This window comes from Musa acuminata, chromosome BXJ3-3 (assembly GCF_036884655.1).
Source record: "Musa acuminata AAA Group cultivar baxijiao chromosome BXJ3-3, Cavendish_Baxijiao_AAA, whole genome shotgun sequence".
Lineage (NCBI taxonomy): Eukaryota > Viridiplantae > Streptophyta > Magnoliopsida > Zingiberales > Musaceae > Musa > Musa acuminata.
Genome location: NC_088351.1, coordinates 3,281,704 through 3,498,359, shown reverse-complemented (window position 1 = coordinate 3,498,359; position 216,656 = coordinate 3,281,704). Strand labels below are relative to the sequence as shown.

Sequence of the window (216,656 nt, the reverse complement as noted above, 5' to 3'; positions counted from 1 at the left end):
ACCGGACTGACCCCGCGGGCTCGAGGCACGCCTCGATGAGATCCCCGACATTCGGACCCGAACCGAGCCGCATCGGCCCCGAGGCCACGGCTCTCAAAGTTGTTTCCCACAACATACTGGCGCTAGAGGAAGGGCCCGGAATGTCGGGTGATCACCCGAGCGGCTCAGATGAGCCCACGGCTGAGAGGTCACACCCGATCGAAGCCTCGGGGGAACATCCCCCGCACGGAGACTATCGTGACGAACACCCCGCCACGACCTCCGAACGATATTGGCGAATATTCAATGACCCGGGCTTATCGCCGCCCGATGGCGCCTTAGCTGACTCAACGCCCGTGTCACCCGAGGCCTTTCAGGACCTCGCCCGTCAAGTCCGAGCTCTGATGGAAATGGTGCAAACCATTATCCCGCTCGTTTCTCATCCGGCGCACCCGCCCGCGATCGAACCACTGCGACAACGCAAGGCGCCCGTTCGGGCCCACTTGACACCACCGAAACCCCCCACTTCGCCTCGGGTCCGACCGGCCTCGCTAGGGGATCCAGTGAAGACAAACCCGAGCGGCCGCCCGGAACCCGAGGTGCTCTCTTCGGACTCCCTACGAGCCCAGTTGCGCTTCGTCAGCCAGCGACTCGACAAGGTGCAGGAAGAGGTTTGCAGGTCCAAGGGAGAGCCCGGGGAGAACGCACACCAAGGGTCTCCCTTCTCACCCGAGATATGGGACCTGACAGTCCCCCCGGACTTCCAGCTCCCCCCTCTGGATGCTTACCATGGCTCCACTGACCCAGCGGACCATGTAGTTGCTTTTCGCGCCCAAATGGCGCTATACGGAACCTCTGATGCCCTGATGTGCAGAGCGTTTCCTACCACTCTGAGAGGGCCAACCCACGCGTGGTATGGTGGCTTAGAGATCGGAACGATCGCTTCCTTCGGCCAGCTCGCCAATGACTTTGAGCTCCACTTCGTAGCCTATGCACGGCCAAAGCCCTCCGCGGCACTGCTCCTCAGACTCAAACAAAGGGAGGATGAGCCCCTCTCACACTTTGTGGATCCCTTTGCCACGCAAATCCGGGGCTTGCCAGACACTCACCCCTCTCTGTTAGTGCAGGTGTTTGTAATAGGCCTGCGACCTTCCAGATTCCTCTGGTCCCTCGCGGAGCGACCTCCCACTACGGTGCCAGAGATGCTCCAACGGGCTAACCGGTACATCGCAGCCGAGGCCTGGTCGACCGTGAGGAGAAGGGACGACCTCCGACCACGGGCTCCATAAGAGAGGCCAAGCACCTGTGGTGGCTACCCGATGTAGTCCTCATGAAAAGAAATCTAAGCTCCGCCTCAGTCTCTTCTGAGCGAAGGTTCAGTATCTACTTGACCACCTCTCGGCTCGCGGTTGGCCCCAGCTTAAACCCCTCTGACTCTACACGGCTCGGCCATGACTACTTGAGTCTACCTCAGCACGGCCTGCCCGCCTGAGTTGTGTCCCTCGGTCCTAGCCACTTCCCTCGGCCATGGACTACCCGAGTCCACCTCAGTGCGGCCTGCCCGCCTGAGTTGTCTCCCTCAGCCCGAGCCACTTGCCTCAACCGTAGACTGTCGAGCCCCCCTCAGGGCGACCTTCCCGTCCGAACCTCATCACTCGGTCGCATGACGCTCGAGACCACGCCTGCGCGGCTAGTCCGCCTGCGTCGTGCTACTCGGCCGCATGACGCTCGAGACCACACCTGCGCGGTCTGCCCGCCTGCGTCGTGCTCCTCGGTCGCATGACACTCGAGACCACACCTACGCGGTCTGCCCGCCTGCGTTATGCTCCTCGGCCGCATGATGCCCGAGACCACACTTGCGCGGCCTGCGTCGTGCTCCTCGGCCCCATGCTCCCCGAGACACACTTGTGCGGCCTGCCCGCCTGCGTCGTGCTCCTCGGCCCCATGCCTCCCGAGACACACCTGCGCGGCCAGCCAGCCAGTGTCGTGCTCCTCGGCCCCATGCCTCCCGAGACACACCTGCATAGCCAGCCCGCTTGCGTCGTGCTCCTCGACTCCATGTTCCCGAGACACACCTGCGCGGCCAGCCCGCTTGCGTCGTGCTCCTCGGCGTCATTTTCCCCGAGACCATGCCTTCGCGGCCAGCCTGTCTAAAAGCTTAAGCCATGCCTCGAACTTCCGTTACAACGTCCGACGCATAGCTTCTTTCCGGGGGGGAATATGATGAGGATAGTAATTATGATAAGACTCGGCTGACGTCAGCCGACGTCTCATGCCTCAATCGACGCGACTGCACTCGGTCAACCGAACCGGAACACCGATCGAGGCGCATTAACACCTGCTCAGGCGCTGTTCTTCACGCCACGCCAGCACCCATGTCAGACGCTATCAGCCTGCCTCCTGCAGGCGGGCACATTAAACAGCAATAAGCTTCCCTATAAATACCCTCTCGTTCATCAGAGAAGGGGGGGGGGGTCACACATACAAACACTTCTTCTTCTTTTGAAACCCCCTCCACATCTTCTGCTAACTTGATCGTCGGAGGGGTTGGGTCGAGCATCCCGACCTGACCTTTGTGCAGGTGCGAAGCCGAGGGTCTCGGACGATGAGCCCCTGCCCGGAGGTGACAGTGACCCCGTCCCGATTGGACCATCACACCGGACCGACCTCGCGGGCTCGAGGTACGCCCCGATGAGATCCCCGACGTCCGGACCCGAACCGAGTCGCGTCGGCCCCGAGGCCACGGCTTTCAAAGTTGTTTCCGACAACAACTCTTGCTTTGTAATTGGATTTGCCGGGCTACCAGTTGAAGTGAATTTGATGCATAAATGTGCTTATCTTCCCGGAACAAGAAATAGTATTATTAATCTATGTTATTATAATATTTTAAAGTTTCTTTTTTTTTTAAATCTGAATTAATCAAATTCGATTGAGACTAGATTAGACCGTCGATGGGACTTGGTCAGATCTAGCCAATTGACGCCCAGCATAGAGCCTAGCCGATGGAGCGAGGTAATTATATATTATTCTATGTAGTTAGTTATGTCTAATATCTCGGTTCTTTTATTTTAAAAAATTATATTAATATTCTTATATTTATATAAGTAAAATATTTAATTTTATTTTTCCTTACGTCGTCGACTCTACTGATAAAAGATACCACACGTGTTGTAGCGTACAGAAATAATGCTAAAAAAAAGGGATAAAAAGTAATTTTGATCCTCACCCATCCTTTTGCGAAGCCAGAGACTTTAGGTTGGATAGCAAAGCAAGAGAAATGGGACAATGCAGAAGATGAGGATCCTTATCAATGTTGCGATTGGGTAGACTATCCGAAATAATAGTGAAGTCGAAGGGGAGGATAACAAAGCAGAAGAAATGAGACAGTGTAGAAGATAAGGATCGCCATTGATGCCACCATTGGGTAAGCCGTTCGAGAGGATAACGAATCAAGATAAATAGGATAGTAGGATCGCCATTGACACTATTATTGCATAGGTTATCCAAGAGGATAATAAAGCTAGAGGGAAGGACGAAACTAAAAAGAGGATAACAAAGCTTTCATACAAGTTAGAAATTAATATCTTTAGATGTGGAGAATGAAAATTATTATTTTAATTTTTTTTAGTATCATGTGATATATTCCTAGAACCGATCTATACCTGCAACTCAGCCTCGCATGACGTAGAACCTCCGGCTTGCCTCAATGGCCCAATGACTCCCACGTGCGACGGAGCCCTCGGCTAGGCTCAAATATAGAGTAAGTGCGGCCCTTCGCGAGTTAACGCGAGCCCACAAAACCTGATTTGTTGTCCGAAGAGAGGCCCAATAGTAGCCCAGGACTCAGGTTTGCCAACAACCACGTGCATGGAACATGCGGCCCATGTGGGCCAACGGTCGAGCGCCTTGCACGTGGGCTGAGCCTGGTCAGACATATTGCAGCCAGCCCTTCACACAACGAGGAACGTGCAGCGCACATGACTCAAGGTGGTCTTGTGACTTGGTCAATGGCTGACCCGAGCCTTTTAAGCCCTGTTACAATGCGCCCCATGTACTTACACCCTTTGGCCCGGTCTGAGCTTTGGAGATCAACCAAACCGGCTTCATTGGATCAAGTCAAGGAGATCTCCGATGGATCTTGATTGGTTCAAACTTATTTGACCTAGCAAAAAAGATATGACATGTTATTGATGCATTATTCTTATTTGGGTAACATATTGTTTTCACTCGCTAACATTTGATCGACAATCTATTTTTACTTAACTAACACATCAAGACAAACGTAAGAGGGTATCGACGAGGACATCAACTTAGCATTATCGAGTCGATTATATAGTTGTAACAACAAAGTAGACTTGACAAAATGTTACTATGTACTATCTGATATATGATTTCATGATTAAACATTCCTAATAATTACCATAACATTAATGATTATTTTTTATATTATAAAAATACTTTCCAAATGCATTCTTACTTGATTGAATATAATTACTTTGATGATCTTCGAATTATTACTAACTTAAACATCATAGGTTTGAAATTATTACTAACCTTCTGACACGAATTTGAAAGTAGATATGACAACTTAGAATCTTTCATAACAGATATAAATTTGACTTATACAAGTTCAAATTAGATGAATTTAAAATGATTTAAGATAGGTTGAATTAGGTTCTACATGAGTTCGATTCTAAATTGGATCGATTCAACTATGATTCATGTCGATTTAGGATTGAGTAGGGCTGATCGTTGCATCACAAACCCGATCATTAACACGAGATAATGCTGAAGACTTAGTTCACAAACGTCTTGTACTGTTCAGTCTTTACCACAAGTTCAAAGAACTTAATCGTTCAGTACGAACTTTGGCACATTGCAACCACAGCAAGCTGCGTCTGTATTCAGAAACCAGCAGTGAAAATGATATTATATTCATCACAATTTGGCAAATTGAAAGAATGATCTCTTTAGGTCGATAAAGATAAATGTCACATTAGGAAGGATTACATGATTAAGACTTGGCATGTTGTAAATACATTTTATATGCTGTGAACGATGGAAGCATATTATTTAGATCGAGTGCATGTACCTATGTACTTTTAGTAAGATTCAATTAATGATGATCATTAGGTGAATTATCAAGAAAACCCTCACCTGCTGAACATTATTAGGACGAATCTCTTTTTCATATTTCCTAAAATTTACACCTATTTGTCTCATAATCTGACAAGATAGGATCGATTCTCTGATTGTCTTGTGGTGAGATGTTTCAGAGAGTATGATAAATAGAGAATAATCTTTGGAAACTAAGAAAAAGTCTAAAATGAGGGGTTTTCGGGAATTCGCCTCTAATCATTCTCCTAACTATATTTTTTGTTCATTCACCAAAACGCTTATATAGAAGCATTGGCAACACAATGAGGAAGACAACAGGCATCGTCATGGCGAAGTTGTTGGGCATCGTCACCCTTGTGGCAGTCGCCTCTGCTTATGCAGCCAAGTCCTTCTTCCCCGACCTGTCGCCCTTCTTCCTCTCCTTTCCTCTTCTCCTCCTCCTGCTGCCGTTCGTGTTGGTCTCTGTGCCCGGCTCTAACACCCCTCCTGGCCCCGTCTCTTTCCCCATCTTCGGCAACTGGCTCCAGGTCGGCAACGACCTCAACCACCGGAACCTGGTGAACATGGCCAAGAAGTACGGAAATGTATTCCTGCTGCGGCTGGGCGTGCGCAACCTGGTGGTGGTGTCCGACCCGAAGCTAGCAGCCGAGGTGCTCCACACTCAGGGGGTCGAGTTCGGCTCCCGGCCGCGCAACGTGGTGTGGGACATCTTCACCGACAACGGCAAGGACATGGTGTTCACGGAGTACGGCGACCACTGGCGCAAGATGCGTCGGGTCATGACGCTCCCCTTCTTCACCAACAAGGTGGTGCAGCAGTACCGGGAGATGTGGGAGGAGGAGATGGACATGGTGGTGCGCGACCTCCGGGGGGACCGAGTGGCACAAACGGAGGGGGTGGTCGTCCGCCGCCGCCTGCAGCTGATGCTCTACAACGTCATGTATCGGATGATGTTCGACGCCCGGTTCGAGTCGATGTCCGACCCACTGTTCCAGCAGGCGACGTGGTTCAACTCCGAGAGGAGCCGCTTGGCTCAGAGCTTCGAGTACAACTACGGCGACTTCATCCCCATCCTGCGGCCCTTCCTGAGAGGCTACTTGAACAAGTGCAGGGACTTACAGAGACGAAGGCTCGCCTTCTACAATGACAACTACGTAGAGAAACGAAGGTAGACATAGCTACACATCATTTTCTTGGATCACCATCGCACACCAATGTCTAATTCCCGCGGGTCTCATCCGCCTACAGAATACTGATGGCCGCAAGAGACGGGAAAAGGCTGAGGTGCGCCATGGACTACATACTGGAGGCCGAGATGAACGGAGAAATCACCTCAGACAACGTGATCTACATCGTGGAGAACATCAACGTTGCGGGTAAACGATGACTCTGCAATCATTTGCATCGAGACTTGATAGGCATAACGAGAGGCTAATGTTGCGCATGCTACAGCCATAGAGACGACCTTGTGGTCGATGGAGTGGGCGATCGCAGAACTGGTGAACCATCCCAACGTCCAGCAAAGGCTCAGAAAGGAGCTGTGGGATGTGCTCGGAGATGAACCCTTGATGGAAACCAACCTACAGAGACTACCGTACCTGCAAGCAGTCGCCAAGGAGACACTCCGGCTGCACTCGCCCATACCCCTCCTCGTCCCCCACATGAACCTCGAGGAAGCCAAGCTCGGGGGATACGACATCCCCAAGAGAACCAAGGTGATAGTGAACGCGTGGTGGCTGGGGAACAACCCGGAATGGTGGCACAAGCCCGAGGAGTTCCGGCCGGAGAGGTTCTTGGACGAGGAAAAGGAGGTGGAGGCACTGGTGGGCGGCAAGGTGGACTTCAGGTTCCTCCCCTTCGGCGTCGGCCGGCGAAGCTGCCCCGGGATCATAGTGGCGCTGCCGCTGCTCTCGCTCATCGTCGGGAAGCTGGTGAAGGACTTCGAGATGGTGCCGCCGCCGGGGGTGGACAAGATCGACGTGACAGAGAAGGGAGGGCAGTTCAGCTTACAGATCGTCAACCACTCCACCATCGCCTTCCATCCGATCGCACCATGAGAGACGAAGTCGTAGGAATTGTTGAGACTTGAGATCAATTGGCCTAAGCAATAAAGTACATACTGTAGTGGTTCGGTTAGTAGTTAAAATTGAAATCGATGCATGAATGTACTGTAAATGATGTAGAAAGGCCTTTCTTTTTATATTCTTTTTTCTCTTTTACAAGGACAAGAAACTCTATACCAATTCAAACGTATACCGACAGTGAATATTAAATCCGTTAATTCAGGAAGAAATTCCTCTTATCAAAACAACTATTTCTCCAAGGATATTTTTATTAGCAACCTATTTTTATTATTTATAACCTCATTTTATTTTTTTTAATATTTTAAAAATACCTTACGAACTGTCACGAACAAACTTCTAAACAGGATGTTTGATGTAATGCTTATGTATGTCCGTGTCTTTTGGTATGTTCATGCTTTGTACAACACGTAGAGGGACGGTTGAAGGCTTAATAGTCGCATTTTAGTTAAGTTGGTGGCCGCTTTAGGCTTGTAAATAAAGGTTGTGTCATTTATACACTTGTGAGAGATTTTCGGTTTGTAATGGACCATTTTGACCCTTTGTTGTGCAATTGTTCAGAGCTTGTAAAGTCTGTTTGTAATTTGCATTGTCTATGAAGTGTTTCCGGAAATGTTTGCTTGTGGATCCTGAATGAGGCATTTTCTCTAATTCGTTCTCTCTTTTGTGGGTCCTAAGGGACCATAGGAGGCTTCGGGGAGGCTGACCTTTGTGAACGGACACGCAAGGGTGCTGCACGACTTAGGCAAAACCAGCTAAGTCTATGAGAGATGATATCAGAGCGGGACAAGCACTCATATAAACACTTAGCATGCAAACGTGGGGGACCTAGTGGGGCTGCGTTGAGGGCAGTCATCACACGCGCGACTGTTTGAGGGAAAACGAATATGGAGATGTAGGGAAAAGAGTCGCTCGGAGGAGCAAGCATCTAAGATTGGCATTCAGAGGAATGACCAACCCTTCGCGCAAGAGGCACCACGAGAACAGGCAAGCTTGGAAGAATGTGGAGTGCACAAAGGGTGGGATGGCTGAGTTCGAGCTACGGCTCAACGTTGACAATTATACTTGATGATGCTTAAGGCAAGCGAGACGCTTGATAAAGGATGAGACCATGCAAGGTGGAATGAGTTGCTTAGCAACTGAAAGAGTTATGCAAAGCTCACAGAGGTGAGGGGAATTGCCAACTCAAAGAATTCGGTACTCATACATGAGCTTGTATGCAGACGATGGAATGTTCGCGGCCATCCCAAGGCGACCGAAACTCGGCGCCATGGAGCATTGAAACTTTCTCTTCGGAATGTGAAGGATACGCCCGTAGGAGACTGAAGTGTGTAACGAGTTCCGCATGTTGCTAGGCCTTGAATGGTGTAGCGGGGGTTGTATTGACATGGAGTCGCAATCTAGCAAGAGCGTTTGCAGGAGGTAGAACAATGTGCAGTTTATTCAGCAAATCAGAGTAGTCCAAAGGGATGGTGGTGTCCGAAACGAAGAGAGATATTGCTCCAATGGGACAGTTATCCAGGAGGGATAAGTCCCGGCTCTCCAGAGGGAGAATCAAGCGGGACAGACCGTACATGATGAGGAGGAGTACCTCAACAAACAACAACTCCACAAAGCTCAATGGACCGAGCAAGCGGCGAGGAGTCGTCGCATGATCTCGCTTGAGAGAATGCATTGGTGGATGCATTGTGAGATAAAGTGGGGGAGCGACCCAAAGCAACATAAATGAAGGCACGCTTGGAGTCGATATGGAGATCAGACTCAAGAGAGGGCTGACCCGTGGAATGGTAGGCGCGAGGGCCACTATCAACTCAATGTAAAAACGAGGAGCGCAGCAACTTGGGTATAATTTGGCGAGGTACCCAAGCCCTATGAAGGGAGCCAGCATATAAGATGGAACATGGAGTAGAGGCATAGTGCTTTCCTTGGACAGAGGTCAAGGACATGAACTCTTGCAAATGCAAGAGCAGGATCATGTTGTTCTATGGGTCCTTCATTCTGATGAAGCGGACTCATCTTGCATGGTGCCAAAGACGAATGGAGCTTCTGGGTACATGCACCTTATCTCGGAGAAGCATTTGACGGAGGAACTAAGGCGACTCAACTTGCGAAGGTGAAGTTGGGTTCAGAAGGCCTTGGCATGGGGCAAGAGGACGCGGAGGCAGATACTCTTGAAGAATATGCCACAATGTTACCAGTCAAGTTGCTAGGCAGGAAGTGGTGTGCAGCGGAGATTGTGCTGGTAGGGGCAAAAGCCTAGGATTCAGATAATGGTGCACCATTTTCAGCGAAGTCGGTGGACTTTGAGCTACTAGGCGACAGACTGTCCTAGAGCGATGCTTTATCTAGGTGTGACCCAAAAGTGAGTGGATGAAGATCGATTGCCAAAGGAACGAACAAAATCGAAGGTGGAAGAGACCCTGCGATGTATTGGCAAAGGCCACACATGAAGGGATCACAATTCGAGTTCATCTCACAAGGATTATAATGCAATGGAGATGTCACTATGAGGCAACATGGTGCAGCTGATCGTGGTGGAACAGTTCGTGGCAATACGATACACATGAATGCGTCCCGTGAGGGACTAGATCATACGGAAGTATGATTGGGAGCTATTGGAATCTCCACTTCGGTGAACAACACGACGACGAGAAGGGCTATGGATTCAATGAGTGAAGGCCATGGTACCGCAGAGGCGGGTCTTCCGTGCGTGCATCGAATTTTACATCGGAGGAAAGCCTTGGTCATCAGCATATGGGGGCTGTGTTCCACTAGGGGAAATGTTCGAATGCAAGTACTAGTGAGTCCCATGAGAGGGACTTGATCATGCAGAGGTATGATCGAAGCAGCTGGAGAGTTGGATTGCTCCAGAGCCCATATTCGCTTAAGGGAGCCCAGCAAGTTAGAGGACAAGGTTGAGTAAGCGAACGTTGCTACCAAGGAAGCTAAGGAGAACATAATCGGTGCAAACCCTATAATGCGATAGCAGAGGCCATGCATGGGAGTTGCAGTCTATCTTTCTATCGACCAAAGGGAGCTGCTTGCAGAACACAGAGGTGTTAAAGCATGGGGTCGAAAGGAGCGAGGAAGCGACGACGAGTCTAGAGGGACTTAGCTACCCAAAATCAAGCATCAGTTAGAATGGAGGTGGACTCAGAGGAGTGCCACAGAGACATATCTACTGATTGTGAAAAGAAGGGATGCAGATGTGAGGCGACGGATAGTAGGGCCATGGGCATGGCAACGCGATGGTATCGCAGAGGCAGGGCTTCCGTAAAAGTCATTGATCCCTTGCTCTCACGGAGGGAGAGTGCTTGGTCGTGAAAGGGGCCGAGGAGGTGAAGCATGCGAAGACAAACTCCAACTACCAAGACAAGGCTAAAGGGCAGAGGCTAAAGAACTTCGTAAGACTAGTGTTAACAAGCTTCTCATCAAGATAGCCGAAAGTGAAGGACTTTGATTCATGCAAGGGTGCACAACCAAGGAACGAAGTAGGCAGTACGTGGTGCTGTACCTTTGCTACTCAGAGGAGTAAGTGGTAGGGTTGATGGAGAAGACGGTACAATTCTAGAGGCGATCAAATCTATTAGAGAATTACTCCAAGTTGGGGTGAAAACTTCTTGCATTCCAGAAGTTCGATGGCATTGAGAAGGTGAATCACAGTAGCTAACTCAACGCAAGGAGTGCAAACACTTCAAGTACTTCAGAAGTGTAAGCAAAGAGTAGGCGAAGGCCAGTAACCAGCTCGATGCATGGAGTACAACCTCGAGGAGGCTGGCGAAGTCAAGTAACCTTTGCCTTCTCAACCCTTAAGAGAATGGGCGAAACCGAGTACCCCAATTCTCTTATCTATCCAGTAGAGAAGCTCTGCATAGGTTCAAAGATCCTTCGAGGATAATGGAAGACAATAGTTGTCAAATCCTCACCAACGGTGATCGGTACTATTGAGAGTAGATTGTCCGCTTCATTTCCCAACGAAATGCCAATCGAAAGCGGAAGTGATGCAAACCTACTTGGAAGTGACAATTAAGTGAAAGAAGAGTCAATGGGCAAATTTTATGGAGGAAGGACCCAAAACTTCAGAAGTTTGCGAGACGATGCTCGTTAAAGCTCCAACAAGCATCCACCCAATTCAAGCAGCATGAGGCATTTGAGAGACTGGCGTAGTAAGGATGGTCTTTTCCTTCATCTGGAGGATCCGCAGGAACTAACAGGGATCAACATAACTCAGCCAACCCCACACTAGAGTCAGAGTCATTGGCGAGTTGAAGTAGCATGGGGGATCAAAGGTTCGACTACTAAAAAACAGTAGCGGAGAGCAGTTGGGAACCAGGAGGCGCAATACAGCTGGAGCAGAAGATTGAAGACTCAGCAAAGGTAAGGAGTTGTAGTGTCGACAAAAGCTTCGATGAGGATGTCGAAGGAATAAGTGGGGGAGAATGTCACGGACAAACTTCTAAACAAGATGTTTGATGTAATGCTTATATATGTATGTGTCATTTGGTATGTTCATACTTTGCACAGCATATAGAAGGATGATCGAAGGCTTAATAGTCTCATTTTAGTTAGGTTGGTGGCCGCTTTAGGCTTGTAAATAAAGGTTGTGTCATGTGGATACTTGTGAGAGATTTTCGGTCTATAATGGACTATTTTGACCATTTATTGTGCAACTGTTCAGAGCTTGTAAAGTTTGTTTGTAATTTGCATTGTCTATGAAGTGTTTCCGGAAATGTTTGCTTGTGGATCCCAAATGAGGCGTTTTCTCTAACCCGTTCTCTCTTTTGTGGGTCCTAAGGGACCATGGGAGGCTTCGGGGAGGTTACATTTTCGAATGGACACGCAAGGGTGTCGTACGACTTAGGCAAAACCAGCTAAATCCGTGACAGAACAGATGTAAAGACCTTTTTTTTTTTTTTCCTTATTCCCCTTTGAGTGGTAAGGTATAGGCGATGAGTAATGTTATGGGCGACAAGCAATGTTTTCCTCTTCGGTGTCCATCATTAAGTGTGAATGACATGATGAGATGAACTATGGTATCAAGCGACATCGAACATTATAACAGTGTTGACCAACATTAATGGGATTGCTAATATTCACTCTAGCAAAAAACAACTACTCAATTTACATGCTCTATTTTACATATTGAAAAAAAACCTAATAAATTTGAGATTGACTTTTAGGTTGAGTTCTCTAGCTCAAATTTTTTATCAGGTATTTTAGACCAATTTAGAAGCTCAAATGTTAAAAAATATTACATAGATCTAAGATATTCATGCGGAAACATGAAAAAATTGGTCAAAAATAAAAAAAATGACACAATTCATAATTAAATAATTCATAAAAATATCAAAAGAATTTTCTAAAATAGAAAACCAATGGCGTATGTTCGTCGGAGTCCAATTCAAACTTTTTCTAAAAATTTTAGTTCATTTACATAGTCGTTCAATGCGATGTATTATCTCTTTGGATTTTATGCAAGAACAATGCATCTTATATTATTAAATATTTTCTATAGCTCAAATTTTTATCAAATATTTTGGACTAATTTAGAAGCTCAAATGTCAAAATATATTGCATGGATCTATGATATTTCTACGAAAATGGAAAAAAGTTGGCCAAAAATTAAACTTAATATATATATTACATTAATCATTTGTATAATTTTAAGATATCAAAATTTTTTGGAGAATCATATGGATAATTTTGATCAGATACATATAACTCTTATGAAGTGGGTTATTTACAAAAGTATTTGTCATTCAAAATTGATCCTGCAATTTACAATGGAAGCCTCTTCATTTCCCTCTAGAAGAATGATATAGAAAATCCAAACAGTAAATGCTCAATACACTTCATAACAAATACTAAATAATCATTCTTGGAAAATGTAAAAATCGTTAATTGGTTAATTAATCAATGATAGAATATTTATAATATTTCATAATTTTTATAGTAACTTAATAATTGGTTAATTAATCAATGTGCGATGTACTATTTTTTATTTTCTCTCAAAAATAGTGCATCACCTATTAGAATTTTTTTTCTAGACTAAATTTTTTACATATATTGTCGATCAATTTAAAAGATCAAATAAAAAAAATTATATGGATGCATTATAATTTATTAAAAAATATAAAAATGACAAAAATAAAAAAATGACACCCTGTTTTAATACTAAAAAATGCATAAAACTTACACACTATTTTTTTTAGTTTTCCTCAAAAATAGTCAATCTCCTATTAGAAAATTATTTTCTAGATCGAAATTTCTACATATATTGTTGACCTATTTAGAAACTCAAATGTGAAAAAATGTTACATGGATGTATTATAATTTGCTAGAAATACAAAAGAGGAGAAAAAAAAAGAAAAATGACATACTATTTAGATGTTCAAAAATTCATAAAATTATCAAAAAAATCTAAAATAGAAAATCACCAATGGAAAATTTTTTCTAGACCAAATTCTTTACATATATTGTTGACCTATTTAGAAGCTCAATTGTTAAAAAATATTGAATAGATGCCTTATAATTTTTCAGAAATAAAAAATAATGAGAAAAATAGAAAAATAACACACTGTTTGAATGCTGAAAAAATTCTAAAAATATCAAAAAAAACTCTGAAATGAAAAACAAGTGACATATGTCCATAAGTATCATATTGAATGTTTTCCTAAAAAATTAAGTTCATTTTGAATACTGCATCTATGTGATGCGCTATTTTAAAATTTTTCTTAATAATAGGAAATTCTTTTGAATAGTGCATCTATGTGATGCACTATTGTTGACCTATTTAGAAGCTCAATTATGAAAAAATATTGCATTGATGCATTATATTTTTCATAAATTATAGAAGAAGAAAATAGAAAATTGATACCTTGTTCAAATGCTAAAAAATCTATAAAAATTTCAAAAAAAGTCTCTCAATTGGAAAACCAATGACACATATCCACAAGTGTCACATGTAAAGTTTTCTAAGAATTTAAGATCATTTTAAATAGTGTATCCATGTGATATACTATTTTTAAAATTTTCTCAATAATAGTGCATCACCTATTAGGAAAATTTTTCTTTAGACCAAATTTTATACATATATTGTAGGCCTCTTTGGAAGCTCAAATATGAAAAAAAAAATATTACATAAATAAATTATAATTATTATTTTAAAAAAAATAAGGCAAAAATAGAATAATGTTCAAGATTTTTTTTTGTTTTTTTAAAGAATACTTAAAATATTGATAGTAAAACAATAAGTTTTCATAATACTGTTTAAAATAATAAACATCAATACGACTTTAGAAACCTAGTTACATAATAAACCAAAATTTTAAATTTCCTAACAAATATTTTTACAGAAATTGAGATATACTTGAAATAAAATATCAAAACTTTGTCGCAAATAATGTTGGTTACCGTTATAGTTTTGGAACCCTAGCAAAAAATGTTCAAACTCTAGAACTCTCATTATAACAATAATAAAATAGAAGCTCAATAGACCCGGTGCCATGAACAATATGAATCAACACTCGTAAGTATAATGAAATCAAAATACTTTTAAGACTATAGAGTATATTGCGACAACAACGCAATAGCCAGAGATAAAAGATCATATAGGTCACATCAATTAGTAAATGTAAAATAGAGATATACAGTATTCGATAACAAATTGATTCTAGTTAAACTAGTTTTTTAATTTGATTTAATCATATGTGAACACAAATAATTTTAAAAAATTATCATTATTTTTTAAAAAAGTAGACATGCTGTCAAGGTAATTTTTAAAGTAGGAGGTGCTTTGTGAGAAAAAGATAAATTATAAATTTTTGAATATATATATATATATGTATATGTATATATATATATATATATACATATACATATACACATACATATATACATATACATATATATACATATATATATATATATATATGTGGACAAAATAAGTTTTCTTTGGACTTATAAACCCTATACCGAAAGTCTCGATGCTCGTTATCGCACGTGATCCTTTTCCATCGTGATTCACGCCTGCCTCGTGATACGTAAATCTCGAGTGAAAATTGAAAGGGGCGAGTATGTCATTTCACGTGACCATGTGCATGCATGCGTTTCGTTCATCCGAAGGGCCCCGCTCCCCCGGGGGAGATTCATCGAACCTGCCCGGGAACTCATCCCAGTGCATAGACAACGGGCATGCGGTCGCCAAAGCGGGAAGTGTCATCGAAACCGAAACCGAGACTTGCCTACATCCTCGGGCCCACGACGAATCGAACACTTTGTCGTGTTCAACGAACGTAGACGCGTCCTCACCCGATTCGGACAGTCTTCAATTTTCGTGCCCGTCGTCAAGCACGAAAAAATCAGCGTCCTGCTCACTGCTACGGACAGTCGTCGTCTTGCGCCGCACGTGACTCCTGCACCGGTATATCTTTTGCAGACTGAACGCTTCTTGGCGTCACGTGGACGCTGATCTCGCCGCCGTTTATGAACTCCTAAATTGATCCCACGGGACCACATCGTTTGTTTCCTATCACAAGCGCCGATCTCAGATCAAACTTGTCCGATCCCAATCGACTCATCCATTGGTTGTTCATGACATCGATATGACGGGTCGTTATTTGCTCTGTAACGGATCTGATAAAACGTGAGTCGCAATGAGGCCATTTTAGTCATTTGAGTGGCCAGCGAGCACGATTCCGTAAGTCAAGCATGGGATGGATGTCTTATCATGTCACATGATTTCCATCCCCCTTCGTTTGTGTCCATCCGCTTATAAATACCAACGCACCGTCGTCCTCCTTGGAACCCAAAGAAACGGCGAGAACGAAGAAGGGGGAGCGGAGAGAGAGAGAGGGAGAGAGCCAATAACCCACTTGGAGAGCAAAATCTAGGGTTTCAATCCGCCAGAACCCGTAGGCTCTCGAAACCTCGCCTCGCCTCCAATCCTCATCCTACGAGCCCTCCTGAGGCGCCCCTGTTCCTCTCCGTGTGGTTTCAGCACGCGTCGGGATACCGTCTGTGGTGAGAAGCTGCACCAATCTTGGGTCATTTTCTCTTTCCGAATCGATTCTTGGTGTTCCAAGAAGCTGTTCGCCATTTTCTTTTCCAGGAAAGTTTCGATTTCTATCTTTCTTTTCGGTGGTAAAGATAGATAGATAGATAGAGAGAGAGAGAGAGAGAGAGAGAGAGAGAGAGAGAGAGAGAGAGATGAGTGTAGAAGAGGCAGATGAACTAAATCTAAATCTTCTATTCAATCTTCTCCCCTGTCTGTCTACTGCCATCGGAGAAGGTTTTGTCTTCCATGGCGGAGACCATCCAATATTCCTACTCTTAATCAAATTCCATACTAGAAGAAGACCAATTTCACTCTTGGCTTTAGTTTCAGCTTTAACATTTATTTCTTAGATGAGTTTCTTGATCTGCTGCCTTGCTTATTTTATAACCCAAATGTATCTTGATTTTTTTTCCCGACGTGAATTATGTAGCTAATTTGGAAATACATTTCCATGAGTTTCTTGGTCTCCCCTTAGAATCCATTGCTTCCTTGTTCGTAATCAATTGCGATTTGAGTTTCTTGGTCTCCCCTTTTTTTCTTCTTCATCTTGTCAACTGTAAATTATTAATATGGAGCAACTACTTGATAGATTTCTAATATTTCTGTATGTATTATGGTCACAGTATAATTGATGCAGATCTATGCTCCTCAATTTTTCTTATGGATAGTGTATTAATGGCTGTCGTTTCTCTTCGTAGGTAAGAGAAGATGGTGCTCTGGGTGTTTGGATATGGGTCATTGATCTGGAACCCTGGATTTGACTTTGATGAGAAAATTATAGGCTTCATCAAGGACTATAGGCGTGTGTTTGATCTTGGTAAGCTCTTCTTCTTTTGAATGGAATAACCAGATTGGAATCTGTGGAAGACTAAGAGAATTGATTCATTTGCTGCAGCTTGCATAGATCATAGAGGAACACCAGAAAATCCAGCTAGAACTTGCACATTGGAGGCCAAGAAAGGAACAATCTGCGTAAGTCGATCATGTACCTTCTCTCAAACGATTTTTGTTATTATAAACACAGAAATTATTAGACGAGCATTTGTTTCTTTCGACAAACAGAGGATATAAACGAAACTGAAAAGAAAAGAAGAGTTTCAGATGATTACCTGTGCATCTTTGATGCTAAATGAAACCCCTCCTCGCATAATCGGCATAATCCTTCCTGCTTTACTTCTCTGTCTCCTCATTTCCAACAAGATCTTGGATTTGAACAGTGGGGCGCTGCATATTGCGTTAAAGGAGGCGCAGAAAAGGAAAGAGAAGCAATGAAGGTTAGATTAGATTCTGGTGCTAGCATTCTGAATGAAGGTTCAATACTCTGTAACTGAGCTGCGTGAGCATCTTGTTGCACATTTCATTTCAGTATTTGGAGAGAAGAGAATGCGAGTACGACACTAAAGCATCCGTGGACTTTTTCAAGGTGAAGTCTCTTGGTTTTTTTGTCTGTCTTGGCTCTTTCCCATCTCTTCATCCCTGTCGTTTGCCTCAACTGGATTTGTGTCACATGTATGATTCAGGAGGGCGGGGGTCCTCATCAGCCAACTGTTACAGGAGTACTTGTGTAAGCAGCTCACTCACCGTCCTCTTCTTCTTTGAAACCTACTCTGAGGTCCGTCCAGTCTTTTGATCTTTTCCTACCGATTGCGCTGCAGTTTCGTATCGACTCCTGACAAAGAAGCCAACAGCTACTATCTAGGTCCAGCTCCTCTCCAGGAAATGGCTAGGTGAGAGACCGAGGATGTGCTAATGCAATCTCGATCTTCTTTTTCTCCATATTTATTATTAACCTGGTCTTCTTAGAGACTGCAGGCAGATTGCTACTGCACGTGGTCCTTGTGGCAACAACAGAGACTACCTGTTCCGACTGGAGAAGGCATTGTTCGACATAGGTATGTTTCGGTTTTCATTGCTCTTCTTGCTAGGTGATGTGGTTGCTGATGGTGAGGGAGATTGTAATGCATGCAGGCCACGAAGATGACATGGTGATCGAGTTGGCAGATGAGGTGAGGAAGGTGCTTGTTCTGCTGCAAGAGAAGGCAGCTGCTCCGCCAGTATCCCCGCTCCCTCTCGTGTACCTCTCGCCCCTCAAAGAGACCGCGGTCGTGGATTCGAGATGAAATGGCACCTCTCTCTCTCTCTCTCTTCTCTCGTCAATCACTCGCCAACTCCCCCATCAGAGACTAATTGCTTTATTTTCATTCGAATGTAGCCTTTAGCAACTACTTGTAGGGAGAGGGGCATGAGATATTTAACAACATTCTTAAACAATTCTCATTATGCAAAAAAAGGATGACGGTATATTTAATCTGCTTAATTCGATTTGGTTGAATTTGGTGGAATGATGTCTGACATGCCAAATGAATTTGGTTAAATAAATATTTTAATTAATTTGTTCTCCCTAAAGAAATAAAATGCCACAGTATGTTTTCAGTTGAATATAACAAAATGGAAGAGGAAGTCCATTCGCACACAAGAGGCTTTGGATAGAAAAAGATTAGATTCAAAAGGTATATGTCAGAAATTAGTTTATAAACCCAACCACCACCACTCCCCTCCCAGAAAAAAAAAAAAAAATCATGTTTGTCAAATCTCCATTTGGATGGTGTACAAAAACAAATTAAGGGGGGGAGAGGCCAGGCGGGCTATACGGTAGGAAAGACTACAACTATTTAATTGATGGTAGACACGCCTTACATGATACAGATTCCAATTCTCACAAGTACAAGGAGTTGGCGAACATTATACCTCGTCGTAGGCTCTCACTTCCCGCTTCAAACTTCTTTTCTAGATCAACCTCTCCAACAGCATGAGCAGCAGCACGCAACTGGAACGACCATAAGTGCAGGAAATTAGCGAAGCATAATCGGGTAGCAGCAATTCTCTGGCCAAAATAATGCACCAGAGGAATCAACTTAAGACAATACAGGTCGCTAAATTATAAGGAATTCAGACGGCACTTCGAACCTGCAGCAGCTTTCATTGTTCTACTCAAAGAACGAGATGAAGCTGCAACGAACAAGTTGTGAAACTATATATCCTCGTATGTGTCATGTTGTGAAACTGTCTAAAAGCGTCTCTATGTTGAGATTGAAAAGCTTAGACAAACATGTACAGGCATATGCTGACGTACATGCCAGTTATCATGCCCATTCAACTCCTTTTGACATCACAAGGCCTTAACCAGCTATTGCTTGCGTAAGATAAATCTATTCTATATGCTAATTCTAAGATTCTAAATTTCTTGGCAGATCTTAGGCTCAGATGACAGCTAAGCCACAATAGTCCTCATGCATTTGATTAAACAACCACCCCAGATTTGGTCAAAACTTGGTCCATACTCCACATCCTTGTGAGACATCTTGCAAAAGAAATCATGCCATTGCAAGATGTGGGCCACGTCTATCCTCATTTAATAATTAGTGTTCCACTTGGTCGGTCGCTAAGTGCAATGTTTGATATTGCAGGCCTCATTTAGAACTCCCTCTAGTCTAAACACAGGGCCAAAAAAAAAGAAAAAAAGAACATCTTACAACTCACTTAGCCTCATAAGAAGACCAAAGAAAAATCCCATATCTCAAGAAGGAAGGAGAAAAATAACAAAAACATTACAAGAAGCATCATAAACCAAAAGAAAAGGTAGATGCATCCAATTTTACCTGATTCAAAAATTCATCCAATCGTCTGGCAAGCCGTATTATGCTCCCTTCAAAAATATCAGTCATCTCAATTACCTCAGCAAATGATGCACCCTGCATGGAAAACAAACTATGAACAGAAAGCTATTGAACTCGTTATACTCAAGCAAATAAGCAACAATCTATCAAGGAAAAGCAAGATACGGTTAACATGTGCCTTTCTGCAAAAAGCTTCCTATCCTTTGAACAATTTTTCTTCAAGATGACAATTTGATATTTATCATTATTCATGCAAACCAAAGCTAGATTGAACAAGAGACCATGGTACACTAAACACATATTTGATCAGACAAAAGATGGAAAAAGAAAACTGACATTAATAAGAAATGAGTACACTAACCTTTGACCAACAATATATTACATCCATCAAATATGGCCGAGAAGTTGATTCCACATACTCCTCCACATTTATGTCCAATTTGCACTCTCGTTGTATCTGCAATTGCATCATGCATTTCATTAATGCAAAACATCTAGTTTTCTATTTATATAGATGGGAAAGCAAAAGGTTCACAAACCTGTGCAATTCTTCGAGCACTATCCTGAAGTTGCTGTAGAGGCTTTGTCAGTTCATTCCTTAAATGTATTTGTTCATTGGATTTATCACAAGGAATGAAACAACTTGCGAGGGCAGCTACTTGGTGGTGATCAAGATCATTAAATGTACCTATTCAAACACTCCGTAGGGTAAGACAGTTTCAATGAAAGAGTAATCAAACTTACTAACCGAAGGCGCACCATTAAACATCAACTCAGTGACCAGAAGTTCATCCCCAGTGTCTATCAAACAGGCAGCACGCCCTTTTAATTGGAGGACACCATCAGCATCAATATGACCAAGCATCTTCAGAACTCGAGAACGATTTTTCAGCTCATCACGAAATTTTTGCAACTAATATCAATGTTAAAAAAAAAGAATCTTAGATATATACTTTGGCCAATAATCTCATTACTATAACAGACACTAATTATTAGAAAGGTCACTTGATCCTACAAAGACCTTGTTCAGAAGAAAAAATTGCTGCTACAACAAGAAAGCAAAGTCACTATAATTGCACGAGGTGTTCAACGAGATCACAGCACAAGATTCAAGACTTCGACAATTGTGGAAAATAAGGTTTGTTGAAGTTTGGACAGAAACCCAGCTGCAATTAGAACAGGGCTAAATTTTGCTGCTGTTGAGATTTTTGACACTTGATTAGAGAACACATAAGAAAAATGTGGGACATTTGGCATTCCTCATCAGCTGCCAAACTAGTCTTCTGATGACTAACTACATTTTCAAGTTTAATTTAAAAGAGTTACAGACTAAGCCACAAGGTAAAAGTGATTTCTTACTGGAATTATATCCTGAAATCAAATAGGACTGGTTCCCTCTCATTTCTTGAGACTTTGTTTAGTAGGGTATTGTGTTCTATTTTAGGTAATGGTTTGCTTCTAAAGAGACTATTATAGTAGGCTGCTTTCAGTTTATTAGGATTGTGAACGTAAAATTATTTAATGTGCTCCATACAGGAGTATTTGGATTTCTGATTTACCCTTCTTTGGAAAATCTTTGAGCAAGATATTTGTTTCTCATGTATAACTCCAAGAAAGTGCAAGGCTTCCAAACCTGGGCATTAGGTCAATATCGACTTACTTTTCTTTTGCTTTTTCCAAATAATTCATAAGACTGGCCTACTAGATCATTTTTGCAATCACAGTCTTCTACTTGACATCCATATTTACCTTGCTCAAATGTTTTCTGCCAAACATACCTGTGCTTCTCCCTCAGCTTCTTAAATTAAAACTAATTTTTTTTAATTATCAAAATACCACAAATGTAGCACATCAGTGAAAGCCCTAAACTCTACCACCTGTCTCTTCTCTCCTGGCCAACTTAATACTTGCCTAAAGAAAAATAAGGCTAAGACTAACCAAGTAAATTTTATCATCTCATTGGATGTGACATGAGAAAAACCATGATTGTGCTCAAGTAATATAAATGCACCCAAACATGGACATAAGATCACCCAGAGAAAATATTACATTACAAAGTGTACATCAGCCCAAGAATTTCTTACTTGCGAGTCACGCATTTTTGACTTAATGTGCTGGATTTCATGATTCACCTCAGCTTTTCTTTGGTACCACTTGAACTGCTGCTCACTTTGACCAGACTGTAACCAAATAACAGAACATGAATTCACATTCAGATAAATCCCACAAAACTGAGACAAAATGTTGAAACAGAAGGAAGTAAAATAATACCTTATGCAGCGGATGAGCAAATATTTTCTGCTCAATTTCTTCAATTTGATTAACCAAGTTAACAAATTCAGGATCCTTGATGCCCATATCCTGCCAAAATTGCCAAAGAAACAAAACAGAAGGACTCACAGGAATCAGCGATGTAAAGATCAAGGATACTTGTTTATAAGCATTATTAAATAGTAAATCAGAAAGACAAAAGGCAGTGCAGAAGGACAAGAACTGTCAATTCCTAGCACTATATAAAGGAAAATGATGTATCCCAAAGCTCTGTCCAACACTTTATCATTTATGCGGTGTCTCAAACCTCCATTTGAGTCTTTCTCTTATGATGTGGTTCTCTCATGAATTTTATCTGTGAACCCCACAAGTCAGGTGTGAGACAGACGCATAGGATGAGTTTTCAGAAGAATTTTGATACATGGATCTAGGCTCAGATATAAAGGGAAAAAATTCTTTCCCTTTTAACCTTCTTCCAAAGATGCTCCCTCGCAATTCCATTGCCCAGCACTAAAATACACATGTTTTTTTAGTCCCATTCTCAGCCACAAAAACCTAATAAATTAATATATATGAACCTTCACATAGGTTATATTACCAATTTCTTTCTTTTAAAGTTGTATTCCAACTTTTTTTTTCTTTTTTAAATAACAAATTGAGTGTGATTTAGATGATTCTTCTACATATATTTATTATATCACTTGGCCTAAAATTAGGTTAATTACATATTACCCCCTATAATTAGTTACCTTTAGTATATCAGTCTCTACACTTTCAAAAATTATATTGAGATCCTTATATTTACGAAAATAAAACATTTAACCTTGTTTATACTCATGCCGACAACTCTACTGACGAAACTACCGCACGTTCTTAGTGATAAATCGAAGTGAGGCAGAGTCAGTACGTGCTCAGTAGTAAACCCTATGATATTTCCATCAACAAAGTCGACAACATGAGGAAAAACGAGATTAAATATTTCACTTTTATAAATATAGGGATCGGGATGCTAAAGATAATTAATTACAGGGGATAATATGTAATTAGCCCCTAAAATTGGCACACAAGTACAGCAGCACTTTCCAACAAAATTGAACTCTAGGTGTGTCTACTATTCTTTTTCCACCTGTCAAATGCACTGATCCAATATAAAATATTGTCTATTAAAATATTGTACATACACCACTTTGAACCTCAAAAAGAGATCTACTCTTTGTTTAACACAATTAGCAGATGTTGTGTTGACAGCCCTTTTATTTATCTCCATAACAAAACCTTTCAAGGAATATAAAAATTTGCAATACTTAATATGAGATGAACTTTAAATACATGAGCTGTGTGTGACAATTTATGACTGAACATCATTTTTACTAACATATCTTTCTTTAATTAAGAATTATTGTATGATGTCTCCATATGATAAGTATGTCTCTCCTTAAAGATAAATATGATTTATAATTGACAATGTTTACATAGCCAACACTTATTGAAAATTTCTAATATATTTTGGCAAAAGACTACCTACAAATTGGCCTTGCATGCTGAACAGAAATATCATACCTATAGCCAATCTTTAAGAAATTAAAATAGGAGATGCTTAAGCATGGACAAGAATAATGACAGGAGAAAAATAAAAAATTGAAAATATACTTTCACTGGATGCAGCTTTGGTAGTCCTTGTGGATATCGATTTCCTAGCTCTTGAACAGCAAGAAGCACATTTTGCCTTGCTTCTGCTGGTCGGAGGTCAGAAGGAATTGCAATTCTGATACTACTGAGACCAGAGATCAGAGGCAATGGTACAGGAACCTACAGATAGTTTGCAATATCATCAGCCAAACCATGGATTTTAAGTATCTTCAACTTCATGAATTACTTGAGCTACCAAGCTAAGAATATGAACAGGCACCAATAAAATTGTTATCCCACGAGCTTCAACTCACCACGTGCATCTCACCCTTTTCCCCTGGACGTGGTGGACATGGCTTTGGACGCGAGCCATTTTCACTTAAACCAGGAGAGCAGTGCAGCAAAGTGTCCACAATATAAGCACTACTACCACGAGCAGACACCAAAGCGGGAGGCAAAGTGCTTGACGCTGTGGGAGGTTTTTTCACCACATTTACCACCACTCCCCAACCCCAATCCGTCCCACCATCTCGTACTTTAACCTGCAGGAAAAGACAAATTGAAGTTTCAACTAACTGCCTAAGAATACTACTTCAAAGTGATATACTTCTTTTAAAATCCAAAAGAAGGCAATAAACATCTGGTAGAATAAAAAAAAAATGGCTAGAGTTTGGTTAACATGAGAGAAACTGCAACTTACCAGCCTACCAGGTACCAAGTACATCAGAACCTTTTCAGGTCTGGTAATCTCAGACATAATTTTCTTTTCAAGTTGAGCTACCTCAAGTCCCAGCTTGTGATACTCAGCAAGTTCAGCCTAATGATGCAAAAAATAATAATAAATAGTAACTTTACATGGAGAAGAAAATGACAATGTTTTCCCTTGTGCTAAATTACCTCTCCAGAAGAATCTAGCAAAGCAGCTTCCTGTTCCAATTTTGAGATCTTTTGTCCCATATCTGGTAATGCCTGAATCAAGTAACCAAATTACTCAACCAAAATGATAGTGCAAGATAAAATACAATATGCATGAAATTATAAAGGGTTAACCTTCTCATACTGAAACTGGTGGAATGAATTTTTAATGACATGCTCAGCAGTAAATTGACCTTCCGCACGGCTCATTAAATTCAGAATTGAATAATAGCTCAATCTGAAAGTACTGACCAATGGAGCAGGTTTACCTAAAACCATGTCCTTGAGTATGTTCATTTCCATCTGAAGAAAAACAAAAGTGTGTATCAAAATGCTTAAGAGAACTCCAATTTTTTTTTTTTAAAGCACTAAAATGAATCATCAGGATGCCTAAGGACGCTTATTGGAAGTAGTGATTGTTTATAGTCTACCCACAACAGAAAAGCATTCAACAGTTAAAAGTCAAAAAAATTTTAACAAGTGACCAACATTTATAAAAATGGCATAAGGCATTGAACATCATATTCAACCTCATCCATTTGCTTACCACCTGTAATCCTGTTAGATGTTATTAAGTAAATTTACAATAAGTTGTTCATAATGCAAAGATCACAATTTCTTGCAGATGAAAGCAATGGTTATGTGTTGCATTGCTATTCAGTATTCACTATGCTCTATAAAACAGTAGACTGGGATTAAAAAATTGGTAAATGCATTTAACTCTTTGCAGGATAAAAATACCAGATGAATTTTTATCATCTGACATGATTGATACAAAAACTATTCAGATGTCAATCTGGTATTGTACTTGTGAATTCAGACTTCCACTAAGTGCTTTTAAGCAGAGTTTTTATGAGACCACTTGTCTAACAAAAATTATGTTTAATCACTTTTATTTATCTTTCAGTTTCTCCAGCTATAATTTAAATTATTATAGGATAATATCTGATGAAGTTGCTTAAAACATCTTTACCTTTTCATCAATCATTATCACACATATACCACGTTCATCTTTGCCGCGACGTCCAGCTCTTCCACTCATCTTCCGAAGCAAAAAAAAGAACATAAAGAAATAATCAATAATTCCACAATAGAAATTCTAGCAATAAGATAATGAATTACAATGACACCCTTCATGATGTTGAGAATATTTTAACTTCTTTTTCCAGGCATTTATGCTTCTTATTCCTTTTTAATTTGGTTCCATATAAAACATGAATGTGAAAGTTTTGTTACCTGTATATACTCGCCAGATCCAATGTACCGATTACTATCACCATCCCATTTCTTAACAGATGTAAAGACAACTGTTTTTGCTGGCATATTCAATCCCATGGCAAACTGTGAAGTAAAAATAAGCACATAAGATAAACCAAAAACTAACTTCAACATAATAAAAAATAAAAGATACAGCTTTTATATGAAACTACATCTCTAAGCAAGGTGAAACAGAACTCTACACCAAATGGGATTTTTTAAAAATAGTAATATATATGTGGGACCTATCTTTACAGATTAAAATCTGAACCTCTACTCCTTAAAAGTGTCCATTTAAAAAGAAAAAATTAACAAAATTAAAAGAAATATGAAATGTTGACATAAAACATACTGTTTCAGTAGCAAAAAGGGCTTTCACAAGTCCTTCCTGAAAGAGAAGCTCCACCAATTCCTTGATTATCGGAAGAAGGCCAGAATGATGCACTGCTATACCTCGTTTAAGAAGTGGCAACATCAGTTCTATAGCAGGCAATGTTCTATCTTCTTCATTCAAACAGAGGACTGCATTGCGGAAAACCTGTTCAACAGCATCTTTTTCCTCTTGGCTGTTGAAATCTAGCTTTGACATGGACATAGCATGCTGCTCGCACTCCCTTCTACTAAAGCTGAAAATAATCACTGGTTGAAACTTTCTCTCCATAATCATCTGCAGATGAAACAACATGTTAATACTAATAATTGTGAATGCACTGATAGACCATTAAATACCTCAGCATGTGATCTTTGGATGCCAAGAAGTATGAAAAGAATCATGGTTAACTTTTCGGTTGTAGGAATGCATTTTCAGAAAGAATCAGGGAGATGCTTTATGGCCTTTCAAATTAAGTTTGCTCTAAGTATGACACAGCTCCCAACATTTGCTGGATATTATGGTAGACTGACACGTGTCAAAAGCATCCATCGGGTGGGGCAGAAAAAGGTTGTGACATAAGCAGAACAATGAGTGAAACCATAAAAGATATGTGGAAGAAAATAGGGGTATAAGCACTACACTGCATGTTGCAAATCTATATGTGATATTGTGTATTCACTAAATAGTATAGTCAGCAGAATAGTAGGCTACACTATGGGAGAACAACAGCTGTGCCAATCAGTTAACGACCTCAAAATAAGTGGACTAAGCTAAAGATTGATATGCCAATTCACATGTTTTCTACAACCTGAAACTGATCATACCATAATGGTGTCAACATATGCCATGTTGACCCATGCCGAAGGTGCAACATACAGATAGCCCAATTTAAGGACCCCCCAATATGAAATTGTGAGTAGAAGTATTGGCATGATCCCATGACACAACATGACAATCCTTGCAGTAAACATGTGTAAAATGTGGAAAGAAAATAGTTTCAACATCTAATATGCCTTAGCTTCTTGCAAGCCAAATCGGCTAGCTTGGGCAACATACTCTGTGAATTTCTTCAATGCTAGTTTGTGCATGATAAGGATTTCTCAAAGAATTAGTCAACCAGTTCTACTATAGCAAGCTTATGATAAGTGATGAGTTATAACAGCAGAGGAAAGAATGATTAAGCTATTGCTTATCAAAACAATTAAACATATTTTGTAACACTTAATGAGCAAAACAGCAGCAAAAGGACTTCAATCTGGATAAGCTGATTTAGAATCTTCGATATAAAACAACATATAACTAACAGCATGGCCAAAAGTCAGAAATTTGATGTTCTTTTTTATATTGCCCTAAAAAAGTCACCTCACCAAGAATTGCCATTTGATGGTGAGAGCATCCCCATACCATTATGGCATGGTCCACTTCCATTCTGTGCAAATCAGCATGCCCTGTGTCAATCAGAACATGCCAAATGTTGGTCTAGAGAACACTGCCAATACCATCTTGGTACAGGATATTTTGACCTGTACCATACACATTTGATAGGCACAGAAATCCTAGTATCTAGCTGGCTATATCAGTGAGTGAATGCTCAATACTCTACCAGCAGCAATGAGATGATATGAAATTTAGTTAAACAGTTCAATGTCAGAGTTCAAAATCTGGACTTCAAGTCTCCAACTGTAGTGCAGCAGAAGCAACATCAAGCATAATATACATAAGATGCTCTAATCTTCTGTTAGTCTGACCACAGCTGTTGGCAGAGTCCTGCTAGTGAGCAATCTCACAATTGAATCAGCATGTCTTACCATGCAAAAGAATCAGAATACTTTCCAACCTAACGGTTAAAAGAAAAAAAGTATCAAACATACAGTCTAATCTTACATCAGCCCGATTAGCAGTGAACCACCTGATTCATGTGAATGTTTGACAAAAAATTTTAGCTACAAGAGTCAATATCCAAATTAAGAGTACAACACCACAAGCTGGTTGATTTTGCATTGTACATGTGGCCATCGCATGACATTTCCAAACTAATCAAACATTCAAGCCTTAATACCTAAGTCATTAACTGTTCCTCCAAATTTTAGGAAAGGTACCTTCACAATCTTGTAGATGTCAGAACCTGCAGAACCAGTCCCTCCCTTTGCAATCCTACCACTCACTTTTCCACCGCTCTTGTTTCCATCTGCCTGAGCCTTTTGCTTTGTGAAAGTCTCCTGAAGCTTCATAAAATTATCCTCTTTAAACTGCTCATTCTCATCTACAACAAGATACAAACCTGAGCCACCTATAGGAAACACATAATGTTGCAGCGGAGTCGGTCGGAAGTCAGTGTACACAACATGACACGGCTGCTTGTGCAAGTTGCATATCCACTCAGCAAACTCTGTGGCATTAGACATGGTTGCTGAAAGAAAAACCATCTTAATGGCTGGGGGCAAAAATATTATACTCTCTTCCCACACAACCCCTCTTTCCCTATCTTTCATGTAGTGAATTTCATCAAAGATAACCCAAGCTACCTCCTTTATCACTTCAGAGCCTCTGTACAGCATCCCTCTCAGAATTTCTGTCGTCATGACCAAGCAACTTGCATTTGGTGCAATTGTGACATCACCGGTCATCAACCCAACATCAGAAAACTCCTGACTCAGCTCTCTGTACTTCTGGTTGCTCAGAGCCTTTAGTGGTGAGGTGTAGATGACCCTTTGCTTATCTCTGAAGGACATCGCAATGGCATACTCAGCCACTGCGGTCTTACCTGCAGAAGTGTGTGCTGAGACTAACACAGACTCATTCCTTTCCAAGCAAGCAACTGAAACTCTTTGGAAAGGATCTAATTCAAATGGATAGGTCTTGGCCATCTGACCACCGTACACAGGGTTTGAAAGACTTCCAAAGGTGGCTTCATCCTTGGAAGAAGAATAGCCATTTGGGACAGCAACCTCATGAACACATGTACGTGACAGGTTCCTCCGCTTTGGAATGGGTTCAGCCTTCGTAGTTTCATCGGCCAACACAGAATTGTTATTGGAATCTTGCTCTGGTAGCTTCCTCTTTCCTGGAAGTACAGTTTCCTCCATCTACCGACTAGAGAATTCTAACCTACTACACCTAGCTTGCGTTAGATATCTGATGGTATTCCTCAACCAACAACCAAGAAAACCAAGAACTGCATCCCAAAAGAGGCAAAATTAATATACGAAGATTATGGTGCCCAAACCATGTTGGGACTGGAATGGAGAAAAAAAAGACTAGCAAAAACAAGTTTCTTTCCGTTCAAGAATAGTTCTGCAAACAATTATCAAGGGGCAAAAATAATAGTATCAGGAAGAACAACTTCTAAATACAATCCTATAGTCGATAAGATACAATAACATAAGCTCAAGAGTGAAGCGCGGCTGACAGTACCCCGATTCAAGAAACCTGACCTGGAGAAACGTTCGACCGAGATATTTCTCGGGGAGGGATAAAGAGGGAACAGAGATGAGGGAGATACAGCGCAAACCTGAAAGAATGATGGGCCGGTGAAGACGCTGCGGTGGCGGAAATGGAGAGGGGCGCAGTGGCGGTACAAATTTAGGGATTCGAAAACAGAAAAGAGGGGGAGCGTAGCGAGCCGGCAACGCGGGACTGATAGAGGGAGAGAGAGAGAGAGAGAGAGGGAATTAGATTTAGGGTTGGACACAATCGACTTTAATTAAATATTTATTTATTTATTTATTACGAGATTTAATGGGCTTATAGACATAGTAATGGGCTGAGCTCATTAAATTATATTGGGCCTCAAATTGGGCCAAAACTGCTACCCGATGAGATGGGTGAGATTGTCATTTCAGCCATCTCCTAATTTGTATCAACTAAAAGATAAATATAATTAAAGAGATTTGATTGCATTCAGTTCGAGTTTAATTAGATCGAATCAGTGTAAAATATTTTGATGAAGCAAATTAATTCGGTCTGACTGACAAACCTAATTGCTCGAATATGATGTAATTTAGAAAAAGAAAAACATCAATTTAGAACCTAAGTAACGAGTCTAAGAAAATTGAATTGAATTGTGGTGATGAGACAACCAAAAGCAAAAGAAAACTAAGAGGTTAGAATCGGCTCAATGATGATCCATGTTTCAAAGGATACTCACGTCGATAAATATGATACGATACGAATCTATTTGAGATATTGTATTCTTTAAGTTAAATATCAATCCTTTTATCATTTTAGACATATATATATATATATAATATTTTAATGATTGAATGATTTGTGTATGATAAGAATGTCATCTAGTATGTATTAAGTATTTCTTTTTGATATAAACAACTCACCTTTTGATTTGGTTCACATATAACTTGAAAGAATACGGTGACACATAGATGTATGTAAATAATAGAAGGGTTAAACTTTTGATAATTTATTACAAGATCCTATGAATTCTATCCTCTCTTTGTTATTTATTCTTTAAAAAATAAAAAAATGGCATATATATATATATAGATAGCCTTTGGCATGCATTCTCCCCTTCTCCCTCCCAAGACAACTCAACTTCATGCCTCTAAAGGATATTATTGATGCAGCAAGAAGATGAGAATACAACTCATATCAACTAGACGTTTGTTCATGTACCCACAGCAGTGTTGTATTTGGTTGGCAGGAAATATCAAAGACATTTGCTAGGAACCATAATTTATTTGCTTTACCTGGATATGATATCACAAGAACACATTATCCCTCTCATTGGACTGAGCTGAAGCCTAGCAGTTCAGATCATCTAGCCTATCAAACTGTTCTCTCTGTGGATCTTGCAGTTTGTCCAAATTATATCACAAGAACTTGGCTTTTTGGTGCAAACACTACTTCAAGATTGAAAACTGAATGATTCCTATGTTTCCAACAGTGTGAAGCAGCACCAAGTCATGCAACATTAAGATCTTACCAGTTTCTCACCTGGAATGAGCAACAGATGGTTGTCTTCTTTCTGCCAAGCCACAGGATAAAGCTTAACAAGCATAAAGTTCAGATCACAACAGGGTAAAATAAGCTACAATTACATTAAAGACATTCATGGCGGTATGCGTGCTCTACAAAACCACCAAGTAGATCAGCTCATTTCTCCAGTTTTCTTTTGTGATATTACACATGTACATAGTAGAAAAATCTGGAGGCTATTCACTACCAGAAGAGTGGAACTGAAATTAACCAAGTACAAAACCTACAACAACAAAAGCCTGCAGCTCCTGACAGGATCCTACCAGTTCCCTCGATTTGGATATTTCATGACTACAATTCCCATCTTCATTAGCAAATCGTGGAACTTTCATCCTTGTGGAGCTGCACATAATTTTACATATTGGTGTTCCATGGTCAGTTGTGCAGTTTGGAGGTTTGAGACTTCTGGTCCTCACATCACTTGGTACACAACCTTCATCAGGAAAAGGCAGGTAAGTAAAAAGAAATGGCCTTGGCTAATGAAGGCTGAAAGGCCAAAACCACTTTCACTGCATGACCAGCTACATCATTCAAAATGATCATATGATCCTGCAGAGGGGTTGCCTGAGTTCTGATCACAATGGCCCCTCCAGACATTTCCACCATCTGAGCTGCTACAAGCCTGATTTGGGAGGTTGTTATTTCCCAGATCAACATCCAAGCTCATTTGTTGGACTTCTTGCGGGGACAGTATTTTGATGCACCGAACACAGTTAACAAACTCCCTGCACATTAGGAGTGATCATGCTTTGTTAGAACATAGACAATCTTTCTGCTATGATGGCTTAGTAATTAACCTATTGCATTGCAAATGTGAAAGACATGAACAAAATCGCATAAGAACCAAGTCTTCATAACATCGGTACTTAGTAGTCTTTTTGCTTATCCTCCTGTTTGCTATCATTAAATTTTTCTCATGCATTTCTTTACTTGAATCATTATCTCAATTGTAAATAACAAAATATCTTTTTGGGTGCAGCACTTGGATCACTAAGAGGACTTTGTCTATTTGGAACCTCGTATACTTTGCTTATTATTACACAAAGTCAGGAAAACACAAATATCTAATCATCCTGGAAAGACTTGGAATTTTTCTTAATTGTTTTCAGAAGTCCTGTAATATGTTGTCATTTTTCTTTGAGGAGATATGATAAATACTTCAATTATGGTAGTGCCTACATGGGTTGTGTTATCATCCATGTTCCTTTCAGAAGAATAAAGTGGGAAAACATAAATATCATCCTAGATAGTGACTCCACAACAAATGACAACAGAAGTTTCTGGATCCTTTACGCACTAATAAGCATGTTTGTCATCTTCAGTATTCCTAAAGAATATTGGCAATTTTTTCTTTAATCCAAAAAATTAAGACTTCTTAAAATGATTAAATTCATGCTGTAACTTACTCCCATGGGTCATCCCCAACAAGTAGAACATCATTCTCATGATCTACATAAACTAGCTTCCAGCCAATTCTCTGACGATCTTCCAGTTGTCCCTCTATGCTGAACATCCGTGCAAGATCATGTTTCAGTTCATCATAGCCTGAATAACGTGCAATATCTATAGATCTGCCAACTGCTCCACGCTTGTACACCTATAAGAAATATCATAAATTAGGACACGAGAGAGGAAGATTGAAAACAGCAAGCTTTAATATTATCAAGAAGCATACATTAAGAAATAAGAAAAATATCTATGCTATTTCATAAACTTGCCCGTCTTGCTTAACATGGTGGATCCTGTTTTAATCTTATGGTACTGCAAAAAAATGGGATTATTTCTACATCCATTACTAGCTAACTTATCCCATGAGTTCCAACACTTATTTCTAAGCTCATGGAACTTACCCTATGCATGATAATTTTCATGCCTACAGTGTAGTCAATGAGATAAATAAGCTTATGCATTTGGATCATGTTATATTGATGCAATATATATTTCAATATGTGTAGCTATGAAATTGATTAGTATTTGGAAATTATTGCAGCAAGCTATACTTTTCAAGGATAATTCACAATATGATGGTATTATTTGCTTCACTTTTTATGCTATATATTACAAGATGCTTTAGGTTGGGCTTACTAAGCATTTCTTCTGCAGGTAATATAAATCACTTTACTCTTGGGTGATAAAGCAAAAACAACAAAGTTGATTAAAGATTTCCCTATATTTAGCAGAGAAATTAATTTGGCACATGATAATGCTGGACAAAACAAATATCATAGCTTCAAGTTGAGACCACGAACCTTGGTGTAAGTGCGCATACGTTGAAGGGGTGGCGGCGGTGCCGGTGCAAAGGAATTCCTATTTAATAAAGCACTATCATTAATTGTTGAGTCAATAGAATTAAATGCCATGTCCGGAACTCCAAATGATTGTGAAACCATGGATGATGATAGCTCTTGCTGAGCATCTTTTGAGGTATTGTAATTGGCAACTAAATCTCCAGGGATATGATTCTGATACTTTCCTGAATCAATGTTATTAACCAGCAAAGTATCAGTAGCCAAAGGTATCCCCATCGAACCCTCTATGTTAACTCCAAAAAGGACATTATTTCTTGGGTCTGCTCCTGGTACATCACCATCTGGAGGTGCATCTCGGAGAAGTGATGGCTGATTGAATGAAGAGAGAGGGAAGTTTTGATTTAAAGCTCCATCAGTCTGAGATAGGCACACAGAAGTTGCTGAGGAGATTGTGTCCAAGTAATCCATTTGAGCTGTGTTGCTTACATATGTCTGAGGGGCAACAATACCCTGATTTTGCATCTTGGAAATTGGGATTGAAGGCTTCACATTATGTACAACTTTTGGAAGCTCCTTCGGGATGCCAGGATTTGCTGCAACTGCTTCGAATGAGTTGGGGCCAAGCATTGTAATGACTGACTTAGATGTCTTTTCTGTTGACATTGGATTACGATGTTCATTTCTATTTAAGATTGCATGGGGAAGAATCGTTCCGTTGTTTGCTGAAGGTGATGTGGAGCAAGACGGGATGTCATCTGTAACTCCTGACTGTGCCCCTCCAGCAGCTAGTAAAGGGTTGCCACTAGCTGTGATAATGGTTGCTGGTGTGGCAGGAAAGAGTGCTCCAGGCAGATCACTGATTAGAACTTGCGGCTGCTGAGGCTTTTGCTGTGACTGGTTCTGCAAGGGCTGTGGCAGCCTCACAGACTGTGAAGTAGGCTTTGCACATTGTTGAGGGATCACTGATTGCTGAAGTAGTGAATGTGAGTTTGATAACTGCTGTGGTACATCTGGGAGAGTTCTCTGGTATTCCTGAACTTGGGGAAGTTGAGGTTGTTGTGTTCTCGGCTGTGAAAACAATGATTGCTGCTGTTGTTGCTGCTGCTGGAGTTTTTGTAGCAACTGCAACTGAATCTGTTGGTCAGATAACTGTTGATTCACTTGACCAGGAAGCTTAACTGGCATCCTACTTTGTGCTTGCTGATATTGTTGCTGAAATTGCTGCTGCGGCTGCTGTTGAAGTTGCTGCTGCTGAAGCTGCTGCTGATGTTGCAGAAGCAGTTGCTGAGGATGTTGTTGTTGATTCTGTTGGATGCTAGTTTGTAATAGCTGATTGTTCTGAATCATTGGCGGCTGCTGCTGCTGTTGCTGCTGTGGCTGCACTTGAGTCTGGACTAAAGCTTGAGGCTGTATGATATTGTTCTGTGTCTGATTCACTGGTAATGCTTGGTTGACCAATTGCTGCTTCTGCTGCATAGATGGATCTTGCATTTGTTGTGGGGCTCTACTAACAGCACTTACTTGATTCAGCGGAACCGACACCTTAGCATGTTCATCAACTTGTTGGCCTTGTTGAGGCAGTCTACCGGTGTTGAACTGTATATTATTCTGCTGCAACATTTGAGCTTGCAAACCCAACTGCCTTGAAATATCAGTTGGGCCAAGGTTTTGCATAACAGGTCCTGTAAGAGAGCGCAAATATTCTGTCTGCAGGGTTTGGTTAGCAAGTGATGGATTCTGTTGCATGTTCATCCACTGCACTAAACTTAAACCTGGCATTATAGTATTCTGGGTTTGAGAATCCTTTATGCAGATCTCCTCCCCAAGCCAAGGCATTGCCCTCTTAAAAAGATTTTCCATTTCTGATGATTCATCATCTGCAACATCAACTGCCAATTCAGCATACTAAAACATTTTACAACTAAAACTATAAAATATCAAAATCTAGCTCAATATCCTAGTTCCAAGTTCCGCAAATCAAGATTCATCTGCAATCATCACCAAGATTCTCCCCACTATCTAGAGCCCTGGGTTTCTGCTCAGTTCTTTGCCAGCTTTTTCCAAATCATGAATTTTTGTTATTTATGTTACAGTTTTAGCCACTCCCTTTTCATGCCAAGCACTTCAATATTTTGTAGAAAAAGCTTGTGAGGATATGCTGCATCTTGTTTCAAATTTACTAGGAAAAGTAGCTTCCGACAAGAATGTTCTGCAATGATCTAAATCATTTAGAAGGAGATATTGCTGTTCATGTACTATGCATCAGATTGTACCTGGCATTCCTGGTTGTCTGGGTCGCTTCCTGAAAAATGGCGGAGGGCAGATGAAGAAAGGAGCTACCACAGGCTCAATTTCCCATATAGAGACCCTGTTACGCCTCTCACCAGCTGCAGACTCATCCCAACCAACCTGTCAGGCATGCTAAATACTATTAATAGGAAAGAAATTGTAAAAGAGATAATAAAAAATACTAAACAATGCAAATCATTAACTGGACTAAAAGCTTAAGATTCAATCGTTTGGAAAATCCATAGCATGCATATCACTGATATTCAAAGACCAACCTGCAAATTTCGCCATTGTGAGTTTTTCCATCTTACAGGATCTAAGTCGCTGATACCGGTAATCGTACCCATGTACCTGCAAAATTTCAAAGCAACTTTACGTTTTTGATCTAGTGAGAATTTTTCTGGGGATGTGGCACAAATCAAGGGTTTAAGTTGAATGAGAAAGTATGTCATTTTAGAAACAGGAAACTTTAGTACTTCGGTGGAAAAGCAAAACCAGAAGGGTACTGTGAAATTTGTTGCCTAACTGAATAGTGGTTAGTCACATACTCAAGGTGTTTGCACATGTGAAATTTAAAGAGCAGTTTACTGTAATGAAGAAAGCATATAATCGTGAACCAACTCCTAGAAAAATCAAGCAGTTTCCTCCAAGAACTCATCACATACATCCTTGTTTCCTATGTGAGTTGGGGCATTTAACAGTCATATTCACTACAACAGTAACCCTATGCCGCTTTATTTTCCCATCCTCTTCTTCAATTTCTTTTCCTTAATTTCTTCATTTATAATTCGTTACTCTATTCCCTACTTGTTATCTTTTCTACTTTATTCTTTTACTCTTTTAGTCCACCTAAATTGTATTTCTTCCTTTCAAATATCACCGTCATTTGCCACTTCATCATCAGCATCTTGAATTCTTGATTACTAGAGAAGTGCAACTTTTGTTCCTTTTATTCTTAAAGAAGAATGATTTGATGCTGTTTGAGTGTCTTTGGGAGAAATTAATCTTAAACTAGACCACTTATACTCTCAAAGTCTCACACTTGAATGCCTAAAAATTGTGAACTCAGCAGATGGCCTTTTCTAACCAGACCACCTTGACACCCTTGCTACAAAGAAGCATTGATACAATCAGACATCCCATTTTGATGTGGTTAACTTAATGAACAAGTTCTTTACCTTCTAGTTCCTAGTTCTTCAGTTTCGAACATCATTCGGAAGCGCATACCCAGGGATATTTGATTGCTATATACTGCTTTCTGGTACTTCGCAAAAGGAATAACAAACTCCGAAGGACTAGCCCTGCAGAAAGATGTCAATTAATCACTATAATATAGAACAAATCTTATGTAAAATTAACAACTAATTTCTCCAAAACTGTGGATCATTGAGGAATGGAAAATAACGTACCTAGGGTTGTAAAATATGGTGAATGGACTATGATTGGCAGCAGCATGGGCAGCAGCAGCAAGAATGCCTATATGCATACTATCAGTTGACAGGACCGATGATTGTATGTTAGTAGGTTGCCTGTTAGCACGCCTAATACCTAAAAGAAGCTGCTGTTTTTGATCCCTGCACATGAGGTAGTGAATGAGAAATACATAAGCTTTGACTAAGATCTTGATCTTTTGTCTAAGCATCCACCATCAGTTACATACAGATAGAAAAATTAATGAAGGAAAAATGTGGCAATTGGTATTATGTTGTGAAAAAACTTGAAAGGAACAACCATAAGATTTTAACTAAAACACTTCTGAAACCGTTGACTGAGTTTTTCCTTATAATGTCTTCATAACTTCCATTCTGGAAACAAGAAAACATGATAAAGGTATCGGTGCACATTTTAGAGATTAAATTGGCATTACCTAATAAATAAGACAGAATCACCAGCAAACAACCTCTTTCCACTCACAAATAAGCTCCAACCAGTTGTGAGCAAATGCCTTTTTGGTTGGCCTAGATTTCACAGAAAGAAGATCATGACCTTTCAGGAATATAAGTTTAATAATAAATGCAAAAGCTGAGCATATGTTCAGTAAGCCATGATATTTAGCCTCTTAACTAAGTTTCCTTAATGGATTGTCAAAAAGAACCTCTAACACAAAATTGCTATTACCTTAATAGTAACAATATATCAACTCTTATCAAAAAGTTGGACATGAATATTAAACTATAAAAGACCTGTAAAAATCATGTGTCTTACCTCGATAAATATGACGGAAGGTCCATAAATTGTCATGCAAATCTCTGGCCTCTAATTCTTGAGCAGGTGGCTGCATTGAAAAATCCTACACAAGAAAAACAAGGTTTGCACTATGGACCATTAGTGAACTATTAAAAGCCTATATCACATGCAAAGGTAACAGATGACTACAGAATTTACTTACAAGAGGAGGAAAAATTTTCTCTGCAGCACGACGAGGCACAGAGAACCCTCCATGAGTGCTTGTATCACTTGCAGTAAGTGTTTTACAAAAGAATTCCGTTTGTGGCCTGGTTTGTTTTAATGCAAGCTCTGATGCCTGCAGTGCCTCCTTGTCATACTGCATTAAAAAAAATAAAGTAAAGTACATACTCATGGTAGGCTTGACATAATTTTGGAGGGAGAACTAATGCATACAGCAGGACTAAAATGCTTAAAATTATGAGGGAGAGTCAACTGTTAGTAGTATCTTTCCTCAAAAAAAGCGAAGGAAATGTCCTGTAACATGCATGATATATAAAGTGCATTAGCCATACAACCTTTGAGGCTAAAAACGAAAAACCATATATTTATGAGTAAAGCGGTAAAGCATTTTTCGTGATAAAGCTCTTTGTCAGTATCAAGAGATTGGAAGCTCTTATGCAACATCACACGTACCATGGAGAAATACCATAGGTCTAAAGGTACCATGACACTTTTGTAGCAATCAGTCTTGTCCTTTTCTAGTTTTGGTTAATGTCTATTTGCTGATGGATAGAATACAAAGCAAATGGAATAACTTGGGTACTGAGCAACTCCAACTCAAATTACTAGCTGATTAGCCACATCGTTTTAGCCATTTTAAAATCTATGTGATAAAAAAGACAAGATGACTCACTGAGTTGACTGGCTGAAGAGTCATCTGAGCATAAACTTCATCTGTCTCTGGATCCGCCTAAAACATTACAAAGCCAAACTTGAAAGTTAAAGCCCACTGTAGAATGCAATCATAATTTTCATGTATAAAAGGAATGAATATCAATAAATGGTGGCATACATGCAGAGTAACATTGTGAAGAAGACATATCAACTTTGATGGAAGATTTGGGTAGTTTGGAATATGAGCATCAATATCTCTTTGCATAGAAGCTGCAACCTGAAAAAACAAATATGAGTTAAAAATTTAAGCTATGTAAGTGAAAGCATACAATCAATCTTCACAACCAATATTTTTGAGTTTTAATGGCAATCAACACTATAATTAAGAGATCATAGAGGATTATCAATATTGTTTAGTTTTAATGACAATCAACACCATAATTAAACCAATTTCACCCAAATTTACCCAAGTTGAGTGAGGACTTTCGTCTAACAGGTAAAATGTTCCAAAATTCAAAGAATATAAATCTGTTCTCTTATTGTAGAAATTTTGCCTACTTAGGATAATAAGAAGATGGCACATCATAGTGCTCAAAATAGATGCCAAGTAGCTCATCCATTGACCAAGTCACAACAAGCCAGCAGTGAAATCCCATTTACACACATAGCCTAGATCTTTTAGAAAAAAAGGAAACCTCAAGCTAATTGACAAATTTGGATCCAGTGTTCATTGTAACTGCCAATCCCAATCCACATCAAACTTCAGCCAAGTTTTAAACAAAGACCAGAACCTAAAATTGAACAAAAAAATAGAAGAAAATTCAGAAGCAAGGTTTATTTCAAATGTTTATGCAAGGACCTACATCAGATCTTCAGCTTAGTTTATGAACGTCACTGGCATACTTGTCATTTGATTTTTAAAATTTATTAATAAGAACCAACACTGTCGATTTATTTACATGATCCAACATTATCAAACATGTAGAGTGGTCTTGTGAAGAAAAAAGGCAAGAATGAGAATTAGATTCAAACAAGAAGTAGAACTGGTGATCAGAAATAAATGGAAATATATATACTTTGTTTGATATAAATCGAGAATGGATACATGGCTTTCTGGCATATATAAATTGCCTTGTTGTCACTCTCTAGCACTCACACAAAGGCCACCAAACATTCATACACAGGTTTTCTATTACCATATATAATTTGGATTTGATGCACATCCAATATAGGTAATGCACAAAATATGGGCACTGACACTCCATAGTCCATCCTATTTGGAAACAGTATCTATGTGTATCAGGTTGCCTTCCAGCGACGAAACTGCATGAAACAAGGGTCATCAATCGTCAAAGTCGAACTTGGCCCATCCAAACAGAAGGTTCTGAGGATGATATACATGATCTGTTTTTCCTGATTTCACATGCAAGTCACAATAATTATAAGAAAGAAACTGTTTCAACTGTGTTCTGTACCAAAGGATAAAGTTTCCAAAATCTACTTTCCTCTTTCACAAATTCAGACATTGGTTATTATGTTTTAAGCTACTAATATGTTGCAGAAAGAAAAAGACTAGCACTATGTGCCAACAATCGCAAAGAGAACTTGCATATATTACTCATTTTACTAGTTTTTTCATCTTTCCAAACACAAGTTACAGAGTAAACTGAAGGCAAAAAATGGAGCAATGAAGATCTGAGGATTATGCAGAAAAATAACAACAGCGAAGGAAGATTTTAAAAAAAGGAACTTTTTTACTTGATAAGAAACAAAAACTACCAAGAAGCAACCTAAGTGATTCTTATTTGCAATTGGCCTTAAATTAAGCAAATAATATTTCCAAATTTCTTGAATCGAGCACCACACTAAAGTTCCTGCTGTCCGCAAATCTCCCGAGTATGGAGAATAACAGTTCCCACTAATAGAAGCCACAGAGCCCATATAAGTAAAATAAATCAAATCCGTTCAAAAGGTGAAGAATGGTCTGCAGGCCAGAAAACAAGAAGAAGTGTACACAAAAGGATGGTTTCGCTAACCACCATAAAAAGTGGAGGTATTTTCCGCATCCACAGGACTGGTCGCTCGTAAGCAACGCAGGAGCCAATTGCCACACTCATGCACAGCACATCCTAGGAGAGGTCACGGTGGCAAATTAATAGCCTCGTCTCTTTACCTGCTCGCTGTGCCCTTGGGGGAAGTAGACGACGAGGCTCCCTACCGGCGGCACCGTCACCAGAGGCCCCGCGCAGGCATACCACAGCTCCGGGTTTATCGTCTTCCTCTCCCCTGCCACCACCAGCACCACAACCGTCAACCCCCTTCCCCGCCATCAACGGTCAAAGCAGCAAAAACCAGCTGGAAACCACACTCACCTTCGCAAGGATTCGGAGCCGCAGCTCCATGAGCCGCCGCCTTCATCTTCCAGACTCCGTCTAGCACACCACCAACCGTCTCCGGCGCTCACCCGCGGGCCGCCGGCGCCGGGGAGCTCTCCATGAGTACCAGATCGGGGGGCAGGCCGATAGCCCGGTCTCCGCGAATCGAGCTGCGCCGGTTCGAAGGCAGGGGCCCCGGGTTCCGGCGATTCTGTCCGGTGATCAGGCGGCCGGGTGGCGGGGACCGAGGAGGGGAGGATCCCTGCGCGGGGAGCGGAACCGCGAGGGTTTCGGCCCTTTGAGGGGTTCGTCTCCCGACAAGCGAGGGACCAAAGAAGCAGAAGTCGCAGCGACGAAGACGAGAGAAGGGGCGTCGATAAAATAAGCAGTATTCCCCCTCGGTCAGACGGTCGTCTCCTCCGTTTCCTCGTTCCACTAGCAGATAATAAGCAGTTTAGCCCCTGCTTTTGTCCTCGTTTTCGTCTTGAACCCCCGGGTAACAGTCTTAACCGCGTCCCGTTGCGGTCACATCGCCTGAAAAGTACAGCACGGTCCGGTCGGAGGACCCCTGGCGCAATTTTGTCGGTTGGGAAGGGGCTCGTCGACAATTGAACCACGGCCCGACCCGACCTGGCCCTTTTACGTATTACTCCGACCACTTAAATGCACCACGACTCCACCCCTTTCCGGGGCCCGCCCAACATCCTATGACAAGAATGGTAACCGTGAGACCGGAAATAACGGGTTGGGGAAAGAGATTTTGTTTGCGAAAGTGACCTATCATCGGAGATTTTTTTTGTGGACACGTGTCGACAAAGGAGTGGGGGTTCTTTTTTATGCGTGTTAGCCCTCGTCATTACAACTACCATGCCATGTTTGGTGACAGCAGTAACATATGTGCAGTTCTTCCTTAATTGCTCACCTCCAACTCCTCCAAAAACCCGAATCATTGAGGCTTTAAATCTGGCAACTCTTTTTTGTGGCATGTTAAGATACGTCAAAGATCAATGCACGAGAACTGCTTAACGGGGGAGTTCTAAATCGTAGCCTGCGATTCGCTGCTTCCGCTTGCCGAGGGAACACATTTCATACGTGTAACGAGAGGATTGCGGTGGCAAGATTGTGAATAAGTGCGAGAGCGAGGGTGATCGTGCGCGAGGAATAAAGCGGCCGCCACCACGCCGACGTCGAACGCGGCCACCATCACGTGCCGTAAATAAAATATACTATGCGGTCTGATTAGGTTTAATCCTCGAATTGGCCATCGTTAATTAATTAGGTCCCTCGGTGACGTGGCGCGTATTATTCGGCGCGTCCTCGTGTGACGGCGATGGGACTGCCGACCGAATATGAAAATACTTCTTCTACTGGTAACAGTTACCCGACGAATCTACCTGCAATTCCATTGGTGGGGTATGCCTTTTGCCAATCAAAAGAAGGTAATATGGTGGGGACAAGTACGTGTAAAAAAAAAGGTTGCTTATGTTACATTCCCCCTTTTATGCGGAAAGAGAGAAAAAGAGAAACAATAATTTAATCTTTAATTCGCTGTATTTAAGGCGCGAGAGTGGGGAAAGGTGGGCCCGGGCGCACTCATTTCCCGGGAAGGTGCGTCGTGGGCTGGAGGCCGAACCTGGCCCACGCGGGACCCAGCTCGGTCGGTCCTTTTCTGGACCGCCGGGACGGCCGGCTCGTCCGGTATCGGGATCAGGCCGGACCGGCTCGTACAACCCGAATCGCGCAAAGCGAGACGAGACGGTTGATGCCGCCGAGGAGAAGGAAGCAAGAAGCCCTGCTCCTCTGTTTTGTCTCTGCTGCGGTGGGGTCCGTGGAGCCCAGAGTGAGGTGTTCCCTTGTGACCGCGAGAGGACGGCCATGCTTGTCCGCATGGCTGTGGGGGTCATGACCAGTGCCAGCAAACAGTGGTTGTCTCTGTTCCGTCTCAAGCTCGGAGGGGAAGCACGGAGAGAAAATAAAGATAAGTGTCGCCTAACATGTCTGCTGTGTATCAGATGTCATGTGCCGGTGAATACGTCACCGAAGACAAAAGCTTGGATGCGATAATATTAATGCTATTTTATGTTGTGCAGAAGAAGAAGAAGCAAGTAGGCAGAACAACAAGTACGGAGAGGTTGATGCTTCCACATCCATCGCAGTTTGTTCCTTGATGGTGCGTTTGGTATTTAAGCTTAAAAAACATCAGATATGATTCTAACTTGTTGGCCCTAAAAATGGTCTTTTTACCTTTTTTTTTCTTGAAGGACATGTTTGGTTCTCACACAATCAGAGAAGAAATAGTAAACGCATCTAATAGAAATGGGAGAAGACCTCCTCGGTTGCAAGAAAGAATTTTTAGCAATGAGAATTGCAACTCCAAGATTCACTTGTATGTATAACCTTTCCTATGCTACAACATATATGGATATATAATGTGTTCTAAAATATCCATCTACGTCAGCCATAAAATGATATTGGCACCAATCTAGAACAATGATAAAGATGCTTTGGAGATTCCAAACTCATGTGCAAGTAGCTAATAATATCACTCACAGGCATGCTTGGGATTGAGAAGAAGAAGAAGAAGAGTATAAAAAAAGGTGCTAGTGATTATAATATCATCAAATTTATGGTCCACGCTTTAATGGTTGTATCATAAAATAAAATAAAAAATGCATGCCATGGTAGTACAGATTTGGGATCCTTGGTGAACTTTAAAATGCAGTTGATAATAATGCCATTAAAGTGTTTACATTTGTATGCACCCTTCATTTTAGAAACATAAACAAGAAAAGAGAGTACCACATAATTCAATTATTTTAATAGAAAGTTACATATAGCTTAACTAGGAGGGTTGATGCATGAACTTCTTGGAACTTCACCAGGAAGCTTCCTCTAAGCACCTTCTTAACAGCATTAAGTATGAAGCCTTTGATTCTTGTGCATGAATGGTTGATAAATATATATTAGAGAGGCCATATCCCCTTTAGGATCTTCAAGGAATCTTAATCAGAGAGGTGTACAGCTAGTTTGATGCTGGAAGAATGTGAACCACCTAAATCTCTTAATGTTAGCTTTTGCTTGCATTATTCTACTGCACCTCATAGATTATAGGTTCAGATCATCCCAATACATTATGTTGGTGCTCATACTAAAACCTTCTTTAAGTTTCTTTTTCATCTCACAAGTAATTTCTCAAACTAAAAGACATATTGCTGAAATTAGGGATGGATCTTACAAGCAAGGACAATTGCTGTTACCAATAGTAAGGTGTAGAGAGTCCCTTGGCATGACAACTTAGTCGATAAATGCTTCGCATCCTCTGAACATGCCCTTGTTAACATCTAATGTCGAGCATCAATGGCTTACTATCCACCAAAAAATGTTTCTTTGATGTGATGTTTTAGCTAATGCCACGGATATGTATGAGTTTACAACCACAAATTGCAGTACTTTTGCTGGTACAAAGTATCGAACATGTCACATGGAGTTCAGTGCTCTGTTGCAGACATAAGGTAGGTATGTGCAGTGAGTTGATCTACATGGTTGGGTGTTGATAAGGTCAATCAGTGGCTTCTTGACCTGTACCAGCTGTTTTGATCGCAACGTTTCTACCCCATCTATCAAACACACTCTGTTGCTGCAGTCCATTTTGGCAGTATTATTTACTCATTTTTTCTCTGTTTTTGCTCATATATTTATCTGTTCTGTAGTTTTAACTCTACCCCACAAGCCTCCCACATTTCCATGAGCATTTTTTCTATCTGCCACTTGTACAATTCATTTTGATTTCTTTAAAGGCATCCGTTCTGTCAAGAACATGGTTTTGGTGCAACAGTGGCTACAAGAACAAGAAAAAGGAAAAAAGAATTCACAACCAACATCAGATGCCTAAAAGATTATTACATATTCTTTGGACAGATACATTACCACAAAGCAGATGCCATGTGAGTTTGACCATCCACTGTTCTTGCCTCTGGGGACACCATCGCCATCACCTGCAGCATGGGTGGCTTCACAGAATTCAACAACCTCTTTAGTGTACAATTGTAGAGTGGGGAGGAAGAAATGATTGATTGGATGGTGATTGAACTGGCCACCTTCCAAAGGCTTCAAGGGCCGACATCTTTTTACAGTTGGTTTAGCTTTCGGTAGACAGTAATATTCTGCATGAAGTCAGCGGACATGCAGTAAGATTACTCTTGGAAGATGATCTTACTGTCTCAGTTCCCTGTCTGCCATGGTTTCTGCTTATCTGAAATATATATTTTTTTAATTTTAACTGTAAACATTTGAAAATCATAACCAATCATAAATTAGATAAACCTCTACTTTCAGTGTCATGTACTTATTCTTGAATCTTCTGTTCTTTGCAGATTAAATGTGAGAAATGAAAGTACTGTTGGATCAACTTATGCTTATGAATACAAGAAATTGTAAGTTGATTGGGTTCCTTGGATTTTGTTATGGTGAATGAGTGGCTCAGAAGACACCACAAGGCATAGTTTCAGTCCATCCTTATCCTGTGCAATTCAGTTCCCAAATTTGTGTGTTGATGCAGTATGAACCTTCTACTAGTTAAAGAAGCTTGGCAATCTACACCCATATGTGAACCCTTCCCTACCATTTTCTTATGTTCAAGACAACTGTGAAAACAAATTCTTCCTTTTTACTTTTTGGGAAAAAATTGTTCATATATCTCTCATGATGCCATTAAATATCTACACATCAAAATTTTTGTTTAGTTAGTCAACATGTAGGTGGACATATGTGTGAGAATAAACCTCAGAGTATAATACCAAAAAAAGAAAAACTCAGCTTCCAATATCCAAAGCAAAAGAACAGGGTTTTTATGTTGTCTGCAAAATAATATCTACATGTGGATTTGCTGTTTTGCAAAATTTGTGAAGACTAACTCCTTAACTATATGAAATCCTTGGAAATTCAAATGATTTCTTTAACTATATGATGCTATGTTACTCTTTAAAAAAACTTGATAATTTGACATATAATGCTACGTTGAGAATAAAATGATCATGTTGGTATGTTAAGCTTCGGTGTCATAGTATAAAATTTGGTCCACATCAATGTATAAAATCTTGATCTTATACATTGATCTTGTGTGTTAGGTACTTTGTTAATACAGAATAAAATCTTTGATAAATCAGCATACTTTTCGATACTTGTCAAGGCTTTTCATTGATAATATTTTTCTTCATTGTCTTGATAAACCATTAGTCAAAATGCTGAAATATGTGTCATTTTCAATTTTTCATTATGATGTTTTTATTTTTATTTTCCTCCAGTGACCTTTCTAGTTGTTGAAATGGTTGGGAATGACTAACACAGCTTTGACATGGATGATTAAGAAAACAAAATTTTTCAGATGACCAAACCAGAATAAATACAATCTCTATTAATTGACCAAATGAATCATGTCAGAATGAAGTCAACAATTTGCTTTTCTGTAGACACAAATTTCCATATTGAGAGACTGGATGCAACTAATGGCCGCAGTGGTCAACACAAACCCCTCCTACTTCCTTGCAATTTGATCAAACCATAAAGTAATGTAGGAAATGTTGGATTTGGTATATATAAAGCAGAATACAACTGTTAATACAACATTTACCTTTAGCTCAACTCAATTAGAAGCTTTAGATAATGAATATAATCACACACTTCTTCAAGAAGGTAAATGATGCTTGGAAGCAAAATACACTGACAACAAAAACTAATAAGAGTGTCTTCCAAGCTTAAGCAAAACATTTAAGTTAACAGAGGCAGACACAAAAAAAATAGCTGTTGGCAAATTGTTTACTGATTTGGAATCAAGTTGGTCTACATGAATACCAACAGGAAGAAAGAAAAGAAAAGAATACCAACAAGCTTAATCCTCAGCTGCTACCATTTGACCTACACTTAAGTTCCTAGAATGAGATTAAACAACAGTGCTGTATGTTGTATCACCAGCAGCTAAGTTATATAATTTCCCTTTGATTACAGTTATCCTTTGTCTGCCCCTCCTTTGGCTGCCCCTCAAGGGGACACTTCAATGTATCATGTCTCCTGAAGTGAGACCTAATTGTTACCAGTCTTCAGGTGGTACCACAAACCCTTGAGCATGAAACAAGCTGACTAAATGCAGAGAGGATGACTTTTGGAACTATTATTGTGAAATCAGAGAGGAAGAGTTGGAAAACCTAATCTTCATAAGTTCATATTATGTACCAAAGCTGGTCAGAGTTAGTGCACATGGTATCTCAGTCAAAGTCCTTTGTTTTGTTGCTTTAAGGTTTGGGAACTGATGCTAAACTTGTGTTTATAGCTTTGTAGTTAACCTAACTTGAACATGCATGACTGGATCATATAAAGATAGAGACAAGCATTGTAAGATCTTGAGATAAGTATAGTGAGATCATCAGTATTAAAGAGGAAATGTAATGAGATGATGGGGGATCATTGGAGTAAATCAAGTGCTGTCAATTGCAAATTAGGTGGCCGACATGATTGTGGACCCAAGGAGATGTGAAGAAAGATTCTCTTTCATGATCCATTATCATCACAATCATAAAGGAGTAGACCTTTGGACCACCTTGTGCATAAGGGACTGACCTCTTCTGTGCCATATCATCAAAAGGGATTGAAGGAGTCTGTCGTGGTGCTGAAGTAAAATTCTTTACACAGGGAGAATTATTTTCATGAGTAAAAGGACACCTATCCATTTGTCTTTTTGAGTATAAACAGCCTCCTAACTGTTGCTTTGGTACATTAACCAATTCTTGCTTGATGAAGTAGATCTACTATATGATAAAGTAGTTCTTTTTCTTTTAGTCAATGGTGGTATATGGGGGCCTCCGAACCTGTGTTAATTGATGATTTGATTTTTTTTGTTTCTGCAGCTGGTTGAAGATGATTGAGGTGGTTGTGGTTGGAGAACATTCCTTGTAAAGGCAAGGATCAAGCTTCCATGATTACAGCAGAAAACAAACTTCTGCAGGATGATTAGAGCTGAAAGAGTTGCCGAAGTTTAATCTAGTCATGAGCTTCATAGATTAATGCTCAACTTACTCGAGAGGTCAAATTCATCAGCCTTGATACTTGTTGAACTAAAATGCAGAGGAAACAGAAAAGGATATGAGTTTTTAGTCAACAGATGCATCTCAACTCCAATGTATGGACTCCCTTGAATTCATGTCTTCAAAAAGAATCATTGAGGCTGTACTTGAGATCTTTCCCTTTGTACTGGTTTCTTGCAAATATAGAATTCATATGTATTTCCCCTACCACTCTGTAACTAAGTTTGATCAAGAACCAAAAATACTCACTATCCCATAGGTATTGTGTATGCTTGCATTCCATGTAACCCTTCCATCATCATTGTAAGTCCTTTGGACTTCATCCAGTGCAAGGATCAGAGCACATAGGAAGTCGACTGTCATTGTTAATCCTACAGATGACAACAGTGGCAAAACTTTGATGTTTCAGACATATGCTTAAAGAAAGATACAGACAGATAAATCCAAGGAGCATTTAGTGTGAGATGTAAGCACGACCAACTCTCATGCATCCCCCCAGCTGCAAGAGATCCAGCTCATTTGATTCAGACCACAACACCACCACATCACCTCAAGGCTGGTTCTGGAGTCCATCTCTTCCCCAACTGTTTGAAGTGGACATTTCAAGTTCAGACAATGTGGAACAGTGCCTGAGCAGCAAGAAGACACAGCAGGATCTGTCCCACCTGTTTGATTGATTCTTATCTCCAGCAATCACTGCAGCAGGGGATCAACTGGACTAGATTAACTATGGTAAAAATCATTTTCTTTAACATGATAATAGGGTTTAGGGCTTATCCAAGTCTAGATGTTGACCTTGAATGGTGGCTCTATGCTGCTGCAAATGGACAAGGGATGCTCAATCAAGAATTTATTCTTGTATGAAAATAATAATATTATAAATTCTAATTATTTGGGATCGATTTCATGAATCTTGTGAAAGAATTTATTCATGTAACGGGGTAAAATTTAAGAGCTTTAGCACAATCTAACCTTCTTTTTTTCCTCTCACTATTAGAGAGAGAGAGAGAGAGAGAGAGAGAGAGAGAGAGAGAGAGAGAGAGGCTCAAGATAGGCCCTGAAACCCATAACTGGCATTTATTTGTAGTGGGAATCTCTTTGGCAAGAAACATGCATCACAGTTGGGTGATGAAAACCCAACATCTGCACAAAGCAAGCACAACTAAGATTAGACATCACAAAGAGTGTGACAAGCCATAACCAAGTCATGAATGCCTAACACCACCAGCAACCAACCACAATAACAACAACAACAACATTCTTCAACCCTTGTAAAATCTTACACAATTCATAAGTATTTTTTGAAAAATTAGGATCACTCCTTCATAATAGAAGTCATTCATATTTGTAATTTAACATATTTCTCAAAGAAATTTGTACAAATTTATTCTCTCTTGTTACAAACCTGAAGAATAAGACAGATTTGATGACCAAGGATGATTTAAGATGTGTGGAATATTATGGTTCATATCCAAAATTTCCTTGGCCCAAAATAAGGAAAAAAAAGAACATAAGAGAACACATTGCAACTTGGATAAGATGCATGTCTCCCATGACTGTAGCTAATGGTGTTGGATGACTCAGACCATGTCAACATCGGTTTGGACACAGAATGATGCATGGTTGGAGATACATCCAAATCCCACATATTCTCCTCCTTGTGGCTAAAAGATCAGATTGGATGGTGGATATCAACTGAGCTCATGAAACTGGGCATGGAAAGTGGGTGGGTGGAGTGGATGTTGGCAAATTCTATCCAAAAAGAGCTTCCAGCATCTACTTTTTTGCTGGCCTTTTCAATGGATTAGAATCTATCTGAAGATATGAAGATTTATCATGTGCCCTGGTGAGAGTGCCTTTAGGCTCAAGTGACACACTTTTGGTTCCATTCCTCATGCCCTCTCATTGTGGCTTTGAATGGTGGGGAAAAAAGGGTTGAAGAAGGCCTCAGGATTTGACACCAATATGTGATGTCCACTTTAGCACCACACCATGCAACTCTGAAATTTTTTTTTCTTTTTGAAGCAAAAGACCTCTCTGAATTGATAGGGCTGAATAGATTCCAGTGGAAAACAAAAGTTGTGGGTCCCAGTGCAAGTGGGATGAGAGACTACAAGCAACCTAAGCCACATTCATCTTTTACTCTAATCCCTGTGACATGAAACACAATGACAGATTGGGCTTTGGAAACAATGCTATAGTTCACCTCAAAACTCAAACAACATCATATCAACTTGTTGCTATTTGTTTTCCAAACTCTGTATCATTCAGATTCACAGAAAACATATTGTACTGATGTATTTTTTTCCCATAGCAGTAATAAAATCTTTATACTTTCAACTTGAAGAAAACCTGTATTAATTTGTGAAATGAGCACACAGCATAAACCAAGGGATTCTGAACACAAAAAGGATGGTGCAACTGAGGAAAACCTCCACTCCACAATTTACAGGACATGAACAATGAGATTGTTAACAGTGATGACATTAACATCATTCAGGCAGTGCCTTAGATCTATGGCGTACATACCTCCCTCCTTCGATATTCTTTGTATATTACTGGAGTTATTAGTTGAGTTTGAGGGTTGGTAGTCTTTTTGTGCTGCTGCAATGAAGAATCTTTATTAACACTAGAATACGGGGAGAAAATAATATCTTAATAGCCTCTGAACTCATGGTGAAATATCAAATTTTCCAGATCATTTGAACCAACTTTATTATCAATATATTACACCAGAGCATGAAAAAGAACTTGTTGTCTTGAATATAAACATAGATAGAACTAACAATATAATGGCTAGTGAGAAGCAGCAGAGGACACTTTATTCGATATGGAATTATTGCATCGTGATCGAGTTTTCAATATAACCAGAAATGTTATATATGGATCATCTCAAGATTGATGGGTTTCACCGACCCGTTCGTACACTAACATTCTATAAAGCCCTAGGCTTGATTCATGATGACAATTAGTCGGTTCCTCCGAAGGTCAGCAACCTCAGATATTGGTGGGTGCCACTGAAAACAACAAAACAATATCATCAGCATAACATTAAAGTCTACTATTTATTACACCAGAAAAATCAATGGCGCCAAGAAACATTTGTCTTATTTTCTCAGAAGAGCACCTGCTGAGGATGGCCGCCGACGTATTTTCAAGTATCCAAATTTTCCAGCACCCATTGATGAGCCTTCAAAAATGAAGGGTAGGTAGCCCGTTGCAGATTTATACCTCTGCTGAATCTGAAGATTCCCAACATCTTGCATAAGTATCAAATTGGCATGCATGAACTACAACTATTCTCCAAGAGGATGAATAGCATTTTGAACTATTCATAATACCAAACGAGTTAAAGGTTGCCACAAGGACAAAATAGTTATGGTAATAATTATGGTAACAACAAAGATAAAGCAAAGTTACTAACAGCAGCACTATAATAATATTTCTTTCCCAACAGTATGAATAACCTATTGACTTCTTTTTTTTGTCAATAACATTCTTCTGATCTGAATCTCAAGTGCTGATAAACTATGATTTTTTAAGCACTTGAAACTTAAAATGGATTCAGATACTGCAGCAAATAATGGTGACCTAAAAGCAGGTTGTGGAACTTAATAGCAAGCAATTCGCTAGGCGAAGAATTATTTCTTAAGAAACTTATCAATACACAGTGGTAGGTTGAACCACCACAGATGGACCCAAATGCAGAAACTATTTCAATTACTTTCCAGAAGGGTTTGCATACCAATGTGATAGGTCTGATGAGTAATGACAAAAAAAAATTCACCAACATGGCCATGAGTTCTGAAGAATGAGCAAAGTTTGAAAAATGTTATATTAACATTATTCCCAAAAGTTGATGAGACTCAAAATGCAAGAGAAACTTTAAATAAAATATAGACGCAAGTTAGCAAAAGTTTTTAGTGAAAAGCAGTTAGTTATTTCCATCCACTTGATCAGAAACACAATCAGGACAGCATTGTTAAACACAACAAAATCATTTAAAATAAATCATATTACAGCCTTGCAATTTTATATTGAAGAATTATAATTTATGCATCCTCTAAGAATTATAATTTATGCTTAATGACTGTGCTAGGTGATGGTTGGTCTAAGTTGCAACCATATTCTAGCTCTTGCCTTTTATTAGCCACTTTGAGATGGAATCTTCTTTCCTATACAGATTCAAATAATTTCAAATATTCCTAAAACCTAGTAGTTATTACCTCAAGAATTTCTTCACTACTTTGAATGCAGTTCCTTCCAATAACACAAACAGAACCACCAGAGCCTCCACCAGTGATTTTGGCACCAAATAAGCTAGTACTCCCATCATGAGATGATTTACGGTGCTGCATCTCTTGCACTAGGTTGACAAGTCTATCTGTCCCATCTGAGCCAAGCCCACACTCGTTGTAGCTGTAATGGCACTGCAGCAAGACAAAATAAAAAAGTATTTATTTTAACATCATATCATAATTAGAAACTCAGCAACATTTTTAATTGGTGAATCCTGCATACAACCATATAATGGAAACTGACCTTAAGTGATAAATTAAAAAATATATATAACATTTGCATCATTAATAGGGAAAAAAGTTCCTAAAAGAATATCATAGAGAAATCAGTGATTTAAAAAACGTTAGGCGTCAAGGTCCAAAAACGTCAAAGCGAAGCAAGGCGCTAAAATATAAAAATATATAATTAATAAATATAATTATTTCAATAAAAAATGTTATTAAATTTAAAAATCAGGTACAAAATCCCAATAAATAAATAAATCATAATAGTATATTTTTATTTTTTAAATAAAAATATACTATTAAATAAATAAAAAATTAATTGTGTTAAAATCAAAATAATATATTATTAATCTAATAAATAAAAATTACTATTATTAGTATACAGTTAGCAGTATACTATTAATATATTGTTAACAGTATAGTGAGAAGAGTGTGAGAAGACCGAGGCTGTTGAGGCAATGGTAGTGGTAGCAGGCGACAGTGAGAGTGGGAGCTGCGAGCGGCAACGGGAGCGGCGACAGCAACGGCGAGCGACGACAGCAATAGCGAGTGACGACAGTGGTAGCGGTAACAGAGAGCAGGGACAGCGGAGAAGAAATCTCGACAGCAAAATCGCGAGTGTTAGGGTTGAGAAAGTCAGGGAAATCGCGAGAGGGAGCCTAATATCGATGATTTAGTTGGTTTGATTGAACCAACTAAAGCATCGGAGACCAACCAGACCTAAAAATCTGGTTCGGTCGCCTGGTTTAACCCAGGCGCTTGCCCGAAGCGCCCGGCGCCTGGGCTCGGATGAGCGCCTAGGCGACGCCTCTTTGAAGCGAGGTGCTCGGGCCTCGCCTCGCCTCGCCCGAGCACCTAGGCGAGCGCCCGAGCGCCTATTGAAATCACTGAGAGAAATTACTAATGACAATTACACACTGCAAAAATAAATTCCCTTGGCTGCAGTGCAACATTTCATAGCCTCTTCTAGCTCCATGAGTAGGGATTGAAGTGTATCATCCATTATTTACAAAAACCAGAATATGAAGCTGAAGGAGTGCATAAATGTACCTGATACATAAGCTCTCCAAGGGAAGAAAGTTGCTCATCTGTTTTCGCTGCTGTTAACAAGGATTTGAAGGCCTTGATACATCAAGGTACCATGAAAAGCAAACAGTAATCAGTTTAACCTTTAAATAAATATTAAATTACTTGGTAAAGAACACCATCCTAAAAATGTTCAGAATGGGGACTATGCAGGCACATTTGTTAAACACCTTCACTATTACATTTGCAATGATAGACAAAATGAGAACCTGAGTTTCATAAATTTCATTGGCCTACTAAGAGAAGACTCATGCTTATGGAATGAAATCAGTTTGAACATTAAAATATAAATTAAAGCTTTCACCAACCATGCAACCATAACATGCTTTTCTCTATTATTTTCAGCACACACAGATGGAATCAGTCTGAAAATTATGGAAAACTTCTGCACAATCATCTCACTGAAACTTATATTTCCCACTTCCGTTCTAAAAATTATCTTCTTCCTGTTCAAGTGTTATTATAGCTTGCGTTAGAACATTACGAGAATACCATCATTTAGACTCGATGGACAATATAGGCTTTACATCTTTCTAAAGCTTTAGTGTATAAGAAAATAGCCCCGATCAAACTGTAGTTCCCATCTAACATGCTTTCTTTCATCCACATGGTCATTGCATTATCATCTAGTTGTCAAACTGCATAGCAATCATGCATGAAGAGCCAGCATCTACCAGTACATGCTAATAAGCAGAAAAGGTTTAAAACAGCACCAGTAAAAACACACATAATGGACCGATTAGCATGGGCCTACCTCTACACGGAAATTTTCATAAATGGGATGTTTAGTAGAAGCCTTGACTCCATAGGTGCAGTTCGGATCAATCACAGTTACTGTATCATTGTGATCATCATATTTCTTTAGGAATGTCTCGCCATTTATGCATTCTGGAAGCCTCTTTGCATACAAAGCTTCATATCTGAAATAGAAAAATGAAACAGACACATTATTCATTCTCAAAGCAATTACAATTTACAAGATACACATTTTTCCCTAACTTTGATGTATAACTATTCACAATTAGGGCTCGGGAAAGATGAGCACAGTTTTCTTCATAGGCCAGGAAAAGTAGTATAAGGCATCTAGTTGTGATACATAAAAAGGAGATGCAATCCAGAAATTATTACTCAAAATGAAAATCTCATCTACATGAAGCCTACCTGTGTGTTGATAGATTGCACAAATAATCCAATGAAGCTTCAGCTTTAAGCAGCTCAATGCCATGCTCTTCATAGTCATCAGAATTCATTCTGTCAACATTGTGGGAAACATTCACATTGGCCAGGGAGTTTGATAACAAAGAAGTGGCTTCAGACTTTATCATCCTGCGTCCCATAAAGGCACCGATCCTCACAGATCCATAATCAGTCCCGCCAACACTGCATGTACAAGCACCTGTTAGAAAGTCATCAACCTCATACTTCCCATTCCATTCCAGCCCATTAGAAAAAAGAACTATAATAAAGTTAATAAAACTCTAGGAATCAGTTAATATAGCAAAAATAAACCAATGAAGCATTTAGACTAATTCAGCTTGGTACTATTTGAGAATTTCAACTCTCTATATTTGGCTGGTGAAGAATCTTCAAAGAAAGATAGATAAGCTGCATACCTGTGTCGAATTCCAGAGTCCAGACCCCAGAATCGGATGTGAGTAGGAATTGCGACAAGCTCCTTTACCTCTGCAGGCTGCATGAGATAAATATGCTAAGTGATATACAAGAACAAACTCCAAATAAATAGCTAGAGACCTGGAATACAAATGATGCAAACCTGGCAAACCATTGCAAGCAGTTTGTTAGCTTCCCCACAAGCAGATGTCATTTGGTCCATCACTCCACAAGGAGCTCCGACAATGTGATTCTCAACCTGCTTAGTATTAATTTATTAGTAACAAGAAGGTGCAGCTTATCAAATTCAATGCACTATAATGATAATTTCAACATCGTATTATATTGGAGTGGCTGTCAACATGGTCGTACCTTTTGACAAAGCAATGCAAGATCCCTTGGATCAATTTTCAATCCTACAAATAGCAAAATATTTTCAGGCATAAGGTTCAAATATCCAGGACATGAGAACTGCAGAATAGGGCTTCATTTTAAACATGTATCTAGAATGTCTAGTGTTCGGCAGGTAGTATTTTAGGCCAGATAAACAAGCCAACTGCAGATTGAGACTGATAAAAAATACATGGTGACAACCATATCAGGAAATAAGTTTAGGTTCCAAAAAATTATAGCTCAAAAACCCCAAGTAATTCATACATTGATCCATATAAGGGTAAGAATATGATTGTCTAAATCAAGTGCATTTTCATTGAATGTTGATGGACATGTCATTTTCTGACAGAATGCATGCTATGCATGGTAACCCCAATGAATCATCATATAGACTAAGAGCAATTTGACAGATAAAATAAAAATACGATTTAACATTGCTACAAATGATGCTTAAAGAAGATTATTTTCAAAAGCAATAATCTTAGATTCTTGATCTACATCCATGATCCAACTATCTATTTCACAGACAAAATACTGACGAACTTACAATTATTGAAGTGAAGAAGCATGATAGGCATTCAAATTTCAAGAAACAAATTAGTTGGTTTTCACAAAATGACGAGAAAGGACAACCATATATGGTTTAGAAAAATAACTATGAGCTAATAAAGTAGTTGGCTTTCAGAAAGAGTCAGAAATAAAGAATAAACAAGAAAACTAACCATGAGCGGCTGCAACCGCAGACATGGTAGCCACTTCGATTGATGCAGAAGAAGAGACACCTTTGCCTTCTGGAACAGCAGAAGAAACCTAACATAAAAATTAAATCAGAAAATAAATTAGGCCTTCAGAGAGGAACATCTATCATTTTATATGTAAAAAAAGCAATGTGCTTATTATCATGTGAACTTATAGATATTCAAGCCTATAATATACCATTGAAGATCATTCAGGTTGTAAAAAAGCCTTTTTCAGTTTTTCTACATCCAAAAGTTAGCATAAACTATAAAGAATGATAGACAAGCTCATTTCACAATTACACTTCGGCAAACAATACAATTTACTGTCTGACTGCAATGCAAGTTTACTGGCATAGGTAGATAGCAATACATCTACAACAACAACAAAGCCATAACCCATTAAACTGTTAACCCTACTGTGCACTGTTAGAACTGTTAACACTATTAATCCTTTAAAACTTATATTAATCCTTAGAACTGTTAACCCTAATTATAACTACTAATCCATATTTAACATTGTTAATCATTATTAAGAAATATTATTAATCTCTATTTAGCACTGTTAATCTCTATTTATTTAGAACTATTATTAGGGTTTCAGAAATAATGACAAATGTACAAAGTAACTTGAAAGATTCATGAAAAAACTCAAGTATCTTAGTTGGAAATACAATTATCTAAAGAATGATGATTATAATACTGATTGAATTTGATGTAAAACTTTATTATTTTGAGTCTTTCAACATTTTTGTTATTAGGAGATGGACTATGTGATTTGGTACTTTATAGCTTTTCAATTTAATGTCATATTTTATTTTTATAATAATATTTATCAATCATAGTATATGTTTTTTATATATTTATATTCCAAAACATCTCGCTTCGTTCAGGCAAGTGCCTAGGTGAGAACCTAACGCCTCGGGCATTTTGGGACATTGGCGCTTGGCGCTTTTAAAAACACTAACACCAAGTCTTTCTCTCTGTGCTAAGGAATAGAGTGAAAATAGACATAAAGGAAAATGAGGAAAAAGTCCTCGAAAGCAAGAAAAACCATATTTAAGGATCTTAATAATCAAAGCAAGAGATCTTGAAAGATATGTATGATGCATTGCTATCTTAAGGAATAACAACGTAGAATGGTCATCAATCATATCATTAACAAAAAGGACACTTCCTAAATCTTTGTTTGACACCAAGTACCTCCTCAAAGTCTGATGCATCTAAATTCTAAAATAATGCATACATGATCACTTAGTTCAAGAGAACATTGTCCTCATGCCCACAAATATTACAATAGCTTCCTAAACATTTTCACCAAGTCTTTGAAAATTGGGTTAATATCATAAGCAACATTCTACATTCTTGATGATTCCTAGCAATAATCACCACAGCTATTCTGATCCATGTGGACATAGTATTGCGGAGATGTTGTAAGAGAATGAAAAATATAAAATTAGACTCCACCACAGATACCATGCCAAATATGTACAGTCAATATGGGACATGCCATTAGGTAAACCCAAATTTTTCCCTTTTCTGATATGGCGGTTATTGACAATCTGAAAAGTTTGTTCTCTTATTTGTGAATGAAAAGTAGGAGGAGAAAACAGAAGAGCTACTGTCATATTCACTAACCCTATTATGCATATGAATCATAAACAGTTCTTCAACACCACAAAACATGCCAAAGCACTTGTTTTATTTAATATTTTCGATCAAACGACACATGGAAGATTTTCCTTTCCAAACACTTACCAGTATGCTTATACTTTGACCAAATCTTACACCAAGCTCAGTCATTAAAACAAGAACTGTTCCAGCAACATATGCTGCCCACCTGAAATGACAAAATATATTAGTGAAACAGAGAATGACTAGAAAATCAAAGTCACTCATAAGGATAAATTTATCACACTTCTGAGAAGGATCTTGTGAAAAAAACTTGCAAGCATTTTCATATGACATTGGTCGCTCGCCATCCATCAAATCTGTGAGGTCCATGTCGAAAGTTGGTGCACGGTTACTTAACTCAGACCCAAATGATACCTAAATCAAACAGAAGCAAAGAACAGAATTACTTGATATTTTCAATCTGAAATGACAGGAACATGCAATCAATATTTAATAAATAAAAAAACAAACCCAAGAAAAGTAAATATTTATTCACAACCAAAAAATATGCTAAATAATATGAATACAATCATAAGGCAAGGTTTTAATGATACTTCAGTAAGCTACATGTATAATAGAAGTATTTTGTAGTCAAAGTTTATCCAGCCTTCTTTGTGCTGTAAGTTCAAGTAAACAAAAATCTTTTACCAAAAAGTTTAGTTAAGTGACTTACAATTTGCAGGACTGGAATAGCTCCGTGTGCTTTTGCCTGCTGCCTTGCTTGAGCATGTTTCCAGAGCTTTTGCTTACTAGGATGGTTCTTCTGAACAGAAACATGGCAGGCCTCTCTAATAGGCATCTAAGACAAAGGGAATCATAAAATTTTACACAAGAGTGAAAATGGTGTGACATGCAATGGGCATTTATCTACTCAATAATAAATCCTTGACCATTATGAATGACTAAATTAATAACGAAGTGCTCATTTTCTAATACTAGCTTGACCATTATGAATGACTAAATAAATCCTTGCTCATATATATTCTGCACATTTTCTATTAATTTCATTCTATTTTTTTCTGGAGAAGTCTTAGGCTTAGTCATTTAGAAGGAAATTATGAAGATGATGATACACTCAAGAAAAATTAAAAAACAACCACCAAAATGTATAAAGAAAACATACTGGAATCATGGAAATTGATTTAGGAAATAAAAATATAACCATGTGTTTTAGGAAATATAAATAAATCAGAAGTTGCATATGTATGTTCTCAGCATTTCATAGTCTCCAAAATACACTGAAATTGGACTCTTTCCCAATAGTTAACCCACTCTTCTGAAAAATGAATCTGAGTTCTCAAAGGTGCTACAGTAATGGATCTATTGTAATCAGTTCAGCATGGGTGAGAACACAAAAGTATGTTGCATTAGTAGCCATCATTTTCACCTGCAATACAAGGCTTCCTGAATAATCCGCTATTCCTCCCATTACATCCAACCTTCCAGGCGCTCTTGCCACATAAATGTCCTCCTACAATCATCAAAAGATAGGAAAAAAATCAATAATCAGCAACTGAATGGCACTTCAGTCATCTCATCTTATTTTTTTCCTACATAGCCACTCGAAAATCCATTTCTAACAACTCTTCCATATTCACATTAACACAGGAATATGCATGCATGAGGTTGTGCATGAATATATAACCATTGATAACTATGAGATGTGGCATCAAGGTCTGCCATACCGAAGCGTACCGCCCGTACCCGGCGGTACGTACCGGTCCGACAGGTTACCGATACGTGGACCGCCCAGTACCGCTACAGTACTACAGTATTATACCGTAGCACTGCTACAGTGCTATAGTACTATACTGTAGCGCTGTTACAGTTATACAGTACTATACTGTAGCACTGCTACAGTATGAAAAATATAAAATTATTCGGTACACCCTGATGTACCGCCCGATACATCGATACCGTACCATACCGAGCCTGAGTCGAAATGCTGGTACGGTACGGTACGACGAACCTTGTGTGGCATACACATGCACAAGGATGTGCATGTATATACAACTTTTCATAAGATACCCATATGCATCTATAAGATGTGGGTTAAACTTAATTACTTAAGCATGCCTATTATATACAAGGTCTGGTATATACAGTGTCATTTAACCAATGCCAACATTGCACTTTTTAAAACTCAAGCTTAAGATAGGCAATTTGATATTTTAAAATATAAAAAATAATTATAAAAAAAAACTCTATAATGTGGATGCATAAGAATTAACAAGTAGTTTATAAACCAATATCATTAGAAGAAATGTACCTGCACCTGGTTAACAAAAATTAGAGATGCAGGCTTGTTTACAAGGGTTGCAGAACAATTAATGCGATTATAGTTGATCAAAGAAATTTTGAAATTGAACAAATAGGAAAGGTGTCTGCAGCTCTAAGTGTTTATAAAATATGCAAAGAGAACAACTAGGCTTAAAACACCAAAAGACAGTCAAAAGAACAGAAAAAACTTTAAGAATGAAACTTGAAAACCATGTTTCTGACTTATGCAAACACAATTACATTCTCCTTTGGCAGTGTGTTTTGTACAGCAAAAAACACTCGAGATGATAAATATTAGGAATTATTGGTCATCAACTCCAAACTTCCAATTGAGAACTAGGTGCTGCATCTTATGCAGCAGAGACAAGTAAACGGCATAACTCAAGAACCTTAAGATTGTAGCTGTTGCTAATGCTAAAAAAGAGAATGATTTCAAATAACAAAAAAGGAGCAAGGAGTAAGCCAGCTGAAAACCTCCCAGTCAAATAGTGCAGCAGCAGCATTGCGCTCTCGCATTTGGCGCTTCTCAGGATTCTTCGAGTCAGTTATACTATCAAGTCCTGATAAGCTCTTTAGAAAAGCCATCGTATCAGGTAGGCCATGCAATTCCCCATGAAGTATATCAAAGTCCTCAAAGCATCTTCCAACAGTACAAGATCAACCAAATCTAGTCAACATTATTAGAAAGCATGAATTCATTTACAAAAGCATAGAACTCACGATTCCACAAGAAAATTTTCATCATTCGTCTCAGTCATAGGTGATGCAGCACGAAGACCAATTTCATTTTCAGCCAAAGAATACCAATCGGGTACACCTATATCTCTGCCTGGAGCTCTTTGTAGTTGATAACCAAGCACTATGGCATCACGCAATCGCCTTGCTCCACTCAACTTCATTTGCAGATGTATTAAGAAAAACAAATCAGGATGTTTCATAAATCACAGGGTCTGGTATAACTAGAAAAGAAGGAAGCACCAAAAAGAAAGCTTGATGTGAATATTTTAAATTAATCCTAGAATCAGCAACCAATGGAAGTAGGATGCTCCAGTGATTACAAAGGCCTACATAGTTAAATAAATGATTTTAAAAACATAATCTCTATAATTGAAGCCTTGAAGGTATGTGTCAAGCTACAATTTACTTGATTAAAATGCCTTGAATCTAGGGTGATCTTATGAACTAGAGAAAAGCATGAAAATGCTTGCACTGCAAGTGTAGCCAAGAAACTTTGACACCATCACATCTGGACAAATGAAAAGAACAAACTTTGAGTTAAATGAGTTAGAATCTAAAATTGTAGTTGCAATGGAAAATCCAAAGAAACAACCTCCACAGAAAGCTAATGCATAGCTACACCACTTAAAATTTCATTTGAAAATCCTACTTTATTACAGAATCTTCATTCCAGTAGAACCCACACCCTTCAGATTTGTTGACTACAAGCATTGTTATTAGTCAACATTTCTGAACAACATCAAAACTAATTAGAGCAATAAAATTTATAATTATATTTTAGTCAATATTCTTTAAAAATAAAATGTATACCTTATTTGAAACATAATGTTTCCCATTAGCAGTATCCTGCAGTATGCGAGCTACCACCTGAATTTAAAGCATGAATTAGTTTTAACTTGAAGTGGAACATAGAAAATCAAAATGACAAAGCAATTATTCAGTAAAGAAGATATGTCTTAATGAACCAAATTTAGTCTTAAGCAGCTGATAGTCTGATGCATTTGGAAGAATTCCCTTCAGGAACATCCATATAAACTCATGTTTTGTTTCTTGTGGCAAAATTAATTATAAACTTTATCATTACATATCACTGTTATTCTCATCCAACGCAATGTATATCCACACATCAAGCTGCTCTCCTTAATCAGCTTCCCTCATTCACTTTTGCTAGAACCAATTCTTTTATAATAAGTATGACGATAGAATAGGACAACAAATGGCATTTTAAATCTGCTGTGATCAATTATATATAAAAGCGTACCTCGCCACCGTTAATGTCTGCCTCATAGCATGGTTTAAGAGTAAGTGCACGCTCAAGATAAGGTGTCCAGCTTCCAGTGAGCAAATCCCTCCTGATCATCTCCACACCACCCTGATAATACTGCTTACAACAAGAAAAAGATATAGATGCATTGATAAAGAGATATACTGTTGTAAAACTCTCAAATAGTTCTACAGGAACTTGTTCAACCTCGAGCATATTGCGCAAGAATGGTTCTTCATTGAAATAATCTCTGCGTACAAAAATAAACGGCAAATTGTATGCCAAGGATTCGCTGACAGTACCATATCCAATTTTCCCTACAAATAAATAAATAAATAGTGAAAATTTACAAAATTGCAATGTTCTACCAGATATTCAATATTACATGAATATTCATAATACCAAGCATGCAGTCAGAAGCAGCAATGTAATCAGGTGTATATGCATCTTTTGCAAGCTTTACATAGTTTGGAGGTAGTTCTTGTTTGTCAGATGCACCACAGACCTTCACAAACATAGAACATCATATGAAATACAACTTAAACTAAAGCGTAAAGCTACCTTAATAACTCAAACATGAGCATACCAGACATAACCAACCAGCTGGTAACCATTCTTGCTTAAGCTTCCATCCTGCTGGCTGGAAGAGAACAATAAGAACCACCACAGTGTCAAAGAAAATAACTTCTGATATTTTAAGCATAAAGATAATTCTTACAAAGTATCATAAGTACAGGAATGATCTGACCAGAAAATTCAATTTCCAAGTTTCTAATAAAACTTCCAGTAATTATGCAACTAAGAGAGTGTAAAAATAATTAATTACTGGTATTTAGGAGAAAATATTATGGGAGATACAAAAAACAACTATGTCATTTTCCTTTTAAAAATTAAAAAATAATTCCAAAAATCTTAACAAGTTGGTCCTAACAACAAGAAGACAAAACAGTAGGTGAGTTTTGCTAAACTAACCTGTCCCCCAAAGTTATATATAACTACTTTCACATCATCGCCAATTCCAAGTTCTTTTCTCACCTGACAGAAAAAAAACAATGTCAAAGAACTAGAAGATGAGCTAATGTTATGAAAGATCATTATACATCACTTATTGCCCAACCTCAGATCTTGATCTGCGTAAACTCCTAACAACTAAAGGTACATCAATAACATCCCTGAAAGCAGGCACTGCAGGTAACAAAAGCAAATTCACAGTAATAAACAAAGCAATGTGAAAGTGCTGAAAAGAAACTACGAAATTTATGGCAATTCATTTTACATACTAGGGCAATATCCAGGAAGTCGGAGTAAAAATTCGCAGTGAGAATAATCTTCAGCTATCTGCATAAATTTTGAAGTCATACTTTGTGATGTTGAGATATAATATTACAGCAAGATGAGATTGAAAGAATACATAGCTACTCCCATAGGCAGAGAAAACTATTTACTTTGGACTGATGTAAGATACAGTCATATCCTATTGTTTTAGTATAAAACAAAATGCATTGCTAAGATATTAAGAAATAAGAAGCATATGTGGTCTAATTAAGCAGTAGAATGTCACATATTATCGGCATTTTGTAAAAGCAGTAAACTTTGACACCAGAAAATTTGAATGTATAGAAGTTGCAGGTGAAGCAGTAAGTCATGACATAAGTAGCCCATATAGGACTTGTACAAATCATGACATAACTTGCAATATCACATATTGGACTAGTTCAACAAATTCATTACTATTTTGGTCAACACATACGAATAAGTATATTGTCTGACTCCGACATTAGTTATTAAATAGCCCAAAATTTTCCTTTGTGAATAAATGGCCCAAAGGGATAGAACAAAGTATAATGGTTTTAGACTTTTAGTCATGTATTCATGTTAATTGTTTTTCTGAGCCATCCTGTTCTTCAGTATCATTGAAATCCTCCTTTCTGTAGACATTTTTTACAAGCAAAATAAGGTGTGAAGTATCAACCTTGAATCATCCTTGCATCATGTTTTTAATAAAAAAAAATGCTGTCAAGTTTTGCATTTTTTTATAATCAAGTCTGCAAATGACAAAAATTGAACAGAAATGAAACAGCATCAAGGATTAGCGCATAAAAGGTTCTGCTTAAAGATGATTATAAATGTGCAAACCTGTCAGTTACAAATGTAAAAGAAAGTTGTTAAAAGATTCTGCATCTCAAACCAACTACATTGTTCATGTTAATTTCTTCCTTCTTCAACGCATTTTAGGCATTGAAGGCATCGAGGGACAACCACAAAAATGAACCAACACAAGTGAGAAGAACAAGTGACAATTATAACTTACCTATTGAGTCTAATCATATCTGAAACTAAATAGTTAAAGAAAAGATCACTGTATAAATATGTGTAATCACTATCTATTACACGAAAAAGATTGATACACTAAATTTCTCCATAAAAATTTCTTTTTGCTCTTCGCTTTCTGTAATTTTATAGATTAATTTCATCAAATCCCCACACAAACAAGTAGCGGATTGACACAGAAGAATGAAGTTGCAGACATGGTTTATGCAGTCCATCAAATGACATAAGAAAATCATGATAAAAGAAAAGACACAATATATAAAGTGAAAATAGAAAATATTTTTAATCCCAAGTTCTTTGGACAACAAAGTCCTTTGGAAAAACAAAGAAAATAAGGAGATTCAGCATATTCTAAAAGCAAGAAATCAGAAACTAAAGAATCAACATAACATTGGAGATCCAGAAATCCAGATACTATAAAATTGAAATTCTGCTTAATCTGACAAATAAAGAAAAAAAGACCTAATGAGCACCTGCCAGACAATAGATCGATGATGGTGCCCAGCAGCCATGACATATTCTGCGTATATAAAATCCCAACTGCAAAATCAAACATAGATAATAAGAGAAGAAAACCCTACACTTCTCAAGGTAAATCAAAATAAAAAAATGTACCAAACCTTTGTTTTTCTATTGTCAAAATTTCTTAGGTTGTGCCTCTCCTTATTCACTAATATTGCCAAATAATTTTGGATTTGGCAACACAAGAAAGTGCCAGGACTTAATTCTCAAAGGCTAAATTTGCTACTAAAGGCAGATGTAATATATTAAATCAGCACAAAGAGGGGATATGACATGAATTTATGTACTTGGCCATACTGATCATATTGATAGTACATACCAATCCAATGGGATAATGGAATGCCAATGAAAGAACCATACCAATCGATGCTAAAATTTTGTATACTTCTTTTTCAGTGATTGAAAAAGGCGCTCGGGCGCTTGCCTAGGCGCTCGGGCGAGGCGAGGCGAGGCCCGAGCGCCTCGCTAATCTCCTAGGCGGCGCGCTTCAAACAGGCGCCGCCTGGGCGCTCGCCCGAGCCCAGGCGCTGGGCGCTTCGGGCGAGTGCCTGGGTAAACCAAGGCGACCGAATCAAGATTTTAGGTCTGGTTCGGTCCTGGTTCGGTTGGTTAGTTGGTTCAATCGAACCAACTAAATCGATATAACCCTTACCCAACCCTAACCCGCTGCCGCTGCCACTCCCGATCCCGATCTCGCTGCTCGCAAACGCTGTCGTTGTCGCCGCTCGCCGCTGTCGTTGCTCGCAAACGCTGCCTCTGTCACCGCTCGCCGCTGTCACTACTCGCAAACGCTGCCTCTGTCGCCACTCGCGCCTCCCGCTGCTCGTCGCTCCTGCTCCCGCTGCCGCTGCTCGCCGTTGTCGCAGCTCGCAAACGCTGCCTCTGTCGCCGCTCGCGCCTCCCGCTGTCGCTGCTCGCAAACGCTGTCGCCGCTCGCGCCTCCCGCTGCTCGTCGCTCCCGCTCCCTTTCCCGCTGCCGCCGTTACTACCGCTGCCTTGCTCGCCCCTGCTTCCTTGTTTCTCAGTCAGTAGGCTCAGTATACAGTATACTGTTAATATTAAGTTTATTTGAAATGATTAATTTTCAATACTATTAATAGATTTTCTTAATTTAATAGCATATTTTTATTTAAAATTTTAAATAATTATATTTATTAATTATATTATATATTTTTATATTTTAGCGCCTCGCTTTGCTCGAGCGAGTGCCTAGCGCCTCGAGCGTTTTTGGACCTTGGCGCCTTTTGACGTCTAGCGCTTTTTAAATCACTGTTCTTTTTCAAGGATGTACTGAAGTATGCCATACCACTGGTGCCGTAACCAAATGGAACCTTATCATATCAGTACACCTTGGTACATCAAGAAAATACTAAGAATTGTTTAATATATTTGTATGGGATGATACAATGAATACATGGATTACTAGCATGCCATTAAATCAGTTTGGTGTCAAAACCATGTTGGTCATTCATAACAGTCTGACATGATTATGGTACAGCTACCAGGATGATACCTAGTGAATGGATACTTAAAATGTTTTTCTTTGTCCACTTTCTGCTTTACCTCATCCCACTTTATTTAACATTTTAAATCCGTATTAAAATTCTTCTTGACTAAAATCACAATAAACATTCTATAAAAAGCAACAAGACAATGCGCAAATAAACACCTATAGTTAAAATTGTAATCATTTGAGAAAAAACAAATTCACCTACCTGAAGTTAGTAACACAAACAGAGCGAATCCCGGCATCTACAGCTGCTCGACATGCTACAGGCACAACATCTGAGACCTGAATCCACAGGAAATAGCAATGTAAAATAATAAACTTAAGAGGACAAAGAAAACGTTCCTCTTAAAGAAATACGATCATATCAAAAAGCAGCAATTAGTTTATCAGAACTGAAATTTTGGAAAATTATATTTGCTGTAGCCAAGATATACATAGCACAAAACAGCAAAACACCATGGTTTATATTGATCATCATGTGCAAAAAGACAGCTGCAATTACCACTAAATCAGCCTTGATGGATTTCAACCATTCAACTTCTGCTGCCAGTATGGAAGCTCGAGGGACCACAGCTGTCTGATGATACTGAATCAAGAAAGATGGAAAAAAAATCATTTAAACATTTACTATCATACACTAACAATTTACTCACCTCTCTGTAATGAATCAATAAATTATCAGAAATCAAACTAACGAAGCAGTAAACTAAAATGGCAGCTATGCTATCAGTATAAAATCCATAGAGTTCCTCTAAACACAAAATCTCTTCCCCAACTGATCAGAAACCAATTGAATTTTTTGCTTGCTGAGAGACTAATTAGTTGCAAACTAGGGCGGGAAAATTTCTAAAAGGGAACATATGCAATCCTTTGTCAGAGTGCTCTATATTTACCTTCTCCAAAGATGCAAGCCGGTCCACTGTTAAGGCATCAGCTTGTACAGCACCACAGTCTAACAAAACCTACAAATCAATTGGTTCATAGCAACATACTTGCAACAAACTCACGTCAAAGACAATAAATTAAGAACAAATTCATCCTTGTATCCAGATTCCAGACTAACCTTACGTAGGTAGAGATTGGGAGATTGTATGTTGCTGGTAAATACACTATCTGGAGCACCCGTTACGACATGAACATCATGGCCAGCAGCAATGAGATGCCACACAACCTGCAAGGAAAGAGCTAGCATTTTATTTTTCTTTCTCGCTACCTGTCATGCTACCCCAGGAGACAATCAAACATATTTCAATGGTTCACCGAGGCATATCTGTGTCATGAGTCATATTACAGTTTATGCAATATCATTGGTATCAGTAATCCTCCACATTTTACCCAAGTTATAGTAGTTAGATTATTTTGTCATAAAGATAAATTCCATCAGTTACTTTACCACAGAAGTTCCAAGTCCAAAAAGAGCATAATTTTTGCATCAACCGTGCCAATCGTTACCTCTAGGTTCGATCATGATCGTGTCGAGGGTGGCATCTTTAGCTATATCTTACTAACATTAGACGAACAAGAAAAATGACCGCTACGAACGTCCATTACAAGTAATAGAGCCAGAATGTTACAATATCAGATAACAAGAACTATGATGGCTCACCTCGACGACGCGGGTAGCGTGACCAAACCCATGACCCGTCACGTAATAAGCAAAGACAAGATGCTCCCGAGAGGCGGAGACTCCACCACCACCATCGGCGATTCCCATAGCTCAATGTTTCGACCAAAAAAACCAGCCTTCACGTTTTCAAGACAAAAAATGGGCAAGATAGAGGAAAAATAAATGAAAACGAAATGGATCTGCAAGATTCAGAACCCTATAAAGTGGAGAAAGACTGGCATACAATGGGCCCGCCGGCTCTAGCAAATCTCTTTAGACCCACAAAACGGAATGGAGAAAAGAAGAATAATTAGGCGAAACAACCGACTTCAAAAGAATCAAATGTTGATGCTGATTCCAACATCACAGAAAATATTGGCCTTTTCTTGACGATCAGCCATTCTAATACCTCTACGTTTCAACCAAAAAAAACCAATCTTCACGTTTTCAGAACGAAGAAAGCGGCAAGATCGAGGAAAATAAAAGGCAAACTGAAAGGAAACAGATCTGCAAGACTCGGAACCCTAAAAAGAGGAGGAAGAGCGACAGGCAATGGGCTAGCCGACTCTCCCAAATCTCCTTTAAACCCACAAAATGGATTGGAGAAAGAAGAACGATTAGGGGAAATGGGGAAGTCAAGAAACAACCGACCTCGCGAACGATGGATTTGAGAAGAGTTTTTGGATAAAGTGGGACACCAAAAGGATCGAATGTTGATATCGATTCCAAAATTTTAGGAAAGATGGCGCTTTCGGCAAGGTTTTAGTTGACTTCCCAGTACGGTCGTCGGCCGAAAATGTCAACGAAAGTCCGGTCTTAATTAGGTTAACTCAATGATTAGGATAATATATCATGCACCAATAATTTTATGCATAAATTCCTTAAAAAATCTTAAATTTTTACTTTTTTTTTCCGTATAATACCTTTTTATTTTTATTCTCATATAATATTTTTTATTTTTTAAAAAATAATATTATTCTTAATCTCCGCCGATTACCATGTGTCATTTCCTCGTCTTACCTTGTTAGTCGTTAAGATCATCGTCTATCATTACACCCTCTCATTTATTACCTACACCTTTCTCTCTATCTCTATTATAATCCATATGTTATTGTTATTTCCCTCCTTGCCTCCGCTTCGAACTTGAACAAGTGTGTGCTTGGCCTTCCTCTTGGATTCTAAACCCCACATTGAAGGAGTGTGCTCTTGAGTTTTTTCATCCTCACAATAACTCAATTAGGGGAGCATAAGAGCTTAGAACAAATATATTGAGTGATGCTTGATGCAGTTGCTTATGGAAGAGAGGAAGGAGAAAAAGCTTCACTGTGATTGGCTCCTTTTCCTTCATCGAAATTAACGATAGTGATACGTGGAAAAGGTCCAACTATCAACATAGCGAAGGCCATGATCAACGAGGCAGAAGCTGATTGGGAACGTTTCCACGTCAATTGAAAAGCGACACATGGCAACCACTCAAAAGCTGATGTGGAGTGATTCGACACGTGACCAAGGGGGAGAGAGGCTGACCTGGCAGATGGCGGACAATCGACCCCTGCATTGCCTGGATCGTACAGGTTAACACTGCACATTGTAAGTGTGCATGAGCCAACTCGCACGGTTAACAATGTATGGGTCAATCGTTTGTATGGTCACGTCGAACAAGGATAACGATGAGTATTAACAACCCGCATACTTTTGGGTCGACTCTATAAGTATAAAAGCTAGCCCCCCATTCTAGAGAACAGGATCGAACCTTTTACACCACAAAACTATTTGCTAACTTAAGTATTGAAGGGGTCAAGTTGGGAATTCCTTCCCTCTCGACATCGACCTATCATGCAAGAATGCGACACAAGCAAAATGACTCATAGTCCCACCTTGGATCAGCCATGAAGATGCAACAGAGGCTCAAAAGCCTTATTCCTCCGATCTCCTTGCCCAAGAATCCACATGGAAGACCTTACGCTTTTGTGACATAACCAAGCTGTACCGATCCCCAAGCCACGATATAAAAGCACTTAACATTTTTTGTGCTAGAAAGAGGACCCGATATCACAAGAATGTCCACTAACAATGAGCACCCCAAGAAGGCCCTGCCCACTCACAGAGCCTTCGGGTAGGGAGAACAGTTTCCTGCCCTCCCCTAGATGGATGGATCCACCTTAGCCTAGACTCTTGGATGCTACTAGTGCCTTTTTAATGACCTTGGACTCTCGCCCCTTAGGGTCAGTGTAGGGCAGTTGGTCATCCCCGTCGAGACGTTCCTCAACCTTAGTCACTAAGTCCAAACCCTCACAAGAATGATGCAGGCCATCATGCCTTTCATACACTAGCTAGCCTAGTAGGCATCCCTTTCTCCACCATCATGACTAGCGAACCAACCCAAGCTCACTCCCCCACCTCTTGGTGCCACCTCAATCAACTAGCCATCATCGCTCCCGAACACCTCCTCACCTATTGGGGAATAGCTGAGGGACCTGAGACCTCTAGTGGCAGGGTGCAGTGCCCCTCCACCCTATCGCACCATCTCGACCTTCCCTAAGGTAGATATCTTATTGTCAGACTCGATGGATGACTTATTCCGGGCCTAACTATAGTTGGTGAATCGACATATAGATAAGGTCCAAGGGGAATTTCATAAGTCCAAAGGAGAACTCAAAGAAACCACCTCAGCCAAATCCTCTTTCACTCAGGAGATTCGGGGCATGCATGTTCCATCCAACTTCCACCTCATGATGTTGGAGGCTTATGATGGTGGCTTCAACTCAAGGGAGCATTGCTAGTCATAAGTATCCTTCAAGTCACTCACATAAGTGATAGCATGTGTGACATGATACGTATTATTTTTTCTTATTATTTATTTAATTTTTCTCACTTTATATTACCTATTAGTGATGTCCATGGATCTATGCAATATGAATCAGATCGTGATAAGATCATGATAATGAGATCGATTCGCCTTTAAACACAGACCTTAAATAATCCTGGTCATAAGTCACTCGAGAGGGACATCAAGATGACCGGATAGACTTGTGTGCTGTATATATATCCATATGATGGAGGTGACTGGTCTCATAGCTACTCGTGTGGGGACACTAGGGACACCACCAATGCTCATTAGAGAATAAGTTCATTGATTGATCCGCTCATAGAATATTGAATAGTTGATGATATCTCATTGTTATACAGTGATTCCGTCATCCCACTAGTATATATGATCCTTAGACTTGAGATACCAAGGAAGTCTTGTATGAGTACTCCACTCTTTGATACTGGACTTATAGGCCTAGAAGTTCTAGATCTAGCACGTTTGGTTATCGAGAGTGGCAACCAATCTTACGAGGGCTATTGAGTATCAATAGAGGATCATTCTCTTTTTGTGTTATAAGAGAAATATCTCATGTGTTCTTACTCAGGCAAATCCTTAGCCAGAGTCATTTAAATTGAGAGAGAAATAGTTATTCAGAAGAATCCGATTAGAGCGAGGCTCGAGTAGAAACCGTATGAGTCTAACATCACTATGACTGGAATACTATTTCTAGGATATTAAATAGATGAGATACTATAAATATATGATAACTGAGAATAGATAAGTCCAATAGATTGGATTACCTTGTATCGTTTGGGGATTACTGCATAGTGACATAGTACGTTCGTAGTCTATCAGGTTAAGTGAATTAATATGAAGATAATAATTCACCGAGCCAAATTGAGTTATAATAGGTATGACTCACGGCTAGCTCGATATTGGCCTAGAGGATCACATACATATGGTAGGTATTGTGATGAGTAAATATTTATATATGATATATTAGAGCTCATATCTTACTAGATATCCAATAAGCCCCTGAATTATTGGATCCTATGCATGAGATTCAATAAGAGCCAATGAGAGATTATTGGGTAAAGACTCGCTAATCTAAGAGGCTTGGGTAGTTGGATGAAGATCCATTACCCAATAGAGTATGATCCATTAAAGTTAAGTTGACAATGGGCTTTATAAATATGAGGGAACCAAAGGGTTATAGGCTAATCTCTTTTAGTTGTCATCTCCTATTCTCCTCTCTCCCTCTTTTCCTTAACCAACATCTCTTATTTGAGGCATGTGGATACTGAGAATGGTTGGCCTTTTCTTGATCGCATGATACGCGCATTGAAGAGATTTGAGGAGCATCTTCACAGCCCCTTCCGTATGGATCACCGCTAGAGGGGAGGATAGTTGACATTTTTCATCCTCTCCCATAGATCTATAGGTTTTCAGGGATATACGACTTCCCTAAGTAATATATCTTTCATATACACAAAGTTTTTCGATTTTATGTTTTTTGCGCACCAATCTTCGCATGATGATGAAACCTTCTTTCCTTGTGAGAAATTTTGAGATTTTATTTTTTTATTTTTCCGCTGCACATGTGATGCTACCCCAAATTTTCCAATAGTTCCAAGAGAGGAGATGGAATCCCTAGTGAACCCGATGCTGGTCGAGGTCATATGGGATAGATCCTTCTCAATCAATCTGAGTCTTTGGAAAGCATCAATGTATAGCATATCGACAGAGTTCCCAATGCCCACTATTACTCTTTTTACCTGAGCATTGGCCAGATTAATCGAGATCACTAAAGCATCATCGTTATTGGGGTACTTGGCTTCCCCCGCCTCAAAAGTGATCTCAGTGCCATCTTCGTGCAATAGGCATTTCTCCACCAAGGCTCACGCGTAGGCCCTCCATCCGGATATACTATCTCCCTCGAAGCCCGGCTTGCCGATAATCACGTTTATCTGCTTTTTGATGGGGCCATGAGGGTGAGGGGAGGGCTCCTAGGGTTTACAAAAATATCGCCTGAGGTGCCCTCTACTAATGAGCTCTTGGATATGATATTTCATATCTCAACACTCTTCGGTGTTGTGACCATAGTCACGATAGAACTTGCACTACTTTACTCGGTCTTTGAACTCGGGCATGGTTTCATCAGCATGGGCTCCTCCAAAACCCTTTCTCCCTTATTTGGAGAAAGATCTCCATCCTAGACGTGTTGAGGGGTAGAGGGGAAGGCCTTGGAAATGAGGGCTTGGGTTGGCCGAGCCTCCTTTTGGATGGCATCGAGGATTGGCCTTGGGGCTGCTCCAAGTGAGATCTTTGGGAATATCTACATGCCAACCAGAAAGCGACACATGACAACCACTCGAAAGTTGATGTGGAGCAACCAGACACGTGGCCAATGGGGGAGAGTGGTTGACTTGGCAAACGATGGATGATCGACCCCTACGCCATTCGAACTGTACGGGTCGACATCGCACAGTCAAAGTCCACACGAGCTGACTCGCGTCATCGAGAACATATAAGTCAATCGTTTTCATGGTCACGTCGAACGAGGACAACAACAAGCATTAATGACCCACGCACTTTCGGGTCAACTTTGTAGGTATAAAAGCTAGCCCCTCATCCTAAAGAAAAGGACCGAACCTTTTATACTATAAAATCATCTACTAACTTAAGTATCGGAGGTCGAGTCGAGAACCCCTCCTCCCAGCATCGACTTATCATGCGAGAACACGACACAGGTAGACAACTTAGTCCGATCTCGGGTCGACCGTAATCATGTAGCAAAGGTTTGAGAGCCAACCACCCGATCCAAGCTATCTCTTCGTTCAAGAATCCATATGAATAACCTTACGCTTTCGGAGAAACCACAAGGCAATAAAGCAAAAGAGGGTGGCGGAAAAGTGAAAACTTAGACTTTTTGATAATTTGATCTAATGGTAATTATTAAATTATTGTGCTCTTAATTGGAGAAATTTAATGATAGTGGAGTTGTTCGTATGTCAATTAATGCCAGATAAAAAAAATATATGCCCATTTCGTAAATCTCCATTAATTGAGAACAGTTTGACCAAAAAGGTTTACTAGAATAAGACTTTTTCAAAGTTTTATGTCATTTTATATATTTAATTATTTTAGTTCCGATTAGTTTCTAATAATCTTGGTTTGTATTGCGTAATGTTTATTGGATTTAATACTTGGAGGATGTATATATGTTATATTATAACTGATAGGACAAATATGATATTCTTAATTTTTAAAATTCATAACTGGTTTTAATTTTTAAGTTTCATAAGAATACTTTTATTTTTTTATAAATGATAAGTGCTACTCTTTTTCTGTTTGTATAAATGATAAATGATGAAAACAGAAAGATTGATTTAATAGATCTTTAGCTAAAACATTCAATCTTTGATCAGAATAAATTCTCTAAGATGGATGTATAATAATTGTGATATCGAATTAACTAAACAAGAAAATCAATCTTATCTAATCAAAAGTGATCCAATTAAAGAACACATATATACTAATTTCACATTTTGTAAATAGCTATATTAAAATTCATGATACAAAAACCTCTTTGTCTGCTAAAACTTACAAAGATCATGAAGAAACATCCACAACCCATATAAGGTTACAAATTTAACATCTTTTTTCTGGGAAACATCACTCATCACCAGGATAATTGTTCAAGACTGTCATGTGATCTAATCTTAATATGTTCATATATCATAATACATGTTGATGTTGGTATTTGTTCCCAAAACCTTGTGCTGCATCTGTGTATTGTCATGTAATGTGCTTCTTCATTCCCCTTAACATTGAACCGAGAAAGAAATCAGAATAACAATTAGAACGAAGTATCACAACTCAAAAGAAGATGCATTTCTTGAATGATCAGCATCTTCTAGCTTCATCTTTGGCTGATCACAGGCGGAACCTCCACACACTTGTTCTGATGAAGACATAGCGCCAGCCGGTGTTGGTTCCTTTTGAGGAGAATACACTGGATCTTTCTCAGAAGGACTTGATGAGGCTTGTCCACCAATTAAAACCTCTTTAAGAGGAGCTGCCCAAGATAGGGGATTCACTGCAGCAAGGAACAGATCTGTGAAGCATGATAACCTAGAGGGCGAGTCTTGGTACAACGATAAGGTTGTTCCTTTGCGACCTAGGAGACCAGGGTTTGAGTCATGAAAATAACATTTCTAAAAATTTAAAGGTAATACTTCATACATTGACCCTCTCCAAACCCCGCATTGGCGGGAGCCTCATGCACTGGGTACGTCCTTTTACTCTTAAGAACTCTTATAGTAGAATCGTTACCACAAAACATTTTGAAAGAAATTAATACTTGATAAACAAGAAAGTAACATCAAGATAAATAATGAAGAAACTTCATTTTTTGCCCCACAGGCTTAGGAATTTAGCTAGAAGCAAAAAAGCAAGCTTTTCTTTCATTTCATCAAGATATTAGTACTGCTAGTCACAATTCTCGGGTTGATGTTTTTTGTTAGAACTCCTCCATAGGTTTATATCCTTTTCTCATAATCCTGTTACTATGTTTTTTACACCTGCATTTTCCCGCCAGAGGTGAGGAGCCAAAAGTATCTTGAACTTGATTAATATCTAACTACAGGTGCAGCATAGAACCGATAGGATCAATTTTTTTTTTAATATCCAGTGTGTTTGGAGATGAAAATGTAGAGATACTTCGAATATTCTAGGTTTAATATCCATATGAATTTTATCAGCTAATTCACTAAAGCGCAACTTGAAGTTTCAATCAGTGCCACACTGAGCCGGTCGAAGGCAACCCTCTTGTGGCAGATACTGTAGTTTTCCACTTGGATAATACAAGCCAACAAATAGTCAACTAACTAATTTTAAAAAAGGCCATCATAGAGGATTTGCATATTAAATCATCACAGAAGGTAGCTTCCAAGGTAGTTCTAAAATTAAGTTCCACTATTTTCACACACCTTCTTCAGGTTCAAGAGTCCTTGGCAGTATCATATCACCATCACAAGGGTTTGTCACACGTGGAGGGCGTTTCCTGACATAGTTCTCTTGCAGAGACCTAGGAGACTGAAATGAAAACTTAGAAAGAGTTACCCCCTGTCTGGCATACTCTGGGTGTTCGAGCAAATACCTGCAAGATTCCTTGACAAAAGTAATTTTAAAATCCAATACACCAATCAAACATGAAACAACAAATGTAACTTTCTTCCATATCAGAAAGCACAATACTAAGTGTTTGAGGCAAGTTTTCCACAGTAATCTTCTGGTAAACCTCGAGCATTTGCATGCACGACACTCAGTGAAAGAAGAATGTGAAAAAAGAACATAGACCGTACCTTTGAATCTCAACCATCGACCGCAATCTTTTCCCAGATGGAGCAGTATAATACCTGAAAAGGAAAATGATTGACATCAACAATGTGGCACCTTAAATTTGTTCAAATACATAACCTGGATGTCTATATCTGAAGCAGAAAATCAAGAATGCATGAGCAATTTTGGTTTTAAAATTGTTAGATACAGATATATAATGAAAATGAAAAAACACGAAATGCAAAAGAGAAGGACTATGAAAAAGAGATTTTCGAGAAGTTGACATCACATAGGTTGAACTCTTCTTTCTAAATGCTAATGTACTTCCACCAAATTGGAAAACTTGATTGCAACAGCCAAGCTGATTATGGGACTTTCGAGGAAAGACTATTTGATGTAAGAAAGGAGTTAGCATATATCTTGGAACTTTCAAGGCAAGATCATTGGTGAACTTCTGCTCAAGTTATCATCAATTCCAACACTTCACAACATGATAAAGGATCCCATATCATCAAAGAGGAGGTTCACTATGGCTATCATGGTATTTCTGAACTTCCTTGATAACCTTACAAGGTCTCTCAAGATCTTGTTAATTATCCAAAGAATAAACAGCATAAATTTATGCCTGAATGTTTAAAACAGAATATAGTCTTGCTTTGTGGGTTATGCACTTAAGGTCCAGTTTAATCCTCCCTGATCAACTGCTACAATAGGAAAAAGCAAAACTTATGTGATTGACTTCCATTGGAAAAACTTCCCGCAAATTCCTACTAACAGACACTTATGTTTCTAAAACCAGATTTCTAGTTATTTTATGATTTTTCCAAAATATGAATTTGAAACAACATGCATATGATCACTCAAATAATGAGGGAGAATACCTCATTGTGATAATTCTCTCTATATCATTTGGGTTGCCTTCTAATTTGATTTCCGCATGGAAAAAACAAAAAGAGATAATCCCGTCAAGGCATGTCAAGATAACCCCAGGTAAGATGAAGCCATTAACATGAAGAAATAAACACCTCATAAGCAAAAAGTGATTAAATCAAGTGCAAGAGTCCTAACTAGGGAAGAACACTAAACTGGATGTAACTAATAAAAGAAAAACCTCTATAGAAATAAATGTGAAAAAATTATGCAAGAAAAATGGTATTACTCATCACCTATATCTCACGTTCCTTAATTCTTTAAACTAACCTATAGTTGCTACTTGATCAGTATTAGATCTGAATATCTATTTAGAATGTTCAGCAAGAAGTTCCACAAACTAGCTGGTTCAAAACAAATAAACAATCATTTTCATTTCTGAGCAGTTTACTTGGGGGAATAAAAAAAGGCCAAAAGCAGAGAAATAAAAAACATACACATCTGCAAATTTTGTGCCTCCTTCAGCTCTGATTCTAAGCAATCTTTCCCACCCAGGAGGTGGTTGAGCAATGTTTGGTTTATCAATTGCCCAGAGTCTACTGCCATCCTGAGAGATGTCTTCGGGGTCTTCACATAAAATATCAGGACGCCACTCACGAGCATGTTCACATACAAAAGGATCTTCCAAGATGTTTTCACGTATTTGTTCATATTTCTCTTTTGTTGGAATGATCCTCCATTTGAAGCATGAAGCACACTGGACGGTGAATGTTCCAATAGATGGAAAAGTACGGCCAGAATAATTTGATGCCAAGAAGTTTCTGAAGGTTGGAGTATGATTCTCCATGACATCAGTAAGTGCAAGAGAATCATGACCTGTATCGCTTGTACCAGGGTCATAAAGCACCAAATGATTTGAAATATTTTCAGTAGATTGCTTGCCATCATCCTTTGCATCACGATCAGAAACATCAAATGACCTTTTCCTACTTTTTTTTGAAGTTCTAGGGGAGCTATGAATGAGGGGAGCATCTTCTGTGTATGACTGCATTTTAGTTGACACCTGAATAACCTGCAGTACAATAATACTGATTAAAGATCACAGAGACCTAATGAAGAGGTCCAGAAAATTGGTACTTTCAGAAAATTATGGCTCTGACAAATGAAGTGGTCTAGAATATGGTAGTACACCTAATTCAACAATTGTTTGACTCAGAGTAGGATGCTTTGGGAAAATATAAGGAAGCACAAAACACAATTGTTTGATTGAGAACACAATGGTTTGGGAAAATATAAAGAAGCAGAAAACTTATCTAGATTTTTAGGTCTGGGAAAATATCATCGTCTTAGGTAGCCTTAGCAAGCATCTGTGTCATATTCTTTACAATCTCACACTTTCTTGGTATATTGGAATTTCATCTAGATTTTTACTGTAATTGAAGTCCATTACAGGCCTTAAAAAATGCGCATGAAGAAGACAAATATGGTCTTTTTTCTTTATTCAAGAACCATCACTTAAATCGATTGCTAAAATCCAGGCAATGTCGTCACCGGTTCAACTTTGTCCAAAAGATTAGGACACTATCAAGCGCATGATAAAATGCAGAATCCCCCTAGTTATTTTCCTAATCCGTGGTAACTACTTGATCTGTTGAATTCTCGTAATACGAATTTCATGAGCTCACTGAGTTCAAACCAGAAGTCTCAAACTTTATCAGTATCCTAAGCATCATTTTTAGGAATTCCACTAAAACTTGACAGCAAAGTAATGAACATAGGACACACCAAAAAATATGAAAGTTACCCACCTTTGGCTTCCCTAAATGTCAAGGAAGCTTCAAGTTCAGCTAAAAGGGAGAATTTTTGAATAACTAAGTCATTCGATTGACAATAAAGGTAAGCTTTCGGCTCCCAATTAGATCCGACAGGAATATTCCCAAAAAAAGTGGCATTCTTCCAAGATAGAAACTAAACAACACAAATAAAGAAACTATCCACTAATTTCCACACAAAATTCCAGCTTTAGAATCAAAGAATCAGCAGGTATTCGTATAAATCGTAGTCACCTCAGCTGATCGCCCACGGGATTAATAGCGGCGGACGAATCTACGGTGAGCTGGGGCTGAGAAACCGGGCGGCGGTCCAGCTGACCCACGGATCCGAAGGGAGAGAAAAGATTGGGGGCGATTTCTCTCGCGGAGACGCCCGGTCGCAAAAGGCGAAATGGCGACGTTTCCTGTCGGATGGGAAGCTTCGGATTCCAAAGGCGGTTTTGATGGTTTTGCGTCGGCTTCTCCGGTGTTCCGTGTCCGGTCCTCACGAAACGTTTTACGTACCATTCGGTCTACCTGCCCAATGATTGGAGATATAGATGGGCACAAATCGGGTCCCACATTTGGTCATCGCTTCAGCCACTCAAAAGACGGGTACGTCATAAAGGAGTGGGCAAAGAATGTGGGTAAATTGAGAACCAGTAGAATTTGATCCGACGCTGTCGGAGCTGAGTTGGATACGGGTCGAGTTCTTTATGTTGTGATCGCCTCCTGTGTAAAATGATCCGATCCAATAACCCGATAAATATAATTTGAGTTTGGTCAACTCCATTTACGCCGAAAATAATTTCATCATTGCATAATTTGATTTTTTTTAGCTAATAATGATAAGTATGGATGCAAATAAAAAAAGCATCGAATTCTTATGGTATTATGAGAAATTTAAATAATTTTATTTTTCTTCCAAATTTCAAAGGAGAGTATATTAAGTATCAAATAAGGAAAAAAAAAGAAAATATGCTTCAAAATAAAGAATCAAAAAAATATTAGCCCAAAACAAGACAATTTAAGAGGAATGAGTAACTGATAGAACTAGCACTAAAATATACCACAGAGGAATCATAGAATTAGCTTCTTGCCAGTAGAAACAGAGGAAGAAGATGCCAGGTGTTTTCCAGAAAGAACAATTATAAGATATTACAGAGCTGGATTGCTGGAAATGGTGACCAGTTTCCTGCTGACATGCCCAGAATCTCATCTGAGCCTCAAATCATGCTCTCTGGATGTCTTGTCGTGGCTTTAATATTCTAATGTTCAAGAGATCGATCATAATATTTATCCAGCTCAGTTTCCATACCAGCAACCAAACAGCAGCAGAGGAATCCAGGAGACAGGAACAAAGATGAGACGATGCGGCATAGTTACACAGATAAATCTTGTCCTTGATCGAAGGAGAGAAAAAAAGATGGCCTTTTGACTGGAACAACAGCTGAAACTTCCAAGTTCCATCAGGCAATCTCTTCCCCAGCTTAGTCTGTTAAAACAGGAAGCCTTCGTTTAGGATACTGTTCGATCAGCCTTGTCATACCTGCCCAAGAGGGTTAAATTAACATGAGAAAAGATGCTTAAGTAATCCTCTTTCATCTCAGTCACAAACTCAAATGATCCTTCCTTCCTTCCTTCAGCAACCAAATAAAACATAGATTCAGCAAAGTATACTTTGAAATCTACTGCAAGTTTTATGCTTTTTCCTTGAAGCATTTAGGTCTTATGCTAATCTGGTTTCCTACCAAGAGTCATAAAAATAATGGTCCAAATCTTGTTTTTACCTTGAGAAATGTTTTGGGGTTCAATCAGAAGAACCTTTTTATTCTCTCTTCTCCGAAGCTATAGGATGGCTTTCTGGTGAAGCTATAGTATGGTGGTAATTTCTTTGGTAATATCATCGAGCAAGATACTCCTTTTAACATTAGTTGCCAATTCTGCCTGCCCATAGTAATGGCCAATTAATTCAGATATCATGTGCCAAGATCTCATGCTGAATATTTAACTCATTTAAACCAGAATAAAATGAAATCAGAATCGTCATCTGAATCTTTTTCTCACCTTCGCTTGCCTGCTGAATGAACCAGTATAAAATGTCACAGGCGCCTACCTCCACGGCTTATGGCGAGGAAGAAGGTGAAGCTGGAGTGGATCGTCAACGACACCGCAAGAAAGGCCACGTTCAAGAAGAGGAAGAAGGGTCTGATGAAGAAGGTGAGCGAGCTGAGCACGCTGTGCGACGTCAAGGCGTGCATGATCATCTACGGGCCCGACGAGCCACATGCGGACGTGTGGCCGTCGGTGCCGGACGCCATGCGCGTGCTTGCGAGGCTGAAACGGCTGCCGGAGATGGAGCAGAGCAAGAAGATGATGAACCAGGAGGCCCTGATGCGCCAGCGGATCAGGAAGCTGCAGGAGCAGCTCCAGAAGCAGGACAAGGAGAACCGGGAGCTGGAGACGGCGCTCCTGATGCACCAGTGCTTGTCAGGAAGGAGCTTGCACGACGTCGCCATCGAGGATGTGACGGCCCTGGCGTGGATGACTGAGATGAACATGAGGAAGGTGAGAGAGAGGATAGAAGATGCAGCATTAAAAAGTGCGGAGAAAGTCAAGGAGGAGAAACCGGTGGCGAACGACAAGGGGAAGACGCCGATGTCGGCGGCGGCCACGGAGGAACTCCCACGGCAGGATTGGTTTGCAGGGGCGATGGACCTCAGCGAGCTGATGATAAGCAGAAATGATGACCACAAGAACACTTGGCTGAATACTTACTACCCTATGGATTAACACCATTCCGCTTCTGGCTTTCTAGATTTAGCTTTCTTTCATGTGTTGGATCATCATAGCCTCTCAATAATACTTGTAAATTTCCTCGGCCATTGTTTTCAGTTTCCTGCAATGAAAACGGTCAGCAGTGTTCTAACCAAGAACTGGAATGTGTGCTCTGCTAAATGTTTCATGACTTGTTCAGCCTTTGGGAATTCAGAGACTTGTGCAATCTGTGGATACTAAAACAAGCAACATCTTTGTGCTGAAATAAATCCTTGAAGAATTATGTTCCTGTTAGGAATTGCTTGGTTCTGGACAACCCAAAATATCTGATTCCACACAATCAAGTTGTAACACAGACATACTGGATAGAATTGAGATGGGAAGATTTTGTTTCAGCATCTTATTTACTGATATACTGTGATGAAAAGAACAAAAGAACAGAGACAATGTCGTAAGTTTAAAAGACAATTACCTTTAACCCACAATTAATTCTGCTAGTATCCACAGCATGTCCAGCATAGAGAAACATCAAGATGCACTCAGCAAGAAGAAAAAGGATCCAAGTTATAACATCACCCGTACTCAGAGACATCAAGACAGGCACTTACTACTTGCTAGTGAAGAGAGAGCTGCATGCATCCTGAGCAGGGATGGTCAAGGAAGCAGTTAAAACAGTTAGCAATGGTTGTAAGTATTTGACCCTGTAAGGCACAATATCTGTTGAACCAGATGCAGCCCCTAATCGAGGTTGCTACAGCTTAAATGCAATTAAAAATATAGGATCTGCTCATTGAGGAGCAGCTATATACTGTGACATGCAAACATTGAAGGCATTCGAGTACATAACACGAAAAGGCAAGGTACTTCTTTGATCACAAGCTCCTGTTGGAGATGATGACAGTTGACAAAATAAGCTTTAGAGTCACAACAGCATATTGTAGCACAGAACAATCAGCTCTTCTATAATGACGAATAGAAGAATGGCCAGAAAATAAACTTTCTTTGTAAAGCAGAAAAAATATACACATGTAGCAAGGACAATGATTCCTGATCCTCCATACTACTACAACTCCTCTGATGAAATAAATCATCAGTCGTACATGAGGATATGCAAAAGAAGCCAAAACACATGCAGCATCTGTGGCCTTTCATTAGACAAAGCATGGCACATCTTTCACTGGAGATGATCGGGATCACTAACCTATCACAATGACCACATTATAGGACTGGATGCGCCGGGAAGATACTGGGGGTTCAGGCAGTGCTGTTGCCGCTGCTGAAAGCCTTCACTGTCTAGTCCATAAGTAGTTGCTTGCTCTGTTACTTCTTCAACTTCCATGGATGCAACTTCAGTTTCCTCAGCCTCCATTGGCTCCTGGGACAACTTGCTTTCTGATTCAGATCCTCCAAACCCATTGGTGGCAGTCGCTGCATGCGGTGGCACCCATGGAATCACAGCTAAGCAGCTATTGCTAACACCTGTTTGTTGATCCTTCTTGTCAAAACTTCGATTCCCTGGATTGAAAATGTGATCTGCAATAGTTCGACAATGGTTAAGTAATGTAAGCAAATGGGAAAAGAATCAAAGGTGGCATGCAGTTTCAATCAAAAGCTTTCCTTCTTTGAGAAGGACAGATGAGAAAATCTTACGGTAGAGAACTTTACTACTTCACATGACTAAGAATAAATTTTCCCAATGTTTTTCTCTGTTGTTATTGAGTTGGAGCGGACAGTAAATCGATAGCTTTTCTCGATATTACTAGCATCAACAAAATGAGAATAACAGAAGGAGACTCTTGAAGAAATCCTAATTATTGCCAACACATTGTACATTGCAAACCATAAGATAAATGCATGCTAAAATGCGGGCAATGGAAGGTTTCAAGAACTTACGTCTGATTCCATCAATGAAGTCCAAGCTGACTCTTAGAGAAACATTATCAGGACCAGGGGACAAGATTAGTGGTGTCTCCACAGGTTTGTAGAGCACAATTGCTCTCTCCTCATTATCCAAAGGGTATCCAGACATAGCCTCACTCACTACAGATCCTGAAGTCTGCATATCACTAGAACTAATGTTCCCTTGCGGCAATTGCTGATTATATACCAAAGTTGATGTCGGTTCACCCTCTTCCATAATTGGTGGCAGCTCGGCATCCTTCGGCAAAAAGAAGCTAACAGATAAGAGAAACAGCGCTACTAACACTTACATATGTAGATTAAACCAAGAAAATACTGAAAATATGAGCAAAGTAAATGGCTTTATATGAAGACAGCCGCTCTTATATGATTATCGATGATCTAAAACCACAAATCGAAGTTCATCTAAGTGAAAGAAACTCCACAAGCTCAAGCCATTATTTGGAGAGGCAGCACACATCAAACAGCTTGGGGACAAAATCATGTTTTGCTGACAGCAAAGATCGATTTTTTCCAGTGAAAAAGTAACGCAAACACTTAAAAGAGAAATTCCCACGGAAAGCCACAGTGCTTTAAGCATAAATACGAACGGATCCGCCACGATCAAATCAACAGAACACAGAAGCCACCGGGAAGGAGTTCCAAGAAGCGCACGCTTACCAGTCTCCTGATCTTTCGCGCGGGGGACGAAAGCGAGAACTCCGCGAAATCATCGTACACCTCCTCCAGATCCTTCCGCTTCAACTTCCCGTGCCAAAACCCCGTCATGTCGCCGGTGCTGTCTCCAAACCCTAATCCTTCAAACAGCAGAAGAATCCCTCAAGCTTGGGGCGTCCCACTGCGAGAGACTCCAGCAATTGGCCTCGACGTTAGGATTCCGACTCGGCTCCTTCCCAATCTACGGGACCGGAGAGAACTCGCACGCCATGGATGTAGCGACAGGAGATGGGGCGGAGAGGGAACCGAGTCGGGCCTTTGGGGACGCTTCCAAGTCACTCTCGATCTCTCCAGAAGCACATAGGAACCGAACTCGTTTTCTAGCGATGACGTGGTCGCCGCACGAGCGCTGGTTCCGTTGCCGAATCAAGCTACGACTTGGGCAACGGAGCCACACGCTTTCTGTTTGCCAGCCGCGTCTTCTTCTTGTCGTGGCTCCATTCGTTGCGCATGCTAATTTCGCCAATTTGGCATTGCATTGTCCATTTATTTGGGATTTATGGCTACAATATTGGATTGGTCCAAATAGTAGCTTTGATCCATTGATGAATATTGTTTAGTTTCTTTAGTGAATTGTTTAGTATCCATTGATGAATACTGTTTAGTATCTTTAGTGAATTATTGGTCCAAATAGTAGCTCTCATGGTAGATTGAAAGAGGATCCATCATTGGAACTTTCATTAAGGGAGAGACTTGTTTTTGTCATCCATCATATTTTTATGCAGTTTCCAAGAGATTGCATGAGGTTATAGAAACTACTTTTGACAAAATTAACTAAGCATAATTTAGAATCAAGACAATCACATACTTTTTTTTTTTGACTTTGTGGCCTTGTTAGGTGCTCTAAGAATATAATTTCATGGACTATATATAGTTCACAACTAGAGATGACAATAGGTCATATTATCCAAATATATAGGGGTGTAGTCTTTTTGAACTCTTGTTTCTGATTAGATTTGGAACATGCAACCTCTGATCCAAATTAAATCAAATGTAAAGGAGAAAGAAGAAGAAGAAGAAGAAGAAGACATAATAGTCTTCAACAGCTAAGACAGGAGATGTGTCTTCCTACACATTGGTGTTTGTGCTGGATGTAGGCAGAGCAGGTCTCAGCTTTTCTTGTACACATCCTTCAGCATTCTGCTCTGCCTTCCTTCAGTTACATAGAGAAGGAAAGAAGGAAGCACTCCATTTTATTTTCTCTCTCCACCCTCACAAGCTTTGAAGAGCCAACAAAAGATGGCAGGCCTTCTTCTCAATCCTAAGTTCAAGATAGATCAGGCTGATGATCCTATCCTCTTTCCCTGACATATAACACAGATCCTAAGAAGATGCTGATGATTCCTGTACTGATTGGTACACATCCACAACTTCTTTTCTTCTCATTGTGGGAGCCAAAAAAAATGAGATAGGGCAAGTCCACACCATGTTCATGTTCATCTACCACTTCTTGCAAGTTGTAGCAGACTCTCAAAGGTCCATGCAACGAGGAAGAAGTTGACATCATTGCAGAGGAGGAGGGGTCATGTTCATGCATCCTATCTCTTTCTAAGTTGCCATGCACAAAGAACACAACGAGACACAAGATTTGAGATGCAGAGAAAACATGCAGCTTCAACTTCCATTGATTCCAGATTATGAATCCAAAAGAACCTTACAACCCCATGATCAAGACTAAAAAGGAAAGGAGTTGGTTGGATTCAGGGTTCTTTTGGAGAGGAGGAGATGAGGAAGAAGAAAGCTAACATCGCTTCTGAGGATCCACGGATGAAGCTCTTGGAGAACTCCACCTTCTTCTGATCGACTGCCGTTTCATCTGTACAATTTAGAAGGAGAAGAGAGGATCATCGAGCCTTGGTCTTGGGGAGGAGAGGGGAGAAGCCGTTGTAAGAGAGGGGTTCGCGGCAGGGAGAGGTGGCGCCGCCGAGGTCGGCGAAGAGGGCGAGGAAGGCGTCGAGGCCGAGGGCGCCGAACCGGGGCTCGTCCCGGTGTAGCGCGTCGAGGACGTAGCGGAAGAAGGTGGGGTCGCAGGGGAGGGCCAGGCCGCCGGCGGGGGGGAACCCGTACTCCTCCTCCGCCCGCTGCAGCAGGGCGGCGAACACCGGCAGGTTCAGGAACCGGGTCGGGATCACGAACCGCCGGCGCTCCTGCCCGACGTACACCGCCACGGACCCCGGCCGCACCGCGCCCCCCGAGCCGTCCTCTTCGCCGCGGCGCCGGAGGCTGAGGGCCCTCCACCGCCGCATCACCTGCTTCAGTTGCACGACCTGCCGGATCTTCTCCACTTTCTTCATGGCCATCCTTCCCCTCCAAGCCAATGGGAACGCTTCTGATGCACTTACTCGATAAATACTTCAACTCTGAGACGGAAAACAAGCGGAGGAGGAGAAAGGCACGGCGGTTGATGACATCTTATAGGAGGAAGAGGAGGAGGAGGAGCATCGAAGACAGGAGGCTTTAACCTAACGCAGTCTCTATATTAAACATGAGAGAGAGAGAGAGATTTTTAGGGTGAAGGAGGGTTCCCAAAAAAAATATAAGGGGAATATACTGTTGTTGTAGAACAACATCAAGGAGAGATTTAGGGGAGGATTTGCTTGTGCCAAATACACCTCTATTCAAATCTAAATTTGCTATTATTTAGATAAGAGGAAAGTTAAGATCTGAATCTTCAAGATAAGCTTGTTGATGGATAATGGGGAGAATCAATGTAGATAGTATTAACTTTATATATATAAAGAGATTCTTTACGAGATTCTAAAAATCATAATGTTCAATAATTTGATGACTGAACTAAATACCCTCGAATGTCAACTAAATTACGATCACGCCACTAACGGTGAAATGTTCCTTGAAGCACTATTAGGATAATTTCGTGAATAAAAGAAATCCTGGGGGTGTTCTAAGGCTTGGGACGCCGATTAGCGAGCCGGGGTTGTCGAACCGGCTGTTGGACCCGGTCCGCGAATTCTGGTTCGAGTTGGGCACAACCGAAGGGCAAATTTTACGGGGAGGTCCGACGACGCCGATAACTCGTTCGACCGAATTCCCGGCTCGTGCGGTCTCACGATGCAAATATGGCGTAGAGACGAAGGTCACGACGAGCTTGACGACCAGTGACTTGATGGAAGCGTTTTAACGAACGGTCAACTTGGTGGGACAAGATCTCCATCCCACCAAAGCTAATCGAGTTAAGTATGGGGATGGATTGCAAAGTAGGGGACTGTGCCTCGCGAGTCACAAGCATTGAACATAGTCTTCCTCTGATTCCCAAGCGTTTTGGGTATGTTGGAGAAGATGCTGCAATGCAACAGGGAAGCAGTACATTTGGCAGAGGCTTGGGGGTGCATCAAAAGAAGCCTCTTCTTCTTGCTCTTTAATGCTGAATCCATGCAACTAGCTTGAAGCAGGACGGCAATTGATCAAGAAGGTCAGGAAGGAAAAAAGTGTTCCTCATTCCCAAGTGCACTGAATCTTGACAAAATAAAAATTATTTATTATGTAGGTCTTGATGTCATTTCGAAGCTCTACTTCACATGTATTAGTTCTTTCCAGGTTTTGCATAGGCAGGTTCTATACAATGTGTCCTCGAATTTTGAAATAAGTATGATCATGATTCAAGTCATAAAAATGAAGCAGGTAGAGAGACCTTAGTGTAGATCATACTTGAGGGAGCAAAAGGTTGCAAGTGAGTCCTACAAGTGAGTGTGATCCAGGGGAACACTGGAGTGATGAACAAGAGGTATATGGATCATGAATATTGGGAGGCTACTGCAGGAAGTACTGATGCTTTTACCCATATATTTCATACATGGAAAGGCAGATAAAGTGTCTGATAGTTATACTAGAGGCAGAGGGGAGAAAAGTAGTGCACCATCAACAAGGGAAGAGGAGGGGAGTACCAACTCTGTGGAGCTTGTTGTCCGAGAGGTCGAGCTTGCTCATCTTTTCTTCGCACCATAACAGCTGCTCCTTGGTGAGCCGTTCCATCCTCAGAACTCTTGATATGACTTTGATGTCGATGAGTGCGAAGAGCAATTCCACTTCCCCTATGGTTGCTGGCCAGGTTTTCTTCTTCCATCCTTTCGTCTTTTTGAACAGTTCCTTCACTTTGATCTCCTTCTGCAGTTCAAAGCCAATGAGTACTAGATTCATGTAGTTTTTGGTGTAGTAACCAAAGGGTCCAATAGATATGATGCTGCAGTTCCTAAGCTATGGCAACCAACTATTACATCATTTATACTTATAAAGGTTAGCAATCCAAAAAGACAAATAATCAGTAATCTATTAAACAAATAAAGCCGAAGGTTAAAAATCATTTCAAGGTTGCTGCTGATGGCCACAGGACAAGAATTTCAGTGTATCATTCTTCCATCTTTGTTGGTGCATTTTCAGGCCAGCTTGCATACAATCACACATCTTAATGTAAAATGCATTTGGAAGGCATTTACTTGAATAGTTCATTAGGCACAACAAAAAGAGAACCTGCTCATAAAGCCACAATGCAAGCATTTAAACAAGGATGAAAGCTTGGGGGATCACCAGTTGACAGGCATGCAAAATAATTTTAAGGGACACTGTGTTTGGGAACTTCATAGCTTTAGAACACAAAAAGCACCTATAAATGGAAACAGCAGTTTTGATTCTTTGCTCGGAAAACATCCCAATGGTGAGTTCTCTTCTCCTTCTTGAAGCACAATAAGTCATGTACTGACAAAACAAACATGAGCTACTAACATGTAACATACCTTTTCAAGCGAAGCTTGCACTTGCTGAAGGGAGCTTCGAGGGCTATGAGCTCGAAAGAAGCCACCTGACTTTTTCTTGTCCATCTTCAGGAAAAAGCGGAATGTTAAGATTGAATCCTCTATTATCTTAATAAGGTCAATGGCAAGAATTGGTTCGTCTGAATCGACCTCCACATTTTCTTTCAGATCCAAACCTTAAAGCAAGAATGAAACATCAAAGAGAAATGGAGTCATGGTGAGGGCCCCAATGTTCCTTATTCTGCTAAAATATGCTATCAGCAGGAAAATAAACTAAAGGAGAGCTGTGATCCTTCCTGTACAGTCTAAATGTGGGACTCACCTGAAAACAATATTTAGAGGTATCTGAGCAATTTCTCATGACCAGAAGAACCAACCAACCTAATAATTTGGGTTTAACTACTTACATCAATGGCTAGGCCCTCCCTCTAGTAGATGATTGATTCATGATATGTAAATTATAATTAGCTGTAACTGATGAGAACATATACTTCTATAACATTTAAGAGTATATTTGAATAAAAATTACGGGGCAAATGGAATTCACAAATAATTCAATCTATTAAAACTTTGAGCCTTTTGATGAATGTCAAACTTTTTATGGTTTTAGATGGTCAATGAATTTAAGACAAATCTTCGAATCATTCTTCAACATGTAAATCACAAGGAACATCTCAACTTGTGACATATTAGCAGATGGAACTCCTCTTGATGCCCACAGTGTCACCTAACTTAAACCAGCATACAACAACTCATGAACAAACAATCTTCAAAGTGGTACTAACTTGAATTAAATAACCTTGAGTGTGATCATAAGATAAATGCCATAAACAGCAAGAATGTGTTTAGATGTGTGTTAGTTTGGCACATAGTTAAAATCAGGTAGATTTCAGTTAGTTGTTGGACAAATGATCCATTTGAATTTCTATTGAACAACAGCTGAATTGACTAAAGATCTTTTGAGTCTTATCATTTACCTAAAAAGTTTGGGACCTGAAGCAACTTAGGTAGTAAAATCCGGGCATGGGCATAAATCTCCATCCTGGGTCCTTGCTCAAATGGTTCGTTCTCGATAAATCTCTGCAACAGAACCTGGAATTGCTGGAATGCTTGAGCAGCATAGCTATAGGAGGTGCCACTCTCAGGCTGAGATGAAAGCTTCTGGCTCAGTTGCATGTATTGGCAATGAAGTGCCTCCCAACTTAAACAAACTTGTGCAACATAAGCAACTTCAAGGTTCAGGCATGGGTTATCTTCCTGCAGTTGCTGCAGATTTTCGCAGTCCTCCTGAAGTTCATCTTGTCTCTTGAAAGGGAGGCTGCGGAGGCCCAGAGATAACTTCTTTGATAAAGATCTTGGTGAATGCCTTGAAGTACCCCAAGATCCTGTCACATCATGCATGTCATCATCAGCTCACAAAATCTAAAGAGAGCTGATATTAGTTACAATTTAGCATCACAAAAGCAGCTAAAACAGCAGAAGCAATAGATCCATTTTTAAGAACGGTAAAGTTGATACATGGATAAAATTCATCTGAAATCATTTAAAGAATGAAGCTGTTTGATTGTACAACTTAAGAGGAAGATCCTCAATCAATTTTGAAGTATTAAAAGCAACACCAAGGGAGGACACCGTTGCTGAAAGAAACATGCAACTGACAATAAACAGTATAGTAATAAAGCAGTCATCAACTAAGTTCATTCCAAGCTAGAAGGGAACAACATGATTATTTAGCCGACAGCTCAACACCATACCAGCTTCTTTGAGATGTTGATTGATCAGCTTATCAAAGAACAGCATCCGCTCGCAGTACTTGTCATACAATGTGTCAAATCCGCACCACGTATGCCCAACCCCCACTTCTGACTCCCTCCACCCGCTCGAGCTACTCTCCTCCTCCTCGTCCTCTTCCGGTAACCCTTCTTCTGGTATAAGCACCATAAAACTGTTCTTCCTCAGCTCCTTCAGCCGCCTCTTCACCTCATTCGTGATGAAATCGTCATCATCCTCATCCTCACCGCCCTCCACAGCAGTATCAACAGCAGCTGGCTTCGACATTGCATCCAAGCTCTCATCTTTCTGCTCTTCTGGCCCCGACGACAACTCATCCCGCTCCTGATCCGCATCTTTCCTCCCTTTCAACTTACCAATGCCTCGAAACCTTCTTACCTTGAGGAGGTCCATTAAATCCTCTCAAAGAACCGGTAAAATCCCAAACTAGCTTTGCTTCCGAAGCTCAAACCCGAGCAGACCCCTCCTCCTTTTTACCAAACGGCTGCAATATCCAAATCTTTTCCAGCTTCAGAAGCTCCAAACGCGAGGACTCATTCAAGGAGTAGGCGAGAGAGAGCGAGAAGGACGAGGAACCCAAAGAGCACAAGGGAGACGAGGAACAGGAAGAAAACCAAGAGGACAAACAGCAAGAAGAGCAAGAGGAGGAGGAAGAAGTCTCCGGAAACCCCAAAATCCGCGGTGAAGTCCGAACCGCGGCTCATCAAACGGAGAACGGAAGCGAGGAAGCCAGGACCGGAGATCCACCCCCCAGCGCGGGGCTGCCGGAGGCCCTACGTGGTCAGGATCGGGCCGGGGAGGGGGCGATGGCGCCGCATTGGGGACCACGAGTGGGGAGCTCGGGAAACCCTAGGAAGGGAGGCGGAGGGATGGAGCGGGAGGGCCGTGCGCGTCGGAGTAAGCGCGGAGGGAGGCTTATCGAGTGCGGTTACGGAGTGGGGATGGGATACTGTCAGAGAGGAATAGGAGCCCCAGTAAAGTACCGGAATACCCCGGCCTCTTGTTTTATCCGCCGGGTAGCCCCCACTTTTACCCCCACCATTGGTCGCGGTGGGGGCCCGCCTCCTGGGAGGCCGAGTCCGCGATCTCGGCCGCATGATTCGATGCGTCGGTGATCGGGTCAGATATGTGGGATTTGCTGCCTTAGCGATGGGTTTTTTTATTATATAATAAAAGCTCCCATATTTAATTTTCATCGAGGATTTTTTTTAAAAGGCTTTTATAAATGAATCGAACCGATTCGATTAAATTAAAATATAATATTTAATTTGATTTAATTAAATTCTAGATATATTTTCTTTTCAAGTAATCTCCTTCATCTCTACTCTGCAATCTTCTCCTCCGCCATCATCTCCTCCTCCCACTCCTATTCCCACTCCGTCGCCTCCTCCTCCTCTTCCACTCCATCTCCAGTAACGGTTCCTCCTCTCCCTTCCCTTTGGCTTCCTCCTCCTCCCTACTTCTCATCGTCCTCACACTCCATCGTCACCTCCTCATCGTCGCCTCTTTCCCCTTCTCCTCCTCTTTTATCACTGTTTAATTAAAAAAATTATTACAAATAAAGAATATACTATTTCAAAAACTAACCATCTTAATTTTATATTAAAAATAAAAAAAATAATATTAAATAAATTAATATCTTAGTTTAATAGTTTTGAAAAAACTTAGATAAATTTAATGAAAATTTAAAGAGTTACACTTCACTCACTCGTATTACATTCGAATTATATTCAATTATATATTTAATTCAAAAATATTTTTATTTTAAAAATTAATTATTTTAAATTCATAAAAAAAATAAAAAAATATATAATATTAAATATGCTATCATCTCACCCTATTAATTTTGATAGACTTAATAAAAATTCAACGAGTTACACTTATCACTGATTTAACCTAAAAATATCTTATTAAAAAAATTATTCATCCTAAAATCATAAGAGATTTAAAAAATAATGCTAAATATGTTAGTATAATGTGTTAGTAGTCTTGAAATAATTTGAATTGATTTGATGAAGATATTTTAATTACACTCACTCGTAAATTCAACAAAATTCGATCCGATGGATTTGTGATTTGAAATAATCGGATTCAACGACATTATTAATTTTTTTAAAAAAATAAAGTGCCCCTTGAAAAAAAAAATCAATTATGAGGTGCCAAGTGGTAAAAGCCCATTCCTCGAGGCTTTTTCTTGAAATTACCCATAAGCCAGTTCAATTTTAGTGCACATGTTTTATGTTTATACATATGAAAGGTAAAAATAAAAGAACCATAAAAGACTTTTAATCAAATTTAACTCTAAACCTGCAAGACATTCCAATGCAATCGAAGTTGGATCTGCAGACAATTGAGTTACTGAGATTTGATATGATAGACAGTTATAAGCACAGCTGAAACAAGTGCTACATGTATTTTTTATAAGACAATTCATTTGCAGATGGTAGGCACAATCTGAGATGAAAAATTACGACTAGTTCAAACCCAAACATATAAATAGCTTGTCGAAGCTTGGGAAAAGCTGATCATGGGTATTGGCACAAAATGAGATGACCAACTGCATATAAAGTTTCAACCGGCAACTAAGAACAGAGCTAGTACCCCAGCCAAGTGGATGGAATTGGCCGGAACCTTGACTTGGCACATGCCAACACATCATAGTAATCTTCGCGGCTCAAACAATCGCGGAAGTCAGTAAACAGCTTCTCGAATACCCTGCACAGCACCTTGTAGGATCTTGTGTAGGGAAATGGAAGAAAAAACTGCATGAAAGAAAACGATGAATCGTTACGCTCGACATGAATTTCTTTTCGTGTAATGAATTAAAAGCATCCGAACATAGTTTATCTTTGAATGCCAAGTTAACCCAATTCTAACAAGATAATTTCATCTACAAATAACAAGAGGATCTTGTCTACTGAATGTCACACTAGAATTATTGCTAACAATAATATCTGTATGTTGCAATTGCTACTCAAAAGTCATACACAATAGTGTGTCATCCGATGCCCATTTGATGGCCCCATCATAATTCCAATCAACCTCTCAAATGAGATGGAATAGCACAAAGTGGTATAGTTTCCACTGTTATGCAAACAACTGAAAGTGGTCATGCTAGAGTGAGGAACGGTATGCAGCACACTAGTTTACCCACGTTGGAAAGGCAACATTAGTAGCTAACTTGAGCAGTAATATTTGATTTGTCTTGAACCAATGGCCTTTCAAAATTAATGCTGGCAAGAGTGTCGTATGTGAAACTTCTTTTTAAACTTCGAATTGGTACACTGGCAGAATATCTGAAATTCTGAATAGTGGATAAAAGGGCCAGCATTAACCCCAAAGGAAATTTAGGCATTGCCTAACATATGGCATCGAGGAATCATATAAATTAGGTTAGGCAAATGTCCCGTAGAGCGCTTGCTTAGCACGTCTTATAATGATTTTCAATAAAAGGTAATCCATAGACCAAATATTTGTTTCCAAGGGACTTAAAGGAAAATCTGAATGTAAAAATTATTTCTCTATAATAACAGTAGTCATTGTTGTCTTTTGTTTCTACCTACAAACCATGAGGAAACCAAAATTTATAACATGAAAAGAGAATGGAAGAAACAAAGATGCTTACATCTCCCTCTTGTGCAAGACGTTTTAACAGCAAAAATGTGTGTTGATTTTCTTCAAGATTGTTGATGACTGCTAGCCAAATCTCTGAAGCAAGCTCATGAGCCTTGTCTCTTGACCTACCACAGGCAATAAATTGATCTAACAGGGAAACAAGAACTCTATGATTAGTTATAGAATCATATATGTTGCTGCAAATACAGACCAATAAAGGAATGCATGGTATAATCATATTCACTATGATGATGGAGCAGAAAGAAACGTGAAACTCAAGTAAGAAACAATTAAGCCATGATCCTAGGTGATCTATAATTCCCATACCGACTTTACTAATTGTTTGACGGTAGTACTTAGAATAGAAAGTTGAGAATATCTTGAAGCAAAGTGTCTAAGAACTCTGTTTACAATTCCAATTCTTAACGCAATAGTAATTATGGAGCTAAAAATGGCTAAAACTCTCGTCATGGTTTCATAGACCTTCAGATATTTCTATGGTGAGAAGGAGCATATTCGGCTGCTCTCAAGTAAGCTGTGCGGATATGAACTGAGTCCCTGTGTAGAAATTGTTTACAGGTATAATAACACTGCAAAGCTATGGATGCAGTAGAATTTGGCAAACCCAGACAGTCCACAGCATCACGGAGGCTCATGAGCATCATGAAACACTCAACAGTGAATATTCATCAACCAATTGCTCAGACAGGTTTTGAACTTGGGAGTACTTTTTCCAAAGAACAAGAGATATGTATCCAGTTACCATTTTTGCACTGGGATGATTGACAAACAATTTTAATTTTCAGATGGTTCGCTCATGATTTAGGACCATGGACTAAACTCCTTACATCAATGGGAAATAGAGTCTTCTAGTCTCTTTTCATACTGGTGGAATATGTGATTGGTACAACATCAGCAAGGAGGTTGCCCATATGGCTTCTTTCATCAAGCTCTATTGACAAATGACTGGTCCAGTTAAGAATCTATACAATAATTTCTTGTTGGTTATAATAAGAACTAGCCTAACTACTCTTCCTACATCTCTCTTTGCATCACCAATCTGAGTTAACTCACCTTGCCTATCTAGTGCATTTATGAGTCTAGTTTGAACATATCCAGACCAAATCAAACAATTTTCTCATCATATCCTCAACCGAGAATTGCCTTCAATTGTTCAAACGATAAAAAAATTCTTGTTCTACAAATAAAAAGCACCCATATCAGAATCCTCATTTCCGCGGCAGCAATGTGTGATTAACATTTCTGAAATATTTTCAAAGTACATTCCATGCTAGAGCCCATTAAAACTGTAAGAAAGCAAAGCGAGGCAACAGTAAAAAAGTATGTATGTTTATGTTATTGAAGGTTCAAGATTGGCAATGATGAAACAATTGTGACTAAGGACAGGTTCAGCAACATGATTTTGTTATCCCTTCTGGTATATTAAAAAAAGTTCTTATTAGCAAACTAGCGAATAGATCAAAAAAGACATATTACAATATAAAAGTCAATCAGCCTAGGTCATCTCATTTCCGATTGTGAAGTCAAATTTCATGCCTACAATTCTACCGGAAGCCATAAAGAAGAACAATATTTCCTAAATGATCCTTCTGTTGTCAGGTTATTCAGCTCTCTCTAATCCAAAACAACCAATACAGATAAAGGTTGTGTCAAGCAAGGGAACAAAGAGCATTGTAGATCAAAAACCAACCAATCATGGTTCCATGTAGGATGCTAGAAGGAGGAGTCATTGTTGAAAGCTCAAGCTGCTCTTTAAGATACAAGTAAGCATGACCCAAAAGTTCGTCAATTTCACCATTTGATGCAATAATGTGTTCACTAACATATAATGCTGCATATCTCCTGTTCCATGAAAACAATACAATAGTTAGCAAACTCTTGTTGGAATAAACACAAAATTAATTTTTGACTCTTGCAAAAAATAACAAGAAATACAACAACACATTGCATCTATAGCAACCTTCTCACTTTTTCTTGTTGATTGATAAGACTTCACAAAAAATTAATTACTTCATCTATTTTTCTGACATTTCCAGTCAGAGATTGATTATTTCTGATTTATATATTAGACCTGAATTACCCAATGTCCAATAAAATGGCTATCACCCATGGTTAAATGTCAGGTACATGCAAACACTTTAAGCACTGTCAAAAAGCATGCTTGCTGAGACAGGGTGGTATTTAACTATGGATTTAAAGATGCAGATTGGACAGATAAGAGCACATTACCTTGTCAAAAGCATGCATGAGGAGATAATATACTAGCCTGACAAATAAAACGAGTTAGTTTGGATTTCATCATCTGATTTTCATCATTTAGGTAGATAAGCCTGAGAAGTCGAACAAAATGACATCTTCCTATATGACATAATTCATAATATACAAACTTCTGCACTAATAGAGCTAATCGTCAATAAAAATTCTCTGTAAACTAGACTTCTGTTATGAACAGAAAACACAAAAGATTTCATAATTGGTATCATAATAGCAAATCAATTTAAATTAGAAGATGAGATTGCTGCAGTTCTTACAGACTAAGTCCAGCATATAAATTCACCTAATTAGTAAGTCATGTAACTTCATTAAGACCCTGATTCTAACATTGCTATAGCACTTCTGTGCAGGCACCTCACTAATAGAGGTTTATGTTCTCGGGATTCAGTTTTCTACAAGCATTTCCTATATTAACATTAGCTGTTCAACATGCGTGTTGAACCTATCTGATCTACTTCCTTGACGCTACTAGACTTTTAGTGAGCAGACCTTTTCCACCGTGCTTCCTGGAACTTTTATGATTTTATTTCACAAGTTGTGGTTTCACAATCAATGAATTATTCACTTTTCCATGTTATTCATTACGAGATCTCACATGGAATCACTAGATATATTTTCACCTGGATTAGTGCACGAGAAAGTACACCTTGGAGAAGACAAATGCAAAAACCCTAATTCACGTGTTTTAGGGGATTACACATAATTATAAATCACCGGCTAAAGTTTCATTATACAAACAGATGCCATGCACTTTTTTTGTACAAAGCTATAGAGTATCTCCTTCATTACTAAAATATAGCCCTCGCTAATCAGACAGAATTGGCACGAAACGAATTTTTGTTTGAATTGCCAATGTTTACGAAAAGGGAACGAAATATGACAAAATAAGGGAGGAAAGAAAACAAAGAAACTGTTCTAAGCTAACTGGGTATGGGATTCATCAAAAGAAACAGCAAATGAATAAATAAGCAGGAATGCATAAGTTTTTTTTTTTTTTTTTTCAGAAAACTCACCTCCTACCAGAACCACGAGGAATAGGTCCAGGCCACCGTTTCCTCTGGCAAGCAAACGGCCAGGTTCTGATGACAGCAGTTTGCCAGAAGCTCTCCCCTCGAAATATCGCAGCCCAGTGCTTGTTGACACATGAGACCTGAGACCACTCACAGATAGGTACGCGGACAAAAATTTCTATGAGAAGATGATCGGGAAGCTTTCCAAATACATGATCACTCTCCGTCATAAGGTTCCACACTAAAAAGTGTTATAGAAGATTCAGTCTCTCACTGCAAATCTGTTCCCAACAAACTCCTCCTTTTTCCCCCCTAAAAAGTAAAGACTTCCACAACCTACTCTGCCCCAAAGAACTAACCAAAGCTTTTGTTGCAGTAGAATTCCAGCATAAACCGGGCCCTTCTGAAAAACAAAAAACATCAAACAGAATTCACTACATGCATTCAGTCATGATGCATCCCAAGTCATAAACCAATTGCATAATTGAGAATTCTTTCCTCAAAAAACCAATTTTCGATACAAAGAATCCAACCAACAAAAGGAAACACCCATAGAGCCGGAAAGATCCAACACTCGCCAAACAAGCCATAGCAAAACCTAACAAGCAATTCAGCGTTTGTGTGTGTTTTTTTTAATCTTTTTGATGTGGTGGAGATCGCAAGAGCAACGCATACTCAATTCTTCCGTCTCGTTAAACCCAAAACCCGAGATTCACAAACCCAACGATTCTCCGCGTCGTCACAGACTCACAGAACAACAAAGAAGGAAGCTTTGCGCTTTCCACGTACCGAGGAATTCACATGACACAGATTAATTACAGAAAAACGAAACAAAAGGGCGAAATCAGTACCGGGGAGCTCCTAGCCGCGATGTGCGGCCGGAGATGGAGTTGCCGGGAACGCGTCACATGAAGCAGAGAAAGAGAGAGGATTAGGTGAGGGTTGGATGGAGGAACCTGTGGCTGCGACGACGACGACGGGAGGAGAAAAGCCACAGATTCTTGCTGCCTCTTGACGACGAATGGATTCGATGGGTGGGTGGATTCCAATTAGGTTGGTTTCGTCGTGTTGTAACAATCGGTTGCGCCTTCATGTCGCCGTCCGCCGTCAGCCTCCCCCGCAAGCTGACGTGCCACCCTGCCGTTTCCACAAAAACGTTAAAATCCTCCGTTAGCGAGCCGCGTCAGTACGTGACGCGGACTTTGTCCTTCCATCTCATATATATATATATATATATATATATATATATATATATATATATATATATATATATATATATATATATATATATATATATATATATGTCATTATTTTTATTTTTATAAATGGACGTCATTATCAAAAAGAAATATGAGATATTTATTTATCACTGATGCATGAATAATAATAGTTTACTTGCATTATTATTTTTTGTACATCCAACGCGATCTTTATCCAACTTATAACACGTAATGTTGATTACGTGGTCAAAGCAATTGCTTCCGTGTTGCCAAGTCATCGAAGCTCCTCTTTCTCTCTCTCCATCTCTTATCTCATCCTTACTGTCTTCCCAACAAAGTTTCATCAATGTCAAATTAAAATGATCTTTTCATGGTTGAAATTTTTTTTAAGATACGAAATTATCGTATGATAAATAATATGTTAATCATCGATATATCCTGATAGAAAATACGGATTTGGTATTTGGGTGCCCAATGTTGTATTAATTGGAAAAAAAAAAACATGGAAATTGTCATTAATTCTAATGAGATATAAGTAGAAATTCTTATCTATAATAATCAATTGAAATATCCAAATATATTTTTATTTTGGGTTGAAAGATATTATTATCGTGAATCAAAACTTCGAAGTCAATCGAGATTTAACATTCAGAATTTTTATAATAATTCTCAATGACTAATAGACGAAAATAGTCATTCATCTATAGGAAATAATTGAATAATATATAGTCATTAGAGGTTCGTTCGTTGAATCATCAAAAATTACGGTTAATACTTGTGTAGTTTATATTAATGAGATAGAAAAACTAGATTGAATTATCCATATATCAAACCCCTTATTATTAAGAGTTAAATAAATAGTTAAACTTTAACTAAAGGATAGACTCCTATCTCACTAAAAAATATTTAACCAATTAGTTAATTAAAGGATCTTGACTTTGATATTCTAAATATAACAACACTATTATTATACTTAAATTATTCAAAAAAAATATATGTGTGAAATTTAATTTAATATTCCATCAAAATCTATCTTCCTTCTTTCATTTTAAGCAATAAAAAGTCTCTAAGATACCATGACAAATAGAAAAAATAAAAGCATTGGCATACCTATTCCCAATTCTCTATCAACAAAGCAAACTGTAGAATGTAATTTGATGTTCCAACCTTAGGTTGTACAAATAGACTAAAACCAAAATAAAATGTGGAGCACATCAACCCGAATTGGTGGTAACTCAATTGGAACACTTGCAATGATTGGCTTGGATGCCATGGCCACTTTGACTCCCAACATAATTTAGTGACTCCAAGTCAGACTTTGCTGTTCTACATCTAATTAGCAACGTTTGGAAGATGCAAATCACTAAATCTTTCTTTTGTTGTGGGAAATGCTGATTGAATTGATGAAGCTCACACTAAATTTGTTGGTATAGAAAGAAACTACAAAAGGTATGTATGTAGAAAATAAATAAATAAATAAATATATATATATTCAAAGGTGTTTTCAATCCTCTCTCTCTCTCTAAAAATATATATATTCAAAGGTGTTGTCAATCCTCTCTCTCTCTCTCTCTCTTTTGGCTTGATGTGTGATGTTGTTCCAAGTAGAAAGACAACTAATCTTCCATCCAGTGGACTTTGGTGTGAAGGAATAAAAGTCCTCTCTCATCAAACCTTTGTGTGTTTCTTCCCCCCCCCCCCCCTCTCTTTTTCTTTCTCTCTCTCTCTTCTCTCTTACAAGAAACCAAAAAAAATAAAGGAAGAAGATGAGAAGCTTCTCAATATCTATCCTCTTTTCCTACAAAGGCAGAGAAGGAGTCAGAGCATCAATTCCCTGCCTTTTTCCTGTCATCTAAAACCCTCCTTCCTCTGCCCTCCAGAAAAGAACCCAACTTAAGATCTTGATTTCTCCTCAAAAGTCTCACCTTTCTCTTCCCCACGCCACAAGATCCAATCTTTTCTCGTGTTAGGCTTACCGGTATTCCCGTCTTCCTGCGAAAGATAACCTTCGTTGCACCCCGAAGGCGCCGCCTTTCTTCCTTTGGCTGGGTCTTGGAGGCGTCGGAGGAGGACCATGAGCACGGCTGCCGCGGTCGAAGCCTCGTCGATGCCACGGAAGCGATTCTCCGGTCTGCGGGGCGTTCGGTGGCGCATTGATCTTGGGATACTGCCGAGCTCGCCGTCGGCCTCGATTGATGATCTCCGCCGCGTCACCGCGGATACCCGGAGGAGGTGACCTAACTAAAGATTTGCTTTTTTTCCTGTTTGCTCCGTTTCCCGCGGGAAAATTCTTGTGGATTTGATATGCTTCTGTTTCTTGTCACCCGTTGTTTCATTGAATCTTTGCTTTCGAACTTGGGTAATCAATTCGAGTTTTCTTGCGTAATTTTATGGGTTCATATCCTGTGCCTATGATCTGTACCTTAATTGGGTCTCTGAATTCACAGATACGCGAGTCTGAGGCGTCGCCTTCTGATAGATCATCATCCCCCAAAAGATGGAGATGCATCTCCTGATCTTACTGTGGATAATCCCCTGTCACAAAATCCAGGTATCTCATCTTTCTCTCTGTGCGCCGGGGGAACTCTTAACTATTACAACCCCTACTAGTCTTAGTTGACATAGTCGGCATAGGTTTTGTTGAGTCGCTTCTCGAGCATATAGTTAAATTTGACAACCTCCAGTGGCTGATAATGTAAAAGTTGTGTGTTATGATCCTTAATTTCTTTATGTGTTAGTTGCCACTGTGACTTATGTGATATTATCAGGAGAAAACCTGGCAAAAATAATCTCACAATGGCTTTTGGGAGATGTGTTCTCTTGTGTAAGTTTGCCAAGAACTTTGAGTAGACTATAAAAAAAATCTGTTAAAGTTATTTTGCTGCATGAAATCCTGTCGATATGCTTGTGACATATTTTTTGTGAAATCAAGAAGTTTTATAATGTTAATTGAAGCACACTAATTGAAAATCTCATGTGATTAGTTCCCATGCATTTCAGATTGAATCCTTTTAACCGTGCAGCATGTAATAGCAATTATGATGTTCTACTTCATACAGATAGCAACTGGGGCCGCTTTTTCAGAAATGCAGAGTTGAGGAAAATGGTTGACCAAGATTTGACGAGGTTGTATCCTGAACATCATGGCTACTTTCAAACACCTTTATGCCAGGCGATGCTAAGAAGAATATTGTCGTTATGGTGTCTCCAGCACCCAGAGTATGGGTATCGACAAGGCAAGCCCTGTAGCTTATTCTTGTCATATATGAATTTGTCGTAATAGTGTAATCTTTAAAGGCAATCTTTCATCTATTTCATTGTGTATTATCTGATAAATAGCCATGTAACTTTTGGGATTAGTATAAGGAAAATAAGTATGGCCTATCGCAGATGGAACCTATCATATCTTTTGTTCTTTTTTATTTGTAACAAAAGAAATCTCTGCTACTCTTAGATTCTTACTGAATAGAAATCAGTATTCTTTTCTCGGAATTACAGTTAGTAAATCAGTAAGTGTGTATTACATAGGTGTACCGTTACCACTTACTCTAGAGTTACCTAAAACATACATCACAATAGAAATGTAAAATTTACAGGAATTTGTGTACTCTGTGCTAATAGCAGAGATGGGGATTTGCCTTTCTTAGTTTATCTTTTATATGATAAATAGTGACGTCATTGACACCAACATTTTGTTGCAGGAATGCATGAATTATTGGCTCCTATTGTATATGTGCTTCATGTTGATTTGGATCACCTGCTTCAAGTGCAAAAACCCTATGAAGATTGCTTTAATGATGAATTTGATGGAATCACCTCGCCAGAAAATAACCTGTTCTCCAACTATAAAGTTAAAAGGGCCAGCGACTGGGACTCTGGAATTGAAACTGAGAATACTCACCACATACTGAGTGACGGCCGCAGTCTGGATGAAATAGATCCTGATACAAGGGATATACTTTTGTTGAGCGACTCTTATGGAGCAGAAGGCGAGTTGGGTGTTATCTTGTCTAAAAAATTTATGGAGCATGATGCTTATTGCATGCTTAATAACTTAATGGATGGAGCACAAGGTGTGGTTGCCATGGCAAGTTTTTTCTCTCCTGTAGTTGGATCCAGCACTAACTTACCTCCTGTGATCGAAGCCTCATCAGCATTGTATCATTTGCTGTCCATTGTGGATCCTTTTCTTCACGCCCACCTAGTTGAGCTTGAGGTGGAACCTCAATATTTTGCCCTCCGATGGTTGCGTGTTCTATTTGGACGGGAGTTTTGCCTTGAGGATGTTTTGGTGATTTGGGATGAAATGTTCTCTTCCTCAAATTGTAGATTAATAGGCGATGATGTGGAGTACAACTTTAAGGTCTTGTGTTCTCCCCGAGGTGCATTTATTGCGGCTTTGGCTGTCTCAATGCTTCTTTATCTAAGATCATCCCTTTTAGCTACTGAAACTGCAACCACTTGCCTTCAAAGGTTACTAAATTTTCCACAAAATCCTGATACAAAGAAACTCATAGAGAAGGCAAAATCATTTCAGGAACTTGCTCTTGTATCGAACATTGTACCCTCTTCATCTCAAAGAGATTCAAACAAGGGTCGGTTCAGAGTTAGTAGTGGGTACAGTCTTCCATCTGGTTCAGCTTTTCCTGTGCCTCCGCTGCATGTAGTGCCAGATAGTTATTGGGAAGAGAAATGGAGAGTGTTGCACAAGGATGAAGAACTTGGGGAACAAAGCAATAGTGACCAAGGTTCAGCCAAGAAGAAATTGGCTGAAAAACTAAGTTTATATAGGACAAAGTCAGAACCATTAAAGGCGAAAAGTGCTCTTAATCAGTCTTCCATTAGACAAATACTTTTTGATGATGTTTCTAGCGATATTGGAGCTGTTGAAAATCATGTTACATCTGAATGTTGTGAGGCTCCTATTAATTCAAACAACTTAAATGTTGGAGATTTTCCAGTTGTATTGGCTGATCAAAGGTCCTCCGATTGGATAGGTGATGAAACACTTTTGAGTGGGGATAACTCGGTGGTGGTGTCCAAATTTGTTTATCCTCATGACATAGGTAACGAACATGAAATTGACTCGGTGAAAAGCAGTGTAACTTCAAATTCATTTCTTTCGGACAATGACGAAGAAACATTTAACATGGAGGAGCCTTGTAGTCAAAATGTCAGCAATGAGTTGGCCCAAGATGCTGAAGCAACTTCATCTCATGTCGCTGATGCTGTCCCAGAACAAAGAGAAACTCCAATTCACTGGAAATCCTTCGCAGGTATATTTCAGTGGTTTTGGAAGTTTGGTAGAGGCTCTAATGAAGCAAGTCGTGAGTCACAATCATCCTCTGACGCCCGACATACAAACAAGGATAGCTTCGACACTACAACTTGTGAAGGGACCGATAATTCATGTGGAGTCAACAAGAGGATCGAAGTGGGCGACAAGAAAATGATACACACTTTAAGAAATCTTGGACAGTCCATGCTTGAGAATATTCAGGTGAGATATTCTTGGATCATTTGGGTCATCGTCTTTTGTTTCTTATCATTTCCTAAAAAGTTTCCAGGTTAGATAACAAAATAAGATTCTCTTTATCAATATCAATTGACCAGTCATGCAGCATTCCAAAATATTTCTTCCTCATGTTTATCAATTTCAGCTATCGTAACATCAACCGTAGTCTTCGAAATAATAAATATATGATACTTTTGGTCAATGTGATTAAGCATCTGCAAATCTGAACATGGGATATCTGAGTATCATATAAGTACCGTTTTATGAAGTTCGATAACATTATCTTTCGAAGGCTAATTGAACTTTGTATAGTATAGTGCTATTGTAATCATGGTTGTTGGTCCTTGTAGGTTATCGAAACAGTCTTCCAGCAAGAGAAGGGCAAGTTTGACTCATTGGATAACTTGTCAAACAACATTCTTGGGGTTAAAGGTCAGAGTACAGCTATAACAGCTTTAAAGGAGCTCCGGAAGGTAAGTAACTTGCTGCAAGAGATGTAAGACGAGCTAAACATCGATTTAAACAAATTGTAATTACATTCTTGTGTAGTTTTGTCATAAACGTAACTCGTAGGTTCTTTGTTTTCTTTCTTCAAATTTTTTTCCCATTCATTGCAATGTATATATCCGTCAAAGTAAGTGAGAATTCATAGTTCAATCATTATCCAGCTCAATTACCTCCTTTAACCAAGTAGGAGGATTGTGATCAATTGGCATTGGACTGCTGCTCTTTTATTTGGATTTGCCGCTGGCAATTTCTGGATGGTTTCAAACTCGTGAGCACATAATTTTAGCTAATTGATGACTGGTTTTCGGATCGATTTGCCATATCTCTCTGCTGAAATCCAAATGTACAGTCCACAAGCACCATATTACAGTATCCACAAATCTAATAGAGATATATGTCTTGCTGATTTGCTCGTGCAACCAACCAACCAACCTTAGATAGTTGGGCTGTTTGTTGCTGTGGAAGTTACAGAACGAAAGATTGTTGAGCTGTTATTACCTTAGAATATATATATATATATATATATATACACACACACACACACACTGCCAACAAAGGAAATAAAGGAAAACGAACAGTGTGATCTCGACCTATTAGCATGATCAATTTTAATCATTGATTCTGGAATATTCAATTCTAAGTTAATGATATAAATTCATCTAATTTTATAATTCCCCAACTTCTTTTTCTTGCAATTAAAATGTCAATTGCTGCGCTACGATGTGAGATCTATGATCGGGTGTTCGATGAAAGATCTTTGTCTCGATCTATGTCGTTGTCGTGTGTGAATCAAATAACAGTCAATAATGGCGACGGAAGGAATTATTCCAACACGGCACTAACAAACTCTTATGGGACGCAAAAGAGACAGATTTGGGTGCCTAATTATTTAATGGGAATATGCTCTGCAAGACATTTCTAATGTTGTGTTGTCATTCTTCACCAAGTCAAGAGAGACTTTGTGAAGATATTCTTAGATGATTTGCTACCAAGAAAAAAAAAACACACACACAAAATCCAAGACTTCAAATCCAGTCATGATAATGCATGAACATACGTTGTTGATGTTAAATTACCCAATATTCCAGTTTTTGTCAGTCCCATATGTTTCTTAGATCAGAAGAACAAATCTCAGATTTGCAGCAGTTTGTAGAGACAAGAAATGATAGTAGTCAATTTTACTGCCAACCAACCTCAGATTTGAATAACGAGAACCAAAAACAACAACAAAAAAAGTGTAATCAATTCAGGCTGGCTTTCTATCGGTTGAAGAAAATTCAAGCTTGTATATAAGTTTGGCAGTCTGTTTAAACTATCAACTCCATTTGTCTGTTTACATCTCTTCTTTTACGGGGCACAAGAAAGTCATCGTTTAGATGCATCCATCCAGGCCTGCACATTAGCAATGTTCAGATATGAACAACATAAATTATCTCACCAAAGAAGTAGAAATCTTATGAACTATGAAAATTTCCACCGGTACCGCGCCATCTTGTTGGCTATACTATTACTCCCTAAAGTGATGCAGAACCACCAATATGACAAACAGCTGAGTTTTCAGGAACACTATTGATGCAGACGGATTAATAGTACTTTGTGAAATATGTCCAATCTACCCCCCTTTTCTTTGTTGGCTGCAGATCATTCCTCGTCATCAGATTGTGCTGGTGTCTTTTTGCGACTCTTCTTCACTGGATGCTTGCCTGAAGCCAATTTATCTGGTCAATAAACCATTAATTGTGGGGAAAAAATTGCAGTTCCACATAGGCGCTAATGTCAATCTCACATAAATCATGTCAGACAAAAAAACCCTTGTAATTTGTAAAGTCCACTTGTAAAGTTATGATTCCACATGTCACCGGTACCGACACCAGAAAGCTATCAGTCCAGCAAAGAGAACTTACATATGTTCGGTACAAGACATGATATGAGAAAGTTTTAAGTGAAAGGACAACTGGACATATGTAATCAAAGAATTCTCTAATTATTATATCCAACAATGCTGGGATCATCGATAATTTGTGTCGTACACTAAATATATTCTAACATAGTTGAAAAGAAAAACAATAATCTAACTGTGGGGAAAACAAATTCAGCAACAAGAAAAAGAGAATTCGATAAAAGTTGGTTGCCGTGATGACTTTGCCCATATTGCTTATTTCCTATTTATGACATGGAGCAGAGATCCACATACAAGGACTCAACTTTAAGCCTCTATCCTCAGCAATGCTGCCAAAATTTTTACCACACATTCCAACAAATATGGCCAATTCGTGAAGCTCCATTAGAATTTTTAGTTCTAAACACTACTTCCCTAGTTGGAAATTCTTTCATTTTGTGTTTCTGCATTCACATCTCTGTATCATATATGATATCTTAATACGGTAAATTAGTTGCCCTAATCTGACTGGGTCATGTTCTTGTACAAAACCATCTTTTAATACCATCCACACAATTTTGAAGTACTCCAAAGGTAGATGTACAAGACTTTTTTTTTCTTCTGTATCAAAGCACTGTTCTTTAGCTATCAATTGTGTAAGAACTCTAAATTAAGTTGACTCTTCTTTTAAGTACTTCCATAAAGGCTGCACATAAGGGAAATCAAAAGACACAGAATGTGGGAGCAGATAATAACATATGCAGTGGCTAATGTTCCACTTGTGCCGTACAATGGCAACTGGGAAAGCATAAGTTAAAAAGAAAGTCACAATGAAAAATGAATGCGACCACCTAACAAGCCACAGAGTACCATGGAACCTAATATGCTTTGCACATAACATCATCAAAATTAACAGTGCTAACAAAGTCCTTGACACGAGATATCATGATCAGACTGATTTTATTAAAAGCAATTCCAGAACATCATGACAATATTGTTAATGAATAACATATAAACTTGGTTATAAAGTTCAATCAGATAAATAAGTCATCCACTGTTGACAAACAGTCCCTGCTAATATATTCAAACAATTTTGTAACCCTCAAAATCACTATAGAATGTTTTGAAGTGCTCCAAACAAATAGTATCCTTTGGAAGATAATTAAGTAGCAAAACATGTTGAAAATTTTGAAAATTTCAGGTTGACACGGAAGAAGCAATGTTGTTTCTATATATTTAAAACAAGCTTGTAATCTGACGTGTAAGAGGTGAAAAGAAATATCAGCAAATTGTGACACAAGCCAATGAACAACCAATACATTTATCAAATGAACAAAACAGGAGCATTTAAGCTAGTTTAGCCACGATAATCTATTTGGAATTAAATACCAATGTCAGTTAAAACCAGCATGGATGAGGTGAGGATGCAATTTTACACACATCGACAAACATCATCGATTCAAGGCTCCTCTAGATGATCATATATGCTATGCGAGAATGGATGAGCAGAATTTTCAACTGGAGAGCAACTTGCAAGAATTGACTCTAAAGGAGCATGAATTGGTATAAAAAAAACCCTTCTGAATAAGGGAATCTCTAGTTAACATATACTTTTTCAACATCCAATTCTGGAATAACTTAAGGATATCCGGGAACTTGTTTGGTCAAAATCCAGAGTGTACTTACTGTGACGAGGTCCAGTTGATGACTATGATCTAGATATATATAAAAAAAAGAATGTCTTTTGGATTAGGGCCATTGATCTACCTCCCATTTGAAACTCTTCTGAAAGAAAAATACAAAATGGCTAAGGAGCCTAACTTATCATAAGTCACAAGGTTCTCCTACATTAAGAAAGCAACAGATCTATTTGTCTGATTCTGATCAACAGCATCCTCAACGAAGGAGGTAAAACTCACCTAGTGAATACTAATATCAAGCACATGGCAACTTGTAATCGCCGAAGAGAAAGAAACCCTTAAAGATGATATACTGGTGTGCAAAAGAAATCGCAGTAACAACAGATATCATCTTTATTCGTCAATAATTTCACAAACAAGCAGATCGATCCTTATTAATTTACCTTCCACGAAGTATGATGACGAGGGCCACCCGCGGATGGTGGTGAAGGACATGGTCTCCTCCTCCGTCAGCGGATTCGTGAACTTAGCGACCAGCTCCAGGAGGCCAAGAGCCCGCCGGCGGGGCGGGACCCAGTAGGAGGACCCCGGGATGAAAGGGAGCCACTCGGGGGCGGATTTGCGAACCAGAATCGCGTGGATCGCGTCGTCGAGATGGCGGACGATGTCGACCTCGGCTACCTCGACCTCCGTGCCGAGGTCGATCTCGACGATCTCCGCCTTGGCCGGTCGGTCGGAACGGCCGCGGAAGCTGAGAAGGCGGGGGAGGAAAGAGAGGGCGGGCGACCGGGAGCCGGAGAGGAAGAGGTGGTGGGGGGAGGAGCAAGGATCTCGGAACAGGGCTTGGGAGGTTCGAAATAGGGCTCGCGACAGTATCCCGGCCATCAAATGTTTCCCCGACGAGAGAGACGGCGATGGGATGAATTTAATACCTGCAACAAGTCACGTGTTCGCACGTGATACCTCAAGGACAGGGATAAGGATAGATTATTGCATGGTTTCATTAGTACCCGATTCTTATATTTAAAATTTTTATATTAAAATTATTATTATTATAAAAATAAATTTTTTTAACTTTATTTATCTTAATATCATTGAATTTATCGGCAGACGATATTATAACACGTGTAAAAATAATACGAAAATGATATAAAAATTAATTTTAACGTTCAAATTATATTTTTATGAACGATGACATTATTGGGGTCAGTAAAAACGATCCAGTGGTTGACAAGAATATTACGGGGATGTCCTTAAAGACGTACTAGGTAGAGTCATGGAAATGGAGTCGAGGGACTTCTATGACTTCTTACAAAAAGAGAAGAATGAGGAGAGAGAGCTACAGTGAAAAAGTGAGGTAAGAGAAGATGAAGAAGATGATATCGCAAATGTCAATGCTTTGCATCTGCATCGACGTCACACAGATGTAAAGCAGCGAAAAGATCACTTGACATTTGCATTAGCGTCGACATAGATGTAAATTCTTTGTTATCAAAGAATCCTCAATTTCTATATTTACATATAGGTCCTCCAATTTATAAATAGATCCTTACACAAATTTCATAAACGAAGGATATTACACTTAGCGTCAACACAGATGTAGATAACAAAGCGTTGACGCAGATGCAGAGCATCGCTTGACATCTATACTGACACTAATATCTATATTGACATCGACGTTGATGCAGAGTGATATTGCTTTGCATTTGCATCAATGTCAACAATGATACAGGGAAGGATGATGCTCATCCTTCTAACCCCCTTCCTTAATTCCTCATCCTTCTTTTCTCCTTCCCTAATTTCTCATCTTTTTTCCCTCTTTCGTTACTTGGCATTGCTCATCCTTCTTTCTCCGCATGTTGAGAGATGAGACAAAAAGGGGAACCCTCAACTCCACCTTTAGGACTTTACCTAGCTCGTTTCTAAGGACATCCTTGTATAGTTATCATCAACCATAACTACCCACAACCTATAGCGACGTCGTCATCCACTACCGAAAACGTAACTAGGATGTTAAAATTATTTTTTTATCTATTATTTTTATGTCATTTCCGCACGTGCTATCATATACTATATCTTCCATCGATAAAATTGACAATGTTATGATACATAAAGTTAAATATTTTAATGAAATTATACGGATTCTAATATAATTTTTTTAAATCTAAGGACTGAAATATTAAATAGATCTAATTAGATGAGTAATATATAATTAGCCCCCAACGACATTCTTTTGCTATGAAAACATTAAAAAAAAAAAGATGCATTTGATGAGCATCTCATTAATAATTAATCCTTTATAATCTTTGGTTTCTAACAAAATTATTGGGTTATATACTACTAGAATTTTTGTTTTCTTTTTTATGCCAAATCATAGCTTGAATATGTGATACTAAACAAGACTTGGGATAACAGTAAAATTAATTCACCTCTCATTATATCTCGAAACAAAAGATGCATTAGATACGCTTACAGATTGGACGATAGGATAAAATATATTTTGAAAGCAGAGAATAATACATCACCAATTTACAATGGAATAAACATACACAGGAAAATACTTTTCTGAGCAAATTCAAACACCACTGGCAAGTGACAAGAAGTTACTCTCCCAATTCTTCTATATATCATCACGAACAAAATGTTAATGTACAAGCAAGAAAATAATAAGAATTTGAATATGAGGACAAGAATTTGTTGTTCAGATTAAACTTGAACTCCCTTGAAGAGGGGCAGCAAATGGATCACCAAATGGATTGGAGGATGCAACCTGGGGATGAGAAAAATGAGGCTGATAGGTTTGTGGGACGATCATGTTCTGTTGCTGCCGCTGCTGCTGCTGCTGTGTCATTAAAGCCATTTGGACATTGGGTGGAGGTGCAATGTAGTTCGACATAACAAAAGGGTCCATGGATTCGTAAGGATTGGCAGCTACTCCACCATGACATACTGCTGTATTCTGCAGTCTCCTAGCAGCATCATCATACAAGCTATCGAGCAGGAGCTGGTCGAATCCACCAGCCTGTTAAGGGCAAACAAACTGGACTTATTAATGGAAGATAATTGCATGATTTGACATAGTATCAGAAACAAGTTATTGTTGGACTAAGCTGATATAATGATAAGCGGTCTCATCTCACATATTTCATATCCAAAGTGATGGATACGACTTCCACTTACAATAAAACTGGATCTTTGAGAACTTATGATATTTCAACTATTATATAACTTCTTAGTCCTTTATTTGGTCTATGGTCATTCCTAGCTACTTCAAGAAAACAAGATACATATTGATCACCACAGAACTTAGGCAATCTAGACACACTTCTCTTGACAGAAAAATGGAAAAGCTGGTCCAGGAAGATAACAAGAGAAATCAGCAAGCAGTGTTTTAAGCAGTTATTGTTGCCTAAAACAGGATTTAATCTTGCCATGTAAACAACACATACCAGCTTGCTTTCAGTGGGTTGGTTGTTATTGTTGCTTGATGTTGTCACCAGTGCCAGCTCCCAGCCTGAAGAGTCTCCCGGACTGAATAAATCACCAGTGGCTGTCGATATAGAATCACCCCCTATAGATATATGCACAAAATTTTGAAAGAAAATTCAAGTTAATGGACAAAATACTTAGAGAGGCACCATAGAACGCAAACAAAATATTCTAAATGTGCAAGTTTATCACTTAGTTGGATGAATGGATACAGGCAGAAAACAAGCATTTGGCATTGTGTATGGTTTTACTGTTAGAAATGAGGTGGAGTTGTGGAAGAAGAATAATTGGGGAAGAAAATAAAAGTCTAAATTTGTTTTGGTTTCAGATGTTAAAGCTTATGATCTCCTCTCATCAATTTATAGGAGATGATAATACAAAACTACATTCATAAAAGATAAAAACTAAGGATTCCCTCAGCTTTCTAGATGATATATTTTCTTTTCACAAGATATCTTGACAACTTTGTAGACATATCAACTTTTGAGGAATTACAACATTTTCCAACAGGATTTTATCTTCTTCTAAAATATCCAAGATATTCTCATCTTTTCAAAAGATCCATGCCATTTTTCAAAATGCCAAAATCTTTCTTCATATAAGATCAAGTAAGATGGACTAAATTAAGCTTAATTTCAACAATCCCCCTTAAGGTTAATTTTTTTTCATCCATCATGCCAAGAAGTGACTTAAACTTGGTAAATGAGTGAACTCCAAGTGGTTTGGTAACATATTGGTTACTTAGTCTTGAGTCTTGATAGGAATGAGTTCAACTTTATTTATCTTCACATGCTCCCGGAAAAAGTGACATTTCAAGTCAATGTGCTTGCTCCTTTCATGATGCATCGGGTTCTTTGCTAGCGAAATAGTGAATTTGTTGTTGATGTAAATTTATGTTGCTTCTTATTTGACATGCATCTTCTCTGGCAAGCTTCTTAACTATATAGCATGACAAGCGCTTGAGAATGCCACAATCTATTCGGCTTCAAAAGTTGAGAGTGTCACGATTTGTTACTTTTTAGATGTCTAAGTGATTGTGGTATCTCTCATATAAAACATAAATCCGTATGTGTTTCTTCTATATCATCAACATCTCCTCTCCAATTGCTATCGAAATATCTGAGAAGTTGAAAATTGTTAGAACTTGAATTGAATAAACCATTTGGAGAGAGTACCTATTGATGTAGCATAAAATTCATTTAGTGGCCTTCCAATGAGTTGATTTAAACTCCTCCATAAATTGGCTTACTAATCCGATGGCCGATGCTATATGGAATGTTTGGTCTTGTGCATGTTAGATATTTTAAATTTCCAACCAAGCTCTTGTAAAGAGTTGCATATATTTCTTTGTCTTAATCATTCTTTGATAGCTTGACACCACAATCTATCAATGTGCTAATTGGGTTGCAATCTTCCATCTTGAATCTTTTAAGAACTTATCTTGCATATGCTTCTTATGAAATGAAGATACCCTCTTCGCTTTGTTTCACTTTATGCCAAGGAAATAAGACATCAACCTCATATCGATCATATCAAACTCCTTTGTCATGGCTTGCTTGAAATCTTAGAATATATGAGGATTATTCTTTGTAAAGATTAGATCATCTACATGCAAGCAAATATGTAACATGCTTCCATCTTCTTCTTTAAAGTACAAAGAATACTCATAAGGACATTGCTTGAAACCATTAAGTTTAGAGTAAGCATCAATCTTAGCATTCCAAGCCCTTAGAGTTTGCTTCAACCCATATAAAGACTTTTTCAATCTTAGAAACTCATCTGACTCTTATGGGTTCATGACCTTTAGGTAAAGTTGTGATCTATCATGTTTTGTTCTTCTTTATAGCATTAATCTCCTTATCTATTCCTTTCCTCCACTTCTTATCTTTAATTGTATTTTCAAAAAAAAAACTTCTTCAATAGCATAAAGATAAACAAGATTGAGTTGGTTTATCACCTCGTACAATTCTTATATGCTCCTTGTTTTTCTTGATGTCGGACTTTCTTCAAAAGATAAGCTTGATATAAAGAGATGATAGAGGTGTAAGATCTTCATTTATCACTTTGTCTTTGCATTCCTCCATATTTATACTCCAATTCCATACTCCATCTGTATGAAACTCCACATCTCTACTCACATACATTTTCTGTTCTTTTGGATTACATAACTTGTAGGCTTTAGATCGAGTATTATAGTCAATGAAAATATATTTGAAACTTTTGTCATCCAATTTTATTTTTCTTTCATCTGAAACAGAAGCATAGGCAATACATCCAAAAATCTTTAAATGAAAGATGTTAGGCTTCTTGCCACTCCAAGTTTCTTGTGGTGTTATGTCTTCAAAACTCATTGTTGGACATCTTTTGAGTAGGTAAACCGCATATACAATGACTTCACCCGAAAACTCCTTTGACATCTTATTTTGTAGCATGCTTTTGACCATGTTGAGGATGGTTCGATTTTTTCTCTCCACCAAACCATTTTCTTAAGATGAATAAGTTGTCATTAATGGTCTTTGAATACTACATGCTTCACAAAAGCCTTCAAACTCTGATGTGAATTCTCCTCTATGGTCCAATCATAAGGCCTTGATGGTATAACCACTTTGGTTCTCCACAATGCTTTGAACTTCTTGAATGATTCAAAACCTCTTATTTCTCCTTTAGGAATTAGACTCATGTTTTCCTACTAAAATTATCAATAAATGTTGGAAAATAACAATGCTCACCATAAGAAGTTGGAGATATTGGTCCACATATGTCAGTTTGGATTAGTTCAAGAGGCCTCTTTACATGATAGATTGACTCCTTTGGAAAGCTCTTCCTTAGTTGCTTGTCAAGAATACATGCCTCACAAAATTGATTTTGAGAGTTGATGTGTGGTAATCCTTCCACCATCCTTTTGTTTGATAATAACTTGAGTGCACCAAGGTTGAGATATCCAAGCCTCAAGTGTCATATCCAAGAGCTATCTATCAAATTAGCATTCAAACATTTATGATCAACATGCTTTATGTTCAATATAAATAACTTTTTGATCATTTACACTTGTGCAATTATCTTTATGCTTTGATTTCTTAGTATGAGTGTTCTATTCTCTATATGCACATTATAATTTATATCCTTTCTCCAAAAGTTATCTCAAACTTAAAATATTTATCTTAATGTTGGGCATAGAATAGACATTAGAAATAAAATGATGATTTTTATTTTTAGCTTGAATAAGGATTTTGCCTTTCCCCTTTATTTTCACCTTTGAGAAGTCTGCAAAAGAAACTTGTCCATTGACTTCTTTATCTTGCTCTATGAACATATGCTTATGCCCACACATGTGATTGTTTGCTTTACTATTCAAGTATCAAAGATCTTTATTGTGGATATTTCCTTCTTTTTTGTTCTAGCAATAAGATAAACTCATTTTTTTTAAATCTTTTTTCATATAGTTAGCCTTCTCATCAACTTGGTTAAAATCATTATACTAATATTTCGATAAATAATGACCAATCTTGTTGTAAGTATAATAATGAAATTTAGATTTATTATACATTCTTTCTCTCAAGGAACCACATCTTTCTCCTTTCTTGGGGCATTCTTCATCATTATTATTGTGTTGTAATTGTCCTCGGCCAATTCCATGGTCTCCACCATAGCTAGGACCATGACCATGACCTTTTTGGTTCTTTCTCCTTGAGCTTCTTTATTATTGTCTTTAAGGGAAAGCTTGCTTTGAAGAGTTTGCTCTATTTATTCTTACTTCTTCTTTTGTATTCTTTATTCATTAGCTTGCAATGAGTCTATAAATTCATCAATGGTCATGGCAGATCCTTTGATTCTTCAATGGCCACAACAACATAGTCAAATTTTACATCCAAGGATCTTAGAAATTTCTCCACCACTCAGTTGTCTTGTAATGTCTCACTATTTCTTCTTAGTTGGTTAATAATGACCAAGACTCTTGTGAAGTAGTCTGAAATGGATTATGCCTACTTCATCTTTAATGCTTCAATCTCACCCCATGAGCTTGGAATCATACCTTCTTCATATTCTCTTTTCTTTTATAAAAATTTTGAAGAATCTCTCATGCTTGCTTGGAGTTGGTGGTGATGGCAACTTTCTCGAATGCTCCTTCATCAAGCCCTTGATAGATAAAAAAAAAGAGCTTTTTTTGTCTTACTTTCTTATATCCCTTAAGGAATTCTTTTGACTCGCCATGAGTGTAGCTTCATCTTGGAGCTCATTATATCCCTTCTCTACTATCTCCCATACATCTTGTGATCTAAGCAAGGCCTTCATTTGGATACTCTAATTTTCATAATTGTTGGTAAGATAGGATATAGAGAATGATATATTGATAGCCATCTTGGATAACTTGGCTGCGACATCACTTTGTTAAAAATGAGGTGGAGTTGTGGAAGAAGAATGGTTGAGGAAGAAGATAAAAGCCTAACTTTATTTTGGTCTCGAATGTTCAAGTTTACATTCAAATGATCTCCTCTCATCTATTTATATGAGATGATAGGATAAGACAACATTTATAAAAGACAAAAACTAAAAATTTTCTCAATTTTTAACTTTTTAGATATATCTTTTCTCCAAGATATCTTAACAATTTTCTAGACATATCAACTTTTAAGAGATTACAACATCTTTGAAGAGGATTTTACCTTCTTCCAAAATATCTAAGATATTCTTCATCTTTTCAAAAGATCCATATCCTTTTTCAAGATATGATAATATTTCTTCATCCGTAAGATCGACTAAATTAAACTTAATTTCAACATTTACATCCTATCTTTCTACTCATGTGAAATAAAAAAAGCCAAGGCAATAACCATGAGCGCAAATTTATAAGCATCAGCCAGATAGAAAATACAATACATTCTAAAAAAGATGCAACTTGTAAAAAATGATGGAATTACCAGGTGGAATAGCCAGAGCCAATGCATTAATCTCATCAAGCTCAGCAGCAACTGGAATTATTTCATCCAAACCCTTCATCGCAAATTATGATATCGAATCAGATATTAAATTGAAAATGCCAACTGCAAACAGAAGGAAGAAAAGGTGGAAAAGGGAATTGTACCAGTAAATCACCCATCATTGCTGGCTCAGCTGGGATCTCAGCAACAGGTTCTTTTTTCTCAACAAATTCAACTGGTGAAGGTTCGGTATCTTCTACAACAGGTTTCTCTGAAGACTCTGGGGAAGAAGTTTCATCTTGTTTATATGCCAATGAGTTTCTTTCCTGATATTCCTGCTTCAACATTAAAGATAAATCTATCATAGTATGTGATCTTTGAGAGAATTGATGTATAGGAATTTGGAGGAAAAAAAGGCAACAGAATCTAAATGCTGAGGCAAAAACAAATTGGAAAAGTCAAGTACCACAAACCAGTTGATACAAATTTGAGAGGAGAAGAAAATAACTGTTTCATGTGGGAAAATATTAGAAGCTGCTTTCTTGTAAGATTCTTTAATTTAATTAATCGAAGTCAAATTGTTTCCACCTAAAAGTTTTTCCTTGGAATCAATGCCATAATTAATTGAAGGCAGTTGACACTACATCCTGATAGAAAAACAATTCTAGCTAATATTGACTTGATAAAACATGTGGAGGAGTTCTATAGCGAACTCCAACTCCTTTTACCAGCAAAAAGAGGATGAACATAAGATATCAACTGATAGTTAGAAAATGCACAATCATCTAGTTTTTTTAGTCATATAGTTTTTCAATATAAGGTAAAAAGGACATAATATTTTCAATATTCCAAGTCACTATTTGAACTTCAGTAAGTGTACATTTAAACTTCCACCAATTTAGCAAATGGCCGAACAAGATTTGATTGTTAGGATCATGGTTCACCTTACTAGTCCATATCAATGTACCGACCAACCGTTGGTACAATACGTACCGATCCGTACAAATGTACCAACACATAATATGATGGAACGTGCCAATAGATCAGTATGTACCGCCCATATAGGTCCCTTATCAGACTGATATATACCACGCATATCAAGTATCTCTTAAATGTATTGCAGATACAATAGCTTACTATTTGCTCTGAAGCATGAAAATAAAATGAAATAAATCAATTTTGCACTACTGATGTTCTCGTTCTTTCTCACAGATATATCATCCTGCTGTCCAAGCATCTAAAGTGAACTGTGAGAGAACCAAAGTGATAACTTTGCACATTATAGAACAGATTTAGCTCTGATTGTTCAATAATTGATCACCAAAATTATGCATTATTGCCAAAATCCATGCTCCTAGAGGACAGAAAAATTATGTCAATTAATTTGATAAATGGAACATTTTAATTTCTCACTGTATCATGTTTTCAGACACTGAGCTGATTGGTACCTAGATGTACCTGACAGTAAGCCTACCACCCAATATTGTATCAGATTGAAATTTAGAGCATTTCAGTCAGTGCAACAATTCATTTTTCAAAAGCATAATTGAGCTGCATTATGCAGAACAGAACTAAGGACTAAGTTTGTTCAAGACCATTGTAATTAATAACAAAAAAGAATTATTTAAGAAGTATAATGGGACTGTTTCCATTGATACTCTTATACACATAAGAATAAATTTTATAAAACAAATCATATGCATGTAAAGATGGATATATAAATGTTCACATGCTCCAAGAATAAATTTTATAAAACAAATCATATGCATGTAAAAATGGATATATAAATGTTCACATGCTCCATTTTATATCGAAGGCCATTGTAAATCAAATATAGCATAATTGCACACTGGAATCCGTATATATGTGGTAAATGCTTAAATACACTCACCAGTGTCAGGTTTGAGACTGAACCAATTTTGGGTGCTTCTCTAATGTATTCTTCCATGGTTGCTATAAATGAAGGAGGTGGCTGAAGAGTAGGTATTGACATCAAAAGCATATATAGACCATGACTATAAAAGGTGGGTATGAAGGGTGCAAGTCAAGTTCAAGTTAAGATGACCAAATCACCTCTCTCAAAATTGGAAACTGAAAGTTCCTGGCAAGCTCCAGAGCTTTGCAGAACTCATAAAATTCAGAAAGATTTTTTGCCTGTCAATATATAAGATTCAACTTGAATTAGTTTTGTCAAGAAATTTTCTGGCACTTCCTCTTCTTATTAAAGAGAAACAAAGCCCAAAATGATGCAAGATACCAGCTGGCCTGCTCTTTTATAGATGCTGAGCGCTTTAATAGCCTCATGTCTTGACATCTCAAAGAACTGCAGTGAATTATTGATTCATCAAAAGAGGGAAAGGGCTAAACTGATGCAAGCCAGATAAAAACTATGAAAAAGAACATTACCAAATCCACAAGATTGATTATCCCATCGTTGATTGCACAATAGGTTTTAAAGCTCTCTTTTAAAACCTAACTCATGAACAGTAAAAAATGCTCAGGTCAAATTTGTCACAGTTGCAACAATTCTTAAGTCCCACTCTGTATGAAACAGAAAACTGAAATGTGCCTGTGAGGATCTGAGATGATCTGCAATTCTTGGGGATGTTAATGTATTTAATTGAGAAAAATTCTGAATAATAAAATAATCAGTTGCAATCTAAATTCATATTGAAGAACTTGGACAAGAAGGTTTCTCTACAAGAGATAAAGTAATCATCTTTTGTTTTCATGGAAGAGATAAAAAAGACTTTAAATGATAATTGGCTCATTTAAGTAATAAAGTCTCAATAAGCCCGAACAAGGATGAAGGAGAAGGTAGAGTCTGCTTGGCACTATGGCCAATATGCGATCTTTAAGGAATTCAACCAACCGATATTAGTAACTTGTAAATGCTGATTAAGATTGAAGTAATAGTTAATAGAGCTCAAGGCTTTCCTGATAAGGTTTCTAAGTTTGCTGAAAAGGCATGTATCAGATCTCATAATTCATGGTTTGTATTTTTTCACCAAGATAACACAAAAAGGAGCATAAACATACCAGAGCCAAGGCATACTGTATAAGATAGTTGCCAAATGCTGCTCCTTCAGGCTAAAACAAGTAAAAATATTTGCAAGTAAATAACACTGAACTAATACGAGAGGAAGAACTTAGTAATCATTACTAAAAATAAGAAAAATCCTCCCAACTTCATTGCCTTTGGCCAACCTTGCATTCAACAAGCCGGAAAAGCAACTGTTGTAAAGCTGGCAACTGCTCTAGAAGCTGCTGACAACCTAAAGTTCTTGTTCTACTGCAATTCTGGAAGACCAAAAACTTATAAAAAGAGCTACTAAAAAAGAAAATGCATGTTTGTACAACAAACTGGCTCTTAGAAGTGAAAAATAGACCTTTGAGGAATCATCTGAAGATCTTCTCAAGTCCTCTGCTTCAATGTCATATCTTAGGATCCTAAAGCATTCAAGTCTCTCCTCCAGGAATAGTGAATAGGTTCGAACCCATGCAGAGCAGTCCCAAGCTAAAAGAAGAAAATGAAATATAAGAAACGCCCTTTACCAGAATTTATTGTGCAAAATGTCAAAGTAAACTAACCAACAGAACTAGAATCGTCCTTGAAATATGATATCTGTAGAATATTTGCTTTATGGCAATAGTGTAATAGCTCGTCTCTGAATGGAGTATCTCCCTCTCTCAATGCCCTGTGGATAACTATCAATGACTTCAGTGCAACCTGTACAATATTTACAGCACAAAAGCTCTGTCAAATATATGAAGTATCATAAATTATAAAGTCTCCTGAATCTGCATAACTATAAAAAATTTTATAAATCATAAGCTCGACAAGCGGCAGTGATAGATGAAAAATGTCATTAAAACTTAAAGTTAGCATAAGCAAGTGGATTCTTCTGCAAATTCTCTAATTCATTGGTTGCGCTAAAGATAGATGTTTAACAAATCGTTTTTTAACTCCTTTATTAAACAAAAGATTGCTTTGGATTACTCACGATCAGTTACTGAACTCGAATAGGATCGAAATGATGCATCACATTTCCAACCTGGAGAAATCAACGAGCATTGTCGGGTACAAATAACAAGGGCACTTACCACCCAGTTACGAGTCTTGGACAATCTCCTAGCCAGTGCGTGCACGCAGTAAGCGACATCAGACCGTGGGCAATTTGCCGACGTAGCAACAAAAATCTCTAAATTACGCACAGAGAAACCATGAGATTAGATCGTACCAGTAAATCAGACATACAAGATCCATTTACTGCGCGTTTTGCAAAATCCAAGGAAGGCTATCAAAGATCCTAGTTCTGTTCTAATGATCCCAACAATTCAGAATACGGATCCGTTGAGCTAAGCAGAAGATTGTATACCAAAAACAAGAATCTGAAGCCGAGGGACTCACTTCTAATGTGGCGTTCCTTGGGCGGGCACTCCACGTGATTCGTGGCCTTGACGACGGCAATGTCAAGATCCTTCGACAACGCAAGAGTCCAAAGACATCAAACAAGATGTACCAGTGTCGGATTCCGGGATGAACGGAGCACAAAAATGCCATTATGATTGCGATATGAAGGAGGAGATCGGACCTTGAACTCGCTGTTGACCTTGGCGAGGCTGACGGTGGTTGTATCCTTGAGCGCGCCGTAGGCCTTCCGCCAGCTCTCTAGCGTCCCCATTCGATCTCGGAGGAGGAGAGAGACCCTGAGCCAAACACTCGTCCCTTGCGACAGCCGAAGAGGAGGAGAATGGCGGAGGAGTAGATCCCGGTGGTATTCGTAATCGCGGCGAGGTTTCTTCCAACGACCTCTCTCTCTCTCTCCTACTTGTCGTTAGAATGTAGTAATTTAAGGCCACTGCCCCTGCACACGAGAAAGAAACCCGATAAAGTACCCAAACGGGTTAAGTGGGGCCCGCAAATCATGTTTCTGTGGGCGCAGCACAGGAGACGACGTTCGGGGTAATCGGTGTGGCGTTGTAGCGGTTCGACTGGTTTAAACTTCGCAACGTTACGCGGCATCCGTGCTCGTCTGCGGATGATCATCTACTTGGGATCCTGACCGTCCGATGGGCCAAACAGGGAGAACGGCTGTTGTTATGCACATCACAAACGACGCATCTTTTTCTGTGTGAAGGAAGGACCCAATTCCTAACATCCTTTTCGATATACAAGTTGAACGGTTTGCAGAAGATTTTACCAAACACCAATTTATCACATAAGAAAAAAGACTTATCGGTTTATACTTTTGTTTATCACACCTGCAAAATATTGAGGGGAAAAGAGCATGCATATAAGCTGATCTTTTCTATTCTTTTTTATCTTATATAGTTGTTCTTCCATTAGGTTGTTCCTTGATGCATTTAGTGGCCTGCACTGTGCGGTGTGGGTGTTGGTTGATGATAGATACCCAATATAATATAAGCTGCTGGCAGGGTGATTAATTTCCTCTTTAAGTGCAGCAAGGAGTTTGTAGTTGGCCTGTGCACATTTCATCCTCTCACCCATTGTCAGTTACTATGTCATTGTGTTGAATGCTCGTGAGGAAAGGCGATACCAAGATGACAAGCACGTTGATGGGTGATGATGAACAATGATTATTATTTCATGAACGACTGTTATCGTCCGATCTGATACACATCAATACGACGAAGAGAATCAACCGCTAAATCAAACCACACAAACTTACTCGACCTGCCTTAACCATGGGATCGTTAACTACAATCTGAACCAATCACTACAATCAAAATTCAACATATCTTCTGCGACAAGCCAACCCAATGGGGTAATTCTCAAAAATAGAGCAAGAGAGCCCAATCAAAACAAACATGTGGCTGAAAGCAAAATACAAGCAAATGAGCAAGGAATATAACACATCCATTATCCACATAATACAATTTATAATATGAAACACCTTGCTAGGATCAGTGATGATTACAAAAAGAAAAAAAAAATCCACAAGTGGATGGTCAAAATCGGGCATCGTGCGTGCCAGGAGGACCAGCAGTGATGACAATTTTCTGATAGGGGATGGTCAAAATTGGGAAGCAAAACTAACACACCATGTGGCACATCAACCGTAACTCTTTAAGTGCAGCCGCTCGAAAGAATAAAATGATCAATGAGGAGGCATAAGAAGCGCATAAGCTCAGATAACTTAATCATACATGATGAATTGCACAGCATCAACAATTTTGTTTTCACCGACCACCACCTTGTGTAACTACAATCGTTGCACAGCGCTGGTGTTCATCCAAATTTCTGCTTTCTACTGGCTAGCCGAGGCTTCAGCTGCATGAAAATATACCTTCTCAGAACAAATAATCATTGTATTTAAGTATCTAACATCTATATCCATGATTCACGGATGGCAACCCGATCGTATGAAGACAAAGCACTGTGTATTTGTTTTAAACTCAGGCATCAGAAACACCAAGCATTTAAGTTGACAAGATCATGAGTATACAATAAAATAAAAAATTGTAATACTATGAGAGACTAAAATCCTGGTCGCAGGTTGCAAAGAAGCATCCAAATAAACACTTATGGGGAAAAAGAAAATATATGACTTACCATCTCTATGAATTTTAGGTGCTTCAGGACAACTTCTGTTTCCAGTTCCTAGAATCACATATGAGAGTATATTTAGCAAAGCATAAAAACAAAGTAGTCCAAATTGGTGATTTCACACAATCAAATGCCATAAAGCTAAGAAAGATTTGACGAACAGCAGATCCCACATTAACAGGTACTACAACAAGCATGAAATAACAAAGAAATTGAAGGGTAATCATGCAATCAAATGCTATAAAAATGAAAAATAATAATGGCTATAAATGGAAATATTATATCGCAAAACAGTTCACTATCAACAGAGGAAAAGAAAAGATGACAGCCTGTCTCATTTTCGTCTGCAAAAATAACAGCATATCAAACATTCTGCAGACTGTCATGGCTACTTACCTGTAAAGGTAAATTATACTGAAGAAACAACCTATTACCTAATGCTCCATGTAACAACCTAAGCTAACTAATATGGCTCTTTGGGGTAGAAGACACAATCATATGAGCCAGCTGCATTAAAAAAAAAAATCAACCAACAACTGAGGAAATGCATTGATAAGTGTGCTTTAATGTTTGTGCTTGTTCACTGATAAATTACATAGAACTATATTAACCACTCGATACACTTACTAAATGAAATATTTCAACTATTTAAGAACAAAAGAAATTCCAGAATTAATATGAACAAATCAGCACATGTTCACCAAAAACAAATTATTACTACATTTTTTTAATAAATGAAAGATCTTCTATGTTCTAACATGTTGCCATTATGTCTGTAAATTAGATTATCATCGTACATCCAACAATTTAATCAGGATTGTTGTGATGCAATACAGGATTTTGATGGAAAAATTAAATCAGAAAGAACAGCACATAATATCTGAGAGACTGTAAACAGTATAACTGATTCGAAAAGGTTACTCGAGAAAAATAATGGATTTGCAGAAGGAATTGCCAAACTAATGAAAACTACCAACATAAAACAGTAACTGCAAAAAAGAAAAAATAATCTAACAATCAATAGAGGAGATAAATTGGAACAAAGAAACCTTACAAGACAGATAAGCTTGAGTGGTCAGACCAACACACAAATATCAACAATGGATCCACAAGTTAACTTATCCTGGAGCATGACATTAGAATCAGGCTCATTCCCAACTAGTTACCACATTGCAACTATAGAAAAGAGGACAAATAATGAAGGCATAATATAAACAATAAACACAACTTTGGATATTGTAGTTTAAAAAGCAATTAAGGTCCAAAGATATTGTCTAAATGCAACTTTAACCTGAGGAACAGCACAGTCAGCATGAATTGCATCCCAAAGCACCGCACAAGAACAATCCCAATCATCAGTTTGAACTACAAACAATGGTGCCCTGCAACAGATCCAAAGAAGATAACTTTACAAAGTTATCAATCTAGCATCCACAGTATTATTAGCATAATCAATTTAAATGGGAAACTTCCAAAGTTCAATAACTGTTTACTGCACTGGTCCTGTATTAGATAGCACAAAACATTACAGAGCAGGTTACGTTAATTGTACCATTGCTATTTTCCAGTCAAATTACCTATTGTGATAAGGTCCAAAGGAATAAACTGATTAAGATTGTATGTCATTGTGATTATCAAACTGCTAAGCATAATGAGAATAAATATTAAACCCACTACTACTAGTAACGTTTTCATTCAAGAACAAGTGTTGTGATTAGATGATCTAAATCAATTAGGATAATTGGTGTGAGAAAAGGTTGGGAACCTAAGATCTTTTCTAGAAACAATAAAACAATATTTATATGCTCTTGATTAAACTAGACATATCGAATTATACAGAGCTCAATGGTGGGAAAATCCATGTAATTGAATCCAGATAGTTGGGACAATTACAGCTTCATTGTTGTTGTTGTTGTCGTAATGTGCTAAAAACTCAACCTCAAATGTGGGTTGGAGCAGTCTGCTATTTCTTCCGAAATTATCATTCATGAATACTGGTTGTGCTGTGGATGGTTGCTACCCCATAGTTATATTTGTAATCAATGTCTGTGTCTTTCCCGCTTGATTGGAGACACTAGTTCAGGAATGAAGGAGAAAATAAGTGTTATATAATAAGTTCAATAAAGATTGAGAATTTAAAATGTAACTGGTGACATTAAACCACAAAATAAAGATACAACCATGATACATCTTCAGAGAATACCAAATTGCAAAGGCTTTCATCGATTTACCCAAATTTGGTCAGACCAGCACCAAGTTATTGCAACCCAAGCCGAATCATATATTAATCAAGATTATCACACAGAAAAAGGGTCAAAATTCTAAATCTACTTCATCCTTAATCTCTGCCAGGACAAGCTTTCTTTGACCCATAATTTAATCACTGCTTTTTTCTTCCTACCTCCCCTATCATCTGACATCTGTATCCACCTCCTCATCCAGTTTTTGCCATCACCTATAACTAATGTTGGATGAATACGATGCTCTTCATTCATCAATGGTAATCGTATATTTGGTGGCATATCTCACTGAAGTTACATCTTTGTTTTTCTTTCTCATATGAACAAAAAAGAAAAAAAAAACAGTGATGTAGGAGGTTATGTCAATTATGCAGCAAAATTGTTATGTTTGAAGTTTCTCTAAAGAAAATGCTCATCTATTATGTCTTAAAGCCAATCCCATAGAGACTTAAAAGTTAAAACTATAAATATTGAACAATATTTAATCCTGAACAACTACAAGTGTATATAAAATCTTCTGCCAGAAAAAAATACAATATCATTAATCTGAATAAAACCAACAAAAGGAAGCAAATAAAAGTACCAATACGACAATCAATATAAAAAAGGATAGCAAAAACTTCTCTGCATTCATACTGTCTACATTCAGGAGCACCACTTGCATAGTCTAAATTGAATTGTTATAACGATTTCATATACCAAAAGTGTTTGCAGGTTATAAAATATTTCAGTAGGGTCCACATGCATGGTATTCACAAATCATTTTTACCACTGTTTCATCCTCAATGAAAACCAAACATGTTTAATCCTATTAAACTTGTTTTGCTAGTAAAACCACCCAATTTCTACCATCAACAAAACTGCTAATTCATCCTCTAGTATTGACTCAATAACTATACTTTAATTGTTATAAAATAAAATACTATTCAATAAAATGAATGGATAAAATATCTGCAAACTTAATCACACAAAATTCAACAAAAAAGTTTACCTGCGCCACTTTCTACATACAGTACCCTCATCATCATCACCAGTATATACAACTTCTCGACATTGAACCCAATTACCAATAGAAGTAGATTTTGGTGGCCTGGAATTGTTCCATACCTACACAAGGCAATTGATCAAAGAAAAGAAAAGAAACTGAGATATGATAAAATAATTAAAATTAATTTCCCAAGTCTTACACTGAGACTAGAGTATTCAGCAGGATCCACTTCTGAAGGCTCCCCATATGGATTGAAACCACTACAGAAATGTACAAACCATGGACCAAGGAGCAATGAGCTTCAATGTGGATGCTAATGTCATACAAGAAATATTGTGATGCCTATGGATTTAAATTCTGTATCTAATAGCTTTGTTGGGAGAAATAAAAATAAATAAATAAAAGCCCATACTTCATAGAGTTAGCAAGAATGAATAAAAAAGATCAAGTCCACTGAATGATATAACTACTCATCAGAGAAGAGTAATGACAAAAGTAAAATCAACAAAATCTCTCAAAAGAGGCACACAAGTGGTGTGTAATTTGTTGATATAAAAGGTTCGCCGTATCGCAGCATACCACTCGGTACGAGCGATATGTACCAATCCGATAGGGGACTGGTACAGGCAGTGCATCGATACACCCTCATATATCATGTGTCAGTATGCTCGGTACAATTTGGCACATACCGTACCAACAACTGGTCGGTACATTGGTATGGACTGATAAGATGAACTATGAGAAATACTTGACAGTTAGCTTGTATATTATTTAGAGGGTGATGATCTTGTAAGCCCTTGCCTTAAATCTCTTTTTCACTTCTCAGCAGAGAAGCATTAAAATATAACTTGTACATCTATTACCAAAATAACCATCCTCTAGAAATTATACCTCATCCAAGTCAGTCTTTCCAAACATGTCTTCCCATGAAACCTCCCTCAGATCTTGTGACTAAATACTTCTTAAAATTAGTTCATAGCTATAAACTGTGAGTTCAAATAGCAAAATGAAGTATTTAGTCACTGATAGTTCTTTTGTATGATATTAGAAAAGGTTAGTGAATCTATGTGCTTCAACGATAATCATATTTTCATAGTTAAAAGGTTCATTTGTCAACTCCCATTGTATTTGTGCCGCAATGTAAAAACAAGGAGTACCAAAATTCATGGAAAGAACTATTTCATTAAGATGTAATATGAGTAATTATCTAAGTAAAGTTTTAAGGTAGGTTGCTGGAAATTGTGATAGACCAATACTTGATCGATGTGACATGATTGATATCACCAGCCCCCATTACATACTTCAGAGGTCTTCAGAAAATTTTCACAATAGCAACTGTTTAGCAGAAACGAGAATACTAGGATTGGACAAAAGGGCAGGGTGATTTTAATATTTCAATTTTATTCTAGTGATCGAGTAATATGAGAAGCAAATACCTTATTGATCTCATAGAGAATTCCAACTTAACTAAATATAACCTGTAGACATAAATAAGCATGGCCAAGTGCATGAGGCTCCCTTCTATTTTGCACCAAGGTAGATATCTGTATTTATTATCCCCATCCATTCATACATGCAAAATACATCACAAATCACAGACAGAATTGAACATAAACCATGATATAATTCTAAGCAAGGATCATCATGCAGGTATAATGCCAATAGCTGGTTGTCAGTGGGCACCTGGGCATTACTGTACAGGCCACCTGCTGAACCATCTCATGCTAGGCATGCGCCTGCGAATCATGCCAGTTTTACGTATGGGCTCAGAAGTCACACCCATGTTTGGTGATACTAAAATCATGGTTAGACACATCAGGCTATCATAAACAAATGCAGTACTTGGTTCTAAGAATAAAACACAATATTACGATGAAGGTCCTGGTCTTATGCTAGTTCCTACAGGAATTGTTGGGTATTTCACTTATAGGATGGCAACTTGTTAAATGTACTACCAAACTAAATCTTATGAAAATTATGATAGAGGCATTAGAAGAACGCACTCAGGTATTGGACCCGACCAGTCAGGAACTTCCGCTTGAAAATCTTTCCCGATGCGAGCCCCAGTTGTATAAGGCTGGCCGTCTCGCAACATGAATGCTATAGGGTCCAAAACTCTATGAGATACTCTTCTCCTGTGCCCTGGTAATTCATCCACCAAAGTACATGTTTTCCCAGATTTCTCATCAATAAAGGACTTTGGCTTCTTACTGAAACAAGATTGACAAAACCACTCATCAACTGGCAAATTTCTTATTTTCAGTCTGCAACAAGACACATGAAATGCTTCTTCACAAAGGTCACAAATTAGCATCTTCAATGGTTGTCCCAATTGACAACATATCTTGCATGATTGAAAAGTGGGTTCATGGTGATCTAGAACCTCAGGAGAAACCCATGCACCACTCTCACATGCTCCCCTAAGTAAACCATTAGTTCTAAGAACAAAAATGCACAGCTCCTTTGCTGAATGGAAATCACCCAATGGATCGGCAATGACATTATCCAATGAAGAACACTCACCAGTCTCCACTTCATTCTTTATGCAATATGAACTGGGATTATTATTGGACTTTGATGTTGAAAATCTGTCATTTATACCAGAGTTGTAATCTGATTCCGATTTCTGAAGGCACTTGACAGGTGACTCAGTATGTACTTTGTTTTCTCCGATAGATCTATTATTAGGAATACAATTTGGGTCTAATATTACTTCCATAATAACATCTTTCTGTGAGATGAAGGGAGTTCTGTGATCTAGCAGGTGATAACTTTCAGATAATACATTTCCATTCTCAACAGCTCCACCAAAATCTGCAAATTTCTTATTTCTGTGAGGATTATTATTTTTATCTGACAATGAATTGTCCTCACAACTTATACTAGAATGGCAAAAGGAGCCTTCTTTAGTACTTTCTGATACATTTTCTTTTGACACAAGTGCAACACCATTCTTCTGCAACTTCCTTCGTTTGTACACATAACCATCCATTTTATGCACAAAACTCATGTGCATATCACTTGTTGTTGATATATTGGCACAGGAAGACAATTCTAGAATACTGGAACCAGCTGATTTGCTTTCTTCATCTCTAATAACTGTAAATGTTCTGGGGGTTTCCAAAGGGCACACTTCACAAGTTACAGATTTCTTCCCAGTTTCGTTAGAATGTGACCAACCAAGCAAGTCCATGTTCTGTTGTTGCTATAGTCAAGTGCATACAATGATGATGCGGTAACACAATTAGGATGAGAACTCTGGATCAACATTTCACCGTTTCTCATGGCAACTATGTCTTGGCTGGATTAGACTTTTAAACTGCATATTTTTTTTTGGAACATACCTTAAGTGATACAATGATATCTCAGAAGCACAGTCCAAGAGCAAGAAACAACCTGGAACATGTGGACAGAAGGATGGATTTACAACATCATAAAAGTTTTGGCTGTTTCCAGCATAGATAAAGAGAGATTTCATAGTAACCAGATATCAATCAACGAACATACACCATGAACAAATACTTTCACAAATTATCATGTCTATATTAATGTTTAACAAGTAAAAAAGCACTATAAATGTTAACTGAGAAAACATAGAATGAGTCAGATACTGTTCCCTACAAACAAAAAACTTAAACAATTATTATGTATGAAGAACACCAGTTCTAGAATGCATTGTGCATAAAGATGTCACAATTTCAACTTCAAGAGCCCTTGTCACACAATTATTATGTTACTGTTCCCTACCATCTAGGAGAAATTACAAACAAATATTGTGTGGTTCAAGTATCATGTCCACAAAATAAATTCTCGAGTATTTTAAGCCATGTCTCTTTAACGAACATTGTTAGCCTTAGCCTTGTCTATTCGATGTAACACAGGGATAACCAAATGTAAAACCCACTAGTAGTAGTTTTCGTTTAAATTAACTAGTTTTAAAATATCAATCATATGAATTATTAATCTCTAAATTAGGTTTCATATTTCTCTTAGGACTTCCAACCGATTCCACTTTAGGTAAGATCCATATACATAACTCTACTTTATGAAGATGATGGGTAAAACTATTGTATTTCATTTTAAATAAAAATGTTCTTTCCTTTCATTTTAGGATTTTTGGCAACTACTTTATTTCCTTTGTTCTTTCTTTTAGGAGTTATAGTCAATTATCGTCATGATTCTGTAACTAACTCTTGGTAGCAGTTTTGAGTCCCATTTTGGGTAGATCTGATGAATAAGAACCCTATTTTAGCCAGATTTTTGGTATATTATTTTAAGTCATCAGGAATCAAGTCACAGATGAACTAGGTGTATATATATATACACACAAATACATATTAAACTCCAACTCTTTTGATCTTGGGATGCCCTCTATAGTGTCTTAATCACTAGGTTTGCTATTTTGCTACAATTCCTAGCCAACGTAGGAATTTGTCTCGTTCAACCATTTTTTGCCAACTCAAGCCTTTCTAATATGGAAACTGAAAATGAGAACGAAAAAAATACATCCACAAATACCACAAAACGAAATAAATCTACCTAGATCTTATTAGAACTCACTCCTAAGTCCTAACATAAAACAAAGATCCTATGCAAATTGTCATACATCAAGAATTGAAAGAAAACCAGGCCTACAGATCACTTGAGTATGCATCTCAGGCTATAATTTATAATGTCCGGACTCGGCGTAATTAGCCCCTAGAGAAATTCTTAATCCAAAATAAATTCAATGAGAAATATGTCAAGGTCACTTTTATGGCAAAAACAAACACCTAATACCAGAAATTGCAGTGCCCCTGAATCTGGAACCAGCATTTACCTAAGAAACAAGGAAAAGTGCATCCAAAGAAAAATCCTGCCTAAATTATCTCATGATTTAATCCCGACCTAAACAAGACTTCAATGAAAAACTGCAAGAAAACTAGGCAAACAGATATCTCCGGTGTGCACCTCAGGCTATAGTCTCTGATGTGGGTGATTCAGAGAAAAAAACTCCTGTAGAAATATTCAATCCATATAATTTGACAAGAGGCATCCATATAATTTGACAAGAGGCACGAATCTAAGCCACCTTCTTGAATTCAAAGAGAAACCTAACAGCAGAAATCATAACGTGAGACCGCTCTAAAACATCAATGCCCCTGATTCCGGAACTAGCATGACAGGAGGAACAAGGAAAATTTTGCATACAAGAAAAGGGCCCGCCTAGATAACTTCATGGCATGATCCTAACTTAAACAAGACTCAAATCAAGACCCTACCACAAATTTTCCTGCATCATAAGCTGCAAGAAAACAAGGCAAACAGATCTCTTGGGGATGCATCTCGGCTATAATCTATGATGTGGTCAACTCAGAGCATTTAACCGCTATAGAAATTCTTAATCCAGATAATTTAACAGGAAAGACAAACCAAGGCCGCTTTCTTCATTGCAAAGAAAACCCTAGCCGAGACGTCTTCAATTTTGCGACGCCCCTGAATCCGAAACTAGCGTATTTACACACAAAAAAAATGGAAAATGCATCAAAGAAAACCTTAAAGATCAGCAGAAAGCCTTCCCTTACACGACCCAACAGCATCTTCAGTTCAAGATAAAAAAGATATGGCTCGGAATCAGATAAATTTGGGAACGCAAACAATTTAAACAAGTAACAGAACAATCTTTCCAGAAGAAGATGCTCAAAAGCAAGAAATCAGCAGATAGCATGCAATGAAGTTGGGAGGACGAATCTACCGAAATCTCGAGCGCAAACGCCCCTTCCGGCCTTTCTTGGGGAAGAAAGGGGGAAAGATTCCACATTACTCCTCAAGATAACCAACCGAACGCGTTCCATTTGTAGGGGGTTCAAATAGTATGGGGGGATCTTTTATTCGGAGCGTCCGTCCCAAAAATTCTCTGCCGTTGGATCCAGATGTCGTGAGAGTCGAAGCACTTCCTAGCTGCATCTGCCAAATCAGAGCCGTCAGATCAGCATGGCTCTTCTTGGCACCTTCCAATCAGCGCACCAGGGAACAGGGTTTTTCGTCTCGATAGAACGGTGGGGTCCGCCTCATTCAACTCGTCGCTGACGTCAGATACAGCTCGATGACGCTACCTCGTCCCCCATCCTTGTGAGGGGATCCTATTCCCTGTCTGAGCCAACACAGGTGAAGGCTAATATGTGCATCTTTGTGATTTCACCATGCAGTGCAAACTTCCGTAATCATTCTGCTAATACAAATACTATAATTCTAAGAGAAAGAAACAAAGAGGCAATTCCTCTTATCAGATTTTTTTCTCGATTTGAAGGTTGAGCCAATTCTTTTTTCTGCATCCCATTCCACACAGAAATTACTTGCAAATATCTTTGCTGACAATATTAGCAATCAGTTCAAATAAAAAATAATACAACAAGCTGGTGGAAAGACATTATGTGACAGACAATAGACCACGTCAAGTTCTAAATGAACCCACAATTACTTTTACAAGCAGGCAATAGAGCCAATATAAATCATTTCATCAGCTTTCATATTTCTGTAACAATGAATAATTTCTTGTGTTCCTATAATTCTTTTCACATCAAACATGAGTGAAGCATAATATAATTTTAGAAATAAGGCTTAAGAAACTCCTGTAAAGAGAGTAATAGTAACCCATCAGGAGACCATCTTCATTGAGCTGCCACAGGTATCCAAATCTTTGCTGCATTCTTCCACAGCCTTTGTTGGGGCTTTTGCTTTCAGCATCATTTCAGCATATTCATCTTCTGGTATCGACAATGCTGTAACTGCACCACCAGCTCCCACAGAGGCTTCCCCCTTGTGTATGATGACAGTTCTAATTACTATGTTTAGATCAAATGTCTGGTTGTATGAGAAGAATCCAATAGATCCTGAGTATATGCCTCTTGAGCAGCTTTCCAACGAATCAAGAAGCTCCATTGACCTTAGCTTTGGTGCTCCAGTCATCGAGCCACCTGGAAAGGCAGCTCTAACACAATCAATAGGACTTGCATTAGATTTTCTCTTCCCCTGGATGGTACTAACCAAAGTGTGAACGGTTGCATATGATTCCACTTCCATGAGACAAGGCACACACACACTGCCTGGTTCACAGACCCGTCCAAGATCATTCCTTAAAAGATCCACGATCATCAAATTTTCAGCCTGGTCTTTTTCACTGTTGAAATTACACAAATATAAGAAACAATTAAGCAGCAGAAGATCCATAAAGGCAGTCGATATTAAATTTAGTCTTAAATTTAAGAAACCAACCGATATAAGAGTTCCCAATGAACAAAGTGGTCAGAAAATTCTTAACAAAGTGATTAGAATCTGAGAAAATAAAGCTTGATCTCAGTTCAAGAAGGTCAATCTCATACCTGGAGGCACAGTCTACTCTCTAGTAAAACAACTCAAGGCATAAATAATATTAGTTCACAAATTATATGTTACGAAGCCTTGGAAAAAAAGTGAACCAGTGAACCTTAACAGACACATAAATTGTCTTTAAAGAAAACTACACGTGGTAACTTAGTTATAGAAAACAAGCATTGCTCCTTATCTAAGAAAGAGAAACCAACACTAAAATAAAAACCATGAGTTTATATTCTAACCTGTATTGCAACTGCAATCGGAGATGTTCATCTTCATCTGGTGTTCTACCACGAGCTATTGTCCCCTTAATGGGCTTCGCTTCGAGCGTACCGTTTCCATCTAATCGAAGAAATCTTTCTGGTGAGGAGCAACATATACATAGATCTTCCCTGGTAAAATTCAGCCAGGCAGCATATGGGGCCGGATTTTGATTCCTGAGACTGAGGTATAAATTGAAAGCATTTATGTTGTCAACCTTTTTCATCATCTGTGTTGTTAAACACAATTCATAACTTTCTCCATCTTTAATCAACTGCAGACACTTCTCGACATCCTTGATATATTGGCTTCTCGACTTCTGAACTATAAAGCTTCCCTCATTTGGAAAAGATGGGGTAGCACATGATGTTTTATTCTTAAACTTCTTGGTGGATAAAGATTTTAAACTGAGCAGCCTCTTCTCGGTCTCAGCTACCCATGATTTTCCTTTTAGGTTTGCATGTTGACCCATCCAGGTATCTGAATTATGATTATCATGCAAGGAGAGAATATATACATCTCCATACCAGTGATCAATCGCCACGAGATTATCTGCAAAGAAGAAGCAAGCATCTGGAGCCTTTGATTTGTGGCCGTTAAATGATGCACCACATTCAACTTTAAGTTCATACCTGGTCAGTCAATTAAGATTTCAGACAACTTTATGAAATAATACAAGCAAATAAGATACAAAACTAAAAAAGCATTTAACTATTCAATAATTTTAAAAGTTACTACCTGCTGATTCACATTATATGTATGAGCAAGTTATCAAATATGAAACCAGTCCAAAATAAAGGTGTTTTCTACCTTTCAACAGCATGCTTGAGATTCATCTAGATTTACACCTTGTTAACGCCACTACATTAGGTGAACTTCTTTGAGAATTCCACTATATACCCCCTGCAATAACTAATAGATAGCCCCAAATGAGGCTGAGCTATTTCTTAAGATATTGTATGGGTTGGCTACCACCTCCAAAGAGCATCATTAATCTTTTTGTGGGGCAACGCATATTGTGCATGGGTCATCACAAATATAGTATCTGACCATGAAATGCTTGTGGTCGTTAACTAAACTGCGACCTTCTTCGCATCCCAATGACTATCCAATCTGATGGGACAATCACCAGGGCCTATGTGGTGGGCCATGAAACCTTTGAATCGCACATCACCTATCCAGATTATTCAAGTAGGTGTTTATTAACCAAACAAAAACATCAGGTATCTAAGAAAGGAAGATTGTGATTGCTTAAAGAAAATTGTAAGCCCCACAATAGTCCCACAATGGGTATCTAATATAAAACAATCGCTTGCACATGTAGCATTACATATAAGAGATAGTTTAACTGAAACCAGTTAGACAACAGAAGTTTTTAATGCAAGTAGTTATAAGCTATCAAAAGTCAATATAGCACTCAACAGCCTCTTAAATCAAATTAATCTGCCATTTGTAGTGCCAAAAAGTGCACTCTTTTTATCATGGTTTGCAGTACCGGTCCGTACCGCCCGGTACGGGCGGTACGTATCGGTCCGACAGGCTTCCGGTACGCGGACCGCCTGTTACCGGTCCGGCTGTAGTAGTACTACAGTGCTCGGCACACCTGAATATACCGCTCGGTACACCTGGGTGTACCCAGGTGTACCGAGCGGTATACCGTACCGTACCGGTACCGAGCCCAGGTCGAAACTCCGGTACGATACGGTATTGCGAACCTTGCTTTTTATACATAATCTCCAAATTTTCAGTAACTGTTTCAAATATTTTCCTTCATAATCTAACATCCATAAAACCAGCTCTCAGATAATAAGCCACAGTGGTCCACAAAAATCAGCCTGAAATATAGAAACAGATAATCAAGCAGATAATATAGACCTAATTAATGATTAATCACAGATAATCAAGCAGATGCGCCGGCCATTCACCAAAACTCAAAGATACTTTTAAATATTTGTATGTCAAAGCATCACAGAGTAATAATTAACACTTATCAGAAAAAAAAATTCCACATACCCAAGGTAACCAATGTATCCACCACAAAAATCAAAGGGCAGGCCTTCATAATCTCTTCTGTCATAGTGAAATGATTCAAGTTCCTGAATATATCAAGAAAAAGTTTAGAAAGACTGATCACAATGTGCTTTTGGTTCGTATTACCGGTGTACCGACCAACTATTGGTACGGTACATACCAAGCTGTATCGAGCATACTGACACATGATACACTGAGGTATACCAATGTACAGCTCATACCGATCCTCTATCGGATTGGTACGTACTACCTATACTGAGCATTATACTTCGGTACGTCAAACCTTGCTTCCAAGTTCCAACATAACCTAACAAGCACTTCAATTAGGTGTGTTTGGAGACAGAGAAACAGCCTTACATGCATATCATGGAATTTAATTTCTATACTGCTAACAATTTTAAGGCAGCATCATAGGAGCATCCGAGCTAGGGCATGGAATTGTCAGAAACTAACAAGATTCCAAACAAAAAAAAGTTCAAGAAATAGTCATAGTCATGCATACTTCTGCAGATTATGTGAACCAAATAATCAAGTATTTAGAAAAAGAACAGTACCTTCTTCAGGAAATCAAACAGACCATCCCTAACAAAAATTGTCTTCAAGGATCCATAGATATCCTCAATTGTCAGGTACCCTCCAGCTTCGGTTGTCGTTTTACTGAAACAAACTGTTACTATGTTAAAAAATGTAGTATTGCTCTGAAATGTTTGGTACAAGTTATACTAACACAAATAACCATGGACTGCAGTTAAGCCCGGACCTTTTTTCATGTCCAACTTGACAAGATGGAGTTTTATCAGACAGATGAAAAGTCAATTGCTTCCATAAAGGCCCCCCTTTGCCACCCATGAATGAAAAGCGTGCCCTACCCTAAAAAGAGCTTAGATCAAATCTTGAATGAGCTGTCTGGCTATGAAAGAGGGAAAAATAGGATGACAACAAATAACACATATCATATAACAAAAAGGACCACCACAATAATAATTAATGATAAAGCATATACAGAAAGATTACACATTGATACATTTATAACATTAGAAAATAATCCACTGAGAGGCAATGATAAATCAATCAGCAAGTGAATGAAATAACAGACTACATTACTGAATGATGTTTTGTGTGCATGTTTGGGCTAATTACATATTATCCCTTGTAATTAGACCTCTTTAGCATTCCGATCCCCATACTTAAAAAAATTGTATTGAAATCTCTATAATTATGAAAGTACAATATTTAACCCAATTTACCCTAACGCCATCGGCTTTACCGACGGAAGAGACAGCACGTGTATAAATAACACAAAAACGATAAGCAAAAAAGTAATTTTAATGGTGGTGACAGACGGTGGCGTCATGAGTGGCTGTTATGGTGTGGTCGACGACAACGACACAATGGTTAGCTTTGTCGATATCGATCCAAACATCGACAATAAGGAGGAAGAGAAGGTAGAGCAATGAGGCATCTGCGTCGGTTTCCGAAGGAGGAAGAGAAGGCATCTGCATCAGCACTGCACCACTCTACCTCCTTTTCCTCCTTCGGCACTGCTCTACATCTGCATTGGTGCCAAAGAAGGAAGAGGAGGCAGGTGAGGCCACCACCACGGTGTCCTGCTCAAATCCTTGGACGGTCGCTTCATCCAATAGCGTGGCGAATTCAAGGAAGGGGGAGTGGACAGCGAGGAGGGAGAGGTTACGAGTGAGCTCAGCAAAGAGGCATGCCTGCTTCAAGCTCTCGAGCTTTAGCCAGTGCAGGAATGACGTGTATGCCCCGACCATAACAGCGTGGTCGCCAAACTGCTTCCAAATCAACTCCACCCACAACCGGAGGGGATCTAATCAGACGATGAGGACTGATCGTTGTACAAAATGGAAGCCCAAAAAGTATAGATTCGATGACAAGGGAGACAACAAACCCTCATCCTCCTTCCTGCTCACCTTCAATGTTGTGGTAGTGGGGGAGAGTATCAGAAAGATGGCAACGACGGATATGATGAGCAGGAAGGAGGATGAGGGTTTGCTGTCTCTCCTACCATCGGATATGTACTCTTCAGGCCTCCATTTTATGCAGCTATCAGTCCTCGTCGTTTGATCATATCCCCTCCAAATTCCAATCACGGGCGGAGCTGATCCGGAAGCAGGTCGACAACCATGCCGCTATGGCCGAGGCGTATGCGTCGTTCGTTCGTCAACTAAAGCTCAAGAGCTCGAAACAGGTGCGCCTCTTCGCCAAGCTCGCTCGCAACCTCTTCTTCCTTCTCGCCGCCCACCGCCCCTTCCTTGAATCTGTCGCGCCACTAGACGAAGAGACCGTCCGAGGATTTGAGTGTGACGTCGTGGTGGTGGCCTCACCTACCTCCGACACTGACGTAGATGCAGAGCGACACCAGACGAAGATGAGGCAGAGCGGTGCAACACCGATGTAAATGTCTCACCTCTCGCCGATGTAAATGCCTCCTCTTCCTCCTCCCCATTGATGCTCGAATCGACATTGGCAAGGGCGACCATCGCGTCATTGTTGCTGACCATCACCACAACAACCACTCACGATGCCACCATCTGCCCCCACCATTAAAATTACCTTTTTCATATCGTTTTCGTGCTATTCATGCACGTGTTGTCACGTACTGTATCTTATGTCAGTAAAGCCGACGACGTTAGGTTAAATGGGATTAAAAGTTTCACTTTTATAACTATAGGGATTTCAATATAAATTTTATAAGTCTGGGAACCGGGATGCTAAAGAAGTCTAAAGGGTAATATGTAATTAGCCCTATTTTTGCATGTGCCTAAATACGTGTCTACATCAGCAAAGGCTTCTAATAATTTTCTAACTTGCCACCTTGTTTACACATTTAAATCAGAAACCCAACTGAAACAGATCTTTCAATTGTCTTATTTACCATCAATTAGTTAACGTTTAGACATACTGAAGCTTTTCACAAGAATTGGGAAAATGGAATCCAAACTTTTAGCACCATGTGCATTTAAACATCAGAGAATATGCATTTAAAACGTCAAAGAAAAGCAACTGTTAAAATAATATGTCGGTATTAGGAATCTTAACATGATACCTTATCAGTTGAGGAGCTATCTAACCAAAATGTGTTGTCAACATTATAATCTCCAAGCAGCTCACGGAAAATATTTTCTGACCCCCCAACCTCACTTAACAAGGAATCGAACTTCTTCCACTGCAAGCTTAGATACTTGACATCAACACCTTTTAGCAGAGGCATTGAGATTCCATACACATCTACAAACTGCCTGATGGCACTTCTTTCCCATAATAACTCACCCTTGGGAAGTTCTTCTAGTGATTGACATGCACGAGACACCTGTATCATGTCAGTAAGTTCTACTTCTTTAATGGAACAAAAAGAAAAAGACAATTTATTTAAATGTGAAATGAGATATTATTATCCCATGGGGAACTAAGAAATGATAATTGTAAAAGTTCAAATTGAAAATTGCTTGTCGATGGAAGTTATATGGCACATCCCATGGCAATTAGAAATATTTTCTATTTACCACAATTGTGAACCTGTCTTTCATGAAGCAGCGACCTCCTCATACCATAGTCAACAGTCATCTTTTTGAAGTTCTTAAATATTTGTCTTCCATGATAAGTAGCAACACTTTCAGGATGGAACTGGGAAAATATAATGATTAGATGAAAGAAGCATGAGGGTATGATAACAAAACATAGAAACCACATACTTGCACGCCATAATGAGGCCTGGTGGAGTGCCTTACAGCCATCAAGAGTTTTCTGCTACCAAAGTCATTAGTGTTGCTAATAGAAGATAAGGTGTCATCAATATGATGACCAATTGCTTGACATTGGTTTAGCTGATTCCCAAAAGCATCAGGAATCATGTCAGATTCTTGTGCTTCTAGAAAAGAAAGTGTATGCCCAGAACTAATCCATGCTATTGGAATAAGCTCCTTTGGAAGTGAGTCTGCATTTATTACAAGTGAATGATACCGCACGACCTGCACACTCTTAGACATTAGTCAACAGAGAACAAAGCATATTTTATCTTATAAGATATCATAAAAGAAAAGAAAAAGAAGAAAAACCATGTTGAACTTAGACAGACATCATATTCTGTATGATTTATATACATGCGTCAATTCAATTAAACAGTTTGTAATGTTTTATAGTTCTGAGTATTAGACAATTAAAAAATAACATATACAAAAAATTTGTATTGTTGAGATGAGAATGTTGAGATAAATGTGTGGAGTTACTAGGAAAGATAGGAAAAGAAATATTTTTATTTATGAACTAGATATCGCTTCGATAAAGGATAAGATGAGAGAGGATCGCTTAAAATGATATGGATATGTGATTAGAAGACCTATGGATACAGTAGTTAGAAGAAGCGTAATGATTAATGTTAATGATAAAGGGAGAGAGAGAGGAAGACCTAAAAAGACCTTAATAGAAGCTACAAATAAAGATTTAAATACTCTAAACCAAGGTCTGCCATACCGAAGCGTACCGCCCGTACCGGGCGGTACGTACCGGTCCGGCAGGTTACTAGTACGCGGACCGCCCGCTACCGAGCGGTACGCCCCAAAAACCCCCGTATCGGGCGATACGGGGCAAAATCGGGCGGTAACGATCGAAATTTCGATCGTTACCGTCCGACACCACTCGGTACCGCCCGGTACCACTCGGTAACGATCGATTTCGACCGTTACCGTCCGGCACCACTTGGTAATGGTTGAAATCGACCGTTACCACACAATAGCAGTGCTACAGTGTTCCAATGGTCAATTTGACCGTTGGAGCTTTTTCTCCTCCTATTTAAACCATTCTTCTCTCCCCTATTTCATTATACTCTCTTAAACTCTCTCTCAAACTTTCTTTTTCTCTCCTAAACTCTATAAAACAACGATTTGCGAATTCAATCGAGGCTAATTTGGGAAGATTAAGAGAAAGAACTTTCTAATCAAGAGGTATGTATTTATTTATTTTTAATTAGAGAGTAATTAAGACTATCCTAACTTTTCTAATCAAGAGGTATGTATTCGTTTTCTAATCAAGAGGTATGTATTTGTAACTTGAAAACACTATCCTAACCTTTTTTTTCTAATTTTCAAGTATTTTGGAGGGATAAATCGATAAAATCAGGTGTACCGCTCGGTACACCTCGGTATACTGGTCGGTACACCCGTACCGTACCGTACCGAGCCCGGGTCGAAACTCCGGTACGGTATGACGGACCTTGCTCTAAACTAAACTAAACAAATGACATTTTACAAATCTCAATGACAGAAAAAAAGATCCATGTAGCGAACCCTAAATAATTGGGACTCACGGCTTTATTTCTATATCAATTCAACTAACAACACAAGGATTAATAAATAGTCAAATCAACGTCGAAAACAACTTGCACAAAAATGACATATTACAATGTTGTGAAATTTGAGAACCTCCATGTAGCTAATATATGTGTAAGTGGGGTCACCTTGAAACCAGAATTTATTCCTGATGGAATATCTTTGAAGAGATCACAACCTGTGTGCTCGATTTCACTGAAGTGAATAAAAACAAAAACAAAACATCTGTTAGTCACATGATAGCACTGAATACAATCCCAGTAAAACAGTTAAGCTCATCCAATACTTAATGGAACTAACATAAATGTTGGAAGATGTGCTGGGCCAAAAACTAAAACTCAGCTACTAAATATCAATACTAGACATTTATGTTCTATTTTCACTGACTGATCCCAGCTACAGATATTTCACCTGAGACGTCCATGAATAGGTTCAGGGGCATGAACAATGTCAGCTCCATGAACAAATCCCAACACCTGAGGCAGCAGAAATTTATTGCATAAGTAACAGTGTGAAAAAAGAAAAAGAAAAATCTCACCTATATTCCACCCATCAGCATGTATAGCAATAATAACTGTGCATGCAACTTTTTGTTTTTCTAAATGACAATAAAACTCTAAAAGTGATAGTGTCAACTATTTAGATAAGCCGATATTCCTGTTTTCTAGACAAATTCCCCTAGCAGTATAACATTTATAAATTTCCGTTTCTATAAATTTCCATTACAAAATAAACCTATGGTAATGCTGTATAAGTTGTTCTATGTAGCATTAATCACGGTGTGTAAATCATTATGAGCTTGTGATTATTATGACTCAATATGGTAATGCTTTAAATTCATACAATAAGTATGTGCACGTTAGACTGAGTTCTCTTGCTAATATTGTGGTAAAAATAAAGGATGGAAATGATATAAAGATGGCCAAACACACAAACAATCACCTGATGACCAAGGCAAACACCCAAAATAGGGATATCCTTGCATTCAAGAAGTATCTGATGACAGATTCCTGTAGAAACCAGGAAAAAGAGAAAAATACTCCAATTAACAATTCAAGAATTGGTAGGATGGCATCTAAAATTCGATAATTGACAAGACATGTGCATCAAAACATGAATTTATTCTGCTAGGTACTGACCTATATCTTTCGGGCATGTTGGTGTTCCAGGTCCAGGTGATATGACAATATTGTCAAAAGTCTTTTCTTTATACAAACAATGATAGATGTACTCCCATGTCCACTCATCATTATGAACCACCACAGGCGGCACTATTAAAGGAAATAATACACAAGCAGAAACAAAGAGAAAGAATGTTAGGACCCAAAAATAAAATTGATATAAAAAGAAAAACTCATAACAAAAACTAAAAGGTTTCGCTATTCGTGTTTACTGAATGATAATCTAGCACAAGTATAAGCTACAAAATCATTTCAGGTTTCTGAACGCCTACATGAAATTTTCAAATATTATTTCTTTTATAAGGTGCAATCCTTGGTTCAAATTTTGCCGGGGTGTCCATCACCATGGTGTCACATGTGATAGACTAATGAAAATGATTCCATAATCCCAACTTAATAAAGGCCTCTTCCAATCTTCATTATGCATGACTGCACAATATTAATTGTTTCTTTAACAACTTATTTTACTTCTTACTTTGTCTGCCATGAATACAATAATTACCTTCTCAAATGGTTCTCCAAAGTCTGTGTCAATTTCTTATACCTAGTCCTTCCAAATAAACGAAGTTTATTGCCAACCCATCTTGCAGGATTCTAGCATTAAAACGAAAGAAAACTCTTGTACTAAGATGGCAAAGGATAGCTTCCTCAAGCTCTAATTATAAGTTCCGAGTAAACGGTATAAATGCATTGAACAAGGAAAGTGCTCAAGAATTCAAGTATGAATTTGGCAAGTATAGAACATCGTTCAACGTCTGCATAATATCAGAGGAAAAACAGAGACATAATCCACGCAACGGTATAAGCAGAATAGATCCCGCTCTATAACTTCAAAGAAAACAGAGAAGTACAAACAAAACAAATGACATCCTGATACAGCAAATCAATCTATCCCCATGTATTCAGATGCGGAGCCAAGTCGCACGAATTGGATCAGGAACGTTAAAGAACAAATGAAAAGGTCATTTTGTCACAAGGGCACACAAATCCCGAGATTCCAGAGTAAATAAAAAGGAACAGTAGCACGAGAACGAATGAAAGATCGACAAAGACAAGGAGCTCACCGCCATTAACGACAGACAATTCTTGATATATGTTGTACGTATAGCTATCGTAGTTGTCGATCAGCAACGTCCGCACGACGTCATCGCTCGAGATCTCATTCTCCCCCTCCTCTTCCCCGTCCTCGGTATCGCCAGGGTTCCCCAACCCTCCTCCGTGGGCGCGCCGCCGGGCCACCAGCGGCGAGATGGGTCGCGCGGCGAGGTCCGGAATCAGGGCAAGGGAGCGCGGCGCGAGGCGAGGCGACAGCACCGGCCGCGGAGCGAGGCCTCGAGCGACGGCCCGGGCGCTCGGTCTCCACGAGATCGCCGACATCTCCCTCCCTACTCCTCTCCTCTCCTCTCCTCTCTTTGGGTTGCGGGCGAAGGAAGAGAAGAGAAGAGTCGGGTGGAGAGCGGAGCAGCTCGTGGCGGCTTTTTATTCCCCCTTCAAGTTGGGTTGCGGTGTGCGCGCGGGTAGGCTCGGGGTAACGTGAGCCGGCGAGAGGCGCCAATCTCAAGTGAGCTCGTTCGGGGGAACCATAATGCCGTTAGGGCAGGCGTCATCTGCACGCGAGCAAAGAGGGGGCCGGGTGTTCTAGGCACATGCGATGCACGTGAGTGAGCATGGAAGAATAGAGTTAAATAAAACAAATATTTATTTATTTAAATATTAAAAAAGAATATTGAAAATTGGAATAAAATCATAAATATAGTATGCTTTGGACACATTGGAGGATGTCATAATTGACATCAAATTAAGAAGATCGAAGTAATTTAAGTAAGAGTCCATATTATTACATTTTGGCGAAATTAATCAATCAATCATGTAAAAGAAAGTTCAAAGTGATAGTGAAAAAAGCAAGTCTATAATTATACTAAACACTTAATAGTTCACGGAGATTTTAAATGAAATTTTAATTTAAAATTTTTTTAATTAAAACCTTATTTAATAAATCAAATTATGACTTATTATAATATATTATATATTATTATGATCGGCTTTAGTTATCAACCGAACATGACAAAATGAATCCTTCTTAAATGTTATTACATCTAAAAAAGATTAAATTTGTTCAAACAAAGTAAAATATAATCTAGTCAAGTGATAGATTTTTACTTACAGAAAAAAAATTCATATCATGTGTCTCATTTTAATTTATTTTTTTATAAAAAATTATGTTAAATAATATCTCTAAATGGGTCTGACTTTATTACCAATGATATATATATATATATATATATATATATATATATATAAAAGGTTCGAGTACTAAGATTAATTCAATGAGTTTGAAATAAAAATAAGCTTCAAAATGATCTTATTATATATCATTTATTTTAATAATTATTATTGGATTATTATCGGAATTAGCATTAACACCCTATTCAGGCTCGATCCCTCACACCAGATCAATGTCGGTGTCAGACGCTACCAGGAGTACGATCCTGCTTCTTGCCAATGGGCACATCAGGCAATGGTAACCTTCTCTATAAATACCCTCACATTCATGAGGTAAAAAGGCAAAAAAAGGAAGAGAGGTACATAAGAAAAGACAACTTAGCCAAAGAACTCCCCTGTCACTATCTGCTAATTTGATCGTCGGAGGGGTCGAGTCGAGCTTTCCGACCCGACCTATGTACAAGTGTGAAGACGGTGGCCTCCCACTTCAACTTTATCATAAACATAATTTTTTAATTAATAATTAATTTTCTTCACTTTCAAGCATGTCTTTCTTTGATGTTAGTGATCTGAGATTTACTCTGCATTACAATAATGTAAGTATACTTTCTTTATTATTTGAGATTCGCTACTAGAATATTAATATTAATATTAATATTATTATCTCAACCTAATAATCTAATCGATGTCTACTAATTTTGATTAGTTTGACTTACATTCATCATTATTATTTTTTTTATAAATAATAATATTTTATATTTTTTATTTGAGCTAATATTTAATTATTTCATAAATTTTTTTAGCAATTTCACATATTTATCTCAAAATGTATATTTTGTATCATTTATGTCATGCTTTTCCGCCTAACTTGACAATGAAGCATTGATATGTGGGCTCGAGTGTGATAAGGGAGGCTTTAAGCAACATGAGATCTCACACATCACTCATCAAACCGGACATTGACATACCTACAAACTTCACAGATGGAAGAGAAGGGATGTGAGGCTTCCCTTCAAAGCTCAGCAAGAATCACTTTTCAGCAGAATGAACGGTTGTGAAGGACCCTACAAGAACTTGCCTCCATGAGTCCCTCTCCCATCAAACCTTATCCATCATCACCTTCCATGACCTGAAAGGACTTGGATTCTTGTGGCCCGGGGAAGGCACACACACCTACACCCAATCCACCTTCCCCTTTGGGGATAATATTTTGGTATGTTCTGGCTTGGAGACCCACCATGGCTCTTTTAACACAACTCTCTTTAATCATAATTCGGATGAATAACATTTTCATACATAATCTTCTTGAGCTAAAAAAGAAAATTATTATACCTTTTTATAAGATCATTTAATTTCACATTGATTAATGGGAATGAAAACGAATGACTCGTAAGTTCATTAATTCTTTTTTATCATTAGAATTACTTTTAAAAGCTCACATAGGATAAAATCGAATATATTTAAAATGAAGAATTCTTCACGAGTTTACCACCCGACCTTAATTTTTAAATATATTTTATAATATATTATTAAGCTTTGATGGCTTCCCATATATCTTAAAATCTATATGAAATTTCTATTCAGTTGATCACAAGGCTGGTGAATATATATATATATATATATATATATATATATATATATATATATATATATATATATATATATATATATATATATATCGGGATTTATATCGGCCATTGCATCACGTTATTGTCTGCTACGAACTGTTCAACGATAACAATCCGTTATTATATTTTGGTAGCAGCAGCAGTCTGCGTAGTACGAAAACGTCGTCCTATTCTGTTCCGTGTCAAACCGTCCCGATTGGTTCCGTTATCTTCTCCCCCTTTCGCTGCTTCCTCCTCCTCCCTCGCTCTCTCTCTCTGTCTCTCTTAAGATAACACGAATCGTGGCCCCTCCCCATCTCTCCTCCATTCTCTCTTCTTAGACGCGTCGCCTGCTTCCCGTTAGGGCTTTGGGCGATCGATGGATTCCTCGGCCGGAAAGATGAAGCCGAGGGAGACATGCGAGCTCTGCGGCGGCGCCGCGGCGGTCCACTGCGAGGCTGACGCGGCGTCGCTCTGCTGGGACTGCGACGCTCGCGTCCACGGCGCCAATTTCCTTGTCGCTCGCCACCTCCGCCGTATCGCCTGCGCTGGATGCCACTCCCTGGACGACGATCGGGTCATCTCCGGCGCCGGATCCCCCCCGGTCCGCTCGATCTGCCGCTCCTGCGGCCCCGACGGATCCGAGCTGTCCTCCTCCGCGTCGTCGCCGGTGACGTCCTGCGTCTCGACCGCCGAGTCGAAGGAGTCGCAGGAGGAGGGGGCCACCACCTCGAGAGTCGGATGCGGCGGAGACCGGCGGTGGGCGCGAAGGCGACGATCGTGTCGGTAAACTGGCGCGCGAGTGCAGTCGTCGAGGTGGCAGTGCACGTGCCGGGGGGTGTGCGAAACTAGAGTGGCGGATTTGCCCTCTTCGGGTTTCGACGCGACGCCGTGTCAGGGAAGCGGTGGCTGAGAGGGCCCGACCCGTGTTCCGTTGCATGGTCGAGGGTACACACTACATGATTCGGACAAATAACTCTACGCTGTTGCCACGATCACACGTGTGAGTTGGTTTTGTTTCGCACGATTCGGTTGTAGTCGTCCTTCGCATTAGAATTTCATTTTTCTTGCGGCTTTCATCTGTTTAAACTTATTAATTATTTTTACTACCACAACAACAAAATATTATTTGACATCAAATTTTCTATCATCGAATTCGGTTAAAAAACATATTTTTAATTTATTATTTTTAAATTAATTAAATTGATTTCATTTACTAAATAATAGTATAGCTAATTGGTCATTGGAAAGTATTTGGTTAAAACTTATATAAAATTCGAGTTTATTTGCCTCAATCAATTAAATGCACAGAAATAGCCAATTTATGTGCTAAAATAAATGGCCCACACGACCCGAAATATAATTTGCATACGGAAATGCAAACGAGTCTTTAACAAGCCCGAAGAACCACCTCATTTGAACCGTAAACCGTCGGCCCATCAAGCCCTATTTTGGTGGCTAAGGAACCGTTCGATGGCCGCATTGTTTCGTATTCTACGGCCCCGATTCGATGCCCGCAGTGGTCCCATGCAAGGCCGACGACGTCCCCTGCTATCATCTTCCCTCTCCCTCGTTCTCGACTTGGTGCCCCAAAATTCTAGGGTTTCTCTCAGCGACTGAGAACTCCGGGGTTCTTCCATCCGGGTCTCCGATGGCCTCCTATGGAATCCGATCTGAACTTGTTCATCTTCCGTGTTCCTTCTTCCGTTGGACCCAACCGATTCCGGACATCGTCTAGATACCGTAACGTCTTCTTATACAGTTTTCTCGTATTTGATCTCAATCTTCTGTAGTTGAGCGAGAGGAAAGAGGGAATGAGTGGAAAACCTAACCACATGTCGGATTTGAGGACGGCTGCGGCCCATCCGCTGGCCTCAGGCACCGGGGAGGGCCACATGATCGCGGCTGCCGACGCCAGGGCGATCCAGGGGTACGGGCACGATAAGGATAGTGGTGGCGGTTGCGACGGTATGGAAGAGGCCGTCGACGGGGAGGGAGTGGAGGGCGACGCGCCAGCCGATCATGGCGATTTGGGGAATCCACACGCTTTGGTTGTGCCTCCGGTTGCTAGCAATCAGCTCACCCTCTCGTTCCATAGGGAGGTCTACGTGTTCGATTCAGTCTCCCCTGAAAAGGTGATATTTTGCTTGCTGTTTTCTGTTTATTTGCAAAAGGAGGTGTCTGTCTTGAGTGGTAATGAACTTGCTTATCCTATAGGTTCAAGCTGTGCTTTTGTTATTGGGAGGACGTGAAATTGCCACTAGCACGGCTTCGATTGAATCAGCTACCAACCCACTGGATAAGGTGCTTCTTAGACTAAAAGTTCTTTAATGGGTTGGTAAATAGACTTGGGATATGCTTAATTTTTGTAGCTTGGTCTTTTGGTGCTTTACAGCGATCGAACTTCCCACACAGAGTTGCTTCACTGATGAGGTTTAAAGAGAAGAGGAAAGAGCGCAATTTTGACAAAAAGATACGGTACGCTGTTCGGAAAGAAGTTGCTCTCAGGTAAGAGGTGATTTTTTTTTTCTATTAGATCTTTTGGCAGTCATTTTTGTTTCTTTGCCTTCAACAGATAATATGTTCTCTGAGTTACTTTTGAGAATGTACAGTTTGATGGTTCTGTGCAATGCAGTATACATGTTGCATAGGTCTTGTTTGTACTATTCCATACTAAATTCATGACTTTGGCTTTTGGTTCTTGTATTTGCTGCCTGCTTTAGTGTATGGAGCTTATTGTTACCGTCAATTTGCATATTCACAGGATGCAGCGGAACAGGGGTCAGTTTACAACTTCAAAATCAAATCCTGACGTTGCAACTTTGGGTGCCACAAATTGTGAGGGAACCCAATGTTGGGGTACAATTGAAGGTCGACCACCATCAGCTGCTCTGTATGATCCTATAACTTTATTACTTATGGCTATTAAGAAATTCATAAGTCTAACTTACTAATTAACTGCAAGGATACTGTGCAACCTTCCAGTTTATCAGTTTGCTATATAGTTGTATAACTAATAGCACCATGGAATATAATTTGGAAAAAAAAAAAAATTAATTTTCTTTCAATTTTTTAGCACATTAACTTATTATTTTTCTATATTCTCTTACAGATAACCTCATATATTGTCTTCAAGACATTTTACTAATTAATTACAAGCTACATGTTCTTCTATTACTTTATCCAGGATGTTCTTTTTTTGAATTTGTGAACCATGGATTCTTATAATTTAGGTTCTAACATACAATATGATGCTTAAGATTTTGCTACTGTTGTTTCATTGGAAACTTTCAGTTGCCATCACTGTGGCATCAACTCAAAATCTACACCAATGATGCGTCGTGGACCTGATGGACCAAGGACCCTATGCAATGCTTGTGGACTTATGTGGGCAAATAAGGTAGTTATTAATATGTGCTATGGAAATCTGTAAATGTGCGATGCTTGTGAACTTGTCTGATATCTGTAGGAGTTAAAATTGTCGACCTACTAGCTATCTCTGCATGTGAGAATGTTGACATAACATGTATGCCACATATTCCAACGCCACTTATCATGTTTTCAGTGCATGTCACTGGCACACTGTGCCACTGCATGTAATATTGCCATCTTGCTAGGGCACTGCATGAAATGATGCACTCTGTAAATTATCTGAATTGTGAACATTCTGACTACACTGGCAAATGACAAACACAGTCTCATTTTTCTCATTAGCTATATGGTTACAATCATATGATTCTTAGGTTTTCCTTTTGTGTCTCCTTCATTTACCAATTATTACAGTCACTAGCTTGCTTAAACTCTTTTTCTTCTTTTGAGGTCGACAGTTTGGCATAATTGATAAAAATCAGTAGCTGAGTTTGGTTGTTTCTAGCCAGTTTCTGTGAATTTGTATTGAATTTTAATGATAAGGAAAGTTGGTCAAATTCTGATAGCCCCTAGCTGATGCCATCTTGGATCAGGTGATCCATAATGAAACCTGCTGATATAGCAAACTATAGTCCCACCACTGCTACGTCCCCCAGAGTATTTCTATTCCGTTGTTTCCAGTGGGCATCATCCTGCTCTCGTCCTCCCACCATTTTAGTGGTGACATATCAGAGTCCAGAGTGCCAAATTGGAGCTTTGTATCACAGTTAGATTGGACATGCATCACATATTCCTCAATCCAGTGGATGTTAGGATGTTGTTGAATCAGATTTTTGAAGCATCAGGTTGATGTGGGTTAGCATTGTTCCAATTTGCTCTGATCTGTTTACAGGCCTTGTGATGAGTATCGGGAATGATTTGAATTGTTGGATCTTTATTGTGCTCTTTGGGTCTATGTTTTTCTCATGTGTGATCATAGTTTACTTTTTCTGTGAAGTGATAGAATAAAATTCCATTGTGTTGACTGCAAAGATGCATGTCACTAAAAGCATGTACCTAGCTCTGTGAAGAATTGTTATTTGTCATCTATTAAGTATTAACATCTAAATTTTTTTTATCTTTTTATGCTATTTGGGGTTATGCAGGGTACATTGAGGGACCTCTCTAAAAATCCATCATTGCTAACACAAAGTGACCCTTTAGAAGGAAGTGAAATGGTAAGTTTGATTTTCAGCCAACAAGCTTTCCTTGTTTGAATCAGGAAAGAAAAAAGCACAAAAAAGGTTACTTGATTGACTTGGCTCTTTCTGGATGCTTCTGCAACTGCCATCACAATTTTGTGGGAGCTACATGCGCAGAGTGATTTCAGCAGAATGAGTTGGAACTCATTTACTATTAAAATCTTTCATTTTTTATTATCATTCATTTCAGCTTCGTTCTGCCTTTTATGTATTTGCTCTCATGACTGTTTTTTGTTTCTCCCCAGAATGGAGCCTCTGCACCTGTAGCTGAGGAACTGCTGCCACATGCTAATGCTGCCAATGACCATCACTCATCATCCTTATAAGAAAAATCCTGGTTGGAAAGATAAATAATAATAGGGGAACTCTGTACTTTTTTGTGATCTTAGAAAGTACCATACTTTTGCCTGTATTATAGCTTCTGATGTTGTTTATCTCATGTTGATGATTAAGGAAAAATTGACATTTGTTATGTGCTCACCTGCCGAACAACTCTCTGCCACTTGCTTCCTGAAATTGCAGCAGCAACTGATGACCAGAATGGTGTTTGTTTGTTCTCTACTGCAACCATCATTTCGTTCATTGGTTTTCCTTTCCAACTGTTTTTCTTTCTGGCATGTTTATACTTTTATGACTATTGAGTAGCTTCTTTTTGATATATATTTTACTAATCAACTTATTTTGCTAACGTTTCATAACAGAATAAATTATCAAAAAGAAGCCGGCAGAACAACAAAGAGATTATATTTGACTTGGTCTTGTTCAAACATTAAAGCTGAAAATCATGAAAGTAAGGATCATGCCTCTCTGAAGAGGCAGGTTACCCTTAACACATGATGCTACATGGAGCTTTCTAACTGTACTCTTGTGCAGCATATTTACGGAACAGTATATTACCAGTGGACAGCAGACTTTCTTCGAGTCTCTTTTGTGTATGTATGTATCACAGGAAAATTGCTTACATAAGTCAGGAACATCTGGAAAGATTAAATTGTATTGTTGATAATAAGATTAGGCCCTGAACTGGGAGTGGTGCACACAAATATCAAATTGCTATAGGTTTTACCAGACTGACAAGTTTACACCTCTGTGTATGAGTTGTGTATCAATGTATTGACTGCTACTGATAGCCTAGCAACTGCAGGGCATACTCTCATTCTCCATCCACCTATAGGTATGTTCATCTCATATGTTCTCGAATAAGATTTGTCAAATTTCTATATGTAATTCTTTTAAAATTCAGAATTCTAACTGGCTTTATTAAGCAGCTCAAGTTTGCATGAATACCTGTACTAGGGTGATAATTTGATAATGTGACTAGGGTGATGAATGTGAGACAACATGTTTGCCCCTCATGGAAGATGATTAGCTACTCCGGATTACGCTAGTTATGGTGCTTGGCAATTGGGATGACCAAGATGTATGTGTCATGCAGATGGATAGCAAGCATGTACTAGTCCTGATTCAATTATGATGCTCAACCTTGGTCTGAGCCAGACTATCAATTTGGTTTTTATTCAAGTCCTTTGGGTTGATTTTGGTTCCATTTTGTTTGTTGATCCAAACTAACCCCTACTTGATTCCATACTCTTTCTTTGCCCTTCTTACTCTATCAGAAACTGCATCCAGATTTGCTTGCTTTTGGTATATCAGGAACTAGACAAATTATCTACAAAAATACTCCACATTTGGTATGATGATTTTTCTTCTTTCAGAATGTCAAGGGTTTCTATTGTTAATTATATAACATCTCTCTCTCTCTCTCTCTCTCTCTCTTACTGTTTTGTTTTAGTTGTTGGATATAGAAACCAATAATGAGATGGCTGAGCACCTATTTGACTATGGTAGACTCACATGCCCAAGGATCTAATACCATCAAGAGCTCACATCCTTCTGACAAAAGAACATTATTTTTCTCAAGGAAAAACAAAATAAAGAATCAAATATCTGAATGGACTCTAAGCTGTATATTTTTACTGCAAGGTTCAAAGCTCTCTCTCCTTGTTTTCTGGCAACAGGAATGTGGAATAAGGATGCTATACTTTTCCATGGTTGAAGACTCGAGCAAGTCTCAGTTGCTGCAGTTTGAGGTTGGAGAAGACCATTAAAGAAATATGGAGTCTCATCATACAGGTAAAATGTGAATTGTTTCTGTAGATGAACATGGTATTTGACCATAGAAAATTCCTCAGCTGAACATTCCTTGCAAAGAGCAGCACCAAATGCTTCAGAACATTATGCCAAAAAACCTATGCAGTTAATCCCATGTAAAAGGACAATGCAGGCATGACATCTTGGTCTAAGTCTTGAACCCATAGACAACCACAGTACACAAACCCAACAAGAGTACACCATACCTTGATAGGAGTGATGGGTTTCATGCTGACAAAGAGAATCTATGTGAGTGAGCTTCAAAAGGAGAGCCCCATCTCTCTCTCTCTCTGTCTCAGAGAGAGAGAGAGAGAGAGCATGCGCAATCCTTCAATGGGAGGAGGGGGGGGGGACCCTTCCTGAGTACCCTAGGTGGAATTCTTGAAGCTTGGGTTCATCCTCTTGGCATTTAGCTACATTCCTAGTATCCTAAGCAGATTTGTCCCCCATGCCATTTATCCATCAAGACACAGTGTCTTCTCTCATATGCTTGTTTCCATTACAAGCACACCTCAGCGTACAGCCCACCCCCCTCTCCCAATCTCATCTCCTTTCTCCATCACTCCCCTCCCGGGTCTCTTGTCTTTGTTCTGTGACACTGCCTTTTGTGCTTCTCAAGGGAGCAGAGCTAGAAAACATTCCTTCTCTCATTCCCCTTGGTCTCTCCCCCAGTAAGTGCAGAGAGCCCAAGGCAGAGGACATGAATGTGTGATAGGTACTATGCTTTTCCTTTTTCTGACTTATGTCCCTCCCTCCCATGACATATTATTCTCGTGCCATGCATTTACATTCTGTTCCGTGGGACGAAAATTATGCCCCATTGTGTTGTTTCGGTGTCAAGCCTCCGCTGGAGTTTGCTCCACTTTCTGGACTTCATTTGCCACAGTGAGAGCTCGACTTACACTCAATCCTCACTCAACGAAAGCTATTCGATCAAGCATTCGAATCGAGTCTTTCTCTTCCTGCCTCGTAAGCTCACACTGCCCGATGGCTTCCTACCATCCTCTGCAAGAATCCTCCCTCACCCGAGCATATACTGTGGCCTGTGGCTGTCGGCAAGCTAATCTGATTGCAATTCTTTGTACCCGATGACTCCCCTTTCAGCTCAGTATCATTTCAAAGGCTCTGCAATATGTCTACAGCAACCACAGCATCTACTCTGCTCGTGGCCCACCATGTCAGTGCAAACGCAGCACCAACCATTTGAGCTGCCAAGCTACATTTCTCACCGAAAATGAGCCTCATGTAGCTTCTGCACCGCTTCACATCAGACCCAGCAACAGCATTGAAGGAGATGCCAGTGATCACGACTTCCAAGCACCGGTAGTGAGCTGGCTCTAATCAAGAGGGCCAAATGTGAATTAGATACTATTATTCTCTTCACATTCTTATCTTACTAAGCATTCTCATGGTGGCAAAAAATTCTAACATCGATGGAGTCTTGACATTAATTACACTGATAGATACAGTGTCATTGTTATGATCATGTCAGCTTTGTCTTGTTGCTATTCTTTCAGTGGCAAGCTCTTCATCGCTGCAATTTAAATGTCAGGTTGTGGACTTTGCTGAATCATGTGGCTCATTGATGGGTCTATTCCAAGGGGAGCCTAAGCAGAGGTGCTTCTGTTTTGTATGAGAAAGAGGAAGGGAGCAAGTCTGTCATATGTTGCTGAGAGACAAAAAAAAAAAGGAGTCGTCTCAGAAAGGCAGCTGCAATATTTAGGCCTTTCTTTCTCAAAGGCATGCTTTTACCCATGCACTATCGCTCTCCTGCTCCACTTTATTCTTGTGTACCAGCCACCCTCTCCCCCCCTACTTCTCTAGCCCCAGATTGATTGCTTTCCCAAGCTGTTCCAGCAGAGATTTAGAGAGTCAGTGATCATCAGCACACTCGCAATCATATGAGAGCTGCTGCTTTATTGTGAGCGAGTGTCTTGGGTTCTTCTGCATGCCACACACACACAGCTAGATAGATATGAGAAAGAAAAGCTCAAGAAAGAAATCCATGTTCCTTCCTTTTACTAGGACAATAGATGCTTTTTCATCTTCAAATATCATTACAGCATACAAGATTTACATAGTAAGAAAGATATGATCCAGCACAGTCTATGTTCAGTCTAAACAATAGAAAGTGATCACAAGTTCTTTCGAAAAGAACAGTTTCAGCATCATGTTTATCTCTGATCAGATAAGCTCAACCTTTTCGTTTAGCTTACAAGTACCTATGATGAGCCTGATTTGACTACTTCAAAAGCTTGTACTAATTAGCTTTTTTCCCTCATTGAACAGTAATGGATATATGCTTTGCTTTAGATGTCAGTAGAGAGTGCAACTGAGTTTGCACTTTTAAGTTTCATTCAATTGCTTTATTCATTGCCGCAGCTCACTCGCTTGACCTGAAAGGTTGCTGCAACTAATCCTATTACTTTCTGAACATGACAAAAAGGTTACTGCATCCTAAAGTTTCACCCATTCACATAAATCCTCAGCTCCTCCGAGGCCTTAAAGAAGTACCTTTCTTGTGGATTGGGGAAATTTCTTGATCTGCTTACTGGTTTTTCCACCAAGTATTCTGACATTGACATTCTACACTGAGATATGACTTCAGTATTTTCCATGATATGTTCCTTTTTCTTTCCCCTTCTTATGCTGCACAAATGCTACATGAGAACTCTGTAAACATGATATGTTCCTTTTTCACATGGATTTTTGCTTACCCAGTCGATGCGAATGTTGGAAAAAGGAAGAACCAAGATCAACACATTCTGAAAGCACTGCATCTTGTTACTAAAAATCAGCTCTAAATCAATCTGCAATATTGTTGTTTCAGGCAAATGATGAGTCTGAAAAGCATGTTGCATGGTTATCATAAACATCAGAATGAGTGTGATCGATCAAGAACTGGAATCAACTGCAAAAGAAGCACAGCAATCTATCATCTCACACACTGCTAGTGAAGAACAAAGCAGAAAATTCCAACATCAGCTGTAACTTCAAGCATACATATATATATGTATATATATATACATACATATATAACCTTCCAAAAAGAAGCAGCATAAGTTAAAGCAGTCCAACATCATCTCCCTCTTCTGCTCCTTTTGTCTAATTTCTAATGCGTTACTGCCAATTCACACCCATGAGGAAGAGGGCAGCCACCATCCGTGCCCGTACTGGGGCCCTCGATCAGTACCATCACCATGCACTCTTGAGGAAAGGAGAAAAGAAGAAGGTATGGGAGAGGGGAGGGGGCTCTTTCACGGCTTCCAAAGCAGTCTGAGCTCAAGAAAGACTGGTCAAAAAGCTACGCCATGAGAAGGAGGAGAAAGAATGCATTAACAAATCATAAAGCGTATCCATGTACTGTAATAATGCGCACTCCGCTCCCGCTTACTACCTTCCTTCTCCTTGTCCTTACAATTACATCGCCTATTGTCATCCCATCATCATGACTTGATGTTTTCGTCCCTTCTTTTGGCACTCCTCCGCATATTTCTACTGCATTCTGTTGCCAGTAAACTATGCCAACCAGGTGTCCTTCTGCCCTCATTCTTACATCAAAGCACTGTGGAGTATGCATGCGCATGCAGCACGTAACTCTTCCTCATGCTTCCGTCAGCTCGGAAGAGGTCTGTCATCGGATGCGTGCACCAAATGTAAGATTACATGGCCTTCCATAGGGATAACAGGAAGAACTCATAATGGTAGCAGACATGAGGTTGCTTTTTGGGTACTAATCGGAGGCAAGGAACACTTAATGACCACACTCATTGATGTGCATGAGGATTGGTGCAAGGTGGGATCGCTTCGTTCTTTGCATTCGTTCTTTTGAGACAACGAGATACCATACTGTATCAGCACAAAAGATAAAGAGAAGTGAGACAATGGTTGCACAAAGTCACACAATGCAGTGCTGCTTTTATCACATCTTCCATTCTTTCTTTTCATTTCTTTTTCTCCCTCCATCTCCTCCTCCTCCTCCTCCTCCTCATCTTCTCTGCGCTCTTTTATTTCTATTCTTTTGGAATATCTGATGGCTTCGTCTGCCGCTTCAGAGAGTGATGCGTTAAAAGGAGGGAAGGACAGTGGACTCATATGAAGGGCGGGGGGTCCTGCTGCGTTTGCTGCCTTTCTGAAAGCATCAGCATGCCGAAGAAAAATTCCCTGCAATCATGTTCCCAATGGCTTGGATTTGGTTTAGCAGAAGCACGCTCAGATGATCTACTTGTAAGACGAGAAAATATTCTTCTCCGGCTTTTCGATATCTCGGAGCTTGCAGATTGACACGATGATGGAGAATATTACACCAACTGAATCAACATGGCACGGAACATGTGTTTCTCATCATTGACATAAGCCGTCTTTCAGCCTATGTGATAGAGGACGCTGCAGATGTGCATGAAGCAGTATCGATGGTGTTGTCGCCTCTGTTCGTTTTGCGGTGCGGTCGAACCGCGCCAATGTGTTTGAACTTGCGCGATATGTTGGCACAAACATTAACAAAGCAAAAGAAGGAGATTAGGCCAAAAAAGATGCAGAAAGTGAAAGTGAGCAATCCTTGGATGGCAAATCCAAAAGCAACACTGCTACAATCACAACAGCATAAAGCCCCACGCACAGAGAGAGAGAGAGAGAGAGAGAGAGAGAGAGAGAGTTTAGCTGTATAAATCTATTGCCATTTGGTTCTCCTACCCTCTTTCACTAACAACTCAACTCTCGTAGTAGCAGCAGCAGTAGTCGTAGTCGAGAGAGCGCATTGGATCTCTTTCATTCCACGAGACTAGCTTCCAGTGAAGGACGTAGAGAGAAACGGTAGGGTTTGGGTGCTTGTGAGAGGAGGAGGAGGAAGACGAGTAGTAGCGGAACAGAAGCTTTGTAAGGAGTGGAACCAAGAGGCAGCACAACATTGGGGTGGCGGGGGGCTGGTGTTGGGGGCTAAGTAATGCGAACAGGAGCTTGCACACTGCAACAGGCCCTCACCGCAGAGGCTGCCTCGGTGCTCAAGCACTCCCTCAGCTTGGCCAGGCAGAGAGGCCATGCGCAGGTCACCCCTCTCCATGTCGCTGCCACACTCCTGAGCTATTCCTCGTCCGCCTCCAACCTCCTCAGGAGAGCCTGCCTCAAGTCCCAGCCCCACCACCCTGCCTCTCACCCCCTCCGCTGCAGAGCGCTCGAGCTGTGCTTCAATGTGGCCCTCAACAGGCTACCCACCACTCCCCCGCCCTCCTCCGGCCCGCTCCTCACCTCGCAACCTTCTCTCTCCAACGCCCTCATTGCCGCCCTCAAGAGAGCGCAGGCCCACCAGCGGAGGGGCTGCATCGAGCTCCAACAGCAACAGCTGCAGCAACAACAGCAGCAGCAGCAGCCCGTCCTGGGCATCAAGGTGGAGCTGGAGCAGCTCATCATCTCCATCTTGGACGACCCGAGCGTGAGCAGGGTGATGCGAGAAGCTGGCTTCTCCAGCACCTGTGTCAAGAACAACTTGGAGGAGGAAAGCTCCGTCTTGTTGGGCCAGTCCTCACCGTTTCTACTCGAGTCACACAAAGACATCATCAACCATGGGAGCAGCTTCTGGCAGAGCCCGCTGTTTAAGCTGTGTTCTCAGCAAAGCGCACCATTCCCGGCGCCCTCCTCCCATAAGGAGGACCTAAGCGCAGTCTTGGAGGTGATGCTCCGGAAACAAGGGAGGAGGACCAACGCTGTGGTGGTGGGAGACTCCATTTCCATGACAGAGGGGATTGTAGCTGAGCTCATGGCAAAGGTCGAGAGAGGTGATGTCCCTGACGAGCTCAAGGCGGCGCATCTCATCAAGCTTCAGCTCTCCTATGTTCATCTTAGGCTCATGAGTAGAAGTGATGTGGACCTGAAGGTTTCTGATCTCAGGAGAAAGATTAGTTCCTCAGCATCAGATAGAGTAGGTGGATTTGGTGTCATCATCTACGCAGGGGATCTGAGATGGGCAGTCGATGAGGAGACCAAAGATGGACGTGGGTTTATGCCAGTCGAACACATGGTGGCAGAGTTGGGAAGGTTGCTATCTGAGTGCAGGAGCAGCAGCATCAGCAATGGTGGTGCGACTGTGAACAGAAAGGTGTGGCTACTGGCCACTGCAAGCTATCAGACATACATGAAGTGCCAGATGAGGCTTGAGACCCAATGGAACCTTCAAGCCGTGGTGGTTCCCTCAGGTGGGCTCGCGCTGAGCCTCCAAGCTCCCAGGTGAGATCACCAACCCTTAGCATTGCCCAATCCATGATGTTGCTTGACTTCCATTGTCTTGTCAATGATATCTTAGCCTTCTAGTTCTGTCTCCTCAACAACTTAGTCCAAATAGAATGCAGCAAATCTTGCATGTGACTATCATCTTTTGGTCAAATCTAAGAGCTCACATCACAATGCACAAAAGACTGTAAGAAGAATTGAAATGGTGTTCAAATCCTTCAGCTCTAATGGTGTTTTCTCTCTGTTCTACAGTGGCCTTGACTCAAGATTGACAAAGCTCTTTGATCATCCATTTCAACTGCTTGGTTCCAAGGTTCTTAACATCATGGATGATGAGAAGCTCATGTGCTGTGCTGAATGCACTTCTAATTTTGAGAAGGAAGCCAAAGACACCAACTGTGGCTCAACACAGTTGTCATTTTGGCTCCACAAGGTAAAGATTACTTCTTCTGCTTCAGCAGAAGACTACTTGTTGTTGCAAAAGAGATGGTAATTAATGCCCACACTGTCTTCAGGATGCCTTGCTGCAGTTGAAGAGGAAATGGAACAGCCTATGCCAAAGCCTCCATCACACAAGACATAGTCAAACTCATCTGTTCCCCTCATTCCTGAATCAGTCTTCCACTGTCAAGAACACCACCTCTTCTTCATCATATCCATGGTGGTCTAACAGCAACAACAACAGCAGAATCTTGATACAACCACATTCCCTGTCTTTCTCTGAGGCTACTCCTAGACTTGATAGTGGATTCCCATTCAACACAGTCAATCTGGGAAATGGAATGGGAAAGTGGCAGGAAGCAGATGAAACAAAGCAGAGGGTTTCTGAAACCAGCTTGAATTCCCTGAGAAAGCCAGGAAACCAGATCACTCTGTCCTTGGGTAGCGCTCTTGCCTCGGATTCCGCGACATCCATGGAGCAGAAAGAAGTGGTGGCAGATCGACGAGAACTAACCCATAAATTGCACGAGAACATGCCCTGGCACTCGGAGATCATTCCTTCGATCGTGGAAGCAGTGAATGATGGCAGATCATGCGAAAACAAGGGACTTTGTGTACTGCTTCAGGGTAGCGATCGCATTGCTAAGAGGAGATTGGCACGAGTGCTGTCGGAGCATTTTGGTGGATCCGAATCAAGGCTAACGCACATCAACATGAGGAAATGGGCAGGCAAGACCTGCTCATGTCGAGAGATCCTCGATGATGCCTTGGAAAAGGGTTCCAAGTCTGTGGTTTTCATGGAGGATATAGATCGAGCCGATGGCAACTTCATGAGATCTCTGGCAGATGTTCTAAAGGTGGGAGCTTTTGAGAGCTCATCCGGAAAAGAAGTGTGTCTGGCCGATGCAATGTTCATTATGACCACATCGAGCTCGGCTAACGCTGAAGATATCGACGAGGGTTGCGACGATGTGATCGAGATGAAGTTGCAGGCTGAAGAGAGATCAACCAACGGAGATCCCAAAAGGAAGCCAGAGACAGCGCTGCAGAACAAACCGAAGCGTCGTAGAACAGGGGACGGCGGCCTCGACCTGAACATGCTTGCTGAGGAGGAGGAGGAGGAGGGGGGGGGAGTAGACTACAGCGACGGCAAGGAGGACGACGCCGTCCCCAGTGATCTAACCAACGAGGAAGACTGCGGGAATGATCTCCGTCTTCCACCTGAGCTGCTCGAGTTGATCACGGCTCGATTCACCCTGGACGCTGACCCCGAGAGCTCCTCCTCTCTGGTGTTGCACAACCTCATCTCAAAGCTTCGTCGGGCATTCGACGAGGTGGGGAGCCGCGGGCAGCTGCTGGTCGATGAGACGGCGGAGGAGGAGCTAGCGGCAGCCGCTGGTTCCTTCTCGGAGAGCTGCTTCGAAAGGTGGGTGACGGAGGTGTTCGGAACCTGCGTGCAACAAACGGCAGCGAAGGGCGGGAACGTGAGGATGAGCGCGGAGGGTAGAAAGGGAAATGTGGGGGAGTTTGGGTTCATGGGATCCGTTCTACCGAAGAGGATAGACGCGGTGAAGCTGTAAAATATATTGGGATGACCAAAATGCCACTGTAACTTTTTTCTTTTCCCTTTCGGCATCCTTTCCAACCTTTCATGCTTTGTTCCGCATCGGTGGATAAGTTTGACCAAAATCACCATAAGCGACTAATTTTGACTCAAATATATCAAACTAATGGATAAGTAATCCCCGAATCGATTATAAGTGACTTGACCTTAACACATTGATAATGTTATGAGAAAATACCAACAAATTAGACGTAAAATTTGATGAATCAACGATTTGAACACTACATTGCGCATGTGGAATGCATTTATTTTTTATTATGAAAAATCAAAACAAAGAAAAATGAGAATTCAAGTGAAAAAGAAAACTATAAAAAAATTAACTCATGTTTTTTTTTTGTCATTAATAAGGAATTAAATATTAAATTATTAGCAAGAGATTTTATTTTTTGAAAATTAAGGTTATATAAACTATTGTGTTAGTTAAAGCTTTGTAATTATTGGATGCGTGTCAGTTAATAAGTGGATTGTACTATGTACGCTGATACATTTACTACACGGAATACGTGACTTATAGAGTTATTTTACAGCTTGATTTTATTTTATCAAAGAAAGGTTTCATTGTCATTAACAAGGAATTAAAAAAATTATTAATAGATTCTATTATGTTAATTGAAGCTTTGTATTTTTATATTATGAAAGGGAGGTTTTGTTTTCATTAATAAGGAATTGAAAGAAATAAATTATTAGTAGATGATTTTTTTTTTAAATGAAGCTTATAGAAAATTATTGGGCAAGTGGGATGAAGTAATTAATTTGTACGCTGATATATTACTGAATGGAATACGGAATTCATAGAGTTATTTTCTAGATTGATTCTTATATTATTAAAAAGAGATTTCGTTTTTATCAATAAGGAATTAAAAAATTAAATTGTAAGTAGACGATTTATTTTTTTTGGAAATAAAGTTCATAGAAACTATTATGTTATTTAAAGCATTGTTATTATCGGACACGTGGTAGTTAGTAAGTGGATTGGAATAATATGTACGCTGATATACTTGCTACACGGAATACGAGACTTATAGAGTTATTTTATAGTTTGATTTTTATATTATTAAAGGAAGATTTGGTTGTCATTAATAAGGAAACAAAAAAAATTATCAGAAAACGGTTTATTTTTTTAAAATAAAACTTATGGAATATTATGTTAATCAAAACTTTATAATTATGTCGACACATTTTAGTAATACACCCTTTGATAGCAGCCCACGACTACGACAGTATCAATAGGGATTTCAAAGGCCATCGTGACGGATCACGTTAGATCAAAAAACTCGGGACAATGTTATCGGGTACAAAGTTGCCTCGAAAAACTTGGAACAATGTTGTCGAGTATAAAGCCGCCCTAAGAAACTCGAGACGACACCGTCATATACGAAAGGTGTCTCAAAAAACTCGAGATGACGCCGCACAGCACCGTCCCGCACCATACGACCGACTCCTGTATACAAGAGTGCCCATTGCTCGGCCAAAGGGAGTAAGGACACACATCTGACTCTTATTCCCTCAACACTAACTTAAGCTTCGAAGGGGGCAGATCGGGAAACTCATCCCGACCTCGACCTGAGTGCAGGGGCTAGCGACGTAACAACAAGCGTAAATGTTCTCAATCCATCCCAACCATGAAACATTCGGAGTCGAACCAAGTCACTGCTCGGCCACGACTTAAAGGCGCACAGACAACACCTTTCCGTTAAAAATTAGATTTGAGTAATATATAAACTGAGATAATTTTATATTATTAAAAGAAGGTTTTATTAATAATAATAAAAGAATTTAAAATAAATTTAAAGAAATTATTATGTTAGTTAACTTTTTGTGTGGAAAAAAGTTAATAAGTGGATTGGAGGAATATATGAGTTGATAGGGGTTTATGAGAGCGTCGCTCTCGGTTCGTCTCTGCTTTCTCGATTTCCTCCTCCCTTTTTTGCCCACCGGTGATGCATCGCGCCCTCGCGGGACTCTGAAGGAAGCTGCGCTGCGACAGCAGCGGCGGCGGCGTCTCGATTAATGCGTACGCCCCGTACGGTGGTGGTGACGCTCCGCCGCCTTGGCGACCACCTCTCCCCCGCTATCCGCCGCTCGCCGCCCTTTCCTCCCTTCCCCTCCGCCGCTGACGGCTCCATCCTCGCCCCACTGGTATCCTACGCCTCTTCTCTCCCGCACGCGAGCTCCCGAGACGAAGACCGATCCCAGGAGGTCGCACCCGCTCGTCTCGATCTCCTCGTCTTTAGGTCGTCTTCTTCGGCGAGGCCTCCTCGAATCGACTCGTCTGCTGCCTTGACTTCGTTCGTTCGCAGTTGAGTTTCTTTGTCATGCCAGTGCGAGAAAACGTCCCCTTTTCCGAGTATTCTGAATACATGGTTTTTTGCTTGCAGATTATTCCCTTAGGGTTGCAAAGGTTAAAAGGGCACCTTTTGATGATGAACACAGGTAAATGGACGCCGCAATCTAATTGTCCTTTTAATGTGTAATGCTGAATCAAGATATTGACTTCGTTTTTCACATGTAAATCTGTAGTTTTTGAATCAATGACTCATCACCTACAATGATTTATCTGTCTGTCATTATCTGTTAACAATGGCACAGCAAATAGCAAAGGGTTATTTTCTTATAGATGATTCTAGAATTGAGCTTCCTTGTAGCCTTAACTTTCACATTGAATCTGCTAAGTTAAAAGAAGAACTTGGCGAGTTGACTAATCAATTTTGATACATATTTTATGAAAGATGGCTGAAAAATCTGCTAACAAAGAAGCTATAGCACGTCAAATTCTAAAAATCTCAAAGGAGACTGCTGAGAGATGCTAGGAACTAGTTGTTACTTGATTTAATTAAAAGCTGCTAGCAACGATGCTTTCAGCAATTGTGCATCTTACACAAATAGGATTCTTGTTTTAACATTCTTTCACATCTTATAATAATTAGTCCATTGCACGATTGTTATCAATTGAAGAAGTATGTCTTTTGGTTTAAAGGGTTGCACGTGAAGACTGAAGCTGAATTAGAAGAGCTTACCATTGGTTTCATGTCAGTGTTTGCAGCTGATGTGAAACCTCGAACTAACACCACATCAGTGCCATACGAAGCAAAATATAGATGCATGGAAGCTAGTAAGTACTAGATCAAGGACGAGTATAACACGAACTCCGTGGCAGCTTGGGCTGATTGCAGTATCTGTTTTATTTGTTAGTTTATAATCTATCACTGATCTTAAATGAAAAACTAATTCAATAAGAGAACGGAAGGATGATGCTTCATTTGCAGTATTGTTTTCCTGTAAAATCAAGTACAATAAGTTCTAGTGACTTCTTTGTTTGTGTTTGTACAACTAGGGATCATAACTACAAGGGGTTCTGTTGAATATTGCTTCTATACTTGTGTATCTATGAAAAAATTTCATCTTTCTATTTCTTTTTGGTTAAAGTATGTCTTATAACTCCTACCCTTGAATTGGAGTTTATTCTTCTCGATCACTTGCCTAACTATCAATTGGATGCTATCTCAGCCAACGTGCAGTTACCACTGCACTGTGGTGCAACTTTCTTGTCTTCTCTCTCAAGTTTGGTGTGTGGCTTTCAACTTCTAGCCATGTTATGTTAGCTGAGGTTGTACACTCAGTTGCAGACTTCACGAACCAGGTATTTTCAATCTTGATGTCACATGATATTCCCTTCCATGTTCAACCTAAGTATCGTGTTACTAATCTACAAAATTTCTTTCCGAGTTTGTTTGGAATAAAAATGAAAAAATAAATGAAATCCATATTACCATAATTTTATTGAATTCCTTTGTTTCAAATGAGAAGAGCTTGGGAATGGGAATTCCAATATCCCAAAACCTTGGAATTTCACAATTCAACCAAAAACAATCAAGTTTTGCTTGATAATTTCTAAATATCTCGGTACTAACTTTTTATTCTAGGTTACCAATATACCTGTAGCCCAGTGGTTAAACAACACAAACAAGGGAAAAAAAAAAAGAATAACCGACAGAAGAGTGGGAGAGGAGAGAAACTAGGAAAAAGAGAGACAGAGAGGGAAAGGAGACACACTAGTCAGAAGAGAGACAATCATTGATTTGTTTCCAAACCTGAGTTTATTGGCGTCAATTACCGTCTCCAAACCTGTATTTTCTTGTCAATTTTTACACTGAATAGAATTTGGATTGCTTGAATTAGTCATCAAAACAGCGATTGTTGCATGCATCTTGCTGAATGTTTTTCCCAAGATGGTTATGCACGTTCCTGGGGAAGTAGGAATGCACTGTTTGGTTGTTGATGAGTTGAGCATTTGACATCTTTATTCCAGTCAACTATACTTTTACATTTTCTTTTTGCTATTTGTCCTTTTCTTCCATCCAACTATCCAAATTTCTTGGGCTACGCATATAAAGAGAATCATTTTGTTCAACTACAGTAGGCAACCTAAAAGTTATTGCTATTTCTTCAGAATAGTCATGTACTTACAGATTCTGAAGTGCAACTTTTATTTAGTGCACTGTGTTTGACAATATAGCTATACTTTATCCTTTTAAGCATTCAATTTTTTACATTTAAGGGTAATTTAGTAGAAGATCAGTGCAAATCACTTTCAATTTTGATTTCACATGAGAAAAGGAATTTCATTTCCTATTTTTATACTTCAATTCAAACACAAAAATTAGAAATTAGATTCTTGAGAATTCTTTTCTCTTAGGAACTGGTTCCAAACAAGTATATATTTAAAAAAAAAACTAGTCTGTGTCTTAGTAAGATTTTTTTGCCAGTTCTTAATTTGACTACTTTTGTTAATGTAGGCCCTTCTTGCATATGGTTTGAACAGCTCAAGGCGTGCTCCAGATGCTCTGCACCCGTAGGTTTACCCACTATTCATGCTATTCACAGTATTCCTCCCGCTTTATCATGGTACACATATGCTAAGTTAATTATCCAATACAAACCAAAAAAATCATCAGCAAAAAGAGCCTCACCTTTATATCTTTCTGTTTTCATTAGTATTTTTCCTTTTCTGGAATTGTATCTATGTCACATCTAACAAGCATTAGGTTTAATATTTCTGAAGGATATGTTAAAGAAATATGTAAGCTAATGTACATAAACTTTTTTAAGTCCCTTGGAAATCTTAAAACTTTTTGATTTTTCATCTTTTATTGAGTTATCTATTCTTGACTGCAGTTATGGATATTCGAAGGAAAGATTTGTTTGGTCTTTAATATCTGCTGTTGGCATCTTTTGCCTGGGTTCTGGTGCCACAGTTGTGCACGGATTTCAGAACTTGTGGAACTCTCATGTACGTGTTAAGAAATCATGTCTTTGTAAATTTTATCATCTAAGTTAGGTCCTCATTATATCATAATTGCTTGTTCGAACATTTAATTCCATTGCTGATCTCCTTGTATGATTTCTTTTATAACACAGCCTCCTGAAAATATCCATTATGCTGCTTTAGTGATTGGTGGATCCTTTCTCATTGAAGGTATATCTGAAGGCATTTGGATTTTTATTCTTTGATAAAAATAATATGATAATTTAGATGCCTTTCCAGGTGCTTCACTGCTTGTTGCTATTAATGCTGTGAAGAAAGGTGCAGCTGCAGAAGGAATGAAAGTGTGGGACTATATATGGCGTGGCCATGATCCAACATCCGTTGCTGTTATGACAGAGGTGATCTTATGTTCCAGATAGCTGTAATGAACTTATTATCATTTTGTGTGTGTGTTTCTGATTGAATGCTTTTAATCTGTTCATGTTTTGTTTACCATATATATACTACTCATCAAACATCTAGTTATCCTTTTCAGATATGCATATTCATTATCTGTCCTACTATTCGCTCTTGCATGATGTGTTCATGTGGCATTCATTTCTTGGTATCTCAGCTTGTTTCTGTTCTGCAGGATGGTGCTGCAGTGACTGGTCTTGCAATTGCTGCAGCGTCATTGGTGGCTGTCAATACAACCGGAAATGCAATATACGACCCAATTGGTTCTATCATAGTTGGTAATCTGCTTGGAATGGTATGTGACTTATCCTTGAAAGAGTTGGAATGCTTGATAAATGTTTCTAAGATATTCTTGACCAGTATGATCTAACCGGTTCAATCATACAAAGTCCCTTCCCCTGTGATTCTCTTTTCATTCCAGTTTGCCAATTTCATGTCTTGCTGAAATTAAAGTACTGAAAGCATGAAAATTTGTTTGAACTTGTATCGGCTTAGGATAGTTTGCTAACGGTGGGAAGAAATGTATAGGCTCATAGTCCAAAATGGTACTGACAGATAATATCTGTATAAAGTAGAGTAATCATATTTTCACAAGGTAAACTAGATACAGGTACTTGTCTGAGATGTTTTCTCATTTCTGCGTATCTGCTATCAGAAATAAACAACCATTCGTTAGTTTCAATGGACTAATATTATGCTTAATGTTTCTTTTGCGGAAAGATTCACAGATGAGTCTGTTATATATTTGTTAAAGGCGAGGGAAAATCCTGATGGATATACATGTGGAGGAACATTTCTTTTAAAGCATAGATCATGATTATTTTAAGAAAGGCTCATCTGGAAGACAAGTTGAGACAAGAAAATACTGTGAGGATTACGGAGAATTACAGCTAAATATTTCCTCGTGTCCATGGATGAAACTGCATCATGCACCTATGAAAAGGATGAAATGATTAAATATGATTTATAAATTTGACTGTCATATTATTATTATATGAAAATGATTTGAACTCTGTTAGCGCTAATTACAGTTCAACTAATGTTAAACTTTAGTATTGCAGGTTGCTATATTTCTCATTCAGAGGAACAGGCATGCATTGATTGGCAGGGCAATTGATGACCATGACATGGAAAAAGTACTCAAGTTTTTAAAATCTGATCCGGTGAAAACACGACCAACAACATGGAACTTTTCATAGATATCAATTAAGCTTCTCTAACATGTGCGTTAACCTACTGCAGGTTGTAGATGCCTTGTACGATTGCAAGAGTGAGGTCATTGGCCCTGGATTTTTCAGATTCAAAGCAGAAATAGGTAAGTTTTGTACTCAACATAATTATGAATCCATCCAGTTCTGTTTCCTGAAGGATTAGATTTGTCATAATTTCTAAGATTAGGACATTGTAACATAATTAAAGGTTTTAAACCTGGAAACACAGGGGTGTCTCCTTAATGTGATAATTGCTAGTGTGATATGTGCTGACGATAAGGTTTGGTATCAAATCCATGTTGGAGTTTTGTGCCTTGCTGGCATCAGAATGGAACATTGTGTCAGTACCGTGCTCATGTTAGATAGAGGCTCATATTAAATATTTCTTATTTTGATAAGCATCCGTAGTTGCATGTAGATTTTAGTCCTTTAGTGACTTGCGGCCTCAGAAAATTCCCACGTGATTTCTTTATAGAGAAAAAATAGTGAACAAAATTCACTATCTGCATATCTGGACTGGTTTTGAATAGTTTACTACATTAAGAAGAGCACTTGAAACAAATTTTGGCCCTAAAGCATACAGGCTCCTACTTATGTTGCATATGGTGCTGCAGATTTCAATGGGGTTGTATTGGTGCAAAATTATTTGGAAAGAACTGGACGTGAAGAATGGGCAAAACAAGTATGTTGTTAACATAGTTCAATTTTTTGTGCATTTTCTAATGATCATCGCCTTATAAGCATATCTTATGCAATGGTTTACTTGACCTTTCTTTTGCATCACATTACTCGTATACTGGTTGTTTATGTATCTCTAGTCATTGAGCATGTCTAGTCTTCGGACATCATAAGCATGTCCAGGTAGGAGTGTTACTGGAGTCGAGTTCTGTTGGATCAACCTAGTATTTATGTCTAAACTGAACAAAACTGGTTCAAATTTGCATCCAAAATATTGAACATGGACCTGGTCCAAGTCCAACCAATTGGCCATGCAATTACTACCATACATCAGGTTGGGTGTCAGATGCAGTCTGCTTCAATAGAAAATGGAGTCCAAAATCAGTTGTATGGTCTGTGGCTAGAGTTCTAGGTTGATGCAGGTCACAGGTGGCAAGGTTTATGTGGCCAAGGAAATTTGTGTTGGAACAGAAAGGAATTGTTCAATCTTATGTGCTATATGTGAGTTGAACCTGAGCCGGAGGAGTCGGGAGATTACCGCTTGGTTTTATTGTTTTTGTTGTTGTTGTTGTTGTTTACACGAGGTTGAAATACTTCAACATCAAATTGGGTAATGAGATTTTTATCATGGATCTGGCCATAACCAAACATGGATCAGACAAGTCACTGAATCTAGTGTCATTGAATATATGATCCAAAAACCTATATTTATGATTTCCAAGTCCTGTGAACCAGATTGTGATGTTCGGGTTATTAGGTAGCAGACATTGATATGCGAAACAAATAGATCAACTCGCTGTCTGTTCCTTTCCCGAGTAGAGCTCGATGACAAATGCTCACAAGAAGGCATTAATGAGTGACCATTTATAACTGGTGGTAACTCACACAAACAATGCAAGAAGAAACGGAGAAGGATTCAGGAATATCCAACTTCTATGAAATTAGCTTAACAACTCTGCACTTCCTTGTGTCGAACAGTTTCGGGAGGCCGCAAAGTCTGAAGACAATACAGCACTGCTAAATGTCATGGCTAGTTATGGTACTGAGTAATTTGATTGTGTTGCATGTCATTAACATACATGACTTAGGTAATTAGTATTTTTGTTTGTGATTGGAAGGTGAGGATGTCGTAGAAGCTCTGGGCAGCGAGGTGGACAGGCTCGAATCAGAGATTCAGAAGATTGTTCCTGGGATCAGGCATGTCGACATCGAGGCACACAATCCCGAGGGGCTCTCACTGTACCACCACTTCAGGCATGATCGACTCAAGAGCTCATAATCATTTCTGTTGATTAGACTACGAACCGGGCATCGATCTTTTGTTCGGGGGTTGCTACATTCTTGTTCATGTCATGCTATGATCATTGGTCGTGGGAAGTTCCCAGAATACAACCTTGCATCTGGAGTTTCAAAATTGCAGGACCGTTGTGTTGGGCATTTTATAATGGCCCGCTCAAATTGGTCGACTTGCGCAAACTGGTTTTTGATCGAGACCACAACCTTTTGATCGCTATCAATTCTTCTATCAATACAAATATTTGATCATCGTCTTCATTTTTTTTTTGTTGTTTTAGGTAGAAGAGAATGACCATATAAAATTGTTCATGCACATCTTTTTGTTGGTTGTTGTTGTCGTCGTCTGTTTGTTTCTTGGTTAGGAAGACAAAGACGCGAACACTTGATGAGCATGCAAGCAACAGCTGGAAGAACACCACACGGCAGTGTAGGCATGCTTTTCCACTCTCTCCGAAAACCCAACACCGTGACAATTTTTTCCAATTGGGAGACCAGAATTGTCGTCTCTTGAAAAATGTGAGCACCTTTGGATTTTGTATGCATCATAAATTATATATTTTGGTAGTAAAATTCTTCAAAATAATCATCACAAAAATCTCAATGGTCATCGTAATCAATATGATTAGATATTTTGTCTTGCGAACATTCAAAGCTTATGACATCAAATAGGTTTTAGATATTGTCTTGCGATCATTCGATGTTGTCAATCAATTATTTGTTCATCGTTAATTTAGTTTCTTTTTATGCATGTTTTTATTAGATTATATGAGGTTGATTTTATGACTTTTACGTGTCAAACAAAATACTAATTAATTTATGCTTTCAAATAAATAATTAAAATAAATTTCAGAGGACATGAGTCGTGTGCGTCTATGGAAGCCATCCTAAGTTGATTTGTGCGTCTATGGAAGCCATCCTAAGTTGATTCCTCGTACGCAGCATGAGGAGAAGACGTTAGATTGCTTGTGGATCTCAATTCTGCTTGTCCAACACGTTGTCAAATTAGGTGGGCGGTCGAAATTTCCAATGATCGCCATCACTTTTATCTTGTATTGATGTTATCATTATTATTATTATCATCAAGCATTATAATTTATTCTTCTTCAAGTGTTGACTCTTCACAGAGGAGGCCATCGGTTTGGATGAGGAAGAGAAGAAAAAGAAAGAGAGAAAGGGAGGGAGAAAACAGTGCTCTTCACCTAAAGAATCATCTCCATTGGATAAGGATTGATTGAGGGGACTACTAAATCCAACACCCACCAACCTTGTCTCTGAGAGCTACCTCATGTCATTTCCAGAGGATTACCTGTCCATGAGGAAGACAACAGCTGTGAAGGAGAAGAGAGCAGGTGGTGTGTGGTACGGCATGAGGTTATTTTAATGGTTGGAAGCAAGCAAGAGGATAAGCACACCCCCACCACCCATTGGCATCACCACCTTCATCTCCTACCATTATTACTGTTCATCATCATCTACTACTAAATATTAATCAACCACGAAAGGACACACACCCCACAAGAGCATAGGATCCGTGGAGAGATCCATTGATGAGATATTGCGACTGCTCCACTGCCATCAACTCGTCTTTGGGGGTGGCAAAAACAAAAGCGAAAGATTTCTTCTTGGATTTGCAGTGATATATGTCACGCACACTACTTGTTCTTGTTTTGACTCTCATGGAGGGAGGGAGGGAGAGAGAGGGCTGACCTTGAAACATGAGACGCTGTTTGTGCCATTAATTGCTGTTGGGGGTAAGAGCGCTACTACAGTTGCTGGAGATCAGAAAGGGAGAAGGATCTTGGAGATCTGAAAGCAGCACCCTGCTTCTTGTTCTTGTTCTTGTTGGTGTTGGTGATGTCAGTGCCATGGCGTTTGTTCTTGTTGGTGTCGTCGTCTTCTTGTTGTTGTTCCTTGTCGTCGTCGTCGTCGTCTGCTTCCTCCTCCACCGTGTGGGCGGAGGGGAGGAGCGGCGGCAGCGGAGGGCGGACGAGGGAGGTGTAGGAGGCCCGCCGCATCTTGCTCGCCATGAGCAGCCTCCTGCGCTTGTTGAAGGGGTTCTCGGGCTTCACCAGCTCCCCCGCGCTCGCCATGGCCGCGTCCGACAGGCTCGCGAACGACTTGGACTTCCCCGAGAAGAAGTTGGACAAGCCTCGCCTGCAACAGTCGGTTCAAGATCAAGATTCTGGTGAGCGATTGAACTGAGAACCGAAATCAAAACACGGCCTTTGAATTCCTAAGAAGAGAAATGCGTAGATCAAGAAGCAGGTGGCTTCTTTGTATGGCTGAGAGAGAGAGAGAGAGAGAGAGAGAGAGAGAGAGAGACTTACTTGATGGGAAGGGAGTCTTCCAAGGGATCCAAAGACCCAAAAGCCCCATCTTTCCTCTTGCTCTCCACCGCCTCCTCCTCCTCCTCCTCCTCCTTCTCGTCCTTCTCCGAGGACGACGAGGCAGCGCCGATCGAGGAGCTCTCCGACGACTCCTCCGCCTCTACTCTGCCCTCCAAACAGAACCCATTCCTCTTCCTCGCCGCCTCCACCTCCTTCCCCTCCTCCTGCCCCTCTCCGTGGAGACGCAGCGGCAGGCTGACATGGTCCTTCAGCCCCACGCTGGGCAGCACCAGAGACGACATCCTCCTCTTCTTCTCCTCCTCCTTCCTCCCCTCCGGGGCCTCCTGCTAAGCCCCGGCGGCGCTGTTGTCATCAATGGCCGGTCAACGGCCGGCCAGCCGCGGCAGCGTCCTCTCCCGGCTTCCCAACTCGGCAAAGCAGCTTTCTTTTTGCCAATTCGTCTCGCCTCAAAGCAAGTAGATAAGAGAAAACGGAGGCGTAGAGAGAGAGGAGAGCAGAGACTATATGAAGGAAGAAAGGAAGGGAAGACGACGGGGGTTGACACGTTCCACAAGAAATGAATACCCAACTCGTCCTCTCTCTCGCTCTCTCTCTCTCTCTCTCTCTGTGATGTAGACAGCATAACGTACTATTATACTGTCTGCATACGTGAATACGACCAACCAAAATACATGAGAGTTGGATCGACGGACAGGTAATCCTCTGGAAATGACATGAGAAGACCCGCAACGCTTCCTTCCTCTGTGGCAACTGCAAGCAGACATGCCTTCTGACATGTATCTTTGCAGTGGTGAGACAACATGTAAAGATCGCAGCATAGTGAGGCTGAGGGCATCAATTCCATTCTTTTAGATCCACTCAATCAATACCTCAATAACTTTGCAGAAATCATTGACTGGAAATTTGTATCCTTAGCAAAGAAAGATTGTGTTTCCTTCGAGTAGAGCTACAGGGCATCAAGTTCTCTTCCTCGATTTTTCTTGTTAATCGTGGAATAAATCTGAAGCAAATCTTCCAGCCTTCTGAGAACACTGTGCATCACCGATCTTCTTCTCTCCTCCTGCCATGGAAAGAACTTGATCGGTATCCAAACACACATCACTGACTGCTACTGGTCTTCTTTTGTTAACCGAGGCGTACGTTTCTGCAGCCAAGTGAAGAAGAACAACAGTTCACATTGCTTTGTCAAAAGGCCATCATACGCCTACAAAATGGATGGCAGACAGATCTTCCAAGCTATGGTTGGGTCCATTAAAAGCAGTGGCAGCAGTTAAATCTCATAGAGATTAGGTGGATCATAACCAAAGCAACCTCACAACATCATCATAATCCAAAATATTCCTTCATTTGTCCTCTCCCCCACCTTATCTTGTATGAATCCAGTGTGACAGACAGTACCCATATCTTGATATATCTCATCAACCAATCTTGCCTTGTTTAATGTCCTCACCTTGACCACCTCCATGCCTTGTCTTTGCTAGCTAGACAACGGTGATAGCTTCCTCCACATGTCTCATTCATGCTGCCTGCACAAGGTGGTGTTGTTGGAAGAACATGTCCAGTTCTCTTGTTCCAAGGATTCAAATGCATGTCCCATTCACGTCCATAAATAAACTTATATTCCTTGATGTTTTTTAGGATCACAATTCGAAGCTAATCTGACCTAATTTTTTAAAATTATTATATCATAAATACACATTTAAAAAAAAAATTATATCATTAAAAATATATCCGATGAGATTTTTCTGACGTTCAAGTCAATGAGAAATACAATAAAAAATAATGAGGGGATTATTCTTGAGATAAAGAATATTTTTAAATCTTTTTTTATTTTAACTCATATCGACATAATGGATCGATTGATTCGAAATATTAATCGTATCAATGTTCACAAAGAAAGGATAATTTTCTTAGGAAACATCATCGTGGGATGGAGGGAGGATGATGAACAAGACCAAGCTGTGAGTGGATCAACCGAAGAGATACTTCGGTAGGAAAGAGAGAAAGAGAGAGGAAATGACAAGATGGGTGACGACAAAGAGCCAAGTGTTGCAGAGAAGAAGATGAATACGGTGAGTTTCTTCTTGTTTCACTTGCAGATGCTCCAATGGCAGGAGGTGGAAAACTTAGCGGAGGCTTCCTTCCCAGCCTAATGGAGCCACTCATTCATGAGCGTTCAATGCACGGTTGTTGGAATGTCACCTCTTTGGTTAAAGAATCACTGTCACTTCATCTCCATGCCTTAAGCGACGAAAACTTCGACGACAGACATATGATAAATACCAAAGAGCACAAGATAAGACGAGTCAATTCCGAGATTGGATAAAGATTTGATGGAGCCAAGATTTGATTGGAGAGATTGTAAGTTGCCAATGTTAGGTGGGTGAGGGACATTCAAAGTGTAGCTTTCAAGAAAACCAGCTTCGAGATTTCATATTGATAGAATGACTTTTATAATCTAAGCTATTCGAGTTTGAGTAACAGAAACAATCTCTCTACTCTGATGTGATTCAATGTTCCGATTCTTAGATTGGTCTTAGTTGATTACATAATTATCAATTGTTTCATGTCCAATCGAATCTAATTATTTCTAACCACACAGAATAATCCAATATCCATAATGGTTTTTTCCTATATATGCACATTGAGATATCTACAGAACTTTGTTAATTCAGAATCTTGAGACTGAATCAAAACCAAAATATTTGAAGCAAAGTTTGTGAACATAATTGAAATCCTTGGAGAAATATATCTGATTAGAACTGCTAGTCTGGTCAGGACACATCAACGAGGAGGAAAGAAAGGGGAGGCATTTACCCAAGAAAAAAAGACTGAATAGAAGTTGAATTCAACTTCTTCTGTACAGGTCCTCTCAGTCAATTTGGTTCAGTTTAATCTTCAGCTTGCCTCCTATTTTGAGATCAAGCTAAGACCAGTAAGAGAGTAGACTGAAACCAAATTATCAATAGAAGAAAATGAATTGTACAATTAATTTGCTTTGAATCAATTAAAGTTTCCTGTTTATGAATCACAAACAAGTTTTTGGTACAAGATAGATGCTTGAAGCTTTCAACAATATTAGTCATAGAACACCTTCTGATTGCATGATAAACACTTTCCAAAAATCACAAACCAGAAGATTGAAGCCATCAACAACAAAAGTTATGAATCACATACTGATGGCATAAGGGTCATGACCAACTTCAGAGGCAACACTCTTTAAGTTCATGAATTTGTCATGCTGTAGTTCCGATGCCATGTAAGCTTGTTGTCAACATTATAATTCATAAAAAAAAAAATGTTACTCCACAGATTTCATTGATCAATCAATATGGCACATTTGTAATGAGAATAGGACAAGAAACCACCAAAAAACCAAATCTATACATCTGCATGAGATTTCATCTGAGCAATTTCATCAAGGTTGCCTCAGATTATTTCCCTTCCCTTCAGGTTTCTTCAAGTTGTCTTTGCTTGCTTTATGGTAGCAAAAGCCTACAAGTCTTCTCACATATGATGACCTAATTGATATAATTCATTCATCAAAGGAGTTCGATTTTAGAGATGAGTAGATAGTAACCTAATCCATATTAAAGATTCAAAGTCCTTTGCGTTACAAGGGAAATCATGGAGTAGTGAGGATTGCCTTCTCCTTCACCTTCAGCATTCATGAGCTCAATATAAATGGTTGAAGGGCTCATCACTTCGGTTTCTCCAAGTAACAGTGTATATTTATGTTTTTGAGTCCAGTGTCACTGAAAAGTTATGCATGTTTTAGCATGAATTCGTGCTTAGAGATCAACAAAAATGTCTTAACTAAAAGACATAAGTTTTCTGAATCAAGTAGTTTGTGGTCCAATAGCACAGGCATCACAACCAACTTTAGTAGCCTTTAATCCACTTCAATTCTAACTATTAAGGTCCACCTTGAACTATAAGACAAGAAGTTGATCTCACCCTCCCAGGTCCCATAACAGGCCTCTAGATTGTAGGTGTCATTAAATGATTGCACATTTACTAGATTCCACTTCTCTCTTAGGCACACTACAGTATGGCACCCAATACCCTTTTAACGATTTCTTGTTAATGACTAATCTTAAGTACAATAAAGATAACTTACCTAAAAGACCTTACTGTTTTCCTTCAATCAACATGGATATCTTGTTTTGCTACTAAAGAATGTCTACAGGCCTTTTAGCATGGAAACCAGAATAGTTATTGCAATGGTTGGTCTTTGACATCTTTTTGAGAGAAACCAAATGGAGGTACTCAAAAGTAATTCACACTTGCTCAACCTAAAGTGTGGTTACCCTTCAGAAAGGTCTAATTAAGATAAGAGGGATCTTCAATGTGGAGAACTAAACCTTGCTTAGATGATCTCTACTAGCAACTAAAACACTTGTGGAATCATGTAGTACATCTCATGATATGTTAATTACACTATAATAAAATAAGGCAAATCAAACTAAGGATATGGACAATGATTACTTCAGGAATTTCAAGCAAGAGAAGAAAGAGGAAATGTTGAGGTTACAGGACTTGGGATACAACATGTGTATTGATGAATTTCAAATGTGCATTCATTTTGATCTAAGCATGAATCATCAACATGAGCATCACATAAACACAACATGTACTCCCTAGCTCTGATGATATAGCATTATCAATCTTCTGGGCTCATTGAACTCTACATCGTGAACTACTTACCATCTCTTCTAAGACCATCTTGATATGCATTGCAATTCAGACAGATAAAAATATTGAGTACCATCACAACTAAGGTATGCGTCAATAATAGTCATTTGCAATAGCATGTGAATGCAAAGTACAAGTTAGAAGCAAAACTGATAGCATATGTTTCCTCTGAAGCAAAAGAGAGCACATTCAAAATTATGAAATGATGTGAGCCAAAACATCATAACTTTACAAGAAAATTCTATGTTGATGACTATTAGTCCAAGTTGTTCTGCTAGAGTATGCATCTTACCTAACTCTTACCATATTGCAGCTTGGTAACATGAATGTTGAAGAATACAAAAAAAGAAAAAAAAAACAAATACACAAGAGCACCATATGCACCTTTATAGACAAACTTTACATATAGAAGCAACAAACTGCATATTTGGTTTCCTCCAACCTCAAGCCTAAAATGAATATGCTAGGAAACTTAATGCATATTGAGAGAGAAAAGGACCTCTAACGTAGTATAGGGAAGTAACTTCTACTAAAAGTGTGCCAAGGAACTAATCCCATGCACCGTTCATCATATTTGTTCTTTATGTATTAGTTTGGATGCCGCATGTTTAATTTCCAGCTTCCACGGTCGGTGGCTCTCCCATCCCCAATTATCAAATATAATACATTAGTCAGAGCCATTTGTGACATCGAGCCACCAAAATTGTGCTGCTTCTTCAAGCATCCGTCTGTGATGTGTTCATCAAACTAACAACAACTGCTGTGGACCAGCCTATTATACTTTCTACAGCTGCATCTGTGGATAATGCAGGTTTGTATCCCCTTCGCCTTAAATGACAGAAATTGCTTCATCAGCTCACAGTTGAGGCAGAGCGTGACAGGTTGGTCATTACACTATTCAACTTTCCGTTTGAGTGCCTGATGTTAAGACTCATCGTTCTTCCGGGTTTATGCTGGAAAAGAGAACCAAGCATCTTCTCCAAGCTTTGGGCAGTGTACTTTGCGTATTTGCTTGCACTTGCATCTTGCTCCACCAGAGGCCCATAGTTCTGCATATAGCTCCGATAAGTAGGAACAATGGTCTGCACTATCCACTGACATATCTTCTCCCTCAGTTCCTTGTCTGAAATAACCCAATTTGACTGCTTCTGATACATCTCATCGAAGGATGCATTGAATGCTTTCAGCCGCTGCTTCACCAGATCTCGAGCCTTGCCCCTACCACCAGAGAACAATATCAACCCCTCCCTACTCAACAGAGATGGAAGCTTTCCCCAACTTTCCCTCAAGAAAATTGCTGCATAATAATCCTTGTACTGCTCATGCTCTTTCAACTTTGCCTCACCTATCAGCTTCCCAAGCTTTGTCCCCTTCAAATTCTTGTAGAAATGCCAATGCGTGTTCATAGCAAATAGGTAGGAGAGGATTGTGTCCCCATAGCTCTTGGACCAAGTCTCAAAATTCGTCTCGAGGGCTTTAAAAATGTCCAAAATTGCATCAGTTAGGAGCCTCTCTCGAAACTTCTCCTGCTTCCAGCTCCGATGTATGATCAAGACTTGAGTAAGAACCGGCTGGTATTCCTCACTGAGAAGCTTATTGCAATAGTCGGTGACAAAGCTCACCAACCTCGGCACAGATCCTTGCGAGGGAGGTGGCATCTGTCTTTGTAGTTCCACTTGATGCAAAAGCTCCCAAAAGATCTCACACGCCCCATCAATCAATCTCTTGATAAGATCCCTGGTTTGATTTTGGATCTCAACGCAAGCTTTTCCTCCAAAAAGCCGGTTGAAGTCCAACCTTAATCTGTTCAGCGTCGCAAAGATGTCAAGAAGCTTGAGGAGTTTGATGGGATCCTTCCTCGTCTCGGTGACAGTCTTCCCGAACCGGAGGAATGCGAGGATTCCAGCCTGTGCGGCGATTTCTGCGAAGCACGACAAGGCTACATCTCGTGGCCCGCAGCGCTCGAACACCTCGATGCAGACCTTGAGCTCGGCCTCGAAGAGGTGCTTGACGGCAAATTCAAGGTGGCGGCTCCACTTCTCGACGTATCCTTCAATGCTCTGCACGTCATTGAACTCGGCGGGCGTGATCTCGAGGTACTCGAGGTCGAGCGAGCCGAGGCTGGCGCGGATATTGGACCCTCGCACATCGACATAGATCGAGATGCAGCGATCGAGCCGACTGTTTGCCGTTATCCTCAAGAGGATGGCGCGGAGCTTGTTGATGACGGGCACCGGGATAGGGGAAGGGGCGATGGTGGGAGCGTCCACGGTGTCCGAGGGCATCGGAAGGGGTACGGTGTGCTCAGCCAGGAGGCGGCGGAACTCGGACTCGAGCTTGTCGAGGGCGGCCGCTAGAAGGCCGCCGTCGAGCGGGTAAGGGGACAGCTTGAGAGAGGCGAGGGAGGTCTTGAGGGCCTCGATGAAGCGCGAGTCGGCGAGGGCGTGATCGTCGAGGTACTCCACAATGTCGTCGAGCCACTGCACCGCGAGGCCGCAGTTGTCGGAGAGGAAACGAAGGGCCTCCTCGAGGCGCTTGAGGACGGAGAGGTAGCCGGAGAGGTCGGCGCGGGGGTCGGAGAGGAGGGAGCGCTCGAGTCCGTGAACCGCATCAAAGACCTTGAGAACAGCAGCGGCGGGACCAACGGCGCGGTCGATGTGCCCACCGACGGCCGCGAGGGCGTCACGGTCGGCGCGGATCGGGCGGACGGCGGCCTCCAGGGAGGGAAGCCGCTGCAGGATCTCGTCCAGGCGGGGCCCAGCGCGGGCGAGGGCGGCGCCCAGCGTCCGCGACTTCTCCAGGCTCGCCTGCAGCGACCGCCGCGCCGCCACCAGACTCGAGATCCCCCGTTCTCCCCCTTCCATCAACCAAAATCCCTATTAATCCCAGAGCAAGACTCGTACCAACAACAAGAGGGGTGTTGAAGTGGTCTGACGCTATTCTAACCAGGAGAGATGGAGAAGAAGAAAGACATGGCCTTTTTCTGTGCGCGTGTGTAAGGGAGAAGCAAAGGTGGGAGGTTGGGAAGCAGAGGTTGGCAAACCAATGTTGACTGGGAATGGAATGAGAGGAGGAGGATAAACGACCAGTGGTGATGTCCTGCAGGTTGAAGGGAGCGATTTGTTTATGGGGATTTTGGTAGGAAAAGGCTAAGGAAGAAGGAAGGATAGACAGAGAGAGAAGAAGGAGAAGAGGGATTGTGTTATGGAAGGAAAAGGAGAGATGAATTTGAGATGATATGGAAATGATGTGAGGAAAGGACAGATAAGGAAGGAGGAGGAGGGGATGTGTGGGAGAGAGAGAGAGAGAGAGAGAGATGGAAAGGTGGCAAGATGAGAAAAGAAGAAATAGTTGGGGCCTAATGAAAAGATTAGGGGTGACTGAGAACAAATGGGTAAGAAAGAATGGCAGGGTTGGGTGGATGGAAACTGGAAATTGGAGAGGGCTTTTGGAGAAGAGGAATGCAGCTTCTTCCTATTCCTTTTTGGTGGTGTTCTTTGTTTGGATGTGAGGTGGAATCTGAGGGCAGCAAAGCAAGACAGGTGAGAGGGGAAGCTCCCACTGCATCACACACTGTGACATGGGGGACAGCTTTCTGAATTCATTTTGTGGTCAGAGTTGTCTTTATATATATATATATATAATTGGAAGAAGAGAGAGAGAAGGTTTCATGTTTGCTGGTGGCTTTGGGAATTGTGGGAGAGTTTGGTTGGATTTGAGGCCTAAGAAAGCTGTGTGTTGGGAGTGTTCATGTGGGAGTTTGCCTGCCAAACTCTGTGAACTACTTACTTTTCTATTATCATTTACATATGAAAAGCATATTTGATTTCATATTACGAGAATTAAAATAATAATAAAATCATACGAATGAATTCATCCAAAAATGGATAAGAAGTATATCAAAAATATTTTATTGTTTATTTAATAAATATGAGTTTTCTAATACCAATTCATGTGAAAAGATAAATGTTGGGACTCACATATACATACATATATATATTGGCTATATTGAAATTTACATTGATAAAAAATAGGATGTAGTAACATATATATGCTATGCTGATAATGTGGCAAGTTGGATCAAACACATCTCAAGCTCTTGCCATGAGGTGTCTCCATCTCAACTTCTAGATAAGAAGGAGATGAATAAAATAACCCAATAAAATAATTGGAAGTCTCTTAGATTGGTGTGACCAAAAGGATAAGTGAAGTGGGAATGAAGGTCAAAGTTTTTGTGGAAGTAACAAGTTAAGGTTGACACGACACCATTGTTTGAGTTAGTCACAACACATTAGTAGTCCAAACCCATCACATCTTCCCTATGAAACTTTAACTTATATTAATATTTTTTTAAAAGTATTGTGATATTAAAAAAAAAAAATTTCTAGGAACGACAAAGGATGGATAGGAGTAGAGACGATAAGTAAAGACGGAGTGAAAGGATAACAAGGTGACAAAGACAACAAAATATATTTTAATAATATTTTTTAATACTTAATTTTTTAATATTAAAAATAAAGATATTTAAAAATGTTATTTTTTAATATTTAAAAAATATTACCCAAAAATGTTATTTTTTAATATTTAAAAAATATTACCCAAAAATGATATTTTTTAATATTTTAAAATAAAGATATTAGCTAAAAAATAGTGATGCATGTGATATTTAAATGTTTTTTTTTTCATATTTTTTAATATTTAAATGATTATTTTTAATATTTAAAAAGATAAATTTTAATATATAATATTTAAAAATAAAGATATTATCTAAAAAATAGCTTTTAAATATTTTTTTAATATTTAAAAATAATGATATTATCTAAAGATAATGATTTAATATTTAAATATGATATTATCTAAAGATAATGATTTAATATCTAAAGATGATATTATCTAAAGATAATTATTTAATATTTAAAAATGATATTATATAAAGATAATGATAATATTATTTAAAAATGATATTATCATAGGAAATGATATTTTTTAATATTTAAAAATAAATATATTATCTAAAAAAATAGCTTTTTCAAGAAAATCGTATCAATAGTGATGCATGTGATATTTAAATGTTTTGAGGGATATATGATATATAATAAAATTTATAACACAAATTATTTATATATATACTTTTTTTTCTTCAAATTATATATATAATAATGCAAGAACTAATAATAATTATAATAGTAGTATAGATACATGAATCATATCATCTCTAAGTTATAAGCATGTGGTGGTGGGGTTATTATAGCATGAGACAAGAACTAATTTGTTAGAGTAATGTGGCACAAAGGGATGAAGATGAACTGGAAATAGCAACACTTTGGTACTCCATTAGAGCGAGTCCAAAGTTGCTCCAATCTCACTTGATTGATTTAGCTTTGGACACAACAAAGATGACAAGAACACAGGCATCATGCGCCAAAAATGTTGAGCAGTTTGGCCTCTTGATGTGACATTAATTGCCAATCTCACCATCTTTTGGATTACAAAGGGGGGTGGGGGAGCGTAGGAAGTGCAATGTTCCTACTAATTCAAGATGATTTATCATCTCATCAGAAATATTGATCAGGTCATGTAGACTGATTTAGTCGTATCATGATTAGGTCATTCATGATGAATGAGTGGAATGATGTTTCTTCCACCAAGCATTATATAATCATATAATAGTCTTATCATTACATCAGAATGAGATTTTTATTTTTATTTTTTGTTGTCTTACTTGGAATGGTCATCTTAGATGTTTATTCACTCTCAGAATCATATTCTTGAGAGAGACAACTTATGTGAGGGGGCTTACATTTTAAAGGATTAAATTAAGGATGCAATAACTTATAGTGATGCCTGCAATTTTCCTCTTCAGAAAGCCCACTCTAATGCACCACCAGCAACTTTTTTGGATGCATGCAGACAGTTCTATTAGCATTGTTCATGAGAACATAAGGCTGGAAAGTTAGTCAACTCCCATATCTTAAGACTTTTGGAGCAATACCACCCCACTAAGCAATCTCATTGACATTGGTAAATATAGAACTTAGTCATACCTCACAAAGAAAAGTAATAAATAAAGTATGACTATCATAGTTTGAGAATAGTTTCCACCATATGCCAATGTTTCCCTTGCTTGAGCACTACATGTGAAGTAAATTATTACTAAAGGTTGCTGCATGATATCTACTTTATTTAGGTCTCTAGAAGATTTGGCATGGGAATCAAATGAGCTTTAACCTCAAGAGTCTGTGGCAGAACATCTAGAACTAATGATGTGATCACCATCAGTCGTAGAAACTCCATGTTTGATTTCAGAATCAGGTTTACTGTTGATGTTATTTTTTTCCACTCAAAGACATCAGTATAAAGATAGATATGTAATATGTAATATATGATAATGATATTGCTTCCAAATTCATCTGTTAAACCTTTATTCAGTCCCATCCACTTCATGATGGGGAAGGTTGACAATCTCTCCCTTGACCATACCCATTCTCAAGGTGAGGACATCATGAAGTGGATGGAGCATGTCTTGTATTCTGACCAAAACTCTTAAAGCAATATAGACAAGGACTCCATGTTCTCTGTCAATCCTCCAATCTTTCCTTCAAAGAAGAAGAATGAGATGTTGACTGCTGAACCACTGAATTCTCTTCACTTCAAACCTGGGAGTCAAAATAGAATGGCTAGCAGCATGGCTTTTATCTGTTGTCTTGAACCAGCACAAATGCAAACCCTGCACTCAGTTTCTTCACCTGAGAACATCCAGTAGATGTGCCCATCACCAGCTGCAGCCAAACTGGCATGCAGAGACACCACCTTGGACTTCTGGTGCATCATTCATTCGGTGCATCACCTGTGGAATTATTGCTGTGCATGCACCATTAAAGGCAGAGGCAACACACAACATAGTCATAGGATTTCATTACTATTATTTTGAAGTGACATGATGAAATTACTTTATAGGCTGACTCTATCCATGTCACAATTAGCAGGCAAATGTCATAGATCATATTAATATGAACTAAGTGGCAAACACTAAAATACATCAAAGATGTGTGTTTCAGATAATAGATATTGTCACCCCAATTTATAACCATGTATTCCACATCCACAGAGAGTTTGCCAAGTTGAATGCCTCCATTGCGCAGCGTAATTTTCACCAAATAGGACGTAAAAGTAGCACTGGGCGTAAAAGTAATTTTGAGATCTGAATTCGACCGCGTCAAATTTCTCGAACATTTTTGAATTTTCCGCCTTTTTACAAGTCGATTTAAAAGAGGAGGAGGAAACGGAGCGGTCTCGTGCATCAGACGGCCGCAACGGGAGCATCGGCGGTCTCGGGCTGCGCAGCGGTGCCGCGGCCGTGGCAGTGCTCGCCCTCGTACGTCACGATCAGCATCGTCGGGTCATCGAGCGCCCGCTCCACGTGCTTCCGCGCCGGGCACCACCTGAGGATGCTGCACTTGTAGTAGCCCCTGTAATGGAGGAAGAGAAGGATTTTAGCTGGACGATCTGCATCGGACGGTTAGGAGGGGGCGGACGAGGAGGAGGAGGAGATGCTTACCTCGGGTAAGGGGAGCCCTTGATTGGCTTCTGCCCGTACTTCCGCCACGAGTACTCGTCGGGTGGGATATCGGCCATCTTCGGGCTGATCGCCGGCACGCGTATCGTTCTCTTCACCCGCGATTTCCTGCGTGTAACGCCCGATTTGGTTCAGAGAACTGTTTCGGATTGGTATTGTTGATGGCCGTGAGACGATATATTGGGTGGGAAGGGGATTCCTTCTTTATGGGCTTTGGGTTACCTTCGCTTGGAGCAGTGGCATCGGCCGCCGGGGATGGCATGCTTTTCGGTAAGGTGCTCGGAGTGGGCGTGCTCGTGGCACCTTTTCTTGAGGGAGGAGGAGAGAGGCGGCTTGCCGGTGGAGACGGCGGCGGGGTGGAGGAGGAGGGAAGCGGATCCGATCTTGCCGTTGGAGATGCTGCCGTCGCCGGTGACGGAAGCTGACGTCATGGACGTCGAGATGCTGAAGCCCTCCGCCGTGAACTGGCTGCCGGAGGCCTCGACGAGGGACGGTGCAGCGATCGGCTTCGTGAAGTCCAGGGTCATGCTCCGCGGAGGCGGAGGGATCGGGGGCTGAGGCGGCTTGGCCGGGGCGAGGGCGACGGCCCGCGGCGCTGGCTCCACTGCCGGGGCGGGGCTCGGGCCGCGACGGAATCGGGCGTGGCCGGTGCGGTCGAGGATAGAGATGACCTTCTTGAACTTGGAGACGGTGAGATCAGTGATCTCGCGGCAGTCGAGCTGCGGCGACTGCTGGTGATGGTGGGAGAGATGGGAGAGAAGGTGCTCCATGGACCGGAGCCCCGCCGTCGCCGCCTCCTGGATCGCCATCTGCTCGTCCATCTTCGCGTACCCCAACAGATCAACGGCCATCACCCCCAATCCTAAACCACCACCATGAAAAGAACACGAATCCCCCAAAGCTCAGCAGAGGAGAACGGGCAGAAGGGGGGTTAAATTCATTGAAGCCGAAGACGGGCCTAAAGCTGAAGTCAAAGGGCACTTCTTCGTCGGACGGCCGTGATCGCATCTCCTCTCTCGTGATGGCATCACTGCAGGAGAGGCGCCTTCTTCCAGAAAGTGGCTGCCGGCAAAGCTATTAGTCAAAAGGTAGACTTCTCGTCCTTGGCCTTATTTTTTTTAAAATACCAATACATGTTTCCGAATCACGACGCATCAAGTAATCTGGACCCTCTGATCCTTTTGCTAGCACGATAGGAAAAGGGCGTGGGTCAAGTTGACGTTGGAGAATATGCTTTAAACCTATAAACAAAGGCAAATGGTGGGATAGAGTACGGATCATTCGCTGGAATCAAGACGCTTCCATGATTGATTAATCGGTATGTTTCATAATAAAAGATATTGTTAGATGTCATCGTGATTATGTTCATCTTTTAATCGGAGGACTCATGTTATGGAACAGCAATTGTGACCATTGCTTTAATCCTGGGTAGTACTGCCTCAGAGAGGGGGACTGGAAAAGATGAATGGCTATGGGAGGGGAACCGTTGACCCGTGACAGTGGGCACGGGCACCGGGAAGGGCCGGTGAGGGACGGTCGAATAGGGGAGAGGAGAAGGTGGTAGAGTTTGAATTGAATTGGGATGCTCTACTGTTGGCGCAATATGTCACTGATAAGTAGGGTCCATGATGAATGTGTTCACTATTGGACACAATTGACCAAAATAAAAATTAATTGTCAAACTTGTCACTGGAATTATGGAATTGAAAATATTTGATTAGATGTCAAGAAGGTAGTGTTGATTTATAAAATGGATGACTTTGTTGACTGTATTAGAATAAAATCCTCTTGTCAACTGTGGTAGAATTAAATATGACAATTTTATATGATAGGAATGTTGCCTACCAATATTGATTCCTGCCTACTTGACCTTATCTTTTGGGAATTTGTCTGTCTCTTATGGGCTGGATGATACATGTAGCCTCCAATCTGCCAAACGATCTAGCTTTCTTAATCCATTGTAATGGGCCAAATTGGATTGGGTTTCACCTTTTAGGAAATCCGTGAATGAATCTGGTGGCACAGGCCCATCAATCTTTACTAAATTTGATCTATTTAGATGTCCTAATATATCATAATAGTCTGATCCAGTAAGTTTGGTATCTTCTTCTTCCTCTTCACCTTGCATTGAAAATAGATGGCACCAATGTTTACTACAGTCATTCATTTTATTCAAAAGATTTCCATTAATCATGATCGAACCGAGAAAGAATTTATGATCTAGAATCTCATCCAAACATTGATGCAATATAAATTAATTATTTGCAATTTCAAATGACCAAGTTACCTATCAAAAGAAAAGAAGAAAGAACATCTAAGTTAAACTCATGAATCATTACAAATTTCCATCCACTATGACCAGGCAAAAATAATAGCTGAGAACATTTACATTCATTACTGTTCTCTTGACAAATTATATTGATTCTTTTTAGGTAAAACCATATAGGAAACATCATAAATTTGGCTGGTGGAACAGAGATTGTACTAATCATCCATGTGCGTGAAACCATCAGACATCAAGTGTCATTCTGTAGCAGCTTTATTTTCCAGTTCTGCGTCTTCTTTGCTTTTGGTAATTTCTACTTTTACAGTTTTAAAAATCAAAATCCAACATCTACTTACGAGTATTGTCATGTATAAAAAAAAACAGGTTTCTTTTTTACTTAAATCAGCACAGATGTGCAGTGGGCTGAAATCGAAAGAACTGCCCTCTTTAGTTCCTTGATAGAAATGGATTGTTCATATGGGGACCTCTATGTGATAGTTTATATATTTTTGATGGTGAAGATTGGAATCCTTGAAACTCCATCCAAAGAGAATACACGATGCTTGATTGGGATAACTGGAAGTGGTAAGGACGTGCCATTGGGAGAACTGCTTTCTTTAGTTCCTTAATAGAAATGGATTGTTCATATGGGGATCTCTATGTGATAGTTTATATATTTTGCATGATGGAAGGTTAGGATCCTTGAAACTTCATCCAAAGAGATCACACAATGCTTGACTGGGAGAACTGGAAGTGGTAAGGACGTGCCATTGGTACCACAAACCCTTTTTTTTTTAATTGAGATAAAGCCATCGGGATCCTACAGCAAAGCATGTCTGCCCCCTTGTATGCCTACATGATTAATTAATTAAGTACTTAGCACAGATTGCATCTCTGGAGACAATGGTTGACAACCAACCCAGAGTTTTTTGGCAAGACAAAACTATCACCATGGCATTCTTGTGACCACCCAAGTGCCACACGAAATTTTCTTTTGATTAGTTTCATGCCATTGCATCTGGGCCAGAATCAGTAGTTCAATGAGAGACTATAATTTCACTGCATACTCTATATGGTTCTTCATCTTGTTCAACATACAGAAAACACATCCATGCTAAATTCATAGTTAAGCATTGCAGAGCTTGTTTATGGATCTTTTTTTTTTTGTTATTTTTCCTCTATAGTAGTTAACTAACTAGAGGATAGGCCTTGGTACAATGGTAAAGTTATTTTTTTGCGACCTGGGATTCCAGGGTTTAAGGGTCCACCCATTTTAGTAGTTAACTAACTGATTGAAGATTCCCAAGCCTGAGCAGATAACCAGTAGTGGAACACATATGAATGATTTTTTTTTTCTTTTTTAGTGAGCTGATGACTTGCTAATAACTTGTTTGACATTTTTTAATTATAGCATACCTGTTAACAAAAAACACTTGTTGTCTGTGTCTGCAACTTGTTTGACATTCTTTAATTAAGAACAGAACAATTTGTAAGACATTGTCTATGTCCAGAAAAGAATCGTCATCTGCAGATATGCAGAAAAAAGTTCGATGACCTGTAGATCTGATTGGTTAGCCTGAGAATTACATCAATGTCAGTAAAGATGCCAGCATTAATTAACAAGTAGGATATCTTAGTCTCAGATCAGTGTCTTAAGGGTGAAAAAGCATGAGTTACCCGAGGGTGTAGCTGATCATTGGGATATAAACACCATGGCAGAATTGGAAAGCATCTAATGTTGATGAGAATTTCCGTGCATTATGGATCAGGTGCATGGGTGGTCACTCTCATCCATTGTCTTATTTAGAACTACTCTGATCACCTGCACAAGAAAGAGTCTAAGAAAGGACAAAAGAATAGTTTCTCCCATTATAAATCTCATTGGGATCTGAAAACCATCTAAAATACTTGCATGCTTCCAAGCAAACAGATGGTACACTTAATGGCCTACCAAACCTATCTTTTTCATTGATCCCATGCACCTCTGTCATGTTTCGAAATGAATATGCATGCAAGAATTATAACCTGCAACTTTTCTGAAATAAACTAGTGGCACCAAAACATAGTCTTATATTAAGTGTGTTTAGACAGTTCATGAGTGTATTTCAGGGTTGGTTGGTGACAAGAACAACACAAATTGAAAGAAAATGCAGCAAAGCTTACAAATTTGTTTAAAAGAGAATTGTTAAATTTGTCAATTTTATACGTGACATCGAAAACATTGAAAATGTGGTCATTAAATAGTTTTTTTTCTTTCTTTCAAGTGCATAATTCATTTTAGTTAGAACAACTAAGTACTGAAACAACCATATGAAAGAACTAAAAGGTCAATTATTTACAGAAGATACACTGATGTTCCCGGCCTTCTTGAGAAGTCAATCAACGGATTGGTTCATCCTTCTCCAGGTACATCTTCTCGGTGCTCTCTCGCTTGCTAAGTTTTATATGTGTTTTATTGTTTCAAAAAGATAAAACTTTATGCATTTTGCTTCTCAAATTATCTTTGTTCTCCATCATTGGTAATCTCTCTCTTGCTGCTCTTTTACATGTCTTTTCTTTTTTTTTCCTTATAGCTAGAATCTACACATCATTCAGTTCTCATTTTATTTTTCCTGTTTAAGTATATTTCTTAACTCGATCAACACATACTCTAGAGAAAAACAACATTATAACTCGATCAACACATACTCTAGAGAAACACATCTTGCTGCTTAGGCTAGAGATTGGACACACTGATGCTGCTTGAACTCAATTGATCTGATATGCTGCTTTACTTTGTTTTATCTAGGAATTGGGTAGTTGCTCTTGATATGTGAAAAATAGTTGAAATGATTTAAATTTCCTGAAACCAGTAGTCTGAAGTATAATTATCTGTAGGCTCAGAACATGTACTTGATTAGTAGAATTATCAACAATATCTTCTTAGTTGCAAACTATGAGTTATTCAACACAACCAGTAGTGTGCGGGTGTCGACCTCAATCTGTCTACTCTCACAGTCTATTGGCCCTGAAGGCTGAGGAATTGGCTACGTAGGAGACAAGGGTTGTCCTAGCACGAGACATAGTATACTAGTAGAGTACCTGGGAATAAATGTCCTTGGTGGCTTGGGATAAGGATGGGGGGGGGGGGGGGGGGGGATTGGGATCTGTGACTTCAATTGTTGCTATGGATGCACCCGAAGGAAGTTGCTTGGGAGTGGGGAGTTTACCGTTCCCATGTTCTCCATTCATTTACTCCACTCCATGTGCGTGGGTGATGGCCAGAACATGCAAGGAGGATTCACTCACTCACTCTGTACAATACAAGAGCAAAAGAGAGAGTGAGTGCTCTGTGGAGTCTCTCTCACCTGCCATGAATTATAGAATACGAAGCTACCTTGTTCGTGATTGATTTAATTTTCTGATCTTTCTTTTAGAGAGAGAGAGAGAGAGAGAGAGAGAGAGACAAAACCTGAGCTGCTTTCGTGAAGGTTCATTCCATGCTGTGTCCTCAAGTTGGCATTATTGGGGTGAAAGCTTTCCACATGGAAGCGGACTGAAAGAAAACTCCAAAAGTGGTGTTCCTTCTGCTTCACCTCTCTCTTGTCCAACAGATCTGAACTGCCCTCGCCACCACGACTCCACTCGGAACTTCCATATGCTTCCTTTCTTGCAGTATACTCCTCCGGTGACTCCTATGCTTTGCATGAACACATCATTTGTGCAGCCTCGTCAACTTACTAAAATAGCCTTTGCTCCCTTCATAGATTTTCTTGGTGTTTCTTTCTTTCTGACTTGAGCACAACGAAGTCATGCCTCTTCCAGATTAAGCTTTTCATGCGTAAAATGTCACACCACCATCTGAGGGGTCATGTCTCTTCTCGATCTAAATCATTCAGATTATTGAACTGGGAGCTTTGAGGCACGATGGATGGAGGGCAGTATTCGTCCCACCACTTGTAATTCACTAAAGGAAGGGGTGGATTAATCTTAAGGAGGAGGCTTAGACCCCTCAGACCCAGCAAAAGCCACGTGGGTCGAGCAGCCTTTGCCTACCGCTCCGCCCGGAGGTGCGGAACGCGAATCATTGAAACTTTCAACGAGGGAGTGGCACTCTTGTCGTTTTCTCAGAATTGGAGGGTCATTGGGTTGTTCGTCACCGCCATTACTGGCGTTATCGTATTAGATCTCTCTGGGGATGACGTGGGCGCGCGCAATTTAATGCCGCAATTAATCCCTTTTAATGCTTTCTCCGGAGGCAAATGACATATATATCCTCGTGCTTCTGTGATCTGCTGCACCTCGTCCCCTTTCTCTTTCCTCTGTCACCGTCCGTATTTAACTCCTTCGCCCTTCCCTCTCCCTCCAAATTTGCTGCTCAGCTTCTTCTCTCTTCTCCTCTTCTCCTCCACCACAAGGATTCCTCTCCGAGCTGACCACCTTGTGAGGTGTGCTTCTCTTTGCCCCTCTTAAGGGAATCCTGTGGCCTCCACTGCCTTCGTCTTCAGTTCTTGATCTCCGCAGCCATGGGCTCCGAGGCGGTCGTCGTCGTCGTAGGTGAATTGCCTCTGCTTCCGCCCATAAAGACGGCGCCGACGCAGGACAAGCCCGTGGAAGGCCGTCCCGATGCTGCCGAAACCGAAGAGGAAGAGTGCGTCACACCAAAGGCGGAAGAGACCGTTCTCAAGCCCGTTCTTGTTTGTCCGCCGGCTCCGAGAAAGCCGAAGCCGGCGAAGAGGGTACCGCCGGCTCCTTCCATGGAATTCCACGCCGTTCCTCGCGATCTTACCTCGGTCTTCCTTTCTCTCCCTCCCAAGAAGAGAATTCGTGTAGTTTGATCTGAAGTTTCTTCACCATCTCCTGTAATTCCTTCCGTTCCCCTTCTATTTTCCCGTGTGCCTGGTAAAAGATTTTATTTCCTTTTATTGTTTTCTTTTCTTCGTTAGATGAAACAAAGGCCATCAAGCACTTTGTGTAACATGAGGAGAACTGTCCTCCACATCATGCTACAATGTGTATATATATCGGACAGTTCTCTTGGGTTCTTGCTTTTAGTCGTTCTGCAATCTAACACCGTCAAGGAACCCAAATTACTGTGTCTTGGGATGCAAACTTGTGGAATTCCCTCATAATAGTTGTTACAGTCCATCAGTGTCTGTGCAGAGACAGATGGGAACTTAAGGTATTTCACATGATTCTAGATCAGACAGTACCTCACAACCCTTCTAAATTTCTGCCAGCAGGTAGAAGGAAGAGATTCCTGTAGAAAGGGCACCATAATTTTAACTTTAATGGCTTAGGAAGACACACCTTACGAAGATTGCAGGCTAACGAATCACCAATATTTGTTTCTTTAGGGTGCCAAATGAGAAGGAATAGTGTCCAATAGCTGGTCCTGTTTCTGCAATGTTTCTTTCGTTTCCTCTGCGCAAGGATGGCAGAAATCAAACCTAATGTGGGTGAGAGCTGGGTACAGTTTGAGATCCAAGTTATTAATTCAGGTGTACAGTAAGTAAATGTAGGAGATGGCAGAACATATGGAGCTGGTATCATAATGTGATGGAGGGAGTGACCACATGGATGGCAATTAAAAGCTGCAATCGTAGCAAGTGACATAGGCTGTACACATGGTGGGGTGCCCCCACGGATCTCTACAGCTCAGCTCACTGGTTTACATCTCGGTTAACAAGCAAAGCCATCTTTTGAGCTTTTCGGACTCCTGGCCACGACCCTTTCCGGTTTCCACTACTTTCCACCCCTCCATAGACTAATGACTGGCTGGAATGCAGAGGAAAACTGTAGTATCTTATGTTTATGACAGCATGAAAGCCAAAGGATATAAGGAGAGAGATCTCTGTCCACCAACCGGTCTTAGCTCGATGAAAGATTTAGTGGATTTGGATCATAATAGTAACAGTTGATAGAACAGCAGCTTAGCATTATAGGAACCATTGCGTTGTCTTTAGCTAGCACAGGTTCGCAAATGTAGCAGGAATCTTATGTTGGTTGGCGTACATGAAGAATGACTATTCTTTGTCAGAGATGAATGAGGCACTGCTTGTTGCTTCGGGAGCAGTTTTAGTGCTCTCTGTTGCTGTTGTCGTACTTGCCTTCTGTCTTGTATCCTTCCTTCCTTCCTTCCATTCTTTTAACAGTTCAAATCTTCTCATGCATATCCCATGTTTTATATCATTCATGAACAGTTTTATGTGGGATTTCCATAAATTTGCCTCATCTTTTTCATCCATGAACAGCATAGAAACCGAGAATGTTAACAATCTCTGCTTTCTTCACTCTGCCTTGCCAAACACCCCAAAACCTCATAAATTTTACCTACTTGAGGGTGTGATTTGTCCCCTGCAACAAACACATCGGACATCCCCTTCACCTGAACACAGCTCCAACCTGGTTTCTTTCTTACCTCTTCTCTGTGCATCAACTTCCTAGTTCTTTCAGTTTCTTCCCACCTCTCGTCACCAGCAAAAATATTGCTCAACACAACTTGATAGCCCATATTATCTGGTTCCAAATCAAAAACCTTCTTGGCTGCATATTTTCCAAGAACACTATCGGAATGAGTCCTACAAGACGCAAGCAGAGCACCCCAGATTCGACCATCAGGCTCAGCGATCATACCGGTGATCACATCAAGAGCCTCACCAAGTCTCCCGGACCGACCAAGCAAGTCTACCAAGCATGTGTAGTGGCTTATCTCAGGTCGGATACAATATCTTGTGATCATGCAGTCGAACAACTCACAGCCTTCTCTCACAAGTCCTGAGTGACTACAAGCAGACAACAAGCTCAGAAAGGTGACACTGTTTGGTCTAACACCTTCCTCCTTCATCCGGTAGAACAAGTCCAAAGCTTCCATGCCAAGTCCATGGACAGCGTATCCTTCCACCATCGAGGTCCATGCTACGATATCTTTCTCCGCTATTCTATCGAAACACCTTCGTGCTAAGTCGATGCTCCCACACTTTGCATACATGTTGAGAACAGAGGTTCCGAGTGCTGTATCATCTGAGCCACCAGCTTCCAGGGTGTTGTTCCTTATCAAGTACCCATGAATTCCTTTACCCCACATCAAAACACCCAAATGCGAGCATGCCATGACCAAAACCCTTAGAGCATCCTTACCGGGCATAAATCCAGCTTCTTGCATCCTTTGAAACAAGTGAACTGTTTCCAGGAATTCTCCATTCTGAAGAAATCCCCACAACATGATGCACCATAAAGTGCTGCTCTTTGTTTGAGCTTCTTCGTATAACTGGACTGCAAATTCGAGTTCTCCGCATTTAGCATAGAAATCTACGAGAGAAGCATGCAGAATTGCATCTATCTGCCCAGCTTTTACTGCATGACAGTGTGCCCATTTGCCCAGTCGAAGATCCTCGGACTTCGCCAATGCGGAGAGGAGCGATGTCAGTGTCTCGCTGCTGGGACTCCACTCCATCTTCATCTTCTCGTAACTATCTATGGCTCCGGAAACATCTCCCATAGAAGAGTACATCGATACGAGGATGTTCCATGAGGCAACGCTCCTGTTCTGGATGTCGTCGAAGAGCTTCTGCGCCACCTCCAAGCAAGACAATTTGCTGAACATGGTCAAGATCGAATTTTGAACCAATTCATGGCCTCCGAAGCCCATCTTGATCACGAACCCGTGCAATTGGCACCCTCCTGCGACGTCTTCCGCGGCGCAGCACGCTCGCAGTAGGACCGCCAGTGTAACTGGGCTGGGCTGCAAGCCCTCCGCTCGCATTCGATGCAGCAAGTCGAAGGCCTCATCAAAGTCACCTACGCGAGCGTGGCCGGATATCAAGGATGTCCAAGATACCACATCCCTCATACACATTTCATCGAACACCCGACGCGCCATGCCGACTCCGCCATTTCTGACGTACGCCTCCATCATCGTGTTGCAGAAGTAGACATCGCCGGCGAAGCCGGCTTTGACTGCAAGACAGTGGATCGCTTCTCCGACGTCGATCCGATTTGCAAGAGACGAAGCCGCGCGGTTCACGAGGGGAAACGTGTAGTGATCCGGCCGAGCGCCGCCTTCTCGCATGGCGGAGAAGAGGGAGAGGGCGGTGTGGAAGTGGCCGGAATTGACATGGGCTCTTATCATCGAATTCCATCGATCCGTACTTGGTATCAGGAAGGCCTTCGGCTCCGCGATGGGATTGCTGGATAGAGGTCGGGCAGCAAACGAAGGGACGCAGTGCTTGAGAGCGAAAGCCGAGGCCTTTAGGAGCGCCGCGTGGCACATGAACGCACCCAGGAATGCTGATGAGGACGGCTGCGGCGGCGTATGACAGGCTGCGGCATTTTTACATAATTTTCCTTGCAAAGTTCTACAATATAATTTGGGTCCTTACAAATTAATATAATCACTACAAATTAGTTTTTGAGTCTAATAATAAATCTTTAATGTCTTTATCGTCTTAATAGTCAAGTAACAAAGTTGAAATAAGAGTTTCAATATATACATATATTATTGATTTTAAAATAGAAACGTCTAATCATAACCTACCATCTCAAGTAACAAAGTTTAATGATCTTTTCACTATCTATTGATCATAGTGATAACTAAGGCTCTTAATTCAAATCAATTTTTCATTTACTTGGCAAGTTAGATATCATGGATAATGTCTAACAGAGGGGAGTGCTCAGAAGGATCACACTAAATCTAATAATTAACTACTATTTTCATATGATGTCTGAAATGGTAATATTAAATATAATTACTTATTGCCATTTTCATAAAAATATATGAAAATGATATGTTGTTCCATTTATTGTAATACAATAAATATGGAATATATATATATATATATATATATATATATATATATATATATATATATATATATATATATATATATATATAAAATTTCATGGAAAGAGTACATGAATATGGCAATCGGTCCTCGAAACATTTCTCTGTTTCAAACGAGGAGAGTTGGATATCTTCTCACACTATGAGTCATCATCCTTCCCTCTTACTTCTCTATATAATGGACAATAAGTTGGACTCTTTCAAATCTCTGATCGTTGGAATGGATGGTACGCTCAATAGCACCCATAGCACCAACCTCGGAAGTAGCGGTCGTCCCCTTCCCGATAACTTGCTGGCAGAGATCCTCTCCTACCTCCCAGCAAAGACCTTCTTTAGGCTCCTCTCCGTTTGCAAGACCTTTCGCCAGCTCTCATCAGATTCTCATTTTCTCCTTTCACAGTCGTACCACAACAATGTCATCTCCGGCTTCTTTCCCCACGACCGCGACTTTTCTGGACCCTTCTGCCTCGTTGACCCCTACGCCGGTGTGCCCAGAAGCAGCCTCGAATTCTTGTTCCGCAAAGGCAACATCGTTGGGTCAGCTGGTGGCCTCGTGTTTGTGTTGCATAAGAAAGATGCTTCCTTACGCGTCTACAACCCGGTCCGTGGTACTCGGTGCCAGCTACCCTCCCCGCCGGGCAAGTATTGTAAATGGGGTGGCATCGCGGTGAGATTCTTGAACGATGGAGATGGGGTGACGAAAAGCTACAGGTTGGTCTACCTTTCACGGTACCCAGTAAGGAGCAAGTTGCACCGCTGTCAGGTCTATGACTCGTCTGCGAGGGTGTGGACGATGGACAAGGAACTCGACTTCGGTCGGTTGGAACTACATTTGGAGCACCCGGTGATCTGCGACGACGTCGTGTTCTGGGCATCGTCAGATTCGTTCTCGAACGAGATCGACCAGTATGTCGTTGCCTATGATGTGAGGAAGGAGCGCACGCAGATCATCCCTCTGCCGAAAGAAGCAGCCGTTGCCCGCTCGGACACGATCGGAATAGGCATGTGGGAGGGGAAGTCGCTGTGCCTAATGCATTACGAAACGTGTACTTGGGTGATCGGACTGTGGCTGCTGAGGAAGACAAACGACGGTCCGCCAGGATGGGTGAGGGCGCATGAGGTGAGCTTGGGCCAGTTAGGGTTCAGGCAACCCCGCAACGTGAGCTGCGTCCTGCTGAGAGAGGTGGCGATGACCACGTCACTTATTTTCACCGTAGAAAGCGAGGCATATAGCTATGATATAAAGGATGGAGAACTCAAGAAGCTGGGATCGCTGGGATGCAGTTCCCCACCGTTGATCCCTTACTCTAATACGCTTCGGCCATGCGGTGAAGAAGAGGAACTGTTCGTAGATAAGAGAAGAGAAGTTGAATGAAAATTTTTGTCTTTCATGTGTCCAATGCTGCGATTAAATATCATGAAATAAAGGGTTTTTTGTTAGTAGAATTTTCTGCCATTGTGAATGAAACAGCAAGAAATGATTTCTTGGGAGACAATATTAAAATTGTTATGCGAAGGTATAGCATATCATAGACAAATTCACTTTGACTTAATAATGCAAAGTAAACAGGTTGTGCAAGAAAAAGTTCATGAAAGAGAAGAGGATTGTTTAGTTGATTCATATGCATGCATGCATGCGTTCCCTGTCGAGCAACAACATCTTGTCATTCTGCAACTATAACCGATCTGCACTATACAATCTTAGATAGACAACATCTTGTCTATATAACTTTTTGGGATTTGTTCGATTTCAAGAGAGGAGACAACGAATAACATATTATTAGTGTACAAAAACGAATAATGCTTTGAAATGTAAGAAAAAATAGAAATATAACATACTAAATAATACTTACTGCATCCTTTAAGTCATAAAAGGAGCCTCTAAGTTATTCTCATCTTCATTCTTTTATTCTTCTCTTATTTTTTTACCCTTAATTGCCAATATTATAGGTTCTCCTTTTTTTTTTCTCTCTTCATTGTCCTTTTGTTTCAACCTTACCTGCCACACGTCTATATTAAAAAAAGTTAGGATTTATGTTAAAAGAAAAAAAAAATACTAGTTATAAGTTATTAAAGCTCATTATGGGTTATGGACTGAACTAATGAGCTATCTGCCCAACAGATAAGAATCTCTAATGGAATTATATGTGTAGTTAGATGTGGAAAAAAAAAACTCATGCAACTTCATAATTAGATCACTCATCGTCGGTTAATTTTGAGCAATTCAGTGGTCAAGAAAGTCTTGTCCGGCAAGAAAAGGTATCGAAATCTTGAATCAAATGGGATGATGCTAAAACCCAGAACACCAAGTAACCTCTTCTCAAAATCGATTAAACGGGGATTAGAGATCGATTAAATTAGGTTCTAGTTAAATCGAGTTCAATTGAAACGATTGAGTTATTGATTGATAGCTAATTGATGTTATTTAACATTAATGATATTTGAAAGATAAATTTAAATATTTCAACGTATTATTTCATCTCTATATAGACATAACATGTTATAAGACGATTTTATTTTCCTACTAAAGACAGGTAGGGTGATTCTCTTTGAGGATTAACGGGTTATAAGACGTGACGATCGGATAGTTATTATATCTATTATTGGAAAGAACGTGTGTTATGATCGAGTCGGTACTAAGAGGGGGGGTGAATAAGTGCTTTCGTTAAAATCACTGGTTTTAAAAATTTTGTTCGATGAAAAACCGTATCGAAAAAGTATTAACTTGGAAAGCGTACGAAAGCTTAGTGAAAGTAAGAATTTAGTTTGCAATAAAGGTAAATAGTAAGAAGTAAATTCAAACCAGATTTTTATAGTGGTTCGATGGTCGTGATCTATGTCCACTTATGATTCCTCTTCCGTTGAGGCCACCGGCTTCCACTACCGAAGATCAACTACCCGTACAACTCGATTCTCTTTTTGACAAGCTCAGGAGAGAACCTTTACACCCCCACTTACTCCTCTCTTAAATAAAAATCAATCTTAGACTACAGAAGGAGAACTCTCATAAGATTACAACATAATTTTTCCTTGTTTTTGTTCTCAATTCTTGTGTGATCTGAACAGGGATGATAAAGGTATTTATAGGCTCCAAACGGATTAAAAATTGAAGCCTAAAAGTGTCTCATTCTCGATTTTTGGGGTATTGGCGGTACCACCACTTGACAGAGCCTCGGAGACTAGGCTCTAGTGGTAACATCGCTTGATAGCTTTTATGGCCGATGATACCACTGCCAACTTTGTGTGGTACCATCGGCTGGACCTCCTCGGAGGTTGAGCTTCAAGCGGTTCTATCACCCACCATGGGTGGTGCCACTGCCTAGCATGGTTCTAAGTGGCTGAGTGGGTATTCCATTCGACCCAACTCAACCCTAACTTATGCCTAATTATCCCCTAATTGAATTGACCTAATTACATTCTTAATCGACTCAATTAGACTCTAAACTAACTCAATCTAGACATAGTCGATTACAAGCGAATCCTATGTTGTCCGACACTTCGTCCAATCTTTCGGCGTATTGTCCAATCGACATGTTGATTCTTGCAATCCTTCGGCGTATTGTCCAATCGACATGTTGATTCTTGCAACTTTCAATCTCCTTGGCGCAAAGTCTGATCCTTCAACCCGATGCCTGAATTCACAATACGAAGCCTTCTACCGACACGTCAATCGATCCTCCGGCCGACGTCCAATCTTCTAATATGTTTTCTCTGGCCTAACGTTTGATTTCTCCTACTTTAATCAATTTGCCTTTTATGATCGAAGCTAGTCCTGCGTTACTTAAATGCATATTAGATCACAAACACATCAATTGATTTTATCATCAAAATCCAAGATTCAACAACATGTCCTTACTTTGACGAGTAAGAGATACTATTATTTATGTTGTTAGGAGTGTAATATGGATTTATTTTCATTCACTATTGTGAGTTTATAAAGATTCCTCCGAGTATGCCTTCGAGTATGCCTTCGAGCATTTGATATATGTCAATAGGATGATTGACTTTTGAATATATATTTATTTTATAGTTACCTTATAAAGGTTCCTCCTCGTATTACGAAAAATTTTTACTTTATTTTAAAATTTTAAAGTAACCAACCAATAATACTATACCAAATTTCAATTGAGAACAAATATTCCTTTAACTAGGGCTAGTTGAATTTTATTTTTGAGTTAGTATCACCATATTTCTAAATAAAACCTATGACTACTTTTAATTTATATTTTGATAAATAAAAAATTATAATAAATATTTATTATTTATATATATTAATAATGTGATATTTATTTATTTGACTTTTGATATATGGAATGATGTTATAATCCTATGAAAAAAATCCTAAATGTGGTAATATTCTTTCTTGTATAATGTAACAATTTATAACTAAAAAATTAATATAAATAAAATATTCCTGACTAAATTCATCATTTCGGCTTCTCGTTATCCAAGAAACAAAGATAAATTATTGTATATTGGTCATCAGGCATAATTTGATTTAGTTACCTCATTTGAATAGACAACTAACATTCTAATCATCAAGTTATCGTTGAATCTGTAAAATTTTACAATCAAAATCAGAAATAAGCATTTTATGGGGAGGAATCATGGTTTAGAATTTATGTAACAACTTGGGTAATAATGACATAAATATAAAAAGATAAAGGTTCGCTACTTTAATAGCTCTAAGGTCAATTTTCAGAATGAATGAATGAAAGCATATCGAGGGATAATAAATAATTTGTCATAAGTTTTTTTTTTTAAATTTTTATTTTAATTATCACTAAAGGACTTTTACCCTAGATTTGTACCTCCAAAACAACAATCTCCTATGTCGATAGAATATTCTCTTAAATGTTGGCTAATTGTAAAAAATTGTTTGCCCATGAGAGATAATTTGGGGAATAAAAGTTCAATTAAGATTTTAGGAAGAATTTTATAATTTAAATTATATAATAACATTGGTTAAAAACCACTTATAACTTTATGAGTCTTGCATCAGTAAAAGAAAAAGAAAAACTTTAGTCAATCATCAATAATCATACACCTATGATGAAAATGATGAAATTAAAATCAGTTGGACCATTATGATATTCCAACATCCACTAAATAATTCAATTATGTAGTCATCTAGATCGAGTCTTTTTTACCAAAATCCATAGATCTTAGAAAATCTTAAATTTACTTATATTCAAAGGGTATGAAAAGTTAAGATTAGAAATTATATGTAGAGTAGGCCAAGTTTGAGCAATCGATTAATTCCAAAAATTGGAGTAAAAGACACAACTTCGACCCTAATTTGATCATCTTTGTAACAAATCTCACTATCTTCCCGAATACATTGGATTTTGCTTTTGTCCTACACTCATGTAAGTCACATTGTGATAAGATTTGGTGTTATGGTCACCCCTCATTTGTCCATTTTGTCCGTATCATAATCTACCATCTCAAATTAATTTATCTAAAAATGGTTTGAAGTGGATTGATTCTTAAGACTCTTAATTAAGGCTCATATTAGCATTCTTAACTTGGAAGTCTTCAATTTACTCGAGTGTTGAATGTTCTTTTTTCAAGATTCCTTAAAAATTAGCAATTCTATAAATTAAAAATACCCTTAAACATTCAAAATCAGTAGTAAAATAATCCCTCACACAACTATTGTATCTTTAGCATCCTTATGTTTATCTGAAAATTTTGAAACTAAAAATGGCTTTTTTTTCAGATGATTATTTTCTTTATTTGAATTATAAAAAAGTAGTCATCAGAGGCAACGTGAGCAATTTAATGATCTTTTCACTATCTATTGATCTTAGTGATAACTAAGGCTCTTAATTCAAATCAATTTTATCATTTACTTGGCAAGTTAGATATCATGGATAATGTGTAACAGAGGAGAGTGCTTAGAAGGATCACACTAAATCTAATAATTAACTACTATTTTCATATGATGTCTGAAATGGTAATATTAAATGTAATTACTTATTGTCATTTTCACAAAAATATATGAAGATGATATGTTTTTAGCTTTATTGTAATACAATAAATATGAATATATATATATACATATATATATATATATACATATACATATATATATATATATATATACATATACATATATATATATATATACATATACATATATATATATACATATATATATATATACATATATATATATATATATATATATATATATATATATATATATATATAATTTCATGGAAAGAGTCCATGAATATGGTAATCGGTCCTCGAAACATTTCTCGGTTTCAGATGATGAAAGTTCGATATCTTCTCACACTAAGAGTCATCGGCCTTCTCTATTCTCTATATAATGGACAGTTGTACTTTTCCAAATCTCTGATGGTTGGAATGGATGGTATGCTCAATAGCAGTCATAGCATCAACCTCGGAAGTAGCGGTCGTCCCCTTCCCGATAACCTGCTGGCAGAGATCCTCTCCTACCTCCCAGCAAAGACCTTCTTTAGGCTCCTCTCTGTTTGCAAGACCTTTCGCCAGCTCTCATCAGATTCTCATTTTCTCCTTTCACAGACGTACCACAACAATGTCATCTCCGGCTTCTTTCCCCACATCCGCAACATTCCTGGGCCCTTCTTCCTCATTGACCCCTACGCCGGTGTGCCCAGAAGCAGCCTCGAATTATTGTCCTACAGGAAAGTCGTAATCCTTGGGTCAGCGGGTGGCCTCGTCTTTGTCTTGCATAACAAAGATGATGCCTTATGCGTCTACAACCCGGCCCGTGGGACTCGGTGCCAGCTGCCCTCCCCGCCGAGCAAGTATTGGACATGGGGCGGCATCGGCATCGCGGTGAGATTCATGAACGATGGAGATGGGGTGACGAAAAGCTACAAGTTGGTCTACCTTTCACGGACCCCAGCAGGGAGCTCGTTGCACCGCTGTCAGGTCTATGACTCGTCTGCGAGGGTGTGGACGATGGACAAGGAACTCGACTTCGGTCGGATGGAACTACATTTGGAGCACCCGGTGGTCTGCGACGACGTCGTATTCTGGGCATCGTCACATTCGAAATCGTACGAGAGGATCGACCACTATGTCGTCGCCTTTGATGTGACGAAGGAGCGCACGCAGATCATCCCTCTGCCGAAAGAAGCAGCCGTCGCCTACTTGGACACGATCGGAATAGGCAAGTGGGAGGGGAAGTCGCTGTGCCTAATCCATTACGAAATGTGTACTTGGGTGATCGGACTGTGGCTGCTGAGGAAGACAAACGACGGTCCGCCAGGATGGGTAAGGGTGCATGAGGTGAGCTTGGGCGAGATAGGGTTCAGGGAACCCCCCAACGTGAGCTGCGTCATGCTGAGAGAGGTGGCGATGACCACGTCACTTGTTTTCACCGTAGATAGCGAGGCATATAGCTATGATATAAAGGATGGAGAACTCAAGAAGCTGGGATCGCTGGGATGCAGTTACCCACTATTGATCCCTTACTCTAATACGCTTCGGCCATGCGGTGAAGAAGAGGAACTGTTCGTAGATAAGAGAAGAGAAGTTGAATGAAAATTTTTGTCTTTCATGTGTCCAATGCTACGATTAAATATCATGAAATAGAGGGTTTTCTGTTAGTAGAATTTTCTGCCATTGTGAATGAAACAGCAAGATTTCTTGGGAGACAATATTAAAATTGTTACGAGAAGGTATAACATATCATAGACAGGTTCTGCAAAGTAAACAGGTTGTGCAAGAAAAAGTTCATATGTCCTGAAAGAGAAGAGGATTGTTTAGTTGATTCATATGCATGCATGCGTTCCCTGTCGAGCAACAACATCTTGTCATTCGGCAACTATAACCAATCTGCACTCTATACAACGTCGGCAACGAATTCATATGCTTTGAAATTTAAGAAAAAAAAGAAATATAACATACTAAATAATACTTACCGCATGCTTTAAGTCATAAAAGGAACCTCTGCATTATTCTCATCTTCATCTCTCTTTTTTTTTTTTTTGCCCTTAATTGCCAATATTACAGTTTCTCCTTTTTTTTTTTTTTCTTCTCAACCTCGTCCACAATCGTCATTGTCCTCTTTTTTCAACCTTACCTGCACACGTTTAGATTAAAAAAGTTAGGATTTATGTTAAAAGAAAAGAAAATACTAATATGAGCTGTGAGTTATTAAAGCATTATGGGCTGAACTAATGCGCTATGTGCCCAACAGATAAGAATCTTTAATGGAATTATATCTGTAGTTAGATTTGGAAAGAAAAAAAACTCATGCAACTTCATAATTAGATCACTCATCGTCGGTTAATTCAGTGGTCAGATCTCAGGAAGTCTTGTCCGGCAAAAAAAAGTACCGAAATCTTGATTCAAATGGGATGATGCTAAAACCCCGAACACCAAGTAACCTCTGCTTCCTTTTCCCTCTTCTTTTCTCGACATGTTAGATGTCATATGTTAGTGCAAACAACTTTACGCTGTGAACTCGGGGCAGACGCGGTTTGTTCCTGTCACGCCCCCCCCCGAATATAATTCTCGTTCAGGAGGTGTAAACCTAATTCAAGATTGATAATATTTAATTCAACAGACAATCCAGGATCAATCACACATTTGAGGTCACTAAGAAAAACATTCAAGTCATTCACCTCTATAATCCATAATTCACAAAACCTGTGCAGTTTATAATCATACATCATGTCACTAGATGATTCTTAAAATCCAAAAGCAACTTAACTAAACCATAACTATATCATAAATCCATAAGCGCGACAATTAACGCAATCACAAAACCAACATGTACTACATGTTTATATCAGTACACCGTTTAGACTTAACATTTCCAAAATCCTAACGTAAGAGGTACTTTTCAAATATTTACAAGATACATCAATCTAGATTTGTCATTGATATTTCATTACACCCAAAAAGAACTTATACAACATCAACCTATCAAGTACAAAATATTTGCCCCAAAATCTTCTAGTCTTCCACTTCCTCAACCCAATTTACACATTTTAGTGAGCGATAAGCTATCCTGAAAAATTTATATAGCAACGGGGTGAGCATATAAAGCTCAGCAAATGACTAACATATCCATAGCAAAGAGGATAGTTTTCAAACAAATGAGGTATCAAAATACAAAGCAGAGATACAGGATGAAACAGTAGCATGTTTTGTTTGAATGCAGAATTACAATATCATATCGTTCGAAGCACGTTTTATTCATATAATCGAGGAAAGGTAATTGGAGCATATCATTGGCATAAGGAGCATATCGATGACATATGGTAATTTCAAGGCATAACAAAGACGTAAGGAGCATTTTGGATACCATGAATGCAGAATTACGATGTCATTTCGTTCGAAGCACGTTTTGTTTATACAATCGAGGAAAGGTAATTGGAGCATATCATTGGCATAAGGAGCATGTCGATGACATATGGTAGTTTTCAAGGTATAACAAAGACTTATAACATTTCATAAATATATCAAAGAACAAAACATGAATAGAAGCTCAAATGTCTCATGATGATGCAAACATATCAATCTTATCCAAAGCATGTACAGAAACACATAACCAAAGCTCTGGATATCATATCAAACATACAGAAGGTGTAGTGGGATCTCAGTCAGAATGTGATTCATCCATTTCTGAATGACCACCTGACAAAAGTCTCCCACGTCTGGGAGCTCCATCCACCCACGTCTAGGTGAAGTCAAAGGGGGCCGGCAGAGCATCGCAGGCTCTAAGCACATACCCACATAGCGGGCAACAAGCGCATATCCCACATAGCGGGATCCCACATAGCGGGCAACAAGCGCATATCCTTTACCATTTCTGGCAAAGGTCCAGACAATCCCACACACCAGAGTACAAGAGGGCAGTTTTAACAATAAGCAGCATATATCGAAAGCACACGCGGAACAACAAAGCGTACATGTGCCTTTACGAGTCAATCCGAAGTAAGCAATAATCTTTCACAAGTATATTCAGATTTGAAAGGAAGCAAAAGCAAGAGCATACAAGGATTTCAAGAAATCACATATAGCTCAATTGAAATAAGAAAGTTAGATGAATACAATGGCCAACGAAATGAAACTGGAAGAGGCACATTTCAAAAGCAAATGCGGAACAATGGGATGCATGTGCCGAATTACGATGCAATCATGAACTTTAGATGATAGCTGCAGATATACAAATAAATAAAGGACTAAAGTATACAGGAATTTAAGATAATAATGTAAAGCTTAACTGAAGTAAGAGTTTTTTGCCAAAATCGATTTCCAAAGGAAAGTAACAAGGAAAGCCGAAATCGACCAAAGCTCGATTCTGGCAGAATTTGATAGGAACATTGTATGAACTATTTGGATAACCAATTATGCTCCAATTTATACAAAATAGGTGTCATTAGAAAGCTTTGTCAATCTAGTTTTATGCAAATCAAGTTTTACAAGATATGGAATTTACAACCGGGAGTTACAGATAATTTCGTAGCGAAGGGTCTGAAAATATTAGCTTTGTTTTACTGAATCCATAGGGTCGATGAAAGCAGGTGTTTCAGTTAGCAATTGTACTCCAAAAATTTCAAATCAGGTATATACAGAAAGAATTTTGAGTCAAGCTTCGAATAAAACATACTTTGTATGAATCTGAGTTCACAACAGAAAGTTATAAGTAGTTAAGCAACAAGAGGTCAGAAATTTCGGTCCTTATTTTGCAGAATCTGTAGGGTTAATTTAAACAGAAGTCTTAGTAGGCATTTAAACTCCAAATCATTCGATCTTTATATCAAAATAAAGATTTTCTTGTCTACTTTCAAATGGAACAGGTTTTGTCTAAATCAGAGTTTATTACAAAATGTTATGACCGAAACATTGCATAGAGGTCAGATCACCGAAAAATTACAGATTCATAACTTTATATCAAAACGAAAGAAGGTCTGGTTCTCAGTTGAAATCTTTCAAATTTTACAGAATAAAAATGAAACCAGAGATTAAGGTTACTGTGGGATTGGGTTAGAACACTTGCCTTCAAATTATTTGAATCCCAAATGTGAGAAAATTGATGAAAAACCTCAAGCTCTTCTTCTTCTTCTTCTTCTTCTTCTTCTCTCAAACTCACGTTGGCTGCAACTCTTCAGGTTTGTTTTCTTTAACCTTTCATCTAATTATTTAGGTTTTGGCTAATATAAAAGTTGCAAGGTGTCATGCATGCATGAAAGGGGCTAGGTGTCATCTTTAGAGCAAAGATAAGTGGCACAACCTTATGTTAGTTAGTGACACATGTCCACTATATTATTTTTTTTTTTTCTAACTTAAATCTGAATCTTTCATAAATTATATCAAACTTCTAATATTTACTCTTAGGTCCCTAGCCATAAACCTTTAATATAATATCATTTAATATAAAATAATTATTAAATAATCCTTATTTTTATAAACAAACCTTTTACTAAATTTTTAAAAATGGGGGATGTTACAGTTCCAGGTCCGAATGGCGGGGATCTCTCAGGAGGGTTCCTCGGGACTATAGAGATCGCCGGCTCGGGTCGGTTCGGTCGTGGAGGGGGGTCGTCGTTTCCTCTGGGAAGGGGCTCGTCGCCTGTGCGTCCGATGAGAGGTGCCTCATCTTCGTTCCTGCACACAGGTCGGGTCGGAAGCTCAGCCCGACCCCTTCAACGATCAAGTTAGTGATGTAGAGTGGAGTGGTTTTGAGGGTGTTTTTGTGTTGTCCTCTCCCTCCTTTTCTCCCTTGGCATGCAAGGGTTTTTACAGTGAAGGTGGCGTGGAGGACTGCTAGCAGGGAGCAGGATCGTACTTCCGGTAGCGTCTGACACTAGTGTTGGCGTGGCGTGAGGAGCTGGGCTCCTGTAGGATAGTGGCGTGCCTCGGTTGGCGTTCTGGTCTTGTTTGACCAGGTGTTGTCAGGTCAACCGAGGGGCGATGTGTCATCCGAGGCAGCTGACGTCAGCCCGAGTCTTATCGCCATTATTACCCTCATCATATTCTCCCCCCCAAAGGAAGCTATGCGTCGGTTGCCGTAAGGCGAGTCCGAGGCATGGCTTCGGTTCTAAGGAATCGTCTCTGTCAGGCGAAGGCCGGTTCATTGCCAGGGGTGTGGGAATCATGGAGCTTGACAATTGACGAGGGTTGGATGTGCAGTGGTGGCTCTGGGTGGCCGAGGAACCTTAAGTAGTGGTTCGTCGGTCAAATTGGGCTTGGTTGTAGGGGTGGTAGGCCCCTCAGGTGGGCAGGCCGCGCAGGAGTGGTCTCGGGCAGCATGGGGCCGAGGAGCTCTCAAGCAAGCAGTGGTTGAGGAGCTACTTAGGCGGGCATGCCGCGTAGAGGAAGTCTCGGGCAAGCTGTGGCCGAGGAGGTCTCGGGCAGGCTGTGGCCGAGGAGGTCTCGGGCAGTATGCCCTCCTTCTAGCGCCAAAATGTTGCGGGGAATAACTGTATGCTGTGGCCTCGGGGCCGACGCGGCTTGGTTCGGGTCCGAATGCGCGGGGATCCGACGCGGCGCTCCTCGAGGCAACTGGGGTGGCCGGTCACGACGGTCCGAATGGGACGTAGCGTGGGGGTGAAGCCTCGTCATGGTGACTGGGAGATGCGACCTTGCCTTCATTCCTGCACACAGGTCAGGTCGGAAGCTCGGCCCAACCCCTTCGACGATCAAGTCAGATGATGTGGAAGGGAGTTTTCTGCCGTGCAGAAGTCCCCCCTTTCGTTTAGAACTCGGGGGTATTTATAGGGTAGTTTAGCGTTACCTGATGTGCCCGCCTGTGGGAGGCAGGATCGTACCTCTGACGACGTCTGACGCTGTTGCTAACGTTGCGTGGAGAACCAGACTATCGCAGGGTATGGGCGAGGGTCGGTCGTCGTCCTCTCCTACCGTGGTCAAGCGCACGGGGTCGGAAGTCGTTGCCTGATAGCGGATGACGTCAGTGCGTGTCGAGTCAGCGTTATTGCCTTCCTCATTGGGCAGAGTGGCGCCCAGGTGGGGCAGTCGTCGTGACACGTCATGTCGCCATTATTACCCCTATCATCATGGATAATGTCTTACTGAGGTTTTCATATGATGTCTCAAATGGTAATTTTAAATGTAATTACTATTTATCATTTTCATAAAAATATATGAAGAATGATATTTTTTTTTCACTTTATTTTAATACAATAAATATGAAATATATATAGTTTCATGATCAGAGTTTATGAATATGGTAAAGAAGCTGGGATCGCTGGGATACAGTTTATGAATATAGTTTCATGATCAGAGTTTATGAATATAGTTTATGAATATCGCTGGGATCGCTGGTAAAGAATATAGTTTCATGATCAGAGTTTATGAATATGAAATATATATAAAGGATGGAGAACTTCTTAAGGATGGAGAACTCAAGAAGCTGGGATCGCTGGGATACAGTTCCCCACTGTTGATTCCTTACTCTAATACGCTTCGGCCATGCGGTGAAGAAGAGGAATTGTTCGTAGAGAAGAGAAGTTGAATGAAAAATTTTGTCTTACATGTGTCCAATGCTGCGATTAAATAAATATCATGAAATAGAGGGTTTTTTGTTAGTAGAATTTTCTGCCATTGTGAATGAAACAGCAAGAAATGATTTCTTGGGAGACAATATTAAAATTGTTATGAGAAGGTATAACATATCATAGACAAATTCACTTTGACTTAGTAATGCATAGTAAACAGGTTGTGCAAGAAAAAGTTCATGTCCTGAAAGAGAAGAGGATTGTTTAGTTGATTCATATGCATGCATGCGTTCCCTGTCGAGAAACAACATCTTGTCATTCTGCAACTATAACCAATCTGCACTTTATACAATCTTAGATAGACAACATCTTGTCTATATAACTTTTTGGGATTTGTTCGATTTCAAGAGAGGAGAAAACGAATAACATACTATTAGTGTACAAAAACGAATAATGCTTTGAAATGTAAGAAAAATAAATAAATATGACATACTAAATAATACTTACTGCATGCTTTAAGTCATAAAAGAAGTCTCTGCATTATTCTCATCTTCATTTTTTTTTTTCTTCTCTTATTTTTTTACCCTTAATTGCCAATAATTTTTTTTTTCTCTTCTCAACCTCGTCCACAATCTTCATTGTCCTTTTTTTTTCACCCTTACCTGCCACTCATCTATATTAAAAAAAGTTAGGATTTATGTTAAAAGAAAAAAATATTAGTATGAGGTATGAGTTATTAAAGTTCATTATGGACTGAACTAACGAGCTATCTGCCCAATATATAAGAATCTCTAATGGAATTATATCTGTTGTTAGATTTGGCAAAAAAAAAAAAGACTCAGTGCAACTTCATAATTAGATCACTCATCGTCGGTTAATTCTGAGCAATTCAGTGGTCAGATCTCAGGAAGTCTTTGTTAGAAAACAAATAGATAAACAAGTTGTAGAAGTAGTTGATTGTTATTAACATATCCTCCTTCCTTTTATACAGGTTAGAAGGGAGAATTTTCCTCAACAGATTAGAGGATTTCCCTCAACAGAGTAGAGAGATTTCCTCAAACAGTTAGGAAATATCTACTTATCATGGTGCTCCGATCAAGGAGGCCAATCTTGGACTGATGTAATGCAAAAAGTTTACGAGCTAGAGGCTTCGTAAATGAGTCGGCCAATTGATCAGTCGTATGAACATGAGAAACACGAAGTTGACGGCGGATAACTTGATCGCGTACAAAGTGGAAATCGATAGCAATATGTTTCATGCGGGAGTGGAATACCGGATTAGCGCACAGATAGGTAGCTCCAATGTTATCACAATATATTGTAGGGGTGGAATCGATGTTGAGTTCCTGGAGTAGATTCGTGATCCAATTGAGTTCTGCAGTGGTAGCAGCAATGGCACGGTATTCAGCTTCAGTTGTAGACCGAGCGACTATCTTTTGCTTCTTAGAACTCCAGCTGATTGGATGAGCACCAAGGAAGATAATATACCCTGATGTGGATGTTCTATCATCAAGGTTACCTACGCAATCAGCATCGGCAAAGGCATGAAGACAAAGTGGAGAGTGTTTACGAAAAAGAGTCCATGATTTAAGGTCCCTTTAAGATATCGTAGAAGTCTCTTGACCGCAGACCAGTGTAGAGTAGATGGTTGATGCATAAACTGTGATAATTTGTTGACAGCAAATGAGATGTCTGGACGCGTGAGAGCTAAGTATTGTAAAGAGCCAACAACTTGGCGGTATTGAGTGGGTTCTGTAGCAGGACTTCCATCCGATAATTTGAGAGAACCACTAGTAGAGATGGGGGTTGTAACTGCATTTGCATCCTGCATATTTGTCTTTAATAATAAACCTTGAATGTACTTGCGTTGTGATAAAAGGAGACCGGAAGATGTGAAGGTAGCTTCGACGCCCAGAAAGTAGCTCAAGGGTCCGAGATCCTTAAGCGAGAATCGAGCTGCCAACTGTTTGATGAACGCTTGGATGCTGATGGGATTATTGCCTGTGACAATAATATCATCCACATATACCAGAATATACATTGTGTTTCCATGATAATGTCGCAGAAACAACGAAGTGTCAGATTTGGAGTTAAGAAAGCCGACAGAAATAAAAAATGAGCTAAGTTCAGTGTACCAAGCTCTCGGAGCCTGACGAAGGCCATAAATGGCTTTCCGAAGTTTGCAAACATGCTGTGGATACTGAGGATGAGTAAAACTGGGGGGTTGTTGCATAAAAACATCTTCGGATAGAGATCCCTGTAGAAATGCATTATTAACATCCAATTGTCGTAATTGCCAGCCTTTAGTGGTAGCCAGACTCAAGATGAGCCGGATTGTAGTGGGTTTAACAACAGGACTAAACGTCTCAGTGAAATCAACCCCAGGTCGTTGATGAAACCCTTTGGCGACCAAGCGTGCCTTATATCGGGCAATAGAGCCATCTGGGTTCCGCTTAATTCTAAAGACCCACTTACACCTGATGATGTTTTGTGAAGGATGGAAAGGAATGAGATCCCACGTTGAATTATGAAGGAGGGCATTATATTCCTCACTCATGGCAGTACGCCAATGTGGAGATTTTTGGGCTTGAGTAAAGGTGGTGGGTTCAACGTTGGGGGATGAGGAATTCATGATAGCTTGAAGGTTAAGTACCTGGCGAGGTTTAAAAATACCATGCTTAGAGCGAGTGGTCATAGGATGATTAGAGACAATAGGATTGGGAGGTGATGTTGGGTGAGGATCTGTGGCATAAGTCGAGTCAAGTGGAGACACGTCAGGGGCACTTGGGCAAGAAGGAGATAAAGAGAATGGTTGTGTCTCGGAACATATTGCCCCCATCAATTGGGGAAGAGTGGAGTGGAGTAGGAACGGGCAAGTGTTGAACTGGAGTGATATAGTGCGGATCAGGAGGGGAGGAAGTAGACGAAGTCATGGGAGGCTCGTCCGATTGGACCGAAGGTATACCCCAGTGAGATAGTGAAATGGTCTGTATGCTAGGATATGGAAGGGTTTGGAAAGGAAAGTTAGACTCAACAAAGACAACGTGACGTGATATGAAGATTTTATGAGTGTGGAGATTATAGCAGCGGAAAGCATTATGTTCAAGTGAGTAACCAATAAAGACACAAGGAGTAGATCGGGATGTTAACTTATGAGAGGCATAGGGACGTAACCAAGGATAACATAAACAACCAAACACTCGGAGTTTACGAAGGTTAGGGGGTTTGTGAAATAGTGTGTCAAAGGGGGACCGGTATTGTAGAACTGGTGTAGGCATTCGATTAATTAGGTAGACAGCAGTTTGAAAGGCTGCTGTCCAAAAAGTTGAAGGCATGGAAGCCTGATGTAGAAGTGTGAGTCCAGTTTCTACTATATGCCGATGTTTGCGTTCGGCAGAACCAACTAGTTGAGGAGTATGTGGGGGAGACTTGAGGTGTTGAATGCCACAAGCTGAGAGATGGGATGCCAGGGCTTGATATTCACCACCACCATCAGAGTAGACTGTCTTAATGGTAGACTGAAAATAGTTTTCGACCAACTTCTGGAAAGTGGAAAAAATGCGAGAAACGTCAGATTTATGGGAAAGAGGATATATCCATGTGTACTTAGAGAAGTGATCTACAAAAATAACATAAAATCGGAACTTATCAAAAGATAAGATTGGAGCAGGACCCAAACATCAGTATATATAATTTCAAAAGGTTTAGAAGAGGAAATGGAAGATGAGCCAAAAGGCTGCCGATGACTCTTATTACTAAGACAAGCATCACAATGCATCATAGAATTAGTGGACTTAAAAAGAGAAAGAGAGTGACGAGATAATAATTTCTACTGAATAAAGGATGAGGGATGACCAAGCCGACGATGCCACACATCAATTGGAGCCGCAATAGAAGAATGAACAGTGGGCTAGGTTATTCGATAGGTTGACGACCATTCGTAAATGTTGTCTTTATTCGGGCCTTGGACCAATGATGCCCCCGTGCTCAAGTCCTTAACAAGAAAAGAATCAGGAAAGAATTCAATGGAAGTATTGTTATGTTTGCAAAATTGAGAAACAGAAATGAGGTTGCGTTTAATATGAGGAGCACATAAAACATCATCGAGCGTAAATGTATTAGAGTCAGAATTAAGCGTTGTGGAACCAGTATGAGTTATAGGAAGTCCTTTACCATCACCGATGATGATATCTTCATCGCCGCCATAGGGATTGTGAAGAGACAAATTCTGAAGATCAGCGGTGATGTGATGAGAGGCACCAGAGTCGACAATCCAGTTGGACTGGCTAGGTGTCGGAGAAGTTAGGAGATTTGCCTGAGGCCAGTGTGACGGAGCAAGGAGGCGGGGACGAGACCGGCAAACTTTAGCGGAGTGGCCGACTTTGTCACACAGTTGGCAAACGACCCGTCTTTGATGGCTCGGTAGGGCAGGACGCCAAGACGGATGATGGCTGGAGTTGCCACTTTGCGAGAAGTGATGACTAGGAGGATAGGAGGGGTGTTGCATGGAACTCACAGAATCAAGAGGCGCATTAGCCAAACCTTGGGTGATGTTCGGCGAGTACCGCGTGCTCTTCCGTTTAGACTTATGACTGACTTGAGCAGTGACAGTTGATCCAGGTAGTTTGTCCGCACGCTTCAAGTACATCTCGTAGTCAGTCAGCTTATCATAGAGATCTTCAAAAGAGACTGGCGAGTCGCGTGCCCGAATTGCAGCAGCCAATTCCTTGTAGTCGGTGTCGAGACCATTGAGGGTATGAATGACAACCTCTTCGTCACATAGGGAATGACCTATTAAGGCCAAGTCATCAATGATAACCTTGATGTGTTGTAGATAATCAGAGATACTACTTCCCTCTTGTTTTGTCACCATAAGCTTGGATAGAAGACTGAGCTTGCGAGTACGCGAATGATTTGCTAGGGTGGTTTGCAGTGTAGACCATGCATCAGCAGCTGTCACACATGAAGATATCAAGGGAGCAACAGATCCAACAACTGAAGCTTGAATGGCTTGGAGGATGAGACGATCCTGACGTAGCCACAGTTTGTGAGCTGGATTGGGTACTGGACTGGGATCGCCGGGGATGTTGAGCATGGCCGGAGGACATCTGAAAGAGCCATCAATGTAACCTAGAAAGTCGTATCCAAATAAAATATTAGAAAATTGAGCTCGCCAGGACGCATAGTTGCCACCCTTTGATAACTTAAAGGGTATCAGCGTGGCAGCATTGATGGAGATAAGTCCTGTAGAAGAGCAAGAAGTGGGAGTCCCTACAGGAACTGAAACATCAGAAGAAGTGAACGAAGACTTTTTTTTTTTTTTTTTTTAAGAAGTGGAGAATGAGGGAGGGGGTTGCTTGCTATGGATTGCTGCTGCAAAGTTGTCGGCAGCTGCTGTGGATTGCTGCAGCAGATTGTAGAGGCAATCTATAATAGTGCCCAAAGTTGTCGGCAGCTGCTGTGGATTGCTGCTTGCTGCAGCAGATTGTAGAGGCTGCAGGTTGCCGAAAGATGGCTGCGAAAACTGCAGCGGTACTCAAGACTGTGGTTCGCTGCTGTTGATTGCTGCTTGCTGCAGCGGATTGTAGAGGCTGCAGTTCGCCGGAAGGGCTGTGAAAACTGCAGCGGTACTCAAGACTGCGGTTCGCCAGGAAATGACCGTGAAAATCTGCAGTGTTACTCAAGGAAACTGCAGTGAGAGAAATCTACAGCAATTAGATGTAGACAATGGTTCGCTGCTGTGGATTGCTGCTTGCTGCAGCGAATTGGAGACGCTGCAGTTCGCCGGAAGATAGCTGCGAAAACTGCAACGGTACTCAAGACTGCGGTTCGCCGGGAAATGGCCGCGAAAATCTGCAGTGTTACTCAAAGAAACTGCAGTGAGAGAAATCTGCAGCAATTAGATGTATAGAGAAAAGCGGCAACGAAAGCTGCTGTGGTAGAGGAAGGAAGATGCAGCAGTTGCGGTTGTTGTTGGCTGGGAAGCAGCCGCGACAGCGAAGGAGGAAGACGCAGCAGCCGTCGTTAAGCAAGGAAGACTGAGCGAGGAAGACACCATCGTTCACCGTTCGTAGCTATTGAGGAGGAGGACACCGCCGTTAAGGAGGCACCGTTGTGTAGAGGGAAGCAGCAGCGAAGGCTGCTGCGGTAGA

The 216,656-nt window shown here is 39.6% G+C and overlaps 24 protein-coding genes and 2 long non-coding RNA genes across 45 annotated transcripts; 10 read left to right on the top strand and 16 right to left on the bottom strand.

Annotated features, from left to right (window-relative positions):
- The first annotated feature begins 5,491 nt into the window (after positions 1–5,491).
- On the top strand, positions 5,492–7,176 carry LOC103977324 (cytochrome P450 CYP73A100). Its single transcript, XM_065143373.1, has 3 exons — positions 5,492–6,265; positions 6,346–6,473; positions 6,550–7,176. Exons 1-3 carry the CDS (start codon positions 5,661–5,663, stop codon positions 7,152–7,154), a joined length of 1,338 nt encoding a protein of 445 aa, XP_064999445.1. The 5' UTR covers positions 5,492–5,660; the 3' UTR covers positions 7,155–7,176.
- An 8,816-nt stretch (positions 7,177–15,992) lies between these two features.
- Positions 15,993–18,565, top strand: LOC103976860 (gamma-glutamylcyclotransferase 2-1). Of its 2 annotated transcripts, none has more exons than XM_065144018.1 (9): positions 15,993–16,199; positions 16,932–17,050; positions 17,129–17,205; positions 17,451–17,507; positions 17,600–17,656; positions 17,754–17,797; positions 17,889–17,960; positions 18,046–18,125; positions 18,202–18,565. In XM_065144018.1, exons 2-9 carry the CDS (start codon positions 16,942–16,944, stop codon positions 18,351–18,353), a joined length of 648 nt encoding a protein of 215 aa, XP_065000090.1. In that variant the 5' UTR covers positions 15,993–16,199; positions 16,932–16,941; the 3' UTR covers positions 18,354–18,565. The 2 variants fall into 2 exon arrangements, with proteins under 2 accessions (XP_065000090.1, XP_065000089.1); XM_065144017.1 differs by having other exon boundaries at positions 18,037–18,125.
- Positions 18,566–18,705: 140 nt separating this feature from the next.
- Positions 18,706–30,023, bottom strand: LOC103976859 (DExH-box ATP-dependent RNA helicase DExH10). Of its 2 annotated transcripts, none has more exons than XM_065144016.1 (17): positions 29,867–30,023; positions 28,455–29,530; positions 26,335–26,649; positions 25,962–26,066; positions 25,699–25,767; positions 24,861–25,028; positions 24,708–24,779; positions 24,511–24,627; positions 24,125–24,352; positions 23,832–23,990; positions 22,182–22,271; positions 21,995–22,090; positions 20,670–20,823; positions 20,450–20,598; positions 20,272–20,367; positions 19,893–19,985; positions 18,706–19,117 (listed from the first exon to the last, which is right to left on the bottom strand). In XM_065144016.1, the coding sequence occupies exons 2-17, from the start codon at positions 29,439–29,441 to the stop codon at positions 18,950–18,952; spliced, it is 3,066 nt and encodes a 1,021-aa protein (XP_065000088.1). In that variant the 5' UTR covers positions 29,442–29,530; positions 29,867–30,023; the 3' UTR covers positions 18,706–18,949. The 2 variants fall into 2 exon arrangements, with proteins under 2 accessions (XP_065000088.1, XP_009390468.2); XM_009392193.3 differs by having other exon boundaries at positions 18,706–19,060.
- Positions 30,024–31,390: 1,367 nt separating this feature from the next.
- Positions 31,391–41,729, bottom strand: LOC103976858 (auxin response factor 19). 2 transcript variants are annotated; one of them, XM_009392190.3, is made up of 14 exons: positions 41,321–41,729; positions 41,122–41,234; positions 39,127–39,225; positions 38,968–39,024; positions 38,275–38,430; positions 38,091–38,175; positions 37,753–37,843; positions 37,295–37,459; positions 37,064–37,186; positions 36,161–36,236; positions 35,870–36,005; positions 33,597–35,473; positions 32,754–32,944; positions 31,391–32,072 (listed from the first exon to the last, which is right to left on the bottom strand). In XM_009392190.3, exons 1-14 carry the CDS (start codon positions 41,364–41,366, stop codon positions 31,874–31,876), a joined length of 3,414 nt encoding a protein of 1,137 aa, XP_009390465.2. In that variant the 5' UTR covers positions 41,367–41,729; the 3' UTR covers positions 31,391–31,873. The 2 variants fall into 2 exon arrangements, with proteins under 2 accessions (XP_009390465.2, XP_009390467.2); XM_009392192.3 differs by lacking the exons at positions 37,753–37,843; positions 38,968–39,024; positions 39,127–39,225; positions 41,122–41,234; positions 41,321–41,729 and having other exon boundaries at positions 38,275–38,412.
- Positions 41,730–43,083: 1,354 nt separating this feature from the next.
- Positions 43,084–45,956, top strand: LOC135633152 (uncharacterized). 2 transcript variants are annotated; one of them, XR_010494918.1, is made up of 3 exons: positions 43,084–43,493; positions 43,585–43,709; positions 45,697–45,956. It is a non-coding gene; the product is annotated as an uncharacterized LOC135633152 (long non-coding RNA). The 2 variants fall into 2 exon arrangements; XR_010494919.1 differs by lacking the exon at positions 45,697–45,956 and adding an exon at positions 45,242–45,495.
- A 5,114-nt stretch (positions 45,957–51,070) lies between these two features.
- LOC135582049 (L-arabinokinase-like) lies at positions 51,071–69,457 on the bottom strand. 2 transcript variants are annotated; one of them, XM_065144464.1, is made up of 31 exons: positions 69,326–69,457; positions 68,675–68,811; positions 68,132–68,239; positions 67,962–68,030; positions 67,571–67,654; positions 67,274–67,350; positions 65,510–65,576; positions 63,986–64,043; positions 63,823–63,890; positions 63,678–63,740; positions 63,292–63,345; positions 63,108–63,210; positions 62,913–63,022; positions 62,703–62,822; positions 62,252–62,308; positions 61,424–61,596; positions 61,178–61,343; positions 59,811–59,894; positions 59,097–59,222; positions 58,668–58,798; positions 58,508–58,589; positions 56,735–56,822; positions 55,992–56,035; positions 55,783–55,878; positions 55,622–55,698; positions 55,170–55,388; positions 54,763–54,928; positions 53,973–54,044; positions 52,626–52,829; positions 51,527–51,641; positions 51,071–51,416 (listed from the first exon to the last, which is right to left on the bottom strand). In XM_065144464.1, exons 2-31 carry the CDS (start codon positions 68,780–68,782, stop codon positions 51,397–51,399), a joined length of 3,009 nt encoding a protein of 1,002 aa, XP_065000536.1. In that variant the 5' UTR covers positions 68,783–68,811; positions 69,326–69,457; the 3' UTR covers positions 51,071–51,396. The 2 variants fall into 2 exon arrangements, with proteins under 2 accessions (XP_065000536.1, XP_065000535.1); XM_065144463.1 differs by lacking the exon at positions 69,326–69,457 and having other exon boundaries at positions 51,197–51,416; positions 68,675–68,924.
- A 5,560-nt stretch (positions 69,458–75,017) lies between these two features.
- On the bottom strand, positions 75,018–79,958 carry LOC135632405 (methyl-CpG-binding domain-containing protein 2-like). 2 transcript variants are annotated; one of them, XM_065140961.1, is made up of 5 exons: positions 79,766–79,958; positions 78,197–78,771; positions 76,853–76,906; positions 76,478–76,647; positions 75,018–75,585 (listed from the first exon to the last, which is right to left on the bottom strand). In XM_065140961.1, the coding sequence occupies exons 2-5, from the start codon at positions 78,748–78,750 to the stop codon at positions 75,359–75,361; spliced, it is 1,005 nt and encodes a 334-aa protein (XP_064997033.1). In that variant the 5' UTR covers positions 78,751–78,771; positions 79,766–79,958; the 3' UTR covers positions 75,018–75,358. The 2 variants fall into 2 exon arrangements, with proteins under 2 accessions (XP_064997033.1, XP_064997034.1); XM_065140962.1 differs by lacking the exon at positions 79,766–79,958 and adding an exon at positions 79,508–79,668.
- Positions 79,959–81,637: 1,679 nt separating this feature from the next.
- Positions 81,638–82,420, top strand: LOC135632638 (agamous-like MADS-box protein AGL80). Its single transcript, XM_065141273.1, has one exon. It carries the CDS (start codon positions 81,638–81,640, stop codon positions 82,301–82,303), a length of 666 nt encoding a protein of 221 aa, XP_064997345.1. The 3' UTR covers positions 82,304–82,420.
- Positions 82,421–83,269: 849 nt separating this feature from the next.
- Positions 83,270–85,217, bottom strand: LOC103976855 (uncharacterized). Of its 2 annotated transcripts, none has more exons than XM_009392185.3 (3): positions 84,869–85,217; positions 84,182–84,446; positions 83,270–83,821 (listed from the first exon to the last, which is right to left on the bottom strand). In XM_009392185.3, exons 1-3 carry the CDS (start codon positions 84,974–84,976, stop codon positions 83,493–83,495), a joined length of 702 nt encoding a protein of 233 aa, XP_009390460.2. In that variant the 5' UTR covers positions 84,977–85,217; the 3' UTR covers positions 83,270–83,492. The 2 variants fall into 2 exon arrangements, with proteins under 2 accessions (XP_009390460.2, XP_064997344.1); XM_065141272.1 differs by having other exon boundaries at positions 84,182–84,462; positions 84,869–85,211.
- A 784-nt stretch (positions 85,218–86,001) lies between these two features.
- Positions 86,002–87,533, bottom strand: LOC135632912 (protein SMALL AUXIN UP-REGULATED RNA 12-like). The gene has a single exon (XM_065141776.1). It carries the CDS (start codon positions 87,223–87,225, stop codon positions 86,770–86,772), a length of 456 nt encoding a protein of 151 aa, XP_064997848.1. The 5' UTR covers positions 87,226–87,533; the 3' UTR covers positions 86,002–86,769.
- A 1,164-nt stretch (positions 87,534–88,697) lies between these two features.
- Positions 88,698–92,431, bottom strand: LOC135633394 (uncharacterized). Its single transcript, XM_065142804.1, has 4 exons — positions 91,446–92,431; positions 90,669–91,076; positions 89,674–89,867; positions 88,698–89,047 (listed from the first exon to the last, which is right to left on the bottom strand). Exons 1-4 carry the CDS (start codon positions 91,873–91,875, stop codon positions 88,802–88,804), a joined length of 1,278 nt encoding a protein of 425 aa, XP_064998876.1. The 5' UTR covers positions 91,876–92,431; the 3' UTR covers positions 88,698–88,801.
- A 1,392-nt stretch (positions 92,432–93,823) lies between these two features.
- LOC135582060 (uncharacterized) lies at positions 93,824–99,472 on the bottom strand. Of its 3 annotated transcripts, none has more exons than XM_018823508.2 (5): positions 99,359–99,472; positions 98,406–98,805; positions 96,809–96,960; positions 95,108–95,244; positions 93,824–94,244 (listed from the first exon to the last, which is right to left on the bottom strand). In XM_018823508.2, the coding sequence occupies exons 2-5, from the start codon at positions 98,630–98,632 to the stop codon at positions 94,077–94,079; spliced, it is 684 nt and encodes a 227-aa protein (XP_018679053.1). In that variant the 5' UTR covers positions 98,633–98,805; positions 99,359–99,472; the 3' UTR covers positions 93,824–94,076. The 3 variants fall into 3 exon arrangements, with proteins under 3 accessions (XP_018679053.1, XP_065000743.1, XP_065000744.1); XM_065144671.1 differs by having other exon boundaries at positions 99,254–99,453; XM_065144672.1 differs by having other exon boundaries at positions 98,406–98,802; positions 99,254–99,438.
- Positions 99,473–101,331: 1,859 nt separating this feature from the next.
- LOC103976852 (uncharacterized) lies at positions 101,332–105,846 on the top strand. Its single transcript, XM_009392181.3, has 5 exons — positions 101,332–101,854; positions 102,070–102,173; positions 102,682–102,858; positions 103,324–105,122; positions 105,488–105,846. Exons 1-5 carry the CDS (start codon positions 101,697–101,699, stop codon positions 105,635–105,637), a joined length of 2,388 nt encoding a protein of 795 aa, XP_009390456.2. The 5' UTR covers positions 101,332–101,696; the 3' UTR covers positions 105,638–105,846.
- Positions 105,847–106,910: 1,064 nt separating this feature from the next.
- On the bottom strand, positions 106,911–110,109 carry LOC135582064 (uncharacterized). 3 transcript variants are annotated; one of them, XR_010494850.1, is made up of 3 exons: positions 109,607–110,081; positions 107,128–107,362; positions 106,911–107,036 (listed from the first exon to the last, which is right to left on the bottom strand). XR_010494850.1 is itself a non-coding variant. In XM_065141749.1 (2 exons), exons 1-2 carry the CDS (start codon positions 110,046–110,048, stop codon positions 107,286–107,288), a joined length of 504 nt encoding a protein of 167 aa, XP_064997821.1. In that variant the 5' UTR covers positions 110,049–110,109; the 3' UTR covers positions 106,911–107,285. The 3 variants fall into 3 exon arrangements, 2 of the variants coding, with proteins under 2 accessions (XP_064997821.1, XP_064997820.1); XM_065141749.1 differs by having other exon boundaries at positions 106,911–107,347; positions 109,607–110,109; XM_065141748.1 differs by having other exon boundaries at positions 106,911–107,362.
- A 1,630-nt stretch (positions 110,110–111,739) lies between these two features.
- On the bottom strand, positions 111,740–122,371 carry LOC103976849 (putative clathrin assembly protein At4g25940). Its single transcript, XM_009392179.3, has 15 exons — positions 122,167–122,371; positions 121,983–122,052; positions 121,676–121,773; positions 121,163–121,301; positions 120,961–121,088; positions 120,779–120,871; positions 120,611–120,661; positions 119,978–120,043; positions 119,829–119,894; positions 119,645–119,725; positions 119,463–119,543; positions 117,736–117,906; positions 117,572–117,644; positions 112,613–112,734; positions 111,740–112,185 (listed from the first exon to the last, which is right to left on the bottom strand). The coding sequence occupies exons 1-15, from the start codon at positions 122,254–122,256 to the stop codon at positions 111,865–111,867; spliced, it is 1,650 nt and encodes a 549-aa protein (XP_009390454.2). The 5' UTR covers positions 122,257–122,371; the 3' UTR covers positions 111,740–111,864.
- A 1,060-nt stretch (positions 122,372–123,431) lies between these two features.
- Positions 123,432–133,251, bottom strand: LOC103976848 (uncharacterized). 4 transcript variants are annotated; one of them, XR_001977423.2, is made up of 8 exons: positions 133,105–133,251; positions 129,374–130,766; positions 127,570–127,630; positions 127,374–127,489; positions 125,434–125,524; positions 125,197–125,265; positions 124,149–124,196; positions 123,432–123,866 (listed from the first exon to the last, which is right to left on the bottom strand). XR_001977423.2 is itself a non-coding variant. In XM_009392177.3 (7 exons), exons 2-7 carry the CDS (start codon positions 130,561–130,563, stop codon positions 123,825–123,827), a joined length of 1,548 nt encoding a protein of 515 aa, XP_009390452.2. In that variant the 5' UTR covers positions 130,564–130,766; positions 133,105–133,251; the 3' UTR covers positions 123,432–123,824. The 4 variants fall into 4 exon arrangements, 3 of the variants coding, with proteins under 3 accessions (XP_009390452.2, XP_065000600.1, XP_065000601.1); XM_009392177.3 differs by lacking the exon at positions 125,197–125,265; XM_065144528.1 differs by lacking the exon at positions 125,197–125,265 and having other exon boundaries at positions 129,392–130,766.
- Positions 133,252–133,846: 595 nt separating this feature from the next.
- On the bottom strand, positions 133,847–145,005 carry LOC135633684 (probable aminodeoxychorismate synthase, chloroplastic). Of its 4 annotated transcripts, none has more exons than XM_065143453.1 (13): positions 144,609–145,005; positions 143,503–143,634; positions 143,306–143,373; positions 142,775–142,839; positions 142,492–142,558; positions 140,732–141,007; positions 140,543–140,663; positions 140,086–140,324; positions 137,776–137,885; positions 137,570–137,672; positions 136,998–137,080; positions 134,966–135,616; positions 133,847–134,529 (listed from the first exon to the last, which is right to left on the bottom strand). In XM_065143453.1, the coding sequence occupies exons 1-13, from the start codon at positions 144,919–144,921 to the stop codon at positions 134,007–134,009; spliced, it is 2,751 nt and encodes a 916-aa protein (XP_064999525.1). In that variant the 5' UTR covers positions 144,922–145,005; the 3' UTR covers positions 133,847–134,006. The 4 variants fall into 4 exon arrangements, with proteins under 4 accessions (XP_064999525.1, XP_064999524.1, XP_064999526.1 ...); XM_065143452.1 differs by having other exon boundaries at positions 140,086–140,349; positions 140,556–140,663; XM_065143454.1 differs by lacking the exon at positions 140,543–140,663 and having other exon boundaries at positions 140,086–140,349.
- A 2,578-nt stretch (positions 145,006–147,583) lies between these two features.
- Positions 147,584–152,464, top strand: LOC103976845 (GATA transcription factor 20). 2 transcript variants are annotated; one of them, XM_065144316.1, is made up of 8 exons: positions 147,584–148,377; positions 149,168–149,509; positions 149,592–149,678; positions 149,770–149,882; positions 150,139–150,267; positions 150,669–150,774; positions 151,889–151,960; positions 152,230–152,464. In XM_065144316.1, the coding sequence occupies exons 2-8, from the start codon at positions 149,189–149,191 to the stop codon at positions 152,308–152,310; spliced, it is 909 nt and encodes a 302-aa protein (XP_065000388.1). In that variant the 5' UTR covers positions 147,584–148,377; positions 149,168–149,188; the 3' UTR covers positions 152,311–152,464. The 2 variants fall into 2 exon arrangements, with proteins under 2 accessions (XP_065000388.1, XP_009390446.2); XM_009392171.3 differs by lacking the exon at positions 147,584–148,377 and having other exon boundaries at positions 148,569–149,509.
- Positions 147,754–148,164, top strand: LOC135633847 (B-box zinc finger protein 32-like). The gene has a single exon (XM_065143791.1). It carries the CDS (start codon positions 147,754–147,756, stop codon positions 148,162–148,164), a length of 411 nt encoding a protein of 136 aa, XP_064999863.1.
- Positions 152,465–158,849: 6,385 nt separating the features above from the next.
- LOC135633551 (protein SMAX1-LIKE 4-like) lies at positions 158,850–162,423 on the top strand. The gene is made up of 3 exons (XM_065143116.1): positions 158,850–160,354; positions 160,610–160,790; positions 160,873–162,423. The coding sequence occupies exons 1-3, from the start codon at positions 159,078–159,080 to the stop codon at positions 162,376–162,378; spliced, it is 2,964 nt and encodes a 987-aa protein (XP_064999188.1). The 5' UTR covers positions 158,850–159,077; the 3' UTR covers positions 162,379–162,423.
- A 1,860-nt stretch (positions 162,424–164,283) lies between these two features.
- On the top strand, positions 164,284–171,587 carry LOC135633744 (metal tolerance protein C4-like). 2 transcript variants are annotated; one of them, XM_065143605.1, is made up of 13 exons: positions 164,284–164,721; positions 164,801–164,855; positions 165,930–166,062; positions 167,219–167,274; positions 167,598–167,712; positions 167,841–167,898; positions 167,968–168,086; positions 168,320–168,439; positions 169,206–169,307; positions 169,387–169,459; positions 169,970–170,037; positions 171,012–171,072; positions 171,152–171,587. In XM_065143605.1, the coding sequence occupies exons 1-13, from the start codon at positions 164,433–164,435 to the stop codon at positions 171,310–171,312; spliced, it is 1,410 nt and encodes a 469-aa protein (XP_064999677.1). In that variant the 5' UTR covers positions 164,284–164,432; the 3' UTR covers positions 171,313–171,587. The 2 variants fall into 2 exon arrangements, with proteins under 2 accessions (XP_064999677.1, XP_064999678.1); XM_065143606.1 differs by lacking the exon at positions 171,012–171,072 and having other exon boundaries at positions 171,152–171,312.
- Positions 171,588–172,933: 1,346 nt separating this feature from the next.
- On the bottom strand, positions 172,934–174,225 carry LOC135633745 (protein OXIDATIVE STRESS 3 LIKE 4-like). The gene is made up of 2 exons (XM_065143607.1): positions 173,657–174,225; positions 172,934–173,483 (listed from the first exon to the last, which is right to left on the bottom strand). The coding sequence occupies exons 1-2, from the start codon at positions 173,956–173,958 to the stop codon at positions 173,093–173,095; spliced, it is 693 nt and encodes a 230-aa protein (XP_064999679.1). The 5' UTR covers positions 173,959–174,225; the 3' UTR covers positions 172,934–173,092.
- Positions 174,226–178,734: 4,509 nt separating this feature from the next.
- On the bottom strand, positions 178,735–181,833 carry LOC135633903 (exocyst complex component EXO70A1-like). The gene is made up of 2 exons (XM_065143888.1): positions 181,319–181,833; positions 178,735–181,229 (listed from the first exon to the last, which is right to left on the bottom strand). The coding sequence occupies exons 1-2, from the start codon at positions 181,344–181,346 to the stop codon at positions 179,224–179,226; spliced, it is 2,034 nt and encodes a 677-aa protein (XP_064999960.1). The 5' UTR covers positions 181,347–181,833; the 3' UTR covers positions 178,735–179,223.
- Positions 181,834–185,549: 3,716 nt separating this feature from the next.
- On the bottom strand, positions 185,550–186,980 carry LOC135632992 (probable WRKY transcription factor 11). Its single transcript, XM_065141971.1, has 3 exons — positions 186,171–186,980; positions 185,931–186,056; positions 185,550–185,841 (listed from the first exon to the last, which is right to left on the bottom strand). Exons 1-3 carry the CDS (start codon positions 186,797–186,799, stop codon positions 185,673–185,675), a joined length of 924 nt encoding a protein of 307 aa, XP_064998043.1. The 5' UTR covers positions 186,800–186,980; the 3' UTR covers positions 185,550–185,672.
- Positions 186,897–191,301, top strand: LOC108952426 (uncharacterized). The gene is made up of 3 exons (XR_001977389.2): positions 186,897–187,036; positions 187,137–187,266; positions 190,556–191,301. It is a non-coding gene; the product is annotated as an uncharacterized LOC108952426 (long non-coding RNA).
- Positions 191,302–193,712: 2,411 nt separating this feature from the next.
- Positions 193,713–196,570, bottom strand: LOC103977319 (putative pentatricopeptide repeat-containing protein At1g56570). The gene has a single exon (XM_018823992.2). The coding sequence runs from the start codon at positions 196,463–196,465 to the stop codon at positions 194,465–194,467; it is 2,001 nt and encodes a 666-aa protein (XP_018679537.2). The 5' UTR covers positions 196,466–196,570; the 3' UTR covers positions 193,713–194,464.
- Positions 196,571–216,656: the final 20,086 nt, after the last annotated feature.

Coding starts and splice junctions, on each gene's coding strand:
- LOC103977324 (XM_065143373.1), top strand. CDS start 5,661: ATGGCCAAGAAGTACGGAAATGTATTCCTGCTGCGGCTGGGCGTGCGC. Junction 6,266..6,345: donor AACTACGTAGAGAAACGAAG/GTAGACATAGCT, acceptor ATCCGCCTACAG/AATACTGATGGCCGCAAGAG. Junction 6,474..6,549: donor GGAGAACATCAACGTTGCGG/GTAAACGATGAC, acceptor CGCATGCTACAG/CCATAGAGACGACCTTGTGG.
- LOC103976860 (XM_065144017.1), top strand. CDS start 16,942: ATGGTGCTCTGGGTGTTTGGATATGGGTCATTGATCTGGAACCCTGGA. Junction 17,051..17,128: donor TAGGCGTGTGTTTGATCTTG/GTAAGCTCTTCT, acceptor CATTTGCTGCAG/CTTGCATAGATCATAGAGGA. Junction 17,798..17,888: donor ACTGTTACAGGAGTACTTGT/GTAAGCAGCTCA, acceptor ATTGCGCTGCAG/TTTCGTATCGACTCCTGACA.
- LOC103976859 (XM_065144016.1), bottom strand. CDS start 29,441: ATGGAGGAAACTGTACTTCCAGGAAAGAGGAAGCTACCAGAGCAAGAT. Junction 25,768..25,961: donor GATCTGGCGAGTATATACAG/GTAACAAAACTT, acceptor TTGCTTCGGAAG/ATGAGTGGAAGAGCTGGACG. Junction 25,029..25,698: donor TGATAATGATTGATGAAAAG/GTAAAGATGTTT, acceptor GTTTTTCTTCAG/ATGGAAATGAACATACTCAA.
- LOC103976858 (XM_009392190.3), bottom strand. CDS start 41,366: ATGAAGGCGGCGGCTCATGGAGCTGCGGCTCCGAATCCTTGCGAAG. Junction 38,431..38,967: donor CTCTTCAGCCAGTCAACTCA/GTGAGTCATCTT, acceptor TTTTTAATGCAG/TATGACAAGGAGGCACTGCA. Junction 37,844..38,090: donor CTTCCGTCATATTTATCGAG/GTAAGACACATG, acceptor TGTGAAATCTAG/GCCAACCAAAAAGGCATTTG.
- LOC135582049 (XM_065144464.1), bottom strand. CDS start 68,782: ATGGGAATCGCCGATGGTGGTGGTGGAGTCTCCGCCTCTCGGGAGCAT. Junction 63,023..63,107: donor TGCTTCTGACTGCATGCTTG/GTATTATGAATA, acceptor ATTTATTTGTAG/GGAAAATTGGATATGGTACT. Junction 51,417..51,526: donor TCGGCGGCCATCCTCAGCAG/GTGCTCTTCTGA, acceptor TGTTGTTTTCAG/TGGCACCCACCAATATCTGA.
- LOC135632405 (XM_065140961.1), bottom strand. CDS start 78,750: ATGCAGTCATACACAGAAGATGCTCCCCTCATTCATAGCTCCCCTAGA. Junction 76,648..76,852: donor TCGATGGTTGAGATTCAAAG/GTACGGTCTATG, acceptor GGAATCTTGCAG/GTATTTGCTCGAACACCCAG. Junction 75,586..76,477: donor GACTCTTGAACCTGAAGAAG/GTGTGTGAAAAT, acceptor TCCTTGCTGCAG/TGAATCCCCTATCTTGGGCA.
- LOC135632638 (XM_065141273.1), top strand. CDS start 81,638: ATGGCGAGGAAGAAGGTGAAGCTGGAGTGGATCGTCAACGACACCGCA.
- LOC103976855 (XM_009392185.3), bottom strand. CDS start 84,976: ATGACGGGGTTTTGGCACGGGAAGTTGAAGCGGAAGGATCTGGAGGAG. Junction 84,447..84,868: donor CGCGAAAGATCAGGAGACTG/GTAAGCGTGCGC, acceptor TTTTTGCCGAAG/GATGCCGAGCTGCCACCAAT. Junction 83,822..84,181: donor CTTCATTGATGGAATCAGAC/GTAAGTTCTTGA, acceptor GAACTATTGCAG/ATCACATTTTCAATCCAGGG.
- LOC135632912 (XM_065141776.1), bottom strand. CDS start 87,225: ATGGCCATGAAGAAAGTGGAGAAGATCCGGCAGGTCGTGCAACTGAAG.
- LOC135633394 (XM_065142804.1), bottom strand. CDS start 91,875: ATGGACCTCCTCAAGGTAAGAAGGTTTCGAGGCATTGGTAAGTTGAAA. Junction 91,077..91,445: donor TCAACATCTCAAAGAAGCTG/GTATGGTGTTGA, acceptor ATGATGTGACAG/GATCTTGGGGTACTTCAAGG. Junction 89,868..90,668: donor TCAGGTCCCAAACTTTTTAG/GTAAATGATAAG, acceptor TCTTGCTTTAAG/GTTTGGATCTGAAAGAAAAT.
- LOC135582060 (XM_018823508.2), bottom strand. CDS start 98,632: ATGACGGAGAGTGATCATGTATTTGGAAAGCTTCCCGATCATCTTCTC. Junction 96,961..98,405: donor CCTCGTGGTTCTGGTAGGAG/GTGAGTTTTCTG, acceptor TTCATGGAACAG/GAGATATGCAGCATTATATG. Junction 95,245..96,808: donor CCTACATGGAACCATGATTG/GTTGGTTTTTGA, acceptor TTTCCCTGTTAG/ATCAATTTATTGCCTGTGGT.
- LOC103976852 (XM_009392181.3), top strand. CDS start 101,697: ATGAGCACGGCTGCCGCGGTCGAAGCCTCGTCGATGCCACGGAAGCGA. Junction 101,855..102,069: donor ACCGCGGATACCCGGAGGAG/GTGACCTAACTA, acceptor CTGAATTCACAG/ATACGCGAGTCTGAGGCGTC. Junction 102,174..102,681: donor TCCCCTGTCACAAAATCCAG/GTATCTCATCTT, acceptor TACTTCATACAG/ATAGCAACTGGGGCCGCTTT.
- LOC135582064 (XM_065141748.1), bottom strand. CDS start 110,048: ATGGCCGGGATACTGTCGCGAGCCCTATTTCGAACCTCCCAAGCCCTG. Junction 107,363..109,606: donor GTCATCATACTTCGTGGAAG/GTAAATTAATAA, acceptor TTTATTGACCAG/ATAAATTGGCTTCAGGCAAG.
- LOC103976849 (XM_009392179.3), bottom strand. CDS start 122,256: ATGGGGACGCTAGAGAGCTGGCGGAAGGCCTACGGCGCGCTCAAGGAT. Junction 122,053..122,166: donor AGGTCAACAGCGAGTTCAAG/GTCCGATCTCCT, acceptor GCGTTGTCGAAG/GATCTTGACATTGCCGTCGT. Junction 120,044..120,610: donor TACAGTATGCCTTGGCTCTG/GTATGTTTATGC, acceptor TTCATGAGTTAG/GTTTTAAAAGAGAGCTTTAA.
- LOC103976848 (XM_009392177.3), bottom strand. CDS start 130,563: ATGGACTTGCTTGGTTGGTCACATTCTAACGAAACTGGGAAGAAATCT. Junction 127,490..127,569: donor CTGAATACTCTAGTCTCAGT/GTAAGACTTGGG, acceptor TGCCTTGTGTAG/GTATGGAACAATTCCAGGCC. Junction 124,197..125,433: donor CTGACTGTGCTGTTCCTCAG/GTTAAAGTTGCA, acceptor ATGTGATTCTAG/GAACTGGAAACAGAAGTTGT.
- LOC135633684 (XM_065143452.1), bottom strand. CDS start 144,921: ATGTCGGCGATCTCGTGGAGACCGAGCGCCCGGGCCGTCGCTCGAGGC. Junction 143,635..144,608: donor ATTGTCTGTCGTTAATGGCG/GTGAGCTCCTTG, acceptor TTCCTTTAATAG/TGCCGCCTGTGGTGGTTCAT. Junction 143,374..143,502: donor AACATGCCCGAAAGATATAG/GTCAGTACCTAG, acceptor TGGTTTCTACAG/GAATCTGTCATCAGATACTT.
- LOC135633847 (XM_065143791.1), top strand. CDS start 147,754: ATGGATTCCTCGGCCGGAAAGATGAAGCCGAGGGAGACATGCGAGCTC.
- LOC103976845 (XM_065144316.1), top strand. CDS start 149,189: ATGAGTGGAAAACCTAACCACATGTCGGATTTGAGGACGGCTGCGGCC. Junction 149,883..150,138: donor CGGAAAGAAGTTGCTCTCAG/GTAAGAGGTGAT, acceptor GCATATTCACAG/GATGCAGCGGAACAGGGGTC. Junction 150,775..151,888: donor GACTTATGTGGGCAAATAAG/GTAGTTATTAAT, acceptor GGGGTTATGCAG/GGTACATTGAGGGACCTCTC.
- LOC135633551 (XM_065143116.1), top strand. CDS start 159,078: ATGCGAACAGGAGCTTGCACACTGCAACAGGCCCTCACCGCAGAGGCT. Junction 160,355..160,609: donor CTGAGCCTCCAAGCTCCCAG/GTGAGATCACCA, acceptor TCTGTTCTACAG/TGGCCTTGACTCAAGATTGA. Junction 160,791..160,872: donor TGTCATTTTGGCTCCACAAG/GTAAAGATTACT, acceptor CACTGTCTTCAG/GATGCCTTGCTGCAGTTGAA.
- LOC135633744 (XM_065143605.1), top strand. CDS start 164,433: ATGCGTACGCCCCGTACGGTGGTGGTGACGCTCCGCCGCCTTGGCGAC. Junction 164,856..165,929: donor CCTTTTGATGATGAACACAG/GTAAATGGACGC, acceptor ATGCTATCTCAG/CCAACGTGCAGTTACCACTG. Junction 166,063..167,218: donor TTGCAGACTTCACGAACCAG/GTATTTTCAATC, acceptor TTGTTAATGTAG/GCCCTTCTTGCATATGGTTT.
- LOC135633745 (XM_065143607.1), bottom strand. CDS start 173,958: ATGTCGTCTCTGGTGCTGCCCAGCGTGGGGCTGAAGGACCATGTCAGC. Junction 173,484..173,656: donor GAAGACTCCCTTCCCATCAA/GTAAGTCTCTCT, acceptor CGACTGTTGCAG/GCGAGGCTTGTCCAACTTCT.
- LOC135633903 (XM_065143888.1), bottom strand. CDS start 181,346: ATGTCTTTCTTCTTCTCCATCTCTCCTG. Junction 181,230..181,318: donor CTTCTTCTCCATCTCTCCTG/GTTAGAATAGCG, acceptor GGTTGATGGAAG/GGGGAGAACGGGGGATCTCG.
- LOC135632992 (XM_065141971.1), bottom strand. CDS start 186,799: ATGGCCGTTGATCTGTTGGGGTACGCGAAGATGGACGAGCAGATGGCG. Junction 186,057..186,170: donor TGCCACTGCTCCAAGCGAAG/GTAACCCAAAGC, acceptor CGTTACACGCAG/GAAATCGCGGGTGAAGAGAA. Junction 185,842..185,930: donor AAGGGCTCCCCTTACCCGAG/GTAAGCATCTCC, acceptor CCTCCATTACAG/GGGCTACTACAAGTGCAGCA.
- LOC103977319 (XM_018823992.2), bottom strand. CDS start 196,465: ATGTGCCACGCGGCGCTCCTAAAGGCCTCGGCTTTCGCTCTCAAGCAC.